Source organism: Larimichthys crocea, chromosome I (genome assembly GCF_000972845.2).
Source record: "Larimichthys crocea isolate SSNF chromosome I, L_crocea_2.0, whole genome shotgun sequence".
NCBI classification, from domain to species: Eukaryota; Metazoa; Chordata; class Actinopteri; family Sciaenidae; genus Larimichthys; species Larimichthys crocea.
The window spans coordinates 27286883-27567818 of record NC_040011.1 but is presented as its reverse complement, the minus strand read 5'-3'; the positions used below and the strand labels follow the sequence as shown (position 1 = coordinate 27567818).

Sequence of the window (280936 nt, the reverse complement as noted above, 5' to 3'; positions counted from 1 at the left end):
TTGAGCAAGTGAAGACACAGCAGAACAAGACTCACATATTTTGTTGCTCCACTTTTAGTGCGTGTGACACTGGAGTGGATATTAGTGCTGAAATGAATAACCCCTCTGGAGACTCGTTCACAGCCCTGAACACAAACTTAACATTATTTATCAGCTACTTTTCTGCTACGATACTTTTCTTACTTTAATCATGGTTGCCTATAAACCTGATTTTAAACTCTTGCCTCTTGAGAAGTTTGCTACAGGAAACAATGTATATCTCCTGTTTGTGGTCACTTAAATCAAATGCAAAGGATCTTCGTATGCTTCATATTTGTGCTGTTGTTGACAGGAACTTTTTGATGGGTGGTGTTACAGGAAAGTAGACCACAAATTGGCTACAAAACATTTGTCTAATCTCTGTCTGTGAATGGCTTTTTGTTCCTGCATCGCCCATATGACATTATAACATCATATTTGCTCGTAACAACAATTCTTTACGGTCATATTTGCATTTTGTCATCTTCAGTACTTTTCTACACATTTGGTTTTAATCAGAAGACAAGAAGAAATATTTTGAGGGTTGGTTAATTTTTTCAAATTGTTATAATTATATATACAGCAGTGATGTATGTGTACTGAGTAAGACATTTTAATAATGAATATGCAATTTGAGTATTTTACATGCAAAAAGGCAGCTTGTTTCTATTGCACATCATTGTAAACTGAATTCCTTTGGGTGTTTTAACTGTTGATCAGGCAAAATAAACAATAGGAAGACATCCAGGAACATCCAGCGTGCAATGACCAATTGTTGCCTTTGTTGCATCCGCTGCAGTGCTGTTAGGTTTCCTGCAACAGTAGATTCATGATCAGGCATGAACAAGTGCACTTGTACGAGTAGGGAGATTTTTATGTTGAGCCTCTGAATATGAGGTAGCTAAATGCACTTTCGGTTACTTTGAGTTTACAGTATTGTGTTGAGATTTGTGTTGTGCTGGATGGGAAACAGCTGCAATACCAGAGACCCTCCCAGGTATTGCAGCTGTTTCCTTCAGGGGATTTTAAAATCCACATTAATCACTCAGGCTCTCCCTCCTGCCCTGCTGCCCACCAAGAGACACGAGGATGCACGAAATACAACACTGGGACCTGCCTCAGGGCTACTAGGCACACATTAACCCCCCCACACACACACACACAAACACACACACACACACACACACACACACACACACACTACATTAGATGTTTTGATAGCTTCGGAGGCACGAGCAGCACTGTGATGCTCTGACATATGGAAGCCTAAAGGCTTCTTAAATATCCATATCAATCTGCACGCTTGTCAGCTTGACAATGACGGAAACAGAACACCATTACCAGCGTCGGGTGGTATCGTCCTCATCTGTGCAACATTAGAGAAATAGATGGAGGACATTCCTCTGGATGTTGGCCAAGCCAGTGCACAGAGAGTAGTTTTGACTTTTTTTACTGGTTGTCATATTTAACTGTTAGATCAAAATTTGGGCTTTAACACACGTGTTCTCAGGTTTATTTTTGAACATTTCTACCAGAGTGTTACGTACTCTTGGAGCTCCTGTGTTCGGTTCAAGAGTCAGAAATATAATATCCTCTTTTAAAACGGATCTAATTGCATTGATTTCATTGTTCGTCTCCTTTTTGGTAATGTGTATATGCTTGTGACCGTGTGAGGTGACTGTCCTCTTCCTGCTGCACAGAAAGCATTGTGCTCTGCTCGCCCGGGATGTGAGATGTTTTGTTTTTCGAGCTCTTTCACACTAGCTCTCCCTCTTTTTTTTTTTTTTTTTTTTTTTTTAAACACAATAGCCCTCTCTCCTCTCACCCAGCGTGGCAACCCTTTCAAACGGGAAGCTCCAGGTCAGTTTCCCTTGCCAAGTTTTGCAGCCTGCCATGTTGTCTATTCTGCTCAGCTATTTAAAAAATGTTGAATATCAACAATGGCTTTCACTGGTGCATTGTCAACTTTTGTATGAAGCAATCTTGGCTGAATGAGATGGGTCCCAGTGCAGGGAGAGCTCAGCTGCAGTGTGCACTACCACACCAGTGACTGCCCGGCTCCCTCGCTCTTTATATTTCTCTGCTGCACCAGGAGCTGCTGCCATGGTGCTGGTGGTGCTCCCATCTGAATGTCCGTGGTTGGAGTCTGTGCTGAGGCTCTGGGCTGTGGATGTCACTGCTATCTTCCAGTGCATGGTCCTGCTCTTGGGCCTCCTGACAGCCAGCTGTTGATGGTGTGTTTAACAGAGGGATTTGGAAGCAGCAGCAGCAGCAGCAGCAGCAGCTTTGGGACCAGTCAGAGCTTGGTGAGTGTCCTCAATTTTCTGGCCAGAGTGGGAGGAGGGCAGTAGTAAAGAGAGAAGAGAAGAGGGAGGGAGGGGGGATGTTCAGGGAGATGGTGCGGGGGCTTTGTGTTCTGTGAGTTGTGTTTACTGTCGCTGTTCACGCATATATATGGTGTGTGTGTGTGTGTACATGTCTTGTTTAACCTGTGGAAGTTGTTCACTTTTAAAATCATGTTATATCACCTGTTGGTCTGGATGCCATTCTTATCAGATACAGCAGAATTTAAAATAGTTGAGAAGTTTCAAAATACTCACTTAAAATGTAAAAAACACAACTCTGTCCTGTACAAAAAAAAAAAGATCCAACCTCATGCTCCACTGCTTTACAACCATTATGACACTTTAACAATGTCCAAACTCCCCACAACAACTCGAGTCCTGTCTGATACGCACACTGGATGCATCAGTGACTTTATGCTGAGCTCTGTATGTTTGCACAAGCACATACATCTATGTTTGTGGAAGTGAAGAGAGAGATGAAAGCGAGAAACGAGAGCTTGCTTCCAGATAATAGTAGCTTAGTCTCTTTGTCCTGCTGTCAGCCAAGAGAGGAGCAGGGGCTGGAAAATCGCTCCAATGCAGCGGCAAACGTCTTGTATGTTTCACTGACATATCAGTCTGAGGGGCAGTGAGCCATCGCCTCTGCACTCCTCTGGTCCATGTGTGTGGGTGTGAACAAATACGTGGCACACCAAGGTGCACTTCTTTATTAGCTGTGTTAATGAAGAGCGAAAGTTGATACAAGTGAAAAGTAAAACATTATTAGTGAGCTGCCGAGAATGTTAAGAATCAAGCACACGAATGATTTTTGCTGTTTTTTTTATGCAATTTTTTCTTCTTCTTTCTTTAGTACATCATATTCAGAGATTGTAGCAACGAGAGAGATAAGACACTAAAATTTAATATCACACAACAAAAGTTACAGTTTCCAGTTTGGGCAAAAAGAAAAAACTTATTTGTAATTGAATAATATTTGATTTAGAAATTAGATTTAAGGTTCAACACCAAAATTTTAATATTCATGATTTAAACTAAACTTTAACATGCTCTCATTATCATTATTTATCATTCACATTCCTCATATAATAATTGTTAAATGCAGTAATCTGAGTGTGATACTTGCTGAACCTTCCTACCTGAACTCTCTAAATATTACGGTAAACATAGCGGAAATGTCTTACCTTCTCCAGGACCTGTGTTGTCCTCTGCCTCACCTCTCTGAGCTCAACCCAAGGCAAGGTGACCAAATTCATCTCAGACCAGCCCATCCATTATCTTGTCAACACAGTCAGCTTCCCACCTTAGTTTGCTCTTCTCCCATAAGACTTACTCTAATGAAATACGCAATAATCACCACACTCATCTCGTCATGCTCAAGGTAATTAATATATTTAGAGGGCGATGGCTAACTCTTAATTAAATTATGCCTCTTTTAATGAGACCTTGACTGGGACTAAATTTATGACCACTATCTGCTTTATCAAGTGCTTTGCACGCAACAAAGATTTGTCATTTTCTCCCAAATCACAGCTAGATTACACACACAATGGTACTCATGATTTATATGTCAATTTATGCTTGTTTGTTTCTTTATTTAAGGTTTAATAAATTACAGCTTATAATTACCTAACCTAGTTTGGGGTTCTTAAAAGCCCCAATTAATGCTCAGCGCTGTATTGCTGTTACATATTCATTTTGGAGGAGAATACAGATAACAACTTGGCGGCATTAATCATATTACAAAATTGGGTGTATTTAATTAATTAAAGTTACACTGCAAATTAATTGTGCATTCTCACAATATTATCTGAAACTAATGAAGGCTTGACAAAGAGACTGTTTCATTTTTTAAAAGAGGCTAGATTAGTGGGATCTCAATTATGGCTAAAACAAAAGAGGGCTGCTTGCTTGGGCATGGCGCAAAGCAAAAAGTGACGATTCAGCACTTTCCTCCAAACAAAAAACGGAGAAAGTTTCCATTGTTTTTGGAAAAACTGAACATGGCAATGATTCAAAAGATACATGGAAAATAATGAGTGCTGTAATTAGCCAGTCAGGCAATAACAGTATTTAAAATGATCATCATATAGAGGTGCTTGATAATGCCATTCACGGGGCAGCAGTTTCCAAGCAGCCCGCATCTGCTTTCTGACAGACTATCAGAACTTTATTGCTGGTCCAAAAAAAAAAAAAAAAGCACCCGGAGGCCGAATTTGAACAGTGTTCTCTTTTGTTGCTGGTATACAGCATTTGATATTATTACAATTTGCAAACTGCTACATAACAAACCCTTAAAACCAGCACATGAGATGTGATATGATGTCTCTACAGGGTAAATAAAGATTGCACAGATTAGAGCGGGAGCTGAAAGAGCTCCAGCTAAAGAAGTTTTAGGCAGCACACACAGAAGTGATCATGTTGCGCACTGGATGGCTTAATCCAGCCTCACCCAGTGGCTCAGAAGCAAAACCCATATTTATTGAAATTTTCTGCTTAATTTAAACTGAATTGAAATTAGCTTTCAGCGGATAGGAGCTTATAATTCACAGTCATTTAGTATTTTATTTTTCATTTAACGCATCATATACCAAATGTTTTAATATGAATGTTTCTCCTAATCTGCTAAGTAAACGTAAAGAGCCTTTGTCTAAGAAATGACTTCAAGGGGCTAATAATCATTGTACGTTCATTGAAAAATAATTCCACCGATGTCCTCTCCTGTGATATAATTTGATTTGCTTTTAGCTTCATTAGTCAATAACCACAGCTTAAAAATGCTTGTGTCAATTATGGGAATTCCAAGGGTCAGTGAGTATATGAATTTTTAACTGCACACTGCTGCACATGATTACATTGAGTGGTCTTGTAAGAATGATTAACCCCAGTGTGTGTTTGTGTGAAATATTCTGCATGCACTTATGTGTCGAGCATCCTTGATCGAATGCGTTTGAAACGTGCATCCCTAAATGATAAGCAGCTACAACCCAAAGAGGTGATGAAGTGAAAAACTATTCCCTGGGCTAAGTGAGATGGAGCAGAGCGTTGGGTGGTCACGCCTTGTCTGCTCATGACAGTGGCGGGTTAAAGAGATTACACTGGGACTGTGTCAGCAGCCTTGGCCTTGCTCACACAAGAACATAATGAGGAAGGACATGCTTGGCCTGCCGGGGAGAAAAAGAGGCTAAAGTTTGAAGCATTCTTCACAGACAGCTACAGGAGGCAAACAGCTTTTTGCATATTGTTTTACAAGCTGAGGTCAATAAGTAAGACGGTTACATTCCACAGAGCTGAGCTGAGCGTGGACATATCACTTCCTCAGCTCTGCTCCCGCACCACCACCACAATAAAAACACAAATTACTCTGCTACATTTGAGGCAAGAATACAGCATTCTCCATTAGCCTTGAGTCCTCCCGATAGACGTGCTCTCCTAAAAAAATAAATGCACCTGTCCTCTGAGTGTGTGTTATTTGTTTCTTTTGAAGGTTTTAGTGACAGTCCCTTCTCCTAATGACCGAACGTAGGCGCCGTCTCTGCCTGAGACAGTAAGAGATGATCATCTGGGCTGCATCCCCAAAATGTGGTGAGTTTACTAATCTGTCTGCTTCATCCTTTCCTGTTCTGTCTCATGATGACTAAAGCTCTGCGTACAGTCGTTCTGTGATGGAGCAATTGAGGAAAAGTGATGACACATAAAAAAAAAAAAAGATAAATCACATATCTCTTGAAGATCAGACCTGGCCTTTTTTTTTTTTTTTTTTTTTTTATCTCTGTCATACTACAAACTCTATTTCTCCTCCTGTCCTCTCTGTCAGGAAGATCTGTTTATTAATTTAAAGTGTTCATCCCTTATGTGGACCAAATCATTTACATATTTGTATTAGTAAATATTAGTATTTAAATGTTTTCAACATAATAAAAACATGAGCAGGTCTTTCCCGGTTATATTAATTTGTTGCTTGCTTCTCAGTTTCTCATAGTTCCTGTGGAGACATTTAGGGCTCTTTATGCAGTTGCAGAGTGCAAAAAATATTGTCATTTTTATTTAAGCTTTGAGAAAGGTCTATTACTTTGATAAGGTTTCAAACTAAACTCTCATTAGGTGAAGCTCCTGTTCCTAACAGATCTGCCATATAGAGCCTTTAAGATGCTATCTGTACGCCATTTAAATTAGGTTCTATGATACCTGTTGCTAGAGCTGCTAGAGATGTCTGAATTTTCCAAAGCACCCGGGAATAAAAATAAAAATGCATTTTATTTTTTTTTGCAGGAGGCTTTAGATTTATTTTTAGCAGCTTCAGTGAGAATTTCCTGACATGATTAATGAGGCATGATGGTAGACTGTTTGTGAGTCAAAGAGGTGATATAAAACATGTTTTTTTTTAAAAAAAATCTGACAGAGTAAAAAATGTCCCTTCAGCCATGACTCTGCATTACACACAGATATTAAACATTTTTTGTTAAGCATTTTTTGTGTGTGTGTGTGTGTGTGTCAACGACAACTCTTATGGGTCAAATAAGTCAAATTACCATCAGGAATACTACCCCTCTTTGTGAAATAAAGAGGTGATAATAGCAGCACTTTTATTCCTTTAAATGACCCGTGAATATTATTTTACCTGTGTTGAACTGGGAGGACGCAACCATTCACGCCGACACAATAGGAACAGCAGACCGTGCGTAAATTGCATCTTCATTTGCATTCCTCGTCCAAAAATCATGCAAATCTTAATGAGACAGTCTCCATTGTGGCTGTAATTGAAAACCCATTCTTTGTTAATTACTGTTTCTCAAAGGCCTTGTCCGCAGTCACTGAGCTGAAACAACAACAAAAAAAAAAGTTATTGATTCAGGAGGTCGTGGTTTAAAAAAAAAATGGACACGTGAAATAATGTTTATTGTGGTTTGAGATGCAACTTTCGATTATTAAAAAAATATATATCTGTTCTCTCAAAAATGAGAGAAAGAAAAACAACTTGTAAACGGAGGCTGTGGCAATAAAAGAAGCAATAAATTACAAGCTATTATCGGTTATTTATTAGCAGCTCAATGGCAGACATGCAGCGTCCGTGTCTCGTCGTATAATATTAAAGTTGAGCACATTTTGTCCGTCATGAATTGAAATTGTCTCACCCATAAAGCTCCATTGACAGCCGAGCAAAAGGATGCGGACATGCAGAGAATGGAAGTGGTTTCAAAGGTGGGATTAATGTCGTTTTGTGTCAATTAGTCAACTTGAATAGATAAAGCTCTTTGCAAATACAACTAATATGTGTTTATTTTATTTCTTTAAGGCCCTGAGGCCAGAATTAGATCTTTTCAGTAACGACAACAACTTGATTTCCATGTTGAATAAAATCTATTTTAACCATATTTAAACACAACATTTGCTTTTTAATAATCTGATACATGACTATTCTGACGGGAAATACTCCAATTCAATTGATCTCTCTTCGGAAATAGACGGGCTTGAGTGTATTTTTACGCACACGCTCTATCTTTAAACATTAAATTATCCACGATCGAGCTGATTGCTTTTCAGGTTATCTCCTCCCATCAGGACATCCACATATTTCCCAACATTCAACAGTGGGATCCTGCAGCCGTGCGCCCTGAGAGCCCCTTTGGGCTGTCAGGCTTGTTGAGTCTGAATCAGAGCAGACTGTGCTGGTGGTCCTCCGTTCCTTAATTAGGAAATTAGCTGCACAGAGGCCCTCATTACCAAACTCCGGGTTACTCCTGGTGTGTTTTTTTTTCTCTCTCCCTCTCTCTCTCTCTCTCCCTCTCTCTCTCTTTCTCTGTCTCTCTCTGTGCTACCGGTCAATTTCCATAAGAAGATTACAAGCGGATCAGTATTGAGATCTGCCCAGATAAACAAATAACTGCTCCCTGAGAATAGATGACTGCTAATTGGACGTTAGTTTTATTGCTCTTGCTCTGTTTTGTAACGCCCCATTGAACGCGAAAATTAAATTCATGAAGTGATGTCTCTTTTCAGCTGATTTACTTCTGACTATATGGCTGAGGGACTCCAGGTTTTTCCTTTCTTTAACACAGCAGATCATTGCTGTTACGCCATTTGCACAGGTATATGTAGTCTTATTTAAAACTCATAAATATTATTATTTGTTTTTTTGTGTTTTTAGAGTATAAATGTTTAAATATGCGTCTAGAATGGCTGCAGAGTTTATATTAATGCAATATATGTTTCATTTAAAGCGCTGGATCTCGGCATTTTACGCAGAAAATGAAGCTTTCATTCATCCAAGAGCAACATTCACAGACAGGTGTTATCGACTCTTGACTGAAATCAGATTTTAACTAATATTTCAAACACTGTTTTTTTTTTGTTGCATTTTGCATTTGGTTGCTCTCCATACAGCTGTGATCCAATGATAAATAAGACAATAAAAGTCTTATTATATGAGGAATGTGTGGAAAAAGTGGACAGGCGCACAAGCCCTGCATCTATATCATAAAATGCATGGAGGCCTGCAGCGGCTGCGGGAGGTGGAACGCCCTGATATGCACATACCAGAACGATCCCTGTAGAGCTCATCTAAATACTGAGGTGTTAATAGTCGTTTTTTTCGATGGGCGATTCGCTCCCAGTCATTAGCAGGTGTGAGGTTTGCCCTATTGGGCAATTGGTTTCAACGGCGAGGCGGCGTTTCAGGTCGTTTGTAAGGAGACACATGCAAATGAAAGGCCACTCCACGGCAATCATTTTAATAACCATTAACACCGCAGAGAGAAAACAAGTCTGCAAACAGCAGCTGACCACTTTTTCTTTTTTTTTTTTTTTTTTTTTTTAGGACTAAGCAGTCACTCACATGACCGAGAGAGCTCCGTGCCAAACTTCAACTTTTTCCTCTGGGATTAAAGAGATAGCCCGTCCCCTCCACAAGAGGTCGTTGATGCATTAAAGTTTTTGCATTGTGGCTCCCTTCACACTGCAGAGACGTCCACATTAACGTGGCTTTTAATTGCATTTGAAACCGTGTTATCGTTGTGTTGTTTTTTTTGGGTGAAAACCACGCTGAGGTAATTTCATGAGATGAGGAAATTTATTTGCATCTGACTCCTTTTATTTATTAAAAAGAAAGAAAGAAAGAAAGAAAAGGAATCATATTATTTAGCTAAAGTGGAGCCTTTCGACTTATTATGTCTTATTGAAATACATTTACACTCAATCTGTAAATATTAAATATAAATGAATATTCTCCCACTGATCGGTGGAAGGAAACTGGATTATTTCAGCCTCTCGCCACGTTTTTTACCATCTAACAAACAGCAGCGATGGAGACAAAAAAAAAACAACTGAGGAAAACTTCCGAGCAGGTGGTCCAAAAATGTTCTCCTGAAAAATCTGTTTTTAAAAAAACAAAACAAAACACACATTAGTGTGTTGGAGGTTTGACAGCAGCGAAATCCATACAATAGACTGTTTTTTTTTTTAAATATTGGCTTTTTTTATATTTAGTGAAGTTGTAATTAAAGCAGCTAAAGACGTGTCTGACAGCAGAGAGAGATGAAAGGATTTTTTCTTTGCCAAGGGCACATTTTATTCCAATATTCAACTTTTTACTCGAACAATATGCACTAATTTTAGCAGGCATGGTTTTGGCCTGTTGGGATTCGCCTCTGTAATTAATTTATTGACACTGATCCCTTGTTTCCCTGCGGCAAATATAGTCGGTGCGTTATGTAAAGTATGTTTTTTTTTATATAAGATAAGGCATATGTGCTTCTTTACTCTTCAAACCTGTAAGACTTTAATTTTAGCTGTTTATGAAACGGATGTCATTTGTTCCGAAATTATTCAATGCGATCGGGTTGATAACAAAACGACATCATGCATGCATTTTTTTTTCGTCACTTACTCAACTTCGTTCTCGCATTATAAATGCTGTAAATCTTTAATATTCAGCGCTCAGGTTGTTGAGCTGCGCTGCTGCTGTTTTAAAACTTTACCTCTCCCTCCTCCTGTAACCAAAACACAGCGCCGCGCTCTGCGGTTGGTTACGCGGTGGATACGGGAGCTGCGCGCTGATTGGTCGCCCGCTCCTCATTGTCATGCTGTCAATCTACATCACATGGCCACTCGGACTATTAACAGATGAGCTTGGCGAGCAACTTTACAGACTTCTGTTTCAGAGCCGTGGGGGACAGAGCAGCTTTGAGCGGAGAGAAACCAGAAGCACCTGCAGACACATTTGCCTCTTTGGGCAGAACTTTTTTTTTTCCACCTTCTTATGAGATCGGTCAGTACATCTACCTCTTTGACTTTTGGCGCTGTTTTGTGAACTTTTTTTTTTTTTATGTGCCTGTGAGTGATCACTAAAAGTCGCACGAATGTATAACATGATGGAAACCGAGATCAAGACCCCGCTCCCGCAGTCCAACTCGGGCTCGGCGCCGGGCGCAAAGAACAACAGTGTCAGCGACCAGGAGCGGGTGAAGCGGCCGATGAACGCCTTCATGGTCTGGTCCCGGGGACAGCGGAGGAAGATGGCACAAGAAAATCCCAAAATGCACAACTCTGAAATCAGTAAGCGTCTTGGGGCTGACTGGAAACTTCTGACCGACGCTGAAAAGAGGCCATTCATCGACGAGGCCAAGCGTCTACGCGCTATGCACATGAAGGAGCATCCGGATTATAAATACCGTCCCCGCAGGAAGACCAAGACCTTGCTCAAGAAAGACAAGTATTCTTTGCCCGGGGGACTGTTAGCGCCAGGAGCCAGCGCCGTCAACAACTCGGTGTCGGTGGGGCAGAGGATGGACGGTTATGCGCACATGAACGGGTGGACAAACAGTGCGTACTCACTCATGCAGGACCAGTTGGCCTACCCTCAGCATCACAGCATGAACAGCCCCCAGATCCAGCAGATGCACCGATATGAGATGGCAGGTCTCCAGTACCCCATGATGTCCTCGGCGCAGACCTACATGAACGCGGCTTCCACGTACAGCATGTCTCCAGCGTACACGCAGCAGACCACCAGTGCCATGGGACTGAGCTCCATGGCGTCCGTGTGCAAGACCGAGCCGAGCTCACCGCCGCCGGCCATCACGTCCCACTCTCAGCGGGCATGTTTGGGGGACCTGAGGGATATGATAAGCATGTACCTGCCTCCCGGCGGGGACAGCGCAGAGCATTCCTCCCTGCAGAGCAGCCGGTTACACAGCGTCCATCCGCACTATCAGACCGCAGGGACTGGCGTCAATGGGACGCTACCTCTCACCCACATCTGAGAAGAACACAAGAAAAAAGACTTAAAACTTAAAAAAAAAAAAAAAGTACTTCGGATACTTGAACTTTTTGGTTGCTAAAGAAACGACGTTCAACAGTTTCGTTCTAAAACAGTTTTATCTCTATCCTTTGAGTTGTCCATTTTCAAAATGAGTTTTGAAATGGACTGAGACTGAACGTTGAGCCCGACAGAGTAAATTGCATTGCAAAGAGGCTTTTTATCACAAGTATAAGCAATCAACTTATGTAGAAGAATTGGACTTCTATATTTTAATTAATGCCATATTTTCTCTCTATGAAAAGGCATGTGGCCTCATTAAGAGAGGCTGGTGTATTTCAGAAAAGCTGGATGGAAAGTTGGTTCATAAATGTTTACACTTAATTTGTAGAATGTCAGTTGTCTCGACTGTGTCCAAATTTTGTAGTCTCTCTCTCTCTCTCTCTATCCCTTGTTTATTTTCCTCCTCCTCCCCTCATGACCTAGGTTAAAATGAAATGTTAAGACTGTGCGGGTCGCAAACGCAAGTTTTATTTATAGTAAGATTTTTTTTTTTTCTTTTTAGCTTGTGAACCCGATGTTTTGTCACGTGAAAAATGTTCAAATCTGTTTTTGTAAAAATGTTATTTTCTGTGATGGTTTTGACAGTGTCATGTTTACTCATTATCCTGAACGAAAAGGTTTATTTAAACTGACGTTTCTACATATTTTAAGACCATCCTCTATTCTTAAATGCTGAATAAATTTGTACGAAACATGATTTGTGACTCTGTGTTTTGTGTGTTAATATGAGGTTTTGGAAATATCAGTTGGTTGTTTTTGTTTTTTTTTTAATCTCAAGGGAGCAAAAAATGAATTTGATTTCATGGAAAAAATTCAAACACACTGATCTGTTATTTTTACAGTGATACATCCTGATAGGGTGATATTTTCATTTTGGTAATTTATCAGATTTTTCTTCATGGAGAAGGTAATATACAAATCATTTGGTCTTCCAAATACCTTACAAGCTTTAAAGAATAATAAGAATGACTAAAAAGATGCTTGATCTTGTTTTAAACATCAACTAAAAATCAAGAATATCAACTTACATAATACATGTCTTGAATTTGATATTTTGAACATTTTTACAGGCTCATTAGTTTTAAATTAACATTAGTTTAAAATAAATCTTTTGTCTTATTTTCAAATTAAATTAATATGTTTTAAATATTTGCAAAAAAAATCTGTTAAAGTTGTAATAAATGTACCTGGTTCTCTGACTTATGTCAATATTTACCTAGTGAAGACAGGCTACCAATGTTTAATTTCAAGGAGTGTCATCACTTTGTTGCCTCAGTTTGAATGTGTTTTTCATATTTTATCACAAGAACTCATTTAGAATATTTTCTACTTTAAAAAAAAATCTATTTAATCTAAAACACCAGAGCGAATACATGGGATGAGTATCCGGTCGTTTCACATTATAAGTGGTGTCAACTGTAAAAAAAAAAAAAAAAAAAAAAGCAAACTAAACATATAAATCCCATGAAACAGAAGAGATGTCATCTGAAACTTGTTTTTAAAATTGTCAGTGCTAATGTGCCAACGTGTATATAATTTGTGACTTTCTGTTTGGTACAGAAAATAATGAAATAAATGACTCTAAAGAATCACATTAAGTATTTTAATATATAACACGGCCTTTAAAAAGTATTTTGCATATTTTTCTCATTTGCTCTTTTTCGTATTATTTCCTGATGTGCACAAAGAAACTTTTGATGCGCTCATTTGCATCTGGAACATTTGAAATCGCTGTCACTGTGACGATCTGTCCACCTCTGAGTGTGTGTTCTGTTAAAATCCTGTGTTTAGAGCTCTGGTTACTATTATCTTTATATGGTGGATTTCTTTTTTTACAACAAATTATACTGAAATTGCATCCCATTCACAAACTTAACGTCCCCCAACACTCTCACTGTGGCTGACACTCTAATAATGCAAAGGTGTGTGTGGATGAATGGGCCGGCAGTGTACTTAAGGATAAATAAGCTCTGGCCACCAAGAGGGCCGAAGCAGTGGCGGTCCTGCTGGCCTTCCCACACTCCCTGTAGGACTTGATCCACAGCTCAGCACAGCACAGCAGCCTGGATTAGCCCCACGCACCTTTGTGGAGGGAAAGATTATCCAGACCTCCCTGCATTCACTGACAGGGTCTTAAGTCATTCTAGCGTGCCAGCAGCCACCCGTCACCTAATCACACTTTCCAACTCATTTTTTTGTAATTAAGCAGCTTTTCTCTTCCTGCTCCTCCGTGTCAGAGGTGTTGCTGTGGGCCAGGCAGAGTGATGGTTTTTAGTCATTTATCAAACTCTGGAAAATTATGTAACTTCGCCTGCACAACTCTATACCAAGTTGCGGGGCAGCTTTCAGGCAAAATGTTGATGGTTTCTGCTTATGAACTGATGCAAGAAAAAAAAAAGTCAGCATAGTGAAGCACTAAAGCTGTTCAGTAAAGCTCGGTTCTCTCTGTGATCTCAGGGACTGGCACATGTGATCACATGTAATGATGATTTAGGTGTAAAAATCTCTATTTGGGGAGAGGTGTGATGCTGGACCATGCATAGCTATTGATTGTGTTTGAATGTTCTAGCAGTGAGGCCATCCGAGTTGGGCTCCCAAACACCCCCCCCCCCCCCCCCCCCCCCACCCTCCATCTCCCCCTCGCTCTTTCCCTGCTGAGCGCCCGGAGGGCCTCTCTCTCCTGTCATGTGGAGCTCTGTGCCCACTCAGCAAGTGCAGGCATATCCCACTTCCATCTGCCTATGACCTCACAGCCCCTGTTTGTTTAACCCCCTCTCCAAAAACTAACCTAATTATAGCCCTGTAGAACATGGATTCAGCGGATTCCCAGTGGATTCTGCCACTGCGAGCCTTTGCGTACCTATGTATATGTGCAGCGCATGCAAGGCTCCAGCTTAACAGCAGCCGTGCTCTAGGCCGTGATTCAGTCAGTCCTGTTTTTCACGGGTCTCTTCTCATATTATGTCAGAACATGCCCTACCAGGTGCACTTTTTCGTGGGTGTATATGTGGATGAGATGCGTGTTTAGTGTGTCTCTCTTCACGTCAGTATGATGAGTGGAAAACTCATTACACAAATCTGTCTGAGAGACTTGACGTTGATGACATCACTAACTCACCTGCTTGACCTGCTTGGCAACTTCTAGCAGGAACACACCTTCTGAACAAACTCGCAACTCTTCACGTAATCTTAAACTCAAATCTGGAACCTCGTCTGATGTACAAATCAAACATCACCTAACAACATAGTTTTGACTGATGAATAGATGTGTGCGCAGTTAGGAACTGCACCTATGACACAATCAGACTGTATTGATTTGCTTTGGCTGGGATCTCCCGGAGGCCCCTTTGAACTGAGCCTGGAGGCGGCCTAGAGTGGCCCGTCCAGCTTGGTCAGGGCTGTCCAAAGGAGTGGGACTCATGTGAGGTACTGAGATTGACAGCAGAGGAGCGGTGTGTATGTATGTGTGTGTGTGTGTGTGTGTGTGTGTGTGTGCGTGAGTGTGTAGAGGTGCGGGGGTTGGGGGGTGGGGGTTAATCTCCCTGAACTGGGGCAGATGTTGTTAACGAGCTCCTCTCAGGTCGACTCCCTGCGTGGGAAAATGGCATCAAATCCTCCTGGGGTCAGGGCTTTTGGGCTGACCCACTGAGAGCCATCCCTCTCCACTGCACCGTCCTCTCAATCCCCTCTCACCCACTCACTCACTCATTCACTGACAGCACTCACCAGAGACACTAGAAAATCACATTTGACCATTTTTTATACCTCTCCTCCTTTAAGTACACGTCTAATTTACCTTGCCTGAACATATGCGAGCGCCAACAGACTTGTTCCATGATGCACATGTCTCATTAATGATAGCTGTGGTTGGATCACCATGCCTTACACAACCACAAGGAATGCTAAGTGGGAAATGCTTCAAAGGCAGGCAAACCGCCAATTAGGAAAAAGCGTCCTCCCAGTAGCAAGTTACTTGTGTTTATATCAATGGGAAGTAAATAACAAGAATGAAAGCCTAATAGACTCTCAGGTGCCGAAGCTTCTATAGTGTAGAACACGTAAAGATGTTAACTGACTGTACATTTATAAATTTTCATTATTAAAACTGGGCAGGAAAGAAAAAAAAAACACCTGCATGCATTCTCTTGTTTAACCTGTGTACAGACTACACACTGTACACATGAGTTCACTGTGATGTGCCGCATTCTCATCACTCATCTCATCAACGTGCAAGTCTCTTTACCATATCATGTCAACATGGCTGCTTTGGGGTTTATCCTGACTTAGGTTTTAATGTGACGGTCATCCATTAAGGTGTCTGACTCTGAAGGTGTGTTTACTTTGTCCCAGCAGGTGTGTGTGAATATGAGACGTGTCAAATATGAGACAGGATTACCGCCTCTTTTGTCCCGAACAAAACAAACACAAATGACACGAACAGCTGAAATGGGAGGATTCTGTTTTGTTTTGCTGTCCGGGTTATATGTTTAGAGATTTTTTTTTTTCTGAAGGAGATCCTTTTGACGTTCTTGTTAAACTCAGAGCTACTGAGGTTTACTTAAACTTGTTTTCGCTTGTAATTGTGGTTGGAGGAAAAATGTGTAAAACCCACACATGTGCACATTAGCACACAACCAAGAATGAAACTGGATTACGAGGCCTCTTCCTGAATAACCTGTAAGGGCAATTACATCCAAACAGTTGGTTTCAATGTGCATTAAGGCTCAGACACTAAGCGAGACACTCTAGTGTGTAAAAGTGTGTCTGCTGCAGATGGTCCCCTTCTGCAGCGCACATCACTTTGTGTATGAACACTGGAGCATGTAGCGTGGTTTTTAATTTGCCAAACTGGAGTTGTGACCCCACTTCTGACCCATCTTGAAAGCTTTCAAAATGGGGCCAAGTGTATATGTCTTGATGTATATATGCCTATAGGGATAGTGAAGAGAGTATGGGACTGCTGCAAGACAATGCAGAGTTGAGGGGGGGGGTGAGGACTTAAGGGGGTGACAAGGGGGAAGATTAGGCCTCTCATCTAGGCCACAGATATTGATTAGTGTTTGTCGAGGACAGTGAGAGGAAACACAGATTGACAGATAACACAATGGCGGTGTTGTGACTCTGCTCCATCAGAAGCCCTCTGATCATATCGCTATTGTCAGGAGCTATTCATTCAGTAACCTGTACCTACATGTGCACCCCCAACAAACACGGAGACACAAACCAAACCCCCCCCTATCCCGCACATGTTTAAAAAAAAATGTTTGCAAGTAAAGACTTATATTCCTGGGGGGGCACTCGTCAGGTTGGGGGTACTTTAGTGTTACCCAGTCTGTGTGTGTGTGTTTATGTGTGTGTGGTTTATGGGAGTGTAACCCTGGGAACATGGGGGGAGGTGGAACACACTCAGCTGCGGGTCAGTCCTGACTGACTCTGTCACTTATTGATTAGTTGCCATGGAGAGTTAGTCAGGCCATCTCTCTTGGAGGTGTGTCCCTGAGGGGCAGCAGCACTGCCCAGATGAGCCTGTGGAGGCTTTGTCTGCGGGGGGTTAGAATGTGTGTGTGCATCTTCTGAACACTGTGTGTGTGTGTGTGTGTGTGTGTAGGAGCGTGTGACCTCGCTAACTCTCACTCGCGCTGCCTTCATCCTCTTCCCTTCTCTCTTTGACCCCCTGTGGTAATTTTTCTTGCACTTTAGGAGCCTTTGCATCAAACCTACTCCCAGATAATCTGCAATATCTAAAATGAATAAATGTTTATGCATACACCTACTCCCGAGGGGGCTGTAATAATAGGGATTGTAAACAAATTGTCCAAACTTATTGAGCTGTGAAATCCCCTTCACAGCCCCTTGGATTTGCCTACTCATATGATCCTCTCTCATCTCTCTTCTTGTATTGTCATTGTCCCCATTAACAAGGAGGGGTAGCAGGAGTGGGTGCAAGAGGGAGATGGATGATCAGGACTCAGTGGTGCCAGGGGTCCACCTGCAGTAGCTGACGACTCCAGTGACAGCCCAGCAGGGGACAGTAAGGGTGGTGGTCTTCACACCTCTCTGGAATAATTAGGAGGCTTGGGAGTTCAGGTAGGGAACAAGGCAGCACAGCAGTATTACTGAAACAGCCTGGAGACTGAGGAAGATGATGAAGATGCCCAAACATAATACAGTATCTGGAAACCAGGTCTTTTAGGTTCAACACTATCATCCGATTTGATAGGAATGGCATTGTTTTGCGACCTATTTTGGTAGCTTTGGTCCTTTTTTTCTGTTACTAATCATGATATTCATTTCCCCAAGTTAACTGCTGAGATCTAAGATCTGTTAGGCAATTATGCAAGTTTTAACTTGCAGGTTATTTGGAAAGAATCTATGAACAAGAACGGTAAAAATTATTACTCCAGCTGTCCTTTATAAACGTCCTTCAAAGTTTAAAGACAGAACTTTTTGCACCATACTTACTGCAGTTGTCACTTTGTGCGCATTCACTTTTGGTTTTGCTTTCAAATAATAATCTGGCTGAACTGCTTGTTTGACTGCTTGTATACAACCTGTTTGAACACGTGAACGCTCAAGTTCTTTTCCTGTTGGACTTTGTTGTACTAATGTCCTCATATTTCTAGATCTCAGCAATTACTTTGGTGCGTACGTTATGTTATCATACACCTGATAGAAGGCCACAAAGTGTGAAAATACTACTAATACAAATTGTAATAAATTGGGTTTATTAATTAATGCTTCTTCTATTAAAGCATCTGTAACTGGCTGTAAATGTTCTTAAAGTTTCAAGCATTGTCTTTCAAGATAAACAAGTAACATTTTGGTTGATTCTTACTTAAAATTGTAAATTTATAGTCGGAATAATGCAAACTTCTTCTCCCTTTAAGAATATGCGCACAAACTTCTTAAACCCGAAACTTGACGACGGGCCCCAACTATCCCTCCCTAATATCACACCTTGGATGCATAAACATGCCTGTGCCTCCACACATCACCCCTCTCCGGGGGGGCTGCATGGCTTTAGTGCCGCACTGTGACACCAATCAGGGGAGATGGCGGGCTCCTTTGTCATGCAAACACCAATCGCTTCTTGTCTTATTCAAATGTCTGCCCTCTCTCTTTCTCCTCTCCCTCACTCTCGCTCAACCCCTACCCCGTTTCACCCTCCACCCCCCGACTTCAGCCCTCTCTCCGCTTCTCCCTCCTTCTCAAGTCCAAGTAAATCCTCGCTGTGAGAGAAGAGGGAGCCTCCAGGCCCGGCACTGCTGAGGCAAGCCTCTCTCCTGGGGGTCAGCCTATGTCTCAGCGCATGGGGCTGTTTCCAGGCCCAACCAAGTCCATTTCATATTCAAATGTTACAATCAGGCCTCTGACCCACAGGGGGCTCTTTATGGCTGCGGCCCCAGGTCGCAGGGTCAAGATGGTGATTTAATAGCTCAGGCAGAGGAAAGGAGCGGGGGAGCCAAGTGATTTAGGGGATGAATGAGTAATAAAAAAGCATTTTTCCTAAGTTGTCATGTAAATTTCAATCCGTATTCAATATGAGGCTCCCTCCACACTAGAGGCCTTCCTCAATGGCTTTCTAGTGGACTTTAGTCATTCAAAATTAAGAAAGTCCATTTTCTGCTTTTACTCTTGACTTGTGCTTGGTATAAACAGTAGCTGATGGTGAAGCTGATGAGGATTAGGGATGGAGATAAGGAGACGTTAAAGACTCATCATGCTTGCATGGTGCCACTGTGTCTCCGATGTCCTCATGCTCTGGAGTGGCCTGTTATTCCTGTCCCGGAGGGTGTGTTCGCAGTGCAGCAGCTCCAGTAACATAGGCAGGTTTGTGTGTTTACATGTGCATGTGTGAGAGAGTGTGAGCTACAGTGTAATGCTAGCATGTTATGGGTGTATAGAAGGTAACTCATGTGACCTTTTTTGTCTACAGGTGGAAGCAAGGAGGCACAGAAAGCACTTGGATTCACCACACCAAGTTACTACACTAAATTCTTTCAGTTACAGTTAGTTGTCTGTCATCACACCATAATCATCTGTACCTGTGACTCATGGTGTGTCCTGTTTAGACCGTCTTTAAGCTGACTCATTTTAACCTCAAACAAACCCTTCTAGCGCTCAGCCTCTGTGATGATGAGACTGGTTCTATATCTTTTCCGTTTGTTTTTCTCCACCTTATCATAATCCTGGTTTTGAACTGATGTTTACATTTTCAGCTCAAGAATCAATTTAGAAATGCAGGTTACTGAATTATTTATTAGAGATGGACACAAATGATAACGATGTCCTGTAGATTAAGATATTGGTTTGAATAGAAGGTGAGAAAAGCACAATGTGACGCCTCACAGTGAACAACTAGTGAATGAATCAATAAGGAACATATATTTTTGTCTTGTCAAAAGGATGACACACCCTATCAGGGTTATATAACAGGTACAAAAATAGATTCACTAATTCTAAAATACACACATACTGTTTATGCAAATATCTCAAAGGGAAAACACTAGGCCTTTAACTGTTCATACTTCACTTAACTTTCTATGAACTGAATAACTATTTCACATATCCTCAACAAATCATCTCCACTAGTTTTTTTCCCACGCTAGTTGTGGTAAAACAGATGACAGAACACTGAAACAAAATCAAATTCACTTTCACAGCTAACAGACAGAAAATCAATTGGTGACAATTTAGATAATCTATGAATTGATCATTTAATCAATCCAATGTGAAGATTTTCTCTGGTCTATGTTTTTGAGTATCTCACTGTTCATTAGACGACACAAAACATTTGAAGATGTCACTTTGAGGATGAGATTTTAAAGACCAACTGATGAATCAAGTGAATAATATGTAGATTAATCAGTGGTACATAACATCTCCAAGCTCAACTAAGTGATCTGTATTGTTTAAAAAGTAAATATATTTTTTACAAGTAATTCTGTGTCAGAGGGTGAAATGTATAAAGCTTTGTTTCAGATTTCAGAACAAGGAACATCTATTTCCTTTGACATTCAGCAAACACTTGATGATTTATTGTGGTAACATATTTTCTTTCTCTCTGTCTCGTTTTGAAAGAAGTAACTCATACCACACTGTTAAGCTTGCCAATATTACTCATGAAACCTTAGTAGGTCATTTTTAAAAATCTCTTCTAAGGAATCTCACAGTGATTTTAGTGGAGCGAAATACTCTGTAGCTTCCACTCACAGTACCAGAGGCCAGGCGCAGAGGGCAACATGGTGAAATGAGGTTGAGGGGCCACTACAGGGCAAGGTAGGGCAAGCCTCAGTGGGCACAGCTGTAGCTCATAGTCATTACTGCTCCTCTGCTGGTTTAGAAGAAAAGGGCCGCTCCCGCCACATGGCCACTCTGCCACGCCTGCCCCCTGTCCCCTGCCACACACACCCAGAAAGGCCTGGTAGCGCCAGGCAGCACCACTCATAGTTTGCACTCCTGTCACGTGTGTCAGGGCAGTCGAGCAAAACAGAGAGGTGTTGCAGGGTAGCGACAGGGCCTGGGTGGAGGTAGGGGTGAGGGGTAGGATGGGTGGGTGTAGAGGTTACACCAGGGTAGGGGGGCTCTGTTCCTTCCTCTCTTATCTCCCGACTGACCATTCTCTTTCCCATCCCCTCCTCCAGCCCTACACCCCCTCCAACCCCCTCCTTCCCTCCTTTTGTGGCCTGTGCACCTGCAACCCTTGAGTCTGGGCAATAAAGCTGAAGGATTTGTCTACTGGAGGTTGGAGGAAAAGTGGGGGAGTCATTAAGCATGGGAAATACAAAAGCAACAGGTTCCAACTGTGGTTGTTTGATATGGTGCTATGCCATATTCCAGAGTGATGGGCTTGATGTAATGCAGTTTGACATAGAAGGAGTGCGTTTAAGCAGATTTGTGTCCGGATTTACAGCCTGTTTGGGTTCGTGTCATTATGAGTCAGTTTGATCTGACACATGAGGAGCTTTCAACCTTTGACATGCTTTACCTCCATTTAGGGATTACATATATGTGAAATGATAAAATCTGGTCATTTATCTCCAAAAGGTCAACATTTAATGAGCCAAGAAAGTTTTAAGCTTTTAGTGACAATTTTAAAATTACCGAAAGTTTTATAAAGTTTAAGAAGTAGTAAGATTAGTAGGTAAATCAACTAAATGTGAAATGTGTTGCACAACAATAACATCAACACTATATATATATATATATATATATATATATTTAGTATCTGTAATGATCTCAGGAAGTCTTACAGAGGCTTTTATTTTCTTTAATCTAGTGCATCAGTAATCACAATCCAATTATATTGTATAGTCAATATGGTTATTATTGTAAAAAGGACCTCTCTGCATGATGGGTACTTTTATTTTTGGTCTTTTGTTTGTTTGTTTTTTACCTTCTGAGTACTTCTTTAACTACTTACTAATATAACAGCAAAATTACATTTCGGTGATATAGTGAATGTTACGTCTGGAAGATCTTTTCCTGAATTAAAAGTAGAACTGAGCAGACATTTCAGGGTTAACATAACCCTAAACTCACTGTCTGTTGAATGGAGCTTTCAATCAAGCAAACAAAACATATTCACAAAAAGATTTTCACTGATGGATCAAGTCATGTCGCAACAGTAAAATGTGTGAACATTTATCATGTGGTTAATGAATGAATTCAGAACTGACTGGCTTTTGTATACTTGACTTGATGATGTTCCTCCTGCATAGACATATATAGTGAGACCACAGTTTAAAAAAACTGAATAGACTTTTTTACAGTAACTTGAAAATTCATATCTGTGACATCTCTCTGTATATGTTTTACCAGATGTTGGTGTTCATAATTAAACAGACACTGATGGAGATATGTAAGCAGACAGGCAGAGCACTCCAGGAAAACTGGTTGTAAACACAAATGAAGGTAAGTGTGTTACAAGAGCAAAGATTTTCTATCCAACTGACAGAGTGGTGCAGTGAAACTAGAATATATAGGCAAAGTAAAACAGTTCTCAGCCATGTTCTGCAGAGTCTCTGTTCAGTTCCCCACCTGTTGTAATGTTATGTTCAGTCATGTAGAACTTTTCTCTCACCCACTGCATGCCAGACCCCCCACATTGTAAATCGGCGCAAAGGGAAAAAGATTCAGCTCTTTCAGAGTGCAACCATGAAGGCAGAGGAAATCACTCTAAACGGTCTTAATTCTGCCATTAGATGAGAGGCAGCACTGAGGGGATTGGCTGGCCCTATGCTCCATATTCACAGAAGCAGGATGAGGCTGGGAAGCCTGCTGAGAAAATGGTGTCGTAATCAGGAGCCGGCAGTTCTGCCTGATCAGGTACACTAGCCCCTCTTTCCTTCCCTCAAACCCCTCCTCCTCAACCTCCTCATTTCTCTTTCCTTCCCCTGCCCCGTAAGGAGATCCTAATAAGAGTTTGGACGTACTGAGCTCCTCTTATGTGAGGACCTGGCAGGAGGGAACAGAGATGAGGCCTGAGGTGGGGGTTGAGGCTCGAGGTACGGAGTTGTGGTGGTGGGATGGTGGGGGGGCTCGTTTTTTTGTTCCCACATTTGATTATTCAGGTTGGCTGAACTAAATTCTAAACCCATAAAATTCGTATCCCCTCTGGGGGACCATTTGCATATATTTCAGTACCCCCTCCCTCACATCCCAATTCCCCTTTTTTCTCAGAAAGTGAAAGAGAGGGCGAAGCAACCAGGCCTGTCTAGGCTTTAAGATGTCACCGTGGTGTGAAATATGGGCGAACAAGCAAGGTCTTTGAAACTCAAACTAACCCCCCACCAGCCCCTGAGCTGCTGCCACACACACATATACAGACCCAGTCATCCTTTTGCCCTCCACTGGTTGCTATCCTTAAATAGGAATTAAATTTCAGTGTGAAGTTACATGTTCTGCAACTTTATTCTCAACTTGTTGCACCTTTCAGGTGATGCATGATCATCATGTTAAGCTGTAGGTTCAGCTAAGAACGAGTCATATCTGTACAAATTAGAAAGGAAGCTGCTTTTGTTACAGTTGAACGTGTTTTTATGTTCATGGGAGTTTTATAATTTGTAGGCTTACTTTCAGATATGTGGAATAATGTGTTGTGTACGTGCAACTATACAAAACATAAGCCATGACTTGCCATTATTTCACTGGGGCAAAACTGCCAGAGTCCAGGATGAGTTCCAAATATTTGATAAACATGTCAAAGCAGTAAAGCCTAGACTTGTAATTATGCCAATTTTACTCTTACCGTTGTCGATGTTGGGGATTAATTTTCAGACAGAAATGTTCTGAAGCCAGGTCTTAAAATTCCATTTAGGATGTGTGCTCGGCAGCATAAAGATGAAGAGAACACACATGTAGTTGGGCACACAGACTTTGAGAGGCAAGCTGGATGAAGGCAGGGCTCCACATCGTCAGTCAGCCATAAGAGACACCTGTTCGTTTGTTTGGCTAGCGAACTCGAGGTTTTGTTTTTCACTGTGCCAACCAGGCCCACTGGCACTGGTTTTACTGCCCATCTGTATGGATGGGTGAAGTTTAGACGACGGTCTTTGAAAGATGGGAAGAGGAGGAGGAGGTGGTTGTGGTGGTGGTGGTGGTGGTGGTGGGGGGGAGTTGATACTTGATGGCATTTTGGTCACATGGGGCGAGTTGCTGTCATCCTTTAACCCTCCCCCCTGGACCCCTTTCCCTCCCCCTCCCGTGCCCACTCCCTGGTGCACAGGCAGAATGCAGTGTCAGGAGGGTGAGCACTGAGCGCCCATTGTGTGTGCTAACCAAAGCGGAATGCCCGGGTGACAAAAGGGGGAGGAGTGGGCTCAGGGCACACAAAGCAAGGGGGAGGAGAGGGTTGGAGGAGGAGGAGGAGGGGGAGGGAAGGAGAGGGGGGGCAATCTGCTGGGGGCTAAATAGACCCACTCAGCCCCCAAAACTCTAGGCACCCTAAAAATCTTCTCTCACCTCCCCCCGCTGCCTTCTTACCCTCACCAGGCCTCCCTCCCTCCCTTAGCTCTGGGGTGTACAGTACGCAAGCTGCTGGAAGTTGTCTATTTGTTCCCAGCGGTGTGAAAGAAGTGAACCCACAGCAACTGAACCCTCAAACTATCAAGTGTTGTTTTTGGTGTTATGACTCATGGCCCTGAGGTCTAAAACAGGATGTATTTGCCAACAGTAGTCATGGTTTCCAATCTCTGTCATCAGTTAGGGATGTCCCATAAGCCCCATGTATCACTGTCAGGTGTTTACAAAACAGACTGGGAATTCTTAACTATGCGCTAGCAGCATAACACTGAAAAATGTTCAGGAAAAATATATTTAATATTCTATCAAACATTCAAACTTGTATCCATTTTTCCACCCTGTGAAACAATATTATCACCATACGACCTTTGACTTTGTATCCGTGTTTGTGTGTAAGTGCGTGCGTTGGGGGTGAGAGGGGCCGCATGTGCATGTACTCACCTGCCTATTCTAGAAGCTGAGAGCAATCTCGTGTGTGTAGTATCGCACGTCAAAGCCAGCCTCTCACCTCCCACACAGGACCTGGGGCAAGAGTGCGGCCACTTTAAAACACACAAGACAAACCCTGAATTAACTCTTTCTTAATACCGATATATCTCCTGTAAATGCAAGTAGGAGCAGATCCACTTTGAACAGGCACCTCACAGCTGCAGGACCTCAGCACTTTTAATGGCAATGAAAATCTGTTATTTAAACTTTTAAAATCTCTCTTCAAATATGGGCACAAGTTTGTTTGGAGATTGAAACAGTTCAATGACCAAACACTGAACAATATACTATTGCATTTGAATCATAAGCATTCCTCTGGCTATGATTTATATGATTTTTTAATGAACTCAGAGTAATAAAGTTTGTGCTGCCAAATCAACACATTTTATTACATCTGCATTCCAAAAATCCAAACCTTTGATCATAAAAGTTAGTCATATCGTAAAAGTCTTTCCAACGGTACTTGAAAGACTTTTTTATTCACTTATCTTTAAACTCTTTATTTTATAATTATATATTTGTTGGCTTCATGTACTTAGATGGTGCTAATTATCGTCTTTTGCACCATGTCAATATCAACTGAACTGGCAGGGCTTGAGGTAAAAAAATGAAGTTGCTTATCAGATTAGTTCAGTTTATGAATTCATTTGTGTTTGCCGTAGCATTGATTTTGCTCAACATTTTCCAAGAATGACAACGATTCCCTTCAGAGATCTTAGCAACATTTCACTCATTAAATAGAATTAAATATATTTCATGTAACCAAAAATTATGTGATGCACCACCCAAGTGCGGATGCTGCTAGTGCCGGTGAAGCCACATGGTCACTCTCTGAAGAGACCTTTCTGTCCCTTGTGGTCCTTCCTCTTTTCCAAAACGATGACCGGCCAGATCAAAGGGGATGCTCTAAAGAAAACTCTTAATGGTGACCCCCCCTCCTCCTCCTCTTCCTCCCTGCTTCTTTCTCCCACTCCCCTCATATGCACACTTAACATCTGAACTCCCTCCTTCTTTCATTCATGCCTTCCCGTTGTATTTACATACGCCGCTGCAGGGCAAAGGTAGTTTCCCGTTTTATCTATGCTGAGTTCATAGGAAGTAGCTTGCTGAGTTGTTTTGGTTTATGTGTTGTTAGTGAAACACAGAGAGTCAAATGCAAACCTCGGGGGCATGTTGAGGTCACAGACTAAACCTGGTAAGGTCGATCCCATCCCAGCACCTTTGTGATTCACACAGAGTGTGTTTCAGTGGCTGTGTGTGTGCACGTGCCTGCACATGTGCTCATGCATGTATGCACATCAGTGCGTGAATGTCAGGTGAGTTTGTGCTGTCTGTGCGGGTGCAGTCAGAGCCTCTCCATCAGTGCTGACCCAGGCAGCCATCATTGTTCTCGAGCTGCAAATCACCCTGCTGCAATCAGGGCCCTGATCTAGGCTTCTCTGAGCCCTCTCCAACCCAGATGATTCCCCTCCTGATTGGCCTAACTGGACTCCTGTCTGTGGTGGCAGATTAGCATGGATTGTTTTTTCTCTGTGGCATACAGATTGAGCCATGTTAGCATTCACACCTCCACACAGCGCCAAAGGGCTCCGTTGAGGCTCCAAAATACAGGGGAAAACTAGGCTTCACTCAAAGCTTTGATAACTTTAAGAAGAGCAGAAGAAACCCCGGTTTTAGCTGACAAAATTAATCAGGAACTTTATTACGCTGCATTTTTATTGATACTGTATGAGAGAGATGTTGACATCAAGTTAATTTGGGGTCTTAGTTTGTGTTATCATCTTTATATCAAATGCATTAGGCTATTTCCCTTCATTTGTCCACACCTGGTCTGCATATGGGTCATCTAGTAGGGGATGTGTTACAGCTCTTTCCAACGCTGTTGTCTTTTATTTTTATTTTATTTCTCACTAGCATCTGGAATGTAGCACTCACTCAGTATCAGTACAACTTTGTAGGGTGTCATGGGTACATATATCAAAAACAAACTAATTCATTTATTTATCATTTTTCTCTTCTTTATATTTCATGATACCAGTACATTCATGACCTGATCAGGTGAGACTACATGTACCTGCAAAGGTTCCCACTTACTGCAGCCTATGTAGTGTTAACTCCCGGGGTCATTTATTCTCCCAGTGGGGGATGATTTGTTTGAGCACTTTGTCAACAGCAGTCAGGGAGTGTGACCAGTGGCTGGGAAGGCAAGGCCTATGGCCTCCCATTGAAGGAAGATTGCTATCTATGCAGTCATTATGGAAATGACAGCAATCCATGATGTGATACCATGTGCAGTTTGGAAGATGTAAGTTGCGTGTATGACCGAGATTTCACAGTTATGTTTTAATATGAACATGATAAATTGTTGATATGTCCAGTCTGTCTTGGGAGCTGTAGCAATGTGGTTTCAGAGCAGGGTTTGAGGGTCTCTTCTTCTTTCACACACACACACACACGCACACACACGCACACACACACACACACACACACACACACACACACACACACACACTGCTGATTCAAGTGGTTTTCTACATTGTGTCTGAAAAATCATGTTTTATCTGGTGGATTACTTTAACTACAATAACCATGAGCCTCAGCCTTCAGTCAGAAATGTGAATCAGAAAAAAGTGATGATTTAAATGAGTTTCACATGTTCTGTGCATTCATTGTTTGGATCACGTGACTATGGTAAAAATAAATTGAATTTTTACTTCTGAAACCAGGGGCGCCCAAAGAGTTGAGATGTTGTCATGGAAATGTTAATCGTGTTGGCCCCATGGAATCCTGATGACATCAAGCTGATTCCAGACTTTGTGTCTTCAGTGATCGTTGAGATCTCAGGCCTCAAATCCGGGTCCTTACAGTCAACAGGAGACCTCAGTAAAGAGTGTCAGAGAAAAAGTTCTTACTTATAGTCAGAGGTCTGTGGGTATGGCATGCATAGTGTTCTGTAGCACACCGAGAAGAGAAAGCTGCCTTGCAGAGTTAAAACTTCAGCAACACATATAGTATTAGCAACAACTTTATTGTCAGACTGGTGAGTGTAGGCAGGTTTGGACAGGTGTAATGGCGATGAAGAGATTGTGATAATGTGCTGTATGATGTCAAGTGAAATGACAAACATAGGCCTACAATATGACAGTGTGGTTCTCTCCAACATAACTTTAATCTTAAAGGCTCTGTTCTTTTAGTTTTTTATTTATTTATCACTTTGCCTTTGTTAGTGAGATTTCAGAGAGATGTTTGGAAATTAGGGTGGAGGGAAATAAGCAACAGCATTCAACAACGGTCTCCATCCGGGTATGAACCAAGGCAGTTAAAGTTCACCAAGATATAGTGTGTATTTACTGTATGTAATACTGAACACTAAGAGACCTGATGCTACACTCACTGTGCTAAACAAGGTCCTCACAAATACAGCTTAACTGTGAGCTTCTATGCTTACTCGACCTTGATCCACATTGCAAACAAGACAACAAATAAGAAAGAAAGCATAAGTGTACCGCCGTGCTAGCAAGCTCTGTGAGTCGATTTTGAGACACTTTCTATGTTCCCCAATCCTGGTTTACCATATTTACATGCTAACATTTGTACAGTATATCATGTTTAATTGAACTCATCAAACTCTTATTTTCTTAAGTCATCCAAATGAAGTGCTGTTTCAATGGCACATTTGCATTCCTATAAAAACTTAAAGCAATGTCTTTACTTAACCCTTCCTGACTTATTTCCTTAAAAAGGTAAAAAAAAAGAAAGAAAGAAAGAAAAGGGTTATCAGTGCACTAAGAATGTTTTCTTTGCAACAAGAAAGGATAACGCAGGTTACTGCACAAGAATAAAAATACATACTTGAAGCAAGTTGTTTCAAGTTGAAAGAAGGTGAAAGAAGAAACTGCACAGGGATTTGATTTGTTTCTCATAAAAGCTGACCTGATACAAAGAAATCTTTGCAGTGTATGTATTTCTCTGCGATCGGCATAAATTATGACTTGCATTATGTCAGACAATGGTAGCAGGAAACTACAAAGTAATTGGAACTCTTTTGATCCTTAACTCAACAATGACAGAGGAGGCTGAAGACTAACATCTCATTGACTAAGTTATGATTCAGACAAAATCCTCTGGTGGAATTGTACAGAGAGAGGGAGAGGGTAGGAAATTGCCTCTGGTGTACATATCCTCATGTCTGATAATCCTGCCTCATGTGTCTGAACGAGACTCTCCTGACATGGGCGTAATGGTAATTATGGTGATTTACAACTCGTTCCTCCAGTTGCTGCCATTATATCACATGAGTTGTATGTTATTTTTTTAGGAAAGGCACTGAGTGGCTCTTCATATTTCTTTGAAATAAGGAGGGCCTCACTTTGACTGTACTGTACATTAGTTGTCCACCTGGAGCAGTTTTGTGTGGTTTTGCTTGCATGAAAGGCGGGTTTCTCAGGCTCGATTGTGTTTGCCTAATACTCACATGTGTATGTGTTGACGTATTATATATGTGTTTGCCTATTGAGTGTGTGTTTGCCTTTGCAGGGTGGGGCGAGGGGTCCAAGAGGTAGACGGGTGAGGAGGTGGGTGGTGGTGCTTGGACCTCATCTCCCAGGAAGCTCTCTGTGCTCCAGAAACCTGAGCTTCAGCCTGTTAAGACAATGAGGGGAACACGTGAGACTCTGGCACATGGTGGCTAGGGTTACCTGCTCGCTCTGCCTCGCTCTGAACTTTTGGCCCTTGGAGCAAAACCTCCCCACCCATATGACTCTTATGCTGCTCCACCTGCCTCCTTGCTCTCTGTCCACCCTTCGTTCGGTCCCACCCTTTATACCGCATTTTCCTGTTCTCTCTCAAATCAGTTGCGTCTGACAGGTTTGTGCCCTTCGTGGTGCAACTCCTTATTTCGGCTACAGGTCATCATGACTAATGATCATTTGAGCGAAACGCTCACCGACAGAATTCCTCCGTTTTTGTATGTTTGTGTGTTTGCTGTCTGTCTCTCCAGACAAAAGGTCGGCTGGGCCTCCGCCATCAGATCTCCATCCATCCGCAGTCGTCTATAGATGAACACCTTCCACCAGCCAGGCAAACCTGACTTTCAAGTCTCCCACCCACATCTATTGGACTGCTGTCCTCTCACCTGTGTAAATATGAAAAAGAGCGAGATGGAGAGAGGGAGGGTGGAAAAGAGAGAAATGGAAAGATATCCCAGCCTTTGGTTACTGGGTGGGGCACAGAAAAGAATACCGCACAGCTGAGCAAACCTCCATAGCCATAGGACTTCACCTGTATGCTCTTCACTTTTCTCCTCTCTGTTTTCTCTCTTAATCCATTCTCTCTTTCTGTAACCGGCCCCACAGCGATAGTAGGCTAAGGCGTTCTTTTATGGCCGCTGAATAGAGATTTCCTTTGAGGTTATGGAGTTGATACACTCTCCAACGTCACTTTTGTATCATGGTCACAATGTAGAGTGATTTGTTGCCTTAGGGGACACATACTCTCTTTAGAAGTGTTCCTGTGTAGGTGTAGGTATTATCTGGATATTATTCAGGAAATCCTTTTATCTAAAGAATATCCGCAGCAGGGGTTTCACTTAATTTAGAAAGTAACCTATAATTTTGATTACACCATATTAAACTGACTTGATGACTGAGGAGCCCAGCTGTTGATATGAATGGCAACATGTTTGACACAGGACCATCAAACTCAATCTCTGGAAAGCTTAAATCAAATTAAAAACTACACGGTGTGGACAGTAGCTCAGTAGTTTTTAAAAAAAGAGTGTCACAAACACATTACACACACATTCCTGGAACGCGTGACTGCTGAAATAGAATGTGTTCATCAACAGCGATGTGCATGGCTGAAATGTTGAAGCAAAACAAAGATACCCTAGATGCTTGCTCAGTGCTCCATAGTAAGAGAAATGGGTAGATATAAATCAGAACAGAAACATGAACAAAGTCAAACCATAAAACTGTATGAGGTGGAAACACCACCCAGGTGTAGGAGTAGATATGTGTAGAGATATACAGGGGTGCACATTTGGGTTTGTGAAAGTAAATGAATCTAATTTAAGTTCTGTACTTTTTTGCTGCCTTGCTGTTCAGTGCATTAATGACTGTACCCTACTTTAAAAATGGAACACGGTATTAAGTTGACAGGGCCTGCATATGGTTTGACGGTGCCGGGAGTTTTTAGTGATGGTGAGGTATGAGTGAAGCATATCACATGAAGGCAGGCAGACTCTCACACCTATTTGCTTTCTGCCTCTCTTCCCTCTCTCTCTCTCTCTCTCTCTCTCTCCTCTGCAGGTTTGGGCCTGAAAGACGTGCCAGACCTGCTGCCAAAGCACCGGCCTCCACCTCACCCTGCAGACATGGCTGAACACAAACCAACACACACACACACGCATGCATACACACACAAACACACACACACGCAATGTAAAAAAAAAAAAAAAAAACACACTTTTATCTCTAAGCATGATTTACTTACATATATTTCCATACATCTATCTTGCATATTTAACCAAGCCACTTTCATATGCGCCCACACCCACACATTCTCACCATCTCTACATTCACATCTACACCTATACATTCTGTCTTTGATGATGGAGTTGACATACGCTCTCATGCCTTGTGTCAGACCTAGACAGCATAGTCACATTCACACGGTCTTCCTCAACACAAACATAAACACATGCATGCGTTTGGTTTGTCAGTTGTCTCTAAGGCATGTCCTATTTTTAAAACGGTGAGAACACCTACACACATTCTCCCATGCTTGGGCACACCCACTGTGGCCCATGTCAGACTCTCCTCATCTCAGGGAACACCCTGCACAGTTGTAAGTCAGGAAAAATTAGTCAGGTGAAGTAAATCTCGACACCTGACACTAGTGGTCTCTCTTTAAACTTGTTTGCACCACCGCCCCCATACTTAATGGTACAGATTATTCCATGCTCTGAGCTTGTCTGATAATTGCACAGTACATACCTGTCCGGGGTGCAAGTCCATTTGCTAAGCAGAGGGCCCCTCTGCTACATGGCTCACGTTATTGTCGTAACCGAGGAAGGGAGTCTTCTATGTGTCATTCAGATCTGTCATTACTGTCAGTGTGCATCCCTGACTCTGTGATGTATGTGTCCCACAGTTGTGAAATTCAGTTCATAGGAGCATGTGTGTCAAAGTCAAATAGCGTTTCTGAAAAATTGGATCTCTGCCTAACCAATAATCAAGCTCAGGTTCTCACAGAGAACGAGAATCTCCCCCTGCAAATTTTCAGTCATGATGGTTTTCAACACTCGTTTGGCATGTGAATCAGTGCGCAGTTCTCAAACCTGCAGTTGTTTTCATGACATCTGAATGAGTCACACTGTGTATGTGGCTTATTGTGACGTCTGTGGTAGTACAGTACGTAGTCTGTAATCACAGAAGCATCACTTCAGAGGCTTCTTTTGAAGTTATTTTGGGTGGTTTGTTTCATGAATATTAGTCTCTCTCTTAACTTAAAATCAGAGACAATGCATATCTTCTTGTCTCATAAGATTTTATCAGAAGGTTGTTTTGGCTGCTTTTACTCACCATGTGATTGCAAAACTGCTCTCGAACGCCCACTTATACTTGATATGTTTGTGTCATTACTAAATGTATTGTGTGTGTATCACAACATTAGTTTTTTTTTGTTTTTAACTTTCATTTAACCATGATAAACAAATTCTTTGACAGCCTGGCAAGATGTTAGATGTTCCAGGAAGTGCAGGGAAAGGAGAATTATTCATCTGTATTATCAGTATCAGTATTAAAATGGGAACGAAGATTAGGTAAATGAAGGCTTGCAAAGAGATCCAACTAATATCAGGGTATTTACCAGCTCGGTCCTGGGAGAAGCACACTGGAATGAGGAGTGGCCAAAGAAGTTTGTCACACAAGTTGTGTATGAAAACACACTGAATGTTCTCAGTGCATTACTGACAAATTCAGCCATATTAGAGTAATGGTATGCTGGTCAATTTAAATACCTAGTTTTATATTATTCTGTATTATTGATTAATTTACTATTTTCTGTGCAGTAAAATACCCAGCCTTTTCACCTTTTATTTTTATATGCCCAAACAAACACAAAGAATGTAATAATAATCAGTATTATCTTACTGTTTGCTTTGTGTATATATATATATATATATGGATATATGGATTTCTGTAAACAAATTATGACATTGTACTTTTTGTGTGTACAGAAAAGGCAGAAATTAATACTCTGAATTAGGGTTTTAAGAGCTAAGAAGGAAAAAAGCCGTGTCTTTATTTCTAATTGTATGCAGCTTAGATGATGAATGTATAAATGCATACATTGTGCAATAGTGGATTGAAATATTGGACTCAACTCAGAAAGAATAAAAGTTATCACTGACGTAGGTTTTTCTGAGCAGTGCATTAGTATTATGTATGGATATTAGAGGTCACAGGTAAAGAGTAAATACAGTACAGAAATAACTCACATATGAGCTTTTAATAGACCATTGAGAGGTTAGTGTGTATGACAAGCTTACAAATTAAGATCCAGTTAAAAGAGTGTTTTTTTTGTGTGTGTGAGTGGTGTGTCCACTACCCCCTTTTACAAATCTCTCATAGTTGTGAGGTGGTGTTTTGTCAGTTAGGTGGCGGGTGTTGTTGTTATTGATAGCCACAGGCCTGTGGATCTTCCTGGGTGACAGTAACAAGAGTTAAAACCTGTAAATCTTCAGGAGACCACCTTCCTGCCCTCTAATTCCTCATTGCCTCACGGTAAGTTGTCTCAGGGGAGATTTAGAAAGCCTGCAGGGCTGCTTCTGTGGAGGAGAGTGTTTTACTGAGTGTGTGTTAACCTATGCGATGAGGTTGTAGGGCCGCAGGGAAGGACTGTGGGTCGTGGCTTTAGGCCTGGTGTATGACCACGAACCACAGGCAGGTAACACCATATGGGGTTTCCATCCTGAGTCTTGCGTGTAAGTGCCTGTGGTTTCTGGATTCAGGTGAAAAGATGTTGCACTCTGACTCACCTTTTTAACAACCACCAACCTAAAATAAGACACTGTGAGGAACAAACTTCAAGCTTCTCAATCAGTCCTATCACAGCTCAGTATCTCAGGGCAAGTGTCACATCTTATCTATCTGTTAATTCTGCCTAAATGTTTACAGACCAATGAAAGGAATTTGGGTTTGCTCATCCTTTTAGCCTCCATCAGTGTAACCTAATACTCAGCCACTGCAAACTCATCTGTCTATTTCTATCTACCTGGCTGTCTGTGTCTTAACCTGTGTCTTTAAACAAACCTATATAAAAAAAAAAATCCATGTTGGTTCTCCAACACTGTTCAAACAGAAACTTTTTTTTCTGACTTGGAGCCTGCAGGGCAACCTGGCAGCCTCATGTCATCTGTTTACTAGCTCCCACTAGTGGCAAAAAGCAGTATAGTGAAAGCAGACCCGGGAGGTAATTAGTGTTCAGTTGTGTCTGTGTAATGCATTTAAATCTAATTAAAGAGAGATGTCTTGTTCTATTGGTATACAGTTAGATAGTAGTTTATTGATTGTATTGCAACAAATGAATTAATAAGTTAAACCAATAACACACACAGACTGTTTTTATTTTAGTGTGCACTTCTTATCTTGTATCATGAAACAAGAATGTACTGACATGTGGGTGTAATGACTTTTTTCCTTTCTTCACATGCCATACTCTTGGTGAATGCATGCTGTTGTGGTGCTGAAGTGAATCATTCAGCAGTTTGTGTGATCCTCTCTATGGCATTGTGTCTCCAGCGACAGTGTTTACTGATAATTGAGTAATTACCTGTAAAAGATAGCACTCCCGTGGTTCTGTTCAGCTGTAATCTTCTCAGTCTGTGTCCACTGCAGATCAGGTTTTACCTTGGGAAGGAGCTAAATACAACAGTTTAGAACCACTCTCTGTGTAAATGTGCATGTGGGAGCTACTGTATGTACATAACAACTATTATGCTTATCACTAAACTGGCTCAGAGACTTTGAAATCACAGGAAACAAGAAAGTGTTTAAAACTCATTTGCCAACTCCGACAAGATGATGGCTGGACAAAATCATACGACGGTAATTTGACATTCCTTTGTGAGTTTCACAATCCCACAGTGAATAGAAAGTTGTAACAGGCACTTTGTGCGTACACTAGAGGCCTCACCCACAATGGCATTTGAAAGACAAACAGCAGTGCGTGCTGCTGGCCAGAACTCCGCAGCAGTGAAAGTGGACGTTCTTTTTGAGTTACGGCAGCCAAAGTTCAGCATAATGTCCGTGTCATTACAGTGCAAAGAAACCTTTGTGAGTCAGACCTGTCCCTTTCCTGGTCTTCTTAGGCTATTCTCTTCTCTTTCTCCTAAAGGGTTTGAGCTCACTCTTACTCTTTCTTTCTTTCTTTCTTTCTTTCTTTCTTTCTTTCTTTCTTTCTTTCTCCCAATGTCAAATTTTGTCTCTCTGCATTAAGTTTTAAACAGGTTTTGCATGCTATATTTCTTCTTCCAGTTTATAGTGGCTAGATTCATTTCTAATGTACTTGCAATGTAAGTGATGAGGATAATCTCTATATGGAGCAACGAGTCAGACAAATTAGAATCATTTATTGGCCAAGTATGTGTACACACACACACACACACACACACACACACACACACACAAGGAATTTGACTCTGGTTTTAAGTTGTTCTGATTACACAGGACAATTTACAGGAAGAGAGAAATGAACATACAGCTCAACAAAAAATCTGAATAAAGATCAGGTCAAAAGTAGACTATAAAAAAATAACTTTAACTAATGGTTGTATGGAATGCAGCCCAGTATGGAAGTAGTCCCAAATCACTTATTCTCACTAAATATCTTGAATGATTTCAGCAAGCAAAACCTGTTTTTGTTAATATGCACCTGACTTTTGATATCCTTGAAAAATCGAGAGCCTATCCTCTAACAAAACAGGCGCTCATCTCTTTTAACCTCTGGCATGGGAAGCCAGCACAGTGGGAAACCTTACATATCCTGCTGTTTCCATACACTCATGTAGCCTATTTTCTTTTACTCGATCTTCAGTTTTTTTCCACAAACTACCAACTTCAAACTGGGCCTCAAACCAGAAACCAGTGGTAGAGGCTGGAATATTTGGTTACAGATGCATTTCCATTCGATTGTCCAAAAAGGGGACGAGAAGAAGTAAGCGATATGACTTAGGGGGATCATATTAATGTAACGTACACACACACACACACATACACACACACACACACATGCACACACAATAATCCCACAGGACTTCCTTCCCATTCCCATTAGAAACCACACCCAGGAGGACAGGTAACAGGAGAACACCTTTCACAGGGTCAGATTGGAAGAGGTGGGAAAAAACAGGAAAGGTTTGTCTCTGATTAGTTTCACCTCTTCATATGTCTCAGTTCTTAAAAAAATAATAATTTCTTCACTTCTTTTTACTTCTTTCTCTTTCACAAACTCAATCTCTCTCTCTCTCTCTCTCTCTTACCAGCCAAGTATTTGATTCATTTTAATACTGGTATTGGCTGATAATTTGAAGTGCCTCATGCATGCCATATATACCCAAACTGATCGGCCAGTCACTTTTCTTTCCTCCAGCATTTGCCTGAGAATTGGCGCTCTGAAAGGGACAGTAATATGCACTGATGTAATGTGTGAGATAAGGATCTTTTGTGGGGTGTGTTATAAATTGTCACCGTAATGTGAGTGCACAGGGAGTTGGGTTGAGGGGTGGGGTGGCGGAGGGACTGAGAGGAGGGGTGGGAGGATCAAGCAGTGTCACTGGAATCCACAGTGTTGTGAGAGCCCCATACCTTTCAGCTTCATTAAACCAATTTCACGCCGAGGTGAGCTAAGAGAGGAAGCTCTGAATCTCAGCAGCGGCAACAATGGTGCATTGAAGGGATGAGGCGAAAGTAAATTAGGTACCACTTCACAGACGGCAAATTAAAATCTGAAAGTTGGATAGGAAAAGTTGAGGGTAGATGATTATGTCTTTATTGTGCCCTCCCTCCTCAATCTAGAAAACCCTCCCTTCCTTTTAGCAACCACCTTTGCCCCCCCACATCCCCACAACCCAATCCTCTAAGAAAAAATAATGATCTATTTCTTGTCTGGTAATTGGTTTCTAAGATGCTCCCACTCAAAGACCTGATCTCAAATACCAACCTGCTTATGGCCCTCCTTTCAGCCACTTAATTTGCTTGAGCTTATCAGTAAGATTTCATATCCAGGAAAATCATATAAATTAAACATTAATGTAGGGCTTATTTCTGTGCAATCATTGACCTCCCATGGCCATTGAGCTCGTTTATCGGTCTTGGGACTCTGTGTTTGTCACTCAAACTGATGTGATGTGAGCGTTTCAACAAACCGTCTTAGACACCGGCTGTAGCCTTTCACTTGAAAAGTACTTACTTAAAATATCTTTTGATATATGATGTTATACAAGCCCCAAAAGCAAAGTATATCTTGTGTTTACACTTAGATTTTTTATCAACTTTTATCTCATAGGATCAATGGCGTACATACTATGAACGTGAATCCCACATGAACCAGAGCCACAGTGACTTGGCAGCTGTGCTGTGATGATCATATATGTAGTATTACACACAGTGTTGAGAGGGAAATTTAAAGAAGAGATATGACAGCAGATGAAATGTTTTTTAATTTTAAGTGGTGACAGAAGTACTTAAATCCTTTACTTTACATTTTACTTTCTTTATTAAAATCTTTCTTAATTTACTTTCTTAATTAGAAATACCATTATTTAAAAAAAAAATGGTCACGAATTCCTGAATTCAAATAAATAAATAAAAAATTCTCTTATCATCAAAATGTATTTGAGTGTCAACGGTAAAAGTATTCTCAATGGCAAATGGCTGCTTTCACTGTAATGTAACAACATTATTATATGTATACTGTATTATTTTATTATTATTGTATGCTTATAACTAAGCAGCAAGTTCAGTACTTGAATACATGTACCAAGTATAATTGTCATTATTTTTTGCTTTATTTTAAAATCAGATCTAAAATCCTGTCTCCAGGAATGAACTATCGGGCCTCTAGTTCAGTAGTTATTGTATGTTTTCCACAGTATAGTAGCAGAGACAACAGTAAACAGTTTGGTTTTGAAATGACACACTTGGAGGAGTAATCATTATAAAGCTCTGGAGACTTCTCTGCATGTCTCCATGTATGTACATGCATATTTCTGTGTTAATATAAATATCCATATGGATGTACATTATAAACATGTGCATCAGTTGTGGTGGGTGCTAAACTGGGCTCTGTCGCTTGCTGGTGGGGTCACTCTGGGAGCCATGGGGGCCCTCACACAATACTCTGGCAGCAGTGTGGCTTTTACTAGGCCTCGCGCCGCTGGCTTTACGAGAGCCAGACAGACGGATCCCCTTCACGCCATAAAGCCATCAACAAGGGAACAAAGAGGGCAGGTGCTGAGGGCTGCATTGAGAGCTCACCTGCACCCAGCAGGGGAACAGTCTGCGTCCAGCCAAGCCAAGAGGCCCTCCACATTCAGATCCCCACTCACCAGCCACTAACAGGCTAGTGTGGGTGCATCGCCACAGAGAAACCATTTCTCTTTATGGACAGAAGCATGTCCACAGTTGATAGTGTAGATGACGACATACGTACACTATATATAGTGTGGTAAATGATTTTGTTGAATGAATATTGGCTGCTGTAAGACCCAAAACAAGCTACAGCAGGTTGCTGCTGAACTCTGTAATTATCAGCATTTGACAGGTAGTGAGAGTTACGGGTTTGGGAGGCAGCCAATTAGGACTGCTTTCCAAATTTTTAAAGAGGTAATTTTAGAGGAGGATGTGAGATATCAGGTGTTTGTGTGATTGTGTGTGTATGTGTGTAGTAGGGGTATTAGTGGGGGTTTACGAAAATTGAAATAGGTTTTTTTAAGAATTATAGCACATGTAAGGAATCAGGCAAACAGAGACCCCAAAGAGAAGCAGATGGTAGAGCTTAGCAACAGACAAACCACAGCCACAGGTAGGCATGGCGTCAGGCAGGCAGTCAGGCAGGCAGGCAGGCAGGCAGGCTGTCAGCGGGGGCAGACTATGAGCTGCCGCCCCGGCTGAAGTGACAGATGTGTGGTGAATCTTTAACTGTGCTAGTTCCCCACTGTCACCGCATCTGTCCCTACACTCCACGAGGTTGGCTCGGCCCCCTCCTGTGTGAAAGAGGCGACTAAAAAGAAGAGCTATCACTGGACTTATTGATTAGTCCAGGCTGGCTTCATTTAATGACCTTTGGGAGTTATTATTGAAAAGTCATTGTCTTTAGTGATTAGTTCACACTTCCCCCCACCATATGGGAATCCTCCTGTTGCAACCCCAAGGTTGAAATTCAAATGTGCTTCAGTGGAACAAAAGCGCACTTGTTGACTGAAAATAAATCTGAAGATGTTTGATTTTTGTTTACATATCTAATCCGCTTTAAAAAAAATGAGGTCATGCTGGGGGACATGTTCCACAACAATAACACAAATAAGAGGCCAGCATATGCTCTCAACTGAAACAGCAACCACTCTCATTGTCTCGATTTAAATCCTACTATAGAAAAACATATCACTGACAGTATAAATGATACATCCCACTTTATTCTCATTTATACATTTGGTCTAATCTCCTCTGACGGCCCAAATGGCAGGGACAGTGTCCCTCTCTCTTTCCCCACTCAGCCATGGCACTGGCAAGAGATGGTTTATTTTAATTGAAAATTAGCAAAACAAAACAAGGGCAAGAGGATCCCTGAATGGGGCCCCTTTCTCCGGGAGCTCCTGTGCCGTTGAATAATGCATATGGGAGAAAGTAAACAGCAGCCGCGGGCCTTGCTGGGGGAACAATGGGCTGCACACAGCCCAACCAGGGCGCCTGATTTTATTACTGGCCTGTCAATCCCCCCAGCCTGGGAACTGTGGGACCTAGGCCAGGCAGCAGCTGCTGACCGCTCCACACTGACCCAACACACCCAACAACCTGCAGGATAAAACTCTTAACACCGCTGCATACCTCCACTGACTGCACTGTCCACTCCTAATCTGTCCATTCACACACTCAACATGGGCGCAGATGGAAAAGGAAGAGGACTGAATTGAATCCATTTCCTGTTTGACCGGCTAATCCATTCAGCCTTGTTTATCTGAACTTATCGGAAGTTTATTCTGCGGGATGAAGTGTTGGAAAATGTGATGTGAACATTTATGTAAGCGTTAGATTAGAATTTGAATCATGCTGTGAAATTTAATTTGTAAGTCAGCAAGCAACTTATTTTACATTTCTTATATTAAGAAAGACTTTCCTGTAAAATAAATAAATAAATAAAGATATTATTTTCTTTAATTTGTTGGGTTTTAGATCAACTCTATCTCATCTCAGAGGCAGTGGTCTGGGGTCACCGTGGCCACTTGTAAACTTTTTCCTTCCACTAGAACATTCTTTGTATGTGTGTTCTCCCTTCGAGCATTGAGATTCTGGTCTTGCTTCTGGCTTCAGCCAAGTCCCGGTTGCCATGCCGACTGGCAACTGGTCTCCCAGGATGAGTAATGATGTGATGTGGCTGTGCTCTAAAGTCCTAACAAAGACCTTATTACCGCTGCAGCACCTCATAACACACCATTGTTGTCAAGTGCTCCTGATATTAACCTGCCTGCACCGGGGCTACCTCCCTTCACAGAGGAGATGTGTGTATGTGAGTGTAAGCATTTTGAGGGCTACTGCTGATGAAAGTTAGTCAAAAAAAAGAGCCACCCTCAGAAGTTTACTTTGCCAGTTCAGTAATTGGGTTATTTGAATTTTGTCTGTTCTGAGGATTCAACAGTCTCAGAAATACACACTTGCTTTTTGTCTACACTTTTCCTTACTCATGTTATCATGGGAACTACCCACTGACTTTTATATAATCAGCATTTAGGCTTGGTTTCACTGTGAATGTCATATATTCCAAAAGAATTCCAGGGTCTCATTACATCAGCAAACAGCATCCCGGGGATCCCGTGAACCATCCACAGTGGCCAGGCCCCAGCTAAGTGTGAACTGCCATAAAGGAGAGGTGTGTATGTGTGTGTTTGTGTGTGTGTGAGGCTGTGGGCTAAATAGGCTGGGTGATGCCACAGGATGTTTGAGTGTTTGACTTGGTTTAACAACATCCTCTGACAGAGACACCACAGGCTGCAGATGAGGTGAGAGATAAGAAACAACTGTGATCCAGGCCTTTACCCCGGCTATTGTCCTGCTTATCTCTAATGTAGCGCTATCTGCTAATAATGGGGAGGAGAGAGGAGGAGATAGAGGGAGGGGTTGTCATTGATAAAGAACAAAAACATAATTTTTTGCTAATTAAAGTGTGGTTTGGGGACACTTGACCTAATAGAGCAGACCTTAAACACCACATAATATGTAACAGGGTCATGTTCCATCTGTAGACTCAGTGAAGATAAGTGAAATTAGTTTTCCTAGAAATAAGTCTGCAACAGATATATAGGCACACATACACATGCACACACAAAATGTATACCTATTCATTTCACAGTCATATCACATTTACATTTAAAAACGAAGTGTGTTATTTTCATGTGTTCATATGTCTTAATGTGCTGGTTTTAGAATGGAGCCTTCTTTGTTTTAGTCTGATGAGGCGTACACTCAGGTGCGTCACACAGGATGTCTTGTCCTCTCCAGTTTCCCTTGGCCCAGCCGAGAAGGGGTGCGCCAAGGAGGTTATCAGCACGAAATCACCACTCCAGCTCCAGACTACACCAGGAGGAGGAGGAGGGTGGGTGGTGGGTTTCTGGCCCTGCGTACATCACTGTCGCCGTGGGAAACCGCATCCATCAAATAAAGTCAAGCATTTACCTGTGTGGCTCAGGTGACAGTGGAGGAGGGGCAGGGGGATTGTGAGAAGGGGGGTTGTAGGTGGCCCAGGGGTGAGAGAGTAACCCTGACCCTGTGGAGGTAGTCGTGAGGAGGTAGGATGGGGTGTTGGAATAGGAGGGATGGCCAAGATGGGCTAGATCAGCAGTGACTTGTGGCCTCTGTCCTGGAGCCAGACAAGGGATTGTGGGAATTTTGCCCCCTTCTAACAGGGCCACCTGTCCCTTGGGAGACAGTCCCCTTTCCAAGAGTATCAGCAATACTTCTCTTGCCCTTCTCCTCTTCATCTTCCCAGCGGGATTGGTAGAACAAGTTCAAACACACCGCTCCTCTCTCTAGTGTGATATAATCTGCACATTTTTCTTGCTGCATTTTTAACTATTAATGAAATCTTTTTTTTGTTGTTGCCATTTTTTTAGGTAAAGAGATAAATAAGATTTCACACTATGTCTGTAGAATGCATGTATGCATATTTACTTGTGTGCATTCACATGGGTGCCCAACTCCATGAGCATGTGCATATGTCATCTGTAAAACGAGTAGGGTGTGGCATTTGTTCCACTATGATCACTAGCTATGTCATATTTCATAGAAAAACTCCTATTTCAAAATTCTTAAGGAAGTAATTAAAAATAAATCACCACCCCCACATTTATTAGAAACTCTGTTATAGATACTGAAGAAGAATTAATTGCCCTCCAAAGTCATTAAAAGTAGACTACGTCTCCATTTTAATTACAATCATTCTTTAATGTGATCACTTTGAAAATTCATCATATTTCTCATACTCTAATGAAGCTAACTTCCGTCACAAATACTGTACGATTCTTGTGACATATGACATATTATTTATATTCAGTATCCCCCCCAGAATAAATCACTCCTGTGACAATGCAAAACAGAGCTGAAGACACCTCGGTTGATAAGAGGGATATTTGGTTACACCTGGTGATATGTAGATAAGATTAAATTTGAGACAGAGGGATGAGGGGATGAAGGAGGAGGAGGGGCAGCAGAGACGGAGAAAGGTTTCCTCACTGGTGCATGAAGAACAACATCTAAGGTAGTTGGGGCAGGGGCCAAGGGGTTGTCAGAAGACCTGGTCTGATCGCAGACTTAGAGCTGTGTGTGCAGAGGTGATGCTCAAAGGTGGTAGCCAAGGCTTGTGGTAGAGCTAATCCTCGGATTTAGACCGAGACAGGCTCCAGGACAGGGACTGCTGAGAGTGGGGCAGAGTGGATGGCCAAGGGGTCGAAGGGTCGTGTTTACCTGCAGCAGGTATTTCCTCTGGGAACTGATAAGACTCAGGGAGGGGAAGTGCTCTGTTCCAGGTGAGTGCAGAGGGGCCTGCAAAATGACACCATACACAATCCTCACCTACCCCCTTCCCCTCAGACTCCACCCCTACAAACACACATAAACAGGCCACCTTTATGCTTCATGCTCGGAGCTATTTTTTTTGGTTTTTACATGGTTGCTACAGCAGGTTTTGAAGTATTGATATATTTAGGTTTTCCCTGACATCTATGATTTTACATTTTTGGTTTTGTCCTTTGACTTTGACTTGAATCTGTTCTTGTTCCTACTCAAGTTTGAAATTTTATTATCATTCAATATTATTCTTGCGGTTAATGTGTAGTTCAGTACTGTCACAGTGCCACTTTCTGACACATGAAGATTGTTTGTTGACTGAATAAAACGAGCTGAAGTTACTGGGTGGGACTTCTTTCGGGTCTGCCACTGGACCAGGCAGCTGTGATATGGCTGAGGTGTCACCTTGTTTGTTTTCCTTCTCTCTTCCTCTTCCTCACCTGGCTCTGCTCTGAGGCCCTACCCCCGGGTGCTGAGAGGAGTCAGTGAGCTAGAACATGTTAACAAGCACAGCCTCGACCACTGTATTGAAAGACACACACACGCTCGCTGCACAGGGGGTTATATGGGGTGGGGTGGGAAGAGTTCAAGTTGTATTTGTTAAAAAAACAAAAAAAAGAGTTTATTCAAAGCTTTCACCACCTTATTTTGAGATTTGAACATATAAATCAACAAGTTTCAGTGGTAACTAAGTATACCTGTCCAAAGTACTCTTTATGTTTCTTTTTTTTTAAGTATTCATAGCACATGGAAGCTACACAGAAAGAAAGCTTAAACAACTGTGGAGCAAAGTGTGGTTTGTTAAAGATTATGTGGAAATCTTAAGTAACCCCAGAGATGGTTATATCTTGATAGCTGTGCTTGTGTGTGTGTGTGTGTGTGTGTGTTTTAAAGAGAGAACATGAATGTGCACTCAGTGTGTTATAGAAGATCTTTGGTGTGTATCTTTAAGGGTCAGCCTGGCTGTTATCAGCAGAGGAGGTGAGAGTGGTGTGTGAGGTAGGTGCGTAGTGGATGCACTCCTCCTCTGTTCTCCTCTTCTCAACCTCCTCATGCCCTCTCCTCTCTTCCTCCATCTCTGCAGAAACCCCTCATTAGTGCTGAGGAGCTGCTGAGGTAGCACACGGCTGTCATTGTGGCCAATCCAAACATCAGGTCCTCTCCATCCGAGCCCCCCACTTCAGAACCCCCAACCAAATCCCATTTTCAGGCTCCGCAGCTGCCCTGCTCTGCCAGAGCACTTAGCCGTGTCATTCTATCCGGCTCTCCAGGCCTCAGAGGAAACAGGCCTGTTTTGTGCTTGGCAGTCTCTGATATGACTCCAGAAATGGAAATGAAGCCATGGATCTTCATTAGGAGAGGCAGGTGTCCACAGAGACCCAGCCCAGGTGAAGGAGCTGGGAGGGGGTGGCACGACGAGTGTGGGAGAAGCTGGGTGAGGGGGAATTGGATTGGTGGGGGTTTCGATCCTTAAAACCCAGTGATGGGCCTCCGGTACCCCTCCATACACTTATACACACACGCACGTACACACTTCTTCGCCATCACGCCCCCCACCCCGCTTCTCCACCCCAGCACTTAATTGCCCATGTAATGAGCTGCAGTGAATGGGATTACTTGTGTGGAGGCACTTGAGGACCCTGTGCATTGGGGGCACCTCCTGCAGGCCCTCATCTCCAGGGAATACATTTAGGATGATGTTTTCTATGAAGCGCAGGGGCAAAAACCTCAGCTCTCCTAGCTGCATCTGGCCTAGTTGCATTAGGCCCTTCACAGCTTTCCCCTCCTCCTCCACCCTCTCGCCCCCTCTGGGCCTTTTGTTTCCTTAATTATTCATTACAGAGAGGTGGCCTTCGCTTTGAAACCTGTGGAGGTGGATGAGGCTTGGCGCTGACCCACAAAGCACCAGAGCATCCTAGAGCCTGAGACGTGTCTTTGTGACAGGACACCTGTTATTTCTCCATCCTTGATCAACTTCGCCCCCCTCGCCTCTAACGGCACATTAACAAATCAGAAGAGAAAATAATACCCACGCATCTTTGTGTACCTTAATGTATCACATATGACTTTAAGATGTCCATCTGTCCGTTCTTTTTGTCTGATATTTGCTAAGATGTTTTGTACAAGATTAGTTTATATGTTTATTTATTTATTTTTTACATATAATGCAAACTAAAGTAACCGAGACAAGTGCAGCTGTTTAATCAATATCATGTAAATCAGCGACATGTTCAGATGGCCTCTGCGTTAGAGGCTATGTAAATGTTATTCTGTGAGTTCCACAGACTGTACTTCTCTGCTAATGTGTGTGTAAAGTGTGAAGAAGCACTCTCCATGGTGCCCAGAGCGGCTTCTCTTCTCACGCTATTTTTGGTAAAATATTAGCCCCCGCAGCCCTGTGCAGGGCGGCTGACAAATAGAGGGCTGTTGTCCCCCTTCTCTCACAGGGCTGAGGGTTAATGATTCCAGTTTTGGGGGGTTAAAGCCTGCCAGTAGGCCTTTCTCTTGCACCCCAACAGATGTTGCTAGGACTTTAATGTGGTTATCAAATCGGAGTGCCCTCTGAGCCCCAGGAGCTCATTGTGTGTCGGTGCATTCCAGGGCCTCGCCGTGGTGACAAGGCATCCCGGGGGCCAAGCTGGGCTCCCGCTGAGTCTTCCAGCAGCCCCTCAGAGCTGACAGCTAGGGCTGCCCCCTCTCCCCACACCACCTCCACCTCCGCCAGGCTCTCTCTGTTTTCTGCCCCTGATCCTGTCCCCTCAGTGTCATAAAGTCATCCTCCATCTCCCCTCTATCCCACAGTGGCCCTCTCAGTCACGCTGCTCTCACAAATAGGCCCACTCACTCACTGATTCACTTTCACTAGCCCACTCACACTTTTGGTCACACACATTAAGCCCACTTCCACAAACACACTGATGCAACACACAATATGTTTGCAGAGTTTTAGATGAGAAAACAAAACGATCCTGAAGCAGGTCCATGCATGTGGATGGGTTTACAGTATGATGTGCAGCAATTATTCTAGATCCCATAAACCTCACTGACCTGCGGGTGGTTCAGTCTGTGCAGCCAACATCAACAAACACCAAATGTGTCAGACTGAAATATGTAAACAATGCTGCACAAAACATCTAGAGCATTTCGATTTGATGAAAAGCGGTAGCTTCAAAAACACAAACAAGTCTAGAGTTTGAATGTTTCACTATGCATAAATAACATATTCAATAAGGAGCAAATGGATACAGAATATATATGATACTGCCAAATGGTGTGGGAAAAAAATGCGTCTCTAACCTTAAAGCTACTAAAGAGGACAAAAAGAAGAAAACGGCATGTTAAGGGGTTAAAGGAGAAGAAGAGCACGAGGGCTATAAAGCTTTTATGGCTATATGTAAGCTATATAGCCTTCTCTTGTAACTGATTTTTTTAAAAGGTGCCATATTACACATTAGTGAATAGAATATCTAGGGCAAGTGTGAATTTATACTTGAGCCATGTACGACATAGGCACCTAATTATTTATGTTTCTATCTTTTTGCATAATGCTACAAACACTGATACAACATTCTAAATCAAAGATGAGCACACTCTGTGGTAAACTAATAATGTGACAGCTCATTTGTAATTGTAAACAGGTTGAGTGTTCATAGGTGTCACAAATACTTCCCAGATGAATAGGTCATGGTCTTGGAGGCGATACTGGAGCCCTTGGGTCAACCTGGGCTTTCTCTGCTCTTCTCTGCATATACAGTATCAATGCCAGCAGCTGTGGGATTGTTTGTACACAGATGCAGGGGTGCTTGATGATAATTGCCTCGCAGCTGCACTCCGGGGCTGGAACTGGGTGTTTTTTTCCCCCTTAGTGGCTCATATTGTGTGTGAAGCGTTAAGAGCAGGAATGTGGGAAACAGTCGTAATTAAAGTATTCTGTAACTCAATTAAGGACTCTTTCCCCACAGTCGCCCCCTCCGCTCTTCCCCCGAGCCTTAACTGCTATCCTACACCTATCCCCTGCTTGAGTATGTCTGTATGAGAGCCCGTGGCCTTCTGCAGCTTCAGCCGCCTGGCCTGGGGCCTTTACTGTTTAATGAATGTCAGGACTACATCGAGAAAAGGGGGATTTGTTACGTGAAAATCTGAAAGTAAAAGGGTATATGAGGTGGAGAAAAGACAGTGAAGTGGAATAAATGGAGAATTGCTGTTCCACAAAGAGGGCTGCTAACGTGGTTACCACTCAGAGGTGAGACACTCATTACAGCCATGAGTCATTTTTCATAGGCTGTTATCAACTCACTGTGCACAGAAGATGGATGGATGACAATTACGCTGATGAAAACCTCACATACCCTTATTGGCAGGAATAGAGCACTCCACAAAATCATTATACCATTATTTTTTAGTTGCTTTTTCAAAACAGTTGCAATTTTCTAATACATGTAAAGACAAACAAATTTCAAAAACACCTTTTTTTTTTGCTTTCATGGTGTTTCCTAAATACCTGGAAAATGTTGTATTAGGCAACAAAATGTATGTCTTTTATTTTAATTCCCCAAAACCGCTGCTGCAGTCTGGTTGCTTGACGATGTATCTGAATACTTTGAACAATGACAGGCAACAATCAAGGTGCTCAATTAACTGTATAACGATTAAGACATCAATTACCAAATTGATTTATGAAGCCAAATGATCCGATTCATTTTCTCCATCCAGCGTAAAAATTGGGAGCAGCAATATGGGAAAATTTGTTGATTAATGGCATGAATGTGCAGGAAGCCCTTTGTCGTAATAACATGTGCAATTTAATATGATAGAAAATCGTAAACACTTTTTGAAGATATATAGAATGAAATATGCAACAGGACTGAAAGATAAAAAGTGTATATTAAAGAGAAAATCCAAAAAGACATGTAGTTAGTAGTTATAAAGTAACAGAAATAGCCTCAGTGTAGTTTACAAGTAGCCATTAATGTAGTTTTTATTTACTTTTCTTTGTTTTTTTTCTCAGCTAATACTATGATTGTATAAAAGAGGTTAATGTATCAGATGAATGTATTTCTTTTCTCTATTGCCATTGATGCTGATGATGTTCCTCTGCCCCTCTAACAATAGCCAAAACAATGTTTGAAGAGCGCCTTGAGACCAGCTTGGACTAAGGCTTTAGTTTTTATTCTGTTCATGTTGTCAATGTGTAGAAGGATAATTGAAGCGATCCTTGACTATGGGATCTATTTATACAGAGCATAATTCCCTCTGTATTCAGGCATTATCATGGTGTCAGAACAAGCACAATGGCACAATAAGGTCAATATAATGAAACTCCAAAACAATATGGTGTCATTCGTATAATAAAAAAGTGAGACACTCCCGGTTTGTTTGGTCTTGTAACAGTGCTTGTGTTGTATTGGACTCATTGCAGAATAATCATAATCATAAAGTAATAAATATATCATCAAATAAAAATGCATTTTTGTGGTAACATCTTACAAATAATTGCACATACATAAACATAAAGATGTAATGGCTTAAAACTCTTAAATAATAAGAAGTCTAATGTAACTTTTTAATTTTAACTTTTACAGAAAAAAAAATGCTTTGCTCATTGATCCGTTGCAGCACTTGTCTTTTTAAAAATATTAATATTACATATAATGATAATTATCATTAGCAGTGGCAGTTGTAATAGTAGTATTAGTATTAGTTGTTGTAATGGTAAATTACCATGTTATTACTAGTACTAAACAGTCTTTAGAACCTAATTTTATTTGTGCCGGTATGACTTCCTTTCTTTATTTTCAGATTCCTGTTATACTCAACAGCATCTGGAGCCAAAATTACATCAGTTATCCGCTTTTTCCCATTAGAAATTTGACAAATACCCCCTTTATAACAGTCCCATATCATTCTGCTTGACTTTCCCCTGGGCCTGAATTCAGTTATTGATTGCCTGTTCAGTTTCACTTGGAAAAGGTTGATAAAAGGAGGTTTTCACTTTCTCAATTTGATGTGACAGCTCCCTAACAAGAATAATGGAATGCGCCCATTCACAGGCAAATCAAGCTAATCCAGCGTGCCCCTCCACTCTCAATGGAGAAGTCACAGTCCTTCCCGGCCCATTCCATCACAAGCCTCTCTCTTCAGAAACCTTCAAAGTTAGCCCAACTCCTCCAAAAGACAACATTGCTCTTTGTATGCCCCTCTCACTCACCATCAAATGGATAAATAGGTCGATAAATGTATACAAAGTCAGAGGGGAAACAAAACTGAAGCATATAATCGGTTTGTTTTTATCTGTAATCTCATTTCACTGAATCTCACTCCTCATTTTATTTGTTGTCAGCAGCTGATGGATAGATATTAACAAACCAGATCAACAAAATGGATTTTTTCCAAACAAATAATAAATAAAAAAAAGGCACTAGCATTATTTCATTTGCATATAATTTCAAGAGCTGCATAATTAGAAAAAACATCAGTTCAGCAGCCTGTGTGATATTAGTAATATGTTTGATTTCCCCTCCTGTTCCTCAGTGGAATGCTGCGGTTTTCCTTCTAATCCTTTTTCTGGGCAGAAAGCAGGTGTCAAAGCAAAGGTTCGTGTCTGTCGGTGTGAGTCACAATAAATGAGTAAGCATGCAGGCTTCACTGATCAAATGTTATGTAATTTGTGTGTTTGTAGGTAAAAAAAATATTTTCCAAAGCAAATACAGAGATATAATTGCAAATCAATCTAACTTTATAGGAACCTTATAGTCTCACAGAGGCACTGTAAATCTTTCATTACACCATCAGGTGAAGCCGGGACACTAAAGGGCTGTAAAGCTGCAAAACAGGCTCTTTAATAAGATCTTTTTATCACAGGCAAAGTACCCAAGAAAAGGAGGAAATAGCATAAATACACTAAATGTAACTGTTTGCTGCAGTGTGTATATTTACATTTTTAAAGAATACTTCAACTTGTCTTCTGTTTTGGGTCAAGAGACTGCAGAGGTCTCATTCACATTTGACTTAACAAGACTGAACAATGACTTTGTAAGACTTTGGTTAGACCATTAAAGTGCCACAGGTTCACTCCCATTCTGCCTTTAGATGAGAGAAAGGGGAGATTAACATGATTTTGCTTTATCCACCACATACAAGCCTCAAAACCATAAAACACAACCCAAAGGCATCCCCGTCCTGCTCTGAATGTGCACTTGTTACTGCTCTCAATTCGGCTTTCAGCCCCCTTTAAAGAGACAAGGCCCAATCACAATATTGTCAAGGCTCTGTTGGTTTTCTGGTTCAAATCCTTGTTCACGCTGTTTGCTGAGTACTCATCTGCTGTGACAGCCTTCAGACAAACAGTGAGTCCTGAAAGAGGTCTCCCACAACCAGATCTTTCCTGCTGGGCAGCGGCTGAAACGCTCCTTTCTCTCTCCATCAAGTGGAACCCAGGCTATTGAGTTGGCCCCTGGGATCCCTCCATTGAGGTGGGCTATGGGCCAGTGCTTCGCCCCTCCTTGCCCTAGGCCACCCTCATTCTCCCAGCACACCTGTACCCCTAAACCCCATCGTGGGAACCTCCGCACCGCCGCTGCCACCTGAGCTGCTCACTGTGCCAGCTGGGCACATCTGACAACACCATTGGGAGTCAAAGCACACAGAGACCAAAGATAGTCACAGCGTGCCAGCTTGATTGAGCTCTTAGAACTTTTTACTGGCAAACTGTCGAGCTTATTGAAGTCAGAGAGATTAAGGAATCTCTGCAGAAGTTATGAATCAAACTTGTGTCAGTTTGTGATCTATAGCAACCATTTAAGATTTGCATATCTGAAAAATACACTCACAAAAACACATTTCCAGCCTCAGATCACAGTTCTCCCTGCTTCACACAACCTCCCTCGTGCACCCCTACCCTCTAAATCTCCATGGCACACTGCAAAAAATGGCATCAATTAATCAACATTCATGAACCGTTTACTTGAGCTCCCCTTTGTGTACTGCAGGGCCTAATCCAGACAGAGACCAGGCTGTTCTGCAGCAGTGCAGACTGCGTCACTCCACCCTTTGTGGGAGAAACCCATCAACTGGTGTTTCAGGGAAATGTCTCCCCCCACTGAGAGCCTAACCTTCCCCCTCTCTCACCCTCTTCCTCTTGTGCCCTCTCAGTACTCAGGGCAGGAAGCTCTATCTCTTAGAGGAGGCCATCCATCCATCTTGCCTCTTCCAATCCAATTCACAGCCGCTCCACATGTATGAAGACATCTGTCCATATTTGATCAGATATTCCATTTTGCTGCAAATGATCCCACCCTCCATCCCCACCCATGAGGGAGGCAGCTATTTAAATGTGCTGATACTTTCCTGCATAATAACCTGCCAATTCTTTGCCTTGCAGAAGAAGCAAGTTTAATTGGGCTGTGCATTTAGAGCTCTTCTACAATTACACAATTACAGCGGAGATGCATTTCTGCACGTTGCTATGTTTGCCCCAATTTACTGCACTTTTCATACAGTTTAACTCTGGTTGCCTTTTCAGAGGATGCAAATTTGGCTCATTTGGCGTCAAATGAAGCATAATTGCTCATATTGAAATCTACACCTTTCTACGAGAGGTTCCTGCCAGTTAGTTCTCATTAAACCTTAGGAGAACAAAAATTCCCAATTCCATTTCAGCACACATGCCATCTGTATCATCTTGTGTTAAAAGCAAGGAAATTGGACACAAAATGGATGCTGAGTGCATCGATAGAAAACTTGAAAATCAGTTTGTTCAAGTTAGTCAGTGCAGAATAACCCTTTTTTCCCCCCCACCACAAGTCTGTTTTCTAAAATTCTCACACGTAGCGTGAATTGGAAATTTAGTAGGAATGTTTTAGTGGAAAGAAAAAAAAACACCAAGGGACATGCCTGATTGAAATTAAAGCTCTTTTCATTGTTTTCAAATACAGAATATGTTTGCTGTGTGCAACCTGAAAACGCATTCAATTAAGTGCAGTCTAATTAGTTCGAAGGGCATGTGCGGCTGGCCTCTCTACATTCAAAAAACAGAATGGTGTGTCAACCCCGACATGTGATCACCATCAAAGTGTTTTCCACTCCTTCCTCTTCTTTTATATCACTGTCTTGAAAGTTATAGAAAAAGAAAAAAAACTCTTTTTCTAAAAGGCCCTCTGAGTCTGAAGTGGTGGCCTGAGCCCTCTCCAAACAATGCCTTACAAGATACTGTTTAAATTCATATCCGCTCTTCCTTTCTTACAGGGGCACAACACAACAAACCACTGACCCACTGATACACAATTAGAAGTGATGCGGCAGTTAAGGCTACAAGCAACTCTGTTTAACAGTCTGTCTTTGACCCTCCACCATTGAATAAATATAATGCCCCCAATGAGAGTAAGACACTGAGGTGGAGTGAAAAGGGAGCTGGGGAAGATTTTAAGCCACACATAAGTAGTTAAAGACCTTTATAGAGTATAACACCATTATCCCTGCTGAATAAAAATAGGATTTAGTGTTTTTTCCACTTAATTTAAATCAAAAGAGTCCCCACCTTACATATTGCACTGGTAATGTAATGGAGAGAGAACCACAAAAAAGGCTTTGTGGCTCTGACACCTCCTATAGTGGCACTGTGTTGTCCTGTGAGCAAAAGGGAGAGAAAGGTTTTTCTTCTCTGCGTTGCTATCTGCTAACGCATTCTAATTGATGCTGCTGCATTCCTCCACTGGATGCATTCAGTGAATAACGAGCCTTGGACTGAATACCCATGAATTGGTCCCCACCAAGCAAAGCAGTAAAGCCTTTGGCCCCCCATCCCTTAGCCTCCCCACACCGCCACCATCGCAACCACTACCAAGCACCACCTCCCTCCAAACCTTCCCCAAAGCTCTACTCTAGCTTTACCGCCCATTAAAGCACGACCATTGTGCAGAGATGCAGTCCACAAAAGCTGTCAATCTCTCTGGGTCCTCCAAAGCTTGGACTCACACAGACTGGAGTGACAGACCTCCCCCTCCACCCCCAACCCACCCGTGTTCCCCTAAAAATCCTCTCCCTGAAAACTTCTCAGCTAACTATCCCCCATCACTCTCTCTCTCTCTCTCTCTCTTGCTCCCTCTCCCTCTCTCCCTCTCTCCCTCTCTCTCTCTCTCTTGCTCCCTCTTGCTCTCTCCAGCCCCAGCGCACAAAGCATCAATCTGTCTTCAGCCCCAGCACCCTTGGCCCTTTGTCCCATCTGCAGGTGCCTCTGAAAGCACCCACGGTCGCCCCAGCCTCTGCGCACGCCACGCCTAGTCCAGGGACAGGAACTGCTGACAAAGGCCCAGTGTGGGAATGAGGGATGCGTGGAAGGAGGGGAGGGGGTGTCGAGGGGGGCTGCTCTAAGACAGATGGCTGGGGAAGTCTACCAACTCCTCCACAGGGGCTGTCAGTTTAAATTCAGAAGTACGAATGAGACACACAGGGGAAGAACCAGTAAAGGAATGCCCACTAAATTCAGCAGCTACTGTACACTTTACTCAGGACCAGACCAAGAAGCTGCAGCATCTGTGGATATCAGATACATCATAATTCATATACTGAAAATAAATAAATAATAATAATTTAAAAAAAGGCCTGGAAACACTTAACATGGTTTAAAAAGTAGTATCTTATGTGTTTTTCTCCAATAAATGTTCATTGTTTCCTATTAAATTCATCAGTAATGAAAATACTCACAAAAATTCAAATTAATATTACTGTTATCCCTCAAGTCTTATTTTCACTTTGAAATAGAATCATAATTTTCATGCAGTTGCTTTGTGGCATTTATTCTATTTTCATTATTAAACCACACTGACATTAGGTCACACAGTGCATCCATATATTTAATTTGATTTTAATTTGCTATTTGTTTTTTAACATGCACAAAAGTTTTGTTGTTTATGTCATGTGGTGTCTTGTGTTGTTTAGCATTCACTTTATGATTTGAATATAAATTTTACCAAACACAATCTTTAAAAGACCAGCCTGCAGAGATGCTTTGAAATTGTTTAGATGTATAACATATTTTAATTTTATGCTAACATACATAATAACTAAAAAAAACCAAACATATTTTTTGCCTGCAATCAACTTCATAAATATCTAACATAAACTAACTTGAGACAAACTATATTACAGCTTTGCTCCACTTTTCTTTCCTCAGTGCAACAAGTCTCCTACATCTCATTGATGTTACTGGGCTGCCACCATGTGGACAAGAATTGAATTTGCAGCACCCAATCGGTGAATATTTGCAACTTTAAAGCTTGGCGTACTGAATGAAATGTATTGATTTGATGCCTTTTCTACACATGGAATCACACAGATAGTAATGCTGGCATGGCTCAGGATTGACCATCTTCACCAGTATTACGTTAAAAATTGTACTTTCACGGTTATGAAACCCAGTCCCTTGGGCTGGGAAACTTGGTCAAAAGATCAATCCTAACATTTTTGAGAATTTCTTTAGAATTCAAGTGGCTATTCTGCAGTTTCAGGTTATATCATAAGATCTTACCCTGCAAGATGGCAGATGAAGATGCTGAGAAGCTCAAGAAGAGCTACTGAACTGAGCTTGTTGTGAGATTCTTTTAGTAACTTGACTTCTGTTACATTAAAGGACGTTTAAGTCTGGGCCAGTGTGTAATGAGTTGGTAATGGGCACAGTTTATATGGCAAGATTTCTACACAAGGCCTTCGTGTGAAATCCAGTTCCCTTAACTACACTGCAGCTGCTATTTGTGCTTTGACCTCTCAAAGTTCAACTGTCAGATCAAGTGAAACATTTCTTCATTTGGCCACATGGTGGAGATAGAGCCCAACTTTGGCAATGGCGTGATAGGACAGATACTTCCTTATTATGCAATCATCAAATTTCTCAAACTGGCTTCTATTTTTTTATTATTACTCTTTTGGTTCTAATACAGAGAATTTCTCTGTTTCTCCAGATCAGGGCAAAACAATTTCAGATTTTCTTTTTATTAGTTTAGTTATCAAAAGGAGATCACCTAGAACAGCCTAAATGTGTGTAATTTAGTTAAAGAACTAGTGCAGAAGTTTTTTTTTTTTATGATTTGATGTATGATATGTCAGACAGCAAAATTGGGGTATGTTGGCTTAATTGTCGAATGTCCATGAAACCAAAAAAACATGATGATGGACCGATCATGATCCCATAGGCATCAAGGTGACATATGAATGACATATGACATAGATGTACATATGTGAACAATAGTAGCCTTGTTAGTGTTGGGAACACCCAGACACTTAGAACACGTGTGAAACTAAGCCTGTCTGGGCTGGTCAATGGCAAGAACATCAACACAGGAGGCCACAAGCTGAGTCTTGCAAACCTAAGCTTTCTTCACAGTGCGAGGGATAAGGGAATATCATGAGGAATCTGGCCTTAAATAAATGTCCAACTAATGATGTACAAATTAATCTGCAGATTGCAACCTCAATGTATACACATGCTTTACAGTTATACATTTTGATGATGTATAAAGTAGTGACAGTATGAAAAAAAGTGCAGTATGTGTTGATAGTGCTGTGACTTGGTTATTTAAGCTAGCTAAGTGGTCTGAGTCAAAATCTAAACATTTACACAAGTACTTAGACTGTGTTGCTGCTAATAACTGCAGCTATAGATTAATTTTAAACTTCACCACAGCTATGAAGTACATGTGTATTAAAAGTGGCCACTTCCTGATTGTCATGCTTTGCGTGACACACACTGAAACCACATTTTGCAGACAAGATGGTGCCTGAAAGGTGTTTACTCTGAGAGCTTTGAGACATTAGCTTTTAACAGGATGAACAGGATTTTATAGCTTTGAGTGAGAGTCATTGCTCTGAACCATATCTTATCTGATTTTTCAACCATACAGTTTATGTATGATCCTTATGTATAAGTCTTAATAAATCACCTTTAAGAAGGTAAAACAGTCTTTTTTCCTGCTGCTAATATTTTTTCATCAGAGTTGACTAGTTTCAATTGACACATAATACACAAACCACACAGATTATGTGATCACAGAATGTTTTGTGATTCAGGCGATCAATTTACACAGAGACACAGATAGACACACAACACCACGCTGACCTCAGCTTACTTAAGCTTGTGCCCTTGATAGCATGAATAATTTCTTACGTTTGTGCACAAATACCTAAAGTATGTTATAGATTCACTGCACCTGAACTACACATTATGTTTCCAGCGAGGAAGTCACAGCAAAAATGCAAACCTGATGCCACATGCAAATAGCTCGTAAGGTCACTCCATGGAACATACAAATACAAATGAGCTTCTGAGAACCACAAGAGTGTCGGATTTCTCTTTCTGACCTACATGCTCTATAACCCACAGCATGTAGCCCTAGCACTGGCTCTATTTCACATTGCATGTATTGCATTTATGGTTAAAGGTTCCTTTCATGAAAAGCTTTAATGGTGATACAATTTATGACTGAACAAGAGAAGTGACCAAACATTCCTACTACTTTTGCATCTAATTGGGCATCTAAAGCTTACATGCATTCTTTTCTGTCAGTATGGGCCTTGATGAACCACAACATGGGAACAAAGTTCTTTCCTCTTCCTTGTTTCAAAGGATTTCAGCTTATACTGCATTTCTTTGCTTCAAGTTGTGCCACAATAGCACAAATTTTCACTACATCTGCACATTATTCCTGATGACACCAGTAGTTAAGACACTACAGATGTAGATTTCTCCAAAATCAGAATTCAGTCTCTCAAACTTTACCCTTCTCAAACACGATGATTATGAATCTAGAAGCAAGAAGTGAGACGCTGAGGTGGAAGTTGCATTATTTAATTACATAAGATTTCCTGTATGACATTATATTTCCAACTGCTGAACTGGTCTTCTGCTTCAACACAGTACAAAATGCAGAGGCCCCGATTATTTCTAAAACAAAAAGACCATATCGCATTAGTTTTAATGGCACACATGGGTTGGCACTAAGCTGTGTTAGACCTTAAAATTTTGAGCCAGGGAGTAGTTAAAGGTCCCTGGGCAAATGCCAACAAAACAAAAGCTGACAGGGCATTTGATGTTTGAGCCCATAAATCAACATAATTTCTTAAGTCCCAAAACTCATTTACATTACTCACTTACATTTATGTAATGATCTTTTATAAATTGTCTATAAACCCACTTGTAATGCTTTACTTTGATGCAGTTGTAGTGATTGCCTGTTGGGTTTTTTTCATTTTACTGTTTACTGTCTCTTTAAAGATGCGACAGTACAAGCTTTTAAGCCTGAGAGCACAAAACACGTCTGATACACAGATGCAAATAATTTAAAATCAAGTCAGCTATATTCACAATTATTATTTCTCACACAATACTGGACCAATTTTCAGAACATCTCTAAAAACATGTAGTCATACCCACTTCTATACGCACAACTACTTTTGCACTATACTTTTGTGTATATAGTTGTATTTTTATTTGCCTATCTTTGTTCAGATTTGTTGTCTTTGTTTAGCTGCATGTCTATTTATCTCTATTCCTTTTGGTAACTTTACACTGAAAGCAACTTAAATCTGGAGTAAGATTGTATGGTTACAGATATAATAATAAAACTCATTCTGATGTTAGTGTAGGCCTATGTGCAGGATCTTCAAAGGCATCACTTATTAATATAACAAAGAACATTTCTATAGGCTAAATAGACTTGCTAAGACAGTGGTTTTCAAGCTATGGTACATGCACCATTAGTGATACGCAACCTACCTCTAGTGGTACATGGGGGAATCTGAAATATTTTTGGAAAAAAAAGAAAGAAAAGAAAGAAATTATTTAAAAAAACATATACTATCAAACTACAACAACATTTTAAATAAAATGCTCAAATGTAATTTTAAATATTTTTTGCATTTCCTTTAATATTTTTTGTTTCAATATGAGCCAGCAAGTCATGTTCATGCATGCGCATACATCCATGTTTAGTTACCAGCTAAAATGTGACAGAAACACTGCAATTGTGGTTCCAAACAGGAATATCAGGAAGAGAAATGCGGCTCAGGAGTGTCCCCTTTTATGCAAATGAACTTCTTTAACCAGTTCAACAACAGTCAATAATAAACACTCTTCTCATTAGGAATAAACCTGTCTCCCTGGTAAACTGTCTGCAGCTGAATAAGGATAAAATGCTGGCCTAGGTGCACAAAGTTTGAGAAACACTGCTATGGAATAATAATAGTGAGAAATCTATTAGCTTAGTTTATCGTATATCAATTTCATAAGCTTTTTACATAAGTAGTTTACAGATTACCTGTTGCTATATATTATTATATATAGCTGCCTCTTGGGGTTGTGCTGAGATATTTGTACATTATCCACCTAAAGCTTATTATCCATCATTCCATTATAAGAAATGAGCTGTCATGCTGGAAAATCCCTCCAGAGCACAAATGTATATGAGGCTTCCACTCAGTGCTCAATGATCCCTAAAGTACAATAACAAACTGCCACCACTCTCATGCTAATCTCTTCCACACAACATGCAGGAAAGGGGGGGGGGGAAATAGGGAAAGATTGTAGTTTCAACTTGAGACCACATTACCCAGAATCCAGCGTGAGCGAAAGTCGCCGCACCTTCGCCGGGTGGAGCTTGTGAACGTGGGAACGTTTGTGGGTTGCTGCGGGTTTGCGGGAGTAAGAAAAAAAAAAAAAAAAAAAAAAAAAAAAAAAAAAATGTTTGACAGGCGAGGTGAGGAGAGCTGTGCGCGGGGATAGGAGCAGAGAAGTGAAGTTGTTGGTGTGCGCCGGTTCAGTTTTTGAGTCATCGCAAAGGCAGGCGTGGGAGCCACAAATGGTTTGTACGAGTCTAAGCAGCAACAGGGCACGGAGAGAAATGTCAGGGACTGTTTCAGGCTTGAGCAGAGGGAAGCGCCACTAGTAACACCGCAACGCGGAAAATATTCAGAGGGGGGTGAGAATGCGAATGGTGCGAAGATCCCGAAATCAAACCACAAAATGGAAACGATGTAGCGTCGCTGCGGCATTTCATATAGCTAGAACTAACGTTAGAGTAGAGAGTAGATAGCTAAAGGAGCTAGCGGCTCAACTAACACATACATGTAAAGTTATTCCCCGGAGAAAGCTGAAGCGGAGCCCGGGGGAGGAGGCGTCTGTTGAATCGGAAGAGTTCATCAGCATTGAAGAAGAAAAAAACAAAAACAAGAAGATGCTACGGAGGAGATTGAACCGTTTGGTATGTGTGCCTGTCACCTCACACACACACACACACACACACACACACACACACACACATATATTGTTAGCCTGCTAGCCTTTAACTGCTGTGATTATACCCTGAAAGAATGTAAGCTGGCATCTACACTCGTTTCCTTTTCCCCTCTCTCTCTCTCTCTCTCTCTCTCGTAGCTTGAGAAACCACCTAGCTCTGAGCAAACTGTTACTCCACACTGCTGACAGCACAGACACAGCTGTTGTCTCACTTCATTGCTTTATTATTATTTTTTTGTTTTGTTTTGTTTTGTTGTGCCAGCCCTGTTAGCTCACTGCTAGTTGGGTAAGTTGTTCTCAGCCAGGAAGTCACGACAGATGTGCTGCGAGTTAACTCACTCACTGAACTACACTTCCAGGTTACATACGGGCATTTCTTCATATATATATATATATATATCACATACTTGCTTTCTGCTGTGTGATCTTGTTAACAACCTAAAGTACAGTGGAAACGTAGTATAACCTTTTTAACAAAAAGCTAAATGAAGAGAGCATCCACTTGCCTCCAGAGAGGTGTGCAGCTTTCCTCTGGGGTCTGAAGGGCTAAAAATAAATATGCACTCTATTTATAGGCACAAAGACTTTGCATCAAAAAGATATGTCCCCGTAGTCTTCGTGGTCAGCAGAAAAATCAATCAGTTTTTTAATATTTCACTGGATCTAGCTTCTTAAATCTGATTATCCTTTTTTTACCCTTATGCAGCCCTCCTGAGGATGCCTCATAGTAGTTTCCCCCCCCTCATGCTGTAATGTTTCTTTGTCCAGCCACTGCATTTGTTCACTACAAGAAGTTGGTATACTGCCAGCATGAACTGCTTTGACATCATATTTCACGATTGGTCAATTTAATGCTTACCCTTTTTAAAGTTCATCCACTGGTTTCACTGCCCTTCCTCGGTATGTTAATCAGTCAAGAGTGGGCTAGTTGAAAGTGGAGTAACTGTCCGCGAGGCCAGGTTTATAAATGCTAAACCGCCTTTACTGCCTCTTTATCATCCTCTTATGCACCAGTAACCTGTTGTCACCAGTGGTTTGAATCCCCCCCCGGGCTATGTGAGCAGTATAGATACCGACAGTGAATAAGGGGAAGCAATATAATAATTATAGTGCCTGACCCTCCTCCTGGCCTCTCTCTAAGTGTTGCCAGGTCAGCTGATTTTCCTGCTTCTGGAGAGGATTGCTGCTGTAATTTCTCTTCAGTGTGAGCTGTAAATAATATTTTGTGCGGAGCAGCCAGCCACACTGTCATTGATGCACACATCGCCGTTATCTCAGGCTCTGGCTCTCTGCCTCCTGATTCACACCACCCTCCCCTTTGCCCATGGGAGATACATGTGCATCATGAAGAGAGAGAGCGTGTGAGAGAGAGAGAGAGAGAGAGGAGGGGGGGTTGCTCGTACCAAAATGCGCTGAGGAGGAGACATGTGTCTCACTTGACTCTTCCACTATGGTGCACTGTACCACTAAACCGTGAGTGTTTATTTGGAAAATCATTAAAGATGGCTATGGGAATGAATGGGGCTGGGCTTTTTTCATCAGGGGGGGGGACACTCCATTGGTTGTAAAGCTCTGACAGGAATGCAAAATCACACAGTTGCCTTTGATGTTCGTTCAAGCCCTCGAAGGCAGCAGTGTGATCTGCGAGAGGTGGAGCCTGGTGGAAATGTGATAGTATTCATTGTGGGAGCTCCCTGCCTTGACTACAAGGAGAATATCACAGTCACATGAAAACACCATCACCTAGGCTGCACCTTAGCATCTTTTTTTTGCACCATGGTAACCAGTAGGCATCCTCCCACTCGCTAGCTCGATGAAAAAACCACACGTGCGAATGTTCTGATTTATATTTTGACTCTTGTACTGTACAAACACGACTACTGCTCAGTAGTGTCCCATGTCCTGTTTGAAGCTCCACAGGTGCTCTTACACTGCGCACAAAGGCAGGAAATGCTCACACTGTTACCAACAAAAATGCTTTGTGTTTGGATTATGTAAAAATAGAACTTAGTGTTGAAACAGTTATTTACTTTAAATGTCAACCATTCTCTAGTTTCAGCTCCCTGTTTGTGAAGATTTTTGGTTTTTATTTGTCGTACGTGATAGTAAACAGGTCGTCAGACTTTTTCTGTTTTCTGATATTTTATAGACAAAATCATAAATTGAGAAAAGGATTGACCGCCTGGACTGTTTGATGTTTGTTATTCACATTTCCTGTGTGAAGTGAAGGTTGTTTTTTTTTTTTTCATATGCCAGAAATAAGGATTGCATTTTAAAGGACCAGTCAGTGACATCTAGTCGTCTTATTGCCGATAGCAACCCCCTCGCCTCTTCCTCTCCTTCGTGAGAAAGAGAAACTACGTTGTCCAGAGAAAAGCCCTACATAAAGTCAGTGTTTGGTTTGTACAGTCAAAAACATGGACCTGCAGCATTTGTATAAAAGGCTCAAAGGTAACAATAGCAAAAAATTCTTATTTTCACGTGATTATAGACGTAGTTATAAATAATCTATCCCGTTTCTGCCATAATGTGTAAACATACCCATCCAAATCTTCACCTGTAATGGCCTCTTTGGGTTATTTAGGCACAAACTGTAGATCACATGACATATCGTAATATGTTTAGTGTCGGTAGCATTTTAAAATAACATGCGGCAATGTGTTCTTATCAAAGCATTGTGAAGAAATTTGAGCCTACAGATTGCACTCCTCTGTTGTCATGGCATTTACACAGTTCATTTCTATAGCAGCGAATATCTGCCTTTTGAAGCTACGTGCTTTGAGTGTTTTTCTTGTGGCCTGATTTAGATTTGAAGGACGCAAGTCTGCTCAGGATGCAGCACCACTTTGATCCCCCTCTTTCACAGTAGGGCTTCCCCTTCATCCCTCAACCTTCCGCGCTCCTCTCCGTCTCTCTCTCTCTCTCACAGTCCAGGCATCCATGCACCAAGGCCTACTACTCTCAGATATCTGTCTCTACTTGTCTGTGACCCAGGCACTAGTAAGCATTCCTCCTACCTGGCAGGAGATGCTGGTATGTGTGAAGGATTGCATGTCAAATGCTTCTGGAGTTCCCTATGTGTAAACCTGTTTCTCAGGTCAGCAATATACACAAACCTGTATGCTAACTAACCGTGCACACACCTGCACGATAAGGTGACTTTGTGTAAACATATTTTGCTAACGTAAACAGACTTCCCAGGGGAGGCTAATGTTTCATTCAGCAATAAAAGAGCACATGTTAGGAAGTATCGGAGTAATGAGTCTAATTTCCAACGTTATAAGCACTCAGTAATGTTAAATGTAGCTCATGCTTTATTTTGGTTTTGCTGCATTACCTGCTGCGCTTCAGAATGCTCAGCTATTTTGCATTCAGGTCAGTCTTGCTTTTATATACTCACGTCTGTGAGCTGCTAGTACTGTAGCACCTGTTGTGGACATATTAGAGGCTTTTATTAACTGATGAGGTACAAGAGTCCTTGAAAACAGAGTTGTCGTGTTTTGGATTAGGGCAAGAGTACATCTGAAGGCCATCGACTATACAAGACATGTAGGTCCGTTTGATTTATCTGCTCTGTTTGATTAGGAGAGATGCATATTGATTAGAGTCGTGCTCAGTTTTGCCGCCATTAGTCTTACAATGCGAAGCGGCTGGCGAACAGAATTGCTTACTCTGATTTCTTTCTCTTCCTTCCTCTCTCTTCGTCTGGTCTCCTGCATTCCGCCCAGTAATGGAAACCCAGCCAAGGGGGCTCATCTGCAACACACAGCAGGATAATAAATATATTTAGTGTGAGGAGGGAGTCGGTGTGAAGGAATAAACGTTGGGCTGTGGGATAGCGGGCTGATGAAATATAGTAGGGGAGCATGAAAAGCCCTGCGTGACTCAAACCTGAATGTGCTGGAGTGAAAACAGGGGGCGGACCTGTAGCCTTGCACCTCTCACATCTCTTTCTCCACGTAATGGACAGACCTTTTCAGGCTTCCTGTAGTGGGTAACATTGGTGTGGACGGGTCAGGTTGGATGCAAGGGAACCACGGATGGCTTTTTCCGTCAATTTTCCACTTCTTTTTTAAAAGCCAGGCTCAATTCTCAGTTTGTAGCTTTAAATTATTCAGGTTGCTTCATTTATTTTGAATTCTCCTCACATCGCTCCTCCCTTCCCTGACCCACGTATCTATGCCAGGCTAGCAGCACTCAAAATGCGTCCTCATCATCCATATATGTATAAAGGCTCATCCAGAGATTTTCTGTGCCATGCTCCAGCTCTAGCATTACCCAGACAGCATTCGCAGTGAGATGTGAAGAGAATGTTGAGATGTGTCGGAGGGGGGGGATGTTTATTTATTTTTTTTTTTTGGTCTGTGTGTATGTCTCACTGTCTGTGTCTGAGCATGGAAGAAGAAGGAGAAACGCCAGCACGTGATGTTTCGTCATCCCAGGATTTCATTCATGTCACCTGAAATGATAGGGTACCGGCGTCCACAGAGAATAGGAACAGCAAAGTCCATGTGAGCATTTAACGAGCACTGGAAGACATACGATCATGCCCACCTCCCATTCATGCTCGCGTGAACACCTGGGTTAACCAACAGCCTACAATTATTATCTCCACGGCAAACTCCCTGCTAGACAGGCGCTATTTCTCAGTCACTGGGAGAAAAATGAGTCTTTTAAAAGTGGTCACAGTTCAGTGGGAGGAAACGCTTGATGAGGAATCCCAAACCCAAATCAACCATGCCCTTTGAGCAGACGAAGGAAAGAGCCACATTGATTTTTTTTTTTTTGTCATTAGTCTCGTTACCCCCCCTATGCAGTGTCTAAGGATAATTAATTGAATAGCAATTACAGCCAGCGTAGCCTGGTACATTATTAAAGATAATGTCATCAGTAGGGCTGTAGCTGAGATGGAGATTTTTAAGCTTGTCAGCATTAGAGTGTACTGTAAATGCCTTTTTGTTGGTATTGCGTGGCTCTCCGCCAGATGTGGTGGGAATGAAATCCATTGCAGTGTTGTGCGGTTTAGTTAAGTTACAATCTGTACACCATGTAGAAAAAGCAGCTGGATCGAGCACCTTCATCTAAGTAGATGAATGGTGGTGATTTGTCGTGCACATGCACAGTACAGAGGGGTATGTGCAGTTGGCTGGAAAACCATACCATCCATTTATGGCTACACTACTTTAAATTCTCTTTAATTATAGATTAAAGTGTGACTAGGCTGCTGCTCAAACATGTGCTCCCTTTCTTCTGGTCTTAAAACACACAAGTGTGGTGGTTGTCTCCCTAAGAACCCTATTTGCTTTTGTCACTCTCACCAGGACTTACTGAGCTACAGTAAATTGTCTTGAAGATGGTAGAAATGATATGGGACAAAGTTCAAGATGGGGAGGATGGAATAACATGTAATCTCAAACCAAAGCCTCAGTAAATTAATGCTTTAAAACTATAAACCAGTTAAAAAATAACTTGCAGAGTGACTGTAAAACATGTTCCCACATTTATTGTGGCTACATTCATGTCTTCTATTTAGTCTGTGTAAGGTTCAGTTTTGAGGAACCGGGTGTGTCGGATACACAAATGTTCACAGACCTCTGTCAGCATAGTGAGACTTGATTATGCATTTCCTGTTGTAACGTCTGTGGCCATTTTTTTCGTGTTTGACCAAGCCACAGTGCTCAAAAATTTCCTACCAGTGACTTGCATAGTTCACTGTACACTGACAGAAATCTATGAGTGGTTCATTTTAATCTCATGGCCACCTGTTATCTAGCTACAAGATTCCATTGGCTTTTAGATATTTTCATGTCTAAGAGTTCAGCAGATCATAGGCATTTCAAGTCGAGATGGCACAAAAGCTGTCTGTGGTTTTTTGATGCCACCTAATGATTGAGGAAGCAGCTCCCAGTGCAAGGTCTAGATGAGTTTCCCCTCCTCCCCATTGTCGAGGGACACAGTGTAATGTAGGCCAGTACCAGCCCATGGTACAGTACACTCTGTGTCTCGTACAGCTGCAGGGATGCTAGTAGAACAATGAGCCTTTGCCTATCCACAACAGCTCCTTAGGATCAGCCCTCAGTTCAAGTTGGACTACCATTTCTCTGTGGCACTATTCATCACTGTGTGCAAACAGCGGACAGAGGAGAGTGTGGCCCCTCATGTGGGGTCTGTAGACTATGCCAAGTGCTGGTGAACCCATGATGGAGGTAACTTCTGTTATAGTTTCACTTTGCTCTGCTTTTACTTAATTTGTTAACCTCAAAGTATGGACAAACGCTCTAGCCACCATACCCAATAAAACGATTTTATGATGTACTAATAATGATGTGCTCTCTTAGATATTTGGAGATTTAGAGGGAAGACTAAAGCTGGAAAAGAAAATACCGAAAAGTTTCACTCTAACCTAACGACACAGTATAATTAGTGATATGAAATGTTTACCATTGCTCTCTGGTGAGACAATTTGGTCATATTAAATGCAGTAAGCTGGTTAAATTATAATAAATGAGATTTTCTTTGATTAGAAATGATTTTAAAACAAAAAACATATCAGTGCGTCTGAAACATCTTCACGAAGAGCTCGTTTGTTGCTTGCTTTAAATGAAACAAAGGGGTGTGAATACTTCTTAAGGTCATTGTAGCGACAAACTTTTAGTTGTTGCTTGATGTTAATGCGTCTTTTTGTTGAATTTTCTTCAAAAGATTATGTAGCCTCTGTAAATTCTCTGCCGCCTAGACAATGAGCACTTGGATGTGTAATCAAAACTGAGAGAGTTACAATTAGTGAGACAGAGTGAGCATGCTGGAAGAAGACAGGCAAGTGGGCTGACAAGAAAGACGGAGGGAATGAAAGGAAGGCGAGTGCCAGATAGAGTACTGCAGTGACTCAACGCATGCATCTTTCCCCTCACATTCAAACACTCATCACTCAGCTCTATTCAGCCTGTCATAATAGCAACTTTATGTTGCAGTTAGGCTGTTTTTACTGTTGTCATCAACATTTCTTGAAACTGTTTACTGGAGGTTAGACATTTGCTCTGGCATTTATTCATTCCATTACTCTCAATATACTGTTTGATGTTTACGTCTCGGTTTACTCTAATGTCATAGATCTTCTCTAGGGACTTTACCTGTTAAGGTTTCTCTTACTGCTTGTTGTGAGAGGGGAAACCCTTAGTTATTAATGTAACCCCCAGTTCTCTGATTAGCATGTGTGAGTGTCTCACTATGAGAACACCTCCTGCTTGACCTCATCAGAAGCTCAAATAACATTACCCCAGCCCTAACTCGCTGGCACTAGTAACATCTATGTCATATATACAGTGGTCCCTCGCTTATCGCGGGGGATACGTTCTAAAAATAACCCGCAATAGACGAAATCTGCAAAGTAATCATCTTTATTTTTTACAATTATTATATGTGTTTTAAGGCCGTAAAACCCCTAACCACACACTTTTATACACTTTTCTCAGACAGGCATTAACATTTTCTCACATTTCTCTCTTATTTAAACATTCTTCATTCAAAAGTTCAAACTTTCGCAGATTTAACAAAAATAAGTAGTAAATGAAACCAAAGATCAAAACCTGTTTTCAAGCCTAAACATTTTTAACAAATTTATTTTTAATGATCAATCTACGAGGTTTGACACATAAGAAATTATTACCAGTAACTCACGCGTATTTCACAGTTCCTCTGACTGCAAACATACAGCACTTCAGAGTCACACTGCTAGTGATTGAACATTTATGTAAATCTGACTAGCCGAACGCATTTTGTACAGTACTCCCTTAGCTAATCAGGACGACGAACGCAATGCACGTTCGTACTGTACAGTACGCTGTAAAAAAAAGCATGAAAAATTACACTAAAAAAATCCGCGTAACAGCGAGGCTGCGAAAGGTGAACCGCGTTATAGTGAGGGACAACTGTCATAGGCTTTATACAGTGTCAGTTGCCATTCAAAATAATTTCAAAGGGTGCTGTGACATCCAACCTATAAAAATCTAGCAAATGTTTTGGGTGAGGCCCAGCATGCAGCTGCACAAGAAGTTGCTAGACCCCTGGTGAAATAAGGTCCTTGCTGGCATAAACACGTGCAATATCCCTTTCCCATGTGTGGTTTTGCCCAAGACAAATAACTTGACTCTGTCTAAAACCATGCATGGACTGGACACATACTGTCTGTGCTCCTCAGATGAGAAAGGAGCATAAGCCTATAACTTTCAGGATAAAAGCTGGTTTAGGGTGCAGACTGAAGCAGTGACCAAGTTGTGCACTTCTGTGGACAGTTTAGCTTATTACTCTATAACAGATGTCGACAGGCGTCTGTGAGAAGTGAGAAGTGGTTTGTGAGGGCAGCTAACATCATATCACCATAGGAGGCTTGCGGAGGGTCACATCCCTTCCTGATATAGATGTTAGAAATGTCATCCAGTTAGGGCTGGCATAATGTTATGTTAGCTTCTGATGAGGACACACAGGAGGCGATCCCATAGTGAGACACGAAACAAATGCTATGAAAGAGAACTGCTAATAGGAATTGCATAAAGCAGCAGATACAGTTGACCTGTGATGAATCCACTTAAGCTGAGAGCAGCATCATAAAACCCGATAAGATGCAGATGTTGAATATGATAAAAGGACTCAGCCTCTCTCTCTCTCTCTCTCTCTCTCTCTCTCTCTCTCTCTCTCTCTCTCTCTCTCTCTCTGCCCGTCTCTCTCTGTCTTTCTCTCTCAAACACGCACACACACACGCCCCGCTTTTCTCATTTGCTGTAGAAATTAAGACAGTAGGCAGCTTGGTTCTCCCAGAAAATCACATGAAATGGATACTACGATCAAATGGGAACTTGAACTTAACAAGGAATACCTCATTCACACTGTAGTGCAGTGTTATTAGTACACTTGCAGGACATAAAGGAATACAAGCATCGGTCCCCGGTGCTTTCTGTTCTTCACGCAGCTCCCTCACGCCTCATTAAATGTGTTTAAGTAGATTTTCTAAGTGGATTTTTTTAAGCTTAATGGCACAGCTCCTGCATTCTGTACTGAATGGGCTTGGTGTTTAGCTCTCCCTGATACCAAACCGCAAGAGCAGACTGATCAGAACAAAGCTTAACATACTCTATTTTTTTTTTTTGTTCGCCGTTTTTTCAATTTACTTAAGCACTTGTAAGAAAAAGTTACGTCATCGATTTAGTTTGACCAAAAAACCTGTTTGTGTCAGGGTAAATAATACTCACTGTGCCATTGTCACACCGGCTGTCACTTGCCTTTTTTCCTCTACATATCATGGTATCCTCTTTATTTGCTGTTTGCTCAGAGATACTTCTACGTCAGATTAACTTCAGGAGGTACACATGTGAACTGCAAGAGCCACGCTTCAGATAGCCTTGACGCCAACTAAAGATGCAAGCGATTTGCAATCCTGAGAGACAGAACCACTTATTGTATGCTCTCTCACAGACTGTAGATGACCATAAATGGAAACATGTTTACGTCAATGAATAGGGTCTAAGAAAACTGGACGTGCTGTTTTTGATCTTGTGTGAATCACATGTTGGTGTCACCTGAGGGTCATACATAATGTTATATGACCAATCCAAAATCAGCAGAACTGAAAAATGCCTCTTGAATGAGTCTTCAAATGGTAAATCTAGTTACGATAATAGTGGAAGAATTGAGGCAATCATTAGATTAGAGTCATTAAATAAGATCAAATTATCTGACAACTAATTTGATATTTGTTACATCATTCTTTAAGGAAATAGCCGATATCAAATGCTTTTCTCTATTTTATATCTTTGTACACACAATATATTTGTTTTTTGTTTTTTAGATTGTTGCTCAAATAAAACAGTGGAGCTGCAACAATTAGTCGATTAATTGGATAGTATTCAAGTTAAATTGTCAAGTTTTCTGATTTCAGCTCAGTTATAACTTATAACTATAAACAAATTATATTTAATATATCTGAAGACGTTTCAGGCTGTTTACATCAACTGAACAGAAAACTACAAACACCTGCACAATATCATGCCGTTAAATGCATTATTCAGTAAATATGAATTGTAGTATTGTTATATTTTATTGTTTGTAGTTGTTTGTAGACCTCATTATTCTTTTAGAGGTGTTACAGTGCATTCTACACCGCAGACAACAGCACCAGAAATGACCAGAGTTGAATCAACACCTCCGGTAGTGTCAGTTGCAGTTAAACATGCTAATTGAAAAAGTTTCAGAATAAGTGTACTGCCAGGAAGTTGCTGTTGCGATGGATTGTATTACAGTGTACATGGCCTTGTAATTTTCTGGTTATCCAGTGTGTCTGCTGAACTAACAGCATGCAGATTGTGACAAAGCCGGATAGCCACTGAATAGTGAGATGGTGTGACAGGACGCACTGTCATCAGACCAGAGTCCTCATTGGGAGTTTGGCAGTGGCTGAATGCAGTCTTATATTCCCCCTGCTCTCAGTGATGCACCTTTCCCCCTCTGTTCCAGCCTGTGCTCGTTTCACAATGTGTGCATAATTTAATTTAGAGCATAATTTAATGTAAAGTTTCAGGCTCACTCAATTCTCTAATGCACTATTTATTTCTTACTGAGCAATTAGATCTCAGCTCAATTGAGCATCGGATGTTTGCTTTATTGATTTTTGTTCACGTTTTGTAGCGGATGCTTTTTTCATCAAGAATGAATCCACTGTTTGGTATTGACATACTGGCACTTGACTCTTGGCCACTTTTGCTTTACTTGCTAACATCATTGGCATTGAATGGCTCTATTTGACCTTTGGCAATGAGGCAAAGATAATGCAATCAGTTTTTATTTTTTCTCACATTAGCATTTCTTGTGTGGACTTGCTGTTTTGTAGATGAGCATTATGATCACGTAACCGCTCAAAAATGAAGTGGACCTCATGATCTGACCCTTATTGAATTTTATAGCCATTAAATTAATGCCCATTCAATAGTTCCTTTTTCTTTAGTTCCTCGTGTCATGGACTACTTCCTCTTTTTATATAGAATCTCATTTTCAACGTGAATTATGTTGTTATGTAGGTGCCAACATTTCTTTTTGAGAATAATCTCTGAGGCACAAAGCTTGCTTATATAGGATGTTGCTCATGAAAACGAGTGTTTATTTATCTGATAGCCCTGTGACCTTATGCAAAATGAGTCCTAAAGAGATAGGCACTGGTGAAAGATTGGCATTAGTTGAAGTCAGCCAAATACTGTTGACTGTCTGACCTGTAACCCTGTAAAGTACAAGCCAGAGCCCTTCGCAGAGTCCTTTGACGTGAGGCTAATTTGGTTTGTAAATTGTTCCTTACTTGCATTTTATGTTTTGTCTGCGCAGCCCTTTGTACGTGATTGCTTTTTTTTTCTGGTCCTACATTGCTTTCTAATGTTATATTAGGTGTTCGCAGAATTGCATATCTGAAATGCTGCTATTACATTTGTAGATGGCATTTTGCAGAGTACACAGAGGAAGCATAACTGCCAGAAACACTGCATCTGATTCAAACAAATGAACGAGGTAGTCCATGAGGGTGTTCTTGGCGTACTGCTCCTCCCTGGTGGCTGGTGGTTGTTTGATATTGAAAAACCTGGATGTGCTTGTGTCCTTGGATCCTGTTGTACTTCCTTTCTCTCACACTCTTTCTTCCTCCCACTCGCTCTCTTCCTCTCTCCCTTCATTCCCTGGCAGCCAGGTCCGTCCGGTCTTCCTGAAGGGGTGTCAGTGTGTGCTGAGCGGCGAAGGGATGGTAGATTTGACCGCCATACTGAGGTGTGAACATGGCTGCTCATGCATAAGGGAGCACTATGTAGGCCTGCTGGTTCCTTTCTTTAGTCTGGACTGGAGGGACAACAGGAAATATTTCAAGATTTAGCCTTTGTGTTGACCATTAATGAAATGGAGTTATTTAGGTTGTGTTTTGTCCTTACATGCTTAAATTAGGCTTTCAATTTTGAGGCTTTTCTAAGATCTCGTTTCTTATCATCAACAGACTTTGTGCTGCTCGCTGTCCAGGTAGCCATAATTCACACCTGGCACTTGCCCAAGATCTGATGTTTATGGTTATCTGTCCCCTCAATGCACATGTTTCTGACCTTTATTTGACATACAACAGATGCCCTGCCTGCATAAATGTGTACCTAATACACTTATATCTGCACTCCCTGTTCTTGAGCTGAGAGCACAACTACATTTAAGAACTGGTGGGTCTTTCAAACTGTTGGAGCAGAAAAGAATGGATAGTTTGGAGCATGCACAACTCATTTTGATGCTGCTTAAACCATTGACTTATTTGATAGCCATTTAAATATTGTCAACTTAAATCTTCCATTCAAAATTTACACATCATATGAAAGTGCACCATATAAATATATCAATAGAACAATCAGGTGTAGGTATGTAGGGTGGGAATTTTCAGTGTAATACGTCTGAATAATTTGTACAATGTAGGTTGGTACAAATGCAGTGCAAAATCATTTTCAACTAATAAAGACATTTAATGTTCAAACTGATAAACCTGTGTACACTCATTCTGAATTTGATGCATTCTGTTTTAATTTACATTTCACACTAACTCCTAACTTTTCTGGAAAGTTTTTTTTAATAACCCTACTTTCCTGCCTAAGTGATGAGTAATAGTCGACAGACGAATACTCGATTTTGTACTTAAAATAGTCAACAGCTTATCCATCTCAGTGTTTATTGACTGATCAGTTAGTGTACCCTTTATCTCGCCATCCATGGTGAGATAAGGAACATGCTAGACGATAAGAAAGATAGAGGAGGTGGAAGCAAATATGGGTGTAGCAGCTCTGGCTGATCTAGTACACTGGTTTTGTTGTTGTAGCTGTCCACTTTAGACCAGAAAGAAACGGAGGCGTTTGAGAGACTGGTGTAGTTTTCTAGGCTTCACTCTTCAGGACAGAAACATTTGGTGTTTGCTCAGTTGAGATTCATTCAAGACCCCATTTGATGGCAGTGATTTTTAATGGTAGTGATGCACTAATATGATACAGTGGTTGATCTGAATTGCTACTGCCCTTTTATTAAACAGACTCAGCCTTGTTCAGACATGACTGATCCACATTATATCCATTTCTATCCACTGCTTTATAAAAAAGGAACAATGCAGCTTGATAACCTTTTTCTGGAACATTATAATTCAGTATTTACAAGCCTGAACAAATATGTATGCATGTCTTAAGTTAACAGGTTACTTAGTTTGAGGCTACTGTACTTCACACACAGAAGAATGAATCTAACCAGTTCCACACAGTGTGACAAAAACTGATTTTAAACTCAAAAAGGCAAACGTTCTACCTGGCACTTTCCTTAGTTCCTTTTTAGGTCATCATTCATACTATTGTCTGTGAGATTTACATAAGCCTGCAAAGTGACGTTAAAACAATGACCTGGCGACTGTGCCTTCCTCGGTAATTCATCCTTCCTGCCTTTTATGGAAGAGGAATGCCCCAGCCGACTCACATTAAGAAGAGTCCGATGTGTTTCTGGCTCCTGACCTGTTTCTTAAAGTCAGTCCTCTTTCAAACATCAGGCTAGTGTGTGCGAGCACATATCACCCTACCATCTGTACCACGACAAGGTTGCTCGACCCATAAATCTGTGCACAGCATTTTTCTCCCGGCTGCCCTCATTTGTTACTCGTTTATTATCGATGAGTGGCCACCTGGGAGAGAAAGAAATTAAGTTATAGACCTTGCACAATCACCATTTTGGCCCCATTGACCCGTGTCATACTTTTCTTTGTCCCTTCTCTGAGTTATTGGCTTGTGTTCAACAGTTTTCCGCTGGAGTGCTTTGTAAGTCTTTTTAATTTTCTGCACCACAGTAGAAATTCTAATCTCTTAATTCTTGACCTGTGGATGGAATTTAGACCTCATCGAACTGTGAAATGTTTTATGGCCACAACAAATGGTTTTGCGATCGTTGTGGATTTACTACATCTGGGGAAAAAAAACAATGCACCATTAAACAACTCTTTTGTATTCATTTATTTTGCACCCCTCCTCGGTTTGTTGGTCAAACTTTGGCCTACTTTCAGTTCTTGTTCGTTGTATGATACACATTTTATTGTTTGGTTGGTTTAATGTCTAAACTCTGTTTAAGTGAAGGTAGGTAGCTTAAATTATTAACATGTCCTCTCTTTATTTATTTACTTATTTATTTTTAACGTTATGTCTTCTCATCTCTACCCCCCCCTCTGCTGTGTCCTCCTGTAGCTCGGCGGTGATGAGAGAAGAGTAGACAGTAGGACTATCTATGTTGGTCATCGGTCGTGTTCCACCACTGAGGCTTTCATACCACCCAAGTTCTGTGATAACAGGATTGTGTCCTCCAAGGTAAGAAATGCACTCACATGCTCATGTCAATGCTCAGTTTGTGTCTTGGCTCCTTAGCGTATTAGGTTTCACCTGCCTACAGGCATTTTCTTTTCTCTTATCTAACACTTGGAATACAAAATTGAACACTCTGAGCCATTCCTATGTCCTTCTTTCGTTATTCCTCCTCCCACTGCCTCTTCACTTGCTCGTCTTCACTCCCAAAGGAAGGCGATTATTTGTCTGTCAGGGGAGCACTGGTTGTGGCAGTGAAATACATGGCTTCTATTAACGTACCGACAGGGTGGGCAGTTCCTTTTGGTTTCCCCTGGGCTTGGATAAACTACACTCCTGCCCACCTACTCACTAAATCTCACCCCTCAGTCCTGTGTCAGCTGCAGGCTCAGGCAGTTTGGCATATGGATATGAAGGGTGAAAGTGATGAGGAGAAGGAGGAGAGTGAGACAGCCAGTTGGATTTATAGTGGTGCAGAGGGTCCCAGTGAGGATGGGCCAATCAATTGGCTTCTGCCAGTATGTCAGGGTAAACAGCCTTTAATTACCCCGGCTGTAGTGTTTATGCTCCTCCATGCCTCCGCTCTCCATCGTCCTGTTGCTTTTGCACTCTGCAACGACCAATCTCCGCCTCTTCTCTCTTGCTCTCGTTGCTACTGCACCACCACACTACGCCACCCTCACTGCTGCCACCCCCCTTTTCTCATTACTTTCACTCTCTTTTCTCTCCGGCAAAATGAGATGGGCCGTTCTGCTGCCGCTGCATTTCAACACCATCCCCATGCAGACATTACCCTTCATAAACATTGCCCTATTGCTTGTTCTGTATGTGTGTAAGTATGCGCACGTTTGGTTTGTGTTTTTCACCCTGCTAGTTTGTTGTGTGGCACAAAGTTACCAGCAGGGTATTGTTGAGACGTCTCTCAGGGATTTGAGCAGATAAAAGCGTCGCCTCAGCCCCGATGGTATCAGCAGTCATGGCCACTTAAAGAACAAAACACACAAAAACAGTCACCAACCTGATAAGTTTGTCTCTGCATTCAGGGGTAGCCAAATTATAGCGATAATTCACTAATCTGAATCAGTGGAATACCTGTGGGTCCCCCAAAGGCTCTCTCCCTAGGCAGTACAAAGAACAGAGACTCCAAGCTATTGAGCTGCTTTTCCTTTTCCCTCTCCGTAGCTCAGACAGAATACACACATGCAAAACTCTGTGAATACTCAATGCTTCTAATCTCGCTCCTTTTGCCAAGCCTCTCTTTAACCTCTTTAAGTTTGCTACAGAAAAACGTCATGCCTGAACGGGGAAGTTATACAGAAAAGAGCAGTAAAATGCAGTCCACAAACTGAGACGCTTATATTATTTCTGTGTTTTTATGTGTATGTTTTCTTCTTTCCTCACAGTATACCGTTTGGAACTTTCTACCAAAGAACCTGTTTGAACAGTTTAGAAGAATTGCCAATTTCTACTTCCTTATCATCTTCTTGGTTCAGGTAAGGACCCACTTTGTGAGCACTCCAACCCAAACAACGATAAGTTTGTTTGTCACTGTTAAATATACTGAATATCTGTTGTGTCCGCGACTGACTGACTGTGAAACATGCTCTTTGTTTGCATGGCTGATGCGTGTACATTTGCATATGATCATAGCAGCTGTGAAACAGGCTGGATGTGTGAACTCTACAGCATGTTTGAAACATTGCATTATAATTATAGCAGGTGTGAGAATTGCTATAGCTTCCCTTGAGATGCGTGTGTGTGTGTGTGTTTCTTAAGGGAACAAACATAACCCTGAGCTCATGTCTCGCAGACTGCTTCTGTAATTCTGCTGTCTTACATGACTTTTAAAGACAAGCATTGGATAAATTAGGGAATAATGCCAGTGTATAAACAGAGCTATACTTCTGTGTATAAATATAAAGATGTAAAAGGTTTATACGGCATATACACAAACACACACATACATTTGTCTCAAGATTAGGCTTAAACATAGATTATTCCCACATAATTAAATTTGTACAAGTGAAGTACATTCATCCAAAAGTTCATTTTTCTAAAGAAGCATCCATTTAAGATGCCTTTGGCTCTATTGTTACACAGTTGTAGATCATGTGTAAGCCAATTAATGTATTTTTTATGTGCTATTAGTACCAGAACTCAGAAGCATGTGGATTTTTTTTTTATCTAACTGGTCAGTACAGAATTTCTTGAGAATTGGGTTACAGGTTTCAAAGGATATATCTGCATGTGATTGTTTTATTATAACATTCACTCTTTCCCAAAAAGCATATTGTTTTGGGCAAACCCAAAAATGTTGAGCAAAATAGAAGCGTGTTTTGAATTGCATATAATTTTTTTTTCCAGAGAGAAAAAAAAAAAATCTATTTCTATGTGGGAAGTAAGTGGAAACTATGAGCTGGCATCCTTATTCCCCAGTTCTGTGCTCTTATGTGACCTCTTCTCTCCTCTCCTCTCCGGATGTGACAGTTGATGATTGAAGTAGGGAACAAAAAAAGAAAACATTTGTTACATCTGCTCTTGCTCTTCTATCATCTCTTGCTGATCCATGGAAACTAACCCCTCTCTTTTTAGCAGTAACCTAAACTATAGCAGCAAATAGCCCGCTAGTGTAAACAGGTGCTGGTGTTGGGCCAGCTCAGGAGGGATGTGCTTTCTCTAGTCGCATACTGACTGAATGAGCTCACAGAGTGACTGCTCCCAGAAGCCCGGCACTGTACTAAACTGAGAAATACCTCGGTGCCACTGTCGCAAAGTAATTCCATCATTCTCAAGTCGATATCGGATCAATTGCTTTGTTTAATTCGTCCCCCATCTCCTTTTTTCCACCTGTATTTACAGGTGACAACCTATCCTTTATTTTTCCAGTATGTCTGGTTAAACTCTGCATTATTATTGCAGCTAATGGATAAAGGTGCCAGATTTGAATCAGTTGTGAGTTAATGTGTGAAATTATGTTGAGCTAGTGCAGTACATTTATGTGGGCGTAAACCAGCGAGCGTGTTTGCATCACTCACACAAACACATGGGGATTATCAGTGTGTGATGTGTGCAGCGTCCAATGTTTTTTTTTTTCTCTGTGTGAATACATTGTACGTGTGTGTATGTGCTTGTGCGTGTGATGTATGACTCAGTGGGTGTCCTGGGTTTGCTGACGGTGTTTACCCAAGCTGCAGCATGGTTGGCGTTTCTCCACTAATCCAGCCTCTCTTGAGGGGCTCCTTATCCTAACCACTCAGTTTTTCCCAATACAGCCTGCTATTATATCAGAGAGAGAGGATGAGAGACAGGTACACAGACTCGTTGTGCACTCATTTTGCACTTACGCCGCAGACAGAAATAACCCTTTTCACTTCCCCCTGAGAGGTTTCATGCAAATGCTCTGCCAACACCCAAATGTCATGCATCCTCAACTCTATCATACCCCTCTTTTGTCTCGTTCTTTGTCATTTGGTGTCTTTTCTTTTCCCCCCTTTTCTCTTCCACATTCCACCCGTGTCTCTGCAGCGCGGCACTGCTGACGTCAGCAGCCAGGAAGCCCTCTGTACTTCTGAGTGCCACAAATAGACACAGGCTGATAAAAAAGCACCACTCTTCTATAAATAGCCCTGCATGTCTTTGCTCGAATGTGATCAAATGGGAATAGAGCGCGCTGAAGAGAGTATGAGAGAGAGAGGGATAGAGGAAGAACTAGAGGGTGAAAGGGGTAGGAGGGACGTAAGGGCCCACGGCGATGCCCTGGGACCCCGGGAACCCGCTGTCTGTCGCTCACTCTGACACACTTCCCAGCTCAGATGAAAGGCTTTGTGCTGCTCTGCTCTGCAGCTCTGATATCACACCAGCACATCAGCAGCAGCACACAGTTCACTCCTATTGCTGAGATTTTTTGGCTTTGCGTTTGGTGCAGAGGAGGAAAAGGTATTTGGCCATGTGGAAGTTTGGTCGGGATTGTTGTGAATCAGCGTAGATTGTGAAACTGTGAAGGACAAGCTCCAGGAGAAATGTGTGTGGTCTGGCAGAAATACAGTAGCTGAAGGTTTTGTGTAGGTTTTTAGTTTTCTTTTGTGAGTTTGCTTTTGCAGTATTTCAAACAATGCTGCTATTGACGCATTAAAGAGCAGTTTTAACCCCTGTTCCAAAAATGTCGTCCTTGATACAAGTTATGTCTGAAGCTTGTCAAGTCTGATTTCACTTTGTATTGTAGCGTGACATTAAAAGAAAGCTTTTTTTTTTTAGAACACCAAAAAATACACCATCATTTGTCTCTTTTTATAGTCCTCTATTGAACAGTTGGCATCAAATTTGTCACAGAATTGTCAAATATAAATCAACATCCAACAATATTTAGGCTGAAAAGTGGCTTTTTAAAGCATTCTCTCTGTGCTGTTGTTGCCTTCTTCAAATTTGGCCATCTGGCTGCCGCATCAGAGGGGACATGCTGTCCTCAGTCCTTCCTGCAGTTACTTTTTTTTTTTTTTGTGTTTCTGTGATCAGCCAACCTTCAATCCAGTCATGTGAACAAGAAATGTGACCTATTATAGGCCGAAATAAAGCACTCCATCACCTCTTTCCAGTTTCATCACATGTGTGCGTAGGGATGTCTTCTCCTCTGAGAATCTGGCTATGACAAACAGTGGAAGGCTAACATGACCTGCTACACAGCCTATAGCAATGTGTCAGATGCCTATAACACAGAGCCCCATATACCAGCCTCATGTACAAGTCCTCTCACCTCTGGCTCTCTACACCTGAGGCTACTGCGGCAGAATTATTACTTTTGCTTCTGTCTCACCGGGAATTGCCAACCACTACAAATATAATGCAGAGTCTGAATCTGAATCTGCACTCTTCCAAAAGAGTCGATGTGCACTAGTCCATCTCTGTGTTGTAATTGATTCATCCTCCAGTTAATTGTAATCACAGTAAAGCTTGGGTAGGCTGCCCTTTTACTTTCTGTGTGTGTGTGTGTGTGTGTGTGTGTGTGTGTGTGTATGTGTGTGTGTGTTTGTATGAGAGATTGTGGCCTGTGTGTTCCTGTCTGTCTGTGATTACCGAGCAAGTTGCTGTTTTTTTTTTTTTTCATTCTCAGTCCAAGCACAGGTGAGTAAAACACAGGAGATTGCTTCTAAACACATCTCCTGCTCTTACTTGAGCTGGTGTCTATCTGCCAGCTTGTAATGCTCCTGGTGAGAATACCAACAAGCCAGTTGCATCGTGTTTGTGCATGCTAGTATACACACTAAGGGGGGGGGGGGGGGTGCAGCATGCAGTCTGTAGGATCAGAAATGCCAGCATTAATCCATCTTATGGTGGTTTTAAGGAACACACAAACACACAAGGCCATTTGTGTGTTTTAGCTGGGAGCCGTGGTCAGGTGCTGCTGCTTAACTGGCTGTTTGGGATTACCTGATCACTGGCCCCACGCGTCCTCTAACACACACACATTGCGTAAAAAATGCAGCGCTTATTGTTCCCCTGGATTCCCTCACACACAGCTCAGGCAGGTAAGGTGAATCCAGCAAAGCTTTGTGTTGGCCCTCACCCATGCCTTGGCAAAGACACAGAAGTGTTGGCATGCCTGCAGATTAAGCACTCTATCCCTGGCCCACTTGATTAAAAGTTCTGTCGTCCAGAACCTCCCTCACTCTTCTGCAAAATGTAAATGTCTCCCCTGTGTTTCTTACTAATGCACGGATTTGGGGAACAGTAGAAACGCCTCAGAGAAGCAGACTACACCCTGCATTTATATAGAGGGCTAGCTTACCACAAACTCCTCCCTGTGTGTCCACAAACACACATGTGCAGCAGTAAGACTTTTGTAATGACATACAGTATTGAGAGCATAGTTTTTCAGTTTGAAGGTCATATGTTTATTGTTGTGTGTTAACATTACATTTATTTTTTCCCCCCAATAGGTGATAGTGGACACCCCCACCAGCCCAGTCACCAGTGGCCTACCCTTATTTTTTGTGATCACAGTAACCGCTATCAAGCAGGTAAGCCTAATGAGTCTGATGACCCACACTCTGATGAACGTTGGTTGTGATTTCTGTAGTCATGCCCTAATTTCTTCATATTGTCTCTTGTTTTGTTACATCCTTCCTCCCTCTCCATGTAACATAATAAGTCCCCCAGCCTTCATAACTCCCTTGCTGTGATTTTTGTATAAAGTACGTGACTAATGCTCTCTTGGGTTTTGTATTAATATGCTCCGCTGGTGAATTCTGATTGGGGAGAAGACGAAATGGGCTCTCTGGGAATGTGAGAAAATGTAGAGAGGGGGGAGCAAGTCTATTACTGAGATACAAAATATCAAGGGGAGTCTCTGTTTCTTTGATACTGTTGCTGCTGTATTCCAGCTTTGGATGTATTGTTTTAGGATTGGCTTTTTAGTTAGTAGACTGCAGGGGCTTTGACTTGCACAATGGTGTTTGGACTTCCTTCTGAAAATATATGGGACACACTGATAGCACTGGAGTGCCTTCAGCCAGGCTTTGAAGTGGGACACCAAGGCGGTCTGCTCGACTCCATTAGTCAGACTGAGTTGAACTGTATAGTTCAACTGTCCATCCGTGGAGCGCCTCCCCCAAATCCTCCACCACTGTCCCCCTTTCATCCACCTGGCATCATTTCTGTGCGTCACTCAACCAGACTTTCTCTCTCCTCCTTTCACCTTTCCCAGTAATCCCACTTTCTGGCTCGCGCTCGCACCTTGGCACACACTCTGGTGTCCCTCTCTACCCTCTGCATCTCTGCACCATCTCCTCTATCTCCATCACTATCTTAAAGTACTTATGAAGTCTACACTAGACTTTGTCCCTTATGCTGCTGCAGAGCCAGGAATTATTATTTTTTACCCTACTCAGTAATATTTCATGGTATACTGTTCCAATGCACTGCTGGACAGTCACTATCCCAATCTGCTGCTGTAGGCACTCTTCTCCACATAATGATGAAATACTAAATGTAAAAACTGTATTGTATTGTATTGCACCGATATTTCTTTGTGTCTTACTCTCCTTTACCAAACCTTTACTGTGTGACAGTATGTACTGATGTCGCGCTGTTAGTTGTCAATGTCCTGTGGGTACTTTGTGTTGTACTAAGCAAATAACACAAGTCTGATTTTGACATGTTGCCGCAGGGCTATGAGGACTGGCTACGGCACAAGGCTGACAACGAGGTGAATAAGTACCAAGTGAAAGTGCTAGAGGACGGCCGGAGGATACAGAAGGAGAGCGAGAAGATCAAGGTACCTTTTAAAATTCCTTAGAGACATGTCCAGAGACACGCTGCTGGCAGCTCAGCATGAGTGTTTGGAAAATGTGCGGGGGGGGGGGACATTGCTCTGCTGTGCTGATTAGATGTTCAAACATGGGTGTGATGGTAATTAATGTATTCACAGTATGGTGTGCAGGTAATTTCTCCAATGCATTCTTATCTGTCTGGTCTGGGTAACAGTATTTTCAAAGATTTATGGTTCTTCAAAAGGTTAATCACGCATTAAACGATATTTTCCAACATTCAAAGTGAACCAAATGTCTCCTGGTTGTGTTATAGTACTGTTAGTGCTGCTGACTTCACCGTCCAGCTGTCAAAACTTAAACATTGTTCCTTTGTTTAAAACTGTGGACAGCTGCTCCCAGCACAGGAGCTCTCACAAGTTAACTGCAGGCTACCTCCTAGTGCTAAATGGACTCGAGCTAAAGTAAACATTTATCAAGTCAAAGAGGGACAGAGGTTTTGTCAGTAGTTGGCAGGCCAAACCAGAGCTAAAAGGTGAGTGAATATTGACGAGCGGTCAGACGGAGGATGGATGCTCATGTTGTACTGTTAAAGCTATATCTTTAAATAGGCAATTGTTTGTTAACAAATTAGCCAACTTGATAGGAAATTGGCTGCAATCTTAAGTTTATTTTGGAGTCCTTCTGCTCTCGAGTGGTAAAATAGCTTCAAGCTCTGATTGTTTAAATCTGTCACTTCTCCTCTGCCAAACCCTACTGATCGGATGCCTAAGAAGTAGGAGACGACAACCCGTGAAAAGTCATGTTTGGCTGTGTTTCTTTGATCAGGTTGGAGATGTTGTGGAGGTGGAGGAAGATGAGACCTTTCCCTGTGATTTAATACTCCTCCAGTCTAGCCGAGACGATGACACATGCTTTGTTACCACAGCAAGTCTGGATGGAGAGTCCAACCATAAAGTAAGAAGGGCCACGCTGCTGTCACCCCTTTTTGGTTCATACATTTTTTTTGGAGTATGATAATCAAACTTTGGCTTGGAAGAATACATTTAAAAGTTGTTATTAAGTTATATTAGTTATAGTTCCTACTTAATGATCCTACAAATGTGATGTTTTTTGGAAACATAGTGAAGTTATATTTAGACTAGACTGGGTTTGAAGAAAGTTCCTTCCTGATCTAGTTCCTCAGAAATATGTGTTTGTGCTTATGTGTGAGATTCTGGTTATCTTTTGTCTTCCTGTCTTGCTGTAGTATCTGTATGTGAGAGGTAGGGAAAGGCTAAAATTATCAGTTGAACTGAGCCAGTCAATGCCTGTCTCTGTCTCTCTCTTCCACTTGTACAGACACACTACACAGTGCCAGACATAGAGAAGGATCTGGAATCTCTCAACGCCACCATTGAGTGTGAACAGCCACAGCCTGACCTTTACAAGTAGGCACTCATCAAGTGGCCCAACAAGTTTACACCACAAACCTGTGTTGCCTGTGGTTCGTGGGCCATGGATTAACTCAATACCAGTTGGAAAAAGTCCTAAATGACTCTAATATTAACATTTAGATGTTATGTTTCGGGAAGCCCTAGTGTACTTGTGTTTAGTAGGTTTCATTTTATGAATAGTGAGAGTTGACCTTGGATTCTCAGTTATTTTTGGTCTTCTGAAAAATAGTTGATTCTTATTCACGTGTAGGAATCCCAGCTTAGTCAACACACAGCCTTTGGCTCCCCCTTGGGGCAAGGGGTAGGAATAATGTAATTTAGCCAGGCATCAGAATGGTGTTTGAGACATGCTAAGTAAGCTATGGTGCCAATACTTGCTATTCAATGTCAATTAAACTGACAGTGTGCTGCTGGCTAACCACCAGTAATTAGCTGGCTCCCAAACCTCTGCAACTGATTTTAGGTCAATGAGTACTTACAGTTTTGTAAAGTAAATGGACTCTGCATGGATTTGGACACCTCACATTCAAATCCACAGTATGCAAAACAAACACATACTTTTTTTTTTACAAATGACTTAAACATGTGTAATATGTAATTTTGTTTCAGGTTTGTCGGCCGTATGCACATCGACAAAAATGATCAAGAGCCTGCAGTGAGGTGAGAGCACTCATGCACGACTATCTCAGCCCACTTTTAAGTGAGAGCAAAAATCAAAACACAGTTGCTTAAGCACTCATTTATTTCCCTTCGCATCACCAACAAATCGTTATTCCAGTGATCCTTCATCGCAGACAAGCATTAAAATTAAAACAGGCTGGCATCGCTTCAGCCACTGCTTCCAAAGCACTCCCACAGGCATTTATCATTGACTGCTTTGTAATGGCCATATAAACAAATGCCAGTGTCCTTCTCAAGAACACTGGGTCCGGTGTAATGCCCAGACTGCAGTCATACTGTGTATTGTCACTGCGTATTTTAGAGAGGATGCCAGCGTGCCTGCCAGGTTTCCATTTAGCGAATGGAAGACTGTGTCGACTGCACAGCTTCTGTATGACTAAACTGTTTGATGTACTGATGTGATCATGCAGGTCATTGGGTCCAGAAAACCTTCTGCTGAAAGGGGCAACTTTAAAGAACACTCAGAAAATATATGGCAAGTTAAATGATATTGACTTTATTCCGGTATTTTCTATTATTCAAGGTAGCTCACTATCTGAAAAGCTAATCCCTCTTCTTCTCCTTTTCTTTTTCAAGGTGTTGCAGTTTATACCGGCATGGAGACAAAGATGGCTCTCAACTACCAGGGCAAGTCTCAGAAACGCTCTGCTGTGGAGAAGTAAGTTAATGAAACAGTGCAAACAAGTTTAAAATACCTGACGTACCTTTAGTACCTTTGGTAATTAGATTTTTTCTATTTCCAGGTCTATCAATGCCTTCCTTCTGGTTTACCTTTGCATACTGGTGAGCAAGGCCCTAGTGTGCACTACACTTAAGTATGTATGGCAGAGCAAGGATGGACAGGATGAGCCTTGGTACAACGAGAAAACCCAGAGGGAGAAGGACACCAACCTGGTGAGGACACATTTAAACAGCCCAAGTTAAACAAACTCTGATCTGCACCTCAACGGCCCAAACCAAACCTGTTTCAAAAATGGAGAACATGCAGTCCAAAACTGTGAGCTTTCTTTGCTTGAGTTAAGTAACTAGATTAATACAAACGAAAACAAGACAGGAATTACCGCTGCTGGGAGAAAAATAGCTCAAAGGTTTTGATGGTGTTGCTTCAGTGCACTATATTATGAGTGTTGCAAATATTACTGCACCTAGAAGGCCTCAGTTAATACCCCCTTTGAGCTTTGTAGTTGTAGGTCACAGTTCCATTGTATTAAAGTGTTTTACAGGCCCAAGCCTCTTCTGATCCAACCTAATAAAACTCAGCAGCAAAATGGCCTCTGTGGACCTACATTGTGACATGGTTCATTCATTGGCTGTTAACCTTCAGTCCTAGGCCTCGATACACTGTGAGCATTGTGATACAACCTTACAATTTACCATTAGTCGTCATATTTCTTGTTGGGACTACTGGTTTCAACTTACGTTATGTGCAGTATCGGATTATAAGATAAAATACACATTTAAATATGTGCCTCATATTTCCCCAACAGTACCTAAAGATGTTCACCGACTTCCTGTCCTTCATGGTGCTCTTCAACTTCATCATTCCGGTGTCAATGTATGTGACGGTTGAGATGCAGAAGTTTTTGGGATCCTTTTTCATCACATGGGACAAGGACTTCTTTGACCCTGAAATCCAGGAGGGGGCACTCGTCAACACTTCAGATCTCAATGAGGAGCTGGGACAGGTAAGGCAGATGGACTAAATTAGTATATATTGTATTATATAAAAAGCCAAATCACAGGTGAGGTTATGTTAAGATTGAGTCCATCAAAGTGATCTGTACAGAGCTACTTTAAAATATAAGCTTATAATAACACCAGACTGGTCGTGCTGTCCTGAATCCTCCTGTTTTTAATGACACAGTGCTGCCATAGATCAGTCACACTTGGTTTGCCAGATAATTACTTCAATTAAATGTGTTGCTTCATTAAACTGATTAATGTGATGTAATTCTTTCTGGGCATAATTGCCTAATTTTATTGTTGGAACCTGTTAAATGGGCAGCTGAAGTTTTATGGGTTTGGAAGTGTCCCTCATGTATCTTTATCACGTTGCCTGCAGGTGGAGTACGTCTTCACAGACAAGACAGGCACCCTCACCCAGAATAACATGGAGTTCATAGAGTGCTGCATCGACGGCTTCCAGTACAAGTACCGGGACGCAAGCTCAGAGTTGGATGGGTTCTGTGTCACAGATGGACCTGTGAGCAAACTACAGCAGAAAGCTGGCAGGGTGGGTGTTGTGGTGTCCCTCCATCTGTTGAAAAGTCAAACAAGCGGCAACATATGGTCATTACATAGCTCGTTGCTCAGAAAGACCCTTCATTGGTCACCCACATACAGCCTCCTTGACATGTCAACATAAGCACGCAACATGGAGGGGGAGTAAAGTGCTTGTGCGCTCTTGACATTAGCACCTGATAACATTTTACAGATGTGCTTCATGCATGTTGATAAGATGGTTGTAAATCCAGGGCTTTATCTAAACCACAGCTTCTGTATATGGCTCCATGTGGGGCTGTAAATTACTCAGTTTTACTAACTAATAGTTATTCATTCAAAATTGCTTTCTAATTTATTTAAATACAATGTAACACAGTATATTATTTTACTGTATTAATTACTGTTTATCTTATTAGGAGAAGGAAGAGCTGTTTCTGCGTGCCCTGTGTCTGTGCCACACAGTCCAGGTGAAGGAGTCTACTGACCAGGGTCAAAGCCAACAGGACGGACTGATAGACCAGGTGGATGGCTTAGAGGTGGATGCAGGGCTGTTCCACCCTCCACAGGAGCAGCGAGGCTTTATAGCCTCCTCACCTGATGAGGTTGCTCTGGTCAAGGGTGCCATGAGGTAAGAGATGGACTGTCAAGGCTAAGTGCGCCAAACTGACATTGTAGTAATTGTTCAAAGGGCAAGGACGTCGTTTGAATATGATTGTCACAGACTTCACAGATTGAGAATTGTATAAATTTCATTACAGCATTCATTCATATAACACATGAGGACATAAAGGGCTCATTTGTGTTGATTTGTCTCCACCTGCAGGTATGGCTTCACATTTCTGGGTCTGGAAAGTAAAACCATGAAAATTTTGAACAGGAACAATGATGTTGAAATGTAAGTCAGTACAAAGTTTTTACTCTTTATTGATATTTTTCTTATAACATATGCACTACAGCTTTTATTTTATTCCCTTATTGTATCTCCCAAAGGTATGAACTGCTTCACGTGTTGAACTTTGACCCTGTGAGAAGGCGAATGAGCGTAATAGTCAGATCCAAGTCAGGTGAGCTTGAGATTGCTTTCAGGTCTATTGCATTGAGGGTGATTTAGTGTAGTGCGCTCACCGTGCTGTGTGTTTGTGTGTCTACATATTTGTGTGTTTTTTGTGTGCAGGTGATACACTGCTCTTCTGTAAAGGAGCGGACTCTTCCATCTTTCCCCGCGTCAGACAGGAGGAGGTCGAAAGGATACGCATGCATGTGGAGCGTAATGCAACAGTGGGTGACATTACCAAAATAATAATATAACCGTAAAATAAAAGTATATATGCTATGATTTGAGGCTCAGTTATGTAGTTAGTTTAAGATTGCATTGATGTCAAGACTTTTGTGTTCTCTTGTTGTAACATTGGGTGCTATGTGTTTGACTGTTCAGGAGGGCTACCGGACACTGTGTGTGGCCTACAAAATTCTCAGCGCAGAGGAGTACGCCCAGGCAGATGCTGGGTTGAGGGATGCTAGGCTGGCTCTGCAGGACAGAGAGGAGAAGCTCATGACTGTTTACAACCAAGTGGAGACCGGCATGAGTCTAATAGGAGCCACTGCTGTAGAAGATCGGTGAGTGATCATAAGCATACAGCTTTATCTTGCATTTTGTTATCTTGCATGTTCTTTCCTTCCTTCCTTCCTTTGACCGCCGTCTTATTAAAAACTAGCGGCAAGAATTTTAGGGGGCCTAACATAACATAAAACACACAGTACATAAAGACATCTCAGAACACACTTTAAATTGACTGGAGAGGCCACAAATTTCTATACTTACTATACTTAATATAGAGTTCCCTGATCAGCTCTTTGTTCCTTTGCTGTAGCTGTTTCACGTCATCAGATTCCTGGTTGTGTTTTGTCAGTTATGATCAATCTACATCCACTTAATTATGGTGACAGACAATTGGACCTTTTTTCCAGACCTTTTAAATGTGAGCTCACACTGCCATCTAGTGGTTAACATTGGCTATTCTTCCACAATCCAGTTTTGAAAACATAATTTCTCTTTAAATTAGAAATTGGATTACAGTATCTACCATAAAAGAAAACAGTTTGTGATAAATGAATTTACATCAAAATGTAATAATCGTCTTCTCAAATTATTGGAGTAAAAGGATCTAGATATCAAAAGATACCCCCTTTTAATATACTACCCCAAACTTTTAGGAATTAATATGTCAATTTACAGACAGGTGGCAAATTAAAGGAAAATCCTGAATATATGAATACAGAAAAATAACTAATGCAGATTTATATCTAGTTATGCTTTGTGGCATGTGTAAAAATGCTGAGCAGGCACGTTTGATTCTTATTTTGTATCAAGATGGCAAGGGGAAAAGATCTAAGTGAGTTAGAGGGTTCATTGTTGGGGCACAGATGCAGGAGCTTTAGTCACAGACTCTAGACTGGCTGGTGTCTCAATTAAAACGGTGACATCTGTGTTTAGATCTATGGGAAAGACATCAGCAGGCATTTGGTGACTGTGATGCTTGTGCATAAGAGCAACTCTTCCTTATTTCAAAGCAGACCATGTTCAGGCTGTGTCAGCAATACAGCCTGTTGATAATTACATAGAGAGGATATTATAATAGGGCTGCAGTGCATAAACCCCTCATTACAAAGATGAATGCTCACTTGAGAGGTCAATTGTGCAAAACCATCGGCACTGGTCTGCAGAGATGTGGAAGAAAGTGATATGGCCTTCACCATATTATTAAGACATGGATATGTGGCATACACCAAGAGAACCATACAGGCTTGAATACTTGACACTTACAGTGAGTGGATCCAATGGCTCTGGTCATGCTGTTGCTGCATTTTTCTGGCATGATTTGGGTTGACTAGACACTCTGAGTGATCGCCTTTATCCATTGAGGAAACATCTCTAACCTTAATTTACATTTATGTCAGAACTGTGTATTGTTGATCTTTTTCTTTTTCAGTGATAGTATTAATATCTTAGAGGTCGTGTAATAATCTGTCACTTATCCCGTTAATTCAACCAGGCTGCAAGAGGAGGCAGCAGAGACCATGGAGGCTCTGCAGGGGGCGGGCATTAAGGTTTGGGTCCTAACGGGGGACAAGATGGAGACGGCAAAGTCCACCTGTTATGCTTGTAGATTGTTCCAGAGAAATACAGAGCTGTTGGAGCTGACAGTGCGTACTCTGGAGGATGGAGAGAGGAGCCGTGAGGTACGACTGCATGAGCTGTTGCTTGAATACCACAAGAAAGCTGTACAGGATGCACCACCAGTCAAGGCAGGCGTCAACAGGTCAGTGCCTTGACTTACATGATCTATATTTAGGTTTTTTGTGATACTTTACTCTATTACTGTGATAATTTCACCAAAATCTTAACTTATTGATGATTAAACCCGTTTCCTTGTTTTGTAGGAGCTGGTCTTCGGCGGGCCAGGACTATGGTTTCATCATAGATGGAGCCACTCTGTCGATGGTGCTTAACAACTCCCCTGAATCCAACTCGAGTCGCTACAAGAACCTGTTCCTGCAGATTTGTCAGAACTGCACATCTGTGCTCTGCTGCCGTATGGCTCCTCTACAGAAGGCACAGGTCTGAACAATCATGTGCTAAATGTGTATTCTTTAGAGAGCTGAAATAATGATGTTCAAAAATGCTTCTTTTCATATTTTTTATATTGTTGCTCCCCTGTCTTCTCTATCTTTAGATAGTAAAAATGGTTAAGAACTCTAAAGGCAGCCCAATCACCCTTTCCATTGGAGATGGTGCCAATGATGTCAGCATGATTTTGGAAGCTCATGTTGGCATTGGTAAGAAATCTCATGCCGAAACTGGCTAACAGTTTTCTAATTGTTGTTCCAAATGGAGGGAGGGCGGTAATCTTTCAGTGTGTGTCATATTTGCTCTCGGTGTTTCAGGTATTAAGGGTAAAGAGGGTCGGCAGGCAGTGAGGAACAGTGATTACGCCGTCCCCAAACTCAAGCACCTCAAGAAACTTTTGTTGGCTCATGGGCATCTCTACTATGTTCGCATTGCACACCTGGTGCAATATTTCTTTTACAAGGTAGGAGGAACAAACGCTTCATGTCATTCTCCAGGTTGAGAACTCGTTGTGGGTTTTAACAAAGTCTGTATTTACCAAACAAACCCACTAACTTGATTATAGGATTATATGGCTTTGACAGAATCAACCCTCTTATTACATTAAACAGATTTTTAGGTTGAACATGGGTTGATGTATTTGTTCCTACGTTATACTTGAATGCATTTGGTGTTTGATGTTTTCGTGCATCAGTGTGATCTGGTTCTCTTTCTCTGTTTGTCTGCAGAACCTTTGCTTCATCTTACCTCAGTTTTTGTACCAGTTCTTCTGTGGCTATTCCCAGCAAGTGAGTATGTCCTGAGGCCCAAAGATGTTCTGAACATAAAAGGAGACGTGTCCCTGGAATCAACTCTCCTCCTGAATTCCAGACTCTTTCCCTCCGATTGCCCCTCCCTCATTGTCCCTGGGATGTTTGAGCTCTGATTGAATCGTTTAGACTGCCCAGCACTGTTAAGATAATAAAGACACGTGTCATGTTCTGCCACCATGGTACGTGGATATTCTGTTATCTCGGTGGCATGTGTGTTGTCACACTGTTAAAAACATAATCACTTGATGATACATTATAGAAATTCAAATATGGATTTGATGACCTGACAGCAGTTTTAATATTTCATTCTCCTTCATGCCACGTGCCCCCCTGACATGACATGGAATATTTAAGCTTGCTTATATGACATACTGTATATGTAAGTATGATAGTGTGCATGAGTTTTGTCCTTTCCATGATATTAACCCCTGATTGCCCCATCCCTCCTCCTCCTCCTCCTCCTCCTCCTCCTCCTCACAAACCCCTTCTCCTTCGCTCCTCCCTCCTGCTCCCATCCTCCCCAGCCCCTGTATGATGCGGCCTATCTGACGATGTACAACATCTGCTTCACCTCTATGCCCATCCTGGCTTACAGCCTCTTGGAGCAGCACATCTGCATAGAGGTTCTGCTGGACAATGCTACCCTCTACAGGTACATTTGGGAACCTTCCAAGATGTAGATCTGTGAGTTAAGTTGCTTCCTTGAAATAAAGAGGACCAATATACATAAATTCACACATGAGATAAGATTTCCTCCTTTTCACATTTTTTTTTAGATCTAAGATCACTGTTGTAATAACTGGACTGATTCATTGAAAATAGTATAAAAGTGGAAAAGAGAAATATACTTAAGTACTTCACAAAATAAAGTCAAAAAGAGATTATAGCAATGGAAACCATATTTCATTACTTCACATTACTCATTAGGCATAAACATCATTTTCCAAGTCAGCTTAATTTATGTGATGAAGCAACTTAATTTATTTATTATTTTTGGTTTCCCCTTTTCATGTTGAGATCATATGCAAATAATGACTTTGTCGTTCTTTCTCTTTCATGACTTTCTTCAGAGAGATTGCTAAGAATGCCGTGTTACGGTGGGGAACCTTCCTCTACTGGACTGTACTTGGAGTCTTCCATGGCTTGCTCTTCTTCTTTGGTGTTCGATTTTTGTTCAGTAATCCAGCACTGCAGGATAATGGCCAGGTTTGAATTCACCTTCTAAATGGATGTGATATTAAATTTCTTGTTTAAGCATTGTCTGAGCGTTTGGTCATTTGTCTTATTTGAATGCAGGTATTTGGAAACTGGTCATACGGAACAATTGTCTTCACTGTACTTGTCTTCACTGTCACACTAAAGGTAAACCATTCACCTGTTGTTTATTCAACTTATGCAAGAGTATATCATCTGCATTCTTTTCACGTGAGAGTTTGCAGCAGATATATTTTGTCTTGCAAAACACTGACTGGCCAAGTGTGTTGGATATTTGACATGCACATGTAGTGATTTTCTTTTTCTCTGTCACTCTAGCTTGCTCTGGACACACGGCACTGGACATGGATCAACCACTTTGTAATTTGGGGCTCTCTGGCTTTCTACGTGTTTTTCAGCTTCTTCTGGGGAGGAATAATATGGTAAGAAAATAACTCGGGATAAAATATCTTATATAGTAGATGGCCTGTTATTTTTTTCTCTTCCAGTCGATGTAAACCAAAGTGTTCCCTCTCCTGCAGGCCTTTCCTGAGGCAACAACGTTTGTACTTTGTGTTTGCCAACATGCTGAGCTCGGTGTCAGCCTGGCTGGTCATCATCTTGCTCATCCTGCTCAGCCTACTGCCAGAGATCCTGCTTGTGGTGTTCCGCAAACCCCGCGGGCCCCACGCTCGACAGGTACAGCTGAAACACACACATTTGCACTTTAATATACTACTGTATACTCCCTCTCTCTATTTCTCTCTCTCTCTCCCAGACTCTCTCTGTCTCAGATTTACAATGCTTAAACATTACATATATTTGTTGCGACAACTTAACCACTTGTTTTCTCAAGGGACCAGTTGTTAATAATGGAGCCCATCCTTTGCGAGTGAAGCGAAATGCGTGGGTGGCGTGTAGTTACATGAGGGATTTAAATCAAATCTTGTATGACTGGATCACTCTAAAGTTGGCTTTGTATATATCTAAATCAAATTTGACTGTAGAAATTTACATAGGCAGTTCTTGGCATATTCCAAGAGATAAATAAACATAGGATTATAACTTGAAAAATATTTTTTTTCTCTCTATACTGTGTCTTTGAGATCAGACTTTAATGTCCTCAGCAGTTTGTTTTGAACAGTAGTTGTTGGTATGATAACATTTCAGAGGGACAGTTTCTTATTTCCCCCAGAAGACAACATTCCCAGACATATTTTGTCATTAGCGCCCCATGAGGCTAATTTGCTTTCCAAACAGCTGGAAATGATTGGGTGGATGCGCTATGCAATGTGTTTTCCACCCATGTTTTTTTTTTAAATTGTGTCTAGACTTGTTTTATTTGGGAAAAGTAATGAACCAAAGCAAATGTTTTGCATTTGCACATACAGTATTTGAGGGGGGTCATACAGCTGTTTTGCACATTATGAACTTATGACAATGTTTGTTTTTAATAAATTCTGTTTGTATCTGTCAGTTGGTTTCAAATGAACCAAAATATACAAAATAAATATTTTTATTGGTAGGTAGCATGCTGAGAATTTTGCAGTCTACAGATTAAAAACAGTTGTTGCTATAGGTGGTATAGTGTAACTATGCTACTAAGGCATTTTATTTAAAACATCTCTTTTAACCACCTTTGTTTTCCTAACTATTGCCTCTCGCTTTAGCACTTGCTCTACGCATTCTTCTTGCTCTATCTCACCCTCTTATTTCTTCTTCTCTTCCTCTCTGGACCTGCTTCCCTAAAGATGAAACACCGCCTTCCTTCCTCGGGGACATCTACTATCTTCATGTTGTCGCAGACCGCTAGCACTCACAGATTCTCGTGGAGTGACTGAGGTCTCTTTTTCTTTCTGTCAGCTCTCATACTTTAAGTCTCTTCCTGCAGAGTTTCTGTGTCTGCCAGTCTTGCTTGTTTCCTACCTGTTGTGTCCTTCCTCTCCCACTGTTAGATTCCTTCCTTATCCTCTAAAGTTAGCCGGGGCTTTTTACAGTCCCCACACGGTTGCACAGATTAGGCAAGAAAACCAGATTAATTATTACATCAGGAATGCTATCCTTGTAGTGCCCCATCTTTAAACTTTTACTTGAGTGCTTTTCTCTAGATTAAATTTAGAGGAATGTTGGTCAGAGGGCCGGTGTGTGCCTGACTCTACCAGCAGTGTGGAGTAGGACCGGGTGTCCATGCTGAAAATGTGCATTCAGTCTTCCATTCTTGTTTGTCGGGGTGTATCAGTCAGTGTCTTCCTCCCAGCTTCCTGTGCTGCTCCAATGCCTGCTGCCTCCGCATGACAAATCAGATGAATGCAGCTCGTCAAAGCACCCAAACTTACCTGCATGAGGCTCAAGTCAACAAACCTCATCCTGGATCCTCACCACAAATCCTGCAGGCCACTGCATTTTGTGTGTGTGTGTGTGTGTGTGTGTGTGTGTGTGTGCGTGTGTGCGTGTGTGTGTCATATGAAGACATGTGCAAGGATAGTAGCCCTGTATTAATCTGGACCACTTATTATAAAGTCGGGGCTTCTGAAAATTATCATTGCAAGGAAAAGGTGTCTAAAAAAGGCACCTGGACTGATTTTCATCTCCACCTGTTCAGTTTCGTAGTCTTTGTGTTTGTATGTTTTTGTTCCCTGTGTTTATCTCTATGTCTGTGTGCAAGGGAGAGCACAAGATGGAGAGAGAGGTGAAGTGTGTATGTTTGTCAGCGTAGTGATGTCATTGGTGTCTCTTGCCTCACCCTTCTAGAAGAAGATGGTTCAGTCGAGCGTGGGGGGCCACCAGTCTCCCCGGTCTTCAGCCAGGCCCCTGCTCATGAGAACCTTTTCAGATGAGTCCAATACTGTCATTTAAACAGGTACCGGCCCACCTTCAGGCTGTTTAAGCCAATCAAAGACCCGCTCCCCCAGCCAACCTCTCCAGCAATTTTGGTCCCTAACTCTAAGCTTTAACAAGAGAATCAAAGGCATACAGGCCACATTCAACAAGACCCAGTGTGTTCCTATGTGTTGTGTAAGCTGATATTGGCTGGCTGAAGGATGCACTTTTTCTTTAACAGATTCATATGTCAACATTTTTTGGTCAAATAGTCAAATGGTGCACCTTCACATAAAGGTGCAAATTTTAATTTTTTTTTGTATAGACACATGCTCCTTTCAGCCTCCCTTTGGAAGCCCAGTTTGTATTACCTTCTGCATGAGAAACCCAGTTTTTGATTTCAGTCCATCTCATTTTTGGACCTGGAATGTCTGAGTGTGTTAAGGTGTCAGTTTGTTCTGGTTTTCTTATCGGACGGTGTGAAACAACGAGGCTCGTCTGTGATTATAACTGTCTGACATTCATGTGCTGTTTGTAACGTGGTGGATTGGTCATGGTCATTTCGTTCTGTGTGCATGTCCAAACCTGTTTTGGTGGTTGTTGTCTGCTTACTCTCTTGGCAAATTATGGTTGCATTTGGGAGTGCCGAGCTTACCTCACTGCATGATATAACGTTGCCTTAACCTTAGATCGACATACATACAGGGGGTGACCGGAAAATGAATGGAAAATATAATATGATAAAATATTATTTAAAAAATGGTAGTAGGCAAATATAGAAAAGAAAAGTGTTAAATATATTATTAATAATAATAAGTAATTATGTAATAATTATTACATAATGGAATCAATGATCATATGAATAAATACAGGCAAAGCATAAGATTGTGACACTCTGCTCTTTATGAAATGTAACCCCCTAGGCTGCAAGTGGGGAAGAAAAAAAAAATGTGTGGAATTATTGCACAATTTCCGTTCCGAGTTGACAGGGCATTCCTACATGTACCTACATCGACCACTTGATGTTGTCTTAAATGCCTAGGTGTTTTTATTTTTTGGTCCACCCCTCTGTAGGTAGGTCTGAATGTCACTCCCCCCACCCCCGTCACTGTTGACCAGGGTCACCCGATATCTGTTGCTTAACAATAGCACCAGATTTTTTACCACAAACAGCTTTCACTGTTTAACCTCGATTTCTATTCTCCCAATAGCTGTCGGAGGACGGCCTGCTACAATCATCCAGGTAAACTACAGTGTGACAAAACTAACTTTCTCTCTCTGTTCTATGCTCCTGCTGAGCTTGATCAGATGAGTAGACTCGGATGAAATTTGGAGCATTTCCTTTACTAATATCTGCTTGTCTCTGGTGGCGGGGAATGTGTCAATTTTAGTGTTTTGTTTTTGTTTTTTGAATGTATCATGGTATGTGGCTAATCACTGCTTATTCTCTGATGATTTTAAGGTGTCTCGTTCTCTTCCTCAAGCGCAAGCACAAGCTCATAATGAAAACACTCCAATAAAATCAGTTTTCTTGTGCTTTCCCAGACTGCAGCTGTAACACCACTATCCTACAAGCACCTGAAGGAGCGCGAGTGAAAGGCAGCAAGGACTCGCAACAATGGTAGCTTCCGCTACTTTCAGGGTCGTGTGCCCATCGGGTCAGAGCTGTCTGTCATCGTGCCCGATTTAAAAGAAAAGGAGAAGAAGACGAGGAAAGGAAAAAGAGAGATGTGCTAACTGGGAGGATGTGATTTTAAAAAAGGGGGGGTTAGCAGTCTTTTGACTTTTTCCTCTCTGCTCCATCCTTCTCTGCCCAATCCCAACAGCTCCTAACCCCCCACGCATGCCTGCAGAGCAGTGCCCTGCATAATTTTTTTAAAATATCTACTCAGATGACAGGCATGAGTTTTCTTTCTTTTACTTCTTCTTCTTTTTTTTTTTTTAAATACTAGCTTACAAATGAATGCATACATGGCTGCCTTGTCATTAGCTCTACCAAACTGCTGTGTTTTAACAAGCAGTTGTAATATCCACTCCAAGAATGGTTCACGTGCATGAAAGAAGGCTCAAAAGAACGCTTCACTCCACTGATGTTCACTCACTGTATCCAGCAGCATTTTTTAATTAAGACGTAGAGATCACATGCTCAACGGTTAAAGGTTATTCTGCTAGTTATTGCACTTTTCAACGATTATTCTTTAAATGGTTATTATATGTTTCAGGAAATATACTCATCCACAGGTCCAAATTACTCAAGTTGAAAAGTTACTGAAGTTGATTTCAACTCAAAGCAGACTGTTAGAACGGGTTTCTGGTTTATAAATGATTTTGTGATTATTTGTGTTCAATGCTGAATCTCTATTGTAAACTGAGGTATAAGAGAGGTTAATGGAGGCCATATTACCACTCGATCCAAAAAGTGTGTGTGTCTGTGTATGTAAGATTGAGAAATAGATTAGAGACGTTAAGCGTATTCTGGCAATGAAACATTGCTCGGAGCTTGACCTAAATCTTCCAACCTCAGAGATAATTTAAGAGTGCATTTAAGATGAGAAAATTAATATATGTGCTGTACTGTATATATAGCTTAGAGATGTATGATCTGCTCAAAGCCAAAAAGACGAACGTAAAACGGTCTGATTCTGTCCACACTAGTGTGACCTTTTTAAAAGTGACAAGTCAGTGTGTGTATGCGTGTCGCCCTTGTGTTCAGCTGTACTGGATGAGAAAAGCCAGAAACGCCTGCGTGTCATGAAAACCAGGATTACTTGAACCTTGTTAATGTAGTTCGGTTAGACAATTCCTGCACTATTAAGGAAACTGGTTTCCTTGTCGCGTAGATGGTCACTAAGGCACGTGAATATATGCCTGAGCACACACACACACACACATATATCAGATAGACGAGAACAATACACGCACAATAAACACACACATTGTACGCAGTAAAGCGCACATGCACTAAAGCCTAAATGAGGTATTTATGTTCATTACCCATTATCTAGCTTGCATAACAGGCTGAAGTTGGAGTGTAAAGAAAATCAACTCCAGACCTGCAGAGTCAATATAGTTAATGCCACTGTGAGGCTCGATGCTCCGTCTCTTTCCTTCTATTTTTGGTCAGATTTGCTGACCCACAGGATGATAGAGTGGACTGTTTGGCCTTTTTGTTCCTTCCTTTAACTTGTGTGTAGTGCTTCATACATTCCATGTAAACATGCCATGATTTTCACAACACTTTTTAGATAATGAATATTTTTTCTTCTGTTCTTTTCCCCTCCCTCTCACAAACATGTTTTGTCTATCTCGAATATTTATTGTTATAAGTGTACTTTTATTCACAAATGTTATACTTTTATTACATAAATCTTTTTTTATTGTGGAGAGTGGTCAGCTTTGTGCCAGTTGAGTTAGTCTGTGTTACTCCAGCCCTGATGTGAGCCCGTGCCAATCCCATTTGATAGTCTTTGTCATATTATGCAAAGACAGGCAGCCCCCCCAATATACTCCCTACATCCCCAAATCAGTCAGTATGGTGATTTTAGATTGTACTACACTGATCCCTGCTCAAATAATAACTCCAGTACAGTACTTTCTAGTATACCGGCCTTGTATTTCACCTTACAGTCGTAAAACCAAATGGAGATTTAGAAAAATTGTTAATGTTGATTTGTTCTTTACAAATGGGGGGTGGGATTTCATTTCTTTAAGTGTAATTTTCTACTTAGACAGTCTGTTTTACTGATGTTAGGAAAGTGGGGGACACTGTTCTTTACTCTGTGACGTGTCACCTCCAGACTGCACTGTGCCGGAGAAACCAGGTGTAAGCGGACAAACTGAGAGGGGCTGCCTGCTTTGTAAACAAATGAAAAACCTTTAACTGACATCAGAGATGCTATTTTCAGAGCTTAAAAATATCTTGGAATCTACTGTTTTGCCTGTCCAAATGAAAAGTATAAAAGAATGGATTGTATTTTTAATGCAACCTTTTTCCAGCCACGTTTTGTAAGAAAATGTAAAATGTTCAAAAAAAAGCACGAGAGGCTCTGTGGTTGTGGACACTGTCCCTGTCTGTGAAGTGGTGGAGGTGGACTTCAGGCACCTCAGCAGGCCTGTGTCATGCAGCAGGGACACCTCGCCACCTCCAGCCCTTTGGGTCTCCAGCCTCAACACTCCAAACCTCTAAGCTGAATGTACCTCTTTGAAACTAGTATATTCAAAACCTGAAGATTTTCTGTAATAAAGCAGAATGTTTTGATGATAAACCAACGTCTTATCTTACTTTTTTTTTTTTTGACACACCAACAGTTATGTCAGCAGGTTCTGTCTGATGCAAGTATGTGTGGGTGGCTGGGAGTGTGTATGCTTGTGTGTTTGTGTGTATTTGACCACACTAAGCAGATGCTGTGTGGTAATGAGATGGCTGAGAGGCTAAGCTGGATCAGCTGAGTGGCTGTGTATCAGGATGGCGTGCTGCTGCTCTCTCCTCAGCTCCATGTGTGGCCTCACATCAAGAAAAGATCAAGTACTGTGAGTCACTGTGCAGAGGAGTTTTACATACACATACATACTGTATATACATGTTTTCTCCACTTGGTCTCTACTGATAATGAGCACTGACCCATTCAGAATAGTTGTGGGCTGAGTAGCAGGGAGTTGAGTTGAGAAAGACTCTGTGTATCTGTATGTACACAATGACACCCTTTCATATTTGTTCTGTTTGAATGTGATTGTTGTGTATTAAAGGCTGTGCTTTGCATGGGCCAAACTTGTTGGCTGAGGGTGCGGTAGATCTTTTTTTTTTTTTTTTTACAATAGATCTATTCTCTGCTGTGTGTGCTTCTATATTCTAGTAAAGCTGGCGAGAGTGGGGACATGAACATGGCAGCCAGACAGCCCAACAATTCAGCCTACTGTAGTACAGTCAGCATTATACTGAAGGAATAGAGAACAGAGAGGAGAGAACGAAGGAGTGTGAAGTGAGGGGAAAAGTTGGGAGGGAGTTGGCAGTGTGTCAGGAGTACACTCTTGAGCTCTGCACGGTGCAGAGCTGACGCACTAAAGCTCAGAGAGACAGAGGGAAGAGGGGAGGGCAGGGGAGGGGAGGGGCAACAGAGAGTCAGCAGTGGCCAGATGGAGCTCTGTTTGTTTTGAAGTAGGTGACTGCTGCTGAGAGCAGGACAGGAGGGGAAACGCATATCATATGGAGTCTGAGCAACAACAGGACAGCAAACTGTTTTCTGCTTATGTGGACAGATTTTGTGTTGCAGCTTTGCTGCTCAGTGTGGAGGCACTCTATGCAGCTCAAGGTCAAGAAGATCCAACATCAGCCTCAAGGAATAGTCCCATCTGGATCTTGGGACCCGTGGAGACAGGTGAAACAGTTTCCCTGTTGCAGCTACCAGCCTCGATATAGGCACACTATGCAGGGCTACAGGACTCTGAGGAGGATGTGAGGCCTGGACTACTGGCACTACCTCCCACAACAGTGTTGGTTCTCCCAGCCTGGTCCTGTGTCAGAGACAAGGGGGAATGGGCCCAGCCTCATTGCAGGAGGAGAGTGAGTCGGAGAAAGAGCCCAAGGTTGAGATGGAGAGCTACCGGTACCTTCTGCAGGCTGGCTCCCAGCTAGAGAGCACTCTGCAGCGTGAGTACACATGATGCTGACAGTCCACATTTAACTGATCACAGCTACTAGCAGGCTTCTGAATGTACCTGCTCTGAAACACTGTTCCATTACTACATTTCTTAGCACAGTTCAGCAGAGTGAAACTCAAATGTACCATAGCAGAGGTTTGATTTAAAGTGCTGTAACTTCTGAGAACCATTACAAGAGGTAACTGGAGAACTGCTTGTTGTATCGCAAGTTAGTCCGTTTTATTGATGTGTCAGTTCCTGCAGCTTTGCTCCAACAGTGTGGGCCATTGCAGGGATTATGTCAGCTGTTTTAAGCCAGCACAGATGGATAGATATTTATCCATAGCAATGATTTGTAGCCTGAATATCTGTAGACTGTGGGACAGTGATGGAAGAAAAAATGCATGCTGAAGCAGGGTGTTCAGAAAAAGTACATAATGCAGCTTTCATTATTCAGGGTATGTTGTGCGTATGGATGTATTGAATTACATGACATAATTAGCAGCTGAATCTAGTACAGAAAGGAAAAGCTCATAGTCTCTTTCATACAATAATGTAATTGACATAAAGATTGCTTCCAAAAGATTGATGTCATTTAAAAAAAGCATTAAAAACATTTCCCCATCATCATCAATTTTAAAGTCAATTTTTCAAATGGCAGAAAAAAAACGGAGATAAGATAACAGACAGAAATAGTGCCTGGTGCGATTGACGGCTTCATGGAGGTGCTTCCTCCTCTTGAGGCTAATGTGATTACTTTGGGATCTTGGCAGCTTTGAGTTATTGTTTAATTGATGACCCTTTGCCTTTTTATGTCTCCCGTGGGTTCATTGTACCTGGGCTGTAGCGTGTGGGTAACAGAGACCAGACTTAGTTTCTATTTATACCATGTGACTGTTTTTTTTTTTTTTTCTCTCAATGTGAAATGTGAGCCCTGCGCTCTGGTTTTGTCCTAACCTGCTTACATGTGATGCGGTGACGATCATAAAGGACACACTGCTGTATGAAACAATAACCAAAGATTCATCATTTACCTAATGGATAATAATACATAACCGTTTACATAGTTCACCTATTGTCCTTTCCCTTCTACAGCTGCATCATTCTCAATATCAAATGCTTTGTGTGTGGGCCTTCTTTCAAAGTAAACCTACAGTATACACAATACTTATGTAACAGGGCCCAATAGACAGGACTCCCCTAATCTAAATCTTCTTTTTAGTGTTGTCCTGCTTATTAGTTAAAGTCTGTGTAAACAAGTGTTCCAGACAGTGCAGTATAACATGAACACATAATTTCCACTATGCTGACAGCAGTATGGTTAATAATGTGTAAATCAGTAAACACTACAAAGACTCATAGCTATATCACACTCCAGCTGTCAACTAACACTCCAACTGATCTTTATATAAGTGACACTTCAGCTACTTAAAGTGACTGTAGCTTCTTTCATTGCTTACTTTTCAATGACAGTTCAACTGTTGTCTCTTACACTTCTCAGTTGCTTTCATGACTGAGACAGTGATTGACATTTCGGCTGCTTTCATCTCTTACTTTTCAGCTGACAGTTCAATTTCTTTCAGCACTAACTCTTTACCTATTCGTCTACTTTCAGGACTTCTATACAAACTCATAATTGAATGCTTAAACCTCAGCTGACGCTTCAACTGCTTTAACTGCCCCTAACTTAGACTGCAACTCGCACACTTATTCAAAAGATTTAATGTTCGCACCTGCAATATTCAGCATAAATGAGCATGACAGAAAGCCCCTTGCAAGTAAAATGTGATAAATCACTAAACACCAGAAAGGCTAGCAGCCCTAAATGGCACATGTCACAGTTACTCGAAAGTATTGCAGGTATGGGAGCTGCTCAGCCAAAGATATGTGAAGCTGTTGTGTAGGGTTCACCATCTCAGCCTTCCTGGTCTAAAACCAATCTATTTTGATGCATCCTAGCGGGTAGAACGTTCTACTATCTGCTACCATTCCTATCAAAATGCAGCCACCCACCAGTCTAATCCCCTTAGCACTGAAAGCTTTGTTTAGCAAAATATCTCATGACCTAAAAGCATTATGAGACTAGGCCTCTGTGTATAAAAATGTTTGTTTGTGTAAGAGGGGATTTTCTTTTTTTTGCTCTGTGTGAGATTACGTGTGTCCACTTTTTGGGTCTCTACAAAATCAGACTGAATACATACTGGTTAATATGTATTCTCTACACTACAACCAGCCTCTGCTTGCTGTCATTATGTATGATAAGACTGTACTGTATGAGTAAGATGTGGCACTGTGCCGGTCAGCCAGTATAGAAAATTGTTTTTTGTCATTCGCCATGAAAAGACCAGTTTCTGTATTTCTGTGCTAAACACTTAAATATACGTAAATATTCAGGTGGAAGTCATGTTCAAACAGCTTCTTCCAGTTTCAAGTTTGCCAACCTATTAATATTGACATCTTAAATTATCTATAAAATGTATACACACCCTTTTACAATCAAACACACCTTCATTTGTTGAGATATTTTTGACGGAAAAGTCTTTTTTCCCCTGCTGATCATTGTCAAAAAGCCTAATAAAATTCCCTGTGATTCAGTGTTGTAAAAGAATAAAGCATGAAGAAATACAGGGGGTGAATGATTTTTATAGGAGCAGTATGTAATGAAATCAATGTAGGCGGATATCACTGTTTAAACAACAGAGATAAGCTCCCTGCCTTCAGCTTTGTATGCAGACTGAGCGGATTGAGTTTGGATCTGTTTGACAGTCAGCAAATCTCTGTTTCCATCCACATTGGCAAACATTCCTCTTACTATGTGTGTAAGACCAGAACAGCAAACAGAGGTCATTTGACTTTTGCCTGCACACGCTGTCCTGCATGTCATCATGGAAAGACTATGACGCAAGCTCAGAGAGAATTACAGCATTCTGATATGAGACGGCATCTAGAGCTGCAATGATTAGTCGACTAATCGATTTGTTGATTGAGACAAAAATAACTATTTTGATAATCGATTAATCCTTTAAATAATTCCTCATGCAGGCCTCTCAAATATGATTTAGTGCTTCTTATCACATTTATATTAAACTGAATATTTTTGGGTTTCGGATTAAGGAAGCAAGAAATTTAAAGATCATCTTGGACTTTAAGAAACTGGGATGGACATTTTTCACTTTTTTCTGAAAAGATTAATTTAGAAAATAGTAGGCTGATTGTTGATAGTGAATATAACTGTTACTTGCAGCCCTAAAGGCATCTATTAAGTAGTATTTTATTTTTGTTATTGTATTTTTAAAATGTTTTGTATAAATTAGTTATTTATGCTAGACTGTGTTAAAGTTTTATAATGTTTCCTTTAGTTATACATGGTTAGGCATGAGACATGATTGACTGACTGTATGACATTTCATCTTGCAGTGTCATTAAAAGAATCATGTAATGCTCTTTTGGATCTAATTACTTCCTGGGGTACCTCCTCTATCCTAAGGATGTCACTAACTCCTTTATACACTACTCGTATGGGCACTTTCATCCTCACCAGGGTGCAAAGGCCAATCCACCTGGGAGGGAGTGTGTTACGTAATTTATCTTTTCCACACATCCAATAACTATCAGCTACAGCAGTTGTTTGTTCAAATAAAAACTGGATGCTGGGCACGGTCATATTAATATTCAGACATATCTGATCTACTGGTTCTGGGTTTTCATACCATATAGGTGTTGTAGGAAAAGCTGGAGTTACCTTTGCATGTGGAAACCATGACAACACCCAGGTTACTTTACAATTTACAGTAGTGTTGCCTACATCAACTCCATTCCAGTTTCTACTGGTATCAGCAAAGCTTCCACTAGCAAAGCATTCATAATCAGCTGTCTCCGTGTTGTTATTTCATTGCGTTCTGGAAGGTTTTCTCCACAACAGTAGTCGGGCAGAGTAAAGGACTTCAGTATCTCCAGAAAGGTTTACTATCAGCGTTGCAGTTTGCAGCACAGGCTGCCCTAACTTTGATCAAATGCAGTAGAGGTCCGCAGTGTGTGTGCTTGTGTGTCCTTTGTTGTTTGCCCAACTGCTCTCATAATTTATCAGATTTACTCAGTGGCACCTTATTTATTTTATTCACCTCTTATTTATATTTCAAAATCAATCTGAAACTTAAATATATGTATTACATAAATGCAAATAATCATGTTGACTGTTCAACACCTCACTAGCTCACACACTGTTTTGCCTAAATAATTCATAGTCATAATAATAATATGCCTGTATATGACAGTTATCCAAATGGAAAATGACATTACATCTATTCAGTTGAGACTTGTGTCCGCTTCCTGAAGCGTGTGGCACAGGGTATGAATGATTATATAACTATTCCAGTGTGACGGTAATGCTACCCTGAATCTATTTGACACACAGTCCAGCCATTGGCCCTGCCTTGGCCCAGCTTGGCTCAGCTGCTCTCTGTTACAGACGCGCATCAAATATTCAGCAGGTACCAGTAGAGCTCATTACCTGCTCCCTGACAGCCTGACGGACACTATTACTGCGGTGGATGCATGGAAAATAACACCTCCTGTTTTCCTTCTCTCTCTGTTTCTTTTGCCCTCTCTCATCTTTTGCTGACTGTGTTTTTCTAGTTATCTGCTCCGCTTAATTTTTAATGTCTCTATCCATTATGGATGAGGAAACAATGAATTGTCGCAAATTTACAGCCCTGGAGATCCGTTACATAAACTGCTGAACAATGGCAGAGATTTGGTTTCGTATGGTTTTAACAAGTTTTTTCTTTCCTATATCTGTTGTTAATAATTTTTTGTTTGGATCCCCCCCACGGGTTTTGTAGTTAGTTTTTTTGTTTTGTTTTGTTTTTTTTTAAATATTTTTTTGGGCCTTTTATGCCTTTAATGATAGGACAGCTGAAAATGGACAGGAAGCAGGGGCAGAGAGAGGGGGAGTGACACACAGTAAATGGCCGTCCGATGCGGGATTCAAACTGGGGCCAGGTGCAGCGAGGACTGAAGCCTCTACACACGGGGCGGCCGCTTAACCCACTACGCTACCGACCGCCCCTTTGTACTTAGTTTTGTATTATCTGTTCTACCTTTTTTGTGTCAATATGGGCCTTAAGAGGAGAACTGTGCTTCCACAGATGCTCCTCTAGCACAAGTCTTACATAGTTTATATTATTACAGGAGAGTGGGATCTGCAAAGGTCAAACAGAATCTGACCCACGATTTGTGACTGTACACTGGAGCTATAAGCCCTGATGGCTGATGTACTTTTTCTATACTTAAAACAAAAACTGGAATGGCACTAGTGTTTAGTTCTGCTAACCCCACGTGGATGTACTCCTCTGTCCATTCCAAATAAAGATACATGTAAAAAAAATAATAATAATTATTGTTTGGAGAGAAAGCTTGGTAAATTATACTCTTATTTGTCACTGTATTTAATGATGTAGTATATGAACTTACATTAAAGATCCCTTAATTAAAAGGTCATAGCCTCAGTCTCCACACCAACAAAACATCCGTCAAACCTAAACGTATTCCTTAATCTGGACAAGATCAGCCACTACATGCATTCATAATGTACATGTTGAATGATTTCTGGTGCACCAAAGGGCAGATGTATGAACTGCACTGACTACTCTGTAAGAGACTGTCTGCATTTATTAGCCACTTAGACTACAACACTAATGGCACCAAGCATGAGAAACTGGGCCATCTGCCAGTCAACTTAACACTATATCAACATCAGTTTAGATGCTGTACAGTAAACCGGCTAGTGTTTTTTTAAATTTTTTTTAATGATGCCTTATTTGCACCAGATGCAGGATTTATATCTGCCACAATATGGCAACATATATAGAGAGAACAACATCTGCTGAGTATTATCATGGAATACCTCTAAAAGTGTCTATTTTCAGATTAAAGCTGAGCGGGGTGAGTCACTGTCTATAAATGTGAGTGCGTTCATGTCAAAGCAAAGGCATCAGCGTGGTTGTCACAGTGGAAAAGTCTTTGAAACATTATTTAGGCCATGGAGTTACTTCACTGAGGGCCTTGGAAAATGAACTTTTACACAGTTGTTATGCAGGTTTTATAGACTATGAACTTTTTTTTGTGCTGTGGTGTTTTTCTTTAGGATATTTTCACATCTTTGAAGAAGTACACATCATCTGCATAAACAGCACTCTGCATCAAATCATTAAATTAATTTAGGTAATATTTGGTTTCAGGTCTTTGCTGTTTATAATTTGTGTATCTTTTTCCAGAGGTGACTGTCCCTGTAAGCATGAAGGAGGTGGGAGGCTACATAGAGAAACAGGTGGCATACCTATCAGGTGAGGCCTTGTTTAGTCATCTTCTAAATGTATGATATATAAAATCCTACATCACTTTTGATTTGATCTCTGTCCGATCCTCACCAGAGCTTTGAGTGAAGTTTTACACTCTAAAACATATCTAGCCATATTTGTAATCAATTGCTTATATCGTTTTTTCCCCCCAGGGGGCCGTGGGGAAGACTCCAGTGTCATCATCACCCTCCCAGAATGCTCTGCTTTCAGTGACATTCCAGAGGAAGCTTTAGCCAAAGTCTTTACATACCTCACTCTCATCCCTCGGTACGTCTTTCTCCATCTTTTCCTGTCTGCCTCGCTCCCTCTGTCTTTCTGCAGTGCACCAAAAGCCCAGCACTTGTATTCTGAGCACAGCTGGCTCCTCACCTCACTGTGTCAAATGTCCTAGTGATGCCCTCTATGTCAAACCCCAGGGCTTTTCCCATCATGCAGTGAATTTCAAATGATAAATGACTATGCATGTATGTAGTTGTAAAGCACTTTTAAATGGCATTTACGATTTACAGCAACATCCTTTTCCATTTTCCTGCTTTAAAACTTTCAGTGATTACACAGAATGACATTACAACTACATACAACTGCCTCATTTTTCTTGCAGAACGAGGCAACCCGGAGTAAAATTTATCATCATTTTAGACCGGAGACTGGATACATGGGCCTCTATCAAAACTGCACTTGCCAGGATAGCAGTGAGTTTCATATTTCCATTTTTTCTTTTCATCTAGGCCACTTGTATCGAATCAATACCCCTAGCAGACACTAAGACATCATGCTTAGGACAAATTGCTGCAATTGCTGCAACATGGCTGCTGTTTTATTTATGAGTTGCTGTCCGTGGTTCTGAAAACCTGTGCAGACAGGATCCATAAGATCAAACTATTCTTTTTTGTTGTTGTTGTTGCATATAATCAAAGAGGTTATTCATCTTGGTGTATAGTTGCATGAGGTGTGTAGTTTGAAAGAGTAGCCTAAACATTCAGTCTGCACTAAATGTCCCATTGCATATTGCTGCAAATGTATATGAGTAAGCAAAAAAAAACTGTGTGATGACGCGGGGTGATGAGGAGTTAGGAAGGCGGGAGGGAAACATTGCAGTCAGCGGTGCCTCCCTCCGTCTGAGAGGCAGCAGCAGCAGCAGCGCTGCGGCTGTGGACAGGCGGCCGAGGGAGCTGCATTTACCTTGAGCTTGGCACCGATTTCGGGAACTTACATTTAACCGAGATGGCTTCCAACACCATGGCTGATTGCTTTTACCGGCGGGGAATACCGAAGATGCGCCGGAGCCCGGTAATGAGCTGATACTTAGTTAAATTGACGGTGTGAAGAGTTTGGGGTGAAGTTTTTTTTTTGGGTGCGGGCGCGGTGAATGCGGCAGTGGCGCGGGCTGTGACTGCTCCACGGGGGGTGTAGCACTGCGGTGCAGCGCACGCGTTTCTGCTTCGTCATGCGATTGGCTGTTAGTGAAACCTGAATGAAGTCTGATCAGGATGATGTGTGGCTTTTTTTTTTTTTTTTAAATGCATGTTCATCATCAAGCAGAAGCTTGAGTTATCGAGCAGCGTGATGGAGTCAGGACAAATGAAAGTCAGAAGTTGCGTCACGTACAAAATACATGTAGTGATTATATTTATATTCCAGAAATGAATACATACATAGGAGGCAATCTTGGTTATAAATCCTGCTGCAAAGCTGGCTTTGCATGACTTACACCTACATGAATGGAAATGTGCAAATCCTTAAGTATAGATAAGATATCAAAATCTTTTATTTACTTTTCGATCCGGTCTCCTCACACCTACAGTAGGCTTATGATATGCACTGCTGTAACCCCTGTGTCTCCAGTATACTGCAGAAACTGAGCAGACTGAGCAGACACAGTCAGGCAACGACCTCAAACGACCTGAAGATGAAATGCAGCATTTGAAACGGTTTAGACTGGACCTTGACAGAATGATTTGTGTCCTGTCAAATGAGAGATTATTCATGCATGTATGCAGACATGTAAAGATCCATGTAAATCTGCTGTGTGTTGTGTGAATCCTCCTCCATATGCAGCATCATCAATATGAAAGTGAACCTCTCTCTCTTTTTTTTTTTTTTACCTCTCCAAGGCTTCTTTTCCCGGGAACCTCCACCTGGTCTTGGTTCTCCGACCCACCAGCTTCTTCCACCGCACTGTTACCGATATTGGCTTTCGCTTCAGCCAAGAGGACTTCATGCTCAAGATGCCAGTAAGGCAGCTCCTCCTCAGTTACCAAACATGTCCCACATCACAACAAGGTACACCTCGTTCCTGTTTACAACCCTGATCTCCATGAGTCAAATGTTCTGTGGTGGACACAGCCAAGAACGCGAGCTGATTTCAGTTATAACTTTTGAAACAAAAATGATAATAAAGCAGCTTACTCTACCACTTTGAAAATGTTTCTGATGATCTAAGTACTTTAATTTGGAAAATCTGATGTTTGTCATGCCATTTTCTTTTCCTGCGACTATAGCAAACAACCTCATGTACATACCAGTGACTCTAATTACCCTTTATTCTGGTGTCTCCTCCAGTATGGCAAAGAGACTTACCCAAATTATTTTTCCTCTTAAAAAGATGATATTTATCAATTTTAAAACTGTATACTTAGATTGGAGGAAAAATGAAACCACTCACATGAAATCTGCTGAAATTACAAAGTGTTCTTTGTGAGGTCTCAGATTTTGTCTACACCTTTAGGTGGTGATGCTGAGCTCTGTCACAGACCTGCTGCGCTACATCGATGAGAACCAGCTGACTTCAGAGTTTGGAGGCACTTTGGACTATTGTCATAGTGACTGGATTGTTTTACGAACAGTAAGCTACAAATCAATTCCGAAACACAATGGGGCCAAACAAACTGTATCATCCTTCATCACCTCCCCTATGATTGAGCCAATGTTTGTTTGGCAGTTTAATAAAGATGCTGCTGGAAATTTTCCATATGTGAACATGACATATAAAATACATGAGGAAATGCACCTATTCCACTCAGGTCCTAGTTCCTACAGTCACTCTGTATTTTTGTATCTTTTTCTTTAACTGCAGGCTATTGAAAGTTTTGCTGTAACAGTCAAAGACATTGCACAGATGCTACAGGGCTTTGGCACTGAGCTGGCAGAGACAGACATGCCTGATGAGGGAAAAGCCATCGAGTATCTCCTTGAGTCTCATACTGACAAGTACAGGAAGCTCAAGGTTTCAAATGTTTTCATATAAGATTTATTCATATTACCACAATTATATTAGTCTTCTATTTTTTTTGTTGACTGCTCACTGCTCCTCATTTCTGTTGTAAATTGTTTGACAGGATGCAATCAGGTCAGTGTCAAAGGAGGGTCGTCATCTTCTCTTAAGCTTGGAGACCTCTGGGAAGGAGGGTGACTCCCAGTGGGATGTGAGGCTAGACTGGGAGACAGTACAGAGGTAAGACAACTTTGAGCAGCATTTTTCTTTTGTGTTCTTACTGATCATTTCTTAGATTAGTTGCTAAAAGGTGTAAATAAATAACTGAGCACTTTACAGTGGAAACAAAATGAGACATATGGCCCTCTGTCCCTCTCTATTATAGGCTTCTAGCACAGCTCAGAGACATGGAGTCAGCTTTTGATGGCTTCTTTGAGAAGCACCATCTTAAACTCCATCAGTACCTGCAGTTGCTCAGATATGAGCAAAGCTTTCAGGAGGTAAGGATTCCATTCTGTTGTCATGTGTCCATGTATATATGTTTTTGTTTGGTTGTGTCTGCACACATGGCCTGTATTTTCATACAAATGGGCACTTTGAGATATACTGTAGTTCTGTTCAATCCTCTAGGAGCCACCCAGACCGGTGTGCCTTTTTTTTTTTAGTCTTTTATCTCATTGTGTGTGTTTTCTCTTAAGATGGAGATGTGTCTGGACCATCTGATGACTCAAGAGAAGGAGCTTCTGATATCTGTCGACACTCTGGGTCAAACAGAACAGGCCCTCAAAAGGTTGGACAGTCTGGAATCAAATGCAAAGGTCAGCCAATATCTGCAAATAACAGAACTTATTTGCAAGCTTTGTGTGCCTGATAGGTTTGCCACAAATACATATACTGTACATGTAGTGGATGTGTCTATGTTGGCTCTATCAGGAGGTGATGGCTCGGGCTCAGATCATCATCCTTCACGGACACCAGCTGTCAGCCAGTCACCACTACGCCATGGCTCTTATTATACAGCGCTGCAACGAGCTTCGCCACTACTGTGATACACTCAATGCTGCTCTGAAGACCAAACACACTCGTCTTCTGCAAACGCACCAGCTTCTGCTTTGTCTTAGACAGGTAGTGAGACATGTAAACACACACACACACACACACACACACACACATTCACAGACACAGACTTTCTTTATTGTGATACACATGTGTTCTTCAACTTCAGGCCCAAACATGGTGTGATGATGGTGCATATCTGCTGGCCAATCAGCTGGTAGATAAGTTCCAGTCTAAAGAGGGGGCCCAGGCTGCTTTGAGGGAAATTGAGAGGTTCCTGGAGGGGGCACCGTCCTTACTGAACTCAGGACCTGACATCCTAGCCATTGAGTACGAGGCTGTCATCACACCTCAGCTGCAGGTCACTGATCACAACCATTTTTTATGTAAAAAGAATAAAATACGTCCAACATTACCAGCATTTTCAGACCATAAAACGTAATCAATTTGTATTTCGTGTGTATCTGTTTCTCAATATCAGCACTTTCTCTGGATTTTACATCACAATTGATTATCCAACCTTTGTGTCTTTCTGTTTTTCTGTTAGGCCCAGATAGGGGAAACATTTGCGAAGCATACAACAGTGCAGCAGATGATCCAGAGCCGACAGGCTTGTCTAAGGAAGCTGGCTGACAAACATGTGCGACCCATCCAACTGGTGGCCCCAAGGCCTGAAAACCCGCCACGCTCCAAGTCCCCACTCTTCTCCCCCAAACACGGTACAGTACACAGTATATATCAGCAATACTCAATAGGCGGCCCCCAGGGCGCATTCGGCCCGCCGGCAACCTATTTGAGGCCCCCGAAATGTTATTTTTTCACTATGGGTTTTGGTTGGGTGTATATTGGGACTTGTCTCCATGCCAACAGACAGCCTGTTATTTGTAATTCGCTTTTGGAGCGGTTCGCATATTGACACTTTGCCAGCTGTAGGAGCCTAGATTGCACGAGAAAAAAAGATTGCACGAAAATGGCGTGTTCCAAGTTCTCTGCTAACAGAAAGGTGGACAGTGAAAATCGGCAATTCAAAGAAGAATGGACTGAAAAATCTGCATTCATTCCTCCCTCCAACCGGCACAAGACCCATGTGCTTAATATGCCAGGAGACTATAGCTGTGATGAAGATTTCCAATTTGAAACGGCATTATGAGACAAAGCATAGGGATTTTGAGGAGACATTGCCTCAAAATTTAAAGGGTAAGAACAACAAAAATGAATGCACTGAAATTGTCATATCAAGCTGCAAGCAGGATTCTTGTCACATCTATAACACAACAACAAAAAGCAACAGAGTGCTCACTTCACAAGAAGCCATTCTCAGATGTAGAAATAATAAGAGAATGCATGACTGAAGTGATGGACACAATGTGTGAAGGCAAACAAAAAGAGGAAATTAAAACTAAAATTAAGCAAATCCCCCTCTCAGATTCCACAAATTATATTTTATTTAGGTTCATATTTTTGTTGTTTTGAATAAAAAGGACATTTTCTTTTGAATATTACAGTATATCACATGTGGCCTGACTAACCTTAATAAATGGATATTTGAGTCATTGAAAAAAAAGATTTGTATTTGAGTACCCCTGGTATATATTTAATGTCTGTGTGTACGCAGACACATCAAAAGAATCAGTGATGGAACTGAGATTTTGTCATCATACACATTGTACAGTAGACGCAGTAGGCTTTCTACAAACTCCCAGCCAGTCCCCCCTGTTTCCCCAGACCAGTATGTGGTCTTGTCCTAGCTAGTATGGCCTGGCAGCACTACCTCTCCCCCCTTGCATATATCCTTTAGGCACCATGGTTACATTAACACATCACAGGGTCCCATTGAGTAGGTATTCCTGTATTCCTGGCTTCAGGGGTTAGCGCAGCACCTTTACAAACAAGCTGTAACAAGGGTAGAGGGTATAATCAGTCTACTGGGAAATACCTGACTGCTCTATTAGTTGGGATAGCTTCTATAGAACCACATGTGGTTCATATACATTAAAGGACCTTTCATCTCCCTCCGTGTCTCGAGGGAGGTTGCACAAAGCTAACCATATACAGTGGTACCCAATTAATACTGTATGTGTTATCGGGTGTGTTTTCTTTTTATTTGAATGTATCTATTGTACCAGTGAATGTGTCTCCATCACAGAGTGAGTGAAGTTAATAAGACAGATAGCTTTTTCGTCTTTGTCCATTCAGTCTTTAAATGTTTTGTTCTCCGTGATATGAAGCTATACTAATGAGAGAGTAATAATATAAAAGAGAATGACCCCTCTGAGGGTCCCCTTGATACAGGGGATGCTAACCATTTAGGCGAGAAGATGAAGGGAGAAGGGAGGGTTTAACTTTGATTAATCTGATCCGGTACATGCATGCGTGCATGTACTGTATGTGCATGCACAAACATGAATGTGTACCACTGATTAATGTAACATGGCACATGCAAGGGCATGAGTTGAGCTTGGACTGTTATGTAAGTATTCAGCTGCCAGGATCAAAAAGACCGTGGTGCCAAACACTGCTTCAGATCTGTACATACTGGTTCTAGGCTGCACCTTTTAGAGGAGGCAACCTATTATCATTGATTACCTTGAATGTCGATTATGGCTGATTAATGTTAGTTTCCGAGGAATAGATAAGGTCACGGGCAGGGCAAGCAAGTCCCTTTGAGGCACATGGTCATAAAAAAATAATTGTTTTTGATTTAGCGTGGGTGCTTCAGTGAACCATCTCTTAAGTATGCACATATAAAATATGCCGTATGTGAATCACACCCTTTGATGAGCTGCTGTGGTTGATGATCTGGCTTTTACAGGTGATGGTTTGAAGTTCACATTTGACATTTCTCTGCCTGGGAAGAGAGCATCCCGAAAAAGTCCCAACCCTAGAAAAGTAAGAAACATTTTTTGTTTGTTTTAATCATTTATTTCCTTCCAACATCACATCAGCTGTATTGATGACCAACATGTAAACATCTAAAATCGCTTGGTCCAATGTCTGTTTGGTATGAAAACATTTTCTCTAAATACAAAGGCGAGAGTCAGTGTTGATCATTTGTGTTGTGTTCAGATAGAGGTGATTCATGACTACCAGGAGAGCCGGAGCTGTGTGTCATACAGTCTGGAGGGAGAGGACAGCCCAGATCAGTTGAAGCGGTGAGGAGGAGGAGGCATATGTCCATGCATCTGTCTGTTCTCAGTACTGCTCTTGATCCTGTTTACTTTGTGATTCTCTTTGTTTGGCGCTAATGATGCCCTCTGGCTCACTCTCTCTCTTGTCTACTTCCCTGTATGTTGTTGTGTCACAGTCATGTGATGAGAGAACTCATAGAGACAGAAAGAATTTATGTGGAAGAGCTGCTGTCAGTCCTGTTGGTGAGAAAACACATATATGTCTCACAGCAATAAAAAAGACTTGGTTGATGGTTAAATGACTCAAGGTCATATAAACTGTATATATTTCCGTAATTGTGTTGTTATGATTCAATATTGCAGGGTTACAGGGCTGAGATGGACAACCCAGCTCTGTCAGGGACTCTGCCCCCGATCCTGCGTAGCAAAAGAGACATCCTCTTTGGAAACATGCCTGAGATCTATAATTTTCACAGCAGGCAAGTGATTAATGACTCACATCATGCATAGAGTTTAGTAGACAAGCATGGATGTTAAGTGTGAGAAAGATTCAGAACACATTGTTGTAAGGAGACGGATGCAGTTCTGGTGTATACTGCTGTAAATATTTTAACTTTAATTACTCTGTTAAAAGCCAAACATGTAGTAATAATCTATGACTACAAAATAAGCTTTGCACATGTTCTATGAGACGGTTAATACACCAAAATACACAATCCTAGCTGAAGGTAACTGTGTGGTACTGAGAGAGATTGACAGTGTGATATACCTCTATAACTCAGCGCTTCAGGGCAGCAGATGGGTTTGGTAAAATAAATGTATTTATTGCATATACTGGTCATAGGTAACTTAGATTTACAAATAACAACAAAAGGAGGGGAACAAAGAAAAACAGGCTTGAAGGTGCTGCTTAAATCAAAGAAATAGGTACAACCAAAAGAGGGCTCATAACTCAGAGCTTTAACGAGGTCTACCTGTCTCTAAATAAATAAAATGAAAGAAATAATGAAATAATATCTGACCTGCCCCACTTTTACCTGTCCAAAATCTAAATAATTGTGTACTTTCACTGAAAAACTAAAGCTGGCCCAGTCCCATAGCTAGTTAAGCATGTGCGTCAGAGACCAAACGTTCTGCTTAACATGAATGCAGAACACTGGAAAGAGCCAGTCACATGAGGTCCTGAAAGCCAGTTATTGTATTAAAGCTGTCATATGAGTAGGTATGGTATGGTTTGTTTATGCCACTTTATCTGGCATTTGAGATCTAATTCTTTGCCTTTGACCTTTCGGGGAATCCAGGGTTTTCCTTCAGGACCTGGAAGGATGCCTGGAGGCTCCTGAAGGTGTGGGGGCTTGTTTCCTGGAGCGGGTGAGATATTAAATGTTTATGTTGTGCATCCTCTTTATATTTTGATCATTTGTACGTAATCTGTTTCCATGTTTTTTGAACAGATTTCTCTTTCATGTCTCCCCAGAAAGAGAGTTTCCAAATGTATGAATTATACTGTCAGAATAAGCCACGCTCTGAAGCACTGTGGAGACAATTCTCAGATTGTGCCTTCTTTCAGGTCAGTTTTACTATGATTTCTTAAGACGGATTAAAAATCAATGCTTGTCTCAAACAAAGATATGAGCTCTGAACTGAGTAGTATCTCTAGGTTAGTACATTTAATTTACAATTAAAAAGCTGTGATCAGTCAATGACAAGCATTACATTCATTGTGATATTATTTGTCTTCCTTGTGAAGGAGTGTCAAAAAAAGCTGGAGCACAAACTGGGACTGGATTCCTATCTGTTGAAACCAGTCCAACGCCTCACCAAATACCAGCTGCTGCTGAAGGTTAGACAGAGAGCAGCCTCATGTCACAAACATACACAGAGTCAATGGTCTACAGTATGTATGTCACACAGGCTATTATTATATACTATAATTTCCATGAGATTAGACTTTAGATATTCCAGCACCATGCTAGATGGAAATCAACCAAATGGGCAACAACAAAATAGGCCCAATTATTAAAAATATTAACATCACTGTCACTAATCTCAACAACTGTCAGAAAAAGACTTCTTTCTTCACTTTAGCTCTAGTTGTTTCAAGTCTTGACCACTAGAGTACAGTGTTTAAGCTGCTGTATTTATGTGAGATTTGCATGAATTTATGTGTGCATGTATTTGTAAACGTGTAAACTCTTTTTTTGTGCGTTTAGGAACTATTGAAATTCAGTACAGATTGCAAGGGAACATCTGAACTACAGGAGGCACTAACAGCAATGTTGGACCTCCTTAAGTCAGTCAATGACTCCATGCATCAGATAGCCATCACAGGATATGAGGTACAACAAACCCATAATCTGTGTTTGACTGATAAGAGCTGAACTTTATGAAGTACTAAACACGAATTCATTTGAGATAAAGCCCTCTCTCCATTATACACAGGGTGACATTTGCGAGCTGGGCCGTGTGTTGATGCAAGGTTCTTTCAGTGTGTGGATCAGCCATAAGAGGGGTCCCACGCGCATGAAGGAGCTGGCTCGCTTCAAGCCGATGCAGAGACACCTCTTCTTGTATGAGAGAGCTCTGCTCTTTTGCAAGCGGAGGGAGGAGCATGGAGACGGCTCTGACAAGACCCCATCTTACAGCTTTAAGCACTGTCTGAAGGTCTGTGTCTTTGTTTGTGTGCCACTTATTTTATTAGATAACATATATTTTGAATTTACCTTTAGTGGATCAGTTATTCCAGTATGTAAGAATACTGTACTGCACATCATGTTGAATGACTAATGGTGTCATTTTGAAAGTAGCCATGATTGTCAGTTTAGTTTAGGAGGAAGGAAATATTGTGATTATTATCAGACTAATATACTTACCTACTTCGTTGGGTAAAAGTCTGTCTTCTATATAAATTTGGTTGCATAGGAACATTTTTGGAAGCTTTTTGAGCCTTTATTGTATAGTAGCAGCTAAAAGTGGAAGGAGAGAGGGGAATGACATGCAGCAAAAGGCAACAGGTTGGATTCGAACCCTGGGCTGCTGCAGCAAGGACTAAGCCTCTGTACATACTCTTTTTTTTTTTTTTTTTACTATTTGCTTTAAACTATATTCACTTCCATACTGTACAGTATACAATATTTTGAAAAAATGCAGTTGCCCATTAGCTACTACTGAGGTAGGACTAATTCTTCAGGGCCCCTCAGAAAAGCACAAAAACCATGCAGCACCCGCACAACACTGCATCTGTCAAAATGATGATGATTTAAGTGATTTAACTGCTTAAAAATAAGTATTTAGTGAATGAATGCAGAAATGAATTTTGAACACATTCTATGCAGAGTTAAAAAACACACTGCACTGCTATGGGTAAATGTTGACAGTGTTTTTTCTTACTTCCAAAAAACAACAACTGCACTGAACAAACAAACAATTTCTTTTATTGATTTAAGTGTATTAATTTTAATGACTTATTATTGTTAACATATCTATTCTTTGGTTTTAACGCAAAGTAATTAAGTGAATGATTCACTGGAGACACAGTTGATGCTGGTGTCTGTATTGATACCTTTTAACACCTGTAAATTGCCCAGCTGGCCGCAGGACCTGCTGTATTCCTGTAAGATTTATTCTTTTGTCGCCTTCGTTGTATGTGTTGACGCGTGGAGGGTGTCACAGCTGGTGTCCCACCAACAGCTGCTGCTGCTCTTGATTTATTATTGAGGGTGTGCGGAGGAAGCAGTCACACAGCGGAGATGTGTGAATGTTTGTGTTCTGACAGGACAGATGTGGTACATGATGTAAGTCTGATGTATGATGCGCTATATGTGCCGCTCGTCCTAATGCTGTATATGTGTGTGTGTGTCGGTGTAAACAGTGTATGTCTCTTGGCAGATGACTGCTGTGGGGATCACAGAGAATGTCAAAGGAGATGTGAAGAAGTTTGAGATCTGGTACAGTGGCAGGGAGGAAGTGTATGTGGTTCAGGTAAGGAGTCTGAAAAGTTTAATGCTGGCAGCTTAAATATAGTATCTCACTGATCATTTAATTCTTCTTTACCTACTTTATTGTATTTTTAAACACTGTCTGCTCCAGATACAAAATTAGTTGATTGTCAGAAAATGAACTAGCAACAATCTGGATAATTTATTAAAGCAAAAATGGAAATACAAAAAAATATACCTTTCATATTTACAGGTGTCTCCTGTTACAGTAAACTGAATAACATTAGGTTTTGGGGGCTTTTGGTTGGGTAAAATAAGACAACTTATAATCCACTGATCATCTGTTATGTTTCTATTGTGTCTCAGGCTCCTACAGTAGAAGTGAAGATGGCCTGGCTCAATGAGCTTCGCAGAATCCTGACTAACCAGCAAAAGCTACTCAGAGGTCTGAGAACAACTCAAGTTAATATGGGACAGAATATCTAAGTACAAAAATCCACTTTCTAGCTTCAGTGCTTTGAACTGCTTCTCACGGCCCCAGAAAGTCCCTAGTCTTTATTGTCCCAGGAACATAAATACATCATACATATACTGTATGCACATACTCATGCCCATATATACCATATATAATTGCACACACATCTATACATAGTATTTAGGGCTGCTATGGTATGTGAAAAGGACAAAACTCCTGCCAAAGTGGGCAGTTAGACAAAAGTAATGTGAACTTGATCTGTATTACTTATAAAGAATGAAGATACATGCTCAAAACTAAAGGTAATGTTCAGTTTAAAATCAGCTGAAAACCTGAACTGGAAATGAAAATTCTGTCTTACTTTACCAACTTCCTTTTCGTGCAGATGAAGCATATCAACATGGTCAAATGGTTGGACATATGCAGATTTCTCCACCACTCTCTGAGAGGTTAGTACTTATGGTTGTGTGTGTTAAGCGCATGACTGTAGGCTACAGTTGCACAAATACACAAAGCACACACAGGCATTTATGCAAAACACACACATGCAGTCACAGCACTATTATCTGCATTTGTTGAGTTTTCATATCTGAGCACAGCTTGAGTGTATGTGAAGATATCATTTCACATTGCCCTGGTAGAAGCTTTGTGTGTATGTAGCGGTGTGTGAGAACGGGGGCGCAGGCCCCCAATCTGTCCACTGCTGTCTAGTTGCCTATCCCCATTCCTCCGATCCCCCCACCTGCAGAGGCATGCGGCCGTCCAGAGGGGTTCCCAGGGGCTGTCTGCCGGGGCTGGACTTTGTCTCGCTGTCGGCCGACGTGTTTATGTGTCTGCGTTCCCGAAGCCCCCGTCCCAGAAGCCCCCGGCAACGGCCCCGGCCGCGGCCCCGCCACCGCCCCCAACGCCACTGACCTGCCCTAACGCTCAGTGGTAAACTCAGCCTGGCTCGCCTCGCCCTGGCATGATCCATCTGGCCTGGCTTGGGGACCCAAAAACCCAGGGCTGTTGTGTTTGCATACTGATCGTCACCTGCAACCTCCTTTTTCTGAACTTCATTCTGGTTCATAACTGACCCCCACACTCCCTCGCTGCGCTGTCTTAGCAGCATTTCTAACATGGTATCTAAAACGACTGCTCTTATTTCTGCATCTCAGATTTGCTATTTTGCATGTTATGCAAAGGGCAAACAAAAAGAAGAGTTTTGGTTTTCATCCCATGAGTTTTCTTAATTTCCTCATGACAGCTGGTCTTTAAGATGGGGCTCGTTTTTTGAGATCTAATCAAGCTACTGTTGAATTTTGCTTTTCCAGAAACATTCTTACTCAGCATATCATAATAGAGTGACCAAATATCTAAATTTGGATCTTGATAAATCGAGACCAGATCTTCCCTTGCTGACACTTGCGTGTGAACACCGTGTCAGTGGTCTGTGAGTCCTACTTCCCACTTTTACAGAGAAGCTTGCACATGGCTGATCTGTGCTCTGTATTGCTATCTGGCTGGTGCCTGAATGGTCATGGCTGTGTGAGAAACAACAGGACAGAGTTGTTCCTTGACACTGATCTGGGGCCAGCTATACTATCAGATGGTATGGATCAGTTTCAGGGAGTGAGTGCTGACCCTAGATTGTGTGACTGAGGATGACATCTATCCTGAGAGTGTTTGCTGGCTTTGTTTACCATTTGTTGACGCCAGCTGTTTTTCATGTTGTTTCCTCCAGCAAGCAGCAGAGGGCGTCAGTGAGCTCAGAGGACACAGAGTCGGGCAGGAGCAGTCCAGACCCCCAGCATCACTCCCCTAAACACCAGCACAACCGCAGGAGTGAGTCCACACGCGTTTATGCCATAATCAAGTAGATACTCAGTAACTAAATCCCCAAAATGTTATGGGAATGTATTTGTTTGCACAGTACTACACTGCTGTCGCTGATTGTCTTGATAATCTCTACCTGATGTAGACGTTTGACTTTTCCCCCCTCAGCAGTTCAGGTGTACTTTGACCTGAAGAACCAGGTACATCGAGGAATTTGGGGGAAAAAGGTCCAACTACTGAGATTAGCTTTTGATTCTACGTTCTTGTTAATTTCCCAGTAAGTGACAAGGGGTCTTATAATGTCGACATAGTTACTAAGTATCTACATGGTGCCTTTAAGGTGTTGTAGATAAATGGCATTCATTAAGTACCTGTAACAGCCTAAGGACTGTGTGTGTTTCAGGTTGGCCCGGAGCTCATCACTCGGTAGACATCTGCGAGGGTCTGGAGGAGTGGCCTGGAGGTCGGGACGCTTTCCACCCATCTGATACAGAGGAGGAGGTTTTGGTGCAACTGGTGAGACCGTATGCAGTCACATTAGGTCACATTAGGTCACATCACTACACTTTAGTCCTACAATGACAGCTCACAAAAAGTCCATATGTGGCTTTGAAAGTGCTCAAAAGACCTTGTAGCAGAATTCATATTGTTCTTTATTTATCAAAGGATAACCCCTTGAGATGTATCATCTCATTTTCGAGGGGGTCCTTGTTGCCAACAGAGTTATACAATGTTTACAGACGATACAAAGACGCAGACACCCAATTCACATTTGACCATTAATGACCTGTAATATCTAACAATGCACTAATTTAGGGTCACAGTTGATTCCAGTCTAATTGCCCATATGTATTGTGAAACTTCTGCACTCAACCTTTGTCCAATTAAAAATATTTAATTTCTTTAGCCAGAAGACTGTTTGAACATTTGTGCCGTTGCTGTTAAAGCAGCAATAAAACAAACAAAATCCTAAAATTGTAAAATCATGATGGAAAAAAGCAAGAAAAAGACAGGAATCCATTTCTTTATGTCTTAACATCTGGATTACTTTATTATATTTACTGTTGCCTCTTGAAATAATTTCACTCTTACCTCCAGGGCATCCTTTTGTTTTTGCCCTTTTTTTTTAAAATGTTTTTTGTGTTTTAATTATTTCTTCTGCCTGTTACTATCCTGCCTGTGTGATATTCTGTGCTTCACCACCTTTTATCATGAAGCTCTTGGTAAATATTGTTTTGAAAAGTTCCCTATCAATCTTAACTATATAAATAAATCTTTACACACTTTCCTTCTGCGCTAGTCTCCGGGCAGATACATGGCTTTGGCTGACTGTCTTCAAAATGGACCAGACAGCATCACCATCAAATGTGGAGACGTCATCCAACTGCAGCATGAAGACAACAAGGGACGCTGGTGAGTTTCCAGCCTGTTAACACACATGCCGCGAGGTAAACCAGTCTGTCAAGGTGGCTTAGTGATATATCCCACAGGCTACAGGGTATATACAGTGTGGCTTTAGATGTACAAGGTGTGTTTTTTGAGACAATAAAACCCCTAAAGGTATAAAAATGTAAAGCTAGTAACAAATTGTATTAATCTCATTTTGGCCTCCCCTTTTTCTCTTCTCCCATCTCTTCTCCTGTCTTCACTTCCTTCTTCAGGCTGGTGAAAAATCTGAGTCGGCGACAGGAGGGCTTCATAACTGCTGCCAGCCTGCAGCTGATTATAGGAGACAGCAGTCGAGGACACTCCTCTAGACTAGGGGGTAAAGAAAAGTCATGGACTTCTAAGATGACAATGTAATGTTGAGCGGTAGTATTTCTTTACTTTTGATTTGCTTAAACATCTGTATATTTTCTTCTAGACCCAGGGAACCTGAAGGTGAGAAAGCTCAGCTCCCCGTAGAGAAGAAAGCACAGAATGTGAATCTAATATTTACCTATGGATGGTGAAAAGACAGAAGGAACAGATTGAGCCATAGCTGTCCCACTCCTCACCCCCTGCCCCGCCTGCTTTCTCCAGCACAGTTCAATCAATAAAGAAAAAAATGTGGGAATCTACGGACCTGATATTCTTCCATGTTTTGATTGACAACCTCCTGAGGGCGGTGTTTTTTTGATTGTGAAGGTGTGCTGATGCACCAGCGCAAAAGGCTCAGGAACTGTTTAGCCCTCTTGGACAATTAACAGCCGATCCCTGGATCCTGATTGGTCTTCCTCTTTTCGGATTGGTGATGAGTATCTTGTCCTTCTGGCGCTCTCATCTGCAACACACATATAGTCGGGATCTGAAGATGCTGCTGCACCATTTCATAATCTGTGGAACATTTTTCAAGCCTTCTTCATTCCAGCTCATACTTAGTATCTCCAAGTGTGTGTTTCTGTTTGTCTCAGTGTGTGCTGGATGGATGGTAACCCAGGATTTGCCTGAAACATTTCTTAAAGCAGAGACTTTTGTATATAGATACAGTGTCATTTTTAACATTGTACCTCAGTGTTTTCGTTAGTCGATGTTTTCCATTGAACTATTTCATTGTATTTTTCTTACATTTCATTCCTTAAGGCACCAGTCTAGTGTACAGTCTAGGAGTTAAAATGCCAAAATGTGCCATGCCATAATGCCTTTTTTATTCCTGCTCTTTTGGAGTCTCTCGTACGTACTGTTTGCAAAATCAAATACTCTGTTATTGCTTCAACTTTGACCTCACAAATATTCAACAGGCACTTTAATAAGGTGGATGGACAAAATAGACAAAAAGAAATCCACCTATTGTCTACTGAATGTGTGCTTTGCTTGCCACTTTACCTCTCTCACTGTGCAGATCCCCCTTATTCATGCTGTTATCTCCTTTGTTTATTCGTAAATGTGTGATGTGTTTGGGGGGTAGACATACCCCCTGCATGCAGGCAGCAGTTGACATGACAGTGATGGTAATGTAAGACAAAGGTGTACATGATGAAGATTGATGGCAGTGTATTCCTCAGTGTGTGCTGTAGACGGGAGGCTCGTACCACAGAGCACCAAACACTGTCGTTCTCCTCAGGATCTTTTGAGAGCCCGCTCTCAGTTACGGCTTAGAGAAAGGAGAATGAGGAGTAAAAGAAACAGAGGGAGAGAGTGAGCGAAAAATTATGTTGTGTACACCCCTCTATCACGGAGAGAGATTGTTTCCTCCTCACCATTACAGCTCAGTTAATCTTGGGTTCCCCATTAAAAGGGATCATACAGCCAACATGAAATATACCCTCTGTGTCGAACGCTTAATTAAATATTGATTGCAGACTTATATGAATTTACCACATCAAATCGAGGCCCCAGTCGGAGGGCTGCCTTTGATACGATGTGTTTGATATGTAAATGAGGAAGCAGCAGGGGCTGCTGCGCACTACACATTTCCTATGTTGTTAATTTATTTATTTTGCTGTCATGTTGTTTCTTCACATTGTGAGGTATCTGTGCAGCCCCGAATGAATATTTACAGAAGCTATGCTTGACTTGCACATCAAAACCCCATTTTATTTCTTTTTAGTTTATGTGACAAAATCAGATGGTTTCTTTGTCATTTTGATCTGAAATGCTGCAGATTTTGCACAGTTTTTCCAGGTTGGAAAACAAAAGAAAACCTGCTTGAGATAAGATGTATCCTGATGAGCCAGGTAGCCTAAGCTTGTGCTTGAATGTTTCTTTAACATGATATTGCATGGCAACTGAACAATCAGCGGGTATGCACTGTTAGACAGTCGCTTTTTAAAACTGGCTTCTTTTTGTACAGCTTCAGTTCTGTAAAGAATAAATTAAAATTAAGTATTTACTGCAGCAATTGTTTTGGCAGTTAGAATAATCCAATACTTCTTGTTTTAACATGGCGATACATTTGGCTGAAAACTAAGGCTGCTCTCTTTCAGATACCCTGATTTCATCAATTATTTCTGTATTCTTGTTTTAATGGAAGCCAATTTATATAATAAAACTGTGCAGACTTTGATCTTTTGTGTTTGTGGTCACAGATGCCCACTGAAGCCCAGGAGTGGAATATGTTTCAATTTGAGGTATTTTGAGTCTTTTTCTTTTTATGCCACTTTCTGCTTTTACTCCACTACATTACAGAAATATTATACTTTTTACTTCATTACAACTATTCTACTATAAGACAGCTTTAGTTACTAGGTACTTTACAGGTTAAGACTTTTTCATACTAAGCGTATGAAGAGCTTATAAAATATGTTTTAAATTAGACTACCGAAGAGTTATTACACAAGTGCAGCTGAAATGATTAGCTGATTAATCAATTAAAATAAAATGAATGAATGACAACTATTTTGTTAACTGTAATTTTGCATATTAATACATTTCATATTCCAGGTTCACAAATGTGAAGATTTGCTTCTTTTCCCTTTAATCATTTTAATTTCCCATGATACTATATTATATCTTTTTACAAATCAATTGATTATTGGGAAAATAATCAGCACATAAATGAAAATGAATGATAATAAAAATGATAATTAGTTGCAGTCTTAAAAATTGTTAAAAATGAACATCACCTCAACCAACTACTTTTAGAGTAGAGAATTAAAAATCCTGCTTCTACATTAGTGCATGAGAAACCACATTTCCTGATTATACTTTTACATGTAACAGATTCTTTTTAGACTGTGGTATGTAGTACAAAGTACCTTTACTTAAGTAAAATGACTGAATACTTCCTCCAGAACTGCTGAAACCTGGAAAAGATGCTTTCTGTTTCTCCGCTACTAGTACCACTACTTGTAAAACATTGATTTACCAGCAGGTGGGAGTGATGTGTTTTGAAAATGAACTGTACACAGTGCAATGTGTTATGACATGCATTTGATGTTATCTATTTCATATTTTATGGTTAATACAGTATGAAATGAAGCATAATGAATCATGAAGACAGTATCTCCAGACAAACATACACACACAATATTGTTTTTACCTGTGTTTTTTATGATGTAGTATTTTTTTTCTTTTTTTTTTACTACACACACACACTTTTAGTACAGTGGCATTCAGAAGTTGCACTACTCAGGGTCAGAGTTGTCAGAATTGGTTGTTGTAGAGTTTAAATGTATGACATTCCACTTGTTTGCGTTGTGGTGAATCATCAGATTTATGTATTACATACCAAACATCTTACAATTCAAAGTGATTTTAAAATGTGAAGTTAGAAAAGCATCAAACATAAACATAAGATACTTAATTTGGCATGCAACACAGTTATATATTTCAAATCTATCATCTTTAAATTTAAGGGTCAGGGTCTTCCACATCAAATACCATCCTGCGTGAAGTAGGGTTAGGGCTAATAATATGTTTTATCCAGCTGTAATAAAGGGAGACCCGAGTGTACACACCATATTTCCCAACCTTTGCGCATTCTTCCCCCCAGCTCACGATGCCAGTCAAGAACCACGTATCATGAATGCTGTTTGCGTGAGGACCTCCACTGTCCCCCTGACAGGCATCTTTGGCCTCATCATAGTATCCTGCACAGAACATGACAGGAGTGATTCTGTTACTGCTGCTGTCTTTACACTCTGTCCGATCTGTGAAGGGAACTTCGACCTTCTGCAAAGTGTCAGCCGTTAATCCAAGGAAGCGTGTTCGTCCCCAGCCACTGACCATAGCTGGGGAAGACGCCTTCACAAGGTCCTCAATGAAAGCCTTCGGCCCTATGCAGATGGGTCGAACTGTTGTTGAGAAAATGATAGGGCTTTCGAGGAAAATGAGGGCAATGTCATGGTTGTACAAGCTCACACTGGCGTTGTAGCGTGGGTGTATGCGTGTCTCCTTCACTTCATAATCCTGCTCTGTGTCCTCGTGGATGTAGATGTTATGCTCTCCTGCAAGTAGAGATATTAGATACAGATATCACTAATTCCCTGAATAGATTTGCTCTACAGATAAAACACATGAGGTTGATGTCCCAAAGGAGAGATGGCAAGAGAATTTTCCCTTTAAAGTGTAATAGACTGCAAGAAATTAGATATTATTTCACTGACACACAAAACTCTGCTACAAAGCTTTGATTATAAAGGTTGTTTTCTTGATTCACTGATTGATTGATATAGTCTATAAAGTGCTTGAAATGCTAAATTTAAAAAAAAAAAGATATTCAGGTTATTATCACAAGTAAATCAGCAAATCTTCATAACTGAGAAGTCAGAACAATATCATATTTTCCTCAAATTAATTACCAAACGGTCGACTAATAAATAGAAAAAAAATCTGTGAATCTTACCTACTCTGATGAAGAAGGAGCCTTGTCCTTCCACCAGGCAGTGAGCAGCAGTGATAACCCAGCGTTCACTGAGAATGGAACCTCCACAGAACAGATGACCACTGGGACGTGCTATCAAGGCTACCTGGATAAAAGAGGGAGAAAACAGCTGTGAGTAGCTACATGAAAATGATCACACTGTACCTACTGTTTCTTTATGTAACAAAACCTGCAACAAATACTTCTACGTTCATACAATACCTGCCATGGGATCTCTCCTGGTATTACCACCTCTCCACCCACAATGCGCTTACGAACTGTAATCGGCACCTTAGTGGGGGCCTCAGTGTCACTGTGGACCCACAGGGACACATTCTCTAGTGGCTGTTTTTTTACAGAGACATTCGTGGCTGGAAATAGGGCTGTAGTACTGGCTGGAGTCGAGGGAGGTGATGTGGTAGAGTTGATGCTGGTTAGTGAAGTAGTAGGCAGGCTTGCACTCTTTTTAAGCAGAGACCTTGATAATGCTGAACGCAATGTTGTCAGGGCGGTTCTGCCACATGGAAATTCAACTGGTGATGTGAAAAAAGAGGATTGACATCATGGTATTAAGAGTTATTGTCATCGTATTGAGTGGAGAATTCATTTAGAAAGATCTTGATACCTGCTGGTTCACAGTTCAGCCCGTCCTTCATAAGCCTGTATCCTGTCGCACAGGAGCATTTTGCTCCAACGGTTGCCTTTGTCTCACAGAAGTGCATGCAATCTCCGTTGTTCACATCACACCTTTTTGCTATAGCTGAGGAGAAAAAAAACAAAAACATTATTAATTCAAACCCATCCTCTTATTACACATTATATTATATATAGGTTTTCTTGCTGTAATTATTCCTCTTGTACACAGTTAACTTCAGAAAAACTCTTTTGCACTGAACAAAGGCTGTAGATTTACTCATATGAGCAGGAGGAGTTATTACAACAAGTAAAACTTATTTCGGTGTTCCCATAACTACTGTTTTAAGACAGACTTGAAAGATTGTGAACCTTTCATTTAAGAGCACGTCTTCAACTGTCAAATAAATGTGTGATTCAGGTAAATACAATCATTGCTCTCAGAGAGGGCACTTTGGCAGCTGTTTTTAGAATATCCACAAAGACAAATAATCTAATTTTGGGATCTAAAACCAGACTGACGCTCGATGTGAGCCATTGATTTGATTTAGAAATAAGAAGGGTGAAAAGGGCAGGCTGGCTGTTTATCCTTTGAGACCGACATCTGATCATATCAGATCTCATATTCTCAGAAAATTTGGATCATATAGCATAAAAATCATTTTTTTTCTGATCCCACTTTTAAATTGAGCAACAGGACTTTCACTTACCAATCCCACAGTTCCTGCCAGTGAAGCCTGGTGTACATGAGCAGGTGTAATAGCCAAGGTGGTCTTGGCATGACCCCTGGTTCAGACATGGGTTTGATTCACATTGATTGCCATCTGAAAAAATCCTGACACTGATGAGCTCATTTTGTATTGATAGAGCAATGTTTACTCATGGAAGAAAGAGAAGAGAAAGGTCTAGAGACTTTAGCAATGACTAGAACTGAAAAAGAAGATAACATGAAAGGTTAACAGAAAGAAATTTTACATAACAAACATTCTTACCTATATACCGTGCCCAGAACGCCATCTGAAATCCAAAGTGAAGTCTCTGATGAGGATAGAAAAAGCAAGAATATGTATAAAATAAAAACAAATAAAATAAATACTCACCGTCTTTTCATCATTCTCAAAGATCTCCCTGGCCTCTTCCAAGACACATATTTCCTCAATACACTCTCTCTCCAAGTCGCCTTCCATCAACTCCTCAAACATACCATAGTTATAGCGTTTGTGTCTCTGCAGAACGTTGACAGCTGCCTGACTGGACAGGAACACTGGGCCTGAGGCTGGAGCCGGGGCTGGAGTGACAAAAAAAGGAAAATATAGTCACACTTTGTCTGACTGTGTTTCAATAACTATCTTCATCTCATAGGTCACAACCACGACAAATATCTAAAGTCTACGGATATTCTTTTGTAGGTGAATAAAGTAAATAAAACAGACGATCCCAACACAAAGTAAGATGGCACAACTAAAATAAACCTCAACTCAAAAAGAAATTAATTATGAGGATCAAACCTCCATAGCTCAGCTGAAAGTCCAAAAGCAGCAAACATAAGAAAAAAGAAGAAGAAGAAAATAGTGCCATTTTAAACAGCCCTGTTATCCTGATATACACACACTGGACTATCACTCCAAAGTACAAAGCTATGTTTGCACATGCACACTCACAATTAGTTGCATGTTTGTTCAAAGAAAAACATACAGTCTCTGTTTGAAAAAGACAGTGTGTCAACACCCGCATGTACTGAGTGGCTCGACAGATTTGTATTTATGTGTAAATTAACAAGCAGTAGTGAAATCCTGGAAAACCCTCTGTTTCTGTGTCAACCTATGCCTTGATTGTCATGACTGGTCAGGCATGTTGTTGTTCTGGCTCAGATAAGATTACCAGTGTTCTGCCATAAAAGTTCCTAAATTTATGTATACAAAGGTAGCCATAAACCACATTTCTTTTGATTTTCAAAGCATTATAATCAACAAATGTGTTTTTAAATCAACAAAGAAATGCCTTATTCGCGTTTTAATCATGTATGAAATCTCAACACAAACAGTGGTTTGATGTTTTCTTTCTATATTCTTTCATTTATTCTTCTACATGTTGAATATTCTGTGTTAGCTGTCCCTTTAAACCTTTAAGTCTTTTACATTGTAATGTATTGGTATCTGTGCAGCTATCTTGATTGTTTTAATTTGTTATAAAAATAAGCTAATAATAATAATAATAGCCTAACTGAAGTATCCTCTTCTGTGCCCAGGCTAAAAGCAATGAGTTACTAAAATGCACTTTGGACCTTTCACCACAAGATGGCATACATACACCTCAGTCATTTGACATAACACAATAATAGACAATACAGAGATTGGTGTTAGGATCAGCACAGAGACAGCTCTCATTTACAATATATTACTATAGTTATCTGAACAGGGAAAGCACAAACACACAAGAGAGTGATTAACAGGACAAAAAAAACATTTACATAACATTTAGGACAGGATATGGACACTTTTATATGTATATGTATATCTAGAATAGTAATTTTCTTTTGGTCAGTGCTTAATCAATACCCAGGATGTGATGCAGTGGTCAAGGGTGATATGAAGCTCGTGCTGATTCAGCGTGCCAGCTAAAGATTTAACTCCGGTGTCATTTTGTGGTCTGGCGTATAATATGCAACCAATCACTGGCTCTGAAATCCCCCCAGAGGGAGTCCAAAGTCTTCTTGAATGTTGGCAAGTATTGACCGGAGGCATTTATATCTCATTCAATCGTTCAGAGGCTGAATAATTCATACTTGAGTAATTAACACTGTCTGCTCAATACAAGAGCTTCTCGATCATTTCCAGCCAGGATGGATATCAGAATAAAGTAGTGTGCTAAAGATACTTGATGCCTGGAAGAGTTTTCTGAGGTTTTCACAGGTAATCCAACTATAGTCCAAAGCATTACTGCATGCACACTCTGCACTGTCCTCGTTGAGTCATATTTCTAAATCTAAGTCTGTTGCTGAGCCTTGTGGAGAGGCTTGATAACCCCAATGGCATACTTTCCACACAGCCTCTCAGCCTAGTTTAATAGCACGGTGGACACAGACCATTGACAGGGCTTACTATAATATGTACAGGAGAAAATAGCAACAATGTTTTTTGCTATTAGCACTGAGGTGATGACTTGTGAGTTGAGGATGCTAACAAGACTGTTAGATGGATGCATGGATGGATTGAAGGAAGTAAAATTGCCTATGACTTGACTATTGATTTATGATGATCTCCCTGACTTTTCCGTCTACTCTTTCTTTGGCAGCACTGCACAGTTGGGGAGTCTGTGTCGGCTCCAATTAGATTAGTCACTACAGTGGGGGATCGAGTCAGGGCCTTGCAGATAATAAAAACTCTGATGCTTGCTCAGTGCTATTGATTGTTACTGTACAATATCTCCTGGGCTGAAGGCTGCCCAGGCCTTAGTCTTACATCAGGGATACAGTGTGCAGGACTTCTGAACTGGTAGACAACTGAATCTCAAACGCATCCTTGATGTTGTTCAATGCTGGTAATCGTTGCATCATTCAGGCCTGTATTTTTAATTCTGATTAAATTAAACACTGACGAAAAGGAATGGTTTTGCATTAAGATGCTGACTGTGTCAACCAGGGCTTATTTTGTCTAGACTTGTTTCTAACTTTTGCAGAAACTCTTTCTCCCAGAGTAACCCTGCATCAATACTCATTACTGCCTGTTTTGGCAGCAGCTCTCAGGCACTCACTACAATGACAGACACTTTGTTGCCTTACTCTAATCACACTAATATAGTTGTCTGTCTCAATAAACCCTGGCTAGATTACACTTTGTAGTCAATTAAAAACCAGATTGTAAAATATTCTATCTACAAAATTAATTGTAGATTTGTACACTGTGACGTTTAAATCATGCAATGTTAATGAAGATCTCGGGGCATCAGGGAAGGAATTTAGTTTAATTAGATCAGCCATTCCTTCCAGGTTTTATGGTGGGATGACAGAACATGGAAATGTTAATATTCTCATGTGTGGGTTTATTTATACATAGATGCAAGCAAAGAAAAGAAAGTTTTATTATCTACATATATATGCTTGGTGATGTATAAGTTCTCTGTCTAGCTAGGTTAGTTTATAATCACCTTCTTTTTGTCCCTGGGTCAGTTTTGAATAATCAACCCCCCCGGCAGTCTGTGGAAGACGAGCTGCTGTCAAGAAGTTTACAGAAAGACCGAAGACTGAACAAGCAGAGTTAGACTTTAGATTCATCACAGATTGTGTGAGGGAGTATATTGTGTTGGCAGGTGCAGGAAAATGAAATGTTTGTTTTGTGTAAAATCCTTAGCAGACAAAGAGAAACTCTGCAATGTCACCTGCTGGAGAACAGAACCAGATTATAGGGAGATGGTGTAATTATATTCACTCATTAAACAATAAGTTCTTCGGGAAAAAATGGAAAGAAATGTAAAAAGGAGCTCACACAGAAGGAAATATGTTTAAAGGAGGAGTTAGACATTTTGAGAAATAATGTTTTACTTTTCTTGTTCTAGTTAGATGAGACTATTCAAGCTGTGTCCCTCTCTCTCCCTCTCTTTTCCATAGTTTGTCCTCCTCGCCAGCAGTCGTCCTGGGACCTCTCCCTCTCTCACTCTCCTGGCTGTCAGTACCTCATTCCAGATGTTTGGATCTGGATCTTTGTCCTCCAGGAGATCTAGCCTCTCCTCTTGTCTCCCTCTCCCTTGTGTGCATGTTGTCCTTGTTTCTCTCTCCCTCTGTGTGTTTGTTTCAGTCCTATCGCTGTGAATGTTGAGCTTGAGATTTGCCTCTTGTATTTGTGCAGTCTGTCCTCTTTCCAGGTCTTTATAGTGGAGGGGAGGTTGTGCAAGTCAGGTCTGTCTGGCAACACCTCAGAGTTGTCGTCCTGGATCTACATTCTTCAGAGTGTGTAAGTTTACAGTCTATAATATCGTAATACTGTGATTTTACAATGTTTGTAATTTTGTACACATAATCTCTACTGCGAAAACAGCTATCTAATGGTAAAAAAGTGAAAATGAACTTTCTTTTTGGTGATGCATATCTCTGAAACTATGGCTGACATTACCGTTGACATGATTTATTTCAGTAGTATTGAAACTTTGGGAAGCGAGCTATACTGCGCTGGTTGATAAAGTTAAATAGGATATCTGTTTGTTACTCGACGTCTGAATCCACTCTTGTGTTACACGGTGTTCCTCACTACACGCCCGTATTGTGAGCCTGTACAGTAATATCCACAGGGAGCTCCTATGAAGTGAGCTGTAAAAAGGAGCACTGCAGGCCTCAAAGCGCTACTCCCCTCCACCGCCCCTTCATCCAGATAAAGTCATTGACATTAATGTGATATTTGAGAGAGTCTCGCTTCGTTAATTAGTACAGTCATTTCTGTAATTTGAAAGCCAGTTTTTTCACACCCATTCCCCCGCTTGCCCACATGCATCCCCACCAAGCCAAACACTCTGACATTTTAACAATTGGCTTGATATTTCACTGAAGACGGAGAGGTAGCGTTTGGATTTAGAGGCTCACAACAACAGTCACAGTCCAATAGCCTTAAATAGTGTTGGAGGCCTTTCAGATGAAATCCTGCCAGTATAACACAAAAAAACAAAGGGCATTTAAGCCCTTGATGCAGCTGTAGTTGTACTGGAAATAGCAGAAGATGTAAGCATAACAGTGTGGCATTTAAAATACAATTTGTTGATTTAGTCTTATATAATGACTGAGTGTAATCAGTAACTTGATTCTGATCACTTTCTGTATGAAGTGTAAGTAGTTCTTTACCTAAATATAAAGACATGATAACTAGATTGATGAATGAGTCTTTAATTATAAGTAAAATCAATTACTTAAAATGCTCTAGTACTGTATTTTGACACTGGTATGGATTCCATATTAAACCAGGTAAGGCTAAGTGGGTCAGTGACCCAATACTGCTTCATCTAATTAGCTCATAGGTTTAGCTAAATCCGTAAATGCATCATTCATAGGTGTGTGTTTATTTGACAGAAACCGTTTTCTTTATGTACAGGTGTGGGATGAATTAAGGTAAATTAAGAACAACAATTAGAAATTAGAATTAAGCACCTGGGTTTTCATGACTATATGTACTTATTCATCTTGCCTATAGTGACCTAGAAACACAGCACTATTCCAAAGAAATGAGAGCTTGTGGTTCTATGAGCCGTGATGCAGCCAAGTTGACAGACGCTGCCGGCTCGCGGATGTTCAGCCACCGTTAATGAAAAGTGGAGCTTCTATCCCTCCTGGTCAGAAAGTGCCCACGAAACTCACTGTTTTCCAGCAGAATGTCAGAAATGAGTTTGCAAAAAGCTACACTGCACCAAGCCAATGAGATAAAAATAGGTAGAATGTACTTTTCATAATAATAAATCAATTCCAACTTTGCACTCTTTGCACAGAAGAATGTGCTTCAGGTGCTGATAACTCACCTGCCAGTGGACTGATGAAGACTTTATCACCAGAAGTAAACGGCACAGTGTCAACTGCACCAAATACATGTAGATCATCTGTCCCACAGCTGAAATATAGCCTGACTCTGTGACATCAGAGATATAAAAATGCTATCTGTGGAGCGGTCAAGTCAATTATGTAGTGTGTTATAGGGTGACATGACAGAAATACGGCATCACATCACACCTTTCGACCCTGACCTTTTTAGTCATGAAATAACTTGCTGACCCCATTATGACCTTTGGACCGGATGTCAGTGCAATCTCTGTGCAGCTCAGAGACAAATGAGCAGGTCCTACAAGTAACGTGTGAAAAAATCCATCATTTTTATGTGCGAGCCTATGGAAACACATAAACATGGCGACACAAATACACACACACTTGGACAGCCTTTATTTTTATTTTTCAGTCCTTGGATTTTATTATCCTGCATTTGCTACTCTAAAATTATTAATTTTATCTATTAATTTATGATGACAAAGTGTGAATATCTTATTTGCTTTGTTGATGCCTAACACGTGTGGCACTGACCTCTGCATGCTGCATATAATGTACAGATACAACTTCCAAAGTATCAACGCTATTTTCTATACTTTTCCATTTTCTATATTATTTGAGCAAATTTGCAATTTAATCAGTTAATCTACAATTAGTAAACCTGCAATTCTCTAATAAGAGTAAATGTCACAATGATTCATATCCTTTTTTGCCCATTTTGAGAGCGAGACAGAAGATTTTTTAGTGATCATTGAACATACAAAAACAAATTCTGCAAACACTCCTCGACCTCCAGCTTGTATCAGCGCCTGTGTAACAGAACCAGCCTGATTACCTTATCAGCCACACTCAGAGCTTGAATCAGGCTAACACCTACAATCAGAGGCAGACGAATAACCCTGCTGCACAATAAAGGAGCATTAATCACCCTCCAACAACTCACCGCCTGTCCCACAGAATGATTTTTAGGACTGATCCCTCCTAGAACCCATACTGACTCCTCCATTTATATCACCTTAGGTGATTTTCAGTCCAGCCAAGTTACAAATCAAGAAGCTCATTTGCTATTGGTCCAGTGTTAGTCTGTCATCCTGTACAACTGATTTATTCAGCTCAGTTAGGGTGTGTGGTTGTTATCCATGTGATTGGAAATTGATTTTGAATGGACTGCCATGATAAATATTTAAAACTAAAGAATAACTAAATAATTGGGCTGTAGCTCCCAAAAGCGTATTATTACTTATAAATTAGAGTTCCTTGTACATAATTTAGTTTTAAAAGACAATATCTCTTTAAAGAAATAATGATACAATGAAATAATTGAACTGCGACGAGGCCGTGCAATCGTGCAATCAGGGGGTGGAAAAAATGAACATCAGTAAAATAAGAACTTTTCTCAATCAAAAGCTTAAAGGCTTAAAATATTATATCTATGCATGGATCAGAGAGACATTGATTCAGTTTGTGATTAATATTTTGTTTATTCATTAATTCAAATATGTTACCATTATTCACTTCATTCTCTTTGACCACAATAGCTTTAGTGCATAATTTGATTTGGAACACAGGCACCATGTTGTCAAAAGATCAACATGTCCTGAATTTTTGTTAAATTTGCTTATTTATTTAAAAAAGAGCTGTGTGCACATGCATGCTACAATAATAACTAAAGAGAAACAAAGACTAACATTTCCATGTAAATCAGTATAAATCTTTAAGTTTAGAAAGAGTTGTGCAGTAAAAATAGTATACACTTTGTGGAATTTACATTAATATGTAACCCAGAGTAGACACCATACCACATTTATTGTAACATGCCTCTCATAAGAACATTCATCTTTTATAAAACATTAATTAATTAGCAATATAACACTAAGCTACCTGGTGTAGCACTGAATATTGATAAATAACAGTACGATAATCAGTTCTGATCAAGAGGTTCTTCTCAGTTCATGGTTTATAAATCTTGGAGCTAGCTGCTGAGCTTGGTATGTTACAGTAAATGGTTAACAGATCAGTTTGATGAGTGATGTGTGTATGTATGTGGGGCAGCATGAGCTTATGGTGATGATGCATTTTTCTAGCAAAAGTCCTACAATCAGCAGACAAACAAGTGATGCAGCCTGTGATGTAGCATCAGAGGCAACAGACTGAGTCAGAATTTTGTTTGTGCTGTAAAAACCGGGCTGCAGGGCTTTGCTTTAAACAAGCTTGGGGTGAATATGTCTAACACTGCACAGCGATGCCCTGCTGGAAAGGTCAAAGGGGCCCACAGGCCACGGACACAGTGGGAACACAAGCCACTGACATTTCCACTCACTTTAACCATTGCTCTTTATACCTCATTCCCAACATACATGCACATCTAAATCAGAGATGTACCTCATTTCCACACAAGAATGTATGTGCTCTTTATAAAATATCTCCTGGCTGAAACCAACCAACAATAGCTGCGATACATATTTGAATAAATATATTCATGTTATGTATTCACAGTAGACATCTTGTCATTGTCCCCCTCCTTCTTCCCCCCACGTGTAACCTCCTTGACCTCTCAACTGAGTGGTCAGCTCCTATCGATTCACAGTCTTCTCGATTCTGGTCTTGTGCTAAGATATCCGCTATCATAAATAATAACCATGCACACTCTCACTGTCAGTAAATGCAAATGAATAGTCAGGGAAAAGAGAATAAATCAATAAATTTCCACCAAAACATGAGTCTGAACAGAGGGAACTAGAGGTAAATGCTAAATTCTAATTAAATAACAATAAAAAGGCACATGAAGAAGGACTTAGGTATCTCCAAACTGGAATTATGAAAAAAAGAAATACAAGAAAACACTAGGACTAGTAGAAAAGCCAAAGATTGAAGACTATCATCTGTTAACTATATATAGAAACAAACGTAGAATAACAATACTCAGCAACAGACATATAATAAAAAATATATGCACAGACTTAGAGGCTTCTGCATAAAATGAATGGTCTATCTCACTGTCAATCAGCATATCAATGTAGTCCCAGTCCTTATAAGCAAAATGTCGTTTGTGTGTCAGTCTTTTTATGGTGATCAAAGAAACATGTGAGCATCAAAGTACGGTTGCATCTCATTCTCCTAGCAGAATTATAGTAAAATGGTTTGCGTGATAAAATGTAAAATAATAGACAGATAAAATTGTACATCTATAATTAAATCAGAAATCTTGACTGCAACTATTCACTTCAAATAAATCTTAATTTTCAAACAGTCTTGGTTATACTGGAAAAAGACATTGTGCAGTACCTCCACATTTGAAGCTAGTCCTGTAAGAGACTTTAAGAGACATAAATGGAATCAGGAAACTGACGATGGTAACGGATATTAATCCAGTCTTTGAAGTTTATTTAAATAAATTCCAGAAACATAGTAAAGATCTAAATAAACAGTGTCCTGCATTCAGTCAACAACATTAACAATGTAGTCTACTGTTTACAATATGGCTCATGACAGAAACATTCACCATGAAACAGTACAAAAATATGAAACTTAATGTAGATTACAACTGCATTTCAGTGACAACAGAGAAATAGATACTAGAACTGAACACAGTAAATTGTTTCTAAAACTCTACTGATTTGAATATTTGAGGCAGAGCCACATTGTGAATCAGGCCAAACAGGCCACAGTGTGCCTTCAACGTCTCAGGAAGATTTGAGCATGTGAAGAAAGTTTGAAAGGAGTCCTGTTTCTTCTAAAAATAGCAACCATATAGATCTTGTAACCCTGAACCCGCAGGTCTTTTTCTTCTGCTGCCACTGAGTGCTAACAGACCTGCAGGGCTAAGAGATGTGACATAAAGCCTGTGCAAATCAGACTGGGACTGGACTGGGACTTCTGAATGACGGCTGATAAAGTTAATACTCAAGACTACTTACTCAGAATTATAATTATTATAGTGACAACAATTTGGATTTGTGGCTGTAAGTGTTGCTCACTCAGCACTCTGGAACTGGATGGTTTAATGCGATTCCAAGTGAAGGATGAAGTTTGACTTTTAGGCTTCATCTTTACAGGTAAGCACCCCACTACTTTAAGCTGTAATATCAAACCTGAACACCAACATGCTGTGCAGAATAGCTTTCATTTATCAGCCAATAAAGATGTCAGTGTGAGCTGCTGAGGCATCACGTCGACACAGATCCTGTTTGTTTTGTTATTGCAAAACTTTTCTTGAGAGTAAAGCTTGAGAGAAAAGTTTCTCTTGATACTCTGCAGAAAGTGCTGTCAAAAGATTTCAAAAGAAAAGACTATTTCTGGAAATGTATCTTTGTAAAGTTCACAAATGAAATTCAATTCACCTTCTCAGTGCTGGAGTGACAACACTAATCTTGAGAACAGAAACGGCAAAATCTAAGCAAATAAAACCAAAACTTTTTGCACAGCTAGACGCCACAAAGGATGAATGAAGTTGTGTGAAGCTACTGCCTAAAGAGAGATCTGATAACAGAACAAAACAATTGATAGTTGCAGGAGGGTCTGATGTGCTGCTTTCCACTGATGATTTCCATTGATGCACCTGAACATTTCTGAACTTCTGACCTACACAAACTGAGAACAATGATGGGAAAACCTACATTTTTTTTAGGGAAAAGGGGTTCAATAATATATTTATTTATAATGTACATGTATATGACAAAGAGGCTTTATTAAGGTGGATACTGCAGTCTCAATCCCGTCTGCTGCCCCACTTTTGACTTCACCAGTTAAGTGTACAATGAGAGAACTTTGGGGAAATGTTAGACCTGATGCATTTTAATACTTAAACTGAACAAAGTTGTAATATTCATAAAGATGAGTTTTTCTCTTGCTGCAGTGGTCTAGTTTTACATAATATTGGTGTATATCAGCAGATACTTTATAAACTTTATAAACTATAAACAGGGTAGCACATGATTGCTACAGGCTGGAGCCTAATTTACTTTTGTTTCCTGTTAAACCATCTAATAAATCTATATTTAGTCTGATTTATGTTTTAGATTTGGCAACACTTTATGGTTATGGTTATGGTGAGTCTACAAATAGTTTAGAGTATTTGAATTTGCTGTTTAGATATCTACATAAGACAGTTCTCTAACCAAGATGACTTTTTGTGCATAAACCTAACCAGACCTCGTCCACAGTGGTTGAATCTCAACTAATAAGCTGCTGAAGTGTTTTAAAAAAAATACTCCACGAACTACCTGTAGGCGGACAATCCGAATAAAGTGTTACCACACACTTTCTGTCCTCCAGTTGTTGCATTTTGACAAAAGTCAAAAAAACAGACAGCTCGGATCATATAAGCAGAAAATGCGCAGGCTGTGTGTGAATGAGGTGACGCATAGCTCTGCAAAGGCAACTGAATGAGAGCAACAGCAAAGATGGTGTGCACCATGCAGCTCCAGCTCCTGATTTAAAGCTCCCCCGCGTCGAGAACACGGCTCACACACACACACACACACACACACACACTGTCTGCATTTACGGATGGAGCTCGTTTTCATCGTGGCAGCAGATACTGAAGTGAAACAAGAACAAGAGCAACAACAACAACAACAACGACGACGACGACAACAAATGTCCACGGTGTGAATCTGCGCTGTGACGGGGGGAGCGCTCCTCTCTCTCTGTGGATCCTGTTGATTCTGCCTGTCGAGCGTTCAGAGGAGAAAAAAAAAAAAAGAAGCCTCAGACAAGAAAACCTTAGACGCACCAGATCCACTGAATGGCATTTCTCTCGGGGTGTGTGTGTACACAGGACGGTTCAGTGTGTTGACCTTCTTTTCCAGCGCTGATTGAAAACCTCTGGGAGAGGAGAGAAGAAAAAAAAACCCTGCTCTACATTTCGCAGCTTTTTATTTATTTATTTATTTATTTTTTTTACTCCTCTCCTTTTGTCACAGAAGATTTTTTTTGTATGCAATATAACGGGATTCATGGTGGGAGCATTTCCTTTCATCAATGTGCATTGATGTAGCAGAAAGCGTGGAGGAGATAAGGTGGGTTCAAGCTTGCAGAGATGGCTGATTCTTGGTGTTTACTGGAACCTTATGGGCTCTTTGTCGTGTGGCGTGCGAGTGTGTCCAGAGATCACCAATAGTTGGATGTTTTTCATTGATGATAAACACCTTCCCGAGTAGCTCCCACGACCCCATTGTCTCCTTACATGGCACTGCTGCTGTTTGTCTTATAAAAAAGGGAGGTTTTTGTTGAACATTTCTCTCTTTCTCTCCACACAGAATCCTTATCTCAGCACCTGAAACCATTGGGAACGATTTCATTGAGGACAGTCAGCAATTAAAAGGATTTCCATTCTTGTCTAAATCGGGAATTACACATCCAAACTGGGATCTATGAGCGGAAAAGTGGCGAAGCCTAAAGAAGACAAGGATGCTTCCAAGGGTAAGAAGCGAGCATTGCCTTGCATAGACCGCTTTAACCCTAAAGCACAGGGTTTTTCTTTTTAAGCGAACCATGCGCCCATTCATTCCCTACATGGTGCTCAAATCACCCTTTGAGGTTAGACTGAAAACAATAGCAGCCACTGGATTGGTGAGCCATTCACAGCATGGTGCATGTGGATATTGCTGTTTTGAGATCTAAGATTGCTGCTATAGGCCTATATGCTGCACGACGTGGTTTCAGATCACATGCTTTAGTTGCATTGACTTGGTGATCGTCAAAAAAACCCAACAAAAACAGAGAAAAATTTAGACAAAAGCGAAAAATCAAAAGGTTGCAGGTCAGTATAGTGCTGTAGATCGTAAAATAAAATGATTTTATACATTATAACGTGAAAATGATGACAGTGATGATCTATTGTGTCACTGGCATCCTGTTGAAATGTCCCTTTGTGTTTCTCGCTCGCACCTTATTCGCACTCTGATTCGCACATTCTCATCACATCTGTACAACCATGACGCGCGGAGCCTTTTCGGTCACGAGCTTATGACCTATGGCGTGAAAACCCCACCATTTAGCTCTCAACATAAAGGAAGTAAACTGCCTATCTATTGCCATGGACACAGAGAGAGCGGAGACGGGGTTGCCAGAGAAACCTGGCGGGACTAATCATTGTAACCGCTCCATCTGCACCGGGGATGTGCACGACACTTTACGCACCGGCACACACATTACTGCACCTTTGTCTTTGTGCTCGTGTTTTTTTTTTAATCCATCAAACAATTACAAATAATGATAAATAAATCATGGTGGTTAATAATGACGCAATTTTATTGCATCATTAAATCTGTTTACAGATGTTTATTGCATGGTGCGTTGTCTTTTTAGGCTTTATTGGGATACTGGCTTTATATTGCTTAAAGATATTTTTATGGTCCATGAATAAACACGGTTTTCCTGAGTGTAATATAATAACCTGCTTTTACATCATGGCAGTTTGCCCATTGCAGTCTTAAAGGTTTATTTACAGTAGGCTATAGCAATTCATTTGGGTCTCCTTGTTGCCCAGCTCTGTTTAAGGTGCTCACAACAAATCAATAAACCTAATTGGCTTATTTTGGCAGCAGCTGCAGCTGCAAGTGATGACGTGCCCTGCTGATGTTACTATAAGCGATACATATAGTAATGATGGCACTGTAGAGACATGCACTAAAGACAGCATGTGTGCAGACACATTTTGTTAGTTGTTTGTTTAGTTTATTTCATTTATAGGCCAGGTTATTATCCTCCAGAATTACAAGCAGCTTACAGACCAGTTATTAATGTATAATGAACTAGTGTGACAAGAGTATTCTATTATTTACATCAGAAGCTACTGTACTGACAAATATATGTAATAAAACTAACCTATAAACCTTAAGGAAAAGAGCAGTTACAGGACAGATAGCCGCACATGTGCTGACAATAGTGAGCAAAATATGCTCAGAAGAATTGATTTCAAGATTAACCTCCGCAGCAACTCAACCTCTCATCTCCCGTTGGAAATCAATGGCATGTGTGAATGACTGACTCATTTAAGCCCGAGAGCAGTACCATCTCAAAAACTCTCAGATGAGATGAAAACATCTTCACCTTCACCAAGAATGCTCAGCAAAGCGTGGTCTAGTTTTATAGATGCACAGCCGAAAGCCAAAAGCTGCTGTGACCCGACTGCCTTCCAATTTTAAGAGAGTGGAAGAGAAAAAACAACAAAAAACAAAAAAAACAAAACTGCAGTTCACTATCTGCATCACTTGAGAGGGTCACTTGCTGCCAGCTGCCCTCCATCATAGAGTTGACTGGCACAAGAGCAGTGAATTGCACGGGGAAAATCAGTTCCGACACTGCCAACGTTGGCAAGTTTCAGAGAAACAGTCCATTAAAGCCGGAAGCACCTGCCATCTCCACAGCTTTTTTTCTGCAAGCTGTTGGCCCACAGAAGTGATACCCCCATTTCCTCTCATTTAATCGCATCACTTTAGAGTATGCAATCCAAAGTGTTTCAACTGTCTCTACTAATCTACCACACTGCTAAAATTACATATAAATGTAATGCAATCATAATTATATTTGTTTTGTGTCTGCTTGTTAAATAGACTTTCAGTTCGAAAACCTCATGAAGTTCTTTGAACGTGTACACTCAACTAAAGTTGATCTCTGATCAACATAATCCATAACTACAGCATATCTTGGAAAATAAACAACAGGTTTAGAAACTCCACAAGAGTTTATAGAGACAAAAAGAACAGAAATTGGGTAGATAGAAAGAAAAGTCTCAGGAGTTACTTCACTCTAAATAAAATGATATTGAATTAATATATTTTCTCTATGGCAGTCCCAGTAGTAATCATACTAGGAACTGTGCACCTCAGTACAAACTCGCCCTCTGGTCACTTCAGGGTATTTTCTTTTGCTTGATGAGTGCCAGTAATCTGTTCTCACCTCTGTGTTTAAGTCAGAAAGGCCACAGTCCATTCGGTAGCAGTACATGTGAAAACAGAAAGTATACATAGACACAGAGAGTGAGACACTGTGGGGTAAAAGGAGGTGGTGTATAACACAGCTCCAATATCAACACGAGTGAATCACGTTGTGTTAGTTTCCCCCTGTCCTTGTGAAGTGTGACGTACATACTCTCTCAGCTTTAAAACTTTCCAGACCCTGTAAACTCAGATGAACTCCTGTTTAGCAGTCCTGTGGTGATGCATTATGCATGAATTACGCACATATTTCCACTTTATCTGGTGTCATGACATTAATACACTCTAATACTAATAGTTTTACATTTTCAGTTTAAGAAGGCTCACATGTTTTATGATCACTTTCCTGTATGTATCTCTTAAGCAAAAGATCTTTGACTGGACTTCTGTCACTCTCCTCACATTTCATTGATAGACCTCCCTCTCGGGTGTGAGTGTCAGCCAGTGGATTCATGTCTGCTTCCAATTGCAGGTCCGAGCGGAGCAGAAGGCATAAGTCTTGCATATTTGCAGGCAGATTAATTCAGCAGAGGCCAGCCACAGAACTGAATCAATAGATGCCCAGAGATGAGTTCGGAGCTGCTTCATTAATCACAATGCAGGCAGCTCTGTCCTCCACAACACTGACACCTGCTCTAATCAGAGACCACACGCTGTCTATAGTGTTGTTAAAGTGTTTTCGATCTAATGGTTGGATCTCAGAGAAGCCCTTTTGAATGTGTTTGAGAGAGGATTGTTTAATTGTTATAGGATAATCTCATATGTTGTCAATATATGTGCCATCAGAGTACTTGTACTTTACTAGAATTAAGTTAAGTACTGTAGAAGTGAGGTTACCAATTAGAAAAGAATAATATATAATAATATTGAAAATACATTAAACGTGTTTGCAGAGTAAAAGTTACTTAGTGTCTGCTTGTAGCTGTGACCAGCAGTCAATGTATGCATCCCACACGTTGACAGGTTACAGCAATACACACCAGTTTCTTGTGCAGTCACATTGGTGTGTGAGCTCAACTAGTAATGCAGGAGATTTTCATGCAGGGGTCCTCAAATTCTAATCCCAACGTTTGGAAAATGCTGGGAAAATAAATCTTGAACCCGGCTGGCTCAAAGGATTTTCTGCTATTTGACAGGGTCAGCTTAAAATTATTATTTTTTTCTCTATACTATTACTTATATTCAGTTCATTTTTTTCATTTATATACTTCTTAGTGATTGTATAATCCAAACAGTGAACATTTTAGACTCTCACTTGGCGTAAAGACAACACAGTATGACTTGATTTCCCAATGTAAAAAAGTATTTAAATGTGGTATGTTCTCTTTTCCTTTAACCGTAGACTTAACTCAGTATTGAATACATAAAAACAATATATTCAACACAACAAAAACTCAAAAAGTCAAACTGTAAAAACACAGGGGTTTGTGAGGACATGTTCTTCTGGAAGTATTTGTGGTGTCAGGATGGTGGAGTTGTTCCCTGTCAGTTGCTTTCCTGATACTGACGCAGATCCGGCCACACTGCCTGGAGGAAACTGGTTCGCCTCGCATCAGAGATCTGCCACTCTCCATCGCTGACTTGCACACTGATCGCTGTTTGGGAATGTTGAGAGCCCTTCTCTTCAACTCCTCTGTCAGCTTAGGTTTCTGAATGACACGCGGTGCCCTGTGACTTGTACACTGGCTTTTGTACGATTTGTTTCTTTGAGAAGAAAGTTGCGTTCTCTCAAGTATGCCAACCACTCTGTTGTGCCAAGGTTTGAAGTGGTTAGTTGATTGATTAGTGGTTATATTTATTTGCCAACATGTCCTGGCATAATCCATTTTTATCATCCTCTTAATTTTTCTCGACTCCGAAATAGATCACGCCGGTCACGCTCTTACGTCATTACTGCCAGAAGTGTTCTGCCCCTAAAATCTCTAAATACCTGACTGTTCTGATGCATTAGTCAGCTTGCTGCTGGTAATCCAGAGAGCTGCATATCTTCTGAGGTGAATGGCTTCATGAGCTGTGCTCTCAGTGGAACATGGCTGCCCCTGGTTGTAATTTGCCAGGCCACGGAAGCAATGAAAACACGTCACTGGTGTTACTGGTTTGCTATTCTTCTCTTTTTTCCTCTCTGCTTGATGTAGTAACACACCTCATGGCAGACATTAATTTGGTCATGTCATTTGGCTTGCTCTCTAAATACTGTCACTCGGAGGGACAGAAGGGTTTTAATCCTTGTTAACAAAATGGCCATGAATGTTAAAACATCTGGCCGTCTGCTGAATCTGACTGCTGTTTCACACACATTAGGATACACAAACACAGCAGCCAGTGTAATCTCACAAATCAATTTAAAAAAATCTGTTTTCGAGTATGTATTAGTGACACAGTTGTTGTGTGGGACAAGTAATATTACATCTATATTACATCTAGTATTGTGTTTTGCAATTAAAAGTAATAAAATAATCTTCAGATTTATCTGTGGCCCACTCATGCTGAACATTGCTCATGATAATAATCTAATGTCTATGCCTGCATTCTGTGTATTTCGGCGCAGATTAGAACTCTGACAAATAGGTACGGGATTATCTACTACCTGTGGATTTTGGATTACTGCAATTTTACTTTCAGAAATGCACTCCCAGCTACGGAAATTAATCCCATCTAAAGATAATCCCCCATAATTGTGGCTATGTGTGTCTGTCAAACTGCCCTGAACAATACACAATGTCCCACCACAGAGTGGAGTGACTTTTTCACTGCATATTCAAAACTATGTCACATTAGGCTTTACATTGACGTCAGTTATATGGGACATACTAACCCTATAAATTATAATAATTGGAAGCAGAGTTGAGGTTGGCAGTCCTCATGTGGTGCAGGAACGAGGAAGCAGAGGACAAGACAGTTTTTAAATGGTTTATTATCTGCTAAATTGGAAAGATGACATCAGTAGAAAATGGTCCTTAAGTGTTTCTTTATCTGCTCTCCTTTCCACTGCTGACATTGTGTAGTATCTTTTTTTTTTTTTTTTTTTTTTTTTTTACATTCCTTGTATAGAGGAGATGACAAATGGCAAACAGAATGAATTTATCCCCATATGTATAATACCTTTTCCAGGCGTGTGACAATCTAACTCTGAGTGCTAATGGGCTTGTGGTAGATCAAATGCTGTAAGCACGTTACAGATGAAGGAAAGAGCTCATCTGTTCAACTGATCACGTTTGCAGCACTGACTCATTTGTCTGTAGGCCTTCACACCACCCTGAGTTCACTATCAGAATGTGAACAGCATGTATCACATGCTCTTCTACAGGAGCTTAATACCATAGATGTCTTCATCGTTTGTTTCTGAACACAATAAAGCACCCCTGAAGGTCTGAAAAAACTAAAACACAAATGGGTATTTTCGTAAAGGCATGGCTTGTTGCACTGTTGGAAGTTGTTCAAATCTATTGCAAAAAGTGAAACCCTAACTTAAGTTTTTCATGCAGCTCTGGTGCAAATACTATAGAGACCTAATGGAGGGTTTGAGGGCACAAAGGGGTCACAGAAGCAATTACAGCACGCCAAGGTCACTGTAGAAGCCATGTGATACGTTGCCACCAGCCTGAAGCAGTAGAAAACCAGAGAAATATTGTGAGTTAAAGATTGAAGAGAGGGGCGTTTTCTGGACTGAGCGTCACTGGTGAAATACTTTGGAGCAAAAGTCAAGGTCTCAAAATCATGTAGTGTAGAAAGGTTTTATGGCCTGATGGATTCTGTATTTTAAACCAGGCTCAGGATTAATAGTTGCTCTGGACATGAACTAATTAAAGTTGGTGAAAATTATAAAGGGGATTAAGGAGAGGGTAAGAAAGGGAGGCGATAAGGCTGGACCAGTTGTAATAAACAGGAGTTACAGGCTGGAACAGAGCAGGAGGCCTGGGAGACAGCGTCTAACTGGCCAGCAGGCCTCTGTAGTGCTGGTGGTAAGGGCAAATGATTGCTTCTGGTTCGAGCAGAATGCAGATTAGTGATTGGCAGTTTCTTAACGTTGAGCACGGCTGTAGTCTCTGTAGCAATGATTCACCAAAAAGACATCAGAGCGGCAAACCACCATCGCCTCTGCACACATGCAGAGAATAGTTAACAGGATTACCCGCTTCTTGCTCTTCCCCAATCCTGCAGCTCATTTCACAAGCAAGTTACAAACTGGGCCTCACATCAGCTTGCATCAGTGTTCCACCTCAGCAGGTCTCACTGCCTATGAGAAGAAGCATCAGTGTGGAAAGCAGAACAGAAGTCTTGAGCTGACCTGATGGACTGGTAGATTAAATAAAGGTATTTCGTAAGAGGCTGGTAATTGTTTGTTGTAACCTATGGTGCTCAGGGTAACGAAAATGTCAAAAAACGCCCAACTTTTCTTAAAAAATCCTGGAAACTGCGAACGAAGTGTTTGGCATCACAAACAAAATAGCAGCCAGTAGTTTCAGCTAATGATGTCCACGCTGACAGTGAGGAGTGAGCAGAGCAGGCTCAAGTTTAAACATAGTTGTTTTGGATTTATTTTAACATCTGTGCTTGGCGCACCGTGTCTCTAAAGTGCTGCTGCTGGCTAAAAACTGCATTTGAATATTTTGTTTGTGTTGCAGATAAAAAGATAAGCTGTCCAAATCCTGTCTCAGTGAATATTACACAAACCAACAATGGGACACAGGACAAAATATTAACTATGGGAAAATGGATGAAAGCTGTGATGGAAGCTATATTTTCCTAAAGCTGAGCTCTTCAGTTATCAGACATACAGTATTTGGAATAGCACAGCATACCTGGACACCCGCATTAGGGCAATTGTTGAATTTTTTTATTCATTCATTCCATTCATATCCGACTATTTTGGTTTCGTGGTAAAGGAAATGTTGGCCAGAATGTGTGTATTAAATTAAAGTGCTATCAGTGTTCAAGTGCTTCAGTGTAAATGTATGGAGTAGTGTGATGTGTATAGGTTTTCCTAAATGGACCACACTCTTTTTCCAATTTTTACTAAAGTTGCACTATATCTTAGTTGCAACATGCAAAACTTACAGGAATACCCAACTGCAAAATATGTGCAGCACACATTTTGCAGTGACATTAAGTTTTCCCCAAAATGTTGTTGCTAATGCCAAATAGTTGCATATAAAATCATTTGTATAGGAGATAAGATTGAGTGTTGCTATGTAACCAGCTGGTGAGTCGGGTGGACAAGATTATGTAGTTTCTATAAAACAGGAGTTGGAAGCCTGAACAAGAGTAAGTAATTTCAGTCATTGCTCATTAATTAAGGTCTTGACAGAGCCCCCTATCTTCAGTAAGCTGTGTACGCTCTGGAGGTTAATACCATTGACCATATTGATCTCTGGGTCACTCACTCAAAATAGCTGTTTCGGTTCAGTGCAGATATGGACACAGTCTCTAGAGTGAAGGTTGAGGATGCAGGAAGTTGTTTTTGTTCAAGCTTCCAGGTGTCTTGACTGAAGGGTAGGACGGGTCCACACTGATGAAAATGAACATAATCACTGACATCTTTAGAGACAGCTGAAAGACTATTATGAATGTCAGATAGATAGATGAGAAGGGGTCAAAAGAAATAAGTGCACCTCATTTAAAATCTTATGTCCTCTATAGATTTGCGTCTTTAGGCTACGCTTAATGTATGGAATGACCAAGGCACTTAGTATTGGCTTCCTTGAGCTGAAATATGAAAGATGATATATAGCAGAAAGCCATTAGTACTGTTCCTCAGAGAAAGCTCATTCATTCAGCATTGATAAAGACAAGAGGATGGAATGGTAGAGTCGAAGCGAAATATTCATCAGGGAAAAGAAGATAAAAGAAATTCAGATAAAATGGTGCACAGTCACTCAAATGACTGTTTATGAAACCCTGAAGTAGTAAATGTGAACTTCTAAAAAATGGAATTAAATGGGAGTGTGTGCCTTTATATGCACGTGTGTTGATTTCAGTAATATTTTAGTACTCACTGTGCAAAAATAACGAAGCAAGTGTTAACTGTGAGTGGGCCTTCTGTTTCGAGGATGTGAGAAAGAATGGGAAAGAAAGACATTGTTAAGATGACTGCTAAATATAGCAACGATCCTTCACTGGTCCCTGAAGCCAATTTTACACAGTCTGGAGCAGTGAACATCATGGCTGCGCCTGCCTCCTTCTCATCAGGGACACATCATTTACATAATGAGACGCTGCCACGGCAACAAAGCCCCAATAAGCACAGGAGTCGTCAGCCATGGGGGGTGGATACTAAGGTGCCTACATGTGCTCTTGATGCGCTGCGGCTGCAGTTCTGTGAACACCGTCACATGTGCACACACAAACATATGCTCTGAGCCCGAGAGAATATGTCTGTATCGAGAGACACGTTTGATTAGGAAATAAAGGTTGGGAAGGCAACAGTAAATGGGGGGTCCTCTGGGGTGGTAATGGTGGAGGGGATGGAGGTGTGTGTGGTGGGGTGTAGGCATTGCAGATGGAATGGTATACACTGAGTTTATCTGTGGTTTGGTGTTTTGATGCAACAGCATGCTGTTGTGTTTATGATGTATGAGGCATATGACAGCACTTTGTTGTAGTATTTGTCCCAAATGTCACAAGATATTAACTCAGATTTTCTTTTCTTTTCTTTTTTTTTTCTCAATATGAAAGTCTTTTGAGTGGATTTTTCCAATCAAAAAGTTCACCTCCAAGATACATCTCCAAAATCAGAAAACAGTTCTGCAATCATTTTAGTTCTCTGGCAGAGTAAACTAACATACTGTAGATCATGTGGGCACAAACAACTGCAATGACCCTGATTTGACCAGGCTAAGACTGGAATTATGCTTCTGCAAAGATACACTTAAACTTCTCTGTGGATTTATGCTGAAAGCCACAGCGATGCTTCTACATACATACCAACTGTCCAGAGAGGCACGTTCCAACCTAAACACCAAGTAAGAACAATAAACATCTGTTAGCATAAGCATTCATTTCACACATCTCTGACACAAACTATGGAATGAGAAAAATAATACTTGGTTTAATAGTTGGTCTTGTATTTTGAAAATGGTTGAAAACACACTGTACGCTCGTACTGTAGTTCCACAAACCTTAACTTGACCTCGCACCCAATAGACCTTGTGTGATTCCTACCTGAGAAACTTTTCTTTTTGTTTTGTCACATGTCATCAGAGATCCTCTGTGGTGAATGATCACATCATTTTCAGTGTAATTAGAGGAGACAAGTCTCTGCCTACACTGCAGTACAGGGAGAGAAAGATAACGAGATGGAGAGAGAAGAAAGGGGGATGGAGAGAGAAGCAAAGGGACAAAGAGAGGGAGTGTGAGAGGGAGTGAGAGAGATGGCAGTCAGTGATCTAACAGTAATCCATAATAGCAGAACTGGCTACCATAAAGAAGATGAACAGTGCTGTAGGCGAGATGAAAAGGTTACACGCAGTAACGACAAAACGCTTCAGCTTTGCTTAAAGGTTACAGTGGAAAATTTAGACAGGGACAGTTAAATTGCATCAATTTCTTGACTTTCTTTGGTACTTGACTAATATATTTTATGGTAATTGTAGCAGTTTTGTTTCAGATTCTAGTTTGATTCTAGTACACTCTTCAGAAATAGTCCATATTGTAAAGAGCAAGAAATAAAGTCCTGCTTAATACCCAATAGCTTTGAGTAGCCAATCCTTGTATTCCTGACCTTTATGCAATGTCCCTGTGTTTGGTGTGCTGTGCAATCAAGTGGTCAGTTGTTCTCCTCGGCCTTACACAATACACACATTGTTTATGTCTCTTTTTTCATATCTTTGTTGTACTATTCATAGCACAAATACCTTTGTATCATGGCAACCTTTGGAACATATCTGACAAAGAAGGAAATATCTTGTGCCCAGAAACCAGCACAGTACAAAGTGGCTCTTGTATAAATGAAGGTTTTCATATAAATGTCTATATGTGAACGATCATGTCTTTTCTGTCTGGTCTGCCAGTGTATGCTTTAGCATTCTGCAGGGCTCTCTTTGCACTTGGCTGTATTCTGAGAATGGAAGGCATCTGGTGTTTGTTTATAGCACAGATTTGTTTTCTTTCTTTTGTGTTTGTGTGTGTGTGTGTGTGTTTGTGATCATTTTCTGTGTGCTGCACTGTACACATATAGATCTATATACAGCATGTATGTATGATTCTGGGTGTGTATGTGTGTAGTACAAAAAGTATCAATTAATCCCTTAATCATTTAGTTGATTGACACAAATAAAATGCGTTTCTCTGGTTTATATCACTGAACTCTTTTCCCTCTCTGGACATTCTTTACACTGATTAATCAATGAATTGACAGCTTTTTTGTTGCAGAATACCCTTTACATGTTGTGATCTTATCCACATATGGATTTATTTTTAATTTAGGAAATGTGAACGTCTGTAGACACTCACACACGCACTGACACATTTCCACATAATCATGTATGCCTTCACGCAAATGAAAACATGCACACCCTCGTAAGGCTAGACATTTGATATTTTTGTATGATTCTTTATGGCAAGTGTTGAGTTGGAGGCCCTCTAACAATATCAGCCCATGAATGTTGTTACGTCTATGCATCTATGCTACTGCAACAGTTATGGGTTGATTTTCAGTTGGTGTGTCTGCTACAGACCCTGTAGGCATTTTTGTTCAGATGAACAGAATGTGTTGTTAACACTGTGTGGAGGCAGTCCTCACACTTGCTCTAACATCAGTCATCTCATCCATTAACAAAAGCACTTCTTAGTTGTGAGACACAGGGAAGTGAAAAGGAATTTCAAAAAATCATATTTGTGTCTGTCAGGTCATTTAACATTGTTCATTGTGTCTTTTCTTTGAACCATCAGGAGCTTAGGACCTCAAGCTTGTGTCCTCTACCCATCCCCCAACAATCTTTTTTTTTGGTGCAGATGAAAATGGCTGTACTGCATCAACAAAACAGATGCTTTACTGTGCTAGTAGACTTCCAAAAGCTCTTATCATTCAAACAAAATAGGGACATTGATTTTACACTGTCAAATGTATCCATTCATTCTTTCATTCATTCATGGTTTCTGAGGGATGTTTCGTGTTCAGAGATCCAGCGCAGCGACCAATTCTGGAGATTCAGGAAGTGTTGAAGCGAGATGCTTACAGCATGCTATTCCACAAATGTATTGTCTCCATCAGCTAAATGCATTGGGGGATTGTGTATAATGTGTGTGTGTGTAGGGTTTGTGTGCATTTGTGTGGGTGGGTGGGTATCCAGTATTCCACGCTGCAAAGCTCTGAGGGACAGATGGCTGCTCAGTCTCATCTGAGTTGCTCTACCGGTCTCTTGTCTTTGGCTCCGGGTCTCTATCCTGTCTTGGCCATGGCCTCAGTAATACCCACCGTACCATACAGTACGCACACACTCACACACACATTTGGAAGTATCCAAGTTCCTTTTACCCTGCAGGCTAACCAAGCTGCATACTCTGCGATAACCACTAACCCTGCTGCCGCAAGTGACCTGACTCGCGCTGGAATCCAAACCAACACACTAATCGCTGCGACAGGCTGCTGGCTCAGCAGGTTTTTTCATTAAACTTAATGGTGCCACATTACTTTCCAAGCATATGAAAGCCTGTGGATTTACATTAATGTGAATTTGACTTACAAATATCTTCTTTTTTTTGTGAATTATTATGCCAGTGCATTTCATTATCTTCGATTACAGGTTTTCAAAATCTGCCAATTCGGGCCCCTGCATCAGACAAACTTTTCACTTCTTTTCATAAGGCACATTTGTTTACATTTTGGCACCATAAAAAATATGCTGAACTCTTTTTTAGTTGTTCCTATTTGCAGTGTATGTGCAGACGACCATCACTGGATTACTGGAACTGAAGAAGAAATTTTAAAATGTGTTGATCTTTTGGCAAGTTCTGGGTTATAAAGAGCATCTAAATATAAGTGTATCATGTCTGTGTGTTCAGATTGGTCTGAGCCGTGACTGAAGGAGTGTTTTATATTACGCTAAGGGTTTTAAAGTACCCCTTAATTGAGCCTCCATGAGCTGTGTGACAGCCACTACTGTTGCCTAGAACTGCTGACCATGTTGTCAAGTAGTATCTGTGCCTCACAGTTTGAAAATTTGAGATGTTTATGGTTTGGCTCCTATTGCATTAATTTCACAATAATTTTATGAATAGTAAAAGTCCAAATATTCCTTTCTCATGTGCAGCTGAACTGTGATCTTGTAAATGTTTTGGAATATTAATTTGTATCTTAACACAGCTCCTTTTAATTTCTCTTCCAAGTTTAGTGTTTTTAGACAAATACACCACAGTGAACTGTATGTTAGAAGGCAGCCTCAGTCCTTGATTGCGTAATTAGCCACTACCTTACTGATTAGACACTAATTACCAGCAGCCTGTGAGCGCAAATTGAATGAAAGATGCAATGCAAATCTTCCCTGGGTTAATCTGAGGCTACACTTTTCCATGTAGGGACAGTGAAATGGTGACAAAATGGTTAATATATTTCCAGCGCACGGTAGATTTGAAGACTGCTGCTGCAACTCTGCTTATCCTGCTCTGAATAAATCTGGAAACCCCAGCAGACGGAGTATATATTTGCATGCGTGTGCAGGTGTGTAAGGGTGCACAAGTGTTTTTATTCAATCATCTCTGTGTTTGCTCTCCTTTGTAGTCGATTTTGAGACAGATAAAAAAGCTGGGAGTGTACAGGAAGCATAGTGCTTTTCTCTCTTTGCTCCTAACTGTCGGAGCATGAACACATACACAAAAGCACACACACAGTCTGTAATACACAAGTGCACACACACACAGGTGCGGGTGCACACATCTTCTGAGTCCCACAGTTTTACGATTTAAATGCAAATCGTTGCTTGTGTGACTAACACATAAGGGTTGTCTGTGTGTACACATGCTCAGTAAAGATGCCATATTATTTAAAACTCATTACCATCACATTATTATAATATAAACAGTTGCATCACTCATTGGCTTGTTGACACCACATCCAGGAGAATACCAACAACATAGTAAACCTCAGCCACAACCATTGTGCCCTATCATTTAAATGTGAAATCCAAATCTAGCCCAGACATAATTACAGTGCTGGCAATGTAATGTTTCTCACCCGCTTTTTCTAACTATTTTGAGCTGAACTTATTAAAGCTGTGCTGCCACTAATTAAGTTGTTTGTCTTTGCAAAGCGATCTCTGCCTGCCCACTGCTGCTTACTAATGAGCGGTTGTGTCACGGCACCCTGCCTGCTGATTGAAGGGGAGATGAAAGCATGAAAACGGAAGAAATATTACCTGATGGGGCAGATTTTCTAACAGGCAGTACTGAGGCTGTCGTACACATCGCAGAATCTTGCCAGTTTGGGCTTGTTAACAGGCAGTTGTGTGGGTGCTCTGAAGGTTTCTGTGGAGGTTGTAGACAACACAGGTTTCTTTGAATTGAGAATCCCTGAGGTTTATTTATTAGAATTATACATTTAGAAGTAAGTTAGTAAGTTATTAGAATGCAAACCCATGGTAGGAAGTTTTCACTGTGGAAAAATGATTCATCATCATGATAGAATTGTTCATAAAACCACACTCCTACAGCATAATCCACTTCTTCACTGTCCATCTGTATGCTCAATATGCTGCAAAGACTCATAGTTCTTCCAAAAAATGGCTGGTGGGGCTTGGGGAGGCCAATAAAGTGACACTAAAGCAGTGCTATTTACTCATATTTTGGCAAAACAATGGCTAGAACATTTTGTGTACACAGATGGACAATGAAAAATGGCAGAATGAAAGATTATTTTGCAGTGTTTTGAAAAGTGTTTTGAAGAGTTTCTATGGACATTTCTCTGCCCTAAAACTTGTCACTGTTGGACCTGAATAAACTGAATTGAAGCTGACCACAGCTGTAGGTTATTGGCATGGACCAGACTACATAAAGGCACATTTAATGCTGGTTTAAAACATAACTTTTATTGATTTAACTAAACTGTATCAACACAACGCATCCCAATTCTGTTCTGGGTGAAAAGACTCATCTTTAACCTGTGTTATGAGTTTAACCTGAGTTATAACAATGCAAAGTGAAGTCCGAGCTTTTATTTTGAAGGATCAGTGTTTTGAACCCTTACCTCAGACTGTGTAAAAGCATACCCTTGGCGGCAGGCGTTGTGTGAGCTTGTATACACCTAATGGCTTTCCCATCTGCTGTGTCTGGGTAGTGTTAGGCTGCTGAGGGGCCCCCATGCTTCTGCAGGTCATTTAATACACAACATGGAGGGAAAAGGAGAGCAGTCAGGTAATTTTAGCTTATTCTGGAGACATTATTGGAAACAAACTGTCAGTGTGTGCATGTCTTGATTGAGTCCATGGTCATAGCATGTAAAAACTATTTGCGTGTCTAATGTATGCACATGGGTTCGAGCATTTAAATAAACCTTTGCATGCAGATGCAGTTTTGTGTTGTAGCGTGAATATTCTAGTGTAAATGAAATCACAGCATGCGGTAACACGCAGAATAACCTACACACGCTCATTCTCATTCAAGGCACAGCACATGAAAGGTAACTCCCAACATCACAGGACAATAGGATATCAAATCATCATTTGATGTCATTATTTTAGAGAAATATCCCATATGATGAAAACAAAATATAGTGTGTGTCTAAACCTAAAGTCAGGTAGCATTTGATTCCCACAAGATAAAATACAGAAATATTCAAATGTGAGCACCCACTCACTGTACACAGCTGCGTGATTATCCTCCTTTGCAAGCTGTGTGACTGCCAATGTATGCCTTTGCATGGCAGAGTCCCATGCATGTGGTCTTGCAGGGTTGCACTTGTGGGTTTCTCTCTGCCCCTCTCACTTCTCTCTGTCTCTCCTACTTTGAAGCATGTTGTGCTGTGGGATGCTGGCTGAGCCAGCAGCAGACTGAATGCTGATGAATGTCTGCACGGATAACCTGCGACTGATCTCACTGTCTGTCTCCCCTTAAATTTAACCCCTTGTGTAGCCAGGCGAGTTAAAAAAGGAATGCACTCTTATTTTCAGCATTACCTGGGTGACTGAGGGTTACACACATTTACATACATAGCTCTTGGGAGCAGAACAACAGCAAGTCTTGCAGTTTTGGTGAATGTTAGAGGTAAAGTGAAAGGTTAATGCCTCATTCAAGTGCATTCCAATAACAGTTTATTGAGAGAAAGAAATATCACCTTCTGCTCTAAATGCTTCAGTAACAAGCCCACTTCTGCAGCCCTCAATAAACTCCTCTAGACTCTTTACTATCATCTTTCCTTTCTCATGCTACTTTGTCATTACTCCAAACTACTTCTAGCAGAACATAAGTACTCCCCTTTTAGGAAGGGTTTAAATCTCTCTGCCTGTACACTTAATCACTTTTACTTCAACTGACTTACATTACATTGGACTCAGAATAACACACAGATCCTCTTCCTCCCTCAGTGACAACTGAGATTTTATGTTGTCAAATGTAATATCCTGGGCCAGAAATTTTACAGTGGCCTGTCTGTGCTGTTTGCGTCAGGGCTGGTTGCTGGAAGAGCACTAGAATTAAAAAACTGCAGTAAATTTTGATCTAATAATGCAAAATGATTATATATTTTTTCCAATAATATAAAAACTCTCTATATAAAAACTGTCATTCTGTTTAAACACACACACACACACACATCCCTCCCTCACCTCACTTCTGAGTTACCCCATCTCACCCCTCTCTATAGTCTTCTGGGATTCTCTCATCTTCAAGCTTCACTGACTTGTCCTGATGTTTTGGACTCTGCTTGATCCGCACACATTCATCATGTAGTCACATGCTTCCCTGTGACATCACTCCATGTGACTGTTGTCTAAACCAAAAATGTTTTTTCTTATAATGTGTGTGCCTGAATGCTCTGCACGTGCACACGCAACACAATGCCTGTTAACATGCAATCAGTGCATGTGGAGCAACAGTGACAGCAGCAACACAAGGGTGTAGATCCCAGGGTGCACTGGGAGTGCTTGAGGAAATGTAAGCAGCTTAAGCAGTCCATGATGTTGTCATCTCTTCTCAGCTGAGCTCCCAAAATAACAGGCCCTCTGGGTACAGACTGGCAGAGCTGAGCAGGGGACAGTCAACAGTCAGACCCAGAACAACCCGGCCCAGATTAGATCAGATCAGACTAGCCCAGTTACTCAGTCCACTTAAGCTCAAACTGGTCAGTTTAACCTTGCAAAGTAGAAGTTATTCCAAAGGACTGTGCTTTTTACGTGGTATGACAATTCACATCCTCTCTGTACCCAAAAACCTGCACCGCTCAGCTCATTTTATAAAGGCTTGAATTCAGCAGCCGATTTCCCATGAAGCCTTTTGTCAATTCACAGGCTCACATGTTGGACAATTGACTCTAATGAGCATGCTCTCTGTCTGAGCCTAGTGTAGCTGGTGAGGTGGTCGTGGTGCTGGTAGCAGGGGAGGTAGGATTAACGTGTCTCTCTCTCACACACAAACACACCGACTAGGCCCCATTAAGTGGCTAAGTGTGTCGGAGAAGGAGGGCTTTACACTTCCACTGAGACAGCAGACAGAGAAAAGTGTTTAAGTCTCCTCGCTGCCCCCCTTTCTCCCATCTAGGTCATAATGTAGGCTATAGGCTAGCCTATGTATATTCTAAGTACGGTAATACACAGCATGTATGTCTGTAAATGGAGGATCGGTATTGAGTGGCCCACACTCCCTTCAGCATATGTAACATAGCACACGTAGAGTATGAGCACTCATGTTTGAAAATCATATGCATTTGTGGATGTATGCATACAGTATGATGATGTATGGTGTATTTCTTTTCTTTTTTTTTAGCATCTTTGTCGCCTCTCATGCAGCACTGTAGGAGTGTGTGGATGAGATCATTCGCACCTGTAAATTTTTCACTGAATTATTCATGAGTAAGAGCTAAACTGGTTGGAGCTGACAATAAGCTATTTCTGGAGTCACATTTGAATATGACAAAGAGATGAAAAAAGAATCAGTAGTTTTGTGTGTGTGTGTGTGTTTTTTGTTTTTAATGACAAATTTATAACATAAAGCATGTAAACATCTCAGTTGCTCAGAAGAAAATACTGACTTTTATTTAATTGGGGTCCATGTTGCCTCTTTTAGTGAATCTAAATCTTGAAAAATACATAGTGAGTGTTTGATCATAGATTCAGATGAGGAGTGGTGGCCTGATCATATACATTTTCCATCAATTTCTTTGCCTCCCATGGAGAAAGAAGACAAAACAATTGATGCTGCAGCATAAATACCATGGAAGGCTGACTGTTGTGCACAACGTAGTTAATTGTGATTGATTTCCCTTAGATTTATAAATGGAAAATGGCAGAGGTTAAATTTACAATTGTTTCTAGTTTGGCCATGGTCCCTATCAAACTGGTTGGCAGATGGGAAGACGTTAAGGGGTCAAATGTGTGTCCATATGTATCAGAAAGAACCCGGTCTAACAGTGGGAGGCAGTACGCCAGTCCAAACAAGAGAACAAAGCACACAGAGAATATCCTTTCTAGTCTATACATTAACACTCTCCCAAGGTCAGAAGACTAATTGCAGCAATCCCATCAGCACACACAGTCCCTTTGGCCTGTTGTAAAACCCAGATGCCACTGCAAGTGCCACCAGCCAAACCCAAGGTTGTGGTCACTTGTTGCACTGCAGAACCAGATTTTTCTAAGGCATTGATTGGTTGCTAAACTGTCATCGTGCTCTCAGCCTTGAAGTGCCATGTTCGCAGTTTGGCTCCTACAGAGTGTCATCACACCTGTTTATGGCATAGGTCAGGGGGCAGGGCACCGAGTAGGCCCGAGAGGCATGCTGAGGATGAGGAGAATGATGATGGATGGAGTGATGTGGTGTTGATTGCTCCTGTAGGATTTGCCTTATCTTATATGGTTATGGTGCTGTTTTCAGGGTGACCCCTGAGGTGCTGAGGTGTGACAGGTGCAGGGATGAAGAAGTGGTTCTACGACTTGTCAGAAAAGGAATTAGGTTCTTGGGGTTACATAGCTTGACTGTGACTATATTTAGACCTCTTTTACTGCCAAAGGTCATTTGTTTGTAAGAAATACGACCTTTTTAAATCTTTTAAATAACTGACTCTTCAGATATGAATTAAGATTTGTTGCAGTAGATAGAGTGGCGATACATTTAAATGTCTATTATTTTTGGAGTAATTTGCATTAATTGAACAGTTGCTTTTCCCATTAGACAGTAATATGTGTAATCTCTCTCAGTGCAATAACTTCTACAGATTTCCTTGTTTTTCTCTTTGTCTTTGTCTTGGTCCACATCTGTCTGTCTGCCTGCCTCTTCATTCTCAGAATTGTACAGTCCTGAAAGACACCTCCCATCACCTCTCACTGCTTTATCCACAATCCCCTGTGGATAGTGAAACAGCAGCAAAGGTCATGGAAAGCCACTGCTGTTCCCTTTGTTGATTAGTTTTCCTAACCTACATTATTAAACCGTACTGTTAGGCTTACTTTGCCATGTGGAGTAACAATCCACTTTACCTATTTTTTCCTCCTTTTGCTTTCAAGGTTTTTGTTTTGTGTTTTTGTTTTTGTGTGACTGACATTGCAAGCTAGGCAGAATAAGAGGCTCACTTTGTAGAATAGCTTCGTGACCTTAATGGCTTTTTGACATACCTGGTTATCAGAGTTATACGGGAAAAGTTCAGTTAAGGGAATTGTGCTGGACCAGAGGTGCTTTATGGACTGAACTTTGGTCCCTCTGGGTTTAATGGCCTCAAGCCATAATGGAGTGTTTGTGGTTAGGTCATATGAAGGACAAAAGGCTAATCCAGCCTGCATTAGATTTAAACCTGATAGACTGTGGAGAAAGCACCAGATGTAAGTCTGTGAGCATGATGTGCACAGTTGTAAGCTCCTCTGTATACTGTGTGTCGCCAGTGGTAGCGTGTTCATGTTGGCTAAGGTCTACTGCTCTGACATTAATAAGGGCTATGATGAAAACCTGTGTGTAGGGAACAGCAGGGAAACAACAACCTCCAACCAAACAAAACAATTTAATGGATGTATGACCCCAGATTGCTGGGAGACACCCTTGATGTCAAAGTGGGACAGCTGCCCTCTTCTCTCACATTTTTAAATTATATATATATTGACTTCTAGAATAAGAAAAACAATTAAAATGACATTTGGAGTACTGGAGAACTGTAACCATTGCAAAACACAATGACGGGATGTATGTGTCTAAAGTGATGATGACTTCCTTTTTGTAGTAAGACAAATTTCAGCTTTAAGGTTATACAGTACATGTTTCATCTCTTGCCAATTATTACTCTTCTACCATAAAATAACCCATAAAATAACAGATTTTAAATCATGTTTACGCTACACTGGCTTAAAATTAATAATTCCTCTGTCATTCCCACGGTACACTCTGTACACCTGTACTTGCACTATGTATAATTTCAAATAGATGTATTGCAACTGCAAAAGTTTTCCAGTTTCAAAATACAACTGAAAATTATTATGCATCCACAGAATCAAACACTATTCATATGGAAACCTCTTGGTTGTATGTCATTAATTTTGTGTACTGAGTTTAAGATGAACATTCCCAGCTGAAATCAAGAACAATAATAAAAAATGTACAGATTAAAGATAGTCTTCTAAGACCATGAAGGTTGTTCTTGAAGTGGTTACAAAAAAAAAAAGAAGAAAAAACAACATGATGGACCTGGAGGTGATATTGACTTCCACTGATCTGCATAAAATGTCATAGATAAGGTCATATCCTGGCTGTGAATCAAGACAAGACCTGCTAATAATGATCAGCACATGATGTGATTACAAATGCTGCACTCCTTATTTGTTTGCATGCTATAATATTATGAAGCACTAAGGATATTGGGTTTATTCTTAGTATCTCTTCATCTCTGTTGAATAGGACATCTGGCCCTGTAGAAATACAACTATAATAACACGAGGAAATGGATGCTCTATCAAGAATCTCTCACAGTGCCGGTTTCACTGATCTAGTGCAATGCAGAAGTGTGGCATTTGTTTCCAGTGTGTGCTGTTTGGTTTTGTGTTAAAAACAAAAGGGCAGGGCTGTTAGTACAAACTGACCTATGAAACTGACAATCGAGCTCATTATCTTCTCCAAATCTTATGTATCTGGCCGAGTTTATAATCAAGTGCATTGCTTTTAGACGGGACAGTAATGCTCAGTGTATATTAAAAAGCAAGGACTTAGAGACTATTTTTATTTTCAGCATGAACGATAGGCCCATGCTTATCAACATTTTTAAGCATTAATACAATTTGCTGCCATTGCTCTGAATCTATTACAAAAAACACACAGCACAAATGCACTTTGCAGTGATTGAGTCAAAGCCGACCTTGCTTGCTGCAAATAGCCCTTTGCTGCACATATACTGTAGGACCATCAAATATTTAACATTGTACTTTGTCTACTGCAGAGGAGCAGTAGACAAAAAAAAAACAACAACTTTCATTTCAAAATAATTTGTTTTGCTCAGAACAAGTTAGCAGTAAAGACAAAAACATATACACTCCTCTCGTGTTGACACCATTTGAATCCTGACATGCATACTAATTCATCACAGCTTGTTTTGAAATGCGGGCGGCTGCTTTTTGAAGGGAATCAACTATGACATAAATTGGCAGGTGTAGCCCACTCACAATTTAACTCAACAATGCAAGGCATCAGGACAGATAACTATGATGTAGCAATTAATTTTTAATTGTTACAATTGTTCCCTATTAAACAGGTATTGACCACGCTAATAGCCCACATCCCAAGGGAAAAACGGTCTCATTTGATAGATTTCTGTGACATTGCAGTGTTTCTACTGCAGCCATTCTGTCTTGTTTTTCCTTTCAAGCGTGTGGATGTTGTCATGGTAATTATCTGCAACATTGTGAAGCAGTTTATTGTTTTGTGGCCTTGGCTCCTGCTCATCACTGTTGGCTGTTCAAAGATACACAAACATCCAAACAGATGTGGGACGATTAATGAGGGTAAAACACCATAATCTCTCTGTGCAGGTGGAAGACAATGCAAGTACAGGCTGGCTATTCATCCATCCATCAGGAATCAATCAATGAGTGAATAAATGAAATCAATAAAGTCATATTTAAAAAAGAAGAAGCTGCGGCTAAACCAGAGAGACAGCATCTTGGTCTGCACACCAGCTGCTCCCTTGACCTCGCAGTGTAGACTGTTCTGGAATAGTGTGACAGGGTAACAAGCAGTTTTCAGTTACACAACCATTTCACACGGGGATCATCAGCAACTGTCCCTTCCCTGTAGCTGTCGTTCACTCTCACATGATATCAGTAAATATGTTGGCGGCTCTTGTCTCATTTCAGGTGTTAAGTTTGTGTTGTGTTAAAGATAGTTGCTGGGACAACCTGAAACCGCACTAATGGAGTTTTAGTCTGCAGCGCCTTGTTACATCAACAACTTTTCTCCTGTGGTTTGGGCTTAGGTTTGAGCTAATGCACCCTATCTTCAGCCAGGACAGATCAAAACCGAAATCTGTCGTATTTTATGGTGAGCAAATCAATTCTTCATTTTTAGACTGACTTGGTGCATTTTGGAATTTAATTACAGGTCAGTTTAAGTAACTAGACCTCAACCAGTTAATGAGGCAAAGAGTCTAGATATTGCTGGAAAAGAATGGCTCCATATTTTTTTGTAAAGTGCAATATAATTCTTTCATTGAAACATATTGGTCATCATGATTTGTTATAGCTGACTTAAACTGGATTTATAGTTGTGAGCTTAGGGGTTAAGGCATAGCTTTCATAGCTACACTGTAGCTGTGCGTCTCCTCAAAAACGTAATTATACATCAGGACTACAGTGGATACATGATCATACACGGAGGCCACAAGAATTGTGATAAATCAGATTGAGATTCTGTAACCCTAACCTTGAGTGAACTCTATATAACCCCATGTTGCTCTATATCACAAAGTAAACAAAGGAATGCAAACACACGTAATGTTGGGTGTATAATTAAAGCATGATACAGCCTGATCATGTACAATCCATTCATCTAGTGTTGCACCCGTGCTATCGGTGTGTGAAATCCGATGCTGAACTATAAATCAAAGCACCACATAACACACCATAGGTATCCACAGCGGGAGTCCTCTTAACCTTTTGCATCACTATAAATCAAACTATATTCATATATATATATATAAAATGGATGGTGTTATGGTCTACTATTAATGCCTAAAGTGTAAACAGCTACAGTAAACTGTCTAAAGTATTCTATTGACACATCATGCAGACTGAAAAATAAGTAATGCTATTTTTGACTCGCCTGTTGTTCGAAATGTCTGGATGACAGTAATCCCTGGAGAAATGTTGTCAATAAAACTACCCGTACAGATAGTCACCTGTTGCTAGCGCAAGTGCTCATAAATACTGGGAAGGGTGTAGATTTCCATTTACCACTTGTGTGTGTGTTGTCAGGTGTCAGTGTATGGCGAGCGTGGGTGGTTTGATAACACTGAGTAAAGCGGCTGTCTTCAGCAGTTCCTGTGTAATTGTAATCCCTCTGATCAGGCTCTCTGTAAACACCAGATAGTAAACCTACCCTGGGGCTTGACTCAGAGTTGGACATAGACATGCGCACCGTTTCTCCTCTTTTCCCTCCTCCTTCTCCTCTCTATCTTACTGTTCTAAATGCCAGTACAAAGACACCTGGACTTTTAGAGGTATGCACACACATAGTAGCTCCCCTGGTCCTTTGTGGAACTCTTATATATGAATTGTCCTTAAAATCACAGGGTATAACATTCGAAAAAATTTGTGGCCACTTACAGCACTTGTTTTTGATTGTTCACCATCTGCAGGACTTAACATGATGACCCCCTCATCCATCCATCCCAGATTCGCACAGATGGTGCCCCTTGCCCTATTTATGCTTAGGACTGAGCTTGATTCTTGTAAAACCATCACTTGGGATCAAAGTGGGAGCGAAGGCGAACTGTACTTCATGTATCATTTTTTTAAAAATCCTACAACAGCAGTGTCCGCATAAGATGGATGAAACTCCTTTTGCTGTATGTCTCAGATGTGAGTTTTTTTTTTTTTTTATCCTGGGTGGTGCCAGAAGCTACTGCTGAGATACCCTCCCTCCATTTTTCTTCTTTCTCTCGATGTGTAGCACTGAGTGGCGGGAGGAAATGTTAGCTAAATTTGTTTTGCCTGTGTATTTATAAAAGATACACAGCTACATGTCTGGATGGCCCATCTGCATAATTCATGTCGTGGTGTTGAACTAAATCCTACACTCACCCTTTTCTCCCTCACTCTCTCAGCTGTACTCCTCAACTGTGTAATGGGTTCTGTGTAGTCATAAAACGATAAAACGCTGGTAGCGTCAACTAATGCCCACCCTACCCCCTCGCCGCAGACACACAAGCAGCCAGAGTCAGAACCAGGACTGCACTCAACTCAGAATTGTTGCTTTTTGTAGCCATTTGTAGCCTTTTTTAAAATTTAACTGTCCCTCAGTCCAAATGTGTGTTTGCTTGTAGTTAGTAATATTTTGCTTGTAACACACTTTATTAATTCAGTTACATTGCATTTTGTATTTTGAACATACTCTTATTCCATTCAGTTCATTGCAAATTCCACTTTTTTAATTTTCCCTGGTTATAGTTGTAGTTGATCCACAGTCATGTGTGAAAGCAGCTGGTTAGCATTATTTTTTTGTTATATCCTTAAAGTGTACATATAAGGCCAGAATGTATCAGGTGTTATTTTTCTGTGCTTCAAGAGGACAGTTTAATGTATTCACCTGCTGCTCCACATTAATTCTACGGGAACACATAATCAATTAACATCTAGAGCTATTAGCTGAAACCAGAGATAAGTAAAGAAGTGTGATTCTTGCTCTGAAGTTGCATCCACTTGTGTTTAGACAGGCGTTGCTGTAGTGTTAAGTTGAGGAGAGTGCCACTTGAGATAAGACCAGTGCATGGTCATGTCTCATGGGGGCCTCATGAGGAAAGGCAGGCTATGCACACAAACACATTACCTAAAGATTATTATACACAAAAAGACAGACAATCATGCACGGACTCATGACTGCACACAAACTAAACTTAGCTGTCCACATGAAACGCTTCATTTTGTGTTTTGTTTCTTCTGTTCAAAATCAAACTGGCTACATTGTGATTTGCATCTTACCCACTCAGCCAGCAGGACACCCATGTCTGGGGTTTTAAGCAAAAGAGGGTTATCAGGCAGTTAGCGAAACTTGTTTGACATCATTTACTGTAACATGTAATCCATTAAAATGACATGGTTGATTATTTTGCTATGATGATTTTGAGTTACAGGTCAGGGCATTGTAAAAATCTAAATTGTGGCTTTGTGTACACAGTCTATTTGACTTCACATGCACGCCCGCACGCGCACACACGTGCATGCACATTCTCCAGATGCCCTAAGGCCCCTTCGGCAGATGGACTCCACAGACAAGCCCGCCTACACACACTGCAGTGTGCACTGTGATATTTGTTATACAAGCATATTAGACACTCTACGCACACACACGCATGCACACGTGCATTTGTGTGAGTCTGTTCTGAGAACCATGAGAAGCATGATGACCGGAGACCATGACCTCACAGCAGGGCAGATATTGTAGTCATTGCCGTCATGCTGTGACGTGGGTGTTATGTGCTACAGCTCTGGTTTGATTTTCTCAAAGTGACAGAGCTCAGAACAGGTTGTTGTTTTCACAGTCTGGAGGTTGCGCAGTATTCGGACAGGATGACAAAACACTGACAATAGAGACAGTCACCTTTTCTGTGGACATCTATTGGGCACTGAAAGATTCATACATGCAAAATGAAAAAATGAAAGATACAGAGTTTGATCAAAACCACCACTGAGCAAAACATTAAAGACAGAAATGTCTGTGTCTAACTCTATAGATAGACAAAGCATAAAGACATAGTTGCGATGAGCAAACAGAGCAATGGTGACCGACTCTGTGTCCCTCTTAGGATGGTGCTAAGCACTAGATATCCTGATGGGTGACTGTAAAGCATGAAGACAACTATTTGGCATTACTAGCACAAACAAATGCCACCAGCCCCAACCTTCATTATCCCTGTGAACTTGCTTTCTTCTGGTATCCAGTTTGAGTATGTGGGTGTGTGAGTTTAGGAGAGTGTGTTGGGCACATGATAGGTTAACAGCTAGGATAACTTGGCTGCTGTAATAGGACATATTCAGGCTGGAGAACAGCTGCGAGTGAACAGGATCCGTCCGGTATCAGACCACAAGGCTTGGAAAATGCTCTTCAATTAATATTCTAAATAGTGAGCTACAATGACAATGATGCACTCATTGTACTCTGGTCGAATTACCTTCCTGTCACAAAGAACAAACCAAATATTGAACTTGTATTAGCTTTAGAGTTTGGTAATGCTGCAGAAAGGATCATTCTCTATATCTGCAAAAACAATGTAGAGAATCTTTGTTCTAGTTTAGCCAAACTTTTCAAAGTATACCTTCCTGGGTCAGATGAACTGCATTTCTGGGTTGCTGTTGCATGAGACAGTTAATGTAATTTTGTCAAATATATGAAGGATTAGCATACTTGTTTATAGAATAATTTAGTAAAAAGACTAGTATAAGTTGTGAAATTTAAATAGAATTAGTGGAAACCATTAAGTGGCACATGCAAGCAGCACATGAGGATGGCACAAAAAAAGTTTGCCTTATTGGCTAACTCTCCAGCAGGACTGCCATCTCGGACAATGACTATTGTTCTGGAATAACCTTATTTGTTCCAGTTCGGCTCGTCTCAGAGCTGAGACAGGAAGACAGAACGGAGCCTTTTTTTAAGGTTTCTTGCTGTGCAACAAATTCCTAGGATGGTTTTTTTCCAATTTGACACAAGCAAAAAACAACTACGGGATGTGTGTTTGGATTCTGTCCCTCTCAAAATGCATCATTAGGAAACGGAGCCATGGAACACTAATCCCATATTTTTGATAAATCAGACAGCATTGGTGTTAGCTGTTCCTAAATCTCCTCTTCCCTGAATGTCTGGTTTTGAATCCTTTATGTAATCCTGCATCAAGGCCAAGACAACTCATCAGACAAGTGGAATTGGCAATGTGTTCATCACTTAAAGTTCATATATATATATATATCCTCTTGCTCTTCTTCTCATTTTTATGTGGGCAGTCTTTTTTTTTTACCAGATTTTATTTTCCTATATGAGTGACCAGACAGGAACAAGATTAATTACAATCTTCCAGTCAATAAGCCATGAAATGATATACACTCTGAAGAATATCTTTACAAAATCATACACAAACAGAAACTGGCTCATACAAACACATTAATAGATCCACAGCTAATGTAATATATTCCAGGCTTCATAAAAATAATAATCCTAATAAATAATCATAATAATAACAAACTCTACAGTTTCAATAAGACAACAGAACAATGATTATGTGTAAAATCTTGCAGAAAAAAACATATTGTACCTATTTAGGAAATAAAGTATGAAAAATAACCAAATTTCATCAGGAGCATGTTGTTACTGAGTAAGGCATCCTGTGTATTATCCTTCTAAATAAAAATACAAGCCAAAGTTTAAAAGTCTGATCCATCTGTGTTAAACAGTTGCAGGACAAATGTGGTATCATCATGGCTGTTGTCTACTTCAACTTCCTGCTGTTTCTCTGTAAAATACTGATCTGTGATCAATGACAGATTTTAATGCTCTGCAATGTTTGCTGCAAACATTCAGTAAAAGTTCCGCAGTGCTGAGACTCAAACTAATGGCATTTTAAGGTCACCCTCTTTTTCTGCGCTCCATCTCTTCTTCAGAACTGTACACATGCCGTCATGCCTCCTTTTTCCTCCCGCGCCCCCTCTCTCTCTGCTAACTTCCCTACTTTGATGAACAGGGAAGGCTGTAAATGTGCATTACTAAACTGCAAGTGTGTGGTTTTGATGTCCATCTGGGATCTGATCTGATTGGCTGAGGGCAAAAAAAGATGCTGCCCTCCATATCTGCCAAGGACTGTGTTCTTGGCAGAGGTGCTTGGATCAAGGAGTTTTTTTTTTTTAGTAAAGTAATTAATAAAAAAAGAGTCTTGTCACAACTTGTGAAGGCTTACTGGTTATATGATTATATGGTGCTCACAACCATTGCGCAACTAGTCAAAACTTTGGACTAAATGACTAATGATTTACTGTTATTATCTCAATTTGATTTGAGCCCAACAGTGTTTTGTCAAATCAGAGTGAAATCTGGAAGAAGAAGATGTTAAGAGAGGAGGATGATGCTATGTTTTTTTTTTAAAAGGAAAGGGAGATCAGGTTTTTAGTGTCTAACAGCTGAAGTATTATCGAGCACTGAGCCCGGACCTGTCAACCCCACATTAACTTATAGCGATGGATGGAAGTCAGATGGCCGTGTGCACTTAGTCAGCTGTGCAATGAGAAATCATTAAGTGCACAGAGGATTGTGACAGAACAGAAGGTTGAAGATGGTTACTGCTGCTCCTGCTAAATGAAAAGCAGAGATCAAGTATGCTGTTCCCATTATATAATGCTATTTAATCTGATGAGAACAAAGTGTACATTCAACACGGCATTCGGTGGGTTAAAATAATAGATTTGACAGTATCTGATGTCAAATACTGATGCTAGGTCACAGCTTGTAAAATGTCAATAGACTGCTTTCTGATTCAGATCTTAGTGTTTTGATTGAAGATTTATATCTACAGTTGGGCTCAGCTTTACGATCCAGCTGCTCCGACTCTCCGTCTCTCTTGCTCTCAGCTGCAGGTCTCGCACCAAGATTGCCTGCTGTTATGCAACTCACTAGATTACAGCATTCTGTTGGCAGACATTTTCTGTTGTGCTTTTCTTTTGTGTGTTGAGTATTTATGGCCACTCATACCTCTGGACCAATGAAGGACAGATTCATGACTTTTACAAACTTTAAAGAGCTCTATATAATACTGCAGAGCAGTTTTTATGGAAACTATAAAGGTAAATTCTTTTGCTCTCTCTGTTGACTAAGGTTGTACACAGTGAGCCTATTTATTTATGTGGTCAAGTGTGCTTTCATAAAGGCAGTTTGATCTTTCTAGTTTAAATACTGTATCCCGAAGTGATTCATAGTGTATGTTTCACTCTTTATACCTTGGCTGAGAATTTAAGTTTATATAGTGGTTTATACAGCATATGCTTTTTTCAGCATGAGGCAACAAATGTACTGCTTGGAGCCAAGAACACAGTCACTCAGCTGTTACCGACTGTAATTTAACCTCTAATAAAGCAGATCGTGCCATTTAAAAGCAATTACTTTTTCCTTTCTTGTAGGTTTGCTGTAGCTTTTTTTGTTTGCTTTTACAGATATTTAAAAGTTATGGGAGTAAGTTGATTTCACATTCTGAATAGTTGGTTGTTTTTTTGTTTTTTTGGTAGGAAGGTAGGAAACATTGCCATTTTTCAAAATAAAATATAATAGATAATATTTAATTTAATGTATTAGGTAACATATATAAGCAGACTGCAGCTACTGTGTATGTTTGCACACAGTATGTATACACATGTGGGTGGGTAATGTTATTATTATATTATTATTATTACAACGTTAACTGAACACACACTGTGAACTACACCAGTGAACTGAGCTCTCATTCATGATTATTTATGTGGAGGAGGTCGTCAACACTGTGTTAATCGTCTTATAGGTAAAGAAGACAGATGTTTCTCTATTGAAATCCTTGACTGGAGATGAATCGCACCGCATGAAACACATTGTCACCTGCTGGCAGACTGCTGCAAGATGGACAGGCAACACCTCCATCCATCCTTGTAATCATATTGTGTGACATTTGACAGTGAGCACAAAGTCAACGTGTACAGAACACATATGAATCATATGTGACTTTGGAGCGGATTTGACATACGATATATCATAAGCTACTTGGTGTCACTTACTGCTTAGGCTTTGTTGATCCTATTACACTTGAACCCCCTCCCACAATGTTTTAGTCTTCACAATCTCAAAGGCCTAATGATCGGCAGGCAGTAGTATATGTTTTACAATCCCATTTGCTCTCGTCAGATGTTAATTGCCGTGAAAGGGATCCTTAGCATTAATCCGCCTTAGCAGGAGTGTGTGGTTGATCCCTGTCTGTTGACACGATATATCCATGAAACATAGAGATGGAGGTTGTGTGCGTGACATAATTTTATTAGGCCGTTTGCATTTCTGTGTGTGCACATGCTCATTTACTCTTGTTCAATATAGCACATATTTTTTAATTATCATGCTCTAGCTATCTATAGATACACTCTGCTCTGATAAAAAAAAGTGCATCTCAGAGAACCTGACAGCTGGACTCCATAATATAGCACAAATTAGTTGCTTTCACTCTTTTTATGTTCATTGTGTGAGTTTCTTTCTGTCTGTAAATTTTTGTGTATCGTACTGTAGCTGCTGCTGTTACTCTGCCATCCAAAGCAGCATATTTAGCATAAGTGATACTAAAAAAGTTAGAACTGTGGAAGTATATTTATGTGTGTGTACAGAGAGACAGAGAGAGAGAGAGACAGAGAGTCTCTTCATATTGATCTTTCTCAGCGTGGCACATTTTCAAACCAACTGATGCATTCCAGGGATTTAAACCTCCATTGTAAAACTATTGGGCATGAAAAATAGTTCTGAAAACTTGAAACAAGGATAGTTGTTTTTAAATGTGTTCAAAATGGGACGTAAAGAGCAAGGGAGGTGTCATTTCTAATGAATGGTGTAACAAATGATGGAACATTAGAATGAAAAGTAATTCAGGCAGAGATTAACAGAGTAAAGTTATGTGATGTCAGTGATGCATATATAACCCACTTCAGAAACATTAAGTTGCCACCGTTCAGAACACTGTGAAGAAAACAGAAAATAACAATCGACAGAATAGTTGACTACCCTGAAAATACTCACAGGCACCTGGGTTTAAACTACATATAAAGAGTTTGTTGAACATTTTACTTGGAATTCTGAGAGGAACATATAAAGAGTTTGTTGAACATTTTACTTGGAATTCTGAGAGGACTTAGTCTTTTGAAGAACTGATCATTGTTTTAGATACTGTACTCGATATTATTATTTTACATTAAATATAAAATCCATTTTGTGCCAATATTTTTGACTCCCTCTCACAACTGAGAGTGGCCCTTTGACCTTATTCACAGATTAAACTGGATATATAATTCAGTTATTTTGTTCAATTAGTGGAAATTGTTTTCTTTTGGTGTTATCAGAGCAAACCTTTTTTTTTTTTTTTTGAAATAAATATGACGTACCACATTTCTCTCCCACCCACCACCACACACAGACATGTTTATAAACAGCATACGACATAAATCTCTGACTCATCGTGGGAGTTGCATAAGCGTGCGCATTGACTACTAACCCCGAGGGTAGGGAAGCTTTCAGAATGAGGTAAAATGTGCACTCTGCAAGGCCACTCTTTGATGCTGGATCAATACTTTTTTCACATGAGCGCTGTATGTGTCTATCATTGGGTGTTCGCCAACAATTCCATCACATTTATCTCTGCAGACATGCGGTATGGGTAGGCAGTACTATTACACTTGTTCTCTCTCACCTACTCATCGTCCTCTTCTGTGAGCACACCACACAGACACACTCACAAACATCAGTTAACCAAACCTCTGATGATGGGGCTTATACTGTGCTGTACATTATGGGACAGTCTGTCAGGGTAGAAGTGACTACATGCCCACAATTACAATTCCTCTGTTTTTAGTTCAGTGGCTGCATAGAGAGCGTGGCTAGACCCATGACCATGTTGTATTGCATTTGAGTAATTACCAGCATTAATGGAAATTGTTTCCTCATGCTCTTTTATGCATCGTGCCTTCTTTATACTAATGGAATTAGAAATAAGATTTAATAAATTAACAACAGATCAAGCATTTATTTGAAAACATACATGTTAACACACATACACATTTTGCTCAATTTTTATGGTACTACAGACTAACTTCCTTATAAGAGATAACAATGTAGGTGTACCAAAGCCTCGACTAAGACGTGACCATGGCTACAGTGAGACCTAGAACTGAGGCTGCTGATTTCTTCTTTGCAGTTTCATATTTATTTTAAGTGTCATCACTTGAGTTACCTAGTGATTAATGTGTTGATAAAAAAAAGGCTAGAATATTTGTTCCAAGCTTATCGTGTCACACTATAGAGCCTCTGTTTATAACAAAAATACAAAGGGACAAAGAACAAGAGGGAGAAAGAGACAAAGCGAGGGTGAGAGAGAAAGTGACAAACAATAAGCTCAGAGGGATGAAAGAGAATAAAAACGCAAGCTCATTCTGCGTTTCAAAGGAAAAACCTCAAGTTCAACTCGACTCACTTTCTCCACTGCCTGCAAGGTGACTTACAACCAAAATAAAATGATTCTTTCTTGAGATGGAGCCACACTGAACCGAAGGCATCCCAGAAGACAATGTGCTAGATTCTGCTTCTTGTAGAACCACATTGAGGCCAGGCTATTTTCGAAACACAAACCTCGGGCTACAGACCTGTTTCTGTGCTTAATTCTGATTCTAATTTAGTGAGTGTGCTATTCGTCAAGTCATGATGAATGTGTTCCACCTTCTTGATGGATATAAGCCATGACTTGAGTAAACTGTGCAGATTGCGCCTCCTATATTGTAGTCTAGTTCATTTCTCTGAACCTGACAGTGCTTCACTTGATTACACACGTCCTTGAACCCCATTTGAACATGAGGCATGTGGCATTTGTGAGCTTGAGTGTCACTGATGATGCTTTGTCACATTAAGCCTGCTGCTGCTGTGTTCTATAGACGCATCCACGCATGAGTGTATGCACAACACGGCCATTGCATATCACTTTCTTTATATGCCGTACAGTAAATACTGCCCACACATCTAACATATTGTTGCCATAAAACCTGAACATGCCCTGTCATTCATAAGGGGCCTTAAATAGATGAGCAACTAACCGAAGCAAGATACATATCACCCCCCCCCTCCCTTCTTATACGTGTACCCATTTCTCCTTACTATGAGATTTATTCCTGTCAAAGGGGCAAGGACATCTATTGCAGCCTGCTGAAGGTCCATTGTGGCAACACTGGTGCCTGTAGATCACCGGCTATCATGAACCTGGGTGACAGCTCACTCTGAGTGGCTGGTCTGAAAGAGGGCGAGGTCCCAGGCCCTGCTGTGTCATTCATCACACATCCTTCAATCCCAATATGCGCTCTTCATCAAGGCTGGAGCAAGGATGAAGGAGACATGCTATGAAAGATGGTGCCCACCCCCTCCTCTGTTCGTCCTCTTAGCCCCACCGTCACTCAGTTTTATTACCTTGGATGAGCCAGCAGTTAGCGGGCTCATTAATAAACGCCAGCAGGAATTAGACATTTGTTGAAGTTCTCAAGAGTCTCTTCTCTCCACCTTTCTCTCACACACATTTTCTTCCTCAGCTGTAAGAGCTGTTAGGAATACTTAATCATGAGCAGGCAGCATAGTGTGGATGACGGAGAGAAAACAACTGCAGAGTGCATTAATGTTTGTGCCAGTGAGCAGTTTGAAGTCTGACCCTTTGCCAGCTAACCTGTGGATGTGTCTCAGTGCACCTTAATGCCTGTCTGGTGCAGATGAAACAAACTCTTCATTTTTTAAGTTTGGTTGGGAAGAAAAGAAACTGATAACAACAAGTAAATAGTCAGTTTTTTTTAAAAGTGTTGTTTTCTATCTCTGTGTACAGATTAAAAAAAGGATATTATTCTATAGTTTAGCTCAGTTTCTACTGGGTCAAGTATAGTAGCAGCACTTCTGCTCCTCTGGAATATAGAATGAGGCCATATTCCTGGAAGGAAACTTAGACCTTCTCTCCATCAGTCTATAGCACCATTAAAGTTTCAGTAGTGCTGTGGTTTTCTTAGTGAGAGGCTGAGATACTGGATAGTATCTGTGGGGTTTGCAGGACCTGCTGCCGGTGCAGATTTGTTAGTGTAGCAGGTTATCCAGGAGCCTGAAGGAGGCACTGAGATACTGATAAGTCCTGCAGGAGAAAAGGCATGTGGTGATTAATTACACTGGGTGAAGAACCCTGATTATCTGCTGCCTGTTAGTGTTTCTGTGTCTGTGTTTTATTGGGTAAACACACAAGGGAGGCTTGTGTCAGGCAATGTCTGGCCTACTGGATAGTGGACCTGCTCCTGCTGACATGTGAGCAGTCATTTTTGTCTTCCGGACTTGTGGCCCAGTTTGAGGGTGTTTTTGAAAGATGTATGCAGATCAGAAAGTTAGGGCTCCAATTCAAGGCCACATCAGTTTTATCAGTTAAACATGGTGCCATCCTGATCCACATTTCCAGAGTGGTTTAAGTTTTTTTTTTACAATGATATTTAAATGTCGACACTTCTACTCATCATTTGATAAACAATAACCAGTTAGTAAACAGATTAGTGATAGAGTGACTTTCTGCCTCTTCAAATCCCTGATCTATGTTCAAAACTATAAAAGAAACATAACACATTAAACATATTTAGACATACTGTATAAAAGAAAAAAATATATTGGTGGAAGTTCTAGAGGAATTTCACAATGGTTCTGAACAGCCACTGTGTTTGTTTCAGTCATTTTTGGTTTTAAAATCAACTGCCATGCAAAGATCAAGGCAGTCCAACCTGGTTTAGGGAGTTTCTGTGTAAAAGATGTCAATCATCTTTTGTGCAGCCTACTTGACATCTTTATCTACAACCACCTTCCTTTCTTTTCTATGACCCCCTTTCTAAAATTAATTTATCCACAGCTCTGAGAAACCAGAATACAACTACTCTTGAGGTGTTTTGAGAGGCCATTTCTATCATTAATTCAAGTCTCCAACTACCTTTATTTGTATGTCAAGGCAAGGCATTCCCCTGTTTTGTTAATGCAGGAGTTATGTTGGGTATGCATACTGTATGCATACTATAAAACACTTTAAATACTAAAGTTCTGCTACCTTAGGATGTACTATGAAACGGGCATTCCTCCTCCTAATTTTTTTGGCATACTGTACTCGCCTGTTTATTGCACCGCTTTACTCCTATTAAAACCAATTTGGCACTTTGGTGCACTGAAATGGACTACACTTAATGTTTATGTGGGTTTTAAAAATGAAAGTAAATCTAAGGCCAATTATCAGCAGTAAATGGTTTGGGCTTTTTATTCCTAGTTGGCTCCACTACTGATGAATGTGTCGGGTTTATGAATACAGAGCAGAAATGTACTGTAGTTTGCTGCTGGTAACACTGCACCCACACAGGTCTGATTATTACTCAATAATAGTCAGTGGTGCAGTATAGTGAAAGAGTTTCAGCATTCATTGACAAACCTAAGGTTACATATAGTACATAAACCTTCGCTTAATATTTTTTTCAATGACTGTGCCCTTAATTTCTAATGAGCACTTATCACCCTTTCTGCTTGTTATCCTAGGGATTACTTGAAATACTGTAACATTAATTGGAACCAAGTGCCTCTTATACACGTGGTCTTGTTTTATTTTTATTTCTGTGTAAATGTGTTTGTGCTTCTTGATCTTATTTTTGTGAACAAGACACTCAAATTCAGTACATGGAAGTGTGTGTGTGGGAGTCTGTCTACATAATGTTTTTAGTTCATGTTTAGTAGTTTTGTGTATTTATACCCGGAGCACAAACCGAGTCTGTAATGTAATCCATTCATGTTTCAGCTTTCTGTGTAAAGCTGGCTGAGGTTTACAGGCGATACAAGACTGTGATAATATCACAGCATGAGAAGTGTGGATATCAGGTCATGAAGAACAACTCTGTGTGAAAATGGGTCATGAGTTACATGTGTAAATTTTCAACACTATTCATACTTTAGTTTTTCTGTTGAGTTTAGTTAAAAATGTGTTGGTCACACGTCATAAATGGAGAAGGATTAAGCATTATGGTGGTTCTATGGTGGCGACTGATTAATGGCCTTCTCTATAGTTATTTTCATTAAGTAATAAATGTGTCAGAGAGAAGCATGACACTCAAATCCATTAGGAAAAGAAGATACCATTTATTTGGGCTGATTCGCTTGTAGCTAATCCATCAACACAGAAAAAAAATAGGTCAATGATCGAAGCCAAGCAGGGACTGTGCCCAAAAGAGGACAGATGCAAAAGATCCAATACAGACAGAAACACAGGGCTTTCACAGGATCCCAGTGCAGAATTCCTATAGACATGCAGAGTGATGTTATAGAAGATCTAACAGAAAGCATGACTTCATGAAAGAAAACTCGGCCACTGGCGGCCTGTGCATGCCTTTGCATCTGCTTGCCTACTTATACAGTAATGGTGCATTTACTGTATATGCAATGAACAGGGGGTGGTGGTGAGGCATAATCACCAAGCACCTGGCATCAGTTTCAGTGATGCTCACTTATTATATATGGTAGCAGCCTGCACGCTTGACTTGCAATCTCACAGCCTCTTTACTCCTCTACCAGCACCTACAATCACCTCATTGCACCTCCTCGAGTGCAGCAGCTCATGAATCTGTGCCTGCTAAAAGCCTGCCATAACACTGATTTTGAACTTTCAACTGTTCTTGTTGCTTTTTCCCTTTTTTTGTGTTATTTTGTCATGTTTCCTTTTCAGCAGCCAAGGATATATTTACCAGAGCCCCCTTTGTTTTTGGTTGTTTTTAATTTTTAGTTGTTTTGTGAGCTTGATGTTCCTGATCTAAGCCTGTCTATTTCTTTCTTATCCTATTCTGTCCCTCTCTTTCTTCTCTCTCTGTCTCTCTATTATAGTACTGTTATTTAAAGCTATTGCTGTTGCTAATGTTGTGATGTCTTTTTTTTTATTTGCCTGTGTTTCTGCCTGGTGTCGTTATTGTTTTCTTTTGTTTTATGTGTGTGGTGAGCTTTCTAACCCCAGTTCATTCTGTTATGGCACCACCGCAGTCCAGGATGACGCTGCCCCAGGTACCCAGGAGTACATTATGTTACGGCAGGACTCCATCCACTCTGCGGATATAAGGAGTAAAGGGTCCCCCTTTCGTGCTAAGTGTCACGAAATCTTCTGCTGCCCCCTGAAGCAAGCCGTCCACAAAGAGAGCGCAGAGCCCGAAGGTTTGTCCGCACCCCATCCTTGTTTTGATTTGCTGATGCTCCTCGTATCCCCTGCAAACTCCCGTCTTGTTTTCCCCTCTCTCTCTCATATTCTGTGTGAACTGATAGTTCTCCGCCCCTCCAAACTAAGTTCTCTTTCATTCCTGTCCCATTTTTAGAGAGCATCTGGTGTGTTTCTGCCCCTTTGTAGCATGTGTGTGTCTGTGCACGAAGGTGTGTGCGTGTGCGCAAGTGTGAGTGTGCTCAAGTGTGAGTGTTTGACCATAGTGTAAGACTGAATGCTTAGGGCATGTTTGCTTGCAAAGAACCTGTAGTAGGGCACCTCTCTCTAGGCTAACCCTCTGCTCCTGTTCAGTCCAGTGTGTTTGTAGGAGTGTATGCGTGTCTGCCTGCATACCCCTTATGTTGGACTGAGGAGCACAGCCTCCCCCCCCTTCCCCAAACCATTAACTCGGTCATTGCCACCCTGAGGCTCATGCACAGACCAAAACAAAGTGCAAAAAGAAAAAGGGGTTATAGATGGAAGCAGCTGCTACCCTAATGAGTTCAATGACTAGGCAATTTCAGTATGTGCTTCCACTTGAACTGGCCTCATAGGACAAATAAGGTGAAACTCTCATGTTCCGGTTTTGAAGACTATGTGAGCTTGAAATGTTTCATATTCATGACTTAATAGCGATCTACTCCTCTTGTTCCCTGTGCTTCCCATACTTCTGCCTGTGACCTTTTGGTCTTGGTGGCTGCCTACCCTCTCAATGCCACGTTCCTTCCTTCCCTTCCTCCCTAACATTACTCCATCCCCTTCTCATCACCTTTTCCTCTACCTTTATTTCCGCTTCCTTCATTAGTGCCTGCAGCAGCATGCCTGCCTACTGTAGATATCAGCCTGCAGTTGCAGAGAAGTAAAGTTTAAAAATCCCTTTGTGCTCCAAGCATGCTACCATACCCTGCACTGTCTGGCACTCAGGCTCTTTGACTGCCTCATTTATCATCTATCCCTCAATAGAGAGCTAAGATTGTAGAAATTGCTTTCCTTTGCAGACGTCCTCCTAGGTAAGACATGAATGATCTCACTAATGTTTTCTGCAATGTGTTGCTCTGCCTTCTGTTGTATAGGGCCATGTTTGGTACAGTGTTTCTACTCAGATATCAGTTCATCAGTCCATCAACCTGTTGATGGGTGTGTGTGTAAGTGCTTAAGGGCTCATGCACATATCCTGGATAGAGAGAGCGAGGTAGAGATACAGATGTGGAATACTAGCGGAGGTCTGGCTAGAAAAGTACATATGTATTATTCAGTTTGGCTGCAGCTCCAGTTGGACGTGACTGAATTTACAAAGGAAAGAGGGGAGACTACAGATGTTACGTAAGCTGTTCACAAGGATGTCATTAATGTTGATGCATGATGTGGATGGAAACTGTGTTAAACCATGTGTGGAGCAGGCTATACAGACACATGGAAACATGTAATATTCTTGTCAAAGGGTATACAACACACATAAACAGTGAACATACTTTAATAGATGCTGATTTTGATTATATGCTTCATGTTTGTTGGAAAAAGTGGTGTTTGATTTGAAAAGAAAAACACGAAGGTTGTATGTATTTACCCAAGCAGGGAAGTCAGCCTTGTCACATGGTTACCATGGCAACGCCTTTCCAACTGCTTTGTGTGTTGCACTCATTAATGATTTTCATGGATTCTAGCTCTTGAACACTGCACAGTGGGTTGCAACACAGTCAGGACCCATGTACATGCTATATATACAATACATAGATATACATAGATATTAATGAGAGTTAATGGCAGATATCAATACTGTATGCAGTAAAAACAAATCTAAAAGGCAGTGTTTCTAAGATTTGTGATGTTTCTTCAGTGCAGAAGCTGGGCTGTATCAGCTGTAGGTGAATCACTGACAGTGACAAGTGCTCTGAAAAGGGTATAAACATTACGATAAGATCTAAGGAGGCTTTGACGGAGTCAAGTTATCTGCAGTATAATTTCCTCTGAGTCCAATTCTTCTGATGCATATCCCAACACTTCACTGAGGTGGCTCATATAGAAACCAAGATATTGGTTTCACAAGTCACTGGAGACATGCATGACAAAACAACCCATCAGCAGCACATAGGCTTGGACTGTAGCACCCCAGAGGGGTTGAAATGATAGCAGTTCACCCATGTGTACAGGAACGTATCTTTAGTAGAGGGGGCTACCCTGGATCTGTGCATGTGCATATTAACATTTAAATGAACAACTAACACATATAGTGGGCTACATTTTCTATAGTTAATCAGGACAATCGTGAAAATAATAGTACACTAGAATGAACTATTGTATCCATATGATCAAGGATATTTCAACATGCAACAAGGCAGATAGTCGGAGAGAGATAGATTCAGTTTCCACAAAATCAAACAACAATAGATTCACAAGCACAAACTCACGAGGCAGCTTAAAAACAGTGTAAATTCTGCATAAATGTGCCTGGAGATACAGATTACATGCATCCACATTATCTCTTCTGTGTCCTTTTCCCCTCCATAGATTATAGTTTCAGTTTGTTTTGCACTGTTTGAAGTGACGACATATGCTATTTTATGTAATTTTCTGCACCATTAATTTACTATGGCCAGTTATGTTTAATAGCTCCTCTAAACTTTTAGCTGAGGTGAAGGCAAGCAGCCATGTCAGGATGCTTAGGGACCATATTTTTCATACTTGAACCACAACATAATAATGCATCCATATACTGTAATGCAGCTCTCGCAGCAACCCTCTTCCCACACTAATGAGTTCATCCCTGTAGAGCTGCAGGGAGCAAAAGAACAGACAGACAGAAAACACTGGACGTCTTTAGGCCTGTGTGTGCTGCCTCTTGTCAATCAGCTCGCTCTTTAGCTCAGTCTGCGTCACCACCTCTCGATTCCTCTTCCTCTTCATTCTCAAATCATTCTCTTTCTTTCTCCTGCATTCTTGGTCCTGTTTCTCTGTTTGGCTCTATTCTGTCTCTTCACAATAATAAAAGATGGTGCCGGAAGGGACCATTCTGTGTAAATATCCAATCCATAATACAGACGACTGCGAGACTTTGTGGTTATAATTCCAAGCTATGCAGTATACACACAGACAGATGGATATCCATATGAAGACGTTAACACAGAAGGTGGAGCATGGTATGCTTTCATTTGTGTGAGATCAACTCAGGGTTTCTTTAGAGGCGTTGTGTTTTTGTAGCCCCAGATTTGAACTGCAATGTTTACTGTGCACTAGCCATGAGGCGCAGGAGGAATTTAGTTGACTGTGCTTAAATTACAGGAATGTATAAAAGCTAAATGACTTAAAAAATTTGACTGCTTATAAAATAAAATGTCAGACTATCTGCTCTTTTTGCTCATTTTATAGAGGTCATTTAACACCTTCAGTTATTTTCTCTCTAACAACTTTCCTCATCTCTCTTTCACGCTTTTTCTCTCTCTCACAAACACAGGTCTCACAGGTCTCACACACATTCATATTCCTATTTTTCTTTCCGTTTTTAAATGTTTACAGTCACTATACAATCAGACATGCATTAAACACACATATTAAAAAGGTTGGAAATAACTGGTTCTCAGGGTTACGTTATAGAGTTAATGTTGACGCAGCTATTTTCAGAGTCAAGACTATAGCTCAGAGCCCAGGCATTTATTCTGAGACCAGCATTAGTTAATCAGACTTGAAGAGAAACAATAGTCAGGTGCTCATATGAACACTGAAACAAGATTTGCTTGCTGTAATCATACACCATCACTTGCATTGGACGCACATAAGGAATGGATGTTAATGTAAACTATTAACAGAAGGACTGCTTAAAGCCAGTAAAACTTGTTTAAATGTGTTTTTATGGGCACTTGACTATTGTTTTAAGACAGACTTGAAAAATGATTAACCTATTCTTTAAAAGGATCATGCCAGAGTTTTTGCATGTTTTAACCTTTATCTACAAATCACATATACTGTATGTACCCAGTAGGGCTGACCTTTTGATAAAGCATACAGTAAATTGTTAGGTTGACTTCTTCTCTCATTCTCTCCTCCTTCTCCAGGGAGCCTTTGGTTTCTGTTCATCTCACTATAGTGTGCAGTTATTTGAAACTTGCATCACAATGAACATTTTGCCACTTCATAAAGTTTATTTCTTTGTAGTAATGCAGTTGTGAAAACTCTGCATTAAAGAATGCTTTTAATATCTACATTTTAACAGTGAGACAAAGTGGTTCAATTTTAACAGGATCACAGATTCTCATACGGATAGAATGAAGTCCAGCACCTGTTTTGCTGAACATTCAGGCCACTATCTAATCTGTTGCAGCCTTATTGACAAAATAACTCATCTGCTGCCCACTCAACCAAGAAAATGTGAGCAGAAGTGCAAGAGTAATGAGCAGTAGTCTCATCCATTCCCAACACCCAATGTAAAATGCATGGCGGTGATTCACCACAAAGTCTGCACATCGCAATTACATTTGAGGGTGCCAGCGTCGCTCCTTATAACAGAGTACCCCATTGCAGTGTCTCACAGTGTCCTGCACACTATTGCAATGTTGACAAGAGACAAACACTAAGCCTCAGGATGCACTCGTGCTCCAATAACAGCTTGTTTAATTTGTTCTTTCCTTTACAGTCTTTCTTTCGGCGTGAAAGCAACAACTCTGTTTGTCCAAGTCAATACATAAATAGACTATGCATGAATAAATAATGTGTAGGCTATGTGATTGTGCCCGGAGAGAGCAGGCTGGTAGGAGACTGTCAAAGTCACATCAGCACTGTAACTCCTGCTGTGTTTACCTGACCTCTATCGTCGCCTTGTTTTAGCATGGACGTTGACTCTTATACAGATGGACAGTAAGTGCACCTAAACAGTAACCTTTAATTGCTTTTCTGCTTATCTATGTCAAATAATCCCACATGTATGAAGGAGTAGTGTTTATTAGCCTAGTTTTAAAATTTAGCCATTCTAAAGCATGACAAAATATGAAATATCACTGTCATGATATAATCAATACCCTCACATGTATTTATATATAAAGTTTGCACCTGCACAAGTGAACATCCTCTTTAAACATCTTACAAGAACACAGATTTCATATATAAATTTCCTTGGAATTAGGGAAAAATGCTGACACTATTAAGATCTGGCTTCTCTGGGGCTTAAACTAAAGTCATAAACAAACAGCAGGAGTGGGTGTGTATGACAACATTAATGAGAATCTACTCTGGGCACCAGGAGAGAAGTGAAGCAGAGTAAAGTTGCCAGGCCTATTACATTTCATCATTGTCTATTTAATTAGCACTTCTCTCTTATTTGCCTCCTCTTCTAATGGCAGACTCAGCAACAGCCACTGAGAATGAAACAGATGAGCAAACGGCCGGGACTGTTATTGTCTGTAAGACTATTGTGAATGAATGTTATGGGTGGTCACTGAGATGGTCATAAAACCTGGTTCCGAATTGTCTGATCCATTGAAATTGTATGCCTCCGACTTTATCAATTCCTTTTAGTGATACTGCTGTTTTTACGACTGTTGCACAAAGCAAAACAATGATGTCAAACTCATGTGTCTAAACGGATGGAAACTTAAAACAAAAAGGAGTCATGGTGGAGAGGAAGAACGATAACAGTGTTAGTTGTAATATCATTTCAAGTCAGGTTAGAAAAACAGTGTTGAGATTCTAATTCCCAAACTGAAAATTGATCAGGAATAAATAGGAGAATCAATAAAGAATGAGACCAATAAGCAGAATCAATTATGGCATTAGTATCAATAAAATCTTATCAATTCTCATACCTAGTGCAAACCACTGCATGTCATTTGAACATAATTAAAAATCTGTTAAACAAAAAGTGCACAGTACTCCTCATAAATGCTGTATATGTGGCAAATTCTCTACTTTATCACAGCCTCTTTTTTATTTTTTATTTTTATTTTTTAAAGTTTTGCATCATTAGCATGTTCATCCATGAAAATGTCAACAGAGACTAAAGGGGAAAACTGGAAGGAAGCAGAATGCGGGCCAAAACCTTACAGACCTTTACACAGCTTGACACTAAAATTCCAGTTCATGTCACTAATAGATATGCTGTGTTATTGTCTAACCACATGCCAGCTGTAAATCTGAGATAAACAGGAGCAATCAGTAGAGTAGTCAGGTTATAGTATCTGTGACACAAGCAGTGTGTAAGTTTTCCCCAGAGTAAACAAGCATTAAGCTATTTAATTGGGGCAATGAGGCAAACTGCTGACTCGGGACCACGTTAAAGAGAGACAGGCAAAGTGGTTCCTGACACTGCCAGAGATTACAGATACTGCTACACACAAATGAGTGTAACTTATTGTGGAAAACAAATTGTTCAGTAAATGTACAGTCATATATCAACAGTGAACAAATGTTGAATCCTGTTTTGAGCTAGCTCATCATGTTTTATCCTTCCTTGCTTTATACTCTGGTGGTGCCTCTGAGAGAAAGTTGATTCTGGTGTGTACCTTGCTGTCCTTTCTGAACTCAGCAGCTGTGACACAGATCCTGAACGTTCCTCTTTAAGTGCTTGACTTAATAAAACTCATATTTTGATGAATGAGCAGACCAGACCTCTTCAGTCATAATGTCACACTATTACTAATTTCTTCAACTACTCACAAATGGTGGGTTGTGATTTTTTATTTCTTTCTTCCCACACATACTTTTATTTTCACACTACAACTGGCCTTGGTCAATATGACAATATACTGTGTAATAGATATAAAAAAATATATACCGACTGGGAGAGATTTAGCATTTTTTTACTGTGATGTCAGTAATCAACGTGATCACACTGGAATCTCAATTCTATCTTTTGCAAAAAAGTGATTTTACTCTTTAAATTGTTCAAAAATGTTCAATCATACTATGGTGTCACTATGGATTATCATAAAGGGCCCTTAATATTGCACTGACTATTTAAGACTTTAAAAGCCCCATAGACTTCCTAATTCCTGTGCAGACAACACCAGAAGTGTCTAAGCGCTACTTAAGCAGGGACAGCGAGAACAACAGGCCAGTTTGGCTCTGACACATCCAGTTAGAGGGTCATATTGGGTGCCTGCGTGTTTCATCTCAGGGAGCACCAAGTAATGTGCCAGCCTGCCAGCCAAGGCTGATGTTGGCTGGGATTCATACAGACACCCAATTTCTCCCATCACGTCGCCTGCCTGACTGAGAGAAGCCTTGGCTCTTCCAGGGGGGCTTGACGAAATCCAGATTAAGGACTGGAAAATTCAGGCTGTCGCCCACATACAGAGAATATACTGTATAGTGATGTTGGCAGATGTTGGAAAAAAAGTTCAAGACTGTTTACTGAAGAATGGGATCAGAATTATAACACCAGTCATGTTAAATGCTGTGCTGGCAAGAAAGAGTTTCGGTCTTCTTCGCCCGTCTCCCTTTCTTGGTTGTATTTTTGTGTGCTGCAGTCGAGACAAATTGTTTGTTTACTTCCTTCCTTCAGTGGTGGTTAAATATCTGGAAAGTGTCCAGGGTATTCAGCAGTTGCCTTAGCCAATTTTATGCCGACTCAGTGATCTGTGTGCTGTGCGATCTTCTCCGCAACTTTGAAACAGGAGCTACTGTAAAAAAAAAACAGCTCAATTATCCAAGACATACATTTAATCATTTTAATGATGTATTATAATTGCTATTTACACTGCTATTCTGCATTTATAGTGTTATATTTCACCCCTGATCCGTTTATTTAATACAGTTAAAACCCCTCCACAACTTTGTACATCACAAAGGGGATTATACTGTTATATCAGCAGATGTGTTCACATATGTGTCATAGTTAAAAGACCTCTTATGCCAGGGTCAGACTACAGCAATGTTGTAGACCGATTTAAAAGCAATGGTCACACAATGACCTTTTCTTCTTTTTTTAGGCTTTTCAAACATAAAAAGTAAATCCCTAGCCGTTAACGTCATGTTTGTTATGAAAGACAGAAAATGATATTTAGTTAGGGAGCAACATGTAGTCTGTCATGTCCCTCGGGCACGACACACTATGAATGACTCTACAGTCACTTAATCTGACACAGTGACTATCTGAGCGGACAAAAATATAGCGCGGCATTATCTTGAAATGTAGGTTTTGCAAGTATAATCCCATGGATCCATCCCAAAGTCTTTTTTTTTTTGTAATAAAATCTGCCAGAAATGATATTAAGCAAGCAAAAGCTAATATTTAATGAAAACACTTGGGCATAATAAAACATAAAGATGTAGTGCAGTCTTGTCAAACATTATATCACTTTCTCTCCATCATTGCAAGCCCAGGGTGGTCGCTCAAGGTCAGTGTAAATGTATGTGCGAGGACCATAGAAGGGTTAGAAATAAATAATGCATACTGTTAATGAAATGGTAATTCTTCAACTGCCAAAGAGTGCACTCCCTTGCTTCCCCAGTTGGCAGTCCTTTCCCCTTCAACAGCTCCCTCCAGCATGGGTTACTGTTCATGAAGGTGTACAGTGCTCCTCCATTACCCTCTGCAGGTGTTTGTCAAATGAGCCCTGATGTAAGTAACTCAATTGGCCTGTACGCTTGTAAGCTGTAGCAGAGTGTAACACTCCTGTGTCATACACCCTTGTTCACTACACACAAGCACACACCCTCAATCGGGTGTCTTGCATCAGTATGCCGTGAATGTGAGGCCTGCGAGTTATTATCTTAGACCCAAATCTAATTTTACAGCATGCACACGAGTGACCGAGCAGGGCAGGCCGGTGCATTGAACTGAATAAACCACATAAGACATAGTGTGGCTGTGATGAACCTCAGCTGTCATGTTCACACACAAACACCCAACTGCAGCGATGAAGGCACACTACACGCTTAAATTCTACCACTACACAGACAACCATGCACTGTGTAACTCTACAGACTGTTTAGCCAAACGCCCTCCCAAAAGCTTCCTCCCGGCTTCACTGCCTTCTGCTGTTGTTTCATTGACCTTTAATTTCTTTTTCAAAGCCACATTAACCCATGAATTTTAAGTGCTAAAATAAACATCACATCCATCCTCGTTGTATTAGGAGAATTATCTGATTCCACGTGTCTGTTTCATCTGCATTTTTAAGCTTTGCATGAGTGTGTGTGTGTGTATGCGTTTGTTCTCCGGGAGCTACGGCCTTATGGCAGCCATTAGTGTTAGCTCGCTAATCCACCGGCTAGAGAGATAATTAGATATCGCACATCTCATCAAGCCCTGCCAGCGTACATTGACAGCTGTCCTTCTTTTCCTCTCTCACACGCACACACAGAAAGAAAGAAAGAAAGAAAGAAAGAAAGAAAGAAAGAAAGAAAGACAAAAATGAAAGACAAAAGGTTTCACACATTTTGTGGTGTGATATTTTTTTACAATGCTAAAATGTGAATGCAATAATAAATAAAATTTACTTCTTCAATGTAATGGTGAAAAAACTAAGAATGGCTCTTGGCTCTGTTCTGTTGGTGTGTGTGAGTAGGATGTCACAGGCCTCAGATGCATGTTCAGTATGATGTAATGGGTAGAAATCAGACAGACAGGGAGGCAGTCCTTCAGCAGTACTGATGATCACACACAAACCATCATCATTACAGGCCAGTGTCACGCAGCTGCCCATCTCTAATCTGGGCATTCTGACTGCCAAAGCATTGGTTAATATGTCTAAATCTCCTCGTGTTATCTCTTCAACACATTGACCCCTGGATGATGGTGCCTAGCAGAGGTCATGCCTAGACATTCAGGAGCGGTTATTTTACAGTCTGTGGTACAAATCTGATCCAGCAGTACTGAGACTTTTTATGACTTGAATGCTTGCGTATGTCTGTGGAAGCTACTTTTTACACTGACGGAGCTTCAGACACAAAATGCCACAGCAGCTGTGCTGCTTGGGAAACTTAACCCTAGTAATATGATATAGGCTCCAGTCATTTGCACTGATCCTTCATTCGGTAGCAGAGGGCTCAGTACAATCATTCAATCATATTAAAGCATGGCATTTGACTACTACACACCACAGGGGTCGATGTGGCTGTACAGTCTGATTAGAAGGATGAACCCAGAGAGAACAAGGGACATTGTGTTATTATTCCCATATTGGTCATTCAGTTTAACATTCAACACGTCAGCTACAAAGTCCCATTCTTAATCACCCCTGTATTCTAAAGTGGTAAATTCATCCAATCTCTTTTTAACTATAGTTTCTAAAATTACTATCAGATTTGTCTGTTCTGTGTTGCTATCAGGGATTGTATTATATCGAGTTGTGCTGAAGCTGTCAACTAATTTTCATTTTATTTATTCAATGAGGTTGGTAAATTTCTCCAATGAATGAGTTAAAAGCTGGTAGCCCATAAGATCCTTATTAACACGACATTCTAAGGCAAAAATAAATTCCTATAATAAGTCATTAATAAACATTAAAAAACTGCCACTAAACATAGAACTTCTAACTTCTGAGAATACATAAACTAACAATCATTGGAATTAATTAGTGGGTAAAAGAATCCATTTGATCTAGACTCTGCTACTGCAGATGGGCAGGAACTGGAATGCAGATCTTGTAGACAGCTGGGCAGGAATAACTCTGTACACCTGTTGCACTTCTTAATGAAGAGTCTGAAAAAAGATTCAAGCAGAAACTTTGACTGCTTGAAATGTACTGTGCATGAGGATTAAGAAGGGAGAGGTGGTAGCTGCTGGAGTAGATTTGAGCTATATCTGTGGTATCAAAACGTGAACTAAAAGACACACACACACACACACACACACACACACACACACACACACACACACATAAACATTCTGATGACCATTGACACGAAGGAGTCCCTAGCTCCTGCTTTGAGATGACCATTGACACGAAGGAGTCCCTAGCTCCTGCTTTGAAATAGGTTAAGCCTTGACCTTACAACAGTCAATGAAATAGTGAGATATGGCTAGAATATCCCCATAAAGCAAAAATGTCCAAAATAGCCCTTTTACAATGATAGCAATGAAAGCCCTCCTTCACACACACAAAGATACACACCATAGATTACACAAAACCAATCTTCTGTTCAGCCTATATACAAGTGGGACTCATGAGTCGAGCAATAAACTGTTACAGAGATAAATGCAGGACTACCTCAAAATCCTACAGATCCATTCTCTCACCAGGGTTGCACAAGTCGCACACACAGACACACACATATGTGTACACACACAGCATGCACTGCAGCAAGCAGTCTGCTGTGCTGGCTTTGGATTTTGTGGATCCCATTTCATCCTTTTGACGGGTTCATAAAGACAGCAGGATTGAAAAATGCATTGCACATGGTTCATTCCTATTTAACTATTCACAGCTCAAATCAAATAGAAGAATAAATATAAGATGCTGCACTGCTTTTGAAAATAGTTTGATATCTGATTTTAGGTATCAGCTGGCCACGGTGGTAGGTGGATATCCTAAACACGAGCCAATCTGTATTTACCAGCACAATTGGGGAAAAGCTGTTAAACATTTCTTGCCATTTAATGTAGATTTGCCATACAACTGTGAGGCAAACACTTTTCTAGTGTTGGCAGCATTTGCAGCTCTAACTCAAGTCTTTGAGTTGGAGCAAACAGTTCAAAATATTCTTGGTAACTGCATTACCATACAATGATAACATAACAAAATGGCATAATGTTAATTTAACTGCTTCCTTATCAGCATTGTCTTGGTTCATGACACTTGACACAGCAAAAATCAAATGTTGGTAAAGCAAAAATTTAATGTTAGTGGTAATGTCAAGATGCCTTTGCATGTGTGCAAATACAGGTGATGCTTTTTAATAACAAATTCATTTTAAAATGTGTTGTTTTATTTTTAGTAGTTTTATTTTTATTAAAGACACTGTTAGGGGAGAGAGTACTGTCGTTACCAGTACCAAATATTTTGTTGGTGGTGAGCTTCATTAGGATTAAATTATTAAATCCAATGCTAATTTGTGATAGTGTTGCATGTCATACGACAACAGACCGCAGAGCCATTGTTGCTTTACTGCTGTGTTTTGGCCTACTTCTTCGCATTTCTGTAGCGTTCGCTATCAGTTCTACACAACTCCTCCCACCTGTAATATTCCAAACACTGGTCCACTATCATCCATTGTCATTATGTTGCCATTGATTTCTCTGTGTGCTGACTTCACTAACAAGCCCAAGGACTGAAAGTAAAAAGTGGGATATGCTGTGTTGGGTAGGGAACATGACCTATTTACCCACCCACTCCGATAAGTTGAGTCATGTCTCCTGTCGTGTCATTTTCAGCTTAGTCGATCTGTTCCACCTAACACGCAGCTTTTAAGTATACAGAAATAATCCATGCCAATCTGAACCATGCAATCACACTGGCATGTTTACACACATTGATACTTTTTGTAAATAATCACTTTAACTTCAAGTGTAGTGCAGAAACCAATATATATGCCCATTAATCACTTCCTGTATGAAGAACCATTCTTGTTCATGCAAAGAAATGTGTGAGTGGCAGGGGAAATCCACAGTGTGTGGTCGCACTAAAATGAGCTTCATTAATGTTCACACCCATTTTGCTGCACTGCACATTTGACCTCATTGCATAATATTCACAGTTATTCTTGAGGCCAGACAAGGGATATGATGGGGTTATTCTGAGGACAGACACCTGGTTGATGGCTAAGATCACAAATACTTGATGAAAATGATGACAAACACCTCAACAGGAGTCTGTGTTTTAAGAAAAGAAATGTTTTCATCTCTGTTAGGACCTCGTGGCATTTCTAAACCAGGACACTGTTAGCTATATTTTAGTTACAAATATAGCAGAGTCCGTGCTTTTAACATCCTTGTTATCCATCACCTAAGTTGTCAAAGTGCCCCAAGTTAGCAACTCTTAAAAAAGAAGCAAGCATGACCTTGTGCTCTCGTGCCAGTCTCAGGACTTCTCTTTGTGTCTCCATCAGTAAGTAGACAGTTTAAGCCAGCAGGTGTCTGAGATGACGCCTGTTAATCTCACTCCTTTTGTTTCCTTGATGTGCGATACTCGATGGGGTATGTAGGACAACATCACTTCACTTACTGTATATTCTGGGACTAAGACTTGCTAGACAGCGCATAATTAGCATGGAGTTATTAATACAAACTTTCCGAAAGTTTGAACTTCTTTATTTTGGCTGCAGCACAGTTCCTTGTTTTCTCTTTGATACCAGATGTCCCTCTTCACTGTGACGAGTGCCCATTTCCTGGGTGTGTTCTAGTTAATGGAGGAGAGATAACTTGAAAGAGAATGAAAGTGATTTTGTTATTAATGGTCTTTCAGCCCCTAAATGCTGTCTCTTTGTAGCTTTACCACTGTGATGGATTTTGCCAGAGGGCTTCCATTGACTCACCATCTATGATTCACATGTGACTGCACAGTCATCCATTTTGGCGAGGGACCATCTCCTGCACTTGATTTCCTCCTCCGGCTACCTCCTGTTGTGCTGCTTGCTGGGATAGATACTGGATGTTGTTCTGATAACAGGCATTTAGAGACTCCTCTGGCAAGCTGGCTGCCTGTGTGTGCATTCGTGTGTGTCTATTATGTATGTATGTATCTTTGCGTGTGCTTGTTGAATTATCTATAGGCCTGTACCCAAGTGCATGTGCGTATATCATCATGCTCTATTATCCTATCTTGCACTTGCTCTGCTTCAGCTGGCTGATGGAAAAGTAATGTGGCATGATAGGGCTGTGTGGTGTTGCTAACCTAGAAACAGGCATCATGTGCTCCAACTGATTGTATACACTATACTGTGTTATCTTATTGTAAGCCTGGAAGGTGCTTTGAAATTGGTCATCTGCCTTTCCGTGCAGCTAAACTTCTTTCTATATAATCTGAACTGAGACCTGTTTATTGAATCTTATAATGTGGCTTTAGTTCTGTAAGACCTGCTGGTGTTTAAAGTATTTACACTGTCTAGGAATCCCTGCACAGCAATCAGTCACAGGGACTTTTAGCCACCTCCCTCTGGCTTACAACAGCATTGGTTATGATTCACCCACAATCCCCCAGGGGACCTGAGAAATGCGAGGTCATGCATTTGGTTGCCACATCCACACATATTGCACAAATAGGTGTCCATGTACAGTAAACACACAGATATTACATTTAAATTTTCAATTAGTGGCCCAACCAAAACTGCAGTGCGCTGATATCATCTCATTGATATTTTATAACCTGTTAAATGTTAAATAAACCTGCCAGAGGACATGCAAAACTTTGTTTCTAATCAGAGATAATCAGTCTTTTAAGTTCTGTGGCCAGTATCCCAACCATCCCCATCTTTGTTTGAAGTCTGAAAAGATATCAGGGTCAGCTGGTTAGAGGACAAGATAAACAGGGAGCCTCTGTGGCCGGTATATTGCACTCTTGTATGTGTCGGGGTAATGAGAGCACATCGCTGGTACAGCATTAGTCATTCCGTGCAGGCTGCCGTCTGAACTCTGGCCATTTCACACACCGTTTGGTGCCACTGATTGAGATTTCTCCACATCATTGCAGCCTTAAACACACACACTCTCATACAGACAGGCACACATGTATACAGACACAAAGAGTGCAGAGGCCATAGCATGTGAAAGCCTACCATATGCTTCCCAGATAAATTATGTACTTCACATGCAGTTAAATTACTAAGTGACAGGTCGCAGAGTCAAGCATGTGTACATAAATTGACTAGTGTATTCACTTTCACTTGTATCTATGAGGAGGAGCTAATCTGATCTACTCCTACTTTATGTTTGAATTGTTATTTATTTAATTTATATTATGATTGATCCATTTTAATAATAGTCTTTTGTGTTGTGCCTTTAAATAATTCAATCAGGACATATAGCTCAAAGTGTATCATTTCATTGTGATAAACCTACAGTGAACTGATAGTCCCCCATCACTGCTAATTAAAAATGAACAATCAAATATTTTACAAACACAAACAACAAACTACAGTACTAAAATCAAGAAAAGCAGAGAAATTAACCAGTATACTCTCATGATGTCCTTGTGTTTGTAATGTCCTCAGTTTCTGTGGTGTATTATGAACATTAGAATAGCAATTCTTGTAGTTAGTGGTTAAAATGTTGTAATTACACAATTAAATTTAATTATTTACATAATCTGTTATGCAACTGGCTAAGAAGCACAAGAATTAAAATTAATTGAAATGTCACTTTCAGAGAAGATACTATCCTTTCTTCCACTTTTTGACTTTTGCATTTGGCTGTGAAGGTCCAGGTTACAAAACATCTAATGGATGAATAATTATCCAACAGAGCACCTCATCATCTACTTGTATTGTTATCATGCAAACAGGTACAAAGAATCTGACAGATGCTCAACTGTAATTTGTATCAGTTATGTTTCTGTGCCATATTTATCTTTTATTGATGTTTGAAGTAGAGCTGTGTTCCTTTTCGCTTGGATAACAAGAATATCTGCAGTTATTTTCTCTGTGTGAGAGAAAATATGGCAGTGCTGATCAGTACATCAAGACTTTGAAGCCAGGTTGTTACACAAAAGGTGAGAGGTTAGATGACAAATGCCAGGAATACTGTCTGTTCATAATTAGTTTTGGAGTTTTAAAGGGAGATGGAGATAGAGCTGGTGGTGGTTTAATGAGGAGGAACTGGCACACAGCTCAGATGTCCTCTTATAAATACAGTACTGATATTTAAAAATATACTGCATAAGATAAAGATAAATAACTGTTAATTTGTGATGCTTAGCTCCCATAATGGAGTCGTGGGCACTTTCTCTACCTTCAGCCTACAGGCTTGTTTGTCCCCAAGATGAAAATCATCCTGGTTTTCCTGCTGGGAGGAATAATGGGACTCATGTCCTCCAGTTTCAGTCTACTGACTCCTTGCTTTCATGGCCTGAACACAGCCCTTTTGTTCCAGCAGGGTGGAATAGATCATACAATCATTGCCGTGAGTCTGCCAGTCAGCCATGACTGTATTCTAGCACCATACTGGACCCATGAGTGACTGATGGTTTCTTGCTCTGTAATAACCAACCCCCATTCTCAGCACACATCATCTCACTCTCTCTCTCTCTCTCTCTCTCTCAAACTCTATTACGTATGTGCAGTCTCCATGGTAACGCGTGGTATCACTATGGCAGTGATGGCCTAGCATGTTGCAAGCTGCTGTTGTAGTGGATTTACTGTACCAACGCATGCACAATGAGCAGACAGCCAGCAGTGTGCTGCCAAAGGGCCGAATGGTTTGTGCAGCAACCCTTTGAGCTTATCAGAGATCATTCCTTTTTCTCCTGATAATATATCACTTTATCCACTCACTCTGTAGCAAGAGGTTAAACTAAAAATCCTGCTAATGCAGTTTCGATATGTATGTAAAGATATTAATTTAGCTAGACATAAAATATCTTGATATAATCAGGTGTGCAATCCTAGCATGCAACTTTGCCCTCAATTAAACACCACGAGCAAGGTTAACCTCCCCATTTATTCAGTTTGCCCTTGAACGGCACTTTTTTTTCTATGAATTGAAAAATTCATTAAACCCTGGGTGTTATTGCGATAGCCTGAGGTGTTAATAGGAAAAAGATAGCTTTAATTGTTTTGTTATATTTAATAATACAAAGGTCAACATAGTGCTCAACCTTGGCAGCACACAGGCCTCTCTTCCACATTTACTCTGGACTTCTGCTCTCTAGTGGCCAGAAACGGCATAAGCACCAGGGTGCCAAGACCTTTTGGGTCTTTGTGAAGTCATGCAGTCCCTGCTGTTAGGTGCTTTTCTTAGGATCGGGAGTCTTCTCTATGGCATATTGAACAGATAAAGTATTTAGCATATATTTTGTAGGTTTGGACACAGGTTTATATACATAATACATAATATGATTGCTTTATGATGGAACTTTTTGTTTTTAGCTATTCTCAGTTATTTTCTCACTGTGTGTGGGTATGTGTGTATGAGTGTGAGTACAGTACAGTGAAGGTGCCCCCGGGAGGCCACAATAGACTGGCATCCTGGGGCACTACAGTAATTAATGTACCCATGGCACATTGCTACACAAGCAACCAAAGCATACACACACACACACACACACACACACACACACACACACAGATATAGAGGCAGCTCCTCTGTGTGTGTGGATGTCCTTGTGTTTGTCTTGCTTGTCTTATTTAAAGTGTCTTTAAGTTTAAGTTACAGAGGTATGCATTTTTTTGCATTCGGATAAAACCAGAGGCCGGTTATCTGCATGGTTTGATTAACAGCATCTAAGTGTGAAACGTTGGTCAGCTGCTAACTTTCACTTGCAAATGAGCACACTTTAAGTTTGAGGTAGTCAAATATAGCTACAGTCGACTTTTGTCCTTTCAAAGACAAAACAGACAAAAGAGGGCTAGAGCTATATTTTCTTCTGAGACATCTGAATACAAATCACAGTGATTAAATTTGGATAAAGAAAATGTGTATTTTTAGATTTTTCTTTTTTTTTAGAATTGTCTTGTCTATTTAAAGTATTTGTCTCTGCTTTACTTATCTAACCAGTTCCACTTGTGTCACTCTATGCTACTTTGATTTTTCCTTTCTCTGTCATACCTTGGATGCTCCTAAGAAAAGCACTAACAGTGGGTTGGACATTATCAGCCCTACACACATTTGCACTTTCTGTATCATCTTAGGTGTTTGATTAGTGTCGCTGTTGTACAATGTAGCCCAGTTCTCATCACCTCTCTCTGTCCTCCTAACTGTCAGTGATAAACCCAGCCATCCTCCTGAAGGGCCATGCTGTCTGCCTGAGCGATGGCCCATGTTTATCAGTAGTGGAACTGACTAAAACAAAACCTGGGATCTGCTTCTGGAGGCGTTAAGATTTCTGTCTGTGTTTGCTTGTGGCAGAAATAGAGGTATCAGATAGAACCAGACAGGGACACTGTATGCTGTAGTTTAAATCAGGTTGTACAGAGATTTTTTAATGCACCTTTTCCACAGTGCAGTAGTAACATATATCAGAGGTTAGGATATGGATAGGATAGGAACAGTATGCCTAATGTATAGTGACATCTTCAACTATTGCTTTGCTACTGTTAGAAAGGTCACATTTTATAGGGTGCTGCATTAAGGCTGAGTTCTGTGAGTTCTTACAGTAAATGGCACATGATATACAGTAATATTAGGTACCTTCTCTAAAAGGTGGTTGTAGTCAGTTTTGACTCACATTTCACGTCAGTCACAGATTGTGGGAGTCAAAGGAAAGTGTTGCAACTTATCCTGTTATCCTGTTTTTAGTATGTATAGTTAGGAATATTATAAACATATGGCATTTATCGTTGTTGAGTATATTAATATTTTACTTTAGATTTTATTCTCAACACTTTATCTTAGTGACACTCCCTTTGACAGCCTTTAATAGCTACAATATTATCAATATTATTTCTGTTAGGAAAAAAATTAAATACTAGAAAACGTCATCAGAAATGATTTCTTAGCTCAATAATTTCATTGTATAGAAATTAGGTTTCCTCTGAGCTAAAGTAGAGGATGGAAGGAAATGAGGAAATTGTGCAGTGCTGATTACAACAGCATTACAACATTACAATATTCTTGGCTGAAGCAACTAACAGTGTTACAGTAAGCAATTCTAGGTTATCAATGGCTAAAGGAAAACATGCTTCACAAAGAGGATCATTAATTATAGTTTTTCTCAATGAAAATGTCTCATTGTGTGTACCTTGAGTCTTCGCTTGTTTATAGAAAAGCCTTTGTGACAGTAAACATTGTTCCGATGGACATTACTGCTGCTATATTAAAGTGACAGCTGTTCTAAGATAGTGACAATTCTATAAAGCCATGCTCAACCTTGAAACAACTTTAGCTGCCATTTTTTCTTAGACTGTGTGGGCTTAAAGGTTAGACTCCCTTTTAGCCATTAAGGAGAGCTATCTATGGACAACATCAATAGTAGTAAAGGGGAACACAAATGCTTTTATTACTCTAGAGCCTTATGTCATTTGAGCCACATCCCTTGTAAATCAATATATTGGTAGCAAGCTTCTCCGTGGCTGACTGCTCAGCATCTTGCATTATCACTCAATCTCTGAATGAAATATTCATTTTAATGCAGTGGTAATTGATTTGTGGTTTCACTCTGATAAGGATAGGTATAAGTTAATATATAGTATTGTAATGGCATTCAATGACATGACAATGTCACACTAGATGTGCATGGATGACCAGAGGAAAAATAAAACTAAGTTAAAAGAATATGATTTATGTAGCGAAAAGAATATGGTTTGATGATCTTTATTTTACTAAAATTCAACTTGGATTCTTTTTTTAAAGTTGCTTCCCCTGTCATTGCATAAAATCGAGTTTTAGGGCAATGTGAACGTTGTTTTGGACATGCCAGGAAAAGTTTGAGAACCACTTAATTAAGCTAATTTGCACGTCAATCGCTATTAGTAATTAAAATGAAATAATTAAATCATTAATTCAAGATGTGCGTAATGAGATGCATGTCTAATATAATGTATGTTTGCTTCAAGAACGACTTGAATTGTGCTCTTAGGGTGAAAACGCAGCTCTTGATAGTTAGCCCAATTGCTCCATCTAGTGTTCAGAGCTGTGCACATGCACCAAGTGTCCACGGGAAGACTCATTATGTAACATCGTTTAGTCCATCATTAAATAAAGTGCATCAATAAAACAACCTTTACTTCTATATTCACTCAATCTATAAGGAACTATACACAATATTTTACATTTAGTTATATGCTTTACAAATTGGGTTAACATGAAAAGGAGCTGTACAAGCAAAGCTAGAGACCACACTTACATACACAGTAATTTATGCATTAATGCTGATCATCCCATACAATATTTGCTCAATTGAAATATGTTTTGAGCGATTTTTAAAGAAAATTATCTCTACAGTTTGACAGAAAAGAGAATTGTCTTTGTAAAAAACAAAAAAAAACACTTTACCTAATGCATGTTGTCTCAGTTGATTGTACATCGATATTTTTTCAGTCGAAAGTAGACAGACCCGTATAACCGGTTTAGTCAGCGCATTATCGGATCATTTTACATCATTTTTTGTAATATGAGAGCAAAGTCTTCTCTACTCGAAGAAGGAAGTACAATCTCAGCCTACATTTTCGATCACTTCTCTTCAATCTGGCCCCGACGAGCGCAGCAGTACAGAGAACACACGCCCGTGTTTGCCGGATCAACAAGACCTCTAAATGAATGTTTAATGAGCATTTTAGAAGTCATAATGGCATGTCGCTAATGTCCTGTAATGATTCTTCCTGTTGATGGCCACGCCTCGATGCTTTCTCTTCCACTACGCCTCGGATAGTTGTCTGACTATGATTTGAACTTTTGCTGATTGTAGACTGCTCGCCTTCACTTCACTGCCTAAAAGGACTGCACGTATCCAACTCTCTGCTCCTGGCTTCTCTGTAGAGAATCATGACTTTTCCCTTGAGAAAATCAGTTTCAGGTAGGCTGGTGTTCTTGAATTTACGCTGCACAAATTATTATTATTATTATTATTACTTTTTAACTTGTTATTAAGATAGACACGTAAGTTTATCCTGAAGAGTTATGTTGATTAAAATGGTTCATTGCTGTTAATGATTTTTTATTTGACTGATTTAGTGATTTTATTGTTATTGTCTCCAATTGTTTATGTCTTGGAGCTGTCCGTGGTGCTGAACAGCTGTTTTTTTTTTTCTGTTTTGAGCGTTTGTGTTTATTCAGAACACGTGTAGATATTTTACTCAACTCTCAACTCTGCTTGTATTAAGCAAGATTTCAGACAAACGAAAAAAACAAACAAAAAACATCATCTTCAGTTGTGTTATTGGTGTCTTTTATTAAATCTGGGGAATTTAAGAAACCCTTTAGGACAGTTTCGGTCGAGGACTGTAGATGGCACCATTGGTTAAGACTGTTCCAGAGGTCTGTTGAAGGTCTGCAGAAACGTCGGTGTCAGAACATAACCTTTGGTCTGGGGTTTATAGATACAGCACTTTTTTTCAATTCGCATTTTCATGATGTGAATACATAATGTGTAGTGATGCTCTATTATAAAAGTTAGATAAAGAAAGGCGCATAAAATGGTAAGGGGTGTAATAGGCCTTCATATGTTTTAGTGAAATACGGGTTAATATTAATTATATTAGAATTTATGATGCCGTATGATCCGCCGGATTGACGCATGTTGGACGTTATTTCATGGCACAAAATCATTGCTTATTCCACAATATTTATCTTGTATTAACATCATTGCTGAGGGCGGATGATGGCTGTCTGCTGTTTTATTCCTCACAGTTATCTGCACGTTAAAGCGAGCGATGCCATTAGCAGATAAATTATATTTTAATTAGACTATTATAGCCTAGTTAAAAATCTTTTTTTTTTTTTTTTACTGCGGGGAATTCCCGCACTGTCGTGAATGCTTGCCCTATCCAAGTTTGAAACCTGGGATTCATTTTTCCGTGGCAACTAAGATGCTCCAGCAGTTCTTAACTTTTTTTTCATGTGACTTTCTGTCTAGTCCTGCCTCATAAAATATCTAAATGTGTGATAACCTCCCTCCCTCCCTCTGTCTCTCTCTAGTCTCTCTCCTCTTTGACACCTCCCCGCCCCCCCGCCACACATGCCCCTTATGGTATGTGATGCGAATTGTCCCATATGACTGGCCTATGTGGAGATTTTCTGTGCACAGTGACTGGGTTTATGTCTCTTTAGACTCCCTGTCCTCTCCCTCCTCCCCACTGCTCATCCTCCAGGGTGTCGGTGGGATGTTCTCAGCAGCACAGCTGAGTCTGTGCTTTGCGCTCAGCTCGGATATTGCATCCAGAATGAGGCGCCTCCTGCTAGTACCTTGCTTTGCTTCGCTTCAACAAAAGAGAGAAAAAACAAATGGGATCTCCTCTCTGATTCGTTCGCATCCTCTGCGTTGTCTTTTCTAAAACGGTCTTTTTTTCCCCCCCTCTCAGCAGCAGCTTCAGTGAGGGATTAGGGGAAAGCACTGCACACACTCTCCAGTCTGCAAACAGGTGTTTTCATCCTTTAGCTGCGCAGTGAGCTTCATTCACGCCTATCTGCTTTCTCGTACATACCATGTGCGCGGCCATGTAGTTTAGTGGGATGATGCAAAACCGCTTACAGGGACTGGGTTTGTGCGTATTTGTTGTGATGCTGAGACAATGATGAGACAGCTGGAGGAAAATGCAACGTGCTGTGGAGACATTCTTTGTGCAGCTTCACGGTGGAACGTGTGGTTTTTATTTTTTGTTAAGTTTCACTTTTTTTTTTCTCGGAGATACAACGGACAATTCCTGAACAACTAAAAATGATTCACGTGGACATTATCTAACTGGCTTTACCGCACCACTGGGACTATTTTATTGCCCATATTCATAGTCCACTTGGTCCAATTTCTGCTCTTGAACGTTTCACTGTAGTTTCCTCAATTTATTTCCACTGCGTCTGGACCAGTTTTCTGGATTCAAAGGGGGGGTGATTATTTTCACGCTTCTCTGGAAGTTTTTTTTTCCAAAGCGCTGCCAAACTGGCCATGGCTGCAGCGATTGCCAGCTCCCTCATAAGGCAGAAAAGGCAGGCGAGGGAGCGGGAGAAGACTAATGCCTGCCGCTGCGTGAGCAGCCCCAGTAAAACCAAAGGAAGCTGTGAAAAACCCAGTCGACTTAACGTTTTCTCCCGTGTCAAACTCTTTGGCTCCAAGAAAAGGCGAAGAAGACGACCAGGTCTGTTGTGCAGTCTATCATCCTCATGATCACTCTCTTCATCCATGGCAGGCTGCCATTGTTTTTCAGATATCACCTAAATAATATACTGAACCCTGCTCGATTAATGACTGCCGAAGTTGGTAGGAGAATGAGGATGCTCCCTTATGAAGTTTGTCCACAGAGAGGTCACCTTAGGCATCTCAGGTTGCTCTGATGGAAATATTAAACTTATATTTCATCCTTCACTGTCTTTGCATTGAGTGCACACTGTATAAGATATAAAACATGCTTATTAAGCTCACTAGAGACTTCACTGCCACTTATGAGTCATTATTCATTGAGTAAATGAAACTGCATCTTAGTTCATCATAGGCTTGTATTATCAGTGTACAAAATAAATAAATATTATTAATATACGGTACCCTTGTGTAGACTACAGCATAAATATAGCTTCATAATAAATTTCACATAAGAGACACAATTAAACATGGATTTAAAAAGGAGGTCCAGATGATGTGTCCTTACATACTGTTGAGAAGTTCTTTGTTGTTGAAATGTTTCCAACTAAAAATACTTGACAGATAAGAATAAATAAGTGGTGCCTGTCAACACTTAAGTAAAATTATTTATACCTCTGCACTTATAATAAGTGTTACTATCCCAGGTCATGTGAGGCAAAGTCCAGTGCGGCTCTTGAAACACTCTTGCAGTGAAAGAAGTGTATCTCTGTAGCCTTAAGCACCCACTCTCTGGTGCTGAAGTGACCACAGCTGCATATCTGATCACATCTTAAACAGGCTCAAAGCTCACTTTTTGTTACATGTGTCCAGTTTCTTGATGCGTGTAGACATTACGACTGCACAGAGTCAGCTCTGTAATTTCATCCAATCCCATTTACTTCATTCATACACACGCCGTTTTATGACTCTGTATGTGGTGCACCTGGAGATAAGGGTGCATGTTTATGCAACAACTATCCTACAGTTTTTGCACCCCTCTCTCTTCCAATTTCCATTTCTATCTTGTTGAGGAAACATTGAGTGCCAGGAGCAAGGCTTTGTCTGTGTGTGACTTACACATGGTGCCACACCAAATACAACAAACTGGCATCTTTTGAAGTATTGTATTGGAGCATTGTCTGGTGATGTAGTGTGCACATGTTCATGCTCCTCTGTGTTTACAGTACATGCTGTGTGCATGTGCATTTGTCAATGTATGTCTAAATGTGAAATCTTTCAACTGCAGATACGATGCATATTTTCAAAAATACTGTTTTACAACAGTTGCGGTCTACAGACCGAATAAACCTTTTCTGTAGCAAAAGTAACCTTAGTAAGGCTAGACATGGTAGTAATAAAGGTAAGTGAGATGAAAGGTGTGGTAAACCACAGTAAAGGACACTCCACCAGGGACAATAATCAGGGAATAGAGAGCGCTTAGCTCTTATCAGATATTACACTGGTGTAATACAGTCAGGCTATCCAGCCACTTCAAAAGTAAATGCTCTGCCCCTTAAAACTATTGTCTTTTAGACTTAGAGGCTTGTTTTATATGTTCCCACTCATGATAGTGTAGCTTTAGCCAATTTTATTTGTGAAACCATTACTATTTAATTACTCAATATCCCATTGTGTCTTTGTTTCAGATCTTTTTACAGATATTTGCACTAAACTTATCATATGCTATCATCTGCACAGAAATTCCAATGTACCCAACTTTAAAACTTAATACAAATTTACTCAAAGATTTTATTGAAGTTTAAGATTTTTGGTAGATCTTCAAACTGCATATACCCTCACACAAGCTATTACAATTTTCTGGGAAACCAAGGAAGGCAGGTTTTTAAAATAATATTTTCTGACATTACCTCTGATGCACAGTTCACATGCAGTTGAGAGTGATGGGAACCAGAGAGAGAAACAGGGTGACATGCAATAAATGTCCACAGCCATCTTAGACCATTGAGCCACCACACGTCTCCTAAAGCCATTTTTAATTTAATACTATTTGCTCTTGTCCATCTGTGGTCTTATTTCTATATTGTAAAGCCATGGGGGCTGACATTTTTGTCACATCTCTTCCACAGAAACAGCGTCAGTTTTCATGAATTGTGGACACAGCAACATTTATTAAACTGTTGTTCTTTTGTTCATTTTCATTTAAATACCATTAATTAGTTTCCATGTCTGACATTTGTTTATATAAAACAACAACAAACGTAAGACGAGGCTTGTAAAGTGGCTACAAGATCAGTGGAAGTCTGCATATGACTGGTCAACCAAAGTGAACGTATCATAAACTGCAGCTCCTCTAATGGCTGCCAGATTATGGCTCCAAACCCATCACACATCACAGGATCCCCTTTAAAAAGTCCCTAATTCTTTTCCACAAGAAGGCCACATCTCGATAGACTCTGACATGTTCTTGTTAGGGAGCTTGGGCTGTGTTTACATGACTGACAGACTGTCTTCACCTATCACCATTGCCATCGTAATTGCATTTTTTTTGTCCCACCTCAGCTCCACTCAGCCTCACTAACCTTTGATTATATTAGATTTTGTTTCCTCAGTAACCTCCAAAATGGCAGTAAGTGGTAAATTCAAACCAAAGCTCCAAAATGTCCCTTTAGACGAATACGAGTGACATCATGTCACAACATTCATGTTTTTCTACAGTCTGTGGTTTCATCTTTGCTTCCTCCTGTCTTTGTGCCCTCTCTGCTTCTACAGAGCCCCAGCTGAAGGGGATTGTGACAAAGCTGTACAGTCGACAAGGTTTCCACCTGCAGCTGCAGGCAGATGGAACCATTGATGGAACGAAGGAGGAGGACAATGGTTACAGTAAGTTTTTAATCTAATATTTTGTTACCCTCATTTATCACACACTGCCATTCTGTACTGTTGGTCATGGGGAGCCTTTTACCTCGCTACTGTCAATTCCATGTACTACAGGACTGCGATAGGTATACACTATCTAGCAGCGTATGTCAACATCAAATAAATGCACTTTGAATGAGTTTAAGAGAGAGACTGTTGCTTTGCTTTTGTGTGTGTGTGTGTGTGTGTGATTATGAATGCTGAATTCTCCCTCTGAATCACTGAATTTTATCACTGTGCTTGTTTTCATTTTCACCACTGTGAATAAACAACATTGGTTCACAGTACAGAGAAAACCACTAAATTCGTCTTCACCAGTGCATTCCAGTGCTGCAGTACTGCATAGCTGTTTTATTTGATCTTATCAGTCGTCCTATGGCAGCCTGATGATGATTGGCTTTTTGCCCTCCTATACACTTTGTGGTGACAGCTAGTTTTGCCTTACACTATGTATTAATGCATCTCTATCAATGTCATTACACCCACCAGCACTTTGTTTTACAATAGACAGATTAAAGAGAAGATCAATGGAAGAGTAACAGCACAGCTACTTGTCTGGTAACAATACAGCAGAAATAGACCACCTTATAATTAGACAGTGCAGTGAACACTACATGCTTTTAAAGATTAGCACAATACAGCAGCAAGTGACATCCACATTTCCTCACCATAACAAAACAATATTGTTGAGGAAAAGATCTGCATGGCAAACTGAAACAGCGTTGATGCAATACTTGCTGTCTAATCTCGACACTAAGCGGATGTAAACACTTCTGGAGCCTCTGAATTAGTACCCCTGTATTCAATTACTCCCTTGGTGGAGATGGCGTTTGTATCTTACATATAAATAGCAGCTCTGTGCAAGTGGGATGTTATCGAAGTAGGACACCCTTTAATTTGTGTGGAATTTGTTTCCTAAATAAAATGATAGCAAAGTTAAATACTACACAGAGATCTACAGTGCTACGTACACACAGATCTATGTGCAGGAGTAGAAAGGAAGCTAATGAAATAACAACATATACATGTATACATGTATATACACAAACACACATGCACGCACAGAAACACACGCACACACACACACACACACACACACACACATCCACACACACACACAGAGCACCTGACACACCGACCACCCCACCCATCATGTCTGCATGGGCACACTTTTCTGTTGACTTACATAACAAATGACCAGCATTGGCACCAAAATAGGTTTTGAAGAGAAAATTAAAGAGTGCTACTGAATAGGAAAAGGAGAAAGAGTGAAGCTCTTTGCACTGCTCCAAAAATAGCGTTGTTAGGTGCTGGGTGCGCTTGTCTCCATGGTGACGGAGAGCGCAGGCCTCTTGGAGCTACTGGTGTCTTGTGATGGTGGGAGAGGGCCTACTCAAATGTGTGCACACACACACACACACACACACACACACACACACACACGTACACACAAACAAGAATTGGATATTTGTTACTGTAGCTTGCTGAGAAAACAAACTTGGCTGTGGTAATAAAGAATTTTGAGATTTCTGTGACATTTTCATTAGGAAGGCAAACAATGTCAGAAATAACAAACCCAAGTCTCATAAATCCCAGTGATTTGTCTCCCATTTCATAGAATGTCAACCATTTTTGTGTGTGGTATCACGACTGAGCAAAGCCACTGGGTATCTCGAGGAAACAAAGACAGTACTGTAAGGCAATTCTAAATCCTTTTTTTTTTTAGTTTTAATGTTCAAAATGCAGGTCATTCTTAATCTTGTAATGTATTTCTTTCAGCCCTTATCTTTGTAAACAGACTTAAAAGTTTGGATTGTGCAGATTTGTTAAAATGTCCAAAATTCCAATTTATTATCAGCAAGATTGAAGGTACTGCAGATCCCAGAATTAGGCAAATAATTTTTTCTGACATGTAATTCCAATTTTAATTGCCAAAGACCTTTTATAAAATGCAGGTTTAAGGACAGACAACACTTTAATCCTAAGAGATTCTTACTTTAATCCTAAGAGAAGTTGCCATGTCTCTCACTAATAAACAACTAATATCCATTTTAAGCTTCCTCTGCCGTTACCTAATTTATCCTCGTATTGTTTTAAAATAAAACAATTCACCTAAACCAAAGAGCCCCTGTAATAATCAGTGCATAGAAGAGCTGTGTAATGTCACAACAGCTTAGTTATAGCTGCCAATGCTCTGTCATGCAGTCATACTTAGACTGCTCTAATTGCAGACACACTACTCCCAGAATGAGCTGATAGAATAAATGTTTGAAATGTGACTAGTAATGGCTGGGAACATTAAGGTTTATTGTCACACTGAACTGGTTATGACTCCTTGGCCGTAAGTGGGTGAAATTTACACATAGCTAGCCTGCAACCAATTGTGAAAACTGTCCCTCAGTCCTCCTCACCCTTCTTATTCCATGCTTCTCTGCACTAGGAAAGGTCTGCTAGTGGGTGGCGGCCCTGTCATCCTCTTCAGTGTGCTCAGGTGTTTCTAGGAGCCAGGAAGTAATTGAGTTTCCCCTCTTGAAAACCTCCGTCAGTGCACCGCCTGGTAATCCTTCTGAAATGAAGTGGACTGCAGATGTGTACGTGTGCGTCAGTGGTGGGAGTATGAAGGGAGAAAACTTTGTGAGGCAGACACAGACTGAGGGAGAAGCAATTATAAAGACAAGAACCATTCATGTAGCACAATGTTTCAGAAAACAATCAAATTAAGTCTAAAACTGTGCTGCATATTAAAAAAAATGACATTTACACAGAGATAAAATGTAAACAAATTCAAATGTGCCAAGATGGAGGGATCTATCTGAACACTGATTGTGGAGAAAGTTCCTGTGATCTCCCATGAACCATGAATTTCTGAAAATAAATGATTGAGCCTCTGCACTGGAGAATGCTCCAAACAAACTTAAAGGAAACTATTACATGTTCTTTCCTAGACAAGCTGTGCTAAGATTGCCAGATGTAGTCTTTGTTTTTAATGATGCTCAGCTCAGGTGTGTCCTTTAATTGCAGAATTTGTTCTTTGGTTGACAGTTGAAAAATACAAATCTTAAAGCTTAATAACAAATGCACAAAATTACTGTACAGTAAACATAAAACTTCTGCACATATTGACCTTATAAATAGCAGGCCTATCTGTTTAAGATATACATTTTACTGGAAGCATCCGCTGTATAGTACATAGCTGCCAAAGCAGGCATCACCACACCATACACCAATCTGTCATTTTGAAAGCTTCCAGATCGAGAATGTTGCTTCTTTCCCTAGGGAGCAATCTTCTGATTGCTGTACCATTATAGGGCTGTCACTAACTATGTATTTGAAAAGTGGTGCAATTTTAGTGTGAGCTGAAGTTAGTTAACAAAATAACTCAACCATATTGTATCTGAAAATATAATTTAAGATGCCACCACAATGAAAAGAGAAAAAAAAACAAAAAACATTAGTATCAGTCAGGAAAGTTTGAGGAGAAATGGACATGTCAGTGTATCCATCATTTTTACAGGGCTGACAGATAGACTCGTGGGATTGTTACCTGTCTAAAATACTGAAGTTTGTGGGTATTGTTGATATACTCTAACCTTTAACTCGTTTCAAACATAAGAGGCAACAAGCGTGTATATTGTGAACCACCTTTTACATAGCATATGAAGAAACAACAACAACCAAACAAAAAAAACACACACACACACACACAGACAAAAACAGAGGTAAAGATAGACTGAGAAATAGGCAGATAGTGGAGAGGCAGACAAGCATAGAGTGAAACAAGAATATGCTGGCAAGGCTGGCAAGGCAATGTTTACTCTACGAAGTAAATATATTATGCATTCATATGGCTGCCGTTTACAATAAATGCCAAGAGAGAAGGGGGTTTGCAGTGTTAAAGCGATAAGGGAAGATGAAATAGCCCATCGAAAAGCCTCTATACTGCACTCAAAGGAATCTGCAGATAGGGATCTACTAAGTGGTTGACAACAGGCCTTATAGTAAGGGCATTCTCTGGCTCACAGCTTAACTGATGTGAGGGCTAAGTTTAATTTCTCCTATCACGTGTCTAAACCCAGAAGTCTGTATCCTAATATGACAATGTACAGTCGTTGCAAAACTTGAGGTGAATGTTATAATTCTCCTGTGGACATTATTTCCTGTATCTGGCACTACCAGAAAGGTAAAACAAAAATCCACAGCAGTGGTGATGGCATCACTGTTTGGGAGCATGTCCAACAATAGTCAGAACAAAAAGGCGAGAAGTTTCTTTTTTTGGGGGATTAGTGCAAATACAGACTCAGGTGGTTGTTCATGTGCTTTCCTCTATTCAGCCTGTGGGTTCCCTGTCAACATCTTATGAAACACACAGACACACTAGTACTGTACGGGCCAACATTAATTAGGTAGAGGTGGACCTCATTGACCAGCTGGGTTGCCGCTGGCTCTCTCAGCCTCACTACTTTGCCCGCTGGTCACAGACAGGTTTATATATGTGTGTGCATGAGCATGAAGTCTATGCACAGAGGTGTGCAAGTGCTCTCTTCCCACACTTATATGTAATGCTGGCCATGATGGACAGGATGGAGAGAGCAGCACTGTCAGACAACAGCACTGTCATCGTCATACATTTACATTTGGCTACACAATTTATTTATTTTTTTATCACAAATAATTTTACATACTGTGATTGCGGTACTTCTGCATAGCGTTACACAGCATGTAATTCCATGTTCATGTGTGTTATTATACAACATTGTGAGCTGCTTTCTCTGTTTCTGATTTTGTTCATTTGCTGTATGACACACCCTCGGGAGAGAGTGCCTGAGTCCCTGAGTTTCTGCCTTACCTCTATTTGTGGTTTAGTTTTGACAACTCACTTTCCCATCCAGACAGAGACAGGGAACACGTAATGCTACATGGTCAACCTGGTGGAGCTACTACGCTTTGAGCTTGCTTTAAAATTTGGATTTCTCTCAGTAGCATTTGTCCAGTTTCTGGCTTATACAGTCACAGTGGGATGCACTTGTTTGGCACTGTTCATTTTCCCTCTCTCAATGCCCAAGTTATTGGCTCAACAAATTACTCATATTCTGTATATGTTCATTTATTTATCTACCACAAGCTGCTCTGAACACTTTTACAACATTTCTCAAATGATGTGATTAAAACGTGTTTTGTTCATCCTTTTCTATCTGCTGTCTCTTTCTAGCCATGTTCAACCTTATTCCAGTGGGGCTGCGAGTGGTGGCCATCCAGGGGGTGCAGACCAAACTATATCTGGCTATGAACAGTGAGGGCTACCTGTACACATCAGTAAGTGTCTCAAAATATATGTGTGAGTGTCTGTATGCATGTATGTCTCTATCCTAGCAGCTGGCCTTCCTGTCCAGGTTTAAAGAGAAAAAATGTTACATCTTTGGCAGACATCTGAGTTACTATGGTGATATGAGCGACTGGAAGAAATGCAACAAAAACATGTCAGAAGATTGAGACTTTAAATGTGTAGTAGTTATTTTGCTTGAAGTGTTTTTTAGCAGATGTTTTTCTTTTCATTCTTTTTTTTTGTGGAAATGGGTAACTCTCTCTTAGCATGCTCACAAAGACATGATATCATCTTAAGCCTGATGAAAAAGCATCATCATCTTCTGATATAATTCAGTGTCAATAAAAAAGTTCAAGGATTGTGTAAGAAGGCAAAGCAGTGACATATCCGATCATGGCAGCTGGCTCTTTATCTTTGATTAAACGTGCAATGTTATGAATAATTCAGTTGCAGACCGAACAATGTCCCTGTTGGTCTTCCTCCCAAATGCCACCATCTCATTGTGCAGCAGGTGTCACTGAGAAGACTGACAGGCTGGGTGGATGTGCACCCCGAGGGCGTGCAGACACACACATTTACTGTTAACAGACAATCCTCATAGTCAAATTAGTAAAGATTGTTCTGTATGGTAAAGGTCTCAGTAGGCAGACACAATGCTGATTGATAGAAACGAGCTCAGAGCGAGCAGAGAAAATCTAATGATCTTGTAGCTTTTTATTTTGCAGCTGCCACTGACAAATTATCTATTACATACTTACGCAGTAATGTGATGAAGGAAGAAGGAAAACTGCCCTTTTCCCTGATTTCACTCGCTCTTACACACAAACACATTAATAAACAGGGTTAATGTGACAGCTCTCAACAAGCATTAGTTAAGTCAGAGACATTTATGTCAGGGATTTGCAAATGATTACACAGTTTGATTTGGTGAAAGAGGCTCTGCTCTTTAAGGGACCTCTAAAGAAATCCAAGAAGTAACAAGGATACTACTGAAAGAACTAATCCACTAATAACAAACACATATGTATGTAAAGATTAGATCTTTGCAATGACAACAGTACCACACGTTGCAATACGGAGTCTGGGATGCAGGGAAAAGCTACAACAGCAAGCAGCATTATAACAATATCAGCAGAATAATAGTGAGAACTGTCAGGATATAAAGGCTGACCTGGACACCTGTATGAATATGAGTGGATTGTAACAGAAAGCTGGTTGCTAATTTGCTGAGGTATGCACCATTGATAGTGAAGCATAAATGAATCTGCTTTCTGTAGAAATGTAGTATTTTTTACCAAATCTTTTTTAATTTCTAGCTCATTCAATGTAGTATCTGTAAGACCAAGAATATGACAACATAACCACTGTAGCAAGCGATTGTGCGGTCTACCTATAATTACATTTTAATGAGCACTAGCATTTGTTTGACAGCATATCCATGGGGGTTGCCCCAGCTAATCATGCCTGGGGGGAATATACAGGAATAATTGAAATAAAACATACTGCTTCAACCCTTTTTCTACAGCGTGCACACATATTCATGCACTGTATTTAACATGGCTCCCCAGCAGTCCACAGCTCCCAGTGAGTGATTTAAATGATTTGAGCTTGGTTGTCAGTAATTAAGAATATGCAGCAAACTGTAGGATTAATTTAATAAAGATGGATCCTGCTGGCAAAGGCACTACGAGTGGAGAAGTAACAGTACAAGTATTAGCCTATTTCTAAAATGCCTTTCATTGCTTAAGTATTAGAAAAAAAAAAGATCCCAAACAGCTTACAACTACTAAGTTTGTTTGTTTGTCTTGGAGTCTTAAATGACATCTTAATACACAGTGATGCTGGATGATGTGTTTCTTGTCCTACTTCTCAAAGTTCCAGGTTCTGTTGTTAACAATACATTCTCATGTGGTGTGCCCCAAGGGTCTGCCCTGGACCTATTTTGTTTGCCCTCATTTCTCCTTAAACAGCAAATAAAGTATACTAAAGGTATATCTTATCACCGCTATGCAGATGATATCCAATTATACTCTGCACCTCCTTTGGCCCATTGTATCTTGATATCTCATTTAGTGATCAGGACACCATTAAAAAGTAGCTCACAGAAAACTAGTTTAAATGCCATTCGTAGTTTTACATTTTAATTTTGTGTCACTCTTTTTTCATGTTTATTTCATTGATCCTTGATGTTGTCTGACAGCTGTTCTAGAAAGACACAATATATAGCACAGGGTAAATAAACTTTACTTCACTGCTATACTTCCTTAAGATAGATATCTAGAAAATAAAAGTTTCTGATCTTTTACACAACAGCAATCATAACTAGAATCAGTAAGCACAATCAATAAAATCTAAACAATACTAAATTCTTATTTCAAGCACTGAATTTGATCCCAATTTTGTGTTCTTTGTGATGTATCAATATGTTTAATGTTAGTCAAATATTGCAGAGCATAAAAGAACATAGCTGACTGCATATGCTATGATGCTTTTTATACCAGCCCTCATGTGAAATACAACACATCTTGTAGGTGTTAAATTGGAAGAATGCAGTTGGGGGATGGGTTATAGGGCTTACGATTTCAGCTAAATAGAGAGAGGGAATTGAATTGAATGTGTAGCTGGCTGCCTAATAGTGCCTGTCTTGCTGGGATTGCTTCTATGGTAAAGTGCTGCCTTGAAGCCACGCATTAAACCAGCCAATAGCAGGTCAGGATTAGAGAGAAATTCCCAATCAACAGTGGAGAGACAACAGATGACGTATTCTGGGTAGGGAGATCAAGGGCTGCTGGGATCTGGATGTTCCCCATTATTCTACATGGGTGTGCCTGAGTGCATGCATGAATGAGTGAGTGAATGCTTGGTAGAGATTAAAGAGGATTCATATGGTTTACATGCATAGTAAATTTACATGTTTTGACAAATTCCAATGCATACTAAATTATAAATGTATATGTAATGTATATTTAGATGTAATCTGAAATTATGTATTTACTTTGATAGCATTAATTAGAGTTTTAGACCAAGTTGCTAGATATACATGCGGCGGATGAGCATCAGTTTGTACTTAACTGTGCATTCTGTACGTATAAGAGCATACACCAAGGAAAAGAGGGACAGCGAGTGAGAAAAATGAGTAGTGAGAAGAAGAGTGCACATGTGTGGGTGAGGCAGAATGCACCAGTGAAAATATATTCATCTGAAAGCGTCAATGTGTGGGAGAGGAAGAACCAATTAATATGTGTTTTACTTTACTATCCTCTGTTTTCCTCTTTGCCCCTCTACTCTTGCAAATGTAGTGGAGCAAGATTTTCATCAGAACTGCAAAAGTCAGAGTCCTGTATTTTACCCGACAAAAAGGTGTTGTTCACATAATCTAAAAAAAAAAATGCAAAAAAACATACAGTTACCAACACAATGCTGTCTTGTACGTCTGTAGCAATGTAATAAATGTTTCCACTGTATCTGAGAAAGAAATGCTTTCTTGCTTCTTGATTTCTTGATATGTTTAAAGATGTGTAGGTATATTTTTAGATCCTGGGCTAAGTGGTGTCCACATATTTCACGAGGTGCCTATGAAGTGGTGTCATTAATTTCCTGGTGGGTCATATTTGAATTAGTGTGAGTCACTGAGGCTCCAGTTGAGTCTCGTCTAGACTGCTGTGTGTGAGTGTGTGTAAAATGGAGAGTTCAGGGCTCTCGGGGTGGAGATATTTATCAGATTAGTATTGAGGTTTACAGCCTTTTTTTTTTTTTTTCCACTTTAATCGCTGGGCCATTGAAAGGAAGACCCATCACATTCTTGCTCATATATAAAAGGCACTCTGTATATGCATAGTCTAAGTTAAAATATCTAAGTATATGTATAACAAAAAGTCCTATTTGTATACATATAGGATAAAAATAAGTAAAAATATAGACACAAATAATTGTATCTGTATATTGTTGTGCTTGTACATTATGTATTTGTATTATAGTACTCTCCTGTTAGATATGTAGTTGGCTCACACCCATGCCCTTTCAACCATTTAGCATGCACAATGCCTTTGGTAAATAACCACTGCTGTAAGGTTTCACTCCATTGAGCTGTGTCATTAACTAGTCTCTGTTGTGTTGTGCTACAGGCTTTAACGTGCGCCCTGTGTGGGTGTGTCTATTTGTGTTTTGTATTTGCAAGGGTCTTTTCAATTAGCTTAAAGCTCTCCAATTTATTCCCAAACAAATGAAGATGATGAGTGTACTTTATCTTTAGCTAAAGCAAAGGGTGCTTTTTAATCCACTTGTGCTCTACTGAAGGGACTAGGGCATTGAAAAGTTGGATTTGTCTTACCCATAGCATTTGCTTTTCTAAGTCTCACAAGTATTGATGTGGCTGCAAGAAAACTAGTCAGTCCTGATTTCATTGGCATAATTGGTGTCATCTTAGTTTCAAATTGGCAACTGAATACACATGGGGCAGTGTGCAGGATTGATTTGGCGTGTCTTGTTAAATATCCAGCCAATATCTTTACAGAGGAGATCAGATCCATTATGCCAGTATTTCTCCTCCAGCTGATTGGATCAGGAAAACACCATTCGGCGGTAATTACTCTCCTGAAGCCAACAGAATGTTGTTTGAGAGAGCATAATAATTGATCATGTTTTCTTGACATGACCGCCTTGCTAATAGAATATTTATTTCACAGTTACCCTTACCACTGCTGCATTATGTAATTGTATGATAGAGTACAAGAGGTTTCCCGGAGTCAGTGCGTCCCTGTGCATGCGTGTGTGTGTTTTTACGTTCATGGGAAGTAAAAAATTAGCAGGGAAAAATCCTTCAGTACTTTACACTCAACACTTTCATCAGCATTTTAATGTCTATTTTGTATAAGCAGTTATTGGATAATAAAGAACGCAGGCTATACTGACATAATGTAAGCTGGGATTCCCCCTTCCTGTAAACAATAAAACTGTTCTCTGTCTCTCCCATGAGATAAAACTCTCTTCATTTAGAAAGACAAGTGTAAATTAATTTATGTTAAAGCCATTTCTGTATGCAAGAGCGGATATTATTGGGAGGTGAGACACTGGCATTTCAGATGGTTTTCATGCAAATCTACATGCATGTTTACATGTTGAGATATATATATGTATGACATGTACAGTTGTATGTGTAATGCAATGTTTGAAATGTTTCATACTGTTAATACTCTTCATATTGTACACATCTTAGCCTACCTAACCTGCACTAATTATTACATTTATAGCTGAAAATACAGACAGTAACTGCTGCACATGCTGTATAAGTATCTTATTGTATTAAAATACTCAGTCACTCGTGTTACTCTGCAATTGCAAATTGCTTTTTGTCCTTCTGGTTAGATGCTAAACTGCATTTTGTTGTCTCAGTACTTGTACTTGAGATGACAATAAATTTGCATCTAATGTAAAATGAATTACAATGCACTAAAATGAGATTTGCATGCTTGTAACAACAAGGATTTTAAATCTTATGTGCTTCCAACAAAGTTCAATCTAAAGCTGTGACTCATAAAAGTTTTTTTTTCCTGACTAATATTTTTAAAGTAATGACTCATAAAAATAACCAAATAAATAAATGAATTCTGTCTTTTTGATGAAACTTTAATGTGGAATTTAAGAATCTAGGATTACTGGCTCAGCATGGATGAAACACCAAAGACTAACATCGATATGTAAATAATGTGCAAGAGGAGGTGAAACTAGATGTCACAGTAGGTGGCACTGTATTAGATTTATTTTATTTTTTTAAAGGTGAAACTGGTATAAAAATTGGATAGAAAAGCCTAAAGCTTTCACTTCTCTGTCCTGCTCAATTTCTCCAATCTATCAGAAGAGGTTGAAGAGCATGGGTTAAGACTGAGTTAAATGAAAATACTGCTCAACCCCCCACACAGATTTAGCTTTAGAAAACAGGAATAAATAGAGATGAACTGTGAAATTTGCCTATTTCACTCCTACAATATAAAATATGGAGGAATGGACCACACAGCTCCCAGCAACACAAATAAATTTCTCATAACCACAAAAATAGGCGAGAGGGAAAGGAACAGCAGACTGATACACTGGGGGTATGTACACAGACAATATAAATCTCCTGACGTCATTGCGTACACTAAAGCTGTAATATTTTTTATATATTTTATGTACATAAAAGCTTGCCTGGACATTGTGTAAGTGAGGTTGCCAGCTGTGAATCATTTGGAGAAAGACTTGTCATAGTTGCATATTTCAAGGAAAAGCCCATGTAGTGTAATGGAATCATTAAAAGTCCATTTAGCCAAACCACCACCATGGAGACATCAGGGGGTAGGGAGATGACACGACTGATACTTCTATGCAGATAATGTCCTGCTTTTTATTTCTAAAGTGATTTCCCCCTCGCTCCATCTGGCACTGGAGTCATGATTAAAGTGATGTGAGATTTTTTTCGCTGGGAGATTGGTTTCAGTGAACAATAGATATGCCACTGACTGAAGAAGACGCTATTGGAACCAATTCAAAAGATTCTGAATGTTTCTGTCTATCACAGTCCTGTTAGAATAGAAATGGGGATCCCCTGCCATTTTGGCCCCTCCTTGTGTCAGTCTAAGTGAAACTGTTGTCCATAGACCCACTCCAATACAGCAGCACTGGCCAGCAGCCTCTCCTCATCTTGGCATTAAATGTGCCTGTATCTATCTGTATGCGTCTGTTTATCAATAGACTCTTATTCTACTCCAGGGTGAGTGTAACCAGCCAAATCCACATAAGCTCATTATTAGAGGTAGAACAGAACTCCTGGCTCGAGAGCTGAGCAGCCCCTTGTTTAGCTTTCAGTTGCTGCTCATGCATAACTGAGATGGATGCTGCCAAGCCCTTCTAAGGCGGCTGCCGCTTATCAGAGAAAGACAGCAAGAAAGTACTGAGGGTGGTGAACAGTCAAGAAATTAACAAGAAGGATTAAGCAATGGCAAAAGGACAACATATCTTATTTAAGTACAGAAAATATAAGATACTTTTAACAGCCTAGAAAAGCTTTGATCTAACAGTAAGTTAAAAAATGTGTTTACCTGAAGAGTGCTGCTATATAGTATCTAACTACTACCACGGTTTGAGGGGTACAAATATCTTCTAAGCCTACCTTTACAACTCACTGATGTGGAAGGATGTTGCTGAGTTACCTATGGGAGAGGCAGAGGCCGTCTTTGTTTTTTAAGGAAGCTTAGTTCCTTTAACACCTGGAGCAAATCTTTACCACTCTGTCGTTCTTAATGCAATATTTCTACAATCTGCTGGGATCTGTTGCTGAGAAGCAGCAGAGCTAGTGATGCAAACAGACAAAATGCACTGATTGAAAACACAAAGTCGATGCTCCACTATTCTGTACTATTCTTTTGTTAACTGTTTAGAAAAGGAGGAAGCTGCACAAACTGCTGTCTATCATGGAAAATGTCTTGAAAATCAAGCAGTAAAACAGCAGATATTTGTTTTAGTAATGGACTTTCTTTGCCCTCCATACTTACTTTAATATCCCTTCATAAGTGATTTTGATGTAAATGCAATGTGAATTTTGCACTGAAAAGATTTGAACTGTGGACAATAGACACATAGCTGGCTCATATTAGCTTTGACTGAATTTACTGTAAGAGTGCATTTTGTACTAAGGACTGTGTATTTTGTTCTCTGTCACTTACTCTGGATCAGTTTAAGAAGAGGTCTTTGGTTGAAGATTTGTTTCATTCATACATTTCTGTTTTGACTTTTAACTTTTTATATTGTAAAGTGTAAAAAGACAATGTATATATATGGATGGTTTTGTGACAAGGAACAATCATTATCCTTTCCCCAACCCTGAGCATTTGGGTGACTGAAAATTTGCATGTTGCCAATTAACTTGATTAGTCATTGTTTTTTGGGGGTTTTTTTTTGTGGTGTTTTTGTGTGTATGGTTCGAACACTCATCTGAAGTAAGAACTTTAGACTAATTTCTTACTGAACCGTAACACTGTAAGCTCCCAGCTGGTTCTGTAGCCCTCCTGGTGGGCTTAACATTTATTCAAATGTAGTGTTTGTGATGTTGCAGCTGAACTGAGAACCAGGGCTGAGCCAACAGGATGCATCCCATTGAGGTGATAAGTCACAAGCTTCCTGTGACTTTGTTTCTGTCAGAAATTTTTGTCCAGTGTGGTCTGTGAAGGCCAGATCAGTGAGGGGGGATGATTAATGAGTGTGGTTGTAGATGGGTCTGGGTTTTGTGTCTGGAATGGGCTCGGTGGCTGGGTGTGACAAAAAGCACAATACGATATGGTTGGCTGTTCTTTTAACAAGTTCAGCAAGTGAACATTTTACAACCCCTTACAGTTTCCACAGATTGTTTTCATGTTTTATGCTACATAGCTTTTGTATGTTTCAGTCTCACTGTCTACATAAACTTCAATATCAGAGCAAAGCACATCACCAGACATGAAGCTCATTCAGTCTTTTGAAGTTGGCTTAGCGTTGTACATGAAGAGTCACGCTGTTGAACTGTTAAAAAACAAACAAACAGAGAGGCTGTTATAGATGACTTCCTGTCTGGTAGTGACATGTTGTTTGTCATGATCTCACAGTGTGTCTTTGGCCCTAGGGACACGTCATCACTCTCACCATTGACACCCATCAGAGTGATGTTTTTTTCCTTTCATAAACAGGGATAAGACTGATCCTGGGTAGACCGGCTTCGGTCTGAGAAAGGAATCCATCCTTCTCTTTCTAAGAGCTGTAATACCCATTATATGTGTGTGTACAGTAACTGTAAATGTGTTATGGTGGTGTTTGGATATGCTTCATTTTCATTGGCAGACAAAGTGTCTTCAGAAGAAAATTTAAAAGCATGGCAACAACATTTTACTGCTGACTGGCTTCACTTGTCTTTAGTTGTCTCTCTCAGGGGAAATTGTCTTCTAACTGATTAGACTCTGTTTGCTCAAGCGACTCTCCAAATTGGACAAACACACACTCCTACACCTAGGCACACACATAAACACACATGCACTTGCACACTATCTTGCCTCAGAGAATATAAACCTAAGCCACAATGCTGTAGCATTAATGACCAAATCCTGTATTAGCAGTGGAACCAAACATAAGGGGAGTGAAGCCTTGCACAGTATGGAGTCCGGAAGATGAACGACAAAACTGCACGCCTCTAAAGGGTTTCTCTACTGCCAGTTCATTAATGAAAGAGATCAGTAAAAATCTGGATAACATAAAACAATAGGTGGAAAACACACGCACCTTGCAAGCATGACTGAAGTGCACTAAGATTGTATATAAACCTACTAAAGCCACCATGTGGAAGCATTTCAAGCATTCTGGTATATTAAAAATAATTAGTATAAAAAGTCAAATGGCAGTCATAAATAACGTGTCTAACATAATCTTAGATACAGAAGACAATAATCTGACAGATAATGAACTGCCCATACATAATTAACAGCTTGGAGCAAAATGAGAATATACTCTTCATCTTGGCCGTATGTTTTATTAATACTCCTCTGTATCTGTCATATCACTGTTATATATGCTATAAAGTGCTACATTATTCACTACAGTAAATGGGATGAATAGATTTAGAAGATTCCCAAGAAACAAAGATTTTAAAGCAGTGGTTTCAGCCTTGAGATAGCTTCTTCCCCCTTTATGTGCCTAAGTGTGTGTTGGATGTACAGTGCAATGTACTGGTATTAAGTTACACTCTCAAGTAATGAACTATTGCATTTCAGCTGCCTCTGTTCATAACCAGGACATCATAGACTCTTGAGGCCATGTGAATTACTGTCCAACAACTATTATACACTGCATCATCTAACCCTTCTCTCCCCCCACAGGAACACTTCACGCCAGAGTGCAAATTCAAGGAGTCGGTGTTTGAGAATTATTATGTGACATACTCCTCCATGATATACCGGCAACAGCAGTCGGGCAGGGGCTGGTACCTCGGTCTGAACAAGGAAGGAGAAATCATGAAGGGGAACCATGTCAAGAAGAACAAGCCAGCAGCCCACTTCCTTCCCAAACCTCTAAAAGGTAAGTCAAATTCTCTTTCACATTTTTTTTTTAAAAATTCAACATTGAGGGTAAAGGTATGCTTGAAGAGAAATTGTTCATACAATGTGTAGTCCAACCATGTTGGAAATCAAAACTGTTATAGTTATAGTTATTCCAAACGACTGCACTTGAAGGTGTAGTGAAATGGTTAGGGGTATGGTTAGTGGTCTGCTGTCATAGAGGTGGAGGAGACATGATCTAATTTAAATATGGGAACAACTGCACACATTTTTAGACTCTTTCCTAGAATGAAAAAAAGAGAGTCAGAGAGAAGTTAAACTCTGGCTCCTTTCTCACCTCGACACAGCTGCCCTTCATGTTGTGTTGATGTTTTGGAAAGTTACAGAAATGATCCGACACAGCCCCCTGTAATCCGATGTTGGAACTAACTGACAATTTTTCTTGGTTATTTAGCAACGTCACTTTTCTAGTTGGCAAGGGGTTTGTTTTTCACAATAAGAGTATTTCCCTGAGAACCACAAGTTTCTCTGATTAAATTTCCTCATTTTCTTTATACTTTCAGTTCATGTGGATATTATTTTAGCAGAGACTAAATAAGCTGCTTTCTAACCCTCTGCCATTTAGTATTCTCCTTAGAGATGCTGCCATGGACTTATTCAGCAGCTTCCTCTGGCTGGTCACACTGCAGACATGGCACAGAAGGCTGAGCCATTGTTTGTGACCAAAAGCAGCAGGAACAATATGTTTAAATGCTTTGAATACTAAATTGACTTGTATTGTAAACAGTTTGAATAGTAGCACCCAGGATTTTTTTTTTTAGTACAGTCAAGTCACAGAGAACCCCACCCATGCAGGCTGTGTGTGTGGTAGTGAAGGAAGGAGAGCCAGAAATGGTTCTGTTCTCTCTGTTGAAAAGGCCTCAGTCCTTTCATCTTAAACAAGACACAGATTTACCTGTCAACAGAGAAGAGACAGGCCGAGTCTGCTTTCACTTCAGTGAGATAAAAGAAATGCACTTTTTTCACCTTTCAGTAAGAAATAAAAGGCTTGCCCGCAAAAAACTCAATGACAAAAAGAGGGCAGTTTAGATTGTTGATTGCTCAGTAGTTTCATGATTTGTATCTGTCACATATGACTCTTTTTATAGTTCTTTTTTTACATTCTTTTGTGCGTGCAAACATTAACAGCCTACTAGCTCTACCGAGTTATTACTGTGGTCTACAGTAACTGGGTGAAGATAATTAAGTCGTAAACTCAGTCTAACCATTTGGTTTGGTTTATGGACCAGATAAAGCAGTTCATCATAAAATTATAACAAGGATAAGGTAATTTGGGCAAGATTTAAATGATCACGTTTTACGTATAGATACATTTACATCAGAATATATTGTGCTTAGTTCAAGTGAGTTGCTGCATTGTTACTTTAATTAACTGTGCATTATGTTGGAGTGGTAGGAGGTAAGGAGAATGGATATCTTGCCATGAAATTTGCTTATAAATATAGCCAGAAACTTTCAGTTTTTGTCGACCCTGTCAAAACAATGCTTTTTTATTTAGGTCTTAATGGGTGGTGATGTCTTACTGGAGTCCATTATATTGAAAGATGTCTCCAATATGTTGCCCCTGTATGTAGATGGTGGATATAATATTACAAACATCTTTCAATATAATGCAGTATAGTACAACACCAAATGGCACTATACTACTACTAGTATAAGAAGTAAGTAAGTGTCCAGTGTATATATTTCTTACAGTTTCAGATTTAACACCAAATCATGCCTTGACATTATTTCACATTATATGATTCTTGTGTTGAGAATACCTATAATCATCACCACTGTATAGCATCATATAATTTTATAAGTTAACACTGAATTCAGGCGTACATGCACCTGTGCAGAGAGTGTCAATATAAAATCTTTTTTCATTTCAAAGGAAAATTTATATTTACCCCATTTGTGTGTAAATATGGGAATTCATTCATTACAATGCTGATATTCCTGTTTGGAGTTAAATCTTTTTTTATTTGCTATATCTATTTGGTGGGGCGCCTCCAGCCAGTATCTCATTAAGAATCTATGTCAGCCCTCTGAGATCACTATAATAGCTTTTCAGTTTCATTTAAGGGGCCATCCAGGGGGTCTCAAACACACTTAAGAGCAATAGCCAGAGAATGATTGCCTTTCTTTATGCTGAGAGAAAAATACTTACAATGAGAGAGAAAAAGAATAACAAAGATAGATATCGTCTATGTGAGACAGTATCACCCTCAGCAGTCTTTTGTGTATTTTTCTATAAAGAAGAGATATAATATTTTTTTAAGTCCAACAACAAATCCAAAATGAGAAAAATAAATACATATTTGGTAATACCCAGAGATGTGAGACATTGTCCTTCTTTTGCACAAACTTCAAATTATCCAGCAATGCACAATATTTACTAAATCTTTTACATAATTTAAATTCCTGATGTATCGAGTGGTTCGGAAAGGAAAAAGAAAGAGAGAGAAATAAGAATGAGAATTTGTTCCAGCAGCTCATAAAGATTCAGAGGCAGTGGTGTTACAGGGCACCAATTAAGAAGCTGTCTCTGCATTGGCGATGGCATCTCTTCCAGCCATTACTCACTACTCTTCTGGTTCCAGTCTGTGATTCTCAGCCCACAGCCTCTCATTCTGTCTTTCCCTGGATGAAGCACGTTCAGCTCATGTCATTCAAACCTAAACAGGAAAATCCTCTTACAATTCCTCCTGAAAGTCTTGATGCGAGACACAAAGAGCTTCCTTTGTCTGGAAAGTGTGGTCTGTCAAGTGGCATATGCTACAGAAACGCACAGATTTGTGTGGAGGACTGTAAAGAACAACAAGGGGGACTGTTATTGGGGATTCATATTTAAAAATCAGTAGCAGCTGTGGTGTGAGTTGATAATCCCAAGATCAGTTGGCCACAATTATAACCATAGAATACTGTCACTAACAACACTGGAACCAATCATCAGCATTTTCCCTGTGAAACCTTGCCATTGACTGATGTGGTCTCTGGATTGCTGCTGTAACAAAAAATGCTGGGCTAAGTGAAGTGTCTGAAGGACTGGGTTTGCTGTTTCAGCCACAGACTCCCTAAGGAATGAACATCAAACAGCATTCTAGGCAGAAGGATGTTGACAACATCCTGAAACCAAAGACTGTGAACCTCAGATTACTGATATTTCTTCTAAAAAGTGGCTGCTGAGATGCAGATTGGGCCAATGCTGCATACACAGCAAAGCTAAAGCACGAGCAACTCCTGAATATATAATGCCATGCTGTGCTATAGGATTTTCTTTGCAGCCTGGTTTGCTGTGATCTCTTGATTCAGCAGTTTGCCTATTCTAATATCCAAGAGTGCAACAGTTTTTTATTCCTATCTAAATCCTTTAAAACACACACTTGTTTTCTGTTGTCAAGTTGTCTAATTCTCACATATTTTCTGTTTCAATAGTGGCAATGTACAGAGAGCCATCCCTCCATGACTTGACAGAGTTCTCCCGGTCCGGCAGCGGCACACCCACCAAGAGTCGGAGTGCCTCAGCTGTGCTCAATGGAGGCAAAGCCGTGAGCCAGAATGAGTCGACGTAGCCCGGTAGCCGAACCCAGGCCTGGGGCAGAACCATGAAACCTTACCTCCAGCAGAGCGTGAATTCAAGCAGACTTCTCTCACTGATCAGCGGTTCAGGACTAGCTACAACAACAAACCACACACAAACACTCTGACACCATCAATGAAAAACTGTTAGGTACCATCCTGGTCAAATCATCTTGAAAACAGCATTAATAGTAAGACACTTAACAGCACATAAACCATTTTGGACTTTAAAAAAAAAACAAATAAAACATTTTTTTTTTGGTCTTGAGATTTATCTATTACCTTGATCACTCTGTTTTGGCAATGATCATATACCAGTTAGCTCATCTTTATCTTATTTTATTTTTCTTTATTTCCTGTGGACAATAACTTTTCTTAGGTCATATAGACACCAAGCACTCGTGCATCTGTCAGACAGGGACAGGAAGTTAGATGTGTAGGCATTCAGGGCAGCCAGTAATGGTGCTGGTCTACAAGGCTGCAGTGGTACAGTACAAGCCCTGATCTCTGTCTCATCCATGCTTCTGTGAATACAAAGCCTATAAACTCCCTGGTGTGGCACAGCCTAGTGCTGCTGGGACTGTGGCCAGCCAGATGGTAGCTCTCCTGCGTCCTAGTGCACACGCTCAGAGACTGAGCTCTCTAGCATGGGAAAATGAAGCCTATGTTCAGCTGACCTGAAATATAAGGGACAGCGTGGCTTTCTTGCAGTTTTTGTTTCCTTTCAGAAATGCCACAGCTGCACCTTGGTTTTTTGCTAATTTTCTGAATTAGCTCTGAGCTGTTCATTTGATAACTGGTTTTCGTTTTTGTCCCCTCTTGTTCTCTTCCCCCACCATTGTTTAGTATTTGTATTTTTGTTGCTGTCTCAACATTGAAAGGGGTTCCAGCAAACCAAAGACCGAACGAAAGAGTGTCCCTTTAAGCCGCTGAAAACCAAGCCAGTATAAAAGGCAAAGCTGGAATTTGTTTTTTTCATTGTACATTTTTGATGAAAGAAGGCAAAGATTTTGTGGGGGGGGGGAAAAAGGGACAATGGACAAAGGAAGTGATTTTAAACACTTTGAAGTTGGCAGCGTGCTTGATGTTGTGCTTTTTGCTGATATGCTCGATGGCCGAGGTGTGAAACGACTAGTCTGTGTTCCCATTCCCTTCTGTTACCACTGTGTCATAATGTCTTCGTCTCTTGTCCTCGTGATATGTTTCCTCTCTCTGTGCTTGTGTCATACTTCAACCTTCCTCTCTCACCATCCATTTTTGTCGACTTATATCGACTGATACAGTTCACCATAGGAATATGGTGCAAGTCCCTTCCCAGGATGCTTGTTATGTGTTTGAGTAACTTATTGTGGTGACAATATTTTCTATATTCAAAAAAAGAATACTGTGGACTTTTAGGTGGCTTAACATTTTATAGGACATGTCATATTTGTAAAAGTGGAGAAAAAAAAAATACAAAAAATACAAAAATGAACATCTTCCCTTTCTTGCACAGGGCATGTACAAACACAAATTATGTACAAAAAGGACCCTTTTTGTGGGCTAGGTACTCTTCCCTTCAGCTACATAACTTCTTTCTGGTACATACTTTTGGGAGGCTTTCTTTTCGTGGTTTCCTCCGGAGGTTGTATTGGGTGAATCTATCTGTTGCATGGGAGAAAGCAGGGAAATTCTGGTCTAGAGCTGCATGATGTAGGCTATGTGTATTAACCCATGTTGGATCATGTGTTCCAAACTACCAGGCTAAATCTGATAAAAAACAACATTTACAGGCAGGCATTGTGGCTGCCTGATAACTTCCAGTTGTTTATTATTTGTTGTATACACAAAAATGCACTGAATAAAATGTTTATATTAAGATTTACTTTTAAAATGTGTGAGAGTTTCTTCTTTGTCCTATGAATTACTTTATTTACGTAGATGCAAACATGATCTATGTATTCTACCCTCCAGGTATTGCAATTATACAGAAGATCAGGTTGCAGAAATCAGATTTTAGATGACACAATCTGTTATGATTGGTGGTGCAGAACTGGGACGTGGCATTCTAGTTTGAAAAACACTTGAGGAACTGAACACACACTCATGCCTTGCATCTTTCTGTGGATAACATCGTATCATAGATGTGGCATATGCAGTTGCGTCAGTGATGAGGTGGAGAGGCTCATAGAGATCATTCTATCAGATAAATTGATACCTCTTTTAGATTTGAAACACTGAACACACGATACCTAGAAAATGCTCCACTGGTGTGCTGCCATGGCTAAGTAAGCAAGATCATTTTTAGTTTTTCCCCTTAGATTAATTTATGTAAAAGTGATCAAACATCTTCTCTTCCCCAAAGATAAATCATGCTTGTGACACTGTGCAAGATCACACAACCAGACCTGTCTACCACCAGGTTCCTTCTCAGTGAAGGCTGTGCATGATCAAACAAGTCTTTACATAATTAGGTTAGTGCAAAAAAACAACAACAAAAAACAAAGCCATTTGATGGTTAAAAACAGAACACCGCAGTGCTATAGTCTACATGTGCAGAGAGGACTTAATAAGAGGTAGTAATTACCTGGCAAGTCAGATGTTACTCAGGCAAGCTGAGAAAGAATGATCTGAATGACAGTGTGACTGTGTTAACCTACCAGGCTTTGTTAATAAGGCCAGCCCTCTCCCTTTACTGTCTCTGTCATCTCAGGAAGAAACACTTTCTATAATGAGGGGTTTTGTCCATGATCACTCTCTTCTGAGTGCCGCCCACGGTGCATGTCCAGAACGATGAGAGTAAAGAGTGTCAAATTCAAATGCAATGAAAAAGCCATGTAAGAAAAAAGTGAAACTGTTCGCTAATACTATTGCTATATTGAAGGTTTTCTGGAATCATCATATGAAAAAAAGATATTTAATAGAATGCATGTCAGTCAAGAACACTTTACCTTCAATTTCAATCATGCTGTTTCAAAATCAATGAGCAATTTACCAACTTTTCGTTTCTTCTGTTTTTAAATTGTAAAGCCCAGAGACTGAAAGAACAATTGCAGTGAGCACCTTCGTCACCTCCATACAATAAGCATCAGAATATTTGATCTTCTCATGTGCATTCTTATCCATGCATATTGTGGAGACGTATATTGCGTTAAAAGTACACGTAACAATGGTTGGGGCAAATACAGTATATTTATGAGAGGGAGAGAAGGACACAGCAGATAAACCTGATGAATGATTAAAATGTCTAAAATGGAATTTAGTTTCTCTGAGGACCTTTCAAAAAAGTATTTTCTGTATCAGTGGTGTAAAAACTCAAAATCATACTGTTGTACATTAAGCAACTGTTTACAATTAACTAAAGTAATGAAATTATGCTACCAGCTTTATGGATTTAATAATCTGAAAGCACCATGCAGGCTTATATTAATCTAATGTCATCAAAAGGGCAAAATACTTCAGACACCAATAAGGACTACAAAAAAGAAAACTAAAGAGACACATCAGAGATAAATTTGGAGAGTTTTTCAGAATCTGAATGTGACAAATGGCAAACAAACTCAGATCCTAGTAGGATGATTGTGGCACTGGTCTAAATATTCGAGTCTAAGTCATGTCATTGTTCACTAGTATAAGAGCAAAAGAGACTTTTGGTGGTTACTACAGCCTATTGTACAACTCTACAATAAGCTCGCTCTCCATCCTTGGAGTGTGAGATAGAGTAGGCATCAATTTGGTCTTTGGAGACTGGCTCATTACGCCCATTGCCAGCAGAGACAGGAGAACTAATAGGCCTCTGTAATATAAGCCCTGATATGAGGGACTTCATCGTTCATGTAGTTTGACATCCCCCTACTCCCTTCATTTCCTTTTGCCTATCTCTAGACTCCATTCATTAGCATGGGGCAGTTCAATTCATTAACGGAGGCTGCCTGCCTTGTTCAGAGATGGTGATGTGAGGAGCAGCCACTTTCACTCATGATATCTCTTTTTCTCTTTCCCTCTCTTTTACTCTCTCACTGGCCGTCTGCCCTTCACTTGGCTGAACTAATGAGTCCTCATGAAGCCACCCAAAACACACATCAAACAAACCTATTGCCACTCCACACTGTGCAAGGATTTTAGATCTTGAGTGAGAGCAGTCTGCGGTATTCCGTCACGACTCCGACAGAGCTGATGGAGCTGTGATATATGTGAGCACTGTGTACCTGTGAATGTTATAACTCATTACCCTTTATCACTGCCAGCACAGGCTGAGTGGCTTCATTTCTCTCTCTCACCAAGTCTCCCTTTCTGTCTCTCCGTCTCTGTCATCCTCTTCACAATTGCCCTGTTGCCTTTTTATGACGTGCAGTGCAACATTCTTTGTTGCAAGGAACATTGTGGGGAAAATGTCATGAATGTTTCTATAAATTGCTTTTATAGAAAATTAAACGGGAATGCTCACAGCGTGATCTTTTGGTGCCACTTTTCAATTTTTGCTATTGGCTGCATTAATGGTTACTAAATTATTCATTAATGCTTTATAAAGCAACAATAAAACATTAAGTTACAGTAAGTAAAGCACTGCATTATTTATTATTGTGAATGCAGTTTGTTGAGGGTATGTATCAATAATCAGATTCACTGGTCTTAAAGTCAAAGCTGTAAATCATTTTAAAATTCATATATTTTTATACTCTTTAATATTCAATTTGGATTAGTCATTCTTCCTCACTTACAGTGCTGATGTTAGAGATATGTCTTGTTGCCTTTTATTATCCCTTTCTTACAATGTCCTCACAAGAGATGTGTTTATACAAAAAACAATTTTCCACCTGCCAGTCAAGAAGTCAATGCATGAAATTACTCTAATTATGAAACAAGCTGGAATGATTTGCTTCTTACATTTTGCTCACAATTGAATATACGGCAAACTGAGTTAAGTACAGCTTCCCAGAAATACTGATGCTTTTACAACCTTCGGAAGAAGACAAAGACAACTGAATTTAATTGACTGTCTGACGCAGAAACCTCCCACGAGGAGCAGCTGCAGGTCTCATTTACTTCTTATTCGTCGTTCCTTCTTTATTCGTTATTGTAGACAATTCAGAGATAGTTTACTCCATGCATTGATATGTTTTGTTATTTGGTAAATAAAAACAATGTGTTGTGATGAATTTTACTATTTGAACATGAAGCTTTATTACAATATTTCACAGGTCCCAATCCCAAAACAGTGGACTAAGCAAAACAAACAAAACTATATCATGTCAATCTAGATGGCTCTAAACTCTTGAGATATCCCAGTAGTAAAGGAGGAGTAAAAAAATATGATAGAAAGGCTTAACCTTGAGATAAATAAATCCACCCAGCCAACCAGTATTAGAAAAACAAAGTTGTGCATATCCCTCCCGGGAAAAAAGTAGCAGAAATGAGTGACATTTAGTTTAGTTATTGTGTAAATCTAGAGCACATAGCTGGCATGTATGACTGCCTCACATGAAAAACAAAACAAGCCAAAAAAAAATAAAAAATCAGGTGACAGCGGTCAAAAACACAAGCCGACTAACATTTTGAAGGCCTTCAGCTTATGCAGGACAAATTGTCAGGTTGAGAAACTGATGAAATTGAATGAAATGCACCACTGTAACCTTGAAGGTGCCTGGCCTCTCACTCCCTCAACACCCCTGTGCCCTCTGAGACCTGAGAATCCAAATAGAGTCACCATCTCTTTGTCCCCCTAACAACCTCTCCTCCATCATCCTCCCCATATGCCCCTGGTTGGCACAAGAAAGGCAGTAGCTTCATTCTCAACAGATTAGTCTGAGCAGAGTGTCTCACACCTCTGCTTATCAGCACTACCAGCACATCAGAGCACCAGGGACAGGCAGAAAAGATGGGTAAGACACACTGCCCAGAGAATGCACACTGATAAAATCCACCACAAATAGCACAGGACATCGCTGCTTCCCCCATTAGAGGTGCAGTACAGCTGGGGTGTCGTCTCCAGCTCGTTCTTCAGGCTATAGTTGGATTTCATGTGGATTGTTTGTCAGAGATGGGACCTCAGCACACTTGTGATGATTGACTGTGAACAGAAAATACATTGGAACACAGATTTCGTGAAACAGTTTTTTGTTAAGTTGGCTCTGTGCTCTAGCACGCCACATTCAATTTGACTGTAAGGTTAAAGGGCTGACTTTAAACCTTAATTGTATGGTATTTGTATTCATATCAGATAAACTGCATAAAAACTGTAGCCTTTTTTCCCAATTTTAAAGAGAATGCATTTGAAAATCCATTGGGGATGTTCTGTCAGGCCTAAAATAGTAGCTGTTTTCATTTGTCCAGACAATACATTATGGCACTCCTGATAAAAGCACATCATTTTAAAATAGGACAACAATTATCATGTCTATTACTCAAGATATATAAAAGGACAGCAGCACAGCTGAAACTAATGGGTATGTCAGTAAATTTGCAGACATTTGATAATGAAAGTGAAAAGTCAGTCACTTTGAAGTGAAGCAAGTAAAGCATTCAAACTCTGACCAGCTGATAATGCTAAAGGAAATCACCAAAGTCAGTGAATTTCAATTGAACAAATGTTATGATAACCAATTCAAAACCTACTGAGATATTATAAAATATTTCAAGGGCTGTACAGATAGATAAAGTGGCGAATCAAACATCTGACAGACCAGCATTGCCACTTCTAGAGCCATGTTGCTAGCGTGGCTAAAAAAAAAACAGGCAGCACTTCGTTTAAATGAACTGCAGAGTGAATATAATGAAAAACACATCACTGTCCTAATGCTTTCCGACTACACTGTATAGGTGTCCATTTATCCATCTCATCTGCCACTGATGGCATAGTAGTAGACGAAATCAGTGTAGAGTGGGAATAGTTCAGATATAATGCAAATGAATGCTTGTATTCAGAGTACAATGCTGTGGGCGGGTTGACTCTACTCAAAGACTTACAGTTGCTCTCCTATTTCAGTAAGGTATCACTTCTCAAGGGAGAAAATCAAGTTGCTGGTTTTTTGCTTGACACCATTTGGACATCAAAGGACCGCTGGCTATATAGGGGAATTGAATCATCATGGACGTCTTTAGTTACAGCATTTTCTGTGTTTTAGATACCAAATTTAAACTACACCATATAACAAATCACACAAAAGCTTACATAAAATCCATTATTAATTAGAATCAGAATCAGAAATACTTTAATAATCCCAGCGATTTGTTTGAGCAACTTCTGCAGAATCCAGTAATGAAATATTCATTTGCACACCTGTCTGACCTACAGCTGACTTATCAGCTTAACTTCTGGACCTGTTGGATGTTTTCTTGGATCATACATGTAGGGACAGTTTAACATGAGGGCCATTGTGTCAAAGATTACATAAATACACAGGGAGTAATTAGACTGAATGATTTGATGCATGATGTTTGATGCAGCACCATGAAAGCCTGAAAGGGTTTTGACCAGCCAGTGAGTGATCATATGTATATTCCAGTCTCAGTCAGGAAAGACAGATTAACATTATTATAATCCAGACAAATAAAACAACCCATTACTTTAATGAATAATCCCCAGTTAATACGGTAACATGGGAAAGAAGGATGTGGATATGAATTATGGATAATGTAAGGAGGTAATGTTTTATTTGTTGTGTGCATGGCAGCTGCATCATTACAATATTTTTATGTTGTGTTTATACCCAAACACATAATATTCTTAATCCATTATTTAAGGGCAAACATAATGTGCAGATTTTTAGATAAGTTATATTGTTAGAAATAACATTAAATTCAAATAAAAATGTTATTGAAATATATTTTAATCAACAAATGTGATTTAATAATTATACGGTTTAAAAAACTAACACCTATAAATCAGGAAGTGAAAACACCCGTTAACACAACTTTGAACTTTGAACCTCATGTAGACTGCTGGGCTTAATTTAATGAACATTTACTCAACATCAAACTCATTAACATCAAAGAGCCAGCTTAAGTCACTACATCTCCCCCCAGCCTGAGGAAACAGTAGAGACAGTAGACCTTGGCTTTAGCATGTTGTGCGTAGTATGTGTCGTGTTGTTAAATAACTGCGTGAGTCGACTGTAAGTTTTAACGTGGCTTTATTTCAAACTAACCTTTGCTAACCCTGTTGCTGTCTCTGTCTAGCTTCCTCACGCCCCCTGTTGACATCCTCCAGTACTGGTTTCAACTCCAGTTACACCACGTCTCCCCTTTCTAGAATCAATTGGTAGACTGCCATTGATTCAGCAGGACCTTAGGGTTTTATTCTGACCCTGAGGCTGGAAGGTCTGCTCCTATCTGGATCACGAGCCATTCACACTCACAACAGACACGCAGCAGTTTAACATTACTTTGTAACATGGTATTTCAAATGCAATACAAAACCCTGAGCTGTCTGTTACTTAATACTCTTATAACTTGAACATTTACATCCAGATAGATGCAGAAACACAAAATTACTCAATCACAGTATCAAATCAAATATTGTCTCTCAGTCTTAAGTCTTAAGTCTGTGATGAGCAAAATTATAGGAGTTAAACTGTTGAGGTTCTTCGTACGGTGTCGCAGATTGTAGTGTTGTGCATATTTCATCCTCTTCTCCCTTTCCTCCAGCAGTGCAATGTCTCCGTTGGGAAAAGCAGAATATAGCAGTGCAGGAAGAATGGGCACAGTGGTAACCCCATGAGCAGTTGAGCTGGGCTGTACCCATTTTGGAGTGGGGTGGCCCTGTATACAAGCAGAGCAAGGTATGGATCTTTTGATTTCTTTAAAAACCCCTTCACTGTCTGCACTGCACGATCAGCTTCAGCATTTCCCTGCGGGTATTTTGGGCTGCTGGTCACATGCTGGAACCCATAGGACCCTGCAAACTCAGCAAAGGCCGCTCCTGAGAACTGTGGCCCGTTATCAGTAACTAGGGTCTCACAGATCCTGTGACGTGCAAAAATTGACTTCAGGTGCTGGATCACATCATCAGACCTTGTGGGGGTCAGCAGAGTGATCTCCACATACCTTGACGCGTAGTCCACCACCAGCAGGTAGGTCTTACTTCCTAGCATGAATAAATCTGCTCCACACTTCTGCAACGGTCGGCCTGGATATGGTGTTGGCATCAGCGGCCCCCTGCGATAATTTTTTTGGCCTTTAATGATAGAACAGATAGACAGGAAGCAGGGGGCAGAGAGAGGGGGGAATCAGACGCAGTAAATGGCTGTCCGATGTGGGATTCGAACCGGGGCCAGCACACACACTGTGCCTCTGCAGCTGCTCCCTCTGTTCCTCCAGATAGGCAGTGGTAGGTTACCCATCACCGCGTCTATGTAAATGTTCAGTCTTCGAACAGCTCTTTGTCTGCTGGCGTTTCTTCTCTCTTGACTGGCGCCCATGACAGCGTATCTGCTGTCCACAGACACTTCCCTGGCACGTGTGATATGGAGTAGGAATAACGCATCAGACGCATTCTGAAGCGTTGAATCCGAGGAGGTAGAGCATCCAATGCTTGAGACCCCAGGAGACTTACAAGTGGCTTGTGATCCGTCTCCAGCTGGAAGTGTCTCCCAATCAGGAAGTTGCGGAACCTCTCACAGGCCCAGGTAAGTCCCAATGCCTCCTTTTCCACTTGCGCATATCTCTGCTCGGTCGGTAGGAAAGACCACGACATGTAGGCTATTGGCCTCCACTCTTCGTCCCATTTCTGGAGCAGTACACCTCCCAGCCCACATGATGACGCATCTGCTGAGACTTTGCACTCTCTGTTGGGATCATACAGTGCAAGCACAGGTGGTGACGTCAGTGCATCCTTCAGATCCTGAAAGGTTCATGCCTGCTCCACATCCCCACATCCTACAGTTCTTTTTTCTACAGGAGATCACGCAGGGGTTTGTCTCTCTCGGCCAGCAGAAGGAATAAACTTGCCCAGCTGGTTTACCATCCCGAGGAAGGATCTTAGTTCGCTCACTGTCGTCGGCTCCTGCATCCTCTTCACAGCCTCTGTCTTTCCGGGGTCTGGGCTGATACCCCAGGCAGAGACCACATGACCTAGGGAGCTCACTTCCGACTTTGACAGGTCACACTTCCCCATGTTTAGTGTGATTTTGGATCTTTTCTAGTGCAACATGCAGGCGAGCGTCATCCTCCTCTTACGTACAACCCCACACCAGCACATCATCGATATGGCACACCACGCCCTCGAGCCCCTCTGTGACCTCTGTCACCATTCTGTTCTGAAAGTGCTCGGGCGCTGACCATATGCTGAAGGGCAGACGCTTGAAGTAAAAGTGACGGAAGGGTGTGATGAAGGTAGTTAGTTTTGCTGAATCTTCTGTCAGGGGAATCTGTCAAAACCCCATATTTGCATCCAGCTTACTGAAAACTTTACCTCCATCCAGCATCCCCAGTGTCTCCTCCACTGATGGCAGGATGAACTTTTCCCAACACACTGACTCGTTCAGTTCGGTGAGATCAACACATACGCGCACGGCTCCTGTCTTTTTGGGCACCACCACCATGCCAGCACACCGAGGTCACTCCGAGGTCCTCCATGTGGACAGTTCTTGCTTGACTTTGTCCATCAGCGGGAATGGGATCCTCCTTGGTGTTTTGAGTGAGAACAGTTGAGCCCCTGGTTTCAGCTTTATGGTATATGGCTGGCGCATTTCTCCGAGTCCGCTGAATAGCTTTGGGTAAGTTTGCTTTAATGTCTCTACAGTGACACTGTCTAGGCGTGCAACAAGCCCCAGCCTACAGCTCACAGGTTTTCCCAGCAAAGCAGTCTGCAAGCAACGAATTACGTACAAATCCTCCATCTCAGCTGTCTCGCCTTTCCTCAGCTGCAGCCTGGCGATGCCCACAACATCAAGTGGACTCCTTCGTGGTCCCAGAAGCAGTTTTGTCGCTTTGCGGAGTACGGGTTTCCCTTATATCTCCTGGAACACAGCGTGTGGCAGGACTGTGACGTCGGCACCTGTGTCGATGTTAAACGTCACACTGCTGTCATGTATGTCGAAATTAACCATCCAGGGATCGCCATCTGTCACGATGCTGCCGAAGAAGATAGCGTCCTCCTCCTCCTTTTTGACTTCATGCACAGTGTTTGGCGACCTGCACACACGACTAAAATGTCTTTTTCTGCCGCATGTGTGACATTTACTTTCATTTGCTGGACAGTCACGTTTAGGATGTGATGGAGAACTGCCACATTTATGACACTGCGACTGTGAAGATTTTGGATTTCTGTTCTGGGCGTTTTGTGGCTTATTAGCATGTTGAGGTTTGTTTTTAGGAGGTTTGCTGTTCTTGAACACTCTGACTCTATCCACAGACTCAACATCACTTGCCTGTGCTCTGGTGTCTCCTCGCAAAGAAGCCTGCTGCTTTTTCATCTCCTCGCTTTGACGTGCAATCCTGACACCTTTACCAAAGTTAAGATCTGCATCCAGCTGCATGCGTTCAGACAGTCCCTTAACCGACAGCCCAACAACGAGACTGTCTCTGATTAGCTTGTCGTGTAGCACCCCACAGTTGCAATGTTCGACTAACACATATAATGCAGTAACCAACAAATCCACTATCCTGTCCCACGCTTTCTGTCCAGGAGTATAACGATCCGTCCGAAGGCGCCCTTCTCTCCACGCTTACTACAGCACTTCTGACACCATGTCGTGTTGTTAAATAGCTGCGTGAGTCGACTGTAAGTTTTAACGTGGCTTTATTTTAAACTAACCTTTGCTAACCCTGTTGCTGTCTCTGTCTGGCTTCCTCAGGCCCCCTGCTGACATCCTCCAGTACTGACTTCACTCCAGTTACGCCACAGTATGTACTACTTAATAACAAGAGTAGAAGGTTAGATGCCAATAATATATAACATTTAATATTGCTTTTTCTGGAGCTTCAGTGCTTTATACTAATTTCAGTGGACCACAGACTTAATATCAGCTAACAAAAAAGACTCACATGCAAGATGTGTTGTACCACAGATAAGCATGGCTTTGCAGCTGAACTTCCCACTATTACACATGATCAATATGTGATCTGTAAATTCCAGAAGTTATTTTGCAAAAAACAAACAAAATTAGAACAAATTACAAAGTTTACTTATGGCTGTATTGTATTTTTGTCTACAGAGTTTAAAGTCTGGAGAGAGTTTGTATCTCTGGTTCATTAATGATGCATTTCTCCCGGAAGGATTATTAAATGTCAGTGGAAAATGTTATTTGGCAAGAAGCTTCTACTGATTCAAAGAGGAAGCTCTTTGCATCTGAGGGACTGACACCAAAGCCTGATGTTTACTGTCAGAGATGTTAGATTACCTTTTTAAAGCAGCCAGTTAACACTGTAGCTCTACGGGAAATGTCTTGGTGTGATATAAGAGAGTGTGTTATATAGATTTTTTTTCATAGGAATGAGAAATATGGTGTAGATATCCCTAAAAAACAAAACAGTCCCAGAAATGTAAGGGTGTGGTGCTTTTATTTAGCACTGTTGGGACATTTTGTTATCATCTTAGAGTTTAACTTTTCATTTTTGCTTTTTCCTGAGAGATTTTGTGTTGCAAACTCAGTATTAAATGCCATAAAAAACAAACATTGACTGGCACACTGAGTTTGGGACTGTATGGCTGTGAGCCTTATAAAAGAATAGGATCACAAACATTTCTTCTACTTTGATATTGTGCGTTTAAATAGCTACCACTGTCTGAGGTCATACCAGCTCACGCTTCTCCACACCAAACCAGAAAGATTTTTTTTGTTTGTTTGTTTGTTTCTTTTTCAAAATGTGAGACCATTTAATTTATCATGACATATTGTGAGTCATGTTTCGAGAGCATAGTGTGTCCAATGTTAAGTAATTATTTCATTTGCAATATACTCTTAACAGATCTTGTGTCAACACCTTTTAAACACATTACTATATAAATAAATGTCATCATTTCATACAGACAAGCATATAACTAATTAATTTTGCCACCTGAACAACTATTTATAATTAGATTAATCTAATTATGTCCAAACAACCAGCATGGTGTGTTATGTAACTACAGTACATTATAATACTGCTTCCATTTTTTTTTTCATACCTGTACCTGTACCCTCAATTTATTCAAGTCTCAGTCCTGCAAAGCCAAGCCATCTCCCTCTGGATTACAGGAAACACTGTGTGTACATTTCCCTCATCTCCAGCACAGTAAATCACCTGTTCCGATTTATCATAATCAGCCACTCAAATAGTGAACAACAGATATCACATTTCCACCACAAAGTGAAGAATCTGATCTTACTCATTTCTTGTCATTCCTGTTTCTGTTTGCATTGTATCCGTATAACATGAAGTCCAAATGCATTTCAGTTAGGATTGTGCCTGTCCTCACTCTTATTGTTAATAGCCAACCATGTTTCTCTTTGTGCTGCATGGTGTTCTCCCACCCTCCGTCCTCTCTGGCTCACTCCTCCCTTCTCCCCACTGCTCATTTCTATGTGCAGGAGGGAATCCCAACTCTTGCCTCACTGCAGTGGATGAGGTCAGGCATTACGCAACAGGGAGCGAATGAGCCACAGAACTAGCACTCACCTCTGTTAGCATGCAGTCAAGCAATAAGACAGGCAGAGAGAGAGAGAGAGAGAGGCAGACAGGCAGGACAAATCCAATATTTATGAAGCCTCTGCAGCATAAATTCTTGCTCTGCTACACTAGTAGACAGCACTTGGTAAATGGCTGTTTGGAAAACATTTTGCTTCTAGTCCTCGGAACCTGCATCATTCACTCCTGCACCACATCAGCCCCAAATAAGGAGTTGGAGCATACAGTACAGTATACAAGAAGCCTGTGGGAACATTAATGAGAGCTGAGATCACTGCCTGTCTAACCAGAAAATATGTGTAGATGTGTAATAACAGATGTGGGAATAGATATTTAAAGAGTATTAAAACCAGACCACATTATGAAATATGTATCATACTATTTTGATATTACATTGAATATGTATCACTAGTAAACAACAAGATGAAAACCAAATGTGTAAAAGATGGAGTCTATGATGTCTGTTCCTGTCATAACAAGAGCAGCTTTAATATCCTGCTAGATTGACTGCCCCTAGACGAGGTCCGGGAATGAATCAATATTCCCGCCCTTATCATATTGGTGAGATGGCATGATTTACTGATCTGATAATAAGGGAAAGAAAATTTGCTCTGCTGAGAAAACATGACAGTTTGTGAAGGTTTATTTCCTCTTCCACATATACATACATACAAGTAACACTCCCACACAAATGAATGGCCTTGACATTAAACATGTCACAGAAGTATGGAGTGAGTGAAAGGAAGATAAATACAAAGATTGAAGATGTGTGGGCCAGAGGAAACACAAGGTGAAGGGAGGAGATAGGATATGAACAAAACAGCTGTCTGCTGTCTACGCACCATGGTCTTTTTTCATTTAAACTGCTGGAAATAAGTTCACCATTTTCAGAAAATTTGGTTTGTCCTGATTACACTAATCATAAAAATGGATCAGGATGCAAAGACGAGTATTATCAAGTATTGTCGAGTTATTTTTCTACCCAGGCTAGAACAGACAGTCCCACTCGATCCCATCATTCGTGATGCCTGGATTATCAGTATCATCAGTCAGACTATTAGAATACGCGCCCGTCTTTACACACGATGCTGCAAGCTTAGTTTCAGATCTCTCGCTCTCTCTCATCTCTTCCTCTCCCCTTCTACCACACAACTCCCTTCCTCTTCCACACCATTACAACTCCCTTTCTCAGTTGCCTCTCTGTTCTGCTATCTCTTAGTCTTATCTCTTGTGTGCAATCACTTTCTCTCTCCCTCTGGCTGAAGCTCTCTTGTGCTTCATGCTTGTGTGTCACATCTTTAGTCTCTATCGCAGAGTGATTGTTGACTCTCTGTACTTCACAGAGAGTCAGTGTAATGTTGTGAAATTGGCTTTCATCCAGTAGAGTTTTCCCTTCCTCCTTTTGATAATTTGGTGTTGATTCCACTTGTCAATAGTGGGACTTGTGGTTAGGACAAATAACGCACATGCTTGGAGATCTGTGGCTTAAATCCCCATTAACAGCTCAGCCTCTGAGCTCAAATGAACCAGTATGTCAATATCTTGGCTAACTGTCTATCAGCTTTCTAAGTGGAGCTGGAGCCAGCAGCCTAAGGGGACCTATAAAGTTGCTCTGCATACGGTATCTGTATTCAATAAGAGGTGGATGAGAACCTAGTCACTGTGTCACCTGTGCGCCTCATGGGTTTCTAGAGGTCATGATTTCACCTTAAATGGCTTCATCTTCATCTTGGTGTAAAAAGAGATACACCAAGTCATTTCAGTCACGGTTTTTATGCAAAATATGAACAGAGAAGATTCTTTGATCTGGTGTTAGCATAATGCCATTGAGTGTTTACATTGGGAAGCAGAGAATTTAGCTCGTTTCACCAAGAGGCAGTGCTGTCTGCCAGCCTCACTGGGTGAGCTGGCAAGAAGGAGGCATCTCCGCCGCCCACTGTTAATCGGCAACACATATGTATGTTTGTGCACAAAGATCTGCAAATACAGGCCCACACAGAAATACAAGACAGCCCAGCATCTCCAGTGATGACATTTAGCAAAACCCTTCAAGACATGAGTCTACAGGACCAATACAGAAAGACACGTATAAAAACCTAAGCATTTAATACTGGTAAAAACATATAGTAGATACATACTTGTAAGTACATATTATGTTTGAAGCTATAACCCAAGACATGTTTTTGCACAGTAGTATCCTACTTATTTTTGTGTGATGACATAACATTTGTCCCCCTGGATAGATCTGATTTATTTATTATTCTGCTTTGCAGAGTTGACAAGGTTCCTTTTTTTTCCTCATAATGTGTTAAAGTAAGCAATTCAACATTGAATCACATAAAATTCTGCTGCAGTGCTTTCTGTGGGATTCAAATTTCAAGCATATTGCAATTCTGGCTACACTGCAATCAGTGAAGTAACAGCGTGATTGCCATTGGCAGTTTTCGTGATCAGATATTTCAGCACTATGTGAATGGGTTATGTGAAAGCGATGCCATCCTAAGCCATGACACGTGTTCCCATCACTGCCTCGCAGCAGGGCTGACCACAGCCAAAAACGACCAATTAACTTGTGAGTGACACATTTTGTATCTGTTATTTTTATTTACATTTGAGAGGACTGTGTGAATGATCTTTTCATTTTATGTAAAAATTTGAAAAAGTCTGTTTCAATATAAGCATCATAAATAAATCATTGATCATCTTCATGATGTTTAATATGATGATCAGTGATGGTTTACAGATACATGTGATGGATGAGTGGTATGGACACTATGAATTGCCACAACTGGTCTAACGTAATGATAACTGTTCTGGCGCTAAATTACACAGTAAATTGCACTTCTCTTTTGTAGTGGAACAGGCAGATAGCTTCATGTCAAGGTACCTTTTTTGTTTACCTAGTAAAGTAAATTATCAAATTTTACCAGCCATTCAATACTATTGTTGCAGAATATTATTCTTTTTTGGCTGGTGAGTGAAGCAAATGTCCTCTACCTTAATCTTGTACCTTGAGGATTAGGAGTATTTCTAATAGAAAATTGTGGAAATCAGGCTTGTGTGCATCCAGTTCCACAGTTGAAATTTAATAAGGCAGAATTACAACATTTAGTGCCACCATTTTGTGGCTTATAGCTGTGCTCTGTGATGTAACTTTCAGTAGGTCTCTTTGTCAAAAGGCCTGTTGGCCTCCTGCAATAATGCGGAGCAGGTTCAGTTCCCATTAATCATCATTTTCTCACCAATATTCACAACAGCATCAAGCAACGACATGTACAAATGTGCTGAGAAAGGTGATAGCAGTGATCAGCAGTATGAAATAGGGTGTTGGTGGCTGCATCTGCATGTGCGCACACTACTGACATATTCTGTCTTTGGCACTGGTTGGGTTTGAGTGGTGCTGGGTGGTGGGAAGAGAGGTGTGTGTGTGTGTGTGTGTCATTTGTCATTATAAATTATAGCATGCTAAGAGGGTTTACATACAATGAACATTACCAGAAGGCTCTGCAGTCACTTAAGATGAATGATAACTAACCTGTCAAAGAGCTTGCCAGAATCACTTTGCTCTTGTTTCTAAATACATCTTATTAAATGCAATTTAATCATGTTTATGCCAGCAATGCTGACTTAAAATGCAACTTGGAAGTTTACCTTGCTTTTTTCACAAAATGTTTACTTTGTCTGAAAATGAACATTAAGACAAATGTTTTATATGTTTTACAATACATAAGGGCACAAAGCTGGAGGAAAAAGTCTTTTTAAGCAATGCTGTACAATTACAACAACAAATAGTTTTACAGTACATTTAATCCTTTTATGTCAGGGGCAAATATTGGGTTTGTTCACATTGCAGAAACAAAGCACTCAGGGTGTCCCAAAACAAGCTAACGGTTACTTAGCTAGCTTGGGGCGAAGAGATGCCACAAAAATGTCACAAGAACTGCAGTCATGTTCACTTTCATTTTAGAAAGGGATTAAATATATTTCCAAAGAGTTCAGTGAATGCACAATCATGAAACTATCACCTGTTACCAATTAACAACAACAACAACAACATTAAAGCTTCAGGGTGAGCATGGCCCAAAACAACAAATAAAACAATCTGACCAAAAACTAACTTACCTAACCAAAACAAGGAAGACAAAATACAGGTTTCTAACTTGCCTCCCTATAAAATAAACAGGAGAAAAAACTTGACTGCTGAGCTAAAGTTACTCACCCCTACAACTACCTTGACTGCTGAGCTAAAGTCTGCTAAAGCAGACAAGTATAACACCCACACCCACACCCACACCCACACCCACACCCACACCCACACCCAACCTGGTGCAGTTGGGAGTAAGGTTAAGAGAAGAGAACAAATGTCTCCTGCGGTGGCCATTTATAGCAGATCCACCAGTCCATTAACCAATCGGCAGGCAGCACCTGGAGAGAGAGACCCAAAGGTGGTAGCACCACCCTTAGGCAGGGAGGAACAATGGCACAAACATAACACATACTAAATTATGACCCTGGGTCATAACAGTAAAGACATTAGTGCTGTCAAGAGATTAAATAGAAAAAATACATACATACAATGTATACAGAAACAGTAAAGTTAGAGATTAAAACATAGATTAACGCAATTTAAAAAAACATAACACGCTAAATATGACTAATGAATTAATCGCAATTAACGTGATAATTTGACACTCCTAAAAGACACAAATATTTAGATTTGAGATTAGATATTACATTTTATGCATCTGCTCTTAGTATTTTCTGACATTTTAAGTGTGGTTGTTTAGTGTGAATGCTTGTTGGCTGAAGGAGGGACAGCAAAGGCTCTGTTGGTGATAAGGATTAAGGTGGTCATGGGGGGTGGGGTTCCCTGGAGCTCTGAGTGCTGATAATCAATCTCTCAACAGGAGACATGCGAAAGAGAGACAGCCACACTGTATGGGAGGGATCCACTCTGCTTGTGTTTTTTCCACGCTGAAGGGAGAGGATGACAGTTTGGGTCAAAGTTAATGTGTCTGTGTGCAGAGCTGGAATTTGTGTCTGCAAATGAGTGAGCCGGTGAGCAAGCGGCGCACTGCGATGTGTGGGTGTGTAATGTGGGTGCTTGGTTAGCGCATGTTCATTCCTAGTGCCACACTGTATTGACACGGTGCATACGTTTCATGTGAGTATAGTACACTAGATACTACATAGTACAGTACTGGATTTATTATTATTATTATTTGAAAAGCAGATCTCAAACAACAGAAGCAAGAATGAGTTTACGATTCATCCAGAAAAAAAAGGACCTTTTACATTATTTACAAAAAGAAGATGAAAAGAAGGGGAAAAAGAAGGGGGGGGGGGGGTTCAGTCATTCTGGGCACCCCACAGACGGGAGCCGGTTGCCATGGTTTCAGAGTAGTTGTGGCTGGTGTTGCTGGGCCGATAGGAGGCAGCTGGTTGCCTAACAGCAGCAGATGGAGCAATGCAAGAACAAGAACACACAGGCACTGTCCCTTGCCTACACATGTCATATCATTCCTGTCATCATTTTCCTATCCACGCATGTTGCACACACAAAAAAATTACACACAGATAGACACCAGACTACTCCATGGGGAGTCATGACTGGGCTTTAGCAGGCTTTTAGCCTTTAACGTGGCAGCATCTTCACCACTAGAATACACAGAACAAAGCACCATGACGTCAGCTGTTTCCAAGTACAGACTTGGAACTCTGCCCATCTCTGTCTGATCATTTCATGAGCTAATTAAGGTTTAACAACAATGAACATGAACATAAAAACCTTCAAAGTGTTCTGAAACTATATTTAACTAAGCGTGGTTTTTTTTTTTTGTGTGTGTGTGTTTGTGTCAAAATCACACACACAGGCATGTGCACACCCACACATATACCAAGAGATGCTTCTGCTGTGCTTTAAATTTGGCTAGCAATAATAGATTTCTGCTGTTGCCAAAATATATTTTAATATGCATACATCCATGATTAGGTCAAGTGCATCTGTGCATGTCCATGTGTGCTTGAGTGCATCTTTGTGTGCATGGTGTTATTTTAAAGTTTAGAAAGGGTGATAAGCAGAGGAGGCAGCCAAGAACAATAACTAGAGGATCACTGAACCCACGACTCTGAACTTTAATAACTTCACGGACCTGTGCTATCACCCTGGGTAAGATACGTCTAATATTAGCTAGGCTGCATGAGATATGAAATACACAGAAGAACTTATCTTCCTATATTGATTGTAATTCTTCATGCACCAAGCCGGGATTCATTTATTCATTAATACAATTCACCAGGTATTATAGGTATATGAGGAGGACAAAAACAGATAAAAGTATACCATACTTCTTGATATTAAAAAAAAAGAAAAATCTATCACAACTCTACAGAAGACACCTTTTTTGTGCAGTTGCTATGGAAACCATAACTATTAAAGTCCAGTGTGATGGTTTCCAATTAGAGCATAGCTCCGTACCATATCGAGCCATGCCAGCTGGTTGCTGGTTTTAATACATCATGGACAGCACATGCGTCAAAGCTGTGCGTAGAAGAGCAGAGTTATCCTAGTTGACCAAAACACTAGCTGGAAAGTGTGAAAGAGAGAGACAGAGACACAGAGAACAAGAGATGGAAAAAATGGAAAGTGATACTGGAAATGGAGCAGTCATCACGATGAACAAACAGTTTTGTTCATGTTTGGACAGTACTGGCTTAGCTGACCTCCCACAGATGAGTGGCCAGAGGGGACCCTATCAGCAAATACTGTAAATATTCATGGTTACTTATCGAACACCCCCAACACACACACACACACACACACACACAATGTCTCTCGTATTGCACTTGCGTGAATGAATCCCTGATGGAAGTATTTTCTCACTCAGCACATACAGACCCTCCAGTCATGCTCACAGCTTAGCTTATAACATTAATCGCTGCATCCAAGTCACTGTTCCACTCAATCACACATCTCATCCATCTTGCCCCACATGCTAAACAGGGGGAATTGGACCGACAGCAGAATTATGCCCATTATAATAATTTATTTCCCCTGACTGGCCAAATGAGAATGTATCAGCGTTATTAATAATGTGGTAGCCAGGTCCAAAAACAGCTCTCCAATGACAAAGATGGAGGAGGCCGGTCAAATTAAGCTGAAAAACTCACCACAGGGCCCCGGGCTGCTGCTAAACTATGCTGAACTGCACTCTACCAATCAGCAGTCACAAATATATTGGATATGGAGTATATGAGAAGAATTGGTATGCGCAACTTATTCACTTGTACTGACATCAACATATGAACTAGGTGTATTGATTCACTCCTAAAGGACACAGCTTGCAATTTATCATTGCTATGGAGTGCTATGAATTTTGCACAGAGCTATGAATCATGGTGTGTAATTGCCCACAGTGGATTTATATTTTTTTTCATCACTTACAATACTATCTGACAGAACATGTTCATAATTATTGATTCATACTTGTGTTTTTCTGTTTGTGTGATAGACTAGATTTTTCTTCACCACATGTTTGTAATTTACCTACCACTCAGTATTTCGACAGCAGTTACTGTTGTTATCTATTTAATGAATTTTACTGCTGTACAGTAGCAGCCAATATAGTGATTTTTTGAGCTGAAGTGATCTATGTGGGTTGTGAACCAATATGCAAACATGTACAGACTATTTTCTTAAAGAAATAACAATTAAAGAATATTTAAGTTCAACACATTAAATAATTTAACATATGTATTGTTAACCAATTTATTCAGACATTGCTGAGAGCTGCTTGCCACTGTATTGTAAATCACGGTTGATTCCGCTGGATAAACTTTACACGGACATCTTGCAATAGGCCAATATCACCTGATAATATTGGCTGACCGATGTAGCCTGTCCTAGTCTGAATGGATAATGTTCCTGCCGTTCCTCCTTCATACCAAAGGAAAGATGCTTATTAATATAAGCATCTTTCCTTTGGTATTAAGTGATTTACAGTGACAATAGTTTCCTTGTCTGTCTATTCAGTACATACAATCAGGTTTTTCATTAAAAAGGAAAATAATAATACAAAGACATGTATAGTTACAGGAATCACACCTCCCACACACCCAGAGCCTTTGTAGCACAAGACAATGCACAATGAGGCATTAGCTGAAACTAACTTGAAGTTATGAGCCACTATGTGACCACCCCCATCACATATCTGAACACACACACCATCAAAGATGCACACACACAAAGACTTATTGGCCAACAGATGTTCCTGCATGCAGTAAATACACAACACAAGACTGGCTGACATATGACACCATCATCCATGGTTGTTACCATCTGCACTGATTTGTTACAAAACAAATAATCTGCCATTTTAATAGAATGTCACTTTTATTCTAACTGAACACACAAATTTCATGAATGGAACAAATTATTGCAGTTTTTAGCGCTGGAATTCTTAAATTATTCAGTTTAAAGGCAAAAATAAAAGGATATGAATATAACAATAGTATGCACATGGCAGGATGTTTTGAGCGATTAGTTTCCTGTGGGTGTCAGGACTGACAAAACACAGCATAATCCATTCACGGATCAACCCGGGCTCAATAAAACATCACCAAAACAGTGACTGTGACTCAATCAAGTAAAGACTTGTGTGTTTAAATGGTTTATCCAGCTTGGCCAGCTAGCTATAACTTTTCTCAGCTGCTTTGGCACAATGATTAAATGAAAATTGATCTTTCATCTTTCATCATTCATCTTCAAACAGAGTGTGAACACCTATTCTAATTTTTCTCACAACAATAATAATAGATAGGTGTGTTTATCTACATGCTTTGTGCAAATCATCATATGCCAAATATTCCAGCCCACAGTTAGACCCTGTCTGACATACTGTGTTTCATATTTTCAGTTACAAAGTACTCAGTCTTGATATCAATTATTAATATGTTCATCCTAAAAATTTAAACTGATAATACATCAGCTATCATTTCCTACACGCATTTACTCTCACGTCTCATTAACAATGAAATGAAATCTGTTTATAGCTAATCCAGAAAAATAAATACCTGACAGATCAGGGCTGATGAACTGCCAGCAAAACGTAAGTGAAAGCTACCACAGGACAAACAATATGACAGTTCTGTCTATGGATGAATTTATAACATCTTAGATAGATCCAGCATGGATCTTAGCAAGAAACCATAGACGAGTGTCTTGTAGTGTAAAGTGTGTGTTTTGTTCAAGGATTGATGTGTCAGAGAAGGAGTAGTACTATCTTAACTCTGCTGTGTCTGTGAGAGTTAGTTTTAAAGTCTCTAGCTGTGGTCTTTAATGGCTAATTGCATGCTGATGCAAGTGGCCATGCCACTTCACCATTTCAACGTAGCTGCACCTTTCATAATTCATGATTTCAGCACAGCCACTTTTTGTTACCACTTTCGTCTCCAAGCTCTCATTCTTTCTTGCTCTTCATGTTGTTCTGTGCTACTCTAAGGTGACAATCAGTACATATTAACAAGGTACAACAATGTACAATTGAAAAACAAAAGCAGGGAAGCTCATATAGACTACAGACTGAGTAAGTGTGGTTTAAAAATTCAGCTAAAGGCTTCTGAAATTTAAAACCATGAAAGTTTAATTACAGACAGAGCCTCATTCTTATGTTTTGTGCATTTTTATTCTCGACAGGCCTCATAAATATGACTAAAAGGAATGGAATATTTACCACCCCATACATCTTATATTCACATGTAATACCAAGTACTGATGACCATCACAGAGCTCAGTGAAAGGTTTATGTAATCTGCAACAGAAATATACACTGGCAGTGTGTGCATTATAAATATTAATTTATCATAGGAAGAGTCATAAAAATTAAGCATCACAGTCATTCAGTGCCAAAAATGTCACAAATACTGCAACCTACTGGCTAAGGCAGGAAAACAAACATGGTGACTAAATACTGAATGCCAATATTTATATTTATGTTTACTTTTTATGCCACAAGTCTGGCTTTCCTCACCAACTACCAAATCTCAGTCTAGTTTTATGACCCCTTAAGACAGTCACACGCAGACTTAATGATGGAATGACGGCCAAAATAACCAAAATATAATGCTACACAAACAATAATGCCACACAGTATTTCATATGACTTAGACTCAGTTAGTGAGAACAAGTAATGACAGGCTGGACAACTCAGCAGCTACAAGCTGAGGAGATCACAACATAATGATGATGGTCACCAAAATAATAATGAAATAATAATCACAGTCCCTATGACTAAGCAGTGTCTTATGAAATACATCTGTGGACAGGTAATGAATATCCTGTTTAGCAGGTTGAAGCAGTCTAGTACATGTATTTATATAGCTTAGCAGGCGTGTCTCATGTCCTGTACCTACCCATTACCCTGACATTTATTGATGTCAGCCATATAACAGTGAGCGAGCCACCCCCCCACCAACACTATAATGTCATATTTCCATTCTTACATACTACAATTTAGACGTTGGTGAAACCAGTGGTCCCCTCTTTAAAATAATAGGCATATAATTTGTTTTGGATTTTCCATTCTTTAATTAAGATCCAACATTTTCAATACACTGTTTATCCTGATTCGCAAATGTAAATACCTTTAATCCTGTAATATTATTACATGGATAAGACTAAATATTAGCCCTATTTTTTTTTATCTTACATTTGTGTTTGCAATAGCCATATATATATATATGTATGTATATATATATACATTTTTACACACATTTTTACACACACATACATTTATTCATTAATAATTAATTAATTAATATCAATCATATTGGACCTTGTTTATTTAGATGGTGGAACCATAACACGTGTATGTATGTATGATGATACATACAGAACTACACATGTAACATAACATTTGCTTGAATTAACCTTATTAGTATAGTGAGTGGGTGATGGAGGGAGTAAGCCTCCTGTCAATTTTGTTGAGAAACACAGACATCCTGCAAAACAGCCAGAGTGTTTTTAAGACTGATAAAGAGGCAATTAAAATACTGACAATGATACTGTAATGTTTCATTTCAAGTTCTCAGAAACTGTGCACAAAACTGTTTTTGGCACCAAAAATCCCTGGTTTGGTGCTGATGTTAAAAGAAATATGAGGCTCCGTTTGTAGTATAAGCATCTAAACTGTGAATTACAAAAGGCTGTAAAAAAAACTTGCTGCAATGACAAATTACTATAGACTAAGATACTGGGTAACGATGTCAATGGTGTTAAGACTTGCAGACATCGCAGGGCACAATACTAAACACCATAGATGAGTTTAAACTCCAGCGCTTCTTTCCTTAACAGTTCTGATGGATTTTATTTGGAGATCTGGAACTGATATAAACCACCACCCACCCGCTCTCTTGTTAATGGCAACCCGCCTTTTACTATCTCAGAACATGAAGCCAGAACCCTGCTCTGCCAAATAAAAACCATGGCTACAGGGCCGGTGTGTTACAACCACCCTATCCTCAAGCTCTGTGCTGATGAACTAAGCACTACCGTTTTTTAATTGGTCCCTACAACCTTCCAAGGTTCCTGCCTGTTCTAAGTATAGGTTGTTATTTAAGTGCCTGAGGAGAAATAACATCACCTGTTTTAATAACTGCAGATGTGTTGATTAGAACAGTAACCATCTCCAGTGGCCAGTGTTTGTATCAGGGCAACTAGCCCTGTGCATGACACATTAAAGTCCACATAGGCTTGAAATCCTTTTACTGACATAGGTTCAGACTGTTATTCTTGTTAGGTGCATCCCCAGACTCCAATCACCAGATATTAATATATCAGTGAGTCATTACATCCATCAAAACTAATAATCATGTCTCATGACTTAGCGTGCTCACTGCTTCCATACTTTCATTCAGATTCATACATGGCCAGTAGACCAAAATAAAGCTACCTATAATAACTAGTATGTTAGATTGTTATCTACCATTTATTACATGAGGAAGGCAAAACGCACAACCAGAAAAGTATCTAGTCCAAGCTCCTCCCATTCAGGAGGTGCAGGAGCATGCAGAACTTCTCACTGCAGAGACAGAATCTACAGAAACTTAAAGCCACCAGGTACTTAAAGTCAACATTAAGCTAAGAATTAACAATTAATATTCTTGTATAGTCTGTTTAACATCATATGGTCTCTTTTATCAGTGTTCAGACTGGAATCCTGTGGTGGTTTCATATCTGAGTTGCACAAAGACAAATCTCAATCAACTTGTGTGACATAGCAATAAACTATTGAACTTGAACAGAGTGAGTCAATGAGTGATTAACCAGCAAGGGAGTGAGCAAACAGAAATGACAGATTGTTCTGCCATTCAAGCGCTAAATGGCTGACAGCGATGTTAAGTGAACAATACTTTGCTTTTGTCATCTCAGGGTATTTGTGTACTTACAGTACATGTGCAGGTTTCGAATGCTTGTGTGCATTTGTATGTGAGTGTGTGCGTGTGTATTTGTGTATCAGGCTGTCAGGGCTGTCCTCCAGTCCTAATGGTTTAATGGGCACCCTGTGGTGCCTCTCAAGCCCCCTGGAGTGGGACACACTCAGAGTGTGGGGGAGCACAAAGGCGCAGCCATGTCTCTGGAGAGGAGTGTCTTTGTGGCGAGGGGCCACTGCTGTGCTGACTGTTGCTGGCCTCATGGTGATTACCCTCTCCGGGGGGTCCGCATTGTGGGCTCTGAGACCCAGAACTTCACCTTTACATACCCCCCTGCTGCGCCTCAACAGGGGGCCGAAAGGCACCCCTGTCGATCAACGCACTTCGGTAGAACAGCCCGCACACTACGCAATCTGTCCAACATCCTCCGTCACTTTTCCCAATCAAAAGGAGGTGCATGACACAACCACAGTTATCCCTGCAGCACATGCATGTACATATATCTAATATGAAAATAATCTATAAATTAAAATAAAATAAAACACATTTGGACATGTTACTGAAGAAAACAACATATAAACATATATATATATATATGCATACACACATCCACATAGTGCATGCAAACAGTAAATACATCCACTACATTCCAATACATCCAAGTCTCATTTCATGACCTACTTATAAACAAATGCATATTTTATATGTCAAGGAATTTCAACCGTATCATGCTCACACACAGAAAACTAAGTACAGGGTATGCAGATCCAATCCCACACATTCTTCCCACTGGCTTCTGTGTTCTACACCAAACACCATGCATGGGGCTATAATTGTGTGTTGACTGTGTTCCTTAATAAAGCAACCCAAGACTTAATATGCCTTTGAAAAGGCTGTAGCCTGGAGTAGAAGAGCAGGCATTCCAGAGCCTGGCTTCAGGTCCAAGGTAACGGAGGCGAGTAGCTTATTTCCTGTGATTCCGCTGATAAGGGTCACAATGTGGGGGCCACTCCCGGATGAATAGTTTAACGCCCACCTCAGATCTCGCCGTCATGGAGACTGCGGTTGGCTCTTCTCATTTCTGTTTTCAGTCTTAAGATACCGTACCTTGAGAATATTGTGTATGTCTGACTGATGTTGATAAGTGTGAATCTACTTTGGTGTTTGGAGTGGTTTATAATGATCAATACACTCAGCTCCACCTCAAATAAAACAAAGCATATCAGCACCTTTCACTTTAATAACTCTACACGAAGAAGATTAAAAGGATTCAGTGACAATGTAAAGAATGACAAACATTAAATGAACTTTGGTCTCCAAGGAAAATGTTTGTCTTCATTTATGTGGTTTCTGGAGAATAGAATAACCAGGTTCTGTGGTAACTCCCAAAATGACTAAAATCCCAAGCATCATAATCCTCAGTTAGTAATTTTATACTATCCTAACATTAGATGCTTCAAACCATTCAAGACCATTCATTGTTTTATGCAGAATTATTGCAGTGCTCTAGGCCAGATGATCTTCTGTGTTTCTCCCCTTGGTAATGTTTATTCCTTGTCCAAACTCACACTAGACTTAGGTACCTGCCTATCGTAAGGATATGTTTAATTTTGCTATTGATGATTGAAGATGCATCTGTGGTGTCTGGCTTGTCCACTACAATCAATAAGCTCTATGAGCAGTGTCTGGGAACAATGTTAGTGTAAAGGTCTGCTTAATGTGGAAATCAATAACGGGAGTGTTTCGGGGAAAAATGCTGACATGGAAATGGGCAGTTTCTATTTAACTTCTTTTTTCTTTCATTAGTCAGGCAACATGTTTCTCTGTTTCTGACCTTAGCAACAGTGAATGTGACAACCATAATGCTTTGAAATAAGGTCTAAAACCTGAGAACAAGATTTACCTATTGGCTTTTTTGTTCCATGTAACTACTGTTCAGTGTACATTGTTCTGGTCAAGCCTGTTCTTGAGTGTAGTTTTACCCAACACCAACAACAGTTTTAACAGGTTTATATGCTTAAGATTTGGTCTTGTGGTATTAGTTAGGGTTAATCTTTCATTTATACATGTTGATTTTATGTTATGATTGATTATGTCTGTTTGTGTCTGGCTTGAGGTTGCAGCTGAAAAAGCCAACTAGCCTAGGTAGCTTCCTCCCCCAGTTACCTCTAGTGATTTCTGGAAGATCCCAAGGAATTCCCAGACCAGATGGGATATATAATCCCTCCAACGTGTTCTGGATCTGTCCCAGGTGCTCCTCACAGTTGGACATGCCAAGAATACCTCCACAACATATGATCACAGGTGAGAATTGGAACATGGATCAACTGGTAAATTGAAAGATTTAGACTGAGCTCCTTCTTCATCACAAGAGTCTGGCACAACACCTGCATCCCTGCAGACACAATCATCAACAAGTCCCAGTGATACTAAAGCTGTACTTTCTTCACTAATCCACTTCAAGATGCAAAGGACCATCCATAAAGCATCATTGCTGCAGATTTAGAAATTCTGTCATCACAATTACTCCTAGTGCAGACTGGAGGTCAAAGTTTGAAGAAGATTGCAGAAGTATATCTTGGGTATTGGGTACTTTAAATCTAATTTGATTTGCCTTGACTGGACTGGTTTCATATTACTCTCCTCCTTTCCAGCATCTCAGCAGCTACTCAATGGCTGTTTATGGCCATTCAGTGTTGGCAGCAACAATAAGAGGGGGAAGCAGTGAGTTGTGACAGAGGCAATGTAGTCTATTTTCCAACAACCCTCTCCTTTTCAATTAACTTCTTTCACACTCAGCTGTGATTCAACTCTACAATAAGCATTCAGGCAAACATTCAAAGCCACCCCCCCAAGTGATTTCTAAATAAGCGCTTGTTTAATGGAAATATTTAGACAGGGGATTTAGGGTTACATGCTTAGTAGTTGTGTTCCTGCACAGCCTCCATTTAAGCTCCCTGCTACATTTGAGGTTTGTTGTCTACAGCATAATCAGCTTAGATTCCATAATGTCTTTCCAGCATGCAGAGAGATGAAATTCACTTTGAAATGGACACTTGAGCTGGGATCACAAACAAATATCTATTTCACAAATCAGGATTTATTGGATAGATACGTCCGGATAGCTTTCTTTCTCACACACAAACATATACGGACACATGGGATTTTGTAGTTTGGACAGCATGGAGAAACGGACTGATCAGCAGATGGCAGGTCAAAATGTCCTTCACAGTTTAAATGGGCAAACAGACAAGGAATGATATATCTATAAGAGAGGTAAAGATAATTGTGTATAAATTCTGAGTGTTTGTATGTTTGTAAATGAGAGCAAAGAGAGAGAAAGCATTAATTCCATGTAATTGAGCACAGCTTACAATCTGTGACAGCATATTGGCAAACAAAACAAACTTCTGGTGCATTATGTAATTTTGGAGGAGCTCCCGCTGTAAAAGCCAAGCAGCAATTCATAGGCTGCAAGGTGAGTTGCTGCCTGCAGGAAAACGTCTATGAACTATTTATGACAATTCCATTACAGCCACAGTGTTCTTTCATGATTTTCCTCTTTTTTAACAGCTGTGCAAACTTGCCATCATGGGAGAGGTCAGAAGTGATTAAGATCATATTTTGGCATCAGTGTGTGTGTGTGTGTGCATTAAATGCTATGCCTTCTGGATTTAAGTTACCCAGCCCACAGTGTATTCAGTGAGTCATGAGAAAGATTTAAAAAAAAAAAAAAAGAACAAAAAACAAGAAAATCAAATGTTATGTCAGTACTTTCTTTTCATTTGGCTCATTTGGCATTTTCCCAATTCAGGTGCAATACACAATATACAGTGCAGTAACCTGAGTATGCAATTGTAATTGGCACACACCTTTTGAGTTGTGCAAATTGAATTCAGTTGATTCAGTTTAGCCTTTTGTCCAGAGACAATGATTCAAACAGCGTATAATTAGAGGTTTGGAGCATTTGACTGTGTGATAACTACACACATGGAGAGAGGAAATGGAATTGTTACAGCTAATCCATTGTTAATGGCCTATCACAGGTTTTCTACAGCTTTAATGGCACTCTTTAACTGTGAAGCTGGATAAGATGGAGGGGAGGCTTGGGGAAAGAGAGAGAGAAAGAGAGAGGGGGGGGGGGGAAGCTAGAGGGAAAACTCATAAGACTATATCAAGACGACAGAAGCGAGACATGAGGAGAGAGAAGGGAGTCAGTAATGAATTGTAATTTTTGCAAAGAAAGAAAGAAAGACACCAGACAGAGGCATTTTTGAGACAATACAGCAGTGTAGCGTCAACATGGCCTGCTGTTTTATTTGTGGTATTCTACTCTGTACAATTTAGGATGTTTGAGTTCAGTGTTCACTCTCATGTAATACATATACATATAGTACATGAGATAAGAGGTTTAAATACTAAAGGAAAATAAAGTGTGTGTCTGTTCTTCTCTTAGTAGACAGGACTGAAGGATCGTCTCGGGCAACCAATTACTAATCTGTTCATTAAACATATGCATATGCAAGTGTATTGCTACATCCACTCTACGGTACATTTTGTTATGTACTATATAGGAGGGCACTGATTTTGTTCCATATCAGTGCCTCAACATGAGGTACAAAGAAAGAGTGTGGCAAAACAGCAGACATGGCAAGACAGGCAGCAGGTTATTCTGCAAGGATTTACTCAATATTTCATGAAGTTGTTGTGCAGAACAGCTTTGAAACAAAGCTTAATTTGAACTCTTAGACCAAACACCTCAGCAAAGGCATGAGTAATACTCAGCACTTCAGAAAAAAGTATTTCTTCCAAGAGGGGATTCTTAGTTCATCATTGTTAGGCATCTTATTATGTACACTGTGAGAAGTTAAAATAAGAATTTTATTATTGAGGGTGAGCAAAATCCCGAAGACTTATGCATTTTATTTAGAAAATGATGTCTCTTTCATTGGTGAACACCTCTGAAAACACATCTAAGGATGCATATTATCAGGAATTTGCCAGATTGCTCAGTCTGTTAAAGGGCTTTCTAACAAAAGTGTCTAGTCACCATCTCTACTGTGTGGCTTTGCAGAAAATATGTAATGAGGTGCATCCAGGTGCAGAGGGGACCCATGACATACAGGCCTCTCTGGGGTGTAGAGGCAGATGAATTTCTATTAATGATCACACACAACAGCCTTCTGCTGCCTAATGGCACTAGAGAGATGAGCTGCAGATTGCCACTCCTCTAATTGGTAGCAAAATTCTCTCTGTAACTGCTGAATACTATATCGCTGTCTTTGTGACAAATTGTGGAAGCTTTCCTTTTTACTTTCAGGGAAAGTTAGTGTTGGAAAACATCCACCATTAAATCAGGTTTGCTTGTCCTCTCAAAACCTTTTTTTCTATACTGCAGTGCTCTACTAGCCAAGATTTATGTTCAAAAATATAACTTCCACCGCACAGGTTATGAGTAAACAGTTGTGACACTTGCCATATGGCTGCATACCCACTGTTCCATATGTTGTGAGCAGCAGCAAAGACAGGGGGGATGAGAAAAGAGGGTAAAAAGGGTCAGCTGTGGAAGGTGCAGTACGGTACTGTGTGTCAAAAACCTCGGGATCTGCAGCAGACCTGTCTGGGTTATGTAATGGATGTGCCTGGTCTGTGAAGCCTCTGCTGTTATCATTAATTCATGTCACCGAGGACAACATTCACCGGAGCTGAGGAGCCACCGTGGGAGACACTGAGAAGGAGGCTGATCCTTTGGGAGGATGAGGCAGCAGAGAAGATGGAGGGGGAAACTGAGGCTTGGGCGTGGTCAGACAGAAAATCTTCTGACAATAAAGGAGCCAGACAGACACAAAGATACTATTTGGAGAGCTGTGGCAAGAGAATTTAATTTTGAAAGTCTTACCTTTAACCCTTTATGGATTAGTCACACTGTTCAAACCAGCCCATGTGACAGAATAAGATGACATCATGTGGATGATATAAAACCTTTTGTTCTCCTCTACCGCAGGGTGCTGAATCTCTAATAACAGGTGTAATGTTCTGTGGCAAATTGTGGATTTGAATTGTGTGTCTCTCTCTGGTGGATGGTTTGATGCTTCTGTTGCAAGACATTTTTTTTTGTTACAGATAGAAATGCCTGTTTGTTTTTTACATCTTGGAAGGAATGATGGTTACTAGTTGTTAAGAAATAGTTAGACTTTTCTTACTAACAAAAGTAATAAATATACAATATGTAATATGTTGTGACTGAATAGCATAAACTAGTCCCAGTGTAAAAGCGCAGTACACGGAAGCAGTTTTATTTAGAATAAGGTTGCCAATGGTTACGGTTGACCATGTCGACAGAGAGGCAACTACAAATACTCCCACAAACATGTGTAAGTGCATGCGCACACATACAAAATTTAACAACTAAATATGGAAGGCATTTTTTAGTTCACTGGATAAAAAGGAAGAACGGTGTAGACATCACTAGAGTTGTTTTACACATAGCATCAGTAACAGTCACCATGTATAACCATCAAACCTTTTTTTATTTTATTTCTAATTTACACCTGCATTTCAATAATCATTGCATCTGTATTCTATGTGCCGATTACTATCAAGTGTGATAGCTGAGCTTTAACCACACACTTCACCTCTGTTCAAGTATCTTACCATCACTGCAGCTTTATGGATGGAGATTAACAGCACTGTAGCTGACTTAAAGGCCTTCTCAGTTCCACAGGGGACATACCATGGCTCCATGTCAGTGTTGTCTGCTCTTCAGTGACACTTCAGAGGGCAGTCGTTCTCTTCTCTCCCTCCATCTGGGTCCACTGAGCTGTCGTAGCACCGCTAAGCCTTTGGTCACAGAGTTTTACACTTAACAGAGGGAGCATAAAATGCTTGACTTCCTTCCTCACAGATTGGTATTCACTTTCTTTCTGTCTCATCGCTTCCTTCATGTGATTTACAAGCCCAGTCATGTCACCCAAGGCCTTAACCCTAACCTAACCTCTGACAGCACTTAACCTCAACCTCAACGCTCCCATGAGGACAAAACATCATAATCGGACTCAGTTAGGCCTACAAGCATGACTCCTGAAGGGGCAAATGTGTCATAAACTCTTGTGTAAAAATCTAATGGCATGAAGTTTATCTTCTTTTTGCTGTGGAGCATGGTAAGAACTATGTTTAAGTAGCTTGTATTCATATCTGTTCACACGGTATAAACATTTTGCATTTTTACAAAAAGAAAATAAAAATTCTCTCTCACGACAGCATCACAAGCTCCTTTTTTTTTTTTTCTTTTTTTTTTTTTTTTACTTCAGCCGGATGGCAGATGGCTAAGCTAGATGGGAAAGTTATTGTCATCAATCAATAGAGAGTAAACAAAAATGCACCACTGCTCCTGAAAGAAATGAGAAAACACAGGCCAGGAAATCAATAGAGTCCCTCCTTTTTGGGAGTTTTAAAAAAATATATATACATAGCTTGACAGACGTGTAATTCATCAAGATATGCATTCCTGAGATGTCAAGGTCACATTTCAAATTTGCCTTTGCATTATTAAAGTACGACGGTGTGAATTTTAATTGACCCTAAGGCCTATTGCGAGTTTCACACAAATGAGAACTTATCTCTGTATTCTTATTTAAATCATCTACCCATTGTTTTATTAACTACACATTAATTATGAACTGATAGTGCAGTCAGATTACAGAATGATTATCATTAGATTAGTCATTATTAAATAAGTCATTACAAATGCTGCAGATGTGCCACTTTAAACTAGCAGAGACAGTGAGAGTTTTTTTTTTTTTTTTACCCTCAAAAGCAGGCTCTTTTCACCTTTCAACGAATCTAAAGATATCTGAATTTGGAGTTTGTGTCTCTGATCTATTGTACAACCAGTATTATCAGAGGCTGTAACAGTTCTGGGATGGAGTGCTAGATAATTATCATCAGTACAGTATGTCTGTTCCTTCCTGTCTTCTCTCCCATATTCAGATTCGGGTTATGTAATCACAGCATGCCGGGTCTGTGGAGGCTGACAGCGTTGGATGTCAGGCTGCAGATATAGATCTCTTTTATAAATCTGAAAGCCTCTGCGAGCTCTCGAAAGAAGTCTACACCTCCCAAATGAGGTTGGTCATTTAAGTAGAAGTAGAAGTTCAAGTTCAGGTTAACTGTCACATATAATATAATCATAAAGCATATATCATGCCATGTACTGATCAAACGCTCATAACAATCTCAGTTTAACAGCGGATGTGGATGCATAACAGATCAGGAAGAAAAGAAAGTGGGCCAAGGCTAGGGCAATGGGTCAAAACAACTTGTGCTGTCAACGTGAAAGAAGAACAGCGGGAGTGAAACAGCGCTGTCTTACTTTATTGAACAGTGTGAATGATTTTGTCAGAGAAGATAGTAGTTTGAAGAAGAGTCTTAAAAAGATTGTGTGGGAAAACGTCTTTTTTAAAGTAGTGCAATACAGTCCTCTGACTGGCTGCAGTGGGTGGGCGGGTGACTGGAGGGGGGCAATGCATTTGATGCTACAGTATTTTTCATCTTCCCCCAGGGCAAAATTAATAGTGACACCTCGTATACTATACAGTTTACATGCAAGAGATGCTAAAACCCTTGTTGCATGTAATTAACCTTAGATGGTAGTATGGACAGGACTGGACTGAATCCATACTGGTCATACAGTATAGCCTGCACAAGCCATGTGTGCTTGGGCATACTATATGTGCACATGACTGTGGATTCACACATGCACACACAACTCACTCTTATGTTGTTCTTAACTCAAAAGAAAATAGTTATGATCTCTAAAGTAGCTCAAGACATCCATCAGAAGACACCAGTTACCTGTGGTAATATATATATTAGACGACGTGATTACAGTAGTTGCTGTTACCTTTGTAAGAGCAAGAATCGAAGAAAATAAAGGTGAAACAAGCCTACTGACTCATTTTATTCATATTAAACATGAACCCAGAGGAAACAGCAAGCCACTTTGAGGTTTTCTATCTAGATGAGACGTGTCTGTTAAATTGTACTATACCTGACTGTTCACACACTCACCTTGTCTTATTTCATTATATTCTCTGGGCTTACCCCCAGTTCAATCAACTACCGACGCCAGAGACTCCAGTGTTAATGCCCCCTGTGGTCCAGCTAATCTCAGTTTACACAGGTCTTTGCAGTGGGAAAATGCCCTGAGGTCATGTTTCCCTTAACAGCTTCATACTTCCTCCACTGACTCAGTGCACCAGTCCTCCTACTCCTTCTCAGCAACATCACATCATCTCATTTTTGCACCGACTTCCTGATTTTGCTTGGGCCCTGTTTCCTTTTTGGTGCATTAGGCGTCCATAGACAGCCAGCCACAGCCTGTATTAGTGCTTTCACAAAGTGGCTCCAGAGGTCAGTGGAAATGTTCCCTGCAGAGTTACAGCCTATCAGGATGATCCATTTCACACAGAAGTGTCAATAACCAGCCCTGTGCAATAAGACACAAGAGCGTGTAAGGGCTCTTTAGGACTTCATGGCTTTAGGGTCACATGCTGAAGGTTCAAACCTCAACCAGTATCCGGTTTAAGTGGGAAGATAAGAGACAGAACAACTGACTAATATATACGCCAACAACAATTTTGTTTGTTTACAGTGCAGCAGGGGACCTCAAACGCATCTACACTTCTGTTTTAAAATGTTTTACATTTATATATTTATATATTATATTTTAAATGAATGTTTCAGCTTGTCTATTCGTAGTCATCGCTCAGAATTATATTAGTGCAGTGAGATGATACGGGAACAGAGGTGCTGCTGCTGTAACACTCCCATGAGACTCACGTCAAAACATGTTCACTTGCATTCTGTCATTGTTTCGTGAGCATTAAAAATGATCTGTCTGCCACAGAAGAACTTGTGCCATTTGTCATCTATGACAACAAAAATACAGTGGATATAAATACATCAAGGAGAAAGAAGGAATTAATTATGGCCCCTGTGACATGTTACTGAATTTGTCTTTCTTTCTGTGCATTGCATTCCATGTGCAATGCTGCCACCTGCTGACAAAAACAAGGAACTGTTTCACGGTGAAACGTCGTTTACAGAGTTAATAAAAGGAGATGTTTGACATCTGTGAATTTAAAGAAAAAGCAAAAACAACATGCTTCACTTTTAATGTACAGATGTGGGAAAGAGGCCACATATAAGCTGTTAAATGTAAGATGAAATGTGAGGTGTCTTATCTTACCTGGTGCAAACTGTAATTGCAGAGAAAGACATGGGATCATTGCCGTGTTGGCATCTGAAAGACACTCTACTCTACTCACACCACACAGCTGTCACAACTCACTAGGATCAAACAAACAGCGAGACAGGTTTGTCTTTCAACTGTTCCATTTCAGTTGGGCAAAATCTTTCATGCTGCAGTTAAGTTTCTATTTGAGGAATGTTAAGTGCCAAGTGAAGTTTGAAATGTTTAATTACAGCACCTCACAGACTTTGGCTTTGAACTTTGTGAGCTAAAAATATAATGTGTAAATTTGGTGTCGCCTCATGACAATTCCTCTCACTCTCCTCTCCTCTCCTCTCCTCTCCTCTCCTCTCCTCTCATTCTCCTCTCCTCTCCTCTCCTCTCCCCTCCTCTCACCCTCCTCTCACTCTCCTCTCCTCTCCTCTCACTCTCCTCTCACTCTCCTCTCCTCTCTTCCACCCCTTCTAACCTCTAAAGTGTGCGGTGCTAACCTCATTTCCCCATGCTCCCCAGTGAGAACTAAACTTCATACTGGATAGCTTTGCTCTGGGATAAGCATAAAGAAAGTAAGACTCTTTGATGTAGCAAATGCAGTCCACCAAAGGGCAGTGAGACACACCCTACTGGCCACACTGAGATGTCCAGGCTACTTCCTTCCATCACTCAGACCTCGAGGCTCCATTGACACATAAACAAGCAGTCTAATCTACCAGGTCACAAATGTCCGTCTTTTAGTACAAAAACAAAGGAATGCTCTTAGACATTTAAGAGTTTGAAAGCAGACTAGACTAAGAGTTTGCGCCAAGATTAGTCAGGTCTTAGACAGCATCATCTTTTCTGGCTGGGCTGGGTTTTCAATGGGATGCTGAAGAAGAAGGGCGGGCAAGAGAGATCAGCTTAGCTGTCCTGCCTCTTATCCTCTCTTACTAACCTACATTAAATTAAATGAGCACAGGGCCAGCTCATGATATGTGTGAAAACCTTGGGAGATTACACAGTAGTAATTAATAGGAGTAGCTAAGATTACAAAATGCTTGTATCTGTGCATGTCTCTGAGTGTGTGTGTGCGTGTCCCCCCAAGCTCACAGGAGGTCTTCAGCCGGACATACCCCCTACTGACCCTGCTCCCCACTGCGAAATGTCTCGCCAAAGTCTCTGTTTAGAGGTTTCCTGCTATTCCGAATCTCTGCCTTTTTAGTCAAATTAACACAGTGTCACTTTTGTTCAAATAAATTAGTTTCTAAACCAAGAACACATACTGCTTGGTACAGCACATGTTTATGCTTATAAAAAAAATGGTTCTGTTTGAAATAGTTATAAGCGACATAAAGCTACAGCTGATAGGCTTTTATTCTCTCCATGAACGCTGTCTTCTTCTTCTGCTTTCATCTTGCATTTCAGAACACATGTTGTTAGGGAGCTCTCATCAGAGTACAAGTAAGGTTTATAATTGAAACATGAGTTAAGTGGTGACAGCTTAAGATAAAATGTATTGATCCTGACAGGGACTCATTCACACTATTGTATTATACTATTACACTAGTATTTCAACACTGATACTCACCATAAATCCTTTCCAGGTGAGTAAATACAGCATTTATTATACAAGAGTGCAAAAGGAAACACACAGACAGACTTTCGCACACTTGAAAAAGCAATTGCAATAAACAGGAAACCACATAATGAAGATTACTAAATTCTGTCTGAATCCAGATGTGATGGATGTGCTGACAGATCTCGGGAAAGGAAGGCAGGACGTGATCATTAAGACATCAACACTTTCATGTCACAACGTTCCCACTGTGACCCAACATTTCATCAGCTGTGCCCTCAAACACTGTTTTTTTATTTATTTATTCATTCATTTTTATACCTCAGATCCACTCTGCACCTCACATCAAGTCAACGTTTGCAGGGCAGCAGATCAGAGAGTTGAATAGGAGCTGGACTGGAGCGCCCTCTAGTGGATCAATTTGGGTCACTGCAAAGATGCAGGCGTGATTATGATTAATCCTACTTGGTTCTAAACATTTGAAAAAAGGTTTTTTTGTTTGTTTTAATTTATTATCAGCAAAACTATTTAAAACAGCATCTGTAAATGTCTGACTGAAGTGACTTTTGTTGTATATTTTTGACAAAACTGGACTCATTAGGACGTTCCATCTTTGGCCAGATGACACAAAAATATGATACAAAAAATAAAGTTTGCACTTCTTATTTTGAAAAAATGTTTTGAACAATTGTTTTCCACTCTGGGGTGCTGTTTGATAGATAACTGGTGCCGCTTTACTTTTTTTAGGAGATAAATCAGATGCTTAACATCTTAGGAAGCCAAGCCTGGCCCTTTCTGCTCATCAGACTCCATCCTTAATTACATAATGGGATGAATTAATTGACTTTATTAATCCAGGTGACCATCTGTTGGCCAGTCTCATCCCAGACAGTGTCCGGTGATAGTGTAAGCCAGTCCTCACCCAACCTTTCCTGCCAAGCATCATAGCCAATCTATTACACTCTAGTAGAAATGTCGCCTCAGAAAGTCCTTTAAATCATGGAGGCCCCGCTTGACATGCCTTCATTTTTCTATTCTTTGGCTGATTTAAAGGAAACTGAGGGGGTAAAAAGTGTATTTTGCAAGGGCTTATTTTGACATGGGTGTCAGAAAGAGAGTGTCTGATTGTACATACGTACTCCCCCATACGAATTTCTTATCACAGCTCAGCTGTCACACCGTAAAAGGCAAGGGGACAAAGCAGCAGCTTTGTGTCATGTCATTTCTGAGCAGACAAAGCAGTGATTTTTTTTTTCTCTCAAAACTCTTTATTTCTCTCTCTCTCTCTCTCTCTCTCTCTCTCTCTCTCTCTCTCTTCCACCTCCTCCTCTTCTCTTCACTCCAGGGACCTCAAGCAGCTATAAACTTAGTGTTCAAATAGGTGCAGCTTAGAGCTCTGCACACACACTCTGCAAGCTGGGAACAAAGACCTACTTCCACCCTCTCTCCAGTCTTTCAACTCGAAAATCAGCCACCTTATCACTTACCAACAAAAGCACACCGGATTCAAATGAAGTGTCTCTCCTTTTTTTTTTTTTTTTTGAATGTCCAAATAATTGAAATGGCTTATACGTTTTCTGGAGCAAAGACTTAGCGTCAGATGTCTATTGGTGTTGGATAAAAACAAGATGCAGCCCTCTAATAGCTGTTATTTGAAGAAGCAACTTGCCAAGAGCACTCTCATGCTAGTCCCTAATGATACCAGTCCACAGAGAAAGGATTAGTGGGGTTTGGGTGTAAATATAACACGCTTCCTGTTTACTCTGAGCAGAAGCTACTTGAGCCTGTTTCGAGGTTTACAATGTCTCAGGGTGGATGCAACATACTTGACACAAAGATGTTGTTCTTCCATTGAAACTGAGTGATACGTTGACCTGTGTGTAAATGATGCTCTGAATGACATACATAAATCAGTCCAATATAAACTATGTAAATAAATGGGATGTCTACATTTGAGTCAGTCAGTAGCAAGAACTATGAAGTGAAATCTCACAGCAGTGGCAAACATACTTTTATATGTTGCCCAGCAGAGGGCGGCACACAGCCTCTTTGAGAGTCTTTCAGCAGAAAGAATCAGCCTCAGCTGGCAGACTGTTTTCAGTTTAAGACAATTGAAAAGCTGCTTATGCTGTAAAATCAGACTATTTACGAATCATTTGAAAAGAACCAGAATTCCCCCCTACATGCCATTTCAATTTCTGCTTGAAATAATGTTGTCCTTTTTATTTTGTGCTTACAGGGATAATAAGGAGAGGTTGTGCAAACCAGTTAAGAAAACTAGTGATTTTGTGGTTTATGTTGTCACTTCTATGACTCTGTATCCTGCAAACAGCATTGCCCAGTATGACACGAAACACAAACTAGTACTATGCATGCTTATGCTGTGCTGAGGTCTTTTTTTTTTTTTTTTGCACTAAATAAATCCTTTTCTTTTAGGGCGATAATGAGCAGGAGGCATATAAAACTCTAAAGAGGAGGGAGAATAGAGACGCAATCAGATGAGATGGGAGAAGCGAGGGGAGAGAAGGGAGACTTGATAGTTTGTGCCAGATCTGTGGTACAGGCAGAGGGAAAGAGGGAGCGAGTGCTCCTCTAGTCTTAGCCCTATTTGAAACAGATGCTGTTTATAACCCAAAACCTTAATGGGGAGCTCTCTGGTCTGGTGCTGGCCTATGATCACGTTCCAGCCCAGCTCCAGTGCCCATCTTTTTTCTTGTATAGGGAAAAATGCCACAGGAAAAAAAATATATATCTACTCTCCCCCTCCTGTACCAGGGGCAGCTCCTCTGTGAAGCCCTAGATTTATCCAATCAAACCAAGCTCTCTGTGCTCACTTCAAATAGCCACCCCCAGATTTCAGCCTTGCACTAAAAGGAGCCCTCATCTTTGCTCTGGCCACACAGCAATATGACCAAAGACATGCTTATTATTTTATGGACTGTGATCTCTGAGCACATGTAAAAGCATAACCTAAAAGTGTGGATTTTCAGGTTACACGTGATCCCTTAATAAAACTGCACACGAGCTGTCTTGTGCTGCATTTCAAATGAGGACATCAGAAATATAGCAGTATGAGACAGCTGGTGGTGTTGCCATTGTGTGCACATGCCCCTGATGTTTTGCATAAAGCTAATTTTTTTTTATTTAAGCGCCCCCCCTAAAAACCAATTCAAGATTTATTTTGATTTCATGAACCTTTTAATCTACTTCTTCCTGGTGAGTGCACAAGATCAAAGAGGAAGCCGACCACATCTCATCATGCAAGAAATAACATAATATCTATTCCATTACTGAAAAACATTGCCAAGATTATGACAGATGATTACTCATGTCTGTGCTATTTCAAGCAGAGAATTAACTGGTGTTTAGTTTTTGCCCACTGGTCATGGTGACAAAGTGGAATTTCAATTTTGGAAAGCACACCAGGATGAGGAAATGAAAATAGCTCAATGAAGGTATAAAAACATCCTCATTTTGTCTTCAGTACGGCTAATCTGGATAGAATAGGTAGACCTTGTGCAGTTTCTCTTTGCTTTTTTCCCCCTTGCACTTCATTTTGTCTCAGTGTTTTTTTGTTTTTTTACATTCTGTAATGCATCGTTTTGGGTTACATTTTGATTATTAGGATCTTAACCAGACACATTTCTGATGTTTTATTTGACCTGGAAATTACTAATATTGACAACAAGCTGCAGCACACTATTTAATTTACAACATCACCAGTAATTGCTGAGACCAAACATTTGTCAATCAGTATGAAAGAATAAAATATCTTATCCAACATACACTTCATAGTATTAATAAAGGTTGTGGTTTATGTCTGTGGAGTGATGATACTGCTCTGGAACAGATGCCTCAGTCTGGATTAGAGACAGACTATGCAGATCAAAACTGTAGAAAGGCCTGCAGACTGGTTTACAGCAGACGGAGCAACACTGAGTTAATATTTGTGATTTACAGGATATCTGCAGGGTCAGAATGAACATGGGGTTACAGACATGGGCTGAGCTGGATTTCAGTCTGACACACTGTGTAAATGCTCTCCACACAGCCCAAGGGCACATACACTGTGATTTATAGCAAACACTGAAAGAAAATGGGGCATTGGGGAAATTATACACTTTATTCCTTGGCTTGAACATGAAAACACTTCCCATTCAAATAAAGAGTAAACTTTGCTACTATTGTTATTTTGCAGGCTGTGAAATCTTTGCTCAGAGTTGTGGAGGAGCTTGAATTCTTCTGGGGCTCTGTTAAAAAGGGGGGGGTCTGTGCTACGGTGGATTACTTGACTGGAATTGGGAAATTGAGGATCTGAACAACATCTTACTGTTTAGCCTATTCTTTGTGACAGAAAAAGAGACAGACACAGAAGTAGATTGTAGAGGCATTGATGTAAACTTCTCTTTATAGTCTCTGGGAGAATTCCTATGTCATTGCTGTGTGAGGTTTAAGCGGTATTTTAAGGTCATGTCATTTTTTCCTTGTTTGTCTGCTTGAGTAGGGCTGCACTGTTGCACAATCTGTGGCATTATCTTGCTATAATTAAATGTCAGTGTTGATAAATTCTCCAAATGCGCACAGACCCAACCTGTTTATTTTCACATTTTATGTGTTCTGAAGATTTTTTTAATCTATAAAAAACTGCGCCGTTCAAACATTTTGACGGCCCTCTCCCCATAATTTACAATATAATTGACTGTTTTTGCCCATGCATTAGCCTGGGATCACAGGCCCCCGAGGTTCAGACATCTCTTTTCTCAGCATAGATCAAATGGAGCCAGCTAACCAACACATTGAATTCCCTTGCAAGGAAAATTGGGCTGCATAAATATGGATTTTAATCACTGCCCAGTATTTATCTTTCTTCTTCACTCATCTTTTGATGTTGCTATATTTTCAGGCAAAAATACGAGTAACATCTTAATCAGGCTGTGACAGGAAATGCACTGTATTTCTACTATTTCCTTTAATTGTTGTTTTGTGGGAATAGAGATCTTCATCTTTAATTAGTTAGGTAAACATAGAGTATCTTAGTTTCGGCTTAATACTGGGGAACAAACTGCTAGAAGGAAGGGGAAACTAGAATCTACAGCCAAGTGTCTGTGATTGACTTTTCTCATGGACCCAGAGCACAGACAAAGACTCTAAAGGGGGTCCAAGTGGGAAAGGCCTAAAAAATGTGCCCAGCAAGCTCCTTCAGTATTTTCCAGCCGCCTTTTGTGGCCACAGCCACATTTCTTGAATTGTCAGTGACTCTCCGGCACCATCTATACACATCAGTCACAGGGGCTGTCTTATTTATTTTATCTGTTGTTCCCCCTCTTTCTCTTTGTTTTTGTTTCTTTTCTTACTGTCAGGTATTTAAGCAGCCTGCCGGTTTTATAGAGCCTACTGAATGGTCTTGATGGACCTGAGACTCAATGGACAGCATGTGACCCATCTGACCAAAGCTCTTTTATGTACCGCCTCTCTTTGTTGTTTTGTTTTTGTTTGTCTGTGAGAAAAGAGAGAAAAGACCACTTCATTGGGTAGGAGGTTACCAACTTGCTCTGTTAAGGCATTGGGGATTTCATTAGCCACAGTCAAACAAGGCAATAAATAATAACTTGTGACCTTTGAAGTCTTACACACTGAGAAGTGGGTAGAGTGAGCTTCACTCTGGAAAGTCTAAATGAAAGATGGCAAAGATGCTCCTCCAGCCTGTTGAAGCTGTTTGCCGAGCAAAGGGCAAAACTGTTATTTTTATCATTTCATCATAATCTCACCCTGGCTATTTTTTCCTCTGATGATTGCAGAAAATCACAGAAAAGCGATCTCTGATTTGGCCATGTTAGCCAGTGTGGGCAGGCTGGAGCAGTGGAGTAAAACATGGTTCATTGTGAAGTGTGTGAGAAATGGTGTCTTCACGCTCCAGTACACACGTTTGCTCAGAGGTGATTAACTGGCCCCCAAAGAGGAAATGCTGTATTACTTTAGCTACTGTGTTTCCAAGAGGGGAGTGTTATGCTGAGTAGTAGTGGACTAAGATGTTCGACCTGAGACTAAGCCCGGTGGGTTTTATTCAAAAGACCCAAAATTGCAGAGTCGTCCCACTTATGCATTTGATTACCATTAAAGGAAGACCACTGCTTTTTTTTGTTTTTGTTTTAAATCCGCCGAGGCAAAGTGTGGGGGCTGTTTAATTAAAGATTAAGAGAGCAAGACCCCCCATCAGACCAAAATTTCATTGGGTCCTAAATTTGCGTGACCTGGCCAGCAGCAGCTTTTGCTGAGTTGCCCCATACAATGGCCTCTGGGAATTCACTGCCTCTGTGCCCCAACTGAGTCCCCCACACCCACCTCCAAAGTCCTGAGGTCCCCTGCAACTCTGCACCACTTCCTGTAATCATCCCCACATGTGGTGGTGGCATTTAGCCTCTTCTACCATGGCACACGTCATTAGGCTGAGCTTTAAGCAGGTCTACCTTGCTCCAGGCCAAAGGGGAAACTTTCTTTATGGAGGTGGGGGGTGGAGGGGATGGTCGGAGGTGGGGGTTAATGAAGCACCGACTGAATCATACCACCTAGAGAGGTTTTGACATGCTGAGGTAGCAGTAGCAGCCTACACATGGGCCAGCAGTAGCTCTTGTCCAGCTCTGGGGCTGGATTCACGTGAAGGGAGTGTCTGTAGGAGTGTTGGGTGGCAAAGGTCAAGCCAGTGAAAGCTGTAAATCCCAGAAGGGGACCGGCCTAAAGGTCAGCCAGTCATGGCGATTAGAGGAGCCATCTACAAGATGCGAGAGAATCGGGGGTGGCACAGAAAAATCCCCATCCCCATGGACCCCTGCTTTCGAGGACAGACACTATTGTTTTCCAAAAAGCCCCTTTGATGACATGCGTGGTTTATATTTCAGGATAATAGTGAGAACTTCCTCAAAAGAGAAAGGAGCACTTAAGCAAACATATGAATAACATGTAACAATGTCTGTTCTGTTGACTGAAAGTCTTTAGTATTCTGTTTGTGTGTCTGCATGTGTGTATGTTTGATGTATGTGCACAGGTAGTTTTTACTTCGCAAGAGCTTAGTGTGGTTTCCCGTTTATTTATTCCAAGACGTGTGTGTGATCTAATTCTACATTTTACGACTGGTTGTATAGGATCAAAGGTAATACTTTTGTCCTAGTCTCTTTTGGGTTGATTACTAATCTAATACCTAATATTGTATCATTCTCTTAAACCATCATCACAAATTGTTTTGTCACCCCATCTGGAAAAAAGGAATAAATGCTGTCTACTTCAACAAATTCCCAAAACGGTTTATTTAAATAAATAAAAAAAACACTCCCTGAATGGATTTATTATTTTGATAATTTATATTACAGCTGCAGAAGTTGCATAAGGAAACAAGGCATGAGCAATGTGTACTAAACCTATTTTAAAGTTTGACTGCCATTGACAAAATAACGAAAATACTAACGATTAGGAAGTTTTTATATTTGTAAATGTCTTAGAGTAAGCCTGTAGTTACACAGCTTTCATACTGCTGGGTGTATTTTATGCAGGTGCATGCACAGCTGGCCTGTGAAACAGCTATTGTGTCTCTGCAGCCACTCAAACTCATCTCTTTCATTTATGCTGAACTGTATTTCTGGGATCTCTATGTGTTCCAGAGACACACTGCTGTGGTGCTGCCCACAGTAAATATCAGACTAAGTTTTAGTTCTCTGTTATCTTTGGCTTATTCCACATCCATAATTGCTCACAAGAAAAATTACACTCGTGGTTAGTTTTAGCCTAGACCTTGGTTTCCGAGTTTTTTGCCATTATCCTGATCAATCTACTGAAGATGGCATCAATACATGTACAAAAGAGGGACAGTTTGAATTGTGCCTTCTCTCTCAACACAATTTCCTGTGGTTATGTAAGACTCGAGGTCAATGGCAGTTTATGAATGAACATAAATGTAGGACCCGCACTTACCCTATCAATAACCTAAGTCCATCATACTGCAGCTACATTATATTAACTGTGATATTGACAATATTATTTTAACCCTAATATTCTGTTTTTGTTTTGTTTTGTTGTTTTTTTTGCCCTGGAGAACCCAGGCCCTCTGAAACAGCTCAAAAAACATAACGTTATTTGTCTTTCAGCTTAATACCCAATGTTAGTTCCTAATTTCATATATAAATGAATTGTGCAAAGAGCTGATGCATTGCTTCTGCTTAGGGTTGCACAGCTAATTGAATATGATTTTCATCTGCTCTTAATGTGAGTGGTGCTGATGGGACTCTTAAGCAGTACTACCCCTCCCAATTACCAAATAAATCTGTTTGGATTTATGTTTTATAATGCTCAGTTCAATCACTATGAAGGTACTGTACATATATTTTTCTGTGAATTAAATTTAGACAAACAAAATTAATTCCTATGTATTCATGCATAGCCCATATAATATAAAAACATTGGTATAATAATAATTCTTTATGGTCATTTCTGTATTTTGTCACCTCTATCAAATGTGCAAATCCAGTTTGTAACAATGGGGAATGGTTTCCACTTCAGTACTTTTCTACATATTGGGTTTTAATAGGGTCAGAAAAAATTGGCAGAGAAAATTGGAAAAAAAAAAAAAATGTTTTAGTTATTGTTATTCTTTTTACACACACAACACTGGAGTCTGTGGGACCACAAACAATGAGGAGTTAAGCCAATGTAAACAAAACTCAAAGGTTATCTGCCTTGTTAGCTCTTTTAATAAAACATAAAACATGCTCTTAAATCACATCAGATTTCTGAAGATACGCAACGTCAAGCAAGAAAAAAAAAGGAGAGGTGTCCGAGTCTGTTTTGGTATGATATACCACATTTTAACCTAATTGTTTTGGATACAAACATCTCACTGAATGAAACACAAACATGTTGAGGTGCTCAGTTGTGAGCTAAGCCTTTGCTTTTGTCCACAATAGCTCTAAATTCTTCATCCCCTCTCAAGGAAGCCTATGCTCCTCTTCACACTCACACTGTGACCTCATTCACCTCCAGACAAGTTAACCGTGCCCCCCTCACACTCACCCTTGGTCCAAATTGAGGGAGGATGAGTGGTGCACCACTTAAAACGAGCCGGCCGAAATAGAGGCGTAGCCATCACTTCCCCACATTCACAAATACCCCCTTAAATGAGGTGAAGTCAAAGACAAAAAATTCTAATCACTTGCCTTCCTCTCTTGTTTTGTTGAGGGAGATAAATAAAGAATATAATACAATTTGAATTGAGGCCAAAGGCAGGCGGAGCGTTTAAAGCATTTTTGGATGATCTCCACTTAGTGGAGGCAGGGGCTGAAAAGGCTGCTGTCTTGTTAGTTAGTGTGTAATGAAGAACTTTCACAAGCCAGTTGGTCAATGGGAATCACAATGTCCCACTCTTTTGCTCTTAGAAATTCACATTGAAGATGGTTGGCACACAAGTGACTTGCCTTTAAACAAATAATGAATGAATTAATACTAATATCATGATAAACAATTCATTTTTATCCAGTATGTTTGTTTCATATTGGTCACCAGAGACCTGAGCTTCATCTTTCATGTAGCTGGTTAAAAGGAATGAGAGTGAAGGCGTACAGAGGCTAAAAAGGACCGCCTCTGTTTGGTAATCGTTCTCTCTCTATCTTTTCATATGACCAGACCTTTCATTCCATCCTTTTCACCACAAAAGAAAAAGAAAAAAGTTTGTCAGTCCCCTGTTTCTTTTGTTGTGTGCTTTCTTCTCCATGCTCTTTCTACTTTTATCCTAATCCCAGCCATGCATGAGCGATCAGTTGTGTCCTGTTGTTTCACTGTTCTGCTAGTTTTCAATCAGTAGGGTTCCTCCTTTGTTCCTTTTCTTTGCCAAACACAGAAAAGGTAAGGAGAGGAACGAGTAATGAAATCTCTTCTGTACTCAGGCCTTTGTATTCCTCATCAGGATTTTTAGATATAGCTCTGACTGTAATTAAGGGGGATTGTTGCTGTGATGCTGCTCTCTGCTGTCTTTCCTGTTGGTCTTTGGAGAGTTAGAGGAAGGCTGCATCAAAGCTTATATCTGGAGTCCACAAATCATGGATACTGCACTGTTTTGATGTGTGAAGTCAATAAAAAGATCAGCGGACATCAGAACTTGTTGAAAACCACTACCTGACAGGCCAAGACATGACTGTTTTTGTCTTCAAGACACAAATAGACGGCTGAGCATCTGAAAGTCTACCTGACACTGAAAACTGAATCATGAACAGACGCCTGTAGGAAACCACTCTGGGTTGCCCTTAAGACACTGCAGCATTGATCCTCCTTTGAAAAAAAAAAACAATTAAATCAAGTGATTTTCTTTTATGCAGTGCTTCATTATACCCAAATGAAAGTTTGTTCAGGAAGACTGAGTCTGAGTGCCAACATCATTATTTTTTTCAATATTCACATTTGCATAGAGAGAGACAGAATCTACAGAACATGTGGTCCAAGTGTGGAGACAACTGCTGTGTGCTATTGCTGAGGTGATCGTTATTAGCGTGATCATGGCACTATGCTCTCCATATGGGCTCAGTGGGGACAGAGGCTGAGGCCCGTTCAAAGGGACAGTCATTGTTACAGGCTGATCTCTAATCTCTGTGGTTGTCTGTCCTAATTAAAAGTCTTGTGGATGTGTAGGGTGCCTGGGCCTCTGCTCTGCAGGAAATTATGATCGCAAACGTCTTCCTGTCGAGTCCTGCACTTGGCACTACAAAGTGATGCGGGCCGCCATTACCTGAATAGGCTGGAATCAGAGCAGACAGCCGCATCATCCCAGCTCTTAGTCTATCAGGCCGTGCACAAGTGGCCATTGTTGACGCCAAAAAACGGGATTAAGGAGGGTCTTCAAGGGAATTGATTTTCATGTGAGAACAATAGTGGGGCGCAGAACACTGGGGCCTGGGTCTGAATCACACGGCCAAAGAGCTTTATGAAAAGGGGTGCGCCGCAAGCACTGAGATTAAAGCAATCAGGTTCTTTACCCCCACTCTTTTTGGATAACCCTCCTCCTCCCTCCTCCCTCATCCCTCCCTCTGTCCTCGTCCGCTCGGCACAGTAATTTTAGTCCAAATAATGACCACAGAGGAAAGCCTGTTCAAAAAGTGTGGAGGGGGGGCGAGAAAAAAAAGACACAAGTTGTTTACTTTTCCCCACATTTCCTTTTTCACTTTGGCCTAACAAAGGTTCAAGAGCCATTGACAGGTTGGAGGTATGTGAATCACGATGCAGAATGTCTGAGCAGATTCTGGACACTCTGTCCAACACTCCTAAGAGCCAGGCCAAAGGCTCATCTGTGTGTATAGAGAAAAGCTGTAGGGAGTGGGTATCTAGGCTGGGATGCGACATGGTTCTTTGGCGGGGACTAATGTTGGGGTGAACATGATGTGTCACTGAGAGGGGATCAGGGGTTAGGGATGAAAGGGACGGCCGCCTTGTCCTCTGTCTTTGGCCGACTGCGTGCAGCTGTGGGCACCATTGTGGACAGGCTCATTTGCATAAGTTTGGCAGGGGCGCCGGGAGGCAGCACAGGCCAAGAGGAGCAGCCCTGTTTAAAATGGAGGCGAAAGGGCGGGCAAGTAGACACCCAGTGTGTGCAGATACATACCCATACATTATTTGCACTACAGTACACACAACAGCAGTGGCCAAGAAAGAAAAAAAGGCCTGTTATTCCAGTGTCAACACGTAAATATAAACAGTAGTGAGCGTGAGTGTATGTTGTATTTCAGCGGGTGATAAGGCCATGTCACCCTGATGTCATAATGACAGAGTGAGGGGCTGAAGGAGTGTGCTGTGTGGGGCTCTTGGCTGGCGGCTGAGGGGTGTGTCCTGCCCTGACTAGAGACAGGTTTATTGGGCCTGATGAGTGCTAAGCTCCTGTGCCTAGCCACAATGGAGCCTGTGATCTCCCTTTGTGGCTCATTGGGAAGCACTGGTGCGCTCGGCAGCCCCCGCTCTGTCATTAGACAGATTGTGAACAGGCTGCACAAGGCCCAGCCAGGGATGACGGAGCCACCAGCCACTTCATTAGGGGCATTATGAAGAGGACTGAAGCTTTCTTCTCTCTGCCTGTGTCCAGAATTCACAGGTCTGTTTAATCACATAATTCTCCTCAAGTGCCCCAAGGAGGCTGCAGCACAGCAAGGGCCCTTTAGACCCATGACAACTTGGAGAGATTAATTATATTCATCTTTTGGAATATCTGCAGAATAAGAGGGAATTTGATATTGGCTCGCTTTTATTTTTTTTCTCTCTCGTCTTTTTCCAACCAGCTCTTTGATGTCCTCCTGTTATTGTTGGGGGACGTCTGTGCAACCCTCTGCTGTCGGAGCTTTGATATGCTCCAGCAGGGGTTAAGGGTTAGCGTCCAGAGGTCTAGGGCCAGGACGTCCTAACTTCTGTCTTGGAGAAGGATGACCTCTGGACCTGAGGGTTGGTCATAGAGACTCCAAATTCCGCCTCCCTTTGATGCATGTTCTTTCACAGCAGTTAATTAGCCAGGGTGGCTAAACGTTTAGCCTGGGTGTGAAAGAGTCTGGGATAGCATGTGTGTCCAAGACATTGCCCGCTTTTTTTGTGTGTCACAAGGTCTTTTGAAACAATGTGGTTCTTGGAAAACTTGTTTGCATAGGATAGTGGGTGAATGCTGCAGTCTATTCACAAGAGCTCATTCACCGGGAAGAGTTTTGAGAGGGCCTTTCGAGTAATGAAGAGAAGTCCTTGACATTTCACTCATTTCCTCTAATCAACTACATGATTTCCGTCTCTTTCTGTCCCCTTGTTTGCTATATGTTACAGGAATCTATCCTAAAGAGAAGTAAAAATGGAAGGAGCTCTTATCTGGTTCATTGCAGCCTGTGAATCATTTCAAGCCACTGCCACGTATCTTCCCCTAATCTCTATACAGTCTTTGGGGGGCATTAATACATATTTCTGAGGATATGGCTTTCATCAGGTTTTCAGTTGGTGGTCAGAGTTTCAAGCAGGATCTAATTTTCTCTTCCTTCTATTCTAACAACTGCTATATACGCAGTCATGAGCCAGACTGGTAGCCTCAGCTGTAACATACTGGATTCATCACCGCTTAAATATCAGTTCTTTACTGCTGCACGTCAGGGATAATAATTTCCCTGTGTGTCAGGGCAAATAAAGCCTGTTTGTTCGATTTTAGAGAGGCAGTAAAACTCCCCTTTGGCTGCTGACCCTGAGCACACAGGCCTACAATAACAAGATAATATATCACATGAATAGCAATAGACCTGAATTAAGATATGGTACTACATCTGTGCTGTTCACTCTAGTACCTATAAGCACAGTAAGTCATTAAGCACCTGGGACGTATGTAAGTTTTCTTTTCCTACCAAATCTTCTTTAGCCTAAGGCAACCTTCAATCATTTGCCCACAGAGCAACATCAAATAAAATTTCATTTCATGTTGTTTGTGCTTCGGATAGTGGGAGGAGGGAGCCAGGTTTGGTCTGGTTGATATTGCAGAGATATTGATCTGCTATTGAGTGCACACTGTGTCCAGACAGTTTGCATCCACAGGGACCCAAACACTAAATCATTCTCTCATTTTAAGCTAACTTGTATGTCTGCAGAGCTGCCAAAGCTCTCAGGGTGGACAAACTTTAAAGTAAAAAACACTCTAATTTTTCCTGTCTTCAGCTTTGCATCCGTCTCTTACACTATTGCACCATATATATCAATTCAAACATAGTGTATGCCACTTACAAACTATGATCTTAAAGATATGTTCGCAAACAAGAACCTTTTGTCTTAAGCATGAAAGGATTTTAGGAGATTTACACTCTGCCTGCGATTTAAACATCCAGGCTTAATCTATTTCTTTATGAATAAGGAGATGGGGCTGCTCTCACTGTATAACTTGATGATTCACTGCTTTGTGGTTAAGCAGAGAGAATATGTATCTATGTATTATATGTATGATCAACCACAGTGTTTCTTATGTATGAGGGTGCTGTAGTTCGGTCTGTTAAAGGGGAAGTTCAATCTTCAAACACATTGTTCATTTTTTGTGGGAAGAGTGTTATTTTCTGAGCTTACAATTACACATTAACAAATAGAATAGAGCTTTATTATACATCATGAATCACAGGCTAAGCCAAAGACCGTCATTTACTGAATTCATAGAGAATTTCGGAGCAATCTGAAGATTATCAGTCAATGAAATGTCATAAATCCCATTGTTTTATTTTGTACATGGCTATTTTCTGAGCCGTTGCTCGGTTATCATGTATGAAGTCATCAAATTATGAATCATTCTGTACGAGGATCATAATAAACGATTGAATCAAACAAGTCGCATTCTCCAAATTATTTTCTCAAGTCAGTACATCTGTCTGATCGGATGATTGCTGGAGCGTATAGTCCCTTCATATGTTTTGTTTGTGTGTGTGTGTGCCTGTGTATGCAGTTTGCTTGGTAGTCAGGACAGGTTTCAGACTGCTCAGTGCTGTTCTCCAGCTTGGCCACCTGCAGCTGGGGATCGATCAGCTCTATGGCACTCCAACCTATCCCCCCACCAACTGGCTCCCAACACCAAAATCCCACCCCATCTCTGGCTGTATCAACCAGACCAACAGGGGGCTGCCTGTTTCTTCAGTTCTCTGGTGTGAGTGAAGTTCACATCCAAACGATGTCATACCTGCACAGAGGACACTAATACCAACATAAGTTGAGACAAACCTCACAAACCCTAAAATACTGTCTTGTTAAAGTTGCATATAGAACAATTTGTTAAACATTCTCTATGCTAAATTATTGGTATCATGTATCACAAAGAAATGCATGTTTCATTTTTATTTTATTTTTCTACCATGCACACTGTTGCCCATAATTTTGGAATAAAATAATTTTTACCTCTTCTCATGAAATGATTGTGACAATGTAATTTATTCTTGATAGATAAAATGTATCTTCTCAAAACTTTATTGATCAATCTCTTCCAAACATATCACAGTGAAAATTAAAACACAACTAACCTGATGTGTATAAATAAAAATCAAAAGAGGAATGTGTCTAAAAAAACAAAATTATTCCAACTTTATGGACAACAGTGTATTTAAATCATGTGTTTTTCTATTTTTTATTGTGCTAACACTTTACTTTTTGTATGTAGAATTGTTTCTTAATATATTTGTCACCCACTATAACTCCTTCTTTGGGCACCCATACATGGAGACGAGTGTATAAAAAGATAATAGATGAAAGTAAAACAAATTGGAATATTAGAAAAAATGTCTTCAAGAGAGAAGGTATGGACAAATACTGAACATCAATAAACTTAAATTATTTTTTCTTATATTTTGTGCTGCCCATTTATCTATTGCCCAAACAAAATGAAATGTAATAAAACAAAACTGAATAATTAAAAACACCCACATGTGCATACTTATTTGCCTAAGTAAGTATATTAATAAATGCAATTACTCATGCAGACTCACTCAGTCACACATAAACATTATTACTTATTACTCATAGCGTATACACAGTGCACAAGTTAACCCTGCACATCCTTGTTCACTTCAAACTGGAGCTAAAGGAGATTTGGAAGGCTGCTAACGCAAATCCCTCTTATTTTAGAACTCCTACACCTCGTCAGCCTCATCGTGGCACATGGGTTTTGACAAGAACAAACTGGTCCTGCTGGAGAAGTGGAGGTTGCGCCAGACCCTTACAAGGTACTCCCTGCTGCAGATCCAGGAGAGAAGTTTTCTATTATCAAGGACTCTCCCTTAATGATGAAAGTAAACAACATGAACAAGAGTGTTTAATATTTCATGGCCCACCCACAGGTGTAGCTGTGTATGGGGAATAACACATACGTCCACACATACCTGATTAAGATGAGTGTCCCCGCTGCAATCGGCCAGATCTCCTGTGTGTGTGTGTGTGTGTGTGTGTGTGTGTGTGTGTGTGTACAGTAGGGTCTTGAACATATTTGCTGCCTCAGTCTTTTTTCTTCTCTCTCTCTCTCTCTGCTCTCCCTCTCTCCTCCTCCCCCTCTCCATGGTGATATATAGAACATATGGGAAATTATTGTGGGGTTATAAAGGGCTGTTGACTTCAGCAGACATGCTATAAATTAAGCTGTTTGTGCAGGGGAGGAAAAGCACAGGCTCTTTAGGAACACTTAGTGCAGATTTCCTGTACAGACCCAACTCACCTTCTCTTTCTCTCTTTCTGTCTAACTCCTCCTCTTACCCTCCAGCCCGTTCCCTCCGTCTCTTCCTGACTCCCTCTCACTATTGTAACACAGGCCACAGCACAATCTCATTCTGTTCTCCTAGTTGGTGGTAACACAGTGGGATATATCCACACAAATTACACACATAAAACTCGTAAAGCCTGGAAAATATTTTAATAGTTTCCGCACCCCCTTAGCGGCAACAAGCTGCATGTGCAGAGCTGGTGAGCACCACCAACATTATTGGTGCAATTAAATGTGAAACACAAGAGAGGAACATGGGGGAGTGGGAGCCCAAAATGGCTGTAAACAAGGAAAATGACACTTGACAAGTTGTAATTTATGGACGTTGTTTCAAAGGCAAGAGACTCACCGTTCCTACACTGGCAAGAATGGAAGAATAAGGCACAAGGATCCAGGCATTAGAGGAACTATGCACAGAATGTTAGTGCATCAAAGCCACACGGAGACAAAAAAAGGGAAAGAGAAAGCTGTGACTTCAAAGTCGAAGCATGATGAGCAATGCACAGAGAGAGAACCCAAGAAAGAGACAGGAAGAGAGAGTGTGTGTGTGTGTGTGTGTGTCAGAGAGAGGGAAAGCTTTGCAGGATGATAGTACCCAAAGCAAGCATGGGATGGGGTGTTGAGGTGGGGGGAGGCCCCTGGATACAGGCGTACTCTACTCATCTCAAAGAATGCTAAATCACACACACAAACACACACACACACACACAGATACACACACATACACACACAGTCTGTCTGGGGAAGAGACGCCATTAAACAGAATAGAATAGGACTTGAGCTCTCATAACCCAAACCCATCTAGAAACAAATCAGCGTCACCATTTAAATGTTTACTCTCTTTCCAAAATGAGGACAAAACTGAACCAAAACAGTCAGTGAAAATGAGCACGCTAAGAAAACACTGCTGCAACAGTAGCCCAGTCCAGATGTTTACTGTGATAGTTACACTTTGTGTTTTCACTGCTTAGCTAACTCAACATACAGTATACCAGTCTAATTTTAGATTATACTTCCAAAACAGTGTTTGAAAATGTCAGATTCATTTGTTTGTTGTACAAATCTCGTTATAAGAAACTTCCTAGATAAGGTAGATGTTCTTTGACAGTGTTGCATCTGAATCCATTTGCACCATGTTCAAACTATTCACAATATAAAAAAGGGTTCTTAAAACTCGTCACTTTTTTCATCTTTAATCACTTCATTATGACTGAGACCCTATTCCCACACAGCACCCGACCCCATTATTTAACAGCCCTCCAGTTTCTTATCTGCTTTTCAAGAATTACTTTTAAAACCAAATGAATAAAAGGATAGAACAAGGCATAAGCTTACGCTTCAAAGATGTTGGACCTGCTAAAGGCATTATATTATAAGAAAGTGCAAATTGTTTAATTTGAACAAACTGCTATCACTTCACTAGAAAGTGCTGCTTCTCTCAAATGTGATCCACTTGTTTGCATTAAATTCCACAGAGGACCTCAGGAAGCGATGAAGATTTAGTCAAATTTGAAAGCCTTTACAGGTATGAAAACCCCTTTGCCACATCAATTCACGAGTTAAATTCACAGTGTAGATATCCTGTAATTTGAAAAATGACAAGATGCTTGTCTGATGCACGAAGCACCTCCATTAACTCAGTCAGGGGGAAGCGTTCTACAAGCATGGAGAGAAACTATTAAAATACTTCCATTAACTGGAAGAATAAATATCCCGGTTTCAGCCCAAAGTGTCTTCATTTGGGCTCAAATGTGAGATATGCCGTTGCTATGGCAATATGGCAATGGCTGTAGCCTTCCTCCCAGCTGTTGGTGGGTTTTGTGTGTGTGAGAGAGAGAGAGAGAAAAAGAAAGAGAGAGAGAGACTGTGTGACTGTGTGTTTGTGTGCGTGCACGCATGCATTGATGCTGCCTCCGTGCTGTGTTCTCCCTTTCAGTCTTCAGAATAGTGTCTCTACTAATCCGTGAAAGTTGCAGCGCTCTGAACCAGTGGCCAAGCCTTTTCCCACTGAACCAAGGCCCAGGGTTTGCGCTCCGCTTTACACTTGATTGGTCCCTCCCGTGGCAGGACTCCCCTCCCTGCTGGGCATGGGCCCGTCCCCCTTGCTGGGCTGCTCAGCACTGCCTAATCGCCTTCTCCCCACCATAATTACCAGCGCTGAGCCCAGGACTCACCAACACACCATTAAAGTCTGGCCAGCCAGTCCTCACCAACCCTCACACATCCAGCACTTAGCACAGGCCCAGAGACAGGCCTAAAATCAGGCCCAACTCCACCAACAGAGCACCTGTTCATGCCTGGGATGCCCCGCAGCACTGTGGACTTGGCTGGTGCTGCTGCTTGGTTGGAAAAAGAGAGGGGGTTGGCAGCTGTGCTGTTGTCCTCCTCCCCCTGCAGTGGAGGTGATGTGTTTATTTGGGCTGGGATGCTGCAGTGAGAAGCTGTGAGAGGTAACTATCTCCTTGTTGTGCTGTACAGAGTACCAGAGAATCCACCCTGCAGAGACAGAGCCCTTTGATATGTGACCACTTCAAAACCACACATACAATGGAAGCAGTCAGTTGTGGAAATAGCCCAAGTTGATGTTGTGTGGGCAAGGTGAGACAAATTTGCTTTGCTCAAAACCAACCCTGCTTTTTATTTTTCCACCCCTATATATTTTCAGCAAAACAAATCCAAAACATATTGTACATCGTGAACATTGACAATCCCGCAATGTGTGTAAAATTCTGAAATATAAATATGTCCACTCAATTTTGTTTGCCCACAAGGTTTTTTAAATTTCAGACTATTGCACCATTGGTGAAAACATATGGGACAGGCCAGGTGAAACACAGTGACCTGGCAAACAGTCCAAAGGCCGATGAGAGTCGGGTACACGTCAGAAGGCACTGGGTGTGCTGGCACAAACTGTGCCCAGAATGTGGATCAGACAAACACCCAGCACTCGTTAGCTTATTACTCTCTTATTAGGAACATTTTTGCCTTGCATGGATTGGCAGAGTCCCGCTAGCCACCCTCTTCACATGGCCCAGGCTCTGTCAGAGCTGATCAAAAGACATTTCTTCACATCTCCAGACGCCAGGGAAAAAAGGAGAAGAAAAGAGGGAGAGAAGAAAAGAGCCAGAAGGGGGCATACTGCTCTCTCTTTACTCTGGTCTTTTGGTGAATGAGGACTTTTCACAATGCCCTCTTCTTTTTCTTTATTTTTTTTTTTCATTCTTCCATTGGCAAAAAAAAAAAAAAAATAGGAAAAAAAAAAGAAAAAACTGTATTTCCCATCGCGTTTTGCCAAATTGTTTTTGCCATATCAAAAACAATTGTCCTCAGGTGAAGAATGAGCCTGCAGAATTACAACCATTCCAGGGGGAGAAAGAGGTCTTCACAAATCTGACTGGCTTCCAGGCAGCCAAGACCCCCTCGAAGTGGTAATGAAAAGTGTAACTTTAGCCTCCCAGCTGTACGTCTCAATCCATAATCCTTCCCCAAAAACCTCACCGTAGAGCCGCCTACCACTCCCATGGCGTTCCCAGCCTGTGCCGGGTTGGGCCTGTACTGATTTATGTGGCAGCCCTGTGTCATACTCTCAACCTGAAAAGGATTTGCTCTCTTATATTTACCAGGGTGGTCAGGGCAGCACTCTGGAAACACAGAAATCCCAGTCTCCGGGCCTCACTCTCAGACAGTCTTTTTACCCCTCTGTGCCAATAACGTGGACATTTTGGACCTTACCAGAATCAGACGAGGCTTCAGTGTTTCCATAGTGGTGTGTTTCAGCAGTGCAGAGGTGAGTGCCTGGGTGTGTGTGTGTGTGTGTGTGTGTTTGTGTGTTTGCAGTGCTGTCTGCGACACCATACAGTAGCTGAGTTAGTACCTGGTATGTATAAACGTATCATAGTGTTCAGGATTGGTGGTTCGGCCCATGAAGTGTCAACAGGCCCAAAAACCTTTGAAATACAGAGACTGTTAACACTTCAGTGTGTTTTAGTCGCTAAAAGTGCATTTTATTTACTCGATCTTTGTACGCTTATGTGGCCATTTTCATAAACATGCAGTGGTTTGGAGTAGATCTCATGCATGAAACTAACCATCTCCATTATATATAATGTGGTCATTTCTATTTCAGGCTCAGAATAGTGTTGGAGGGTATGTGTTTTACAGTAGTCTCCTGGTAGTCCAAGTCAACTACAACTGTGAAACACAAGATTAAAAATGTATTGATTTTCAGTGAATTATTCTGGCAAAGTTAAAAAGGAAGACACTAATTGGTAGACTTTTAACTAATTGATGTGTGTAAATTACAGATTTTCAAAGAGTTGAAAAACACGAGAGAGAGCAGTCTTCAGCAGGTCTGTCCATCACAGTTTTTCTCTATGGTGCAGCTGACTTGGGTAAAAAATTACAGATTATGCTACTTACCCATACAGCCTCATTAAGGATCCAGTAAGAGTTGAGAGCTGAACACGTGTTGGTCGGTGAGCTGTTGTGGATGGTGGTGGTCCACTCTGCCAATGTGCATCCACTGCAGTGAAGTAAACAAGCCAAGGTGACCTCTGGGCAGCTGGGTTTATACATCCTGTGGTTGGTTGTCTACGTAGTGTGGCGGTGGGAGCAGCGGGTGGTTGACGCAGACTCTAAGGAAAGGGATCAGCTCATCCTATTTTTCGCGCGCGTGTGTGTGTGTGAGGGGTGTGCACCTATACCGTGTGCATGCACACAAATGTGGCTTGCATGCATGCATGTGCATTTGTGTGTGACAGCCATGTGGTTAATACTAAACTGTGTCTGGCACATTCTGAGCAGTAAATGAAAGCATTACTGCTCCGAGCATGCACAGCATATGCCTGATATAAGTCACGTTTTCCACCCTATCTTGGTTAAAGGCACAAATGAAGAGATCTTGGTCGCGCGAAATGTCTTGAAATTGGTGTTATCATTTCCCCCGACCAGAATTTCAAATGAATGCAGCATGACCTGAGAAAGATATTTGGACCAATGCAAATGCAGACAAAATGGCCGCTGTTGCTAAGCTAACAGGGGAGGAGGAAGATGGAGCTGATACTCTTCTGAATGCTGTTTGAAAGCAGCAAGCTCAATTCGCAATACTAGAGCGCACAACACACAGAATCACAGGATTTTTTTCCCATTTCGTCTCTTTGTTATTTTGTTTGTTTGAGCAGTTAAGTGCTCAGTTTGCCTTCCCGAGTACATTTTGTTTCAGACATAGGCTACTGTACGTGCGGCCAATTCTCTCAGAGGTTTCCGTTTTGTTTTCTCAGCATGAAATTGTTTACAATTTGCGCATTTGGAGAAAAATTGTGTAAATAAAATAACAGTGCATGCTTCAACAGCGTTAGACTGAGTGACTACGTCAATATTTTCAGCAAGTATTGTGAGTTATGAGATGAGTAAAATGTGACAGCTTTATATGAAAGTCTGTTTGAGTCTTTGCAGTTGAAAGCCTTCATAGTATGACACAAGGAAAGCCTTCAGATTTTTTTCTCTTTTTTTTATTCTCTCCCTATGCATTAACTTCGTGAGAGAGAGATAAGACTTATAACTTTCTTTCCCAATATACTTTCTCCACTGAACTCAGATT

The 280936-nt window shown here is 40.6% G+C and overlaps 5 protein-coding genes and 3 long non-coding RNA genes across 20 annotated transcripts; 6 read left to right on the top strand and 2 right to left on the bottom strand.

The window, feature by feature from the left end:
- The first annotated feature begins 1834 nt into the window (after positions 1-1834).
- Positions 1835-17890, top strand: LOC109137842 (uncharacterized). The gene is made up of 3 exons (XR_002041752.2): positions 1835-2324; positions 5848-5945; positions 17602-17890. It is a non-coding gene; the product is annotated as an uncharacterized LOC109137842 (long non-coding RNA).
- On the top strand, positions 10458-12376 carry sox3 (SRY-box transcription factor 3). Its single transcript, XM_010736589.3, has one exon. The coding sequence runs from the start codon at positions 10718-10720 to the stop codon at positions 11618-11620; it is 903 nt and encodes a 300-aa protein (XP_010734891.1). The 5' UTR covers positions 10458-10717; the 3' UTR covers positions 11621-12376.
- Positions 17891-19285: 1395 nt separating the features above from the next.
- On the top strand, positions 19286-33268 carry LOC113746666 (uncharacterized). Its single transcript, XR_003463034.1, has 5 exons — positions 19286-19509; positions 19616-19660; positions 22501-22593; positions 22884-23007; positions 31500-33268. It is a non-coding gene; the product is annotated as an uncharacterized LOC113746666 (long non-coding RNA).
- A 25816-nt stretch (positions 33269-59084) lies between these two features.
- On the top strand, positions 59085-98510 carry atp11c (ATPase phospholipid transporting 11C (ATP11C blood group)). Of its 7 annotated transcripts, none has more exons than XM_019256772.2 (31): positions 59085-59776; positions 74076-74195; positions 75593-75682; positions 80123-80203; positions 81352-81459; positions 82280-82408; positions 82793-82881; positions 83497-83547; positions 83979-84043; positions 84145-84226; positions 84312-84462; positions 85056-85253; positions 85631-85801; positions 86208-86419; positions 86615-86686; positions 86782-86855; positions 86966-87069; positions 87227-87408; positions 88845-89111; positions 89233-89410; positions 89526-89628; positions 89737-89882; positions 90148-90207; positions 90756-90883; positions 91302-91437; positions 91528-91593; positions 91765-91868; positions 91968-92124; positions 94180-94285; positions 95457-95488; positions 95791-98510. In XM_019256772.2, the coding sequence occupies exons 1-29, from the start codon at positions 59750-59752 to the stop codon at positions 94279-94281; spliced, it is 3453 nt and encodes a 1150-aa protein (XP_019112317.1). In that variant the 5' UTR covers positions 59085-59749; the 3' UTR covers positions 94282-94285; positions 95457-95488; positions 95791-98510. The 7 variants fall into 7 exon arrangements, with proteins under 7 accessions (XP_019112317.1, XP_019112326.1, XP_019112331.1 ...); XM_019256781.2 differs by lacking the exon at positions 94180-94285 and adding an exon at positions 93177-93267 and having other exon boundaries at positions 95791-95829; XM_010736590.3 differs by having other exon boundaries at positions 59086-59776; positions 94177-94285.
- A 735-nt stretch (positions 98511-99245) lies between these two features.
- mcf2a (MCF.2 cell line derived transforming sequence a) lies at positions 99246-123882 on the top strand. Of its 3 annotated transcripts, XM_027285817.1 has the most exons (30): positions 99246-99892; positions 106158-106226; positions 106394-106508; positions 106843-106933; positions 108356-108475; positions 108970-109086; positions 109318-109467; positions 109580-109695; positions 109841-109955; positions 110154-110273; positions 110389-110580; positions 110681-110872; positions 111059-111230; positions 113324-113400; positions 113578-113663; positions 113816-113882; positions 114003-114118; positions 114941-115010; positions 115117-115209; positions 115390-115482; positions 115853-115978; positions 116082-116303; positions 117528-117620; positions 117944-118022; positions 118438-118501; positions 119776-119876; positions 120271-120383; positions 121168-121280; positions 121529-121632; positions 121732-123882. In XM_027285817.1, the coding sequence occupies exons 1-30, from the start codon at positions 99778-99780 to the stop codon at positions 121770-121772; spliced, it is 3342 nt and encodes a 1113-aa protein (XP_027141618.1). In that variant the 5' UTR covers positions 99246-99777; the 3' UTR covers positions 121773-123882. The 3 variants fall into 3 exon arrangements, with proteins under 3 accessions (XP_027141618.1, XP_027141624.1, XP_027141632.1); XM_027285823.1 differs by lacking the exons at positions 99246-99892; positions 106158-106226; positions 106394-106508; positions 106843-106933 and adding an exon at positions 107317-107531 and having other exon boundaries at positions 121732-123878; XM_027285831.1 differs by lacking the exons at positions 99246-99892; positions 106158-106226; positions 106394-106508; positions 106843-106933 and having other exon boundaries at positions 108463-108524; positions 121732-123876.
- Positions 123883-124817: 935 nt separating this feature from the next.
- f9a (coagulation factor IXa) lies at positions 124818-128441 on the bottom strand. Its single transcript, XM_010736601.3, has 8 exons — positions 128292-128441; positions 127884-128071; positions 127776-127800; positions 127494-127607; positions 126776-126910; positions 126373-126683; positions 126133-126256; positions 124818-125734 (listed from the first exon to the last, which is right to left on the bottom strand). Exons 1-8 carry the CDS (start codon positions 128359-128361, stop codon positions 125139-125141), a joined length of 1563 nt encoding a protein of 520 aa, XP_010734903.3. The 5' UTR covers positions 128362-128441; the 3' UTR covers positions 124818-125138.
- An 8671-nt stretch (positions 128442-137112) lies between these two features.
- On the top strand, positions 137113-222277 carry fgf13a (fibroblast growth factor 13a). Of its 5 annotated transcripts, none has more exons than XM_010736597.3 (7): positions 137113-137352; positions 139558-139720; positions 176380-176547; positions 202111-202221; positions 207467-207570; positions 217453-217651; positions 221113-222277. In XM_010736597.3, exons 2-7 carry the CDS (start codon positions 139672-139674, stop codon positions 221247-221249), a joined length of 768 nt encoding a protein of 255 aa, XP_010734899.1. In that variant the 5' UTR covers positions 137113-137352; positions 139558-139671; the 3' UTR covers positions 221250-222277. The 5 variants fall into 5 exon arrangements, with proteins under 5 accessions (XP_010734899.1, XP_010734898.1, XP_019133948.1 ...); XM_010736596.3 differs by lacking the exon at positions 137113-137352 and adding an exon at positions 138639-139317; XM_019278403.2 differs by lacking the exons at positions 137113-137352; positions 176380-176547 and adding an exon at positions 138639-139317.
- On the bottom strand, positions 153627-280225 carry LOC109142945 (uncharacterized). The gene is made up of 3 exons (XR_002043100.1): positions 279757-280225; positions 154418-154536; positions 153627-153699 (listed from the first exon to the last, which is right to left on the bottom strand). It is a non-coding gene; the product is annotated as an uncharacterized LOC109142945 (long non-coding RNA).
- Between the last annotated feature and the right edge of the window lie 711 nt (positions 280226-280936).

Coding starts and splice junctions, on each gene's coding strand:
- sox3 (XM_010736589.3), top strand. CDS start 10,718: ATGTATAACATGATGGAAACCGAGATCAAGACCCCGCTCCCGCAGTCC.
- atp11c (XM_010736591.3), top strand. CDS start 59,750: ATGCTACGGAGGAGATTGAACCGTTTG. Junction 59,777..74,075: donor GGAGGAGATTGAACCGTTTG/GTATGTGTGCCT, acceptor GTCCTCCTGTAG/CTCGGCGGTGATGAGAGAAG. Junction 90,884..91,301: donor GACAATGCTACCCTCTACAG/GTACATTTGGGA, acceptor GACTTTCTTCAG/AGAGATTGCTAAGAATGCCG.
- mcf2a (XM_027285817.1), top strand. CDS start 99,778: ATGGGCCCAGCCTCATTGCAGGAGGAGAGTGAGTCGGAGAAAGAGCCC. Junction 110,274..110,388: donor GTCTGGAATCAAATGCAAAG/GTCAGCCAATAT, acceptor TGGCTCTATCAG/GAGGTGATGGCTCGGGCTCA. Junction 121,633..121,731: donor ACACTCCTCTAGACTAGGGG/GTAAAGAAAAGT, acceptor ATTTTCTTCTAG/ACCCAGGGAACCTGAAGGTG.
- f9a (XM_010736601.3), bottom strand. CDS start 128,361: ATGGCACTATTTTCTTCTTCTTCTTTTTTCTTATGTTTGCTGCTTTTG. Junction 126,684..126,775: donor GCTGAACTGTGAACCAGCAG/GTATCAAGATCT, acceptor TCACATCACCAG/TTGAATTTCCATGTGGCAGA. Junction 126,257..126,372: donor CAGGAGAGATCCCATGGCAG/GTATTGTATGAA, acceptor TCTTTTATCCAG/GTAGCCTTGATAGCACGTCC.
- fgf13a (XM_010736597.3), top strand. CDS start 139,672: ATGAGCGGAAAAGTGGCGAAGCCTAAAGAAGACAAGGATGCTTCCAAG. Junction 139,721..176,379: donor AGACAAGGATGCTTCCAAGG/GTAAGAAGCGAG, acceptor GCACCACCGCAG/TCCAGGATGACGCTGCCCCA. Junction 217,652..221,112: donor CCTTCCCAAACCTCTAAAAG/GTAAGTCAAATT, acceptor CTGTTTCAATAG/TGGCAATGTACAGAGAGCCA.